This window comes from Paramormyrops kingsleyae, chromosome 13 (genome assembly GCF_048594095.1).
Source record: "Paramormyrops kingsleyae isolate MSU_618 chromosome 13, PKINGS_0.4, whole genome shotgun sequence".
NCBI classification, from domain to species: domain Eukaryota; kingdom Metazoa; phylum Chordata; class Actinopteri; order Osteoglossiformes; family Mormyridae; genus Paramormyrops; species Paramormyrops kingsleyae.
Window position 1 is genome coordinate 7,791,253 of NC_132809.1, and position 270,422 is coordinate 8,061,674.

Consider the following 270,422-nt stretch of genomic DNA (forward strand, 5'->3'; position numbering starts at 1 on the left):
GACCTTTTGGCTTGACCAACAGAAATTAATCTAGGTAACTGAAGCAATCTGTCCTTTGTCTATTGTTAAAATGAGAGGAGCGGACGCACTGCAGGGCAATCATCTTGATTAGAGCCCCATGGCATCGGGCCGGGGAAACGCCACGGCATTTACAGAGCACCGGTGCCTCATTACCATACGTGCTCTGATAGGCAAGAGGCACAACGTCAATGTCCTCCACTCTATTCATTAGTAAATAAGGATAGATGGTGAGGAAAGGCTTCTATCGACTGACCACAGCTCTTTAAACAGAAATCAATATCTGGGACGGAGGCATCAGACAGGAACATTAAGTGTGTAATGCGCGCTGGCTTATGATATAAAGGCTTTTTCGACAAGTCATCCCTCAGCCGCCATCGTTGGGGGAAACAGGCAGGGAGGGGCACAGGTGCTGGAGGATATGGGCACCCTGAAATGGGCTGTGTGTATGTGTGTGTTTGTGGTTTGAGGGAAAGAAGACTGTCCAGCAGGGTGATAGGGACACACCTGGAAAAGCTCAGCTTGTACGTCTGGGAATAAACTGCTGCGTTTGTCGAAACCATATAACTGTGTAGGGGGGGGGGATACATATGAGAAAATATCCTTTTGTAGGTGTCAAGAGAACATCACGTTTAATAAGAGAGCTGTAGCGCTAAGGTTGATACTGAAAGTACAGGAGGAAGAGAGAGCCGGTCGGGGCACTTCCACCACCATCCGCAGCCGGGAGGTTTATGAGCACAAGGTCGGGACACACAGTACAGGTACTTCGGTTTCAGTGTAGCGAGGGTACGGAAGGCCGACAAAGAGCACCCCGGACCTTCGGCTGTCGGAGGAAGGCAATTATGGGGATGCAAGAGTGGCGTGGAAGGGCAGATGAGCGGCAGAGCACTAGCAAAGTGCTGCCATCCCCCTCCCAGGACCCGTCGCGGTGGAGTCATCCCTATCTTGCACTTTCACAAATAAACAATCTTCCCTCCTTTTTATAAACTGAATATGAGCACTTTGGCCGCAGGGCGAAAAAATTCAATATTTCTCCAGCTAATATTTAAAGCAAACAAAGAGAAAAAAAAAAATAAACAGGCAAATAAATAGATCTAGCGCACCACCAGAGGGGTCAGTGAGGCCCCTGGATGTAATTTGACATCTCAGTTATTGGGGGGGGGGGGGGGGGGGGACTGATGGTTTGAGCTATTCAAAGGCTTATTTAAGGATCTGTCAGTCAGGGCATGGCGCTGTCGTTCCGGAGTCTTCTGCTGGAGAAGGAAGTGTCACGGAGAGCCTCAGCTTGGGAGCCGATAAGGTGAACATCTCCTCTAATGTAATCAGAAGCCTGACTGCCGGAGGCAGCTATCAGAACATCTTAATACTGTCCTAATAGCCTCTTTTATCTCGTACGCGTGTGAAAAATGTATTACACATGATGACCGTAAATAAGGAGCAAGGTGTAGCCGTGTGTTCTCGCTAATTCCTCGTGGTTGATTAAGTTTTAAATCGGCATGTCAGGCCTGTCCTCCGCAATGAGGAATTAAAAGCGTTTTTTTTTAGCGTTTATCTTTTTTTTCCCCGTTAGAGGACGGGCACGCCTCCCCCTCTCCCTTCCCTCAGCCTGAGCGGGAGCAAAGGCCAATGATATTAAACAGGAATTTCATCCATTTTAGATGAGATGCAGATGACTCAATTATCCTCGGCTGCCCACGTAGCTGCTGGAAAATAAGGGAATGCACGGCTCTGTCTCGCCCAATAAGGGGGCCCGTAGGTAACGCCGGCATAGAAACGCTACGGCACATTATCGTCTCTGTGCGAAGACCAAACAGTCGTAATTATGCAAATGTGGGCAGCAGCGGTATGCCAGGTTGGGGTCATAAGGGTGGCCTGTTGCAAGGTAGAGGAAGTGGGTTGCAGGCCTTGCGTGGTGACCAGGCTAGAGGAGCAGCAAGGAACCTCGTTCCATCAGGAGCCGGACTTCAAAAGCTTCTTTCCAACAGCAATAAGAATGTCGAACACGCACTGATAAATCGCCACTGTCATTTATTTATTAACGACTGACACTTTCATCCTCTGCACCTTGTTGTCCTACTTGTATGCCATTGTATATTGCATGTATATTGCATATGACATGTATATTTATGTATATTGTATATATTGTATGCTATTTGTCCTCAGTATTCTTTCATTTGCTATTTATTTATCATTATATATGTTGTTTAAGTCTGAAGGGTAGTACGCAAGCATTTCATTGTTCTTTTATAAATAACAAAAAAGCTTTTGGATCCTGGAGTGGTTCAGGCAAGAAGACTGACTTTTTACACTGAGACTGAGATACACGTGGCCTGCTCACATGATCAGAGGGAGAGATCCACCTGACTTTTGCTCAGTCCACATTTTCAAATATTTATTCAGGGTTCCGCCTTGTGCCACTACATTCCCGCGCACCTCAACATCGTAACCAAGCTTTGGTCAATGGTGACATGAATGAGAGAAGATGCAAAATTCATGCATTTTGAACTAATGACCTCTGGCGACCAGCATCCGTGCTGCTGGAAGGCGGGGGGAGAGACTCTTGTGTGGAGATGTTATCTGACCCCCCACCTGTAAACTGATCCAGCTGGTCTTGGCCGTCCCTCTGAGGATGACCACAGGGCGCTCGAGCCAAAGATCTCGGTGTCAATCTGCAGTGCAAACACACTCGGTGGGGCTGAGCCACTTTATCTCCCCACGGCCTATTGTTGGCCTAATTGACAGTGACTTACAAAATGCTTACTGACCCTTTGGAGACAAAGCATGCTTGTACATCCCCGCCACAATCGCCGTCTCAAGTGGGGCATTCCAGGCACTCCTGGAGAACGTTAAGGTGGACTATTCATCACACCTTCACTCAGCGACTGCGTCGATCACTCCAGAGAGGAGAATGTGCGGGTGACACACCTGTGCCTCTATGGCAAGCTACTGAGCTGTTGATGTGTGTTGACGTAGGGTCTCCAGCTAGGCTGCCAGGACCGGAGACCCTCAGTCTGCTGCCTTGGGGAGCAGAATGGAGACATAAAACAGAGGCAGCTTCAATACTTTCTGGTACAATGAAAGACCGTCCCAAAGCACAAGCAAATACCCACAATGCCCAAGTCTGGGGCACCACAAAACCACGGGGTGGAGCCGTCTTCCTTCTGCAGTTTACAGACGTGTGCACACAGCTCTTTGTAAACCCTCTGCTGATGTTTCGTTTCTGTGCCAACCAAGAATGTGGCCAAAGGAAAGCAGGCTAAGGAGGATTTATTTGCTTTTGAATTGCAATCAGGAACCTGGAAGAGGAATTGGTCCTTTTGACTGAAAAAAGCACAAGACCACAAAAAAACCCATAGTCCCTGGTCAGCTTTTTCTGAAACAGTTATTTACTGTAAGGTTGACCAACCTCTTGGTGCATCACTAGAAAACGACCAATAAACAATGTACAAAAGAACTGTACTTATTAAAAGCCGCCTTATCCCTTAATGAAAGATCATCCATTCTTTCAAGGCCGCATAAGACACAAGGTCAGAGAGCATTTGAAATCCGAAAAGGATGTCAGTCGATTTCAAGGCACATTTAATAGGTCTTTTAGTTGTTGTTCACCGAACTGACTACTTTGGTAGGAAAGCAACACAGGGAGGTCATGTAAACCTTACACACACACACACACACAGCATTAAGGCTGCCCATTGAGCCACCCTGCTGCCCCAGCCAAAAAAAAAAAAAAAACCTTCAGGTCTATATACAGTAAACAACCTTCTTTATACAAACTGGGTATAGATTAATACATTGGCAATTATACGCTAATTACAAAACATTCTTTAGTGAGACTCACTAACTACATGATAACTCTGTGTTTAACCAATCAGTGACTCTGATGCTTAAAGGTGGTCTCTGCCCTGATGTCCTAGCATGCGAGATGAGCCACACTCGTTGTGTAAAATACAGAGAAGTGTGTGTTCATGACACATTCTGGTAAGACTACATTATGGAACAATGAGACAATCCCCACAGAGTAGTTTGTGACTGCAAGCCCACAGTTATCAAAGTTGTTGTGAATTCAAAAGTAGAATTACAACATGTCTGGAGGTCTGAAAATAAAATCACGTCTCTACATTCATCTGTATTGAGAGTCAACAAAACCACAAACTCCCATGTTGGTGAAAACTAAAGGCTTTACACCAGTCAATATGACAAAAGAAGAAAAAAACACAAAATAAAAAAAAACACGGATGGTAATTTCTTAGCTTGGGAAAAGAGCCAAAGTACAATAAATAATGAGACTTGTAAAGAAGGCTGCCGGGAAGGCCTGGCCGTTTGTCAGGGTCTGAGCGGGGTAGCTGGAGAGGGTGACTGACTCAGACTGCAACTCCCAAACATGCATTATTTAATTTAGTGGTTTAAATGTGCTCTTCAGACATTCAGTCTAAATGAAACATAGAGTGCGGATCTGGCACTGGGAGCGCACCGGCGGATTTTACACACACCAGCATACCACCCATGTGACCCAGCGACTGACGACACGGAAGTGATGAGGAAAACTGGGAAAAACATGGAATATTTATTTGCATTCTTATTATAATATGGAAACTCTACTTCATCAAGAACAAATAGAAAAACAAACATTTGACATCCAACACATTACAATCTAGCCATTTAAATCAGACTTTCTGCATTACAATCTAAAGAAACGCTCACGTAACAGCTTTCAATTCTACTTCATCGGTAAGTTAAAAAAAACTAAACAAAACAAAACAAAGCCAAAACAATGGCAACTATGAAGGGCAAGGGTGTTAGATATCGAAGGTGCTGTGATATTGTCGTTAGCATTCATCAACATAGAAAAGAGCCATTGAAAGTCTCTGGTACAGACATCTCCCAATCCCACCAAAAATCTCTGCCTAATGACCCCAACTGCGATGCATGACACGGACACACAAAGGCCACCTGAGAAACAGGCTTCAGAATAGGAATAACGCGCCGGTCGTCTGTCTGTCTACGACAAAGGAGTAGCACGGGGGGTTAGCGTAAAGAGCGCCTTAGTTTGCTGATTCTCATTAATGGCGAAGCAGGTGGAGGCGGACTCATGATGTTCTGGTAGCATATGGGCTAGCGGGAGAAGGCAGGGCCGCGCGTGGGTGGGGCTGGGAGGTGGAGGAGGTGGGACTTGCGGTCCCACACAGTGACGACGAGCGATTAGGTAAAAGACACATATTTATCTGCACAATAAAGTTACGACAAGCCATATGAGATAACATGGGCATTTGATGTAGCCGAGTAGCGATGAATACTGAAGAGCGATTCCGGTCATTTGGCACGAGAATAATCGTAGCAATATTCAGCGTTTGCACTACCTACGGGAAAAAAAGAGACGGAAGATGAGGGAACAGATGATGCTGTAGCTGTGGTGTCATTCTCGTCCTGGCTTGCGCAACGTCCCGCCACCCCCCCCACCACGCAGCTGGGGGTTGGGATAAGAATGGCACGCGCTCTATTGGCCACACGTCTCAGAAGCGATGGACGCCGTCTATAGGCAGATCATTTTCTTCAGCGATCCATTTGGGCCGACACACACGCTGCAGGGACCGTCCCCCTTAAAGCCTGATGGGGAAAAAAAAAAAGACAAAAACATCACAGGCGTCAGAGTGTTCCTACCTTCCAGCCGTCCATCATGCTACAACGTGCATGCTGTGGGCAGGGAGAAGGCCTGCGTGGAACAGAGCCACATTCTGGAAGATGCGAACGCCACCGGGGCAGGAGGGTGAGCGGAGATTGACATTTGAGAGCAAGAAGAGCAGGGAAACGGAAAGACGCCAAGGCGCCGGCGGACAGATCGCAGAGCCCCTGGAGCACAGGGAGTCCGCCCCTGCCCCCAAGCTGAAGGACAAGCAGGAAGAATGGGTCACAGACGAGCAAGAGCGGCCACAGCGCCAGCACCACGCGATCCTCGAAACAAACAGGGTGCTGCAGTACACGCGCTACACGCAGGGAACGAGCAGATAGGGGGCGCTACAGACAAAAGCCACACCTATGGAGACTCGGCGCTGAGCACAGAGCAGCAGTCACGTGACCAAATTTGCAGATGTTCTGTTAAAGTAATGATCCAAACCCAAAACTGCTACTAGTGGTATCTAATAAGTGTTAACTCCTTGTACATTATGGGATTAGTGATGAAAAAAACTGAAAAGCCAAGGCCTTTATGCTGTGATAGGGTCAGTATAAAGTCAGGGATTGAAAATGCACAATATGCTGCTTACTTCCACAAGAGGGACTCGACCCTGCTGATGATGTCGGTAAGGTCAAAGGGCAGCGGCATGGAAGGGTCACCGTCACACCAGTATGGCCGGTTGATTGGCGCCTCCTCAGGGGGTAGGGTCTGGGCGAGTCTGGACTCACACCTGGAAGCAGAAGAGAGATTTGTACACGCTGATCTAAGTCTGGTGTCTACGGCAGATGGTGGAGGAGGTGCACAGAGAATGGGTCATCATGGCCTTTCTGACAAACGGGACAAAAATAATCATGGAATAAAGAACATTTCTCCATGTCGTTTTAAAGGAGAACTGAAAGCCAACAGGAAACGATGGATGCCCTTGGGGGTTTCGTACTCTTCAATCGGATATTTATCAGGAATCCGCAGGGAGGGTGTGTTTTCCGAGGTCAGTAAACGCACAGAACACGTGTACCCCCCCCCCCCCCCACGATGGATACGACTCAATTATCATCTTTAACTGCCAAAGTGACGGGAGAGGAGAGTCAGCAGGAACAGGGTGGTCTGCAGTGAAGAAAACCACGTTGTTTCTGAGGTTGCCGCTTTAAACGGTTACCTCACGAAGCTCGGCGTCGGTTAAATACTTGACGTGGGAATGCGATTGCTCTGCAGCTGTGATGAACTCGGGCGTAATCTCTGCGCTGACAGAAGTTTCCCTTCATTCCATTAAAGAAAAACACCCGATTTGTTTTATTACATTTGCCCAAAGTTTGCTAGATAAATGCAATAATGATCTGCTCCCACCATAATTTCTCTGAAATACAATTTACAGCCTCCCGTCGTTATTTGTGGGACACGGGGAAGCCCTCTACACAGCATACAAGCATCCTCTAATGAGGCGACGCCAGTGCAGCCGTAAATCTGCCGTAAGCGGAGATGAGGGGGCGTGACCCCTGACCCGGAAATGCGGAGGCGTCTGCCCGTACGGTTACAGCCCTGCTCTCTGGGTCATGCTGACCCCCTCAGCCACACATCATTAAAAAGAGACTGCTCCTCACTGACCCTGTTCCCCCACCCTCCCACAGGACGTAGCCCTAACCCCCCTGGGGGTTGCTAACTGAACGATTGGTCTGAGGTGAGCAAACAGCCTGGGGCGGGGGTGCGGGGGTGGGCGTTTATTTTCCTTTGGTGGCTGCTCGTTTCCAGGTCCGATCCTGAAGTTAGAGCCCCAGCAGTGCTGGAGCGCATCCTGGCCTCAAAACACATAAAATCCACACAGTGTCCCAATGCGCTAAGGTGCGCTGAAGGCTCTCACGCAGCCCTCTGCCTCGTAAGTAACACCATGTGGTGGCCTTAGATCAGGTGTACCACAATGAGAAATGTATATTTTAAGCAAAATTAAAGAAAAAATAAAGAAAAACAAGCAGGCACATAGAAGGTCACCTATCAGCTAATTCTGAATTTACTCCAGTTGAAGAACATCTGTGTACAGTAGGATAAAGCAGCTTGTGGGACTGCAGATTCCTCCTGAACAAAGTCCATTTCTACTCTCAGGTGGAACAGAAATGCTTAAAGCATTTCAAAATTTCTAATTACTGCATATTTACTAAACAAAGCTTTGTAGCTCCCCGCTGCAGTTACCGTGTGGTGATTTTCTAGGCGAATCTCATGTACTGTATTTTTAAATTCCCAGTCTAAAATGATACCCAGTTAATGAGAAGGGCAGAAATGAGAATGTTATTATTATTATTTTTTACACAAGTCCTAACTGTTGCCAATGATTAACCCATAACAGATATGCTAATGATCTCATCTGGCATAATATCCAGAGAGACTGACATTTCAATCTCTTATTTCTGACCGAAACATTATAGGTCATAAGCCCTAGTGAAATCCGACACTAATGCAAGTTACTTCTGATTTTTCTCTTCACACTGAGGACATGGAGCACTCAGCCTGCACCCAGAACTGCCTCTGACTGTAGATTTAACCATCTCAGCTTAACTGAGTGTTAATTATGGACATGCAGGCGGTCAATAAGAGGTTAATGTAAAAGTCAAAGGATAAATTCCTTTAAGTATAACCATCACCGCAGCAGCTCGATGGCCAGCATGGGGCTGGATCAATATGCTTTATAGTAATGTGCTCACTAGCTCACTATGGATTTTACCGGAACCAGGCAGTGATTCTTATACACCTGCCTATATCTCACTAAAAGGCAGGTGAGGGGAAGCCACACAGCATTACTGTGTGCAAACAGAAGTATCACCAAAGCCAGAACCACAGGAGAGCATGGACAGGAAGTCAGCATTGAGATGTGAGTCTCACAGATTCATTCATAAACCATGTGGCACTTCGCTGATTAGACAGAGTGCAGCTTAAGAGACACCAGAGCAGAGCAGACTGATGAGTGGAGGACAGCAAAGAAATGCAGGACGCATGGGATGGATGGACATGAAGGCAAGGAGATTGGGGTAATATTTAGGGATTTTAGGGATTGCCCGATGAACACCCCTCTCAGAACATCACATATGGTACAGTCCAGCCTCAGGAAGGAGTGACAGACATCCCCCTGGCTTCTTCACACTGCTGCAGACCTCCTATTCACCCAATGCCACCAAGCTCACTGTACAGAAACTGGCCCGCAATTGACAAACCGGATGGGCCCTGCTCACCAAGGGGGCTCTCGCAGAGTAACAGGGGTCATATGCTTCAGCAAAGCTTTGCTGGCATAAGGTGAGGTCTCCATCAAGTCTGAGTCACCGAAAAGTCTCTTTAACGACACTCATTGCCCGATTAGCCATAATCAGAACATCAACTGCAAGCGGTGATGCATGTGGGCGGAGCCTCCTCCACCCCTAGACGACACACATGGTCCATAAGTGGGGGGTGTCAAAATGTGACATCTGTTCTTTTCATTTTAATCCATCCCGATCAAAGAAACACCGGCAATAAAACTAACATCTGATAAATCCAGTCCTCTAATGAAAACCTCTGGACCCCCCCCCATCTTTGCTTTTGGTTCGTACCCTGGATACACGGCTGAGAACAGTGTGCTACCTTTTGGCGCTGTGCCGCCCCCAGGGCTGCACTGAGACACCGCTGTGGGGTCTTTTTACAGCTACAGTCTCTCGGCTTCGTTAAACCACATGAAACAAACGGCACCATTTTCATTAAAGACCCCCCGGGACACTAATTGTGGTGGGGGAGGGAAGGTATGGGTGCCGCTGAACATACGATTACCGCATGAAGAACGGGTGCGTTCTGGGGGCTGTCGCGTGGCCGAGGACTAGACTGTGCACGGGAAACGGATGTAGCATGGAGCCGGCAGACGGCCATAAAGCGGGTGGCTGACCAGCCCCTGTAAGACGAACGATGAGCCCACACTGCAGGCGGACCCCAAGACCAGGTGCACGTCCATTAGCCTTTAACAGCATAACAAATTACAGAACAGCGTGGCTCCCGCCCACTTCCCACCCCAGGCTCTCACATGGGCCGTCACCTGCAGCCGGTGAGAAATTTATGATCAGGAACGACTTCTGTGTGATCGTGGCTGGTATGTAGTGAAAAAGAAACAGGCTCAACACACAGTGTTTTCCAGCACTCCAGGCAGTGGTACATCAGCAAACGAGTGGAGCGGCCAGAGAGACTCGGCCTGGATCACTAAGCCGTGCGACTGCAGCTGGGGTCTGGCCCTCGGGGGCAGGGAGACCCCTGCGTGTGCCCTGATTGTGCCCATGCTGTGAAACGGGCACTACGGGTGTCTAGGTGAGCAGGAGCCAGCACCAGAAGGGCCCCAAAAAGGGATAGTCACATAAAAAATAAATGTGATAGGAGCCAGGAAGGATGAAGGTGAGAACGCCTGTGAGAGTAAGGAGGCACCTCGCGAGTTCAGCTGGGATGCTGATGCCGAGGCCGAACGCGGCAAAGCCGTCCCGCACAAGGGACAAACAGCACGACGTCATTCCTCCAGCAGCCTTCCTGCCAAGTACTCCCAGCCTGTGCCTCCCAGGCATCCTGTACCCGGCGCAATAACCCGGTGATGGATGGGCTGCCATGACAGATATACAGCCATAGCTAGACAGCCCCCTGACCCCGGTCACATGATAAGGTCAGACGAGACTCGCACACAATTCCCACCTGCCCGCATGTAACAATAGCGGGGGGGTAGGGGGGTGGGGGGGTGTTGTCAGGGGACTCTGGGTAATTATATGTGTCGAGGAACGAATTGCCTCGTTGCGAGAGGTTTTATTTGCCGGAAGGGGCACCACAGTAAACTCCTCAGAGCTCTGTGTGACCAAGCGCTGAGGCCGGAGCGCGATCCTGTGGCACAATAGGAATAATATGTCATGACAGCATACGTCAAGTTGCTTTACGGAACAGAGAGGGAAAACACGCACTATTTACCAGGCAGCAGAATAAAATGTGTTCACATTCAACTCCAACTGCCACTTGTGTGCTGCAGGAAGTGCCAGGGGCCACTATGTGGAAGTGCCAGGGGCCCCTATGTGGAAGTGCCAGGGGCCCCTGCGGGGCTGCTTTGAAACCTGATTGCCCTACAAACTGCACTCATTCAAAATTAGTGAGGGGAAGTTGGCGTGGCGGCCTCTGCAAATATTGTGTACATTTAGGTAAAGTTCAGGCTGGGGTATGTAGGTCCGGACGTGGCTCACGAGGGCCACAGAGCGCTGGCTTTGTGCATCCGCCGTTTTCCCCTTGGGGCCGCTGACGTGACAGGCGGATCCTTCCGATGCAGACAGGTAGCTGCCAGCGTTCCGAGCGTGACGTGTCTATGACTGCGGGCATTAGCAGGCCAGTGACCGGCGTTGTGATCCATGACGGTCCCCGGTGGTGCTGAGGTTGGGAGGTAATGTGACCAATAATGGCGGCTCAACAGTGGCAACAAGTCGATGTCTATACAGATCTATACATATATTGATAATGACATTCCACACTACTGATTATGGTTCTCTCTTGAGCTTTGACTCAAGGTATGATGCTGCACTGCTAATGAAAACCTTATTATTTTGCCTGTTTCATGTTGAGTTGCATGGGTAACATGGCATTCTCTGTAAGAAAATGCCACTCTCAGTGTCACGCCCCACACACCTTGCTCACACCTCTCAGGTCCGGCGTGGGGGAACTCAAGGCACGGCTTCATCAGGTACCATATCAGCACGTAACACGCTGGACCAAAGTCAAGCGGCACAGGTTAGAAAAAAAAAAAGAGCGAAAAAATCCACACGTTGGCTAAAATCCAAAAGTTTACCACTGGGGAAAAAATGTGAAACTAATTGTCCACAACTTCTTATAAAAGCAGCCTTCAATGCCTGTCTTTGGTCCCGAATGTAACCCAAACCTGCATGGTGGCTCTGGCCCCGGGGCCACAGGGGCCCACCGGCATCTCCACGTGGAAGATGCCAGCGCTGAGATGATGGGCGGGCAATGCGGGGCACAGGCCGCCTTGTTTACTCGGCCACAGTGACTCCTGGGTACAGAGGGCCTGGCTCCACATTTCATCATAGCTGACCTTAATAATCTCTGGCTTTAACAGAGAACATTAAACGACCATTTTCCACCAATTAAAGTCCAGAAATAGCACCATGGGATATACTCTGAGACAATAAGAAGGAACCACACAGAACAATAAAGGCAGCAACACAGAGATGTGTGCAATAAAGTTAATGAGGGGTAATTTAAAAGTGATGATATAATTTGCAAGTGGGCATAGTCTCACGCTGACTCAGAGGCCAGAAAGCCACTGCCAAGCTTCCAGCAAGAATACGTTTACAGTTCCTGAATCAAAAGCCCTGCCGTAATCTCGTTACGGCCCAAAGCCATGAAGATCACATGCTGAGAATAGCGCAGCAATGCGGGTTAAATTAACGGCATATGTAGAAGTAGACATAGACGTAAGGTTCCGCATCGTCTACGATGACTGGAAGTCCGGTTACAGATCCCCTCATTTCCTTTATGTGTGAAAATCCGAAGCCTCGGAGGCTGACCTGCATCTAAAAAAAGGGCGGCCAAGGATGCTGGGAAAGCGGAGGCTGTTACAGGATGCTGGATCTCGGTGAGAGGAAGGCTGGAGAGCACAGGCAGCCACTATGGGTCCAGTTATCCATGCATCACATTCACCACGAGATTCAGCCTCCACGTGCACAGAATCCCACTCCTGACTCTGAACACCTAAGACCTCGAGGAACATCGACATGACCCCACGCTCTCTTTCCTATCTCCAGAGCCCTGTACTCTTCACTCTTTTCCACACTCACACGAGGGATCAACCCGGCAACTGCCAAGAGAGACCTGTGGCGTTCCCGGATGCGGCAGCAGGCTCACAGGAAGCATGCAGCTCTCACTCCTGTTATCCCAAACAGCATCTGAATCCTGAATCCAGCCTCGGCGAGCCCCGAGCCGCCGGATCCGCCCCCGAAATGGGCTGACAGGGGCGTGGGTCGCTTCCTGCCACCCAGAAGGCAGGCAGACAGCGGCAGCCGGATACAGGCGCAGTGGCGGCGGGGCAGACGCCCAGCGCACATGTCCTGTGATGGGGCTGCTTCGCCGCGGGCTGCCTCTAGGCAGAGGGGCTGACTGCAGGCACCTGGGCTATGATGGGGTGGGGGGGCTCCATATGGAGCAGCGGGTATCCTCAACCTCACCCCCACCGCCAGACAGAGAGAGAGGGAGAGAGACGGCACCTCAGCTGTACTTAATCTGGGTGGGGGGGGAGGGGCGGCTGTATGGAATATGGAAGGAGACAGGAAATCACTAGGAGTCTCACTGACACTCACTGCCGCTAAAGAAGCCGGGCGTGTCATGTGACCGTCGGTGCAGACTTTAGCCTCCCTACTGTCCGTTACGCAGGCAGAATTTATCAGCGACATCATACAGACAGAAATGGTGCTCGGGAAGGCCGCTGCGTGCCACGGAAATCCAGGCTGCGGCTCCGGTGACGGGCTGCATTTCTCATCATAAGCAGGTCGGCGCTGTTTAATATCTGCCACACTCTTACCCCATTTAGAAACCTGCTACTCCTATTTTACAGATAATGTAACACACTAATGCACACTTACTATCAGCACTAACCAGGTCTCCAGGTAAATCAGAGGAAGCGGGTGGATGTCACACCTGCTTCATGTCTCATTAATGTCACCAGCTGTGATGCCCCTTACAGGCAGAAAACCCAGACAACACAACCTGAGTAGCTGGATGGTGAGCTTACAGGAAGGTTGCTCAGTCTCCTCGGTCCAGCCCCGTCTTCCTGCCCCCCTCCACCAGCCCCGCCCCCTCAGCCCACCCATGCCCTCCTGCCCCCCTCCCCTGCTCCACCCTCTCAGCCCACCTCAGCCCAGTTCCACGGCGCAGGGTGTGGGTCACCTCACACCAGTGCTATTCGGGGCCACGTGGAGGTCTACATGCGGCGGCAGAGTTGAATAAAGTGAGAGATGGAGCGCTGGGGGGCCTGAGCAATGCATCATGGGAAGACACGGCTGGTGGGTTCCTCTTTGGAACGGTAAACAGGATCTTCGCAAGGCACATAGCCTGCAGCCTGGCTTGCGGATGCTGGAACAGGCCCAGCGCCGCTCGGAGCGGCAGGCACACGCGTGCGGCCCGCCTGCCTCCTCCTGACTTATTCATAAACGCCCCAGCAGGCAGGCGGGGGGCACCGTGGCTCACACACGCCCGCCATTAAAAACATCACAGGGCCGCTCTGCAAGAAAACAGTGATCACCAGTGCATCCTGAACTCATTAAAGGGGAACAAAGGATATCAAACGGACCACAGCACAGCGCCGGGACAGTCGGGGCATAGCGAGAGCCCGGGTGGCATACTTTGCAAATGGGGCACAGGTTGGAGGGTGTCTGTCTACCTATATGCTGCGAAGACGCTCTCAGCTTCAGAGCACAAGAGAATTCTGGGATCACCCCTATGAATCACATATCCCATGATGCCCCTGTCGGTGCCTTGACCCCACCCTTCACACCTGACTACTGGCCCCCACCCTTGAGCGCCCCGCCCTCACCATGGCCCCTGCGTCGGATCTCCGTTCCTCTGGTGGAACACGTGTCACTCGCTCGATGCTGCCGTGTTCGCCGCCACCCGCGTGATGAGGCTGGACAGCTCCATCCCGCCGCTGCCGTGGCGACAGGGGCCCGTCTGCACATTCTAATTAACGGCTCCGTTTGAGAGAGTCCGTGGCGTCAATGCCGAGCCGCTCCCCTCCGGAGACCCTGTGTTCGTCTGACAACATAGGCAGCCTTATTTACAGATTTTAATTGCTCTGGTGATCTGTGGGTAAAAACGTAATAATCGCGCCACAATAGAATTGTTACTCTTTCTGACAATTGTAATGAAACGCCGCCGCTGTCCAGGGAAATCGAAAAACACTTTGGATGCAAATGGTGGAGGTGTCATGTCAAACTCCGCCGCAAAAAGGGACTAATCCTGGAGCCCCCTGGGCCATGAGAAGACCCCGGCGCCCACCCCTACGCAGACGGCAGTCCCTGTCCGCTCGTGGTGACAAACACACCCACAGCGCCCCTCCCCACCCCCAACCACAGCATGATCTTACTGGATCATATCACATTTAGGCTTAACTCAGTTCAGAAAGTCCTGGAAAGTCACCCGAGAGCTAATGGCTGCTTTGCAGATGGATGAAGCAGAACTTATCAAGCTCAGTGAAGCACAGGCCCCTGTGCTCTGCCCTCCTCTCCCTCCCTCCCTCTCTCCGTCACACACACACACAGTTCAGTAAGATAGGAGTCCTACGCGGGACTTTTCTGCCTTTCGGGTTTTACCTCCTTAGATCTAACAAAAGTAAACCCAGTAATTCGCAGTCGGGCCCCTTGGTGCATAATAGAAAATTAAACTGATTACAGTGAGGAATGTAATTAAAAAGAAAGATAAACAGCGAAGCATAATTAAAGCTGCCTCTACTGGAGGCTGGGTGTAAGCGAGCCGGCTGCCTTTAAGGACGGGCAGCTGGGGAAACGCACTGAGGTCTTCTTGTTATCCTGTATGCAGACAAACATAAATTTTGAGGAAAGGTCAGGCTTAAATAAATGAATTGATTAGCTGTTCCCGGGTTTCAGAGCCACATTAAATCCATTCCATGCACCATAAAATGTCTATTAACTATGAAGAGCCAATGACGGAGTACATATTGTTTTTCATCTCCACAGGCAGCCAATGGCGAGGATCCTTCAGCCATACAGGCCCCTTCTGGGGCTACTCCCTACCCCAGCGCTTATTTTGTGTGATATCCTGTTCAGAGAGAGCGAGAAAGAGAGAGAGAGAGAGAGAGAGAGAGAGCGAGCAAGAGAGAGAGAGATAGCGAGCAAGAGAGAGAGAGCGAGCATGGGACGTTCCACAGCTTTTCTTTTGTTTGGGGGGGAAAATGCGAACTAGCAATGTCCCCAGGGGCTGCCGGGTGTATCGTGTGACCCTGATGTGGACGTTTTTAGCTCATTGCCCGGGGCTTTAGGTCTAACTGAGGACAACAGGGTCTCTTATGGTCCAACGCGCCGCCCCAACATGCGGCGGGTGAAATCTGTATCGATGGAGGCCAACGACTTTAACACAGGACGCAGCAGGCGGAACCAAGACGGCAGCACCAAGATCAATTGGCTCATGGGACAAAAGAATGAGCATTGATTTTCTTCACCGTTAATTACAGAAACACTTCTAGACACAAATAATATCTTTAGACTATTGGCGGCAGATATGCGAAGGGATTAGAGACAAGCACAACCACTGAGAGATCCAAGCTTTCAAATTGGCATCAGCGAAAGCGTTCCTCCAGTGAATATTTACACAGGAAGCCAAAACAATTCCTGGCTTATGAAGGTTATGATGTTAAGCCTACCATGCACTCAGCGTATTTAGAGGAAAGATTATTCGGTCACAGTCCGAAACGGGTTGGTGAAGGAACCTGATCGTTTTTACTGTTCCCTCCCCTTCCTGCTCCTCCAGATTCATGGGAACATCTGGCATTATTTGGCTGCAAAGTCCATAAAGCGTAATTATTAATCATGTCGTAAAGTACTTAGTGGCACATGGAGCCGATCTCGGCGATTTCCCTCATGGGCCTGTACCATGCACAGGTTTACGGAGACATCAATATTCAAAACCCTCGTTTATCTAATTAACTCGCCAAATCAATGGCCACAGTCAGCGCTACACACTTCATCGTGCGTCAACATGCATCACCTGTCAGATGCTTTTTAATTACTATGGCGCTTAAGTGACCAGTCATACGCTATTATCTGATTTTCTCAAACAGTGAAGGAGCTCTGAATTACGCCGCATGCCAGCATTTCCTCTCCAAGTTTCTGGGCTCCGAGGGGCCGGTCGTCATTCCGAAACCGACTCCCCAGCATGCGCGACATAATCGTCACGTTAGAGCCATAAGCTGATGCCCACAGATGCCCTCATCTGCTGGAGCACATCGGCAAAGACATTGGAGCCAACCACGATGGGCACGCGGGGGGACGTGGGGGGACGCGGGAGGGGGGCACTAATGTGCTGAAATGTAAATAACAGCTTAATCTTCTGTCGTCGCATACGCCGCCTTTACGGGACATTAGCCACAACTACCTGCATGCAATATTCCGGGCTCGCTGGAGGGTCATTTCCCCATCTACAGGCATCTGCGGGATGCGATATGGCCTGCCTATTGAAACAGCTGGCGTTCAAATGATACCTGCCATCACGGTGCCAGCCGGTCCCCGCAGCCCAAGTCCCTGGGCACCGGCGGGTTCATGCGTGCAGGGTAAACTCACCTTCACGATGCAGAGCTGCTGTGTTTATTAGTTTTAGGAAATGGCCCGTAATTAAGGCTAATGCTTAATGGCTGCTTATCTGCCCCAGAATGGAGGACGGGCCGGCTCAATTTAGCCCCTATTTCTCATGGCCGTAAAACTGGGCCCTGGGGCCCCTGCACATCTGCAATATCCACCGTGTCCCCGGGCAGCCAAGGGCCCGGGAATCCATCCAGTGGCCAGTTAGCAGGAGAGTGGGCCTCTAGCAGCAGCCGGGGCCCTAGCAGAAGCGGAGCTGCACAGTGGTGCGTTCCCAGTGTGCACACTGCTACACACTACAAGCTACAGGTCACTCGCCCCAGATACATGTGAAGGATCCCCACAGGCTGGGTGCGGCGTTTGAGCAAGTGGATCCAACCCAGACTGATACCGGAGGGGTACCTCAACGGGTTAGGACCCAGTGTCTGCGGCAGGATATCATCGGAAAGTCATCCAAATCCTAGTGTCAGCACAGAGATCTTTCGAGGCCCTTAACTCCCATGAGCTCCAGGGACTGTCTGACCCTGCCTTCTGAAAATATGCATGCCGCTTTGGAGAAAAACGTACGCTAAATAAATAAAATGTAAATGATACTTGTGAGCGTGTCACTTAGAGTCACCTCAGGAGTAACAAGAGCGATGTCACCGGGCGAGAGGAGCTTGAACAGATCCTGCCATCGCTCCTGGTCCCACACGTCACATCAATCTGTCGCTAACCGCTCATCCCGGTCCAGGTCACGGAGCCCATGAATCACCAACAGGTTCGGACCACTCTAGCTGTCACTTTACCTAATAACATAAAACTTGTGGTGGTTCTGCTTTTGCTCGGTGTGCAATGGGCCATAAATGCAGGAAGTGGACAATATAAACGCGGCAGAGTACATAGTATTCAGAGTAATCAGTATTGTGCTGGCTCTATGGATACTCGTGGGAGTTCACACAAAAATGTTCTGAGGGCAGAACAAAAAAAAATTCAGAGAGATTGTAAAGGAAGTGGGTCTAAGTAACTGGAGGAGGGAGGACCAAGACATCTGATTGGTTGGTCCTGCCTCATCTAGTTTCTTGGACCCACCTCCTCTACAATCTTATTGGTTATCGCTCTGAACCAATCTTTTTTTCCTTCTGCCCTCAAAAACTCCCATGAGCTCTATGGACACCAAGTCCACTGACAGGGAGCCACGGCCCCTATTGCAGAAGGTGGGCACAGTCAGTTAGGGAGGTAGGTGGTTCTGAAGTCCAGATTAATCTGATACCTGTCAGTCAGCAGCACTTTGTTGATTATTCTTGTGAGGCCTGTAATATTTCCTGTTTATTATTGTGCAAAGTGCAGAACAAAAAAAGGTCTGCATGCACTCCTGAATCCAAAATCTGCTTTGCATTTGAACTACAGAGACCACTGCTATCACAGAGCACCTCTGTTAATCTACTTGAATAGCGCTTTGAAACGCACATTTAGGGCCAGCAGGGAGACAGGTAAGCAGGCGGTGTTGTCTGGATGTGAAGGGGCGCTTTTTCCTCACCAACTGGTCCTATGAAAACCCACTAAAGCCAGTACACCTGGCTCACTGCGGTAGCTATGTTCATAATCAAACTTCCATCCACCCTTTCATCCATCTTGCAGCCCTGCATAGGATGCTGGTGTATCGCAGGGCACATACACACACAAACACACACTCAAAGACTACAGGCAAAAACCTGTAGCTGGGGGAAATTCACTCAACCCCACATAAAACGCAGGGGTGGGATTCAAACCCCCAAACCCAGAGGTGTGAGGCAGCAGGGCTACTCATGCCGTTAATCATTTTTATGCGCGATTACCATTGAATTTTACCTCTGATGCCAGACGAGGTAAAATTTTAAAACCACCAGCAGGAGTTCATGTCCCGGGCTACACGTCGTCTAGGCTGTATGCCGTTACTGAGGGTAAGTGCTGGAAAATAAGTAAGGGGACTGACGTCACGGGAACAGAGTGGAGGGGTGGGGGGGGGGGAGTGGGGGGTGACTGCACATCACTTTATCAAATTTCTCCCCAGGATATCGAGAGCGAGGTCAGGGGAGGCCGAGCCAGAGGGCAGCGTGTAAAGCTGAGCGAAAACACAACGTTCTTCTAATAAGTTTGGGAGAGGAAAACGTCCCCTTTCCCTGCCGTTCATCCTCCGCCTCTGATTAAATACCGTCCGGGTGCCAAAAAGAGGTTTAACCTCTGCTTCTGACTGAAGGGGGGGCGAGAGAAAGGGGGGGGGGGCATACTGCCAAAAGCAATTTGTGAAGCGCCTGACCGGAGAGTGAGCGGGGTGCAGGCTGGCGGCGCTGCCTGTCTCTGCCCCCCGGCGCTTTCTGACAGGGGAGTTAATATAACAGGCAGGTGCTGGCGGAGCGCAGGCCATGCGGTGGGGGGGGCAGTGGGATGGATACCGGGGCTAGACCAGCGGGGGGCATGGGGGGGCAGCAGGGACACGGTGAGGCAGAGAGACGTGTGTGCTCGCACAAAATTGCCCCTAGGGCGGCGCTGCCGGGATCTTCCATCACGGCTCCAAAAGAGCCACTGAAAGCCGTCATCGTGGGCCTTCTCTGGGCCGGCTGATTTCTTTATCTAATAGAAAGTAATGACAGAGGCAGCAGGCCGGCCCTCTCTGGCAGGGACCGGGGCCCCCGGGGAGCCGCCAGGCCCATTTTGCATGGCGGAACGCAATAAAAATAAATGCACGCGGGAGTCTATTTGGCTCTGAATGATGGCTAGCTTGTTGCTTATCGGAGCCCAATAAATCTCCATGCTTGGGTGAGAGATGGAAATGGTTATCTCATCATGGCAGTGCTGATGTGAATTTTGACTGACTTAGTGAAGCATCTCTGGGCATGATTTATCGGAGGAAGGAGGGAAGTTATTAAGCCACGGGAAAAAAAAATAAAAGAAATAAAGAGAAGTGAGAAAAAAAAACAGGGAATAGAGGGCAGATCATACCAAGTAGAAAGTAAATACAAACATCCTCAGGGATCTTGGCGCGGGAAGGCCGAGCACAGCGTGAGGGCTGGGGGGGACAGCTTTTACTGTGTTGTGTTCATGAAGAAGCAGAACTAGACCTTGGTTTTGATGTGAGTTTGACAGCTCCGGCGGAGCCCAAATGCAGCACCGGAGCTGCGTGCCAACGGCTCTATTCCAGGTGCTTCCGTGAGGCTGGCCGTGTCCCCGCCCCTTTCTACCGAGCACTGCACACTGTCAGCGCTCAACACGTCGTGTTCGGCAGCGGAAATCGGCCATAAAGAACAGCTGTAATAACTATGAGAAGTTCATACTGCTGTGATCATTTGTAAAGTGCTGTATAAACTGACTATGTAAGTAACACCGGTGAGATTATAAACCAAAGGCACACACCCATGTGGGAAACGCTGAAATGAAATACTGCGAGAGTCAGGCATGTCTAAGTGACCGAGGGATACGGACTGAGCGAAGGAGAGCGATACTGCCGGATTCCACAGCCACTGTGGCCAGGACACACATGCACAGGTGCAGTCCTTGCATCCACCAAAGCGGGGGGGGGCGGGGCGGGGCTTTCCGCTATTCATCCCACCTCCTGAACACGCAGCCACACACGGCGACTCTCTGATTACCGCCAGGCAGCTGCCCATGGCTTTGGCGACAAGCGGCGTCAATATATTCGGCACTGTGTGTAGCACTGGTGAACAGAAACATTCAAACTTAAGGGCAACCACCATAAAGCAGTGGCATGAATTTCATTACACATTTTCCTTTGATAATATGTTACATGGAAAATATGGGTGTAATACATTAAACAAAATAGAATATTATACCATAAAAAAAAATGTTTGTGATCGGACCACGATTGTGATAAACAAAAAAGTTTGGTCTGATCACGGGGTAAATGAAACGTGTTCTGCTGTTCCAGTGGTTTACAGGAGGCCATCAGCAGGGGGAGAGCAGGGTGCAGGTAACAGAAAATAAATGCTGACACGGGTTATATTTCTTTTTGCAAAGGGGCGGGGCCACAGCCTAATGCCCTGCCTGACGAGCCCCCCGTTCTAATTGCTTGGCCATCTCAGTGCTCACAGCCTGTGAGGGACGGCATGGGTGACGCGGCGAGACGCCTCCGATCCCACTGCTAATGATGCGCGCCGGCCGGCCCTGAGCGAACGGCCGACTTAACCCCGCGGGGGGTCTTAGAGACCCCGGCTGATATATGACACGTTTATCGGCCGTTTTCCTGGGAGTGTCACCGTGAGGGGGAATGAAGCGGCCACCAATGGAGATGACTTGGAGAATTATGAGGCAGTTATTGTCAATCATCGGCCAGCCCCACCACCACCGCTGCAGAAAGAGCGAGAGCGCCCCCGAATGCGGCGCGGACCAGCGCCCCCCCCCATCATCCCTCACCCTGCCGCCTGCCGCATATTTCTTCTTTACCGTTACTCTCTGGGCCCGGGGGCGATCCGAGGCCCGGCATTTGCACTCAAACGGGGCGCACATCTGCAAACCACCATTTTTCATACTTTCCCACATGAATAAGAAGATGAAAAATTTACATCATTTGTATTATACGACCGGGGTTATACACTGATATTAGTTTATCTCTTCTACTCCAGCCCGCTCCCTAATCAAGACGGATAGGTCTGAGGGACAGGCAATATTCCGGGCGCAAAGTCTGAAGGAAAAGGCAGTGCGCAGATACAACACGGATTTCTAAGAGCGGGATAGACGGAATACGGAATACGCAAACATACGCTTTGGCCACCGAATCAAAGACGCAGCCCTTACAATAAATCTGACAGCAACTACAGACTTTTGGAAGGACAAGGAACAGTTAATCCCAACATTACCATAATCACTTTCGGGATATTTACCAAACAGCTTAGGCTCAGAAAATCAGTCAGTCTAATGGGGGGAAAAAATTAAATGAAAATTAAACTTTGACACTGGACCATCTGCAGTGATGCTGGCTGTTCTACCTGCCAGTCTGAAAGGGCCCTTAACGATTGTCCACACTCTCATGTGGAAAACTCATCAAAGAGCTAATAATGCTTTTCATCAAGTCAACTGCAAACTGATTGTTCTTATTAAAACATAAATAAAGCATGAAGAATCTCATTTACTCAGAGGCAGAGGTGAACACATTTGAGAAATGTGTGTGACGGCTGTCTGAGCTATACTCAAATGTTTGTCTTCTAGACTGAACTTCGGTAAGAGACTAAGGAAAAGAAAGAACATAATTTTACACGGTATAAAATGTTAGCGTCACCCACATTACCAGGATAACAGTGATACAATATCAATGTATTTACCATTAAAAGTAACTCATCATCTGCCCCTTATCGTTAGGGACAAACATTCTAAACATTCTAAAAAGCCTTTTAAAGGCATTATAACTGTTCTATGCTTTCTACAGGTGGGACACAAGTGTAGTATTTCACAATAAGAGAAGACTTTGTGGGGATAAATACCGATGAATTTCAGGGTTTAAAAGTGCTTTGTGGTGAGGCTTCACTGATGAAAATAATTATCCTTATTGGTAACATTTGCTGACCTATGGTAAATTCTAAAAATTGTTTTGCTTACAGGAGAAAATGGCTGTATATTTTAAGGAATATTTAATAAAGAAAAAATGAACTAACTACCCTCGTCACCTGGGGGGGGGGGGGGGCAGGGTTGAAAAAGAAGCAGGATACGGTTCTGAACCCCTCTGAAAGGATAAGTAACTTTTTTGGAAAATACTATCAGTGTAAATCGTAATATATATATATATATATATATATATATATATATATCTGTACTATGTCTGTATAGAAAGAATGGGGGGGTCCTGCAGGTTGGGGGCAGGTGGCCGGACCTGCATGTCTTTCATAGCAGACGCAGGTGCTGACAGTCAGACAGGGGGCGATGGAGAGTCCACTCTGGTGCGGATCTTGCAGGTCCTCAGCGGCCTATTACGCCGGAGAACGTGCAGATGTTGAGCTTCGGACACCTCGTCCCTCAGCTCTGTGACACAAAGAAGCCGTCATCCACTCCAGCATCCAAGCGGCGTCCTCGGAGCTTGGGGCTGTTATCTGAGCTATTTAGTGGCATCTGGTCGGGGGGAAAATAGTTCGGGGTGGGGGGGGGGGGTGAGCTGCATGCACTTTAATTAATTGAGGAGAGATTACACGGCCTTCCAACCGTGTAGTTTGTCATCAGAGTCCGTTACACATTCATATTAGATGTTTCTCCACAGTATCAGCAGTAATTAAAAGCGATGCCTCTGCTGAAGTTACAGCCTTGATGGCAGACTTCAGTAAACGCGAACAGGAACACTCAACATGCTGCTGCTGTTCAAGGCTGCCTGTAAACTAGCGCGGTCCCAGAGGGAGAACCTTCCCCACTGAAGGAACGGTACAAACTTCCAAAGGCTCGTGTCTCTTCCCGCGGCTGTGCAGGTATTTCATGTACTTTAATCAGACAGGCTCTCTGAAGCACGAATATCTTTAACATGCGCTTTTAATGACGCTTATTCAACGGACAGTGCCAGGAACCTGGAGCCACAGCAATAAGGGCTAAGGGATCACAAGGTGAGATCACCCTAAGCTCACTGAAATACTGCCGTCTCTGGGCCAGCATGCTGTGCGATGTACCTCATGGCTGTACTACGGGTGCTGATACCAAGTGCACAGTGAACGCAAGCATAAGCCGTCTTTGCAGCCAATGGGGATTATTTGACAGTGACACAACGTAGCCATTAATGTTTAAGCTCCGCTTAAAACATCATTCTGGAAGATTTCATGATGATGTTAAAGGACACGGCAGCTGGGGAGGCTCAGCGAGGCCTCCTACCATCAGGGCCGATGGTCTGATTGTAACCCCGGCTCTGTGCGTGTGTGTGTATGTGTGTGTGTGTGTATGTGTGTGTGTTGTCTGCTGTGTTATCCCCGTGGGCCTACGTGTGTATCAGCAGAGTGTCCAGTACAGAGCGTACCCTGGCCCACACCCTCTGGTCCCAGGCTTGGGGCTCAGCGCGATCCCAAACGGAACATACGGTTCTGGAAAGGGGACGGAAATGTTCCCCTTGCTTTCCAGCACTACTTGCCAGACATTGCGGTCGATTTTTAATAGTAATGTATTGTCAACCGGATGGGGTGACATGGCGGTGCAGTGGTTAGCACTGTCGCCTCACACCTCTGGGACCAGCGGTCGAGTCTCTGCCACAGCTCCATGTGTGTGGAGTTTGCATGTTCTCCCCGTGTCATCGTGGGGTTTCCTCTGGGTACTCAGGTTTCCCCCCACCAGTCCAAAAACATGTCGAGGCTAATTGGATTTACTAAATTGCCCATAGGTGTGCAGGTGCGAGTGTATGGTGTGTATGGTGTGTATGGTGGCGCCTCATCCTGGGTTGTTCCCTGCCTTGCACTTGTAGCCTCCAGGATAAGTTCCAGATCCCCCAGCTACCCTGAATAGGACAAGCAGTTACAGAAAATGGATGGATGGATGGATGGACTGAAGGATGGATGGACATCTCTTGTGTCTATCACCTGCTGAAGGATCAGAAGCACTGAATAAGGACATCAAAACATTCAGCACATACGTCGTTAGACAGGAATATGAGCGATCTGGCTGGTGAATGCAGCCTCAGACAGTCACCAGAGAATTACTGCCAAAAAAAAGACCATCGCTGGAAAAGAGTCTCCAGGGCAGCCAGACAGGCAGCGTGACTCCCAGTGCAAAGAAACGCCCCAAAGACGGCAGGCAGGAGCACGCCGTCTACCGACATCACAGCTGTGTGCTTCAGCGAAGGGCACTTCACTTCAAAACCGGGGCCTAATTGGCCACACACACGGTTAAAACGAGCAGGACGGATTCATGGGAATTAAAATGTTGTGCTGCCAGGGGTGAGGCGATTTAGAGTCTCGCGTTAAAGAGAGCACGACACCTGGTCTGCAGTGCTGTGCCATGTGGGGCTCAGGCGACAGTGCTGCGCTGATGAATATGTGCACAGGAGAGGGGAGGGAGGCGATCCTGCGCAGCCTTCCCACTCGGCACCTTCGGGGGTGGCAGGAAATGCCTCCCCCACCCTTAAGTGAGAATGGCGCATTCCTGTCTGACCCCAACGGCAATTAAAATGGACCATAAAACTAGCATAAACAAACACTCCACATGGCCACACTTCATACTTTACTACTCTACAATCAAATGGTAGCACACAGCCAATTAACACTTTATTTGGATAATTAGTGCTGACAACATATGTTGAAAAGCAGGACGGGATGCTTCAGTAAGGTCCTGCAAGTTAATAAAAATCTAAATATTTCAACAAAGGATATATATGTACAGAGTCAAGTTGTTAAAAGACTATTCCCAGAAACTTTCCCCACTGCTGTACTTAAAATTATGACCTGTTTCCAGTTTTCAAAAACTCCTTTACAAAAAATAAAATCTGTGTTCGACGATGCTTTAATTTGTATTTTGAAATTAAATCATCTGTTTGATTTTTCTGATAATTACCTTGAAAAATGTAAAACTGATCTTTATTTCAATAGACTTTATTCAAACAGATTAAGATATTTTACAAAGATTGAAAACATTATATTAGTATATTTGAGAAAACATTTTTCCCCCAACTAACCCAGATATAAACTCCTTTATAGAGCTTACAAATTAAGTGTGCAGTTTGTAAGGGCAGCTTTTTTCCTTGTCACATCCCTCGCTGAAACATTGGCCTAGATGTACCCATAGGCCTGGAGAGTGCGAGTGACCACTCTGCTAGCAGCCACCCGTCAGAGTGTCCTATCAGGATAGACATATGTGAAACTTCACTTGAGTTCTTATTAAATAAATTTCCTGGAGTTCAAGGCCGGGGGAACGGCGGCTAATAAAACAAACAGTATGAGGAACACAGTAGTCCCAGAAACACAAATATTTTCTTTTCCCTAATACTAAATAACACTTATTTGAATTTGGAAAAAAAATTGTTGAGGAAAGGCTATGAATGAAAAGGACACAAGGTAAAGCACAGAACCATTACGACACCCTAAAGAAAGGCAATGCTTATTTTACAGTTGGTCAACGAAACAAAGACTTTATGCCTCATTTAAGAATACAAAAGATGAGTTTCGATACTTCCCATCTTCCTTTCTCGGATGAGAGATAAGCATTGTCATCAGAAATGGCGAGCCATCCCACTTTGATCTTTAAATACTTTTATCATTCAAACATAGCATCTTAAAGCAGGTCACATAAAACGTATAGCTACGTTGTAAACAAGGAACAAGGAAACACCTCAAAGTTTCTTTGTTAATCAATACAGTGGTACCTCAGAACTCGAACTTAATCTGTTCAGAACTCAGGATCGAATCCTAAAAAGTTCGAGTTCTGATCGAATTTTCCCCATAAGAAATAATGGAAAACCAATTAATCCCAATAATGGAAAACCAATTAATTTCCGGCCCCAAAAAATGACACCTGAATTTTTTAGCATTTGAACACAAAATGAAGAGGGTAAAACAAGAGCATATACTATACTAAACACATTTATCAAAACAGTGATTTGTAAAGTAAGAAAATAAATGTATCCAAACAATGTGTAAAGTAAAAAAAAAAAAAAAAAAAAACGTGTCCTGCCCCGATCGTCCGCTCCTTCCGTGTGCCACGCCCCCTCATTAACCATCGTGTGGAATCCCCGTGTGATCAGCTGTTTCTGGTTGTTGTCATTAGTCCTCTGTATTTAGTCCGCGTTTCAGTTTGTTTCCCCAGTCCGGTCATTGTATTGTCCGTCTGCGTTTTGCCTGCCTTACCTGTAGTTAAACCCTGTATTCCCCCGATACCCTGATGTCTACGCCTTTATCTCCGTTCCGCCCCGCTCGGCACGACAATATTATTATAGTTAAATGTATTAATGGTTTATTATTAATAATATTAAAATATTTAATAAGAAATCATTATTTTTAAATGTATTATATTATATAATAATAATTACTGTTACTGTCTATCATTGTCTAAATATATTTTTACTGTTTAAATATATGTATTCAGCTGGTGAAAACATGCACGATACTATCACAGCGAATGCGAGGCTGAGACTGAAGCGTTACCCTTTGTTTCCGCTGAGAGATGTGCCGCATGAGTCATTTTCCCACGTGTACAAGTTATCTAAGGTCGGCGTTCACGGTTCGACTTCTGAGATTCAGATCGAGTTCTAGGTCATTTTTTTTTTCTAACTGGTTGGTTCGACTTTTAATAAATTTGAGTTCTAATGAGTTCAAGAACTGAGGTACCGCTGTATATTTTACAGAGATGGCAGACGACAGCTTCACTTTCAGCCTGAATGACTGGTTATGACTCATAATCTCTATAAAACAGACCACATGCGTTTTTCTGATAAGTTTCCGCTTCCTTCCTGAGCTGCTCACTTTATTTCACATCACAGACGGGTGATAGATAATTGCTCCAAAGTGTTCATCCAGGTTTCGACTATTAATCAAAGGCTACTAAATGTGCTTCGGTTAGATCTCTCAAAGATTAGGAAAGACAAACTAATGAATAACATTTTTAACACCCTAAGAAGGAAAAGATAATCAACCCATTGTGACCTTACAATTTAACCAAAAAGCTGCTGCACCAGAATTATGTTTCAGGCCAAGCAGCATTAACCTTCCCTGACTTATTTTCCTGGGCAGAGTTAATCGATTACAAACTGCAGTTCAGGTCAAGTAACCTGGTTCCTCTTCTTCTAATCCCTCAGCTCATCCCGTGAGCTCTTTAATGGAGCTATATGCTGCAGCATGTCTAATCAATATGTGATCACAGCACCAATTCGTGATGAATTCAGACATTAAAGCACATCAACCCTTCCAATTTCTCCTGATCACAAGAAACAAAATCAAATAGTCATTATTCCCTGCCTCCAAAGAGCGGACGCTAATGAAGCAAATCAAGCAACATAACAAAGAAAGAGCATATTTACAGCAGGAACAGTGCCGATGCAGAAATTACACGGTTCTTGGAAGCACTCTATGAGTCCGAGGGCATAATGAGCTATTGCACCGGCTCATCCCTTTATTAATCTATTTACTGATTTATCGCCAAAAGTTGTGAAACAGAATCCACAGAAAAAAGCCTGCAGTTTGCCGGTCCAGGTTTCTGTCACTTCTAAATCACCTCATGAGGACCCACTCAAGATGTTCCATTAAGATTAATTCCTTCTTAATGTTAATTGGTCCTTAGGCTATGAGTCCTAGAAGGCCTGTCCCCATTGGTCCACTCTCTATGGGACATTCAGTCAGGGAGGGGGGTAATGAGTAGCTGCTTCATCAGTCTGCACATTCCGCCAGCTCTCTCGAGGGGCTCCTTCTCGCTCTGTAATTAACTCACACGCACAATCCGTAATTCCCGTGTTTACAGCGATGATATAAGATGCGGAAAAATTAACGGCAAGCACATTAAAAGGTACAAAATTCACATTTAAATATTTCTTTGCTTTCACTTAATAAGCTCCGGAGGCTGTCCACTGGGTAAACCCCTCGATCATTTATTTATTTTCCAGAGTATCCCCATTAAATTTCCCCAATCTAAGGAGCTCCAGTTGCTGGGAAGTGGACTGGATCTGCTCTCCCCAGAGGCTTCTCCAGGGAAAAGCCGTAAATGACCTAAATAAAGGGTACTTCTGGGGGCTCCTGAGATGAGTCGGCCCCATTAAAGCTGAACTGCCTATTAGCCGGGCTGCTAACTAAGTGAGATCAAGCACAGTGCAGCTTACGTGCATCTTCATGTTCTTTGTTTACTTAGTTATAAAAGAGCCTGGAGCAGTTTTTTTCCCCCATCCTACCCGCCTTCACTTACTGTTCCCTGTCAACCATCATTATAACCATTATAAAATAATTTTTATCATACCTAAACACATATCATACCTAAATTTCTAGAGTGTCCAAAATTAAAATGATACCAACGCTGACCAAATAGCAGCTGGAAAAGAATTAACACGATAGCAATATTTAAAATATAAATTAAATATGTTTCAGAGCTATTATAAATATATTTTAGCAGTCACATCCTTTCTACTTTCCAATAAAACAGCTTAAAATTGTTTAAACTCTCACTAAAATGATCCATTCATATAAACAGGAAATTATTTTTAAATGAAAACCGAGTAATTCCTAAACTATTCTTATTATTTTGTATTTATTATTATTCTTTAGATTTTAATTTGACATTAATTCCAAGTTTTTTCTTCTCTGGAAATATGGGCTGTTGAGAATAATTATGTTAATGTTCACGTGCATAAAACTTCAATATCCTCCACAAAACTTTTAAGCTGTTTTTCCCACATCTTTAATTGTTGTTTATAACCTCCAGCCCTCTTCAGTAATAACACTGAAATCCTGTTCTAACCTGTGCATCATTTCATGTCACTCACCCACTTTTGTTCCTCCCAATCTTTTAAATCGTAGTCAAACAACCTGTTACATCAGGAAATGCACAGTCTGGTGTTAAAACTGGTGTTCAACACGATACAGTTTTGAGGTCACCCCTACAATTACACAGCAGCACAATTACCTTAGCCAGTTAATATCTTGACATACCCTGCCATGATTCATGATATCATTTGTTGTCATTCCTTCCCTGGTGCCCAAAATGTGTGACCGTGGGACCAGAGTGTATATGACCATTTACAGTAGTGATATACATGGTGGGCGAGCGGCGAGTGGAGAAGCTGAAAAGAGGGGTGTTTAGCTTCTAATGACGGCCAGGGATACCCCCACCACTTCCATCACCCGTGACTCCAAGCATACAATGGAGGAGAGTTCCCCTCTAATTCTGAGCACGTTCACCACGTCACATCAAGCTTAGAAGATCAGACCAAAAGAACCCACAACAGTCCTGCTGTTTCTCCCAGCATCTGTATTCACACAGGGGCTGGGGCACTTGACATAATTTGCCATGACAGGTATGTTGGAATGCTTCTTTTCACACATCCCATCTTGCTCTCCTTTGAGACAGACAGATAGACAGACAGACAGACAGACAGACACACACACACACACACACACACACACACACACAGATGAGAGTCAAGCTTGGGGTCTGAGGACAGGGTTCGGCCATTTATCTGACGTCCATGAAACATTTTCTCCACCAGTCATTTTTACTTTGATGAACTTGGCATGGAGCTTAAGTGGCCTTTGGACTTCCTGTAGACCAATGTTACCCAATCCGGTCCTCGGGGACCCACAATCAGTCCACGTTTTTGCTCCCTCTGAGGTCCCTGCCAGTCAGTTCACATATTTGCCCTCTACCAGGAGCTGGGAGGAAGCAAAACGTGGACTGTCTGTTGGTCCGCAAGGACCGGACTGGAAAACACTGCTTTAGACAGCTGACATTTAGACAGTTAATTGGATTAACTGAAGCGTACAAACAAATCCCAACATAAAACTCAGTTCAGTCACTATTTCTGATCCAAAGCATTTCTTCACTCCCTCACTGTCTACTCATCTGGTCATATACTCATTCAAATGATTAAAAGCATTCATAAAAACTACTGCCTGCTAACAGGTTTACCATCCTTTATTTCAAAACTATCAGTCGGCTGTTTTCAGCTGGTCAGAGAAGGCCGCTGAATCCTGAGCAGGCTTCCTGAGTGCCAGCACTGTTCATATGAAAATCGACAGGAGCGTCTCACGGAAATGCCTTTGGTGAGCCAAAATTACAGTCCACGCGGCTCAAGCCAGTCAGTGTGATTTATGCAGGTTATTACTGCCCATTACAAGACAAAACAGTAAACATACAGACATGCAGACAACGGGCCTGTCTCTTGGCACAGATGACTAAGACAACGACTTTGGCTCAGTGACCCTGCACGTCTTAGTAGCCAATATAACATTCACAACAACAATCTAACTGCAGCCAAGACTAGGAATTGTAGCCTGCCCAGTCTTTTTACTGTGCTTATCAATAAAGCCTGTCTTATTACCTATACCGCCATAGCGCTGTGATGTATATTGATGCCACTGCTTGCAAAAAACAAACGACACCCTACAGAATACCAAGTTCCTATTGAGCACAGCCTCCCATTTAGAGGTTTGATGGAAGCTCTTCACGTTGGCTTCCACAGCTGAGAAACACCAGCAGGGAGAATGACGGCCTGTACCAGCACTTCGCGTGACACACGCGACTGCACTTGTCATACACGCCCCCATAACTTTAACACAACTAGTCTCTCTCCCCTGTACTCCTGCTCCATAAGAAAGGATGTTATAGCCTGTACAACATGCAAACGGGCACGCTGACACCGATGATGCAGCAAGTTCACCACAGAGGGACCTATTAGCCACACCAGCAACACGGCATGACAGAATGTCTACAGCTAGAATGGTTTTGGTGTGAGTTCAGTCAATGCTGTCTCGTATTTCAGTTAATCGAATTGTACAGCTGGTTTAATTTTAACTTAGCCTTGTGTTAACAGACCATAACAAATAACTGTAATCTGCCAGTACAAAAAGCTAATGCATGCCAAACTCCTACGTGATACCAAGCCTTTCCTTGTCTCTGAATTGTCATCAATTTGCATAAAGAATGCTAGCTGGAGGTAAATGCATATATAATAAATCCATTAGAAACCTCTTCTTTTTTCATGCTGTAAATAAGTTTGCATAATGATGGCCTGTATCACACAGAGAGGGACTCTGGGATGAACTAAATCCTTAAGCCATTTCTAACTCCTGCATTCTCCTGATAATAAATTATTTAACGACTGAGGGGAAAAGTTCTTACAGCCATACGCTCCTTTACAAGCTTCTGGAACATGCTTCAAGTACTTCCTTTAGAAAGTACTTGGAAGTAATGGAGCCCCTGGGTGCAGACATGCGTCCAGCGTGGGCTGGACATTCAGACAGGTGTCTCGGCATGCGAGAAGGAAAGATGAGAGCATGAGGACTGGGAGGCCTGGGAGACTAGAGGATTGCTCAGGCATACACTGACGTATCTTCCTTCATCCTCTTTTTGAAATCAAAAAAACTTTGGGTGTCTGTAATTCGTACATGGCTTGCGTCCCATCACATGAACTGGGATATTTCTGACCTGTATTAACTGAATGATTTAAGTTCTCCTCTCAGTAACACCTAAGGTATGACTCTCTGCTTTCTGCTGACCCTTTTCTGCTGTCCCTCGTTGCTCTTAAGTCCTAAGTACGTACCCCTTGGGGATTCTGTGTTACAGCTTGTTTGGTATTTGTTGTGGGCTGTCAAAGCATATAACTAATCCACCTTGACTTTGTTTTTCCTTGACAGATGTTTAGCAAAAAGTTCTGTGATTTAGACTGTGATTTACAGTCCTTTTTAAAGACGTTCACCAGCACCTGTTCATCGAAGTTGTAACTTGGCATTTGGTGATATTGAGAATTGCCAACTCCATGGTTATCAAATAAATGCTCCAGAACATAAAGAACAGACTGTCAACCCTCCCATACAAAAGATGCTTCCTACAAAAGGAACACCATTGAATTTTGAGCCAATAGTCTTCCAGTTGTTGATGAATTTATTGATTCTCTAAAACTGGCTAGATCTATGGGCTCTTCCTTCCACTTTACCTAAGTCAGTGAACTTAGATCTTCCACATAATCACACAGTGATCTTGTACATCTTACGTATTCCTTTGGAAAGTTAATCTCATGAAAGGTTTGACTTCATACCTCTTTTTAAAATCTATGCTTCACAATCTACATTCATTATATTCCAGATTTTTTTTAAAGTTATTTTTCAACTTCCTTCTAGAATGGATTTTGTTTTTAAAAGCTGTGACAAGCCTGCTCTTTTTGTCCCTCGAGGCTTCTTGAAAATTTCTCACACCACACTTGCTTTGGGCCCTGGCTGCTTTGTGTACTCATGTGTTATTTGTGTCAGAGATGTGTATCTTTATCCTGGAGCAGTCACAGGTTGTTAGGGGCTTAACCGTATGAACAATGCAGTGGAACAGACAGTGCAATTCGTCAAAGGCCAGCTCAGGAACAAATACGGATATGCCGTTCTCACAAAAAGCAACCGGGGAAGATCTCAGCTCTCGCCTCACTTCAGCGGATTTTTTTTCTCCCCATTTTTAACACTGTCTTTTATAGGATTTTGAGGGTATTATCATGGAAGCATTATGTGATTTCATTATGAGGTTCGCCACTCTGAGGTCTGAGGCTTAACTCAAGAGTTAACCAAACAAAAGTAGAAACATGACGCGTCGCCTGCATCGGGTGCAATCACAGTCACTAATTTGCCAGAATGGCGGGCATTTGCGCAAACTATTCAGAGCCAGAGGCCAAATCTGGCCAAGAGTCATCCTGCACATCTACGCAGCTGAAAAGAAAAAAAAAACGTTATATTTGGCCCTACTTCCGTAGCACGGAAAGGAACGAAGAGGAAACTGAAGTTTGTGAACTTTTGAAAAGCTCAACTTAACATGGGGCGCAAAGAAAAGGAGGGATTCACTTTGACATTTTGCAGAAATATACTGTCCCGACATGTTACTACAAACAAATGATTCCATTTGCTAAACCCCACCCACTGCCCCCCACCCTCCCCCTCGGGTTATTTATCTACACCTGTGTGAAAACACCTCTGGTTTCAGGCTAATGCCTTGTCGATGACACTCCCCGGAGGATCTCAGGTGCTGCGCTGCACCCCAGCCCCCGCCCCCGAGAATTCGTACGGCTCCTAAAGCCACGGATGGGGCAACGTTGTAACGATTGTCTGGCTGCAGGTCCCACGCTGGCGCCCTCCATCATCACACCTACCGTCATCATTGCGACTCTTCCGCTTGCAGTTCAGCCTGCGGTGCTGCGCAGGTGGCTTAATACTGCATGTATCCAGGCTCACAAATCGGCTATGCGCTGTCGGGGGAGCAGGAGCCGGTAATGAAGTCAGACCGAGCGCGGCGCGCATCCCTGGCAAAGTCTGCTGACAGCTTTGAGGGCAGATCAAGTAATACCTTGCGATGCTCGGATAACTCACGCGGTCCGAGACCACCACAGGGGGCATACATGGGGGAAGAAGGCTTTTTCTGAAACTGAAGCTGGGTCTGCGCTGAGCACTGCAAACCGATTTTACTGTATTTAATAAACATACAGGGAGAGAAGGGAAAATCACTCACTCCCAAAAAGGCAGGGAGCTCCTTTTAAGGTTAAAGACCACAGAAATATGTGGAAATGCATAGAAGTCCCCGGAAACTAATAAGGATCCACTGAAGAACTTCCAGATCAGTTTAGATTTCAGAAGATGTTAGGTCTACCAGGAGCTTTGTGAGATGCGATGGTGTTTTATGAAACTCTTATTTCATCCAGCATGGATTCCGGCTCCTTGCGGAAAAGCCTGCCCGGCTGCAGCAAGGCTGACTGGGGCGTCGCACATCAGGCAGCCATCAGGGAGGCATGAGGGAAAAATCAGAGTCACCCTGACGGTGCAAAAGAGACACGGAGGCAGCAGAGCTTTCGCTCAGGCCCAGGGAAACATGACAACAGCAAACCAGTAAGGCCAGTTTTAAGAACGACAGGAGGCTGACAACTTGCCGCGTTGTTCATAAGAACTGCAGGAGTGGGCAGGCTACAATGACATTAAGAAATCAACGAGGGGAAGAGAGAAAAAGAACCTAGGAAAACGACTGGCAGCTTATTTGTCACTCCTATATCTAAGTCTTATCATTCATGTAAATAAGTATGAACAGGCATGTTAGACGAGCTGGATTATACCACAATCCGGCTCCTAGGTCTAAAAAAATCCCTTTTTTTAAAGCCTTAGCCTACCTCAATACAGTGTCTATGAAGGATTCACTCATACAACACGATTAACGAATTTTTGCTAATTTACTTACCAAACATCCAGCCCTCTGCATTAAAATATTCGGAGAGCTCAGTAAAGTGCTGCGAACTGTGCTGTACAGGCTGCACAGGTCAGCAGAGTGACAAAGCCTCAGGATATAGGTGACCATCTCTTCCAGGAAGCCACTCAAGGCCCTTAGTGTTCACTTAGTCTATGATAAATTATGTCCTCCATGGCTCAGGTTTATTGAACCTGCTTCTTCCTTACAAAGCATCCTAAAAGACATCTTCATAGCCTCTAAACCAAACACTGACACTTTAAAATAGGAAATAAAGCATTTACCACTGTTATAAATATATATCAGATAATTCCAGTGACACCACAGTGTATGAATGGTAATTGAGGATCTCTAAGCACCTACCGACTATTAAAATAATAGTTCAGTCACACACAGATGTCTAGGTGAGGCTATTAACCTATAAGGTCATAAATTTAGACACACTTAAATATCTAAGAAATTTGAGACAACTCTAAGTATCTAAGGTTATGGGGCCGACGGGAAAGTTTGGGCTGACATGTCCATTAAAGCGGCGAACACCTTTTTCCTCACTTCGTTCTGAGTCATTCTCGCTCTGCTGCCTGCCGATCCCCCCTCACCTTTCACTGCCGACCGCTCTAGCTGTCCACCAAGGCTATAACCTGCTACACTAACACCATCACTCTGGCATTGTTGCATTCCGCTAAGCCGCTCTCCTCCCCTCTCTATCCTCATGTCCCCAGGGCTTTCTGAGGCCACGGGAATCTAAACCCTCACCGAGGAGGAAAGCAAGGTATGGCAAAAACAAAAGAGAAGAGACAGCCTTAGCAGACTTTTGTACTTACCTTTGCAAACAAATATCTGTACTTACAATATAAAGATGCCTGACTTTTATGTATGAACAAACTGCTTTTTTTTTCATCTAATTAGCTTTATTCATAGAGCAGGTACATTTATTGTTATCAAAATAAACTTTTTTCCACATAATAGTTCATTCATGTAATCATTTTCAAGATCTGCTTGCTTGTTTAGGGTTACAGTAACCTCTGAAGCATTGTTTGGCGTACTAGTCCATCCATCCATCTTCTATAACTGCTAGTCCTATACAGGGTCTCAGATGTCCGGAGTCTATCCCAAAAGCTACAGGTGCAAGGCAGGGAATAACCCAGCATGAGGTGCGAACCTGTCACAGGACACTCACACACACACCATATACACCTACAGGGAACTTGGCAACTCCAACTCACCAACCAAGGAACCTGGAGGAGAACATGGGGAGAACAAGCAAACTCCACACACTTGGAGATTCGAACCCTGGTTCCAGGGAGGTAAGGCGACAGTGCTACCCTCTATACCACCGTGCCACCCCGCCAACACCGCTCCACACGCACAGACAGATATACATAGCGAGTGTGACTTAATGTAACAAACTCAGTGGAATCATGTTTTTTTACAGAGTGGGAGACACCAAGGCATGCGGACGGAAAGCATGTGCAAACAGGAAGAGGAAGGGGAAGCTCCGCAGACACAGGCCTTGAGGCCAGTCGAACCTACAGCCTGGCTACTGTGATGCTTCTGAGACGTTACCACTGAACACTGAAATGCTGAAAAGCTGATAAGAGGCACTTTAACCTCTTGGTTGGTTCTCCTCAAGGCAGCTCACTAACATTCGATCATATATATTTTTTACATTCCAAAAAACAGAATACACCATATTCAATGCCAAAGGTTTCATATTTAATACGGGCCTATTAAAGAAGTGTTACTTATCTTGGGGAATAAAGGCCACATAAATTCTGGCATAATAAAAGTGAATTTCATTGACCATTCGCATGTATAAACTGTCCAGGGCTATGCTGCATATTAAATATCACTGAACACTATTGCAAACCCAGCAAATATGCTGCGCACAGTTGCAAGAGATGCTTCCTGAATGTGGCTTCAAGGTAGTTTTTTTTTAATCCAAATTCAAAGCAATTAAATACCCATTTAGGGATATAAAGAGCACTTTCTGATGGAGAATCCAGGGTTGCTCGGGGCAACCCTTTGCAAACATGCTAAAATGGGATATGACTCTCATATTAAAGATGGTGAAATACCATGACACACGCTTATCCTCCCGAGCCCTCATCCCACCAAACAGACGCAAAACAAAGACACTCGTTCATTTCGGCTCTTTGTTCCATTGTTTTTGTTTTTTATTTATTTTTATTTTTTTAAGCGATCTTAAATCATTAAAGTGTCTTTGCGGAATAAATTCGGCATGGCGACCACATTCTGCCTCGCTCGCGATCCGGCGACTCATCGGTTATGAGCTGAAGCTTGCCGTCTGCGGGTGAGATTCAGCAGCGACGACCATCTCATTATGGTGTCTTTTTCGGTTGTGCTCTGTACCGTGGCCGCATGCCCCGAGTTGAAGGGCGTACCAACCTAATTATGTCTAGACTCTTCAATGGTTCATCACTTTTATAATTAGACAGATTCCAAGATCAACTTTTTTCATTTCATTGACCCCACTACATTAAACAAAATCATAATGAAAAGCTTGTATATTTTGAAACGATTTAAAATCAGGGATGAAGAAAAAATTGTTCTTCGTGTCGGTTTCAACTTATTTTTTTCTGCTAATGATTTGACTTCAGAATAATAAAATTAGATGTTTTTTTAACTTGGCCAAAGATGAGATTGTTCTTAGTCCATCACTATTCACCTTTTTTCCCCATCACCATTCGCTACCTGCAGCGATTCAGCCCAGTAACCAGGCATTTATTAAACTATACCTTAAACTGTGGCCCTGCTTTACCTCGTCGTATTTTGTAAGGCAGGATCAGAAGCTGTGTACTTTACAGCACAAATGCTTCTCATTTTCTGAATACAGGAGCGATTGAGGTCCCTCTGCCGTCTGGCTTCCAGCTGGGTTCTTTGGACGCGTCAGGAAAATTCTGCAAATATTCCCCCGCTGAGGTAACAGACACTTTCTGAGCTCTCACCCAAGTACGAGCCGACAGTGGCGAAGGATCTGGAGCCCAGCTCATCATGAATTACTGAGTCTGAGATAACGGAAAGACCGACAGTGCTGACCAGGCACAACACCTACCCACTTTGCATTAAAATTCCCCACCCAGATTCTTTCTCCTTTATTAATCTGTACTGATGTCAACATGCAGTTAGGAAGCAAAGGCACATACACTGTTTTATCTGCCAACTACCCATCAAACGTCACAAAATGTTTTAAAACCAGCATATATTTAATATAACATTGTTTTCTTAGCTGAACTGCAAAAGCACCACTCATAACACAGATTCATGTAAGGCACATAACTGAAACCTAAAATAAAGCAGGAGCTGCCGTCCTGTCCAGGGCTACACCAAAGCCTCATGACTCTAGGCCCCCCGCAACCCTGCTCAGGGTAAATGGTTGGAAGATGGACAGATCAACAAAAATAAAACTTACCTAACCATAAGAGCAGCACTCCACATATAATCTTTGGCAAATGTAGTTAGTGTGAAATTACCAATAAGATACATGTGTATGTATATATATATTTATACAATATAAAGAAATTACAAAAATTAAAACTAATTTCACGTTTTTATAATACTGTAATTTTTTTCAAAATTGGTTTAAAGCTAGAATGCATGATAATCCTGACAAAGTAGTGAGAGTGACCAAGTGTGCAGGTTTGAAGATAATTAATAAGTTGAAACAAGTGTGGCATTTGCCAGCCCCTCCAGTGCAGACAGTGTTCTCACCCAAAAGGCCCTGTACTGATCAGTATCAGAAAACAGCTCAGATTTTCCTCTAATTCCTCTTCGTACTATCCGACGATAAAAAAAGCAAAGAAGCAGCAACTAACATGTTCTTGCCACTGTGAAGTTGAGGAAAACTTGGTGGCAGTGTGAAGAAAAGTCATTCCTTTTTACGAGATAAACTTTGAGAGACAGAATTAAATATTGAAACATCTTCTCTGGCTCTTTGAAGAAGGACAACGCCTGTCCTTTGTTTTGGGCCGGGGGCAGTGCGGGGGTGGATAATAGGGCCTTTGTGGGATAGGCTCCTGGCTCCCCCCAGCGGCCTCGGGGCTCAGCCCCGGGCCTGGGGGGCTCTTCCTTACCCGCTGGCAGCCCACAGACAGCCTAATTACCCTGGCAACTGTGCTACTCCTCAGTCTCCATAATTAGAAAGTTTTGCTGCCTGATTCCGGCTGCCAGAAAAAGACTATGATCTGTGGCCTCTGCGCTAAGTAATATGTAAACAATAACGCAGCAAAGGTCAGGACAACCCGACAGAGGAATGCAGAGGAGGACCGGGGGCACCAATCAAAAGACATCGCAAAAACAACGGACGGGCTTCCTCGCCGAGATTTCGGCAGCCCGTTTTATAGCTGCGAGAGTGCCGATAACTGCAAGGCAGCGGCCGAGCGGCGAGAGCTATCTGCTCTGGCGCTGAATCAAAGGGAGTGTGGAGGAGAAAGCCAAGCCCACAGGTTATCCTTCAGGAAGAATACCAAGTAGTTATCAAAAACATTCAACTTCAAAAGCAGCTCAATTTTCCTATATTAGAAGTGTTTGGCCACAGCCTCAGGCCTATTCCCAGGCAAAGAAAAATGTTAAAGATGTTTGTACCAGTTCGCTATGGAGAAGAAGCTATAGAAAAAAAAACATGTTCTTAAGTGCTAGCGGGTCCATCCGCAGCCTCAGCTACACAATCAATCACCCCAGGTGCCACTATGATGAAATACAATCCACTTGTGCAACTTTCATGCACCCCCTTCTGGGTACGGCGTCATGGTGCGCACTTAAGTCAATTTGGACGTCGCTATCGCGGGATGCCTTAGATACCTTGAATTAACTCATCTGCTGTGCTGCGGATTTTTGGTCGTTGCAAACTAGTGGTTTCCCCTGGCTGCTATTTTAGGAAACAATCCAGAAATAGCCAAATTCGTCTATATTTTTACTGGTTTTGACGGTTAAATATGGCTGCTTGCATTCTATACGGAAGATACACGTAATCGTATGCTTCGGTGTATGGCATTTTACCATGATTTGCCCGTAACCAATTTGTAATAAAGTGTCGGCACAGGTGGATTAGCAAAGGACCAATGTAAATAAAATACTTCAGCTAACACAATGTGGCCTGTTGACCAGCTCTGTTCCACCTAATCAGGGATCAGAGTGCAGACAGTTTTGGATTATATGCACTCCTTAGCCAGGATTAGCTCAGTACTCCGGAGCTGTCGCTGTATCAATACAGCGCAGATTTGCCTGAAAAGGAGCCAGTGAATAGAGAGATCAAAGCAAAATATAACAGCCTGTGAAAAGGTGAGGGCCAAGGCGGACATCCCGGTGCCAGGAGCTGGAGGGCAGATGCATTTACAGTGAGCCGCACCGGAAAAGTCCCTCGTATGGGCACAGAAGGAACTGGAGACAGATGGAGATAGGGGAGTGAAGCCGGCTTGACGTGCCGGCGCGCACAAGCGGGAAGGCATCAGCGGCGACAAATTTGCCGGTGTCCCCGGCGTGCCCAAATCCCGCGCTCTCATTCAGCCGCCGCGCTGGCAGCTTTTCTGCATGAGAGAAGGGGTTAAGTTTCCATAATGCTCTCAGAGGGTTTTGCCGCTCCACGGCCAAATCCGCCCAAGTCAATATACAGCAAAACCACTTATGAGGCACGTCGGAGGAAGCCACGCGCATTTCAGGGAACGCTCGTCTACATTCTCAGGGGCCTCTTAAGGATACGTCCCAAAATAACTTACATAACCATCATGACCATAATAAACAGTGGAAAAGAAAATAAAATAAGAATTGTGGCTTACAGTTAGGAAGGGTTACAAACAGGCTGGTGAGGTGTCTAACTGTTCATATGTCATACCATCCAGAGATTATACTGTGGTATACCGTAGTTTCAAAAGCAACACTTTGAAATCTTGCCGATAAAATTAGCTGAGGTTACTTTGCAATAACTGTTATACTGAGCTACAGACAATCCCCAGGTTACGAACCAGATCTGTTCCCTAAGCTGGTCTTTTAGTCGAATTTCTAGGTAAGTCAGAACAATATCAACACAGTATGTGATAATAATAGAAATATGGCTAATATAGTAATAATAAAACTACACATGGTACTGTACTGTAACTTATGCCAAGAAACCGCTCAAGCCACGTAATATTTTCACGAGAGTCACAAAGTAATGCGTGAGTTTGGTATTATGAACCACTCAAATTTTTAATGCAATAGGCTTTATGTTTGTCCCTAAGTCGAAAGATCTTAGCCAGGGGACTGACTGTATACACAAAATACCTCAATATACTGTACTGTATTATCATCATGCCATCCAATCCCAGATACAAATTCAGTTGCTGGAAAAAGTGCCCTGTTTCCTTTCTGCTGAAGATGGAGAGGACCTATTCACTTCTAAAGACAGCCACGTGCATCCGCTGAGGCTGGCTTCAGCAAACTGCCAACATTCACATTATATTAGAGATGCAGAAGACACCAAAAGGTAAGAAGGAGCCAATGGTGCCCCTATCCCCAAGGTCCAGAACCAGAAAACTGCAGGTACATGATGTGTGTGATGTACGGCGCACGAGAACTCATTTTATCGGGGGGGGGGGGGGACCCTTATTGTACGGAAGAAATGACCTCCCCGCTGAAGGCCAGATGGCACTTCAGACACACAGTGGGTACCAATTACCTCAAGGTTGCACAAACTCCCAACAGGACACGGTTTAAAAGTCACACTGTTTTATGGGAGCATTAGCAGTGGCTTTATAATGTTTCCAGTTCATCTGGTTACCTGTTCACTGGTTTCCTCTGGAAGCAGAACTAAAGCTCCCTCTTCATTTTAATCGCCCCTCATATCCCGTTTTATACATACCGGTGTGTGAGCCCTAATATGACGTTATACATGTATAGTTTGGAAATATTACGATGAAATAAAACGCGCCATGAAAGGCCTGTTCCCAACACATGCCCATTTAGTTGGCAGTTCTGGCATCACGTTAACTTTCGGACAATATTGAGAATTTAATTTCTATTACAACCACGGAACATGGTCGCAATCTATAATATGACTCCATCCAGATTATGGACATCAGGTCAATTTGAGAGGTTAAAGCGCTAAAAAATTATCACCAGAAAATTGAAAGTTCAAGCCTCAATAAAGGCCAGTGAAGGTTATGTAACAATGAAACACTTAATTAAACATAAGACTTAATAAATCGTTAAACTGAATTATACTGTAGAATGCCTTTATGGAAAATGTAACTAAGCATAACGTGTGTCCACCGGCGATCACTGGCTGATGAAAATTTTGCATGTAGTATTTTCCCTCCAGATTATTCCATGCCATGACTTCCCTTTCTGGGTGACGCCACAGATAACGTTCCCGTTTCCGTAAAAATTATTATCTCATTACGCCTTTAATCCACTCATATACATAAAGAACATGTCTGTATCTAACAGTATTCCCAATGTCTGAATGTTTCCATTAGGCCGAGGCCCCGATGTTTAACGCCAAGGCGCCTCTCAGGCGACGCTTACCAGTAAACCATTTCCTCCCAGCGACAATCCAAACACGTTTACGCTTCATTTTAAATTATTCAACTCTTCTGTTTTCGGTGTAACCATTCATATAACGTATAAAACGCAGTTTAGGGGTTAGTGCGGCACGCAGGGACGTCAGGCGGAAAATTAGTCCAATTATTCAAATGTCAGTTGAATCTGTCAAGGAGCGGCTCCTTGGATGGGCCACACGTGTTAAAAAATTAACAGTCCTTTAGTGCATTTAAATCTGATTGTGGGTTTAATGGAGAGCCCGCAGCCTCGAAGAAAAAGTTGCGGGATTCCAAATGAGCATTTCTTTGTAGCACGTGCGTGATTCACTTAGAAAGTGTACGTCGGCATCAGACAAGCTAATAGGCCGCAGGCACATGAACCATGCCAGGAAACCCGGGAGATGCGTAGGGGCGCCATGGTGGGTCGGGGGACCTGATATGGATCCCGGATGGAGAGGAAATAGGTCCGTCGTAAAAGAGGAAGTGCCGCAGCTTTGGCCGGTGGTGCTGAGACGGAATCCCAGTAGCCAACAAAGCCGTCCTGCCTCGCGGGCCGCCTGCTCGCCTGGGCTGCCCACTTGGCTATAATTATATCCCAGTCAGCCTCCCGGAGCCCATGCCAAGCTCATAGAGCAGGAGTAGCCTGCGCAAGCTTCGGACAAGCTCTGCACGACAGGATGGGTACCCAAGATAACAGATTAGGGTGAGAGGGGCCAGACTCGAGGGACGGGGGGAGGACAGCCAGTGCAGCCATGCGCGGAGCGCCAAGTGCCCGACCCCCCCCCCCACCCCAGTCCGGCACTCGGATCCGCCTGGCACACGGCGTGTGTGTACGTGTGTGTGTGTGTGGCTCACTGCTGCTCCTCCAGGATGGCACGCTCTCTGCTAAAGCTCGGCAGATTAAACGTCGTTAACCGAGGCCAACCGAGTCCCACACTGCTAAGGCTATTATAATTAAAGAATAACAGCATGTTGCATTCTGGGACCGCAAGCGCTAGCTTGCTTCCCAGGCCCACTGCTGGAACGAACGCCGCTTAGCCGTTTAGGATTTGCCACCCCGATTAGCATGGCTAACAGCCCTGTGAAAGTGTAGCCGGCCCCCTAGCATTAAACTCAGCTAGGGGGGGACATAATAATACCACCACCATGCAACACGACGCATTCCTGTCCCTATTAATCAGTGACAATGTGTACGGAAACAGTGCCGGATCCACAAGCAGAAGCACTTTGATGTCAGGAGTTGAATGTGGAGATATTTATCTGATGGAAAAGTCCCGATGTACACAATAACAGATGGATCCGGAAGCGGGAAATGAAAGCCTATGGAGGACGGTACCCTACGGAAGAGGATCGGATCAAAACAGCTCGCGGACGCGCGATGCCGGGAATGGCGCGGACGAGTGAATTTTAATTTGCAGAAATGTAATAAAAGTGTTTTACAGGCCGTTTCCCAATCCACGTTCTTGCCCGCAGGTCCGCCAACGAGGTGTTAATAGCTAAAGAATGAGCTCCCTTTGCAGGTCTCTGCTTTAACCAGAGCAATTAATACAAAATGTTGTCATATCTCGGCCACGTGTTAATTGCCTCTCTTTTAGCGTAAACACTCCTGGCTCTAGTAGCACCGCTGCTATCAGGGGCAACAAATCAGCTTGCTAATGAGAAGGCCTCTGTGCAAAACCTCGGCACAGAGACAAATATCAGCGGATGAAAGAACGCAAGCAAATACAGCCTTTAATTGCTGTATCTGCGTCTGCTAGAAAACACTGATAACAGAAATATTGCCCTGCAGGCTTTTTCAGGCAGCGTCTCGCTAAGTAAACTGTATGTTTTAATCAAGCCGGGGAAGCGCTTGCTGACAGGAGGCAGGGCTCAGCCTGAATTATCGGATGCCACCGGTCTTTAATTAAAGTAATCAAAGTCCTTCCCTGCGATGACGCGCTCTCTGGCACGGGGCACCTCCGGCTTGCGGCACAGCGACTTCCCCTCCCTGGAGCTTCGGGGATTGAGCCAGTGTCTCACTGGAGCTGGTCAGTGAACGTCAAGCGGTGACCCCGACGTGGCCGACAGCAATCGGTAGATATCAGCACCATGGGGAGGAACTTTGAGAAAAGTGAACGCAGCACATCTCCTCCAGCCTTTAGCTGCGTGGGTGACGGCGGGGGGCAGAACCCGTCCCGTAGCTCAGATTGGCGTAATGCGTGGGTTTGAGGAGATGTGATGGATGTGTCAACAGAAAACAATAAAAAGAAAGAGGGAGAAGCTGTAGATGAGGAGCGATCAGATATGAGCCTCCAGTCCAACGTGAAGCCGTCTCCTCACAGACTACAAAGACCTCATACCGGCATCGACGCCACGACGACTGCCGGTTATGACTTGAACAATCACGGCACTCATTAAAACCATGACGACAGGCATAAGAGAAGAGACACACACGTGGCACATGCTAACAGACCGGCAAACACACACCGCGCTCTTGCCGCTGATGGCAGCTGGTCTGAAAGCCGGCTAATGACGATGGCATAAATCAGCCGGAACGGCTGCGCAGTGACCGCGTCTTACGGTCCCGGCCTGTCGGAGCCCAATCCGGGCAGCTCACGGCTTTTTTGCCTGTGTACGTGAGGGCTTACAAATTGCTCTTGGCACGGCTGCGGCCGTTGTGACGAGCAGTCATCTTAACGCTCCATCTGGAGCCCTGACCTCATCGCCTTGGCATGGAGAGGTGCTCCAGTCCCGCTTCTACAAGCCTCGGGTAAGATGGTCGCCGAGATTCAATGAAAAGCTCCTGTCTTCTCACCGAAAACGTACAAAAATTCCACCAGGCTGCAGTACTGGGAGGGGGGGGGGGGCGCATGGCGGTACCATAACTCAGTCCACGGCTCCAGCGGCTTCCAAACAGCGGGGCCCGGTCGGCTCTTAACGGCCTCGTTTTCTAAACGGCCCAACCGCTGCGAGAGAAACGGAAGCAACGCACTAGCATCCAGATTTTAGCGAATAATTACCGGTGGCCGTCTAAAGGCGTCTTCCCAGGCGGCGGCGCGGCATAGAATGACGCCAATTTATTCCCCTCTCAGCGCCTGTATGCCGATGCTGTTCCTGGGTCCGTTTTCTTGTCGGGCAGGGCCTGGACAGAGGCGTCCCTACCTTGGATAGCCAGCTCGTTACAATAAAAGCACCACCGATGCCAGCTTACCTCTCCAGACGGCATGTTCCTGTGCAAAATTAATGATGTTCAGAGCCTCAGCCTAGCAGGTGAAAATGTGCTGCAACAATTATTCTAATGCTGGAATAGCACAGCACCAAATGTTACTGTCAGCGGAGGCTTTAATTACCTTGGCACCCGTGCCGCTTATAATCACCTGTCATTACCGACCATGGCTGCATCTGTTTACACGTCTGTCAGAGATGCCAGGCCCGGCCCGTCTGCAGAGACGACAGCTTTCGCTAAGACCAGGGACCCAGACAGGAAAGGTCACCCTCCAGTTGTCTGTCCCACGTTCGGTGCCATTGGGGAGTCGGGGGCGTCTGTTACATAAAGAGCATCTCACTCTCTCACTTTCGGCAAAGTCAAATCTCTGAACGCCCGAGCTCACGTCACACAGAGGCCCCGCGCTTAAACTCGGGGCGACGCCATTTATACTGTTGTGTTACCTAGCCGTGCAACTTTACACTCTGATCGGCAGTGTTATGCTGATGTTTCTACACACAAGAGCAAGTGATATGCACAGATTTCAGAAACTATGCATTCGAATTTCATTAAGCTAATGGGTCCGCTAACAAACACAATGCTTCAGTGCTTCTGCTGGTTATGAATAAGCAGATATGAAGAAAATAGCCACAAAAAAATTAGAGAAAAACCTAATTTTTACAACCTTCACATAAAGAACAACATCAGTTTTATGAGTTAAAAAAATAAAGGGACCCAAGACTGAGGTGCTTATAAGGAAGGAATGAGGGAGAGAGAGAGAGAGAGAGAGAGGGAGGGAGGGAGGGAGCAGACAGTCTGTTTACTCTTTCCTCCCCACGGTGGACCAGCTGCTGGATCCGGGGCCAGCAGCACGGGGCCTCAGGCAGGCTTCAAGCACAGCATGACCAATAGACTCATTTCTGGATTGATCAGGAGCCGATTAATTGGACAATTGACCGTGGCCAATTAAGCAGCTGATTGATGGATTGATTATACACAGAGAGGTGCGGGTATTGTTCCACTTGGAGTCATGCTGCACGTCATCCCCGGGGCCAAAAAAACAAAAACAAAAATACAAAGTTCAGGTATTGCAGCAAGAGCGCAGCTGGGCGATGAAGCTGGGGATGGGGGTGTGTGCAGCACCTGTGCCTGCTGACCCCCCCCCCCACCCCTCCTAAGCAGACCTCACAAAGTGGGGGGCATGAGGAGGGCTTAGGGGATGAAAAATGAACAGTGTCAGGAAATTGGGGTCTTAACACCAGGCCTTCACATTCCCCACATGTCCACACCAACAGAGCATTCATCCTGGAGCAGCAAGCCATTTGTGGCCTGTCCATAAATTACTGATACTAATGAAGCTGTTGGGGAGGGCACGGGCCTCTTTTCCCCCCACCAACCGCATAGAGAAACACAGGGGGATTCATATGCTCTACTGCTCGAACCGCAACCTCCAAGCCACTTATTCCACATCTCAAAGCGCTGCTTGAATTAGCGTTCCTAATAATCTACTACTGTAAGGCAATCCTAACTTCAGAAGGCATCATCGGTCCTAACAGCACGATCCAGCTCAAGGGTGGCTTGTAGACCGTCTAAACACTGATGTCTGGCTGTCTTGTGAGGCACCTTAGACCCCTCCATTACGGTCATGTAGCGCCTGAGAATTTACGCTGCTGAATTCTGCGGAGCCAGTAAACTGACTCAGAGACAGACCCACCAGAGGGTGCCTTTACGTAACCAGTAGCCTGCATGGAGCGCCCAATCAGAAGCCTCCCAGATTAGCACAGGTGCTAAAATGAGTCCAGAAGCAGTCCCAGTTCTTACCGCGAGTGATTGTTTCCATCTCTGCCTGTTTACAGAGCAGCATTCAGATCGAGACATCCTCAGCCTTCTGATGACAGACGCACACACACGCCCGCACAGGCAGACACGCACGCACACACACGCCCGCACAGGCAGACACACACGCCCGCACAGGCAGACACGCACGCACACACACAAGCGCAGGTACCGAGATGTGCTCTCTGCTGATGACAGTAAAGGAAGACAAAAGAACTCACCACCTGCCTTCCTTGACCAAGTTTAAGCTAAGTAATGAACTGAGACAGCTTGGGGACCGTCCGTGTGGCGGCTGGACTCCCGCAGGAGGCACGGGGAAGCGCAGCGAAAGGCGGCGGGGGGGGTTGACAGGGCCAGGAGGGCCGTCCTGCGCGGTGACAGGGCCCGCCCGGCCCCCCAGGCCTGACCCGCCTGTAATTCCTTCACAACGCGTACGCTGACAGCAGCAGCTGCGGCTCCAAAGCGAGATGGATGAAATTTTCATAACTATTTCCCCCAAGTTACGTTTCACCTTCAGGATAATTTATGACCTGCTCAGGGGCCTTGAAGAGACAATATGCTTGCCATAAAATTAACTGGATAAGTCTTGTAGATTATAATTAACAATAGTGGAAGGGCTACTGCCAACGAGATGGGAACACATGGCGTAATTGATGGTGATGCGGGCATATTAAGAGGAGCTAACAATATCATTACCGCACGTGTCAGTTTGCTGAAGTCAAGGCTTCTGAGTGTTAATTACAAATATCCCCCCTTCTCCCCCTGACCTGCAGCCCCTCTGCCCCAAAGCTGAAGCGCCATAAAGGGCTTCGAAGGAGAAGACAAGCGTGAGACTCAGAATGCACCTGGGCTGAGCGGCCGGCATGCGGGACTGCTGTGCCAGCTGCTGCCGGAGCTGGAGGGAGGCGTGGGGGCTGAGGGGCCTCAGAGACGGAGACGTCACGTGGGCCCGCCGGCCTGCCCTCTCGGACCCGGATGCCCACGATGACCTGCTCCCTCACTCATCAAGGGTCGCTCCCCAGGCTGCCTCTTCCGATGACTTGCACTGTTACGGTGCTGAGAAAACGGCCATTCTTAGAAATCCCACTAACCGTTAACATTTTAGACCCTCCATAACCCTCCCTGCTCCACCACATTCCTCACAAGATACCAATTAGCTGCAGAACGCATCTTATTTTCTCACATCGCCGTCCTCTTCATGAAAAATTAAAACTGACTTTTCTTCATACACAAGGTTGCTCTAAACACGTGATCTGCGTCAACCTACAACAGGAAGCACGCTTCAAGGCACAGGGGTGTCGTAGACGTGACAGGTCGGCGTTAAGAAAGGTACACGGGATACAAGTCACGTCAAGTCACGGAAGTGAAAAGCTACCCCATTAGTAGGCAGGTTTCACCGAATTGAGCACGACGGGCCCAAGAGTCATACGAAGAGTCTGCCGGGGAAAAAAAAATGCTAGCGACTGCGGCCTTTCCATGACCCCCCCCACCAGCCTGTCCTTCAGTGTGCTAAAAGTGTCCTTCACCCGGGCTCAGTTGAAACTGAGCACAAGAAAACAGCAGTCAATAGCCTGCTGCCCATGCAACATGTGCTGTCTAACGTCTGAGGAATTTCGATTGCATTAGCTGTACTGTGCATCGCCACAGTCCACTTTTACTAAGAATAAATGTGGATTACGAAAGTACAGTTTTCATTAGGTTTCTGTAGGCGATAAAAACGAACTCACGTGAAAAGTGGATATTTTTTCCCCTTTCCAGTCAGGAACTGGAGAGAACTTTCTGTGAGGAGAGAATGCAGTGAACCAGAAAGTCCACCAGAAACTGCAAGATTAATTTACCAGCACATAAGTTAGAAATGGTTGGAAACACATACCACCTCATCAGAACTTAAGAATTCTTATCTTGATGATTAAACAGAGAAGGTCTGTGAACCTTTGACTTGCTTAAATACCCACAAGTAGACAATCACCACAAAAATGAAACAAATACCTCATCAGAGCTAATCTGGCAGCTGAAGGCTTCTCTCACCAACTCGGGTGTGATTTTAAAATGCCAGAGTCACTGAGCTGAGGAAGAGAGCAAGCACTCGTGAAAGTTTCAGTGCATGGATCAGTTGATTCACAAGTTTACTACTGCTAAAGAGGTGATCACTGAGCTGCTGGATTTATTCAACTGATGAAACCTCAAATATCTCCTGTACTGGGAATGCAATCATACACAGGGGGAAATCAAAGACCAAATTTGATGAAAACACCCCTGAGTCTCGTGATGCCAGGAGGGAACATTTAGCGATGGGGAGGCCTCACAGAGGTCCTGCGAGTGTGGAAGACAGGCTAAGGCTGTGCTGAACGTCTGGCATCCCAAGCCCAATGCGGAACGTTCCACGCTGCGCAAGGTAATCTCACCTCGTCAGGAATCAAAGACAGGCCTTCAGACCGGAGGGATAACTTAATTTCAAAACCTTTCATTAAAATACACCGCACTTAGGCTCAGAAAACAAAATGAATCAATGCCAATGCTCAAAGATCCTGCCTATCCTGCCTTTTGACAGACAGCAGTGATGCTGTAGGGTTATGCTATGGAAAAGTGGCTGCTTATGAAGAGACATGGTTAAATAAGGAAAGTGATTAAATAAGGAGTGAAACTTAACAAAGAGCCTAGGGCGTGTTTCATAAGAAAATCATATATTTAAGTCTAAATATCATGTGAATTCATAAAGCATGGGATCCTCTTTTTGGATGAATCTACCTGCCTGAGAGCCACTACTCTTATAAAATGCCACCCCCTCCTCTGTTGCAACCATGTTTTAATCTGGTTAAATGCAGAGAAGCTCATAGTTTCCTTTCTGTTTTTTTCCCTTCTAACCTTCTTACTTCATGACCTGCAAAATCAAATGCAGGTCATGAACATGCTTGTGATGCAAGTTTTAAGCTTTTCTTATTACTTCATAGTTCAGTGATGTTTTACTCATGTTTGTTTTTCCAAAGATAAAAATATGAACCGGCCTGTCATCCAGATGCAGGTGCAAATCCCGGGCACTGCACACAGAAAGTCAGAACAATGCCAAGAAAAACTTTTACCTGAGACATTAGCTGGGAAATACAAATGTCACCAGAGGAATTACATGAGAAATACAACTGTAATCTTAAGTGTGTTGCAACATCTGGCAGGTGAGATTGATTAAACTATCCCCTTGAGGGACTACATCACGGAGAACTGCCCGGTCTTTATTCTCAGTGTTCTTACTCTGGAAAACACCGCTGCTAATTAAATTAACAAACAAGTACGATCTGGTGCAAATGTACTCCCTCACATTCTTCCACTGACAGTAAACTCTTGAGACACGGTTTTCGTAGATAACCAGAGAGAGGCAGGTTTTGGTTTCAGACAATTTTGTTTTCTTGTGACTGATAAACAGATTAGCGCCGTGTGACATGGCAGAATCTGAGAGTCCATAGCTTGGGATACTACTAGAGATGAGTGGCAGGATGTAAATCCCATCCATCCGTGCTGCCAGTTCCTGAACAAGTTGCATCAAGCTTGGGCTTGTTGCCGACAAAATAGACGTAACCGTCTTCCACTTTCCCGTTACCGGTGGGGATGCCGTGCTTGGGCCCCTTAGTGGTCATGGTGGTGGTGGCTGGTGTCACACACAGAATGGCCATGTTATCTGTTTGGTGTAAAATATGCAAAAATACACACACCCCCAAACTTCATGCATTCAGTGCTTGGTGGGGGCTTCCCAGTGATCCACAAATACATGTGCGAAATTAATAACCAGCTAAATCTTTGGTGCTTTCAATAGGAAAAATGGTGCCTGTTTTGCAGAGCTGACCCTACAACATCTGTCAGGAGCCAGTGCGCTCGGGGGGGTGTTCCCAAAGGTAGTCCCAACAGAAACAGCAAAGCCCACAAAGACACTGAAGCACGCTCAGCGGCAAGGGGCGGCTCCATTAAGCGACGTGCTAAATCAGCGGCCCACCGCCACAAAGCGGTCGCCTTGAGCGCCGCTCCCATCGATCCCTGTGTTTAATGACCCCGCTGCTCGTTATTCTAGGGACTCTGGCCCAGTCCAGGGGACACGAGGGGAAACAATCACAGGCAACAAAAAGAAATGTGGTGGCTCTGGAACAGCGGGCAGGTCGGAGGTCAGGAGAGCTGGGAGAGCATCTGCTCCCTGGCATAGGGCCACTGGGGGAGGGGCCGAGCTGGCATGAGCCTATCAGCGTCATAAACAGAGCAAGCTGATGATGATCGTGCTGCATTCATGGGCCAGAACGGTATCTTTATTATTACATAGACTACAAAGACAGACAGACAGACAGACAGGCAGCCACGCAGACAGGTAGGTGGATGGAAAGTTGGATGGATGGACACGAAGGTAGGCAGGCAGATAGATAGATAGATAGATAGATAGATAGATAGATAGATAGATAGATAGATAGATAGATAGATTAAAAAAAAATACAGCCAGGCAGAGAGATAGACAGACAGTCAGATTAGATAGATAGATAGATAGATAGATAGGATATTTATCTGATAAATGAGATCTTAAAATACACACTCAGAAAGGTACCACTCACATAGATGAGGAGGCCATTTCCTCTTTCAATTACATATCCCTGCCTGCTACCACCAGAACAACAAGAACGATCAACAATGGAAGAGATGGGATGAATGACAGAAATGTGTAAAGGACAGGGCCAGATGGGCACCTCCACAGTCCATTTGTCAAACCCGGCAGACTGCACCTTCCTGTGCCTCCCCTCCATAGCCATGCCCAGCCATAAAACTCCATGTAGTTTGGTGTTCATTTTCATTGCCATATAATGACCTTACAGCAGTTTGCACACTCAGTACAACACCCACAGCTGTGTCCCTTAGTTCTTGTGCACTGGCCGTGTTAATGCAGGCATCTCATTGGTCAATGCTTGACCTTTGCTCTCTCTACAGCATAGCAGGGCCATGTAGAGGTGAGCTTTGAAGTGTCCAAGTGTACTGCGATCGGAAAGCCCGGCTTTACAGTGGATTGGGCCGCTCTAAATGCAGATAAACTTTTAACAGAGATACCATTTGCCCTGGGCAACCTCTTCTCAAAGTTTAAATCCAAAAGAGCTACAAATAGCTAAACATGGCATATTTAAAATTATTTCAGCACGAAAGACACCCGGCGTGGAGGGGTGGGAGGATGGCTCAAAGAAAGAAAAGGTGACCGTCCCTTTAAATATTGCTACCTACTGCACCAACGTGTCACAGAGTGTTAAATCACTCAGACAGGGATGCAAATTATCCTGCGAGGAGGCAGGAGTGGCGGAGATTTATCTACGGGGAACAGCGGTTAGGGTGCCTGTAAATCGCAGTTCGGGGCTGGGTTGAGTGCAAGGTAAACACGCAATTAGAAAAGAAGCGCAAGAACCATAATGAATGAGCAAGAGTGAGTGAGGGTGGAACGTAGGGGGCACACAGCCAGGGGGGGTTTGGAGAGGGGTCACAGGGAGGATGCAGGATCAGCCTGCCTGCGCTCCTTAGGCTGCTGGTTTTGACTCTTACGAGAGTCGACATGCAAGATGCAGGGGAGGCTTACATACGATATACAGACCCGCAGTTACTGGTACGCAAGAATCCAAGGTGAAAATGCATGATGTAATACAATAAACAAAAACCAAACCATCATCTTTCATAAACTTAAAGCAAAGACATTCTAAATGTCTTCTGTCATTTCAGTTCAAGAACGGATGATCCAATAAATAACGGCTTATTTAAGTGAAATGGCTTATTGTGACCTTGTATATTTGACAAATACGGTTATGTTCTAAACACTTTACCGTTACATGACTCAGCTCCATGTGCTTCTACTCAGTCTCTGTGTTACGTATTTTCTGTTAACATGAACTGGACAGGCAACTCATAAACAGACGCACACATTAACGGCCGGATCATCTTAAAGAGCAATCGGAGTTCAAACACATTATCTACATGTCTGTGCTTCACCCTCTTGCAGTCTAATCATCATTCTTCTGCTGACGACGATAATGGTGCTTGACGACAACTAATTTCTCCCTGTCCTGTGAAGGCTCCTTTCCGTGACGGTGGTCTTTTCTGCTTGGGCTGGGATGGTCTGCAGCTTTCAGCACCTGTCGCCCCCAGTCCCTGCCCCTGCCTTATGACAATGGTCTGTTTACAAGAAATAGCTCAATGTGTTTGATGGATCTCTGTGAAGCATCAAGCGGAGAGTGGATGGGTGGGGGCGGGAGGGTTCTTCAGAATCCAGCATCTCAATACTCCCCCCTCCCCTACCCTCAGAGGTTTAGACCCTCTGCAGGGTCTGGGTCATGTCTGCCACATAGGCCTGGATTTTAGCCTCAGCGAGACGCGGCGCACTTAACAACTGGCTCCGAAGCTCGATTAAGCTGTCCATGGAGCACAAAGGTCAAACCCATTTGTAAGAGGGTCTCATTGAAGGTTAGAGTCTCTCTAATTACTCCAGAGAAACATTTAGAAACAGAGCATGTGTCGAGGAGCCACGGCAGCGGGAAAGAGGGCAGAGCGGAGCTGATGGCGCTAAAATATCCAAACTTCACGGAGGGAAATTTATCTGAGCCGACGGAGGCTCAATCTGTCAGGACGTTATCCATCAGGAAGGAAATGACCAAGAACCATATGGGGTCAATATTTCATAGTGATTGCTACCAATTTCCCAAGACTGGCATACTGGACATCGCAATGAAGCTATCAACGGCAAGCAACGTGTGTACCATTCACCTACAAAAACCTAAACATCACTTTCTAATGATGCATGCATTCATATTCTGCTCCTTCCAAAACTACTGAGAAATCCCAGAATCCTTTGCTGCTTACCGCTCCTTCCAGGTGAGTCTGTGCTGCTGGCGCTCCGTGAGGGCCGGCAGCAGGGCCTCAGCTACCTCCTTCCTCCGTTGCTCCTCACAGCTGTCATCCTCTGCTACAGCCAGCGTCAGCTGTGTCTGTAAGGGAATCGGAATCATCACACATCATGTGGGTTTGTTTCAGGCCTGATCTGAGTGAATGCAGCTTGACAAGGTCTGCATCCCTGCTTGGCAACAGCTGTGACTGTATACAAATTGTCTTTAAAAGCTTAAATGTTTGATGCTTCTTTCAAGAGCTGGAGTATAAAAAGTGTCATGGATGGAGTACTAACCTAAAGTTTAACCGAGCCACAACTTAATACTTTGTTTACATAAAAATGTAAGGGGTATTTAGTGAGAATGTCATAACCAAACCATTTTTACTCAAAGTGGATGAAAAGATTCATCTTCCTTTGTCATTAAACAGGCTGTCACTCCAAACTGCCCATCGGGGGCACAGTGATGGACCTGTTCCCTGACATTCAATACCTGATGGGTGAATGCAGCAGTGAATCACTCTCATTTCTTTTATTGTACTCCGCAGGTTCCCAGACAACACAGCTGCCTTTCATGTTCTTGTAAGAACACGCCTGACGCTCTACTTCCCGAAGGCACATAAAGTGACACTCAATCATAATTACTCTTAGTGAGTCTCCAGCACGCTGAGACGAGACAGACTGTCAGAGGGCTTGATGAGAAGCCTCTGATAGGGAGAAAGGATGCGGCCTGGATGCAGTGACCTGCATCGCACTGCAGTTTTTCAGGAGAACAGCAACACTGCTAATAACAGTATAACCATACTGAGGGATGTTTATTGACTTAGTAATAGTTCAATTCAACGCAAGCTTCAGTGAGCTTTAAAGATCTGACAAAAGTGCTGATAAGAGAATCAGAATTTGTGTGCACGGCTTTCTACAACTAAAACACACAACCGAAAAATTAAAAAGGGACTGATAAAAACATTCTTACGTAATATGCATGAAGGTATTGACATATATTGCTGAAATGAAACAATGCTTTATTTGTCATTTTCACAAGTCGAGGTACATTGGAATGCCTTTCACGTTTGCCAACATGCTCTCCTTTGAGGCGGACAGACACACAGGGCTGAGAGTGAAGCTTGGGGTTCGAGTACAGAGTCAGTCTTTTTATCTGGAGCACTTGGGGGGGGGGGGTGTGGAGTTAAGGACATTCCACAAGGGCCCATAGGAGATTTCACGATTCTGCCAAGGATGAGATTCAAACCAGAGGCCTTCCGATTACAGGCACTGAGGCCTAACCACACGCCACCCACATTCCTGCAGCATCTGTCAGTTTTTGGTGTCGCTGTTTCTGTTTCTGTTTCTGACGAGCAGGTGCTGAATGGTGGGACAGTGTCTCTGCTCTAGATGGACAGCTACTCCCTCGGGATCTGACACTGATGGAGAGATTTATTTGTTTTATTGACACAGTCTGAGGATGGACACCCCTTTTCCCACATTTAATGTTTGACAGTGACCGCCAAGCCTGTCCTTGTGGGGGCCTGATTTTTTCAGATTCAGTCTCTGCTGATATTTCTTGCAAAGAAAGATGCATATTTCCTATTTTACAGCTGAAGCATGCCCAGAGTCTCTTGAGTCTGCTGGTTTGAGGCTGTTCAGTATTGTTACTAGTTATTTCAGTGAGCTTCATGACCAGTCAACCAAGGAGACTTTTTCTGGGTTGGACACTTGGGCTTTAATAACTTTATATTCCATTGTGTTCATGGAGTTCTCCTGCAGGTGGAACCAGAACTAACAGTTCTTCCGTGAACCGGTATAAGCAGCCAAATCCTGCTCTGCACTACTGGCTGCAGTCTAGTCAAGCATCTTTCTGCAGAGTTCTGCAAAAGGCACATTCAATTTCCCTTCTAATTCTTTGCCTTAATTCATTAATGGTTTGTTCGACCATTACAAAAAAGGCATGTTGGAAGCTTTCATTCTAAGGTGTGGCTAAGAATGACTGAGAGATGGAATCAGAAGTAACTGAAAGCCAAGATATTTCTTTAACTGTCGTATCTAAAATATAGGGGATTGGGGTTCAGGTCAAAGGTTTAACAGGGAGTACATGACACGTGGAGAGCCTGAAACGTCTAAAGTCAGAAAGCTTGCCCCAATAACCTCTTCAACTCCACTCACCTTACTTGTAAGACTTAGCAAACATGGTTCAGGTGGCCTCAAGAGACCTTGTGTGTGTGTGTGTCTCTTGATGACTGGCTCCTAGTGTTTGTTGTGCTGTGTTTCAGCCTGGGTGCTGAATGAGTCAATTTCATGAAGCCCTCTGGTGCTCCTGAAGCCTTTTTGAGGCTTAGTGAGCTACGGCAATTGGGCGCCATGCTGGCCTGGCGTGCCCGGCCCTGACTGGAGCCCCGCTGCCTTATCTTGACCCTCTGTTATCACCGGCCCTCATAGGGACGCTGTGTTTATGGACAGACGACAGTCGCTATCGTCAGTTTCCTGAAAGCAACAGGAGGCATCCCCATGACCTCGGTGTAGCAGAGGGTGAGAGCGAGGGCAGGTATGAAACAGGGCTCTTTAAAGCAGTGCCCATGTATATTTATACTGGGAAATGCACCGATAGTTTCTCTTATAAAGGGCACTGGGAGTAAATAAACACAAACACAGCCTGGCGTGATAGAGGAATCCCAGACACTAGTGTTGAAAGACCCGTCCAGTTCAAACATTTTAGCTCCTCATTCCAGGCTCTAGAGTTGCCTGAGGCGAATCTCTCTCCTGCTCACACATTTCCTACGTCCAAACTTTGCTAAATGTGCTTTTCCAGGATCCTTCACGCTTCTTTGAATGAGGGAGGAGGGGGGAAGATCTAATCCAAATGAGACAAAATGTTGTTCAGTTTTTTTTTTTTTTTTACCCAAGTAGGATGGTAAATACCGCTTACATATTTCACCTGAAAATGGTGCTTTTATGTGCACATCAGCACAACAGGCCCTCGAGGTAAATAATCCATATTCATCTCACCTTACTGGTTCACTGCACAAGTGAGCAAGCCACCAACGGACACCTTTACTACAAGAGGAGATGTTAGGGCTGTTCATGAAACCAGAATTACTCAGAACCCATCTAGCATTTTCATAACATCACAGAGACCATTCTCGCCCCATTTGACGAGTTATCTGAAGGTGTTTCATAAGCTTACATTTAACATTAAATATTTTAATTTAAGATACAAAAGATATTATTTTATATGTATTTATATTATTATTTTCTTTGCAAGCCATTTTTATATTATAAAAATGAAAATAAAGTTGACAGAATATGAAAAGCTTTAGAAGTAAGTACTTTCTCATCTTAAACTTTAGGCTTAGTTTGGTTATTTCTATCTATGTCTGGGAACCATAATTAAGACATAATTATCCCAATCAGACACCCGGAACTGGCAGGGAATAACCCTTCATAGCTACAAGTTTCTATTGAAAAAATAAGTGTTGGGCCTTCAGTTTGTCTGTCCCTCAGGAAGGTGACATTATTTTCTCATTCTTTGAATATTCAAAAATATATAGGCATACTATGTGCATTGTGATCTTGGCAGAAGTGGACAGATGGCAATACCAAAAGCATAACCATATAAGCACTTAATACGGTAAGTATTAATACGGTATTTTGCTAGTTAATAAAGTGAACTATGTCCTCTGGTAATTTTTATTTCAGCTCATTAGAAGCAAACGATCAATAAACAGACATGTCTCCAAACACAGGCACCTTAACCAAGTACGTCATTTGGTGACGGTCTTGAAGCTTCACTAACATGTGAGGCTCCACCATCACTTCTTATCAGTTCTTCCATTTCTAACTGGCAAAGTCACGTAATACAATCAAACAGAACAATTTATTTTATCAATTTATCTAAAAGTCTGTCCATTGTAGGAAAAATGTAATGGACCAGCTAGTAAAATCATAATACTGCAATCTATTTTCTTTCATGTTAAACTTTCATACTACAACTCAACTCACACGATATATTTTCATCACAGTTTATGTACCAGGTGATGCACGTATGTGTGTGTGTGTGTGTGTGTATGGCTTACAACCTGACTTCAATGGATACAAACAGCAGAGCACACGGAAAGATCACGATTCAGTCTGACCGCTTTCGTTTTTTTTGGGGGGGGGGGGGGGGGGTACAGGCCTGCTATGAACTATCAATACTTTATTGGGGTGGCTCAGTATGTTCTCATTCAATTCATAGCAACCAAAAGGTTTTAAAAGAAGAATAAAGCGATTAGTCTGTGGAAACACTTATCCCATGAAATATGAAAACGGTAAAAGTCATAATGAGCTGGAGGATTATGACTGGAAACTGGACGCCAAGATCCCAAGGAAGGTGAAAGGGTAGCAGGCCTTAACCGGCAGCCCGATGGGAGGGGCTCGCCTTCTCCCCTTTCCACCCCATCAGCTGTTGACATCACTAAAGCCATTCAAGCACTATAACAAATGGCAGGGGTTGGGGGCGGTAGCTGAGTTTCAGCTCCTCTCTGGGTCATGTAGATGGGGATGTTATGAGCGTGGTACTTGTGATCTCCGGGTGATTGAGAAGCTACCATCTCGACCAGACTTCCCCCATGAGAGGACTAAGAACATATTCAGACTGTCATCAATTATGTCAGCCCTGAACTGAAGCAGGCCATACAGGCCAGAGTATATGAAGTGTAAAACATTAGAAAACACGCCTTGAAAGGAGAGAATGGGCTAAAGAATGACACTCGCAGAAAAGGATGGCGGACAAAACCCATTCCAACAAGTGATCAGGCCTGAAAATGTCCTCCATGCCAGTGAAAGCATAGGCTTTTGTTCCCAAGCCTATAGTCCATCCCGCAGCCAACTGTTGCCCGCCTTGCTGAACATATGCTTGCTTCAGATGAACCGTGGCAGAATGAGACGCCTTTGTTGTTGTTCGATTGGTGGAAAAAAAAGGAAAAATCTGTTGGGGTCACAATGAAACAACCCTGCAAAGACTTGACACTAATACAACCTCTGCGCTGACATGTTGCACAATGGCCGGTGGATGTACGTCCCGTTAATAGCGGCACACAAACCCCGGGCTGAACGAGATCACCAGATGTCCTCCCAAGCCTCTGAGGGCTCGTCTAAAGACCATCCACTGCTTTAATTGCTCCTGCATAAGTAGAATGCAGTTTAAAAATTCATGGCTCAGCTTGTTCAAAATAAAACAAAACCGTTAAGGGTGTCAATAATACCCATCACCAGAATACCTTTTCTTAATAAACATTTCTTTTGATTACAGTGGGTAGCAATTACAAATTCTCCGACAGAAACAAATAAAGGTGAAGCATGCTGTAAGAACACAAACAACCCTTTGCCCTCAGTGGTCCAACTGAGAATAGACAGACCTCCAACCTGCGTAAGTAAGGTGCAGGAGGTGAGAGCCCTGGAGGGACTAAGCCTGGCAGAGTATAGACCTTGCCTTTTAGGTGATGGTGGACGGTCATTACAGGTTCGGGGGGGGGGGGGGGTCGTAGGAGGCAAACCAGCATCCCACCCCCCAATTAATCCGCCCGGTGTCAACAGGATGAAACTGCGTGGAGGCGGCAGCATATCAGCCCATTAAAGCGGACGGTTTGAAGCAGCAGGTGGGGAGGCTGTCACAGAAACGGCCGCAAAGCCGTCTGGTTTCATGCAGGGCGGGGGGACAGGGCAGCTCCCATTCCATTCGGATTATTTTAGCAAATTTAAACATGTACAGATGGGCGCACAAAGTACAGGGTCTGCGCAATGCAAGTTTAGCTCTGCTGTATAACGGTGATAGTATGACTTTAGGCTCGGAAAGCCATCATTCTGACGCTTTATGAATCGGGATTAGAGGCTCGCTCCATCCCCTGATCTCCTTATCTTGGCACGCTGAGCTCTGCGCAGGTTGTGTGTTATTGCACTAGCAGCAGGCAGAGGGACAGAGAGCTGGCTCGTCGGTTCATTCATTAAAATTAGAGCTACGCTAATGCTACACTTAATCACTGAGTCACAATGTTATTTTTCATCACTTTGCATCAATACTTTGAATCCCTGCATCCATACTTTTCTGTTTATGTGGGTTTTCATACTTGTCGCTACAGTTTGATCAATGTGGATGCAGTAGCTGCTTATCGTATATACTGTAGATGGCCGTAGCTACGTAGGCCAGTAAATCCATGTATGGCATCTTCTGCAGCTGACTGGGCCTGTTACTGTACTGCCTGTCTTGCCTGAATGGCAACACATTCAACCACGGTGCATATGACCAGCCCCAGCAGCAGAAGCAATGCAGTTTGTGAGTTGTGACACAAGAGAATGAAGGGAGTGAAGATAAGTTATTCACTGATAAACAAAGATTTAAAGAGTAGGTGGGTATTCCACAAAGCAGGGTTTCCCAGTTAGCTAGATAACTTAAGCCAAATCTGAAAACTGTCAAATATCAAGACAGACAAGTAACATTCCTATTGGACAATCCTTCAATTTGGCCAGTATTATTTGACTAATGCTGCAATGGGTTGGCTCCCCATCTCGGGTTGTTCCCTGCCTTGTGCCTGTAGACTCTGGGATAGGCTCCAGATCCCCTGTAACCCTGAATATACAACAAACGGTCACAGAAAATGGATGGATGGATGTGGGTAATGAAGAAATCCTGCTTTGTGGAGTACTTCCTATGACTTTCCATTTTAAGAAGAGTACATTAGTTAATGTGTTTAGATGATTTTATTATATTACTTCATTATAAAATCAGTCAGCTTGTTTACAGGGAAAGAAAGTGATTGGCTGTGACACAGGGCCCGCCTCCTCACATCTCAGCTGTCCAACAGGGAGACCTTTTGCTTCCACTACGTTTAAATTAAAGGGCATAATTCATGGCCACACCCGTCCCTCTATTAACAACAGTATTTTTGAAATCTGCCCCACCCAAAATGAAACACCCACCCCTCCCGAAACGATCTCCATCTTTTTCGATAACGTATCATCCTTCTGTTCCATTTCTTAGGTGAATCAAACCATTTCCAGCCAGTCGATCCCAATCACGTCCCCATTGTTCCACACTTCGTCTAACTGCACGTCAGCCAGAAGGTGAACGGGAAGAAAGCAGATAATATCACGGGGAAAATTAAAAGACGACCGCGTCTTCGCTTTAGGGGAGCTTTTCCCCACATATCTGGGGAAAATGCACCACACGGTCCCTAATCCTGCCATCAAGGCGTGGCGTTAAGTGATTAGAGATTATCCGCGGACTCCGCTATATGGTCGTCTGCTTGTCCCGACACATAAAAACACGAAGGCGGCTACAGCTACGGAGCATGGGAGCGAAGCGGGGAGGTAACGGTGTGCGTAAGAGTGCGATAATGACCCCTGTCAGAAGTAAAAAGGGGTGCTGTTGGACAGGAAATGAGTTGTCAGTAACAAACGCCTCGCAGTCTGCTTACCCCTGCCTGGCACAGCACCGAAGCCACCCTCCCTGTCGAACGCGATTAGCCTGAGCGGTGATTAATCTGTCCTGGCTTGTAATTCCTTTTGCCACTTTAATGGATGTTATCTTCCCCTTGTGAAGACTTATCTTGCTGATCGCAGGGAAGAGGAAACTCGGGCAAATAAATAAATACGAGGAATAAAACAGTCGCTAAGCAGATGAGAGATTATTCGCTGTACCAAGCTCGTTTGTTCCAAAGTAAATGAGACAGCTGGCATCAGAGCGCGGCACTTCATATGCTACCACACTCGGACAAACAATTAAATTGGGGCACCACCGTCTACGACCAGAAAGGGGTACGCTAGTTTAACAATTACACGCAGCACAAACATGACTCCTACAAAATGTGATGTTGGCTTACATTTGTATCTCTGTGATACTGTATTTGAAATTAAACCCAGGAAGAATGGAGTGTTTTGCTTTGTAACAATTAAGAAAAAAAGAAATATATATATATATATATATATATATATATAAAATGTGTGTGTTGTTGTACCTTTCACATACTATTTCACCACACTATTTCACCACTTACAAGCTCTTACAAGCATGAACCATAGCAAAAAACACTCCTATTGGCTGTGGATTATTTATTCTCATAGCAGAATAATTAATTATTTCCATGCTATTATTATTATTATTATTGCTGTTGTCATTGTTATAAACATTTACAGCTTGTGCCTTTAGAACATGGTGAGAAAGATTGTACAATTGAATTATTACTAGTAATAGTACAGTAAACTCATACGTAATTTCAATTACACGATTCTGAGAGGTATGGAGAGGACTGAATTGGTGTAAGCAGTGTTCCTTATAGAGGCATGTTCCCCAGCAGGTCTGTGGGTGCGAGAATCTCTCTATAGCACTGAGAGCTGTACTGACACTCCCAGGATCAGCAGAGATTTGGACTGCGATGCTGGAAGGGTGAGCAAAAAGAGGGCGATCTGCACCGCGGCATGGCACTGATGCTCCCGTAGATATTGTCACAGGATGTATCCTCGGTAGAATTCCATTCAATATCTCTGTCTTAAGGTACAAAGCTTGGGGCTGTAGTGGCTTTGGGAAACATAAGTGGTCTTTTTTTTTCTTCCAGAAGGGCGGTATCTGCACGTGAAATTCTCTAAAGGGGTTTAAGTATTTACCCAGAGCACTATCAGCTGCTTCCTAAAATTCTGCTTATCCTGTTGAAGAAGCACTTCAAAGAGAATTGGTGATACCTTAGCCAGCAGATTCTGTAACCCCCCCTCACCAACCCCTCCCTACAGTTCATTCTCCTAGTCAGGACAGGCTCTTTAATGTGGGAAGAGTCACCTACACTGTAGAGCTACTCTCCAAATGAGTGACAGCAATAATCCTGGAGTAATCTCATGTACAGGAGGATGGCATCCATCTCATCTAATAAGCGTCTGGCTGCAACAGTTACCTGCAGGATCACACTGGACCACCGGGGGAGCTAGATGGGATCCTGTTTCCAAGCTGAAGCGGAGCCACAAAAAGAAATAGTTACCTCACCTCCTCTATCTCCCCGTGCACAGAACGCTTTTAGGAACAGCAGTGATGAGACTAAGAGGAGTGATCTTCCGCTAGCGTCACACTTACGGTCAGGCCGTCTGGTTCACACTTGTGCAAGCGGACCGTATGCAGGAGGGAGACTGAAAAGCCCGGAACGTGGCGCCAAGGGCCGTGGTGAGCCTCTGCTTAACAAGCCAGAAAAGCCAGGGAAAAAAAATGTAATCCCTAAAACTACCCGTGATGAGATGCAGAGCACCGCTTCACATTAATGTTTTACAAACACATTAAACAGAGAAATAGAGATAAATTGTCCCAAGTGACCTTCATATAATTATATATATACAGAGCAATATGAAACTGCAATGAAACTGATACACTTTAATAATTAGATTCTTGGCTCTGGCCCACTGAAGTCAATAAAGGTTATTAAGGCCAATTGCTGTCTAAATACATTACAGACAGAGTAAACTGTCTGTCGGAGGTCGAGTATTTCATTGCCAATATGATAATTCATTCCCTGTCCTGGGGATTTCTAAGTCCCGCTAGTGACTGCACTCTGCCATACAAAACCAGATTGAATTTGCTTAACCTTTTGGGCTTCGATCAAACAAGCTTGCATGGCAATAACATTTACATTGACCCCCCCCCCCCCCCACACACACACACACACACACACATTACGCCATCAGCCCCCCTCTCCCACCTCAGTCAATAACCTAATCAGTTATCGATGGCCATCTCCCCAGTCAGTCTGCAGCTGCTCCACACAACGTGAGAGCCTTTCAAAATTGTTCTAGAAGGCTCCCATTAATACCGAAGATAAGCCGGCCTCTGGGTGAAACCTCTCAATCATATTTTGTTCCAGTCGGCTACAGTTGCGACCAAATGGGGGGCTGGATAAGAATGACAGGCCGATAACACACAGCACTGTAAATAATGAGCCGTGAACCCATTTGGATCCACTGGTACCAAAGAGATGACGCATATCCAGGCGGGGGGAGGGAAGGTCTATTTACCAAGAATGTATATTAATCCTGCTGGGGAGATGTTCATCTTTTATGAGGCGTCTTTCCCTGTCAAATGGGGAAGGGGGCGATAGAGATCTCTCAGTGTTCCATTGGTCTTGAGCTCACAGCAAAAGGATGCGAGGAGCCGGTACAGGTTTTTGAAAAGCGGCGTCAGAGCAAAGCGAGCACGACTGGGAGGTTGAAGCGGGCAACCTGGGAGGCTGAAGCGGGCAACCTGGGAGGCTGAAGCGGGCAACCTGGGAGGCTGAAGCGGGCTACGGCGGCTGTTATAATCTCATCAGGGCTGGAGGAGCTCACGTCCCAAGAAAAAGCAAGATATAGACATAAAACAAGCGGAAGCGCATGCTGGAGCCCCTCCAGCCCCCACTGGGGGCCCTCTGCATGCCCCCCCCCGTCCTCTCCTCTCTGTCGATGTGGCTGGCACTATTCATGGCCGGACGTTTTAAATAAATGTCAGTTTTGTAGGGTCTGTGTGATAGCAGACCCGGGGAGACACAGGCTCTATCCGCAGCATCTGCGAGCAGCCCCCTGCCCCTCAATCCCCCCCCCCCAGTATCCCACCCCCAACCTCACAGGAGTGGGACGCTTTTGTGCGACGCTCTCCTCCACCCCGAAAGCATGGCGCGCTCCTCATCTCCTTTTAAATGGAAAGTAAGGGCCCAAGATCCACACCACCCTTATCTTGATGTTGCGGCAGCCGATAAGGCCTCAAATTTCCTCACGTCCATTAGACGAAAACACAATCATTTGAATAACCTTTATTTCCTCTGCCTCTCACTCACTATCTCCTCACTTTATGTGTCCATTTTGCAGCTCATCAATTCAAAAGGTAATAGTTTGGGCTGGGGGGGGGGGGGGAAATAACTGAATGTTTTTTATCAGAATGTCATTCAAATGAAAGGTGCGGCATTTCCATCACAAGAGAGGGGCTGCAGAAAGTACTCCCCAGGGCCGAAAATGGCACCAATAAACGACAGCATTAAAATATATCTCATACAAGAGGCTTATATTTAACTAGAATTTAAAGGACAATGGTCCCAAGCACACTTTACAGATCTGGTTAGGAAAAAAAAAATCATTCATATTATTGTAATGATGTATTTCATTCTGATTTAGTGTAACGTTGTTCTGTAACGCGTACACAAAAGCTATACTTCAAATATGCATGTTTGAAAATTTCAAATATAATTATAAATTGTATATATATATGAACAATACGAAATGTTTATGGCAAACAATATATAGTGCATAAAAAGTACCACAAAAATAACTATAATATTAAATCACTACCTGGATAAAGAATTCAGAGTAAAACATTGCATAAAAAAATATTTAAAACTCCATCAAAACTCGCAATGCATACATGGCACAAAATTACAAAAAAAAAAGAGAATTAAAACATTGAATGGCAAAAATGTGTATGTTAAATGTGAATGAAGTATATGCTGCGAAAGCAGAGGCATACACAGAACCGCTTTGTGTCACTCTGTTTCAAGGGGTATAAGATAATCGCTATATTAATGAATCAAAATTAATTCAGAATACAGTCTTCAGGAAAATTCAAATAAATTAAGTCCTCACTGCCACTGGAGTTCACAAAGACGACAAATAGAAAGGAAAGGAAAGTCCCCATTTCATTAGAAGCAGAAGAACTAAATAATAATAATCTTTTGGAAAATGAATCAAATAAATATATGAATAAACCAAAATATTGACCAAAGTGACCTGGCTGGGTGGTCCGATCCAATTCAAATGGAAACAGCCATCTGCGGTCATGGTGGATGCCCGCGTGCCGCAACCTCTGTACCCACCGCCACAAACAGTCTCTTAGCATCTAGCACCCCTGTATCTCCTGAAAATAAGACTTTGAATAATTCAGTCATCTTTGAAAGATGTTTCTAGGACACAAAGGTATAAGCTTTAAGTGAATTTACAGGAGACACCCCCCCGCAGCTGCGAGCTGACGGACCCGGAGGGCCGTGCGTGCTGTCACCTCCGGCGCGGCGGAAGCGAGGCTGCTCACTGGATTCCCAGCAGCACGTTATATGTGATTACTGCACTGGACGGTAATGCAAGAGTGCCCCCTACTGCCTTCCTCAGAGGAGCTGAGCTCCACTCCTATGACAGAAAGCTGTGGTTCCAAACAGAGAGGCCTGTTGCCAGTTAGGTGGGTAAACCCTGGTGAAACAAAGGGCACGTGCACAGGCTGCTTTAGCACAATGCCACCACAAATGTTGGGGACTCTGCATGCAGTGGAGACTTAACACATAATGTAGCACAGATGTTTTTATTACAGGGTCAGTGCATTTTCACGCGTGTGCTCGTAACAAACACATGCAGAATTCACAATCATTCACCACAATCCTCTTAAACCAAAGGAGATACCAACCAGTTACGCAATGTGGTACAGCATCATCAGAGCAGTCAAGTTAAAGAGCAGTGAGGAACCGAGAAACAAACAGTAGCACAAGACCTCCATGCAATCGTGGAAAGAAGAAACCTGCTGTAGACCACGGGATGCCCAGCCTTCAACAGAATTCCCACGGCAGTCCACCAATCTGCCCTCGTCTCCACTTCCTCCAGATATTTACTACATGCTGCAGCACTTGTCAATAATGACATAATAAACCGCCGCCTGTTTCCAAGGAGACCACAGTCCTGCTGGAAGTTCATACCTGAGGGTGCAGACTCCTCAGATCATTGATGAAAATATCAACATTTGTAGCATAACAGATTTCCTATTAAACTTCTAATATGGTTTTGTTCAGAATTCAGAACATGGAGCCAGTAATTTGTGGTCAGATTTTATTCACCAGAAGAACGCTGGCATTCCCATTCATGACAGACAATATCTCACCATGCTCTCCATCTCTCTCCAGGACTCCTCCAGCTCCTCCATGGGCTTGTTCCACCAGCTGCAGAACCTGGAGTAACGTCTGCCCTGGAACCAGTACTGGCGCAGCCACTCAAACTCGACCTGCAGAAACCCAACACATCCCATAAGACAAGCCAAAGGGAGGAGACTGGACGTAGCACGAGCAGTTGAGGTGCATTATGGGTCGAAAACATGTCCAGCACATGTATGATATTACATTTATTGGACGCATGGTCACTTATCTCATAAGACATAAGCATTTGTAAATCAATCAATCTATGAAAAGTACTGATGCAAAGCAGCAGAAAAGTTTCTGGGATTTGTCATCACGGACAAAAAGACATCAAAACTATTCCATTTTATTTTATTAATGACCATCACTGTAATCCTGAGAAACATTAATCTGGCTTTTATTTCAGATTTAAAAAGTGTGTGATAATAAATCCACCTTATAGTGTGACTGGTAGAATGGAACACTTTCAGGGAAGCTCCCCAAAGTGTGTGATTTCTAGTCCATCTCATAGTGTGAATGGTGGAACTGTACCTTTGCAGGGGAGTGTCTCCAAAGTGTGCGATCATCTCATGTGCTGGAGTGGAGTGACCGGGGCCGCTGCTATGGGTTCTTGCCCCAAAGAGTGTTCCTAATTATCTCCAGTGTGCCAATGGTGGCTGTATGTATCCACCAGAGGCTTTCACACCGACACCCTGCTGCTCTGCCCCCCTGTGCCACCCCAGTCCTCCCTCAGCTGGATGCCCTGGCCTTTCTGTCTTTCGATGTCTTCACCCCGCAGCTTTTGAGGAGAATGGGAGTTTGGTGCTGGATAGCTTTGCCATTGTGGAGCCATTTTCGACGTGCCCCTTTGAAGTGCTGATTAAACCCTCCACAGGATACCTGGGGCTGGCAGGTCTGCGTGTTCATGTGCGGATGCCCCACATTCAGGAGATGGAAATGAAAGGCTCTAAATTAGGTGGAATGTTGTGGGTACCCTCCCCTAGAACCGCAGAGTTGGAAAACAGCCCTCAAATAACGAAATGCTGGCATATGAACAAAAGTGTAGCACAAAACCACAGTAATACAGACCTGCGACTTTAATGTGTGTTGCACTCAGCTGAGATCAAATCAAAATGTATTGATTCATAGTGTTTAACAATTACACCATGGCAAATTCTGCTCAACGTTTATACTCCATACGTTTAAATACTACACGGATCTCCTCTTTCTATTTGACGGACATGGCTTGATCACAGCAGACGACATTCACAGAAACACGGGTTTGGGTGCAGATTAGGCTAGCCACACACAAGGAACCTTTGAGAGAAATGTCAAGCTTTGTTGCAGTCCAGACCCGCTGCCTTTCTCTTCTGCCCTTCACAATGCGAGGGTACAAAGTCTAAATGTGTCCCTTGCAATGGTACCCCCCCCCCTTTTACAGAATGATTACAGTCTCTGGATTAGCATTTAGCCAACAGAGCTGGTACATCATGCCGTGTAGCATAAAAGCAAGGTCCACGTGTGGCCAGGTGTCGATCATCTGGTGTCAAGCCGTTCACCATGAATTATTTGAGAAGACCGGAGACTAAATGCCACCTGCCCAGATGGAAAAAATCTGTGTTATTGTTCTTTTGCTGGTGAGCTAGCCTGTGTCTGTCATCCCGCTGGGTGACATGCTAACTGCACATTAGCCCCTGCATTGACTGTGCACTCACCATGGTGACCCCGGAGTCAAACTGAACTAACCCCTTTCAATTTAATGAGGCAGGATTTCCACCCCCCCACAACCTCACAGTATTTCCTGACCCTGTTCAATCTATTTCCATGGAGGGCCCAGGGTGGAAGATGATGAAATCCCAATCAATACACCCCTCCTACCCGCTCTGCGGCCATAACCTACAAAGGCTTGGTGAGACCGGCACTCCCCCCCGCCCCCCCCAGCTGGCTCAGCATCACGCCCATCAATCATGGCGGCCTCATCGTACAGCTCTCGCTGTGCAGCACCAGCTGACCAAACAGCGCTGCGGAGATGGAGGTGGGGCTGGGCATCTTCACTCAAGGACCTCGGCCTGGAGCACATTCCTGGGACACGTGCTAATTGCGTCCTCGGCCCCACTGGGCCTTCAGAAAGGTCTGCTGATGTGCTGGAGAACCTCCACGAGGCCTCGGCTCAATAAAGCAGGACACCGAAGACTGGCTGCATGAGTAATTCTTGTTCTGCGTGTTGATATACTTACTCATTATGTAAGGAGTCAGGATACTCACAGGGTTTAATTTGCCCCTCTCCCAATGCATTATAAACACCCGTGTGCTTCTTGGAGCCATGCTGCTGTTATGAATCTACCAGAGAATGACAGTAAGGCTCTAAACAGGGTGAGTTAATTTGGGATTTGCCGTCTGCCCAACGCAATGGCTTCTGGGTGCCAATTGCAGCCCTCTGCACACACTCCACACAGACAGATCCGTAGGCGGTGTGTAGCTCTGCAGGTTAACAATTTGTGCTCAAGCCCATAAGGTTGCTGGGTGCCTGTGGGGCTGGTTGGTGGGGTCCTGTGGCCAGCTGAGTAATCATATTACTTTTTGGCTTGAGAAAGGCCCGTAACCAAAAAGACATCAAAACTATTCCAATTTATTTTATTAATGACCATCACTGTAATCCTGAGAAACATTAATCTGGCTTTTATTTCAGATTTAAAAAATGTGTGATAATAAATCCACCTTATAGTGTGACTGGTAGAATGGAACACTTTCAGGGAAGCTCCCCAAAGTGTGTGATTTCTAGTCCATCTCATAGTGTGAATGGTGGAACTGTACCTTTGCAGGGGAGTGTCTCCAAAGTGTGCGATCATCTCATGTGCTGGAGTGGAGCGACCGGGGCCGCTGCTATGGGTTCTTGCCCCAAAGAGTGTTCCTAATTATATGGTGGCTGTATGTATCCACCAGTGGCTTAAGTTAATTTGGGATTTGCAGTCTGCCCAACGCAATGGCTTCTGGGTGCCAATTGCAGCCCTCTGCACACACTCCACACAGACAGATTCGTAGGAGTGTAAATTGTGGGGCTGGTTGGTGGGGTCCTGTGACCAGCCGAGTAATCATATTACTTTTTGGCTTGAGAAAGGCCCGTAACCGCTCCCCCCCCCCACCCCAAAAAAAAAAATGCCCCAGGGGCGCCAGAAGAATGGCTGACTCTGTGCTCTGACCCCAAGCTACGTGAAAAACTAAAATTTCCTATGGATTTATACAAATTCCAGATACAGTATCATTGAAGAAGAAAAAACTGGGCGTGCTCGTGTTCTGCCAACTTCATCTGTATCTGGTCAGATACCCTTTATACCAGACAATAAAACAGGATGAAAGAAATCCCATATAATCACAAACAGTGTATCAAATCCTTGTAATAGGTTCTAAAAATATGATAAATTACTCTAAATTATCAACATCCCTAAAAATCATGCAAATATCTGTACCATCCTTTATTTATATGCATATGTGTGTGTGTGTGTATAAAAAACACAAGTGCTGGTCCAGACTCTCCGGCTGTAAGCCACTTTGGCCAGACATGTCAGAGGCCAAGAAGGGCTGAAAAGGTCATAAATTGCCGAACTGCAATACATCACTGAGTATAATTTAGGTTTGCCTCTCCTGGGCAACATGAAACAAATAGCCCAATCGATCACTGTGCAACTAGGTAAGGCTGCTGCCCACCTGAAAGCGATTTCCCTCCAAAACAGAAAGTAAAATCCCCACCAACCACTGTCTGGAGCGGTAATCCACCTCACATCTCACTTCGTAACGAGCAGCAGTTGCCCAGTGTCAGTGATGGAGCTGTTCCCAGGCATCCGCTCCTTCGGCCTGGCTTCATAAATATCAGGCATGGCCTTTTCGGCCAATCGTCAACCACGTCATCCGTCATAATGGCAAGTAACTGGGGTGCTGAAATCTCACGGTGATTCCCTGTGTGTGAACACTGCTGGTTCCTTGGACTTTACACAAGCTCTTTAGCTGCCTTGCCATCAGTGGGGAAATACTACCACTGAGCAGTACCCTGGGATTCCCCATCAGGGGGTGCCTATTCATATATAACACTCCACCAATTTAACATGCCACCAATAGCAGTATCTTTAACATTCTCTAGGATGGGAGCAGTCTATGACACGGAGCGAGCAGGCTAGTGCCGTAGCCCAAAGCTCTACCTCGTTGTGAATCTCCTCAGAGAGCTGCAGAGCAGAAGGCGACAGGGAGTGCAGATTTCTGGCACCAGTGTCTGGGTTTGTGGACATGTTCTCCAAGGCCTCCTCGCAGCGGCGCCGTATGTACTCCAGTGTTCCTGAGGAGCACTGTGAAAACACAGCAGGGCGTCCTAAGCACCGCGACATGATCGGAGCCCCAAAGTGGCGCTCTCGTTTCGACAGGAAGCGCTCTGAGGGCTCGTCCTTGCCAACTTCACATCTGTAAGAGGTCGCGGACCAGCCAAGCTGTACTTCCGCTGCCTTCAGACGTTGGGACACCAGCCCGCCCTGCCCCCAAGCCCCCAGGCCCCCGGCACACCTCGGCCACTCTGTGCGTCGAGCTGAAGCGAGCAGCCTCCCCGGCCAAGACGCAGTGCTGGTGGGTCCGGTTCAGGTCATCTAAAGACAGAGCAGAAGATGCAGGGTGGTGATCTTCACCCACACAGCCATAAACATACCAAACCTTTCATCCTTCATTCAGAAAAGCCTGTAGGAAAACAACACTGGATACTGAAAGTTACCACTATTTTGTTTGGCATTCTTTAAAGAATAAATATTAAAATTAATGAATGATATGAAAACTATGTGAACACAGATGTGCAGATTTAATGGTTTCCTTTTCAGACTAATGAGTAACTTAGAGTTTCTCAAGAATGACATTATGAAATGTAAGCAGTAAATATATATTTTAGTACAGTCTTTGCCTCTACTTGTCCTTCTGATGGAATCAGAGTGGAGAAGGCTTTTAAAAGTATTGGGTACAGGTCCTTCTAATTGTCCTGGGTGTGTTTGCCCTGTAAATCTTATTATTTACTCAGCCTGCTGCCAGACCTGCATTATCTTTCTTATGATTGAAATTCTGTTTGCCACTAATATGATGATTGAATTTGCAGGTAAGTGCTTTAGCAAAAGGAGCTCGAGGGTGTGACACTGACAACCTGTGTAGAACAGAACAAAGGGAATGGGGGGGGGGGTTCTGTTAATGTGGACAAGCCGTACTAACAGTACTCAGGGCCTCACATAACCTAGCAATGTTCCTGTAAACATCTGGAAGTCCGAAAAACAACAATCAGTAACGCCATGGAAACACGCCAGGACATAGCTTGACAAAGTGGTTAACAATGTTGAAAACTGATTGTCCAGTACGCTTTTGCTCTCTGAACAGTTACCCATGAAAGAATGCAGGCTTTTTAATAAGGTCGGGGTCAATATAATTTTTCAATTTCCTCATGATTCACCTCATTTGATAAATTCAATTCGCATCAATTTACTCTGATCAATTCCCATTTCATAAAAAAAAAACAAGATTCACTTTCAACGCCGGAAATGAGATTGACAACCCTGCCACATAAATCGATTCTGGCGAGTTCAGATTGACCTCTGAGTCAAGTTTCCGAATGCATTCGAAAGTGCGGCAAAGCTGTTTCGCCTAAAGAAAAGAAAAAATGGAGAGGGTCCATCACAGAAAGATGGTGAAAGGTTTCCGAATTAGACCCAGCTGCTCACAGCCATGTATTTGGAGGGAGAGGAATTATAAACGCAAACCTGACTAGGAACTTCGGAAGAGCGATGATCTCTTACACGTGCAATCAAACAAAAACTATGGGAGACCCAGAATGACCTGTGGAGATCTCAAGCTGAGATAAGCAGAGGCCTGCTCCAGCAGACTGCAAGTCGACTGCTATAGGTTGCATTAAGACGGCCCGGCAAGGAGGCCTGCCACTCGGAGCCCAGCTAGGAGGTCTGCCACACAAAGCCTGGCAAGGAGGCCCACCACGCTGAGCCTGGCGAGGAGGCCCGCCACGCAGAGGTGGACGTACTGTCGCGCCGAGGCATCTGCTGAGCCCATCAGCGTAAAGGCCTGATTTATGTCCCATGTCATAGGAGCACCGCTGGGGCGGCCGGCCTCATATTTCCTTCTAGACGTGATCAAGATGAGGTCACAGCACTTCATAAAATAACATTTGGGTTTTCTAACCTTTCTAATGTGGGCAGTTTCATGGGACCCCTGACTACGTATAAAGGCAAACTCAAGTTCTGGGATTTGGTCGCCGTTTTCCAGCTCAGTATTACACACATAGATGAAAGTGGCTTTTCAGGAATGAATTAAGTGCGATACTTATGCTCTTCTTTTGGGAGTAAGTCATTTCTGTCTGAGTATCTGACACTAAGGCAACAAACTTCTTTATTTTATCAGGGTTCGAGGCCGTAGGGATTTTCTGGACAAACTTCAGACAAGCATGTGTGGGATTCCTCCGTTTATATGGTGTCAGCATGGGAATTGTTCTAATATGACTATCCTAAAAAAAAGGCTTTTTAACATCATTACACACTTATCAGCATCTATAAAACGCATTTTTCTCATTAAAACATATGTCGTGCCTTTTGAAAGGCATATGGAGTACGTTTTTGTACATTTTTGAGCAGCGGCGTTCTGAATCCAGATGCCAGTGTGTGTGTGCTTGGCGGCAGCCATGGCGGATCGGTACCTCGCAGGTAGTAGCAGTCCCCAGTCTGCAGGGGAACCGCCAGGCCCGGGGTGTTGATGTCCCAGGCCACCTTCAGTCCCAGACGCCAGGGGGCCCGGCCCGCGTCTTCAGAGCTGCCACCTGTACACAGCGCCAACGTCAGGGCACATTCAGCTAATGTCAGCATCTGGCATTTAATGGCACGCAACACATTAACACAATGCCAGTGGTGCAAAATGTCTAATATCAATCATCTATTAGATAAACAAAATTTACAATAAAGGCAGCTCTCAACTCATGTAAAACCAACTTATTCAAATCCGGAAAAAAAAAATGGTTTACTGAAGCGCTAATGCAAATGCTATACATTGTAAATATATTTACACTTTATCTCATCATTTATATAATACCTATTTAGTATTACTAATATATTTTTGCCTTATCTGTTTTTTGCTATAGAGCAATGGTAGGCAACCATTATCCTGGAGTGATAGCATCCAGTGGGTTTTCTATCCTATTGGATGAGTTACTACCTGCCTGAGATTAGATGTGGGTCATCAGCAGAAGTGGTGATTTCAGGTCCAGACCAAGATTTTGTTTTAACCAACCAGTTGAGTACTCTGTGACTATGACTCAACTAGTTGAAACAAAATCTTGGTCTGGATTTGTACTCTCTGGACCTGAAATCTCCACCTCTGGTCATCAGAGACCTGGTAGGATGGACAACCTGCTGGATAATGGCACTCCAGGAATCAGGGTTGCCTACCACTGTTATAAGGTGTCTTAAATGACATGGGGGAGGTAAATCCAACCAAAATAAAATTTCACTTACATAAAGGTTTGTGGAACAAATTCCTTCCATGAGTCAAGATCTGCCTGGATGTTCTATCTTTAATGGTATGAACGTAAACTGAAACAAAACCTTTGGCTTTGGAGTCACTCATTAGTTAGAATAAATCAAGGTTTGTTAGCTATGCTGAGCAGCAGTAGTGTGTGAACGGATGGAAATGGACATGGAGAATCGGCAGAGTAATTAAGGGCCCACCATTCCACGACACCGTTTCACAAGCAGGGTCATAGCACCTCCTCCCGGCTCCGCCACCAAATGCTAAGCAAATGCGAAAACAAGATCTGCTCGACGCTCTTCACAAAAATCAATACTAAACTCCTTCCACGGCTCCCTGGCTCTCCCGTCATCCTTTTCCTCCCGCTTCCCAGATAAATTGTAAGAAAATGCTTTCCGAAAGCTGCAAATGACATTGCTCTCAAACATTCCAGTGTAATAGAGTATAAAAACCCCAGGTAGACTCTGAGAGAGAGAGAGAGAGAGAGAGGGGGAGAGAGAGAGCTACCTTTAGAATTTTATTAACTGTCATATATCATTTTTTAAAAGAAAACTTTGCCACCCCGAGATCCAATTCCAGTTCTAACTAGGCGACTGACAGATGTGAGCTCCGCTAATTCACGCTGCTGCAACACCTCATTCTCCTTCTTTTCCCCTTTTCTCTCCAAAAAACAAACATCGGTCCAGCACCTCCCAGGTACCCGACAGGTCACCAAAGCCACTTTTTAAGCAGTCAGCTGAAATACTCCAGCTGATTTGACCCCTACAACCTTCCAGGAGTGAGACAGGATTAGCCCTAACCCCTGTTGTTTCTGATTAGGACATGAAACAACTATGCAAAACGGCAGTGAAATAAAATTGGTAAATAACACAAAAAAACAAATTCAAAATTAAAACTGACAAAAACAAGTTAGATTAAATGACAGGGGCCATATTTATATTGCAAAGGCTAAAGAGAAGGCCACAGTGTACTTGAAGCAGGCCGTTCCCCACATAACAGTTCAAAATATGTCAGAAAATTGTCTTGACCTTGTCCAGCAGATTTTATTCTGAACTGCTGTTCTTTCAAAAATGTGTGAAATGTCACAGACAGCAGGACTTAGATTGTGATGTTTTCACCAAAGATTATAAAAGCAGTCGGGCAGTAAATTAAATTTACTTCCTACAGTAATTTTTTTACTTGGTAACCAATATTTGAAAATTGTTTTTTTTTTTTTTTTAATACAATATACTTTTTACTGACTCAAAAGAATAAAAGTATTCCTTAAGTGCCTTGAAAACGAAACTACCACCAAAGCCTGTAAGAGGCAATATCCAGAACCCAGCTAGGAAAGCTGTGAAAAACCTGCACATTTTATTTACTTCAAACACAGAACAGCTGCGTGCAAAGCTATGCTAATCTGCCGCAGCGGGCTGAGCCCTCCCCCACCCCCTTACCCTCAACTTTGTCATCCTGGCAGCTGTAGTTATACACGGCGACCGAGGAAAACGACACCAGGTTCTCGTCGTGGTGCCAGCCCACCGCCATCTTGCCCATGCCATAGTAGGGCTCTTCCTTCAGCTGGTCCATGGTGGTCGGGTCCATGTAGTTCAGCAGGGTTACATTAAACTGGGCCGTGACGGGGGAGCCCTTGGAGCACTGTGCCTGGGGAGACCCCCCGCCAGCCTCGGCCTCTTTGGGTCCCTGCTCATGGTCGCTAGCCTCCTCTATGCGGTACACGTCTTTGCAGAAGAAGTGGTTCAGCTCCCAGAGTGCCTTGCAGGCTGCCCTCAGCTCCTGGTCGCAGCAGGCCTTGTCCTTGTTCTCCGCTTCCTCCAGAGCCTCACCCTGTGACTTGTCTTCCTGCTCCCCTTCCTTCCGCTCCTCCACCTCCTCACTGTGCCAGGGGATGGTGAAGAGGCGGGTGTTCAGGTAGCGGTAGGTATAGCCCGGCAGGCCCAGGAGAGCGCGGGAGACTGAGGTGAAGACGTCACGGCCTCGCACCCGCACAAGGTCACGCAGCAGGCAGCCGCGGCCACGCAAGGAGCAGAGGGCGGCCTGCACGCGGCCGTGCAGGTCAGGGGGCAGGCCGTCAGCCCGTCGTAGGACCAGGCCGGGGTAACTGGACTCCCACTGCGCCAACACAGAGTACGCAGTCAGGGTGGAGCTCGCTGGCAAGCCAAATCCATACCGAGCTACTACTAAGAATGATTCATTACTAACCATTTATATATACTATACAGTATACAACAGACATACACACTATATGGCCAAAAGTATGTGGACACCCCTGTTAGTCAGAGGGAATTGGCCAATTAAGCAACACCAATTGTCATTAAGCACACAGTCACTTAATCTCCTGCAACAAACATTAGCAGCAGAATGGGTGGTTGTACAGGAGAGGTTAGTGACTTTCCACTTGGCACCACCATAGGACTATAGCCTGCTAGGGCTGCCCTGGTCAGCTGCAGGTGAAGTGATTGTGAAGGTCAATACATCTAGGATCAAGTTCAGTTCTGAAGTGGTCGGCCACACAGAAAGGAACCTGATCAACAATACATCAATACTCAACCTGAATGGCAGTGAATCCCACCAACACCACCTAATGGAAAGCCTTCCTTGAAAGGTGGAGGTTATTATAGTAACAATGGGCTGATTAACTTCATATTAATACCCTTGGTTTCCGAATGAGATGTTGGACAAGCTGGTGTCCACATACTTTTGGACATAAAGTGTATTTCCCACTCAGGTTCTTTAATCACAGATCGAGCCAGTGTCACAACTAAGCAAACACCGTAAAACAGGAGCGAGATGCCATGTTTATTTCCCAGCATCCTCTGCCTGATCGGTGCAGGCCTGCGGCATAGAGCGGGTCCACTCACCAGCTGCTGAAAGCCCGAGTCTGCAGGTGAGAGGAAGGGGATTCGCTGCCCGCCCAGCTCCTGCAGAAGCTTCTGTCTCTAGAGACGGGGAACACATAGCCGATGATAGCTGTGCTGAGATGCTAGTGGCAACAACACAATAACACTGAAAGGTACATTTAAACAATTTTTATACAAATACACATTTAGTGCCTTCCAGAGTGTTAGGACCATTCCAACAATGTCCAGTTAGTTCCAAATATAAGAAACGCAGTTTACTTACTGCTTCAAATTAGTACTGGATTGTAAAACAGTGCTGAAATCTGATGTGCCATTTCCAGGAGGCCAGACAGAGAAATGCAAGTCCACTGACAAGTTTGTTCCAATTTATCTGCACTCAGAAATACACGTGCCATATGGCGTGCTTGTATCGACGCACCTCGCCTGTATGTCGGTTCGGACAAAAGCATCTGCTAAATAAATAAATGCAAATGTATCACCTTTCGGCCAAAGCTTGTGTTGATAAAATTTACACCGTGGCAGTCGATTTTTCAATGAAGGAAAACCTGCGGCAATATTGCATTATTTGCCCAGAAATGTAAATAAATGTGTCCTGCGATGGGCTGGCCCCCTGTCCAGGGTTGTTCCCTGCCTCGTGCCCGTTGCTTCCGGGATAGGCTCCGGAGCCCCCGCGACCCGGTAGGATGAGCGGGTTGGAAGATGGATGGATGGATGTAAATAAATGCCTATAATTACCGTAATTATGTCACAGTCATAATCCATTTTAAATGTGTACATCTTGAGTATGCTGCGGGTCCTGTTACGGTGCCCGCTAAGTTGATAGGATCGAGTACAGTACGCTCCCTGCGTTACGATATTTCGACTTTACGATGGGTATGATTAATCAATGAATTACATGGGATATTCGACCCTTTACTATAAAATGTTATGTAAATGATTTTGCACAACCGTAGGCTAATGTAAGTGTTGTAAGCATGTATAAGGTAGGCTAGGCTAAGCTATGATTTAGGTTTGTTTGTTAGGTTAGGTGTGCTGTATTAAAATGCATTTTTTACCTTAAGACAGCTTTATTAGGACGTAACCCCATCGTAACCTGGGGAGTGTCTGTAATTTTTAGTGCTCCGGCCAGGCTGCTACACCATGCTTTATGTATTAAATGCTGGCTGCCGCTTGAAAGCGCATTTTTTAGGATGTGTTACATTCCGACATGCAAACGCGTTAAGATGAAACTCAGCTTTCCTCATGCATTCTGCGCGCGTACCAGTTACAGTCCCATTCAAAGCCGTGCTACGTCAACCCTCAATCTTCCTGACCCTTTTATATCGGCAGGATAAAATGCTATCATTTTCATATCAAAGAAAATATTATGATTATGTTTAGAGGACGCACGCATCATATATAACCTCAGACATTTACTGCGAACATCTCACATTTCTGCTAAGCTCGTAACGTTTCAGGAATGTGGAATCGCGGTGCCAAAAGTATGGCCCGGCTTTTAAAAGGAAATAAAACGTGCTGTTAATCACATTAAACTGCAAACACGTAAAGCCTGCGTCCGCATCTGAAGGCATAAGGGGTGCATTTTACAGACGGAGGGGAAAGTGCGCGATCACGCCCTGCTGCCTTTCACATCAGCGTCGACATCAAACGAGCGCCTGTTTCCCCAAATAAAAGCCCATACCTCCCAAAAAGGAACCCAAAATATACTCTGAATTAACCCCTTTTTTCACTACCATTACTCTACCTGCACCATACCAATATTCCATTTTCACTTTGGCTAATATAGCCGTCAGTTATAGTTACACAAACCGTTGAGAACAGAAGCATATATAAAAGTGTTGGACATGCGAGTATCGTATCTTATAAAATGAAAGCGTGGATCAAGGAAGGAAAACAAACGGGGAGATATATTCATCGGTGCCGTTTGAAGATAAAAAGTGTGCGCATAAGGCTGACGATCTATGGCACCGAGAAGGATGGCGGTCGTGAGCCGTGGCGGACCGCGGGCGCGCCCAGTCTGCAGCACAGCTGGGGCAGCCAGCGCGGCCCGGTGCCCCCGCGCGCACACCGCAGAGCTGCCACGCACATGTCAAATGCCGCCAGCAGCGCGCAAACTCTGCTAAAAAGGTAAAAGGCAGCGCACCCCCCGATCAGCGACAGATGGGCTCTGTAGGGACAGCGGAACAGTAAGCCTTTGAAAAAAGAACAATGATGCAAAAAGAGCTCGGGCTTATAATCCCCAAACTACTGAAACTAAAAAAAATAAATAAATAAAAACAGCCAATATCCACCGGCTCTCTACGCGCAGGATCATAGGTACGAGCCATGAAATAGTACATATAAATGTTTTCCCAAAACTACTTTATAATGCTACTTGACAAACCTTTTTATTTGCATTGACCAGTGGGCAAATATATTTAATCTTTTTCCGTAAAGGCCTGACTATCAGTATGAAAATTAATTTAAAAGAGGTCTGATAGCCTCTGTTGTGGAAGTCACTGTCTGGCCTTAAACTAGTAAGAAATTAAAGCTTTTTTATGCCTCAGGACCAGGGTCAGCCTGACGAAGTGCTGTTCAGGGGGCACGTAAGGTGGACGAGGCACCGACTGGGTACCAGACTGCTGGATGTGCCCCCGGAACACTTTCAGGGGCCAGGAGCCTAGCAGCCAGACCCAGGCGTCCAGCGAGTGGCTCTGGGAACTCCTCAGCACGCACTCAGATGGCCAGATTTACCGCCCCCGTGGCGGATAAATGACAGAGCCCCCTGTTTATACAGCAAACTGTTCATAGTGGTGTGAGAGCAGTCTCAGAACCGGCCTGCTCACATGACCCTGAAACCGAGTCAAACATTTTGACAAGTAGCCTGTGAAACATCAGATGGCCTCAGGACAAGCAGTCGGGCCATCAGAACCGCTTCCGTGGTGCCCTGTTTGGCTCATAGTCGCCACATTTAGCCGATGGGTGTCAAGGGGCCCTGGGAATGCCTACTTAGCTGACAGAGGTGTGGGGGTGGGGGGCTGGCAGGCACTCGCACCTGAGCAAACAGCTCAGCACAACGTTCTGGGGCTCCATCATGCACAGAGCATGACTCCCGGGAGCTAACGGCACCATGAGACCAAACAGCACGTATGTGCCATGGCCGAGCCCTTCAGCCTCTTCAAACGGAACGGCTGGGGAAGCAGGGAGCTACCAGAATACCGTATTGTCCCTAAAATATGACATCATGAATCACTGTGGCCTCATTCTCTTCCAACCTGATTTCTAATTACTATACCCTGCTGCTGTACCTCAAAAAGTAGTGCATGATGTAACAATGCAAAGGTCATGGGTTTCAAACCCAGTGTTGACAGATAAATGACAACCCTTCCCTCTGCTACGAGTTGCTTAGGACAAAAGTGATAGATATATTTTTTTAACCTAACACACTTTCTGTATGAGTGTTACAGGTTCTTAACAGAAGCCTCATTAACAAATTGCCGTTAATAGCACAGACTCTGAGCTGGTGTCGGCAATGCCTAATCCCACATCTGGTGCATATCTAGACTCTCAGCAAGGTTCCGTAATTCAGCATGTGGGAATTAATATCCACGCACAAACTCACCCGTCTGTACCTCGGCACGTTTTAACTCAACTACTGAACGCATTAAAAAAGGAACAGAAATCCTCAGCTACTTGTGAGTGACTATTAACCAGCCTGTGATACAGCAAGCATTAATATTAAACCGGCTTTTTATTACTAAGTGCCAGGCCAGGCAGAGCTTGGCTTTCCCGCGACAGGCTAAAAGCACGGTCAGACCGGTCCATAAATCAGCAGTGTCCCTCCGGCCTCCATGCGCTCCCACACACAGGCACGCACACAGCGGGCCCGGTGCTCATCAGCCGCTAACGAGTTCCCTTCAGTTAAACACAACCGGGGCCGAATGTGAAAAATGGCCGCCTGCCTGCGGTCTCTCCGGAAGGCGAACCGCGGCGAGTTAAAGGTCCGCTAATTGTTGTTGCAGTCTAGAAGGAAACATTGTTCATATCACTTAGTGGCAGGTTAGGAGAGGCTGGCATCATTCATACGACTGTCTATCCATCCATCTCTCCATGCAGTGTGGCCTATATTTTACAGTGGACTCTATACCGCGTCTGTGGTCAGGGTCCCTTCAGGGAAATTCTGATATGTGCCATGTTACCGGAGCTGCTACACAAAAATGATAAGTCATTATTTACTTCAACAATGATCCATAAACCCACAGCAGTCTGCTCCCCACCTCGCTCATTAATCCGGTCTATGTGCGTTGTGTGTGTCTATGTACTGCAAATAAAAACGTTTCCCCAATCAGCGGTAACCGCACGGGGATAAAACCGCGGAGAGTAAAACGGTACTGACAGGTTAACTATGACAAGACCGGTGGAAGTGTAGCTCAGTGTCTTCAGGCGTTTTTTTTTTTTATATATTCATGGTGCTGTCAGGAAGCAGGCAGTTCTTCAGCCGCCCCGAACCGGGGCTTCAATTTAAATGGCATGTGAAATGTGAAGCGCGAGCCACTGGGACGCAGACGCTCGGCACCCGGTGAATCTGCCTGATTTGTGGTGAGGGGAGCATTGATTAAGACGGAAGTGATTAGAACAGGCGACGGCATGTTCTACAGCAAAGCAACTGCCCCGAGGTGTAGTCAGGGAGATGTCAGAGCTATATAAAGCCCTCACCAGCAAGAAAGAGAGGGAGGGAGAGAAGGAGACAGAATGGGGGGGGGGGGGGGCAGGGATGAAAAAAGCAGGCCTTCAGTCCAGTCTGACTCAATACCCTCCTCCTAAATGCGGAGCTGGGGGGGAAGCGGTGTCCTCAGAGCCGATTCCCCCAGGGCACCTGCCCAGGCTCCACCTCCGGAACCTCAGCAGCCTATTTCAGCTTTGTTTGCTGCTTCAGATACTGTTTCAGCGATGTGTGGGGGCATCTGTTCCCCTCCACCTCTCTGAGCACCAAACAATGGGGTAAAAAAGCAGCCTCCTGCTCTGTTTGCTGTTTCGCTCCCATTTGCCATTTTCCACTCTGGCATTTATAAGTGCTTAATTCTGACAGTCCTCTTATTTCACATCCGTGTGGGATTTCGCTTTGGAGGGTCATCAGTGTCCTAAAAGCCACATTGAGGGAAAAAGGCAGTTCTGGTAAAGCACTGCCTGAAATGTAAGAGCTCCTCATCGACATAACCTCCTGCTAGCTGACCTGCAACCAGCACTGGCACGCTCCTTAATATGTCTCTCATTTTTCAGTCTCAGCTCCATCTTACTTCAGCAGAAACGCAACTGAGAAGCCCAACCGCCTTGAGTTCATGGCCCACGTTGCCATAATCCATCCCCATGTTTTATTCCAGCAATTCTGTCCTGAACCATTCAATCAGCTCATTAACTCCCTCATGAACAGGCATACATTAATAGTCATTTATTTTTGAGCTTTGTTTGTCTTACTGTTTTATTTATATTATCTTTTTGCTTTTTCATTTCACTCACTGATTTCTGACTGCTAACATTTTTACCTATGAATCTCATTTTTGAAAGCCATTGTATAATAATACATGAGTAGTAGTATTGTTGTTGTTATTTCGTTGTGGGATTTCATGAAATCCACAGTGCCTCATGCTAATTTCAGTCAGTTATGTTACATGACTGGCCTCGATCAGCTGGTTCTGGATGATACAATAGGGACACACAGCATGTTATGTGAACGTGGTGCAATTTTTATTAAATATGGGAACTTGTGGGGAAAAAAATTAAATCACTCTGAGTTATAAACATCTTTTAACAGATAAAGAGACTGATAAACATAAAGGGTGAGATAAGGCACATCACTTCTTATAGATCAACTCCTATAATGAGATATTTGCAAATCCAAAATCAGCCCCTTCGGTCATTTTGAAGAAAATAAAACTACTAGTGAAATAAGTGAATCATCTTCTCAGGGCTCCCAGCAGCCTAAGCAGTGAAAGATTAACAGTGACGAGGTCTGTGAGCCCACGACAGCAGGCTGATTTGAAAATGCAACTGTCTGTGACGCACAGCGAGCGCGCATTAAAAGCACGGTTAATGTGAAGCCAAAATAAACAATGGTTCTGGTGCACAAGGCCCGGTTCTGGCACTCAGACACGTACTGGGGCGCCCCGGGATGAACGGCATGGGCTGCTAAGGGCCCCCCGTCAGCGCTCAATGCTGCTAATTATTACACTGTATCGGTACGGTTAGCAGGATGGAGTCGCAGGAGGGCATGTTGGGCGCCATTTAATGGCTGCCTGAGACGGGGGTGAATATATTACTCCGTGCCCTACAGAGAAGAAAAACAAAGGCCCCCGACACCTGAAGATCACGTCAGATCAGATGGAAACGATACGGTGATGCCCCCTAGTGACAGCTCCGAGACCACTCTCTCTCTATCCTCCAGCCCGGGGCCAGATCAGATTCTGCTGGAGCCCCTGTTTGCGTGCACCCAGCTTGCCTTCGGCAGCGAGAGTGCAAAGGCCCCGACAAGGGGGTCTTGACAGGAAGGTTAGGGATGCTGATGGGGGATAGTGTCTCCTGGGGAGAAGCAGGAACGACATGTATAAGAAAGCCCAAGACATATGCAGAGGACTTGCTGCAGCAAATTCACAGGGGTGGCCATGGTGACGGAGCTTCACTGTCTGACGATGGCGTCCGACCACAACCACAAACGCTAATCAGAGTCTGCTCCCACTTCCGGCCGACCGAGGGTACCACTATGATGTTACAGTGGAGATGATTACACGCTTCGCAAGCCTTCAGCAGGCGCAAGGGATGCTCTGCGGCATCCGTGAGCTGGAATTTGGCGATAATGTCGAAGTCGGGCTGATGGGGCAGGCAGAGTTTGTTTACCATTAAGTAAATGAGCCGCAGCTGAATAGATTAGCCAAATCGCTAACTGAGACACACACACATGCACGCACGCACACACTGAAGCCTGCTGTGCTGGGGCCTCTGCCTGCGTGAGAGCTGCACTACAGTGAGCGAGGTGCTGCCGTCATTAAAGCCTGTAATTAAGCCGGAGAGAAGGGCTAGCTAAGCACCAGACTCCTTTATTGGGTTCCTCTCTTAGCGCCATAAAATGCACTAATCTGCGGATAGTGGTGAAGTTGTATCTAATGGGTTAGCGGTGATTTATTGGCCATGACGTGTTTTATAACTTTCTAACTGTTTTCACGCTCATGGGACTAAATGTGAACGTGTTTAGGGCCACGTGTTCACATTTTACTGTAGCGTTTGTTAAACTTTACACGGGCAAATTATTTAGAACCAGATTTGCCTATACAGCTCTTCATTAGTGATGATTAAGTATTTGAACATACAATTGCTTTAGAAACCAGCCAATCCATATTTTAATTTCAGAAGAAAGTCAATAGCAGTAAAGAATTCATGATTAAGGCAATGATTACTGCTATAAATCTGACTTGTGAAGTGAAGCATTATTTAGCTTGTGGACAAACATTAAACCCATTTATAATGTAACTTTTTTTTTCTTATTTTAAAAAATTACAGTCAGTACAAATAGGCACATTTTAGAACTACTTTTAAAAACTTGGATGTCTCCAACAGGCACATCCCTCTGGCCCCACTGCCCTCATTTACCACGACCCCGTATCCCTTATCTCCCCCCCTCACCCCTTCACAGGACCCCCATCCATGAATGAGTGTAGCGAACAGAACAAACATAAATCACTGGCCACCGCTGCCCAGAGGTGAGCAAGATGAGTGTCCCAGTGACACCAGGAATAATGTCCGAGCCGAGTCGGGTCGCCCCTCCATTACAGCCGTTTCAAAAACTATTAATCTTGCTTGTAGTCAGTGGCCTAGAAATAATTACTTCATCTAACCTATGTAATACAGCATGACCGGTAGTTGGGACACGTCCATTTTAAGCTTGGGTAGGAAAGCCACAAATCAACATTGCGCTGAACAAAAGTAAGCGCATGAGGCATCCTTTCACTCAGACTGTCCCTCCACGGGTTCCTGCGCCACTACATGGAAGAGCTGCGACATGTAAACTCTGATACATCCAGGTCACACTAACGTTCCCTCACGCATAAACACATGCATCTAAAATGACTGAAAGATTCAATGATTTAAATGTTATATCACCTATACATGAATCCGTTTAAAGAGTTAAGGTGCAGACATACAGCCATCTGGCACCAAACAGAAGACAATGCATCAAGGTTCCCTTGGTGTTTACTGGGTTACTCAACTGTAAACAATCATCAGAACATGCTAATCACACTTTTCCCCTGCTCACTTTCTGCTTCGATTGCATCTAAAAAGCCCATCAGAAAGTAGGTCCTGGGCTTGAACTGCAATATGGTAGGAACTGTATAAGTTTGCCGAGAAACTGGTGCCCCATCATCTCTCACGCCGTCCACGGCTGCTCTGATTCACCACCGGAGGCTGCGGATACAAGGCAGACAGTCATTTCACCACAAGCCGGACGGCTGAAGCATCTAATCAGCAATGAAGTCAATTCTTAAAAAAGAAACACGGACAGGTCATTTTCCAAAATGCCAGTTACAAAAACATAATGTATTTTCATTCATTTTGATTTATTCCCAGCATAAACAACAAACACTAGCACTGGCAAACACAGACATGGGGGAAATAATTAACACAAATTAATGATAATAATAACTGAATATATTAAAAAAGCAAGAACTGAGACTAGACTAAAGTCTGTGTCAGTGCTTTCACTTCCATTACAGCAGTGTTATTACGTTCAAACAGCCGGAGTTAATGATCCCCTTTGTAATTGAAAGTCAAGGCAAAGGATTCGGCAGCACCCTGCAGACACTGATAAGAGGGCATTAACTCTGTCACAGCACTACGGCCCACCTCCACGCTAATCTCCATTGTCATCCGGGAACAGGAGAATGATTTACAAATAGGCCAAACTCCCTCGAAGCCCTCTGGGTGTCACTCTGCGGGCACGTTTGCACAATTGCGTTTTTTCATTTAGTAACGCAATTTTTGTTCTGATTTAGCCTTCCGTCCGCACGACGATCTTTTCTTCCCAGGAACGCAGAAAAGTTTCACTGCTCTCCAACAACAAATCTTTCTGTAAACGCATTAGTATGGATGCTCATAAACGTAAGAATTTTGTTACGCCTACAACAGTGGTCTCCGAGTGAACTTCCTACTTAGCTCGTGACCCTTTCCCGATTAGCACTCTTCGTTTCAGTGTCTTTTTCTAATTCGTTATTCTTCATGGGACTAAAGAATGTTTTTCCTTTTTTTCCACATAACATAAGTCACATGTGAACATGGTGGATGCACAGGACCTTGCAGCTACCTGGCATATGTTGTTTTGCTTACTTGTGTGCAGCTAAATCATGTTTTGTGTACGTAGTATGGTGTTTACAACTAATGTGGAGCTCAAAACGAGACTGCACCTGAGCCAAGTTTAAATGCAGCTCTAGCACATGATAAAGACATCCAGCCATCGAACATTAGAGTGCACTGAAACTGAGGGGAAGAGAGTGAGACATTAGTGACTAAATTTCTGGATCCCTGTGTTTTTGCTGTGATGGTTCCTTTTATGTACATGTATTTATGTATTTTTTACCTTGTTTAGCCACAATAACTCATCTTTTAAAAAATGTTGTCAGGGCTGTGGAGTCGGTAGATAAATGCTCTGACTCCGACTCCTCAGTTTCTAAATCTTCCGACTCCGACTCCTCTGTATGTATATACTATGCTAATGTATTTTCTACATCCATTGAAGGAAAGGAAGGCAACATTCATGTCATTTCACCACAGAACTACTGGCTAGGAAGCCAACACTCTACTATAATGCCAGATTAAAGACAAACACAATGAAAACAAGGATTTTGCCACCGACCGATGTGCGTGTACAATCGCGGCAATTGATTGGCGGCCGCAGATTGCGGGTGTCCACATGGACGGGCAGATCCAGCTTGCCGAAAATCTCGACCACCGCCCCCATCCAAAGCAATGTGATGCCTCTGTCTGCTGCAGTGGCTGTCTCCTCTGTCAGCCAGCTGGAAGTGTAGTGCATTGTGTCACTCACCGGCCAGCTGATCAGCAGAACGAGCCTCTGCTGGAGACAGGTAGGGAGATCTGTGTTCTCGGCTCCTTCGGCCCCCGTCACTAGCGCATAGCGAAGGGGAGCCGACGGAGCTGAGAACACACCAGATGATTTTTCAGGCGTTTGACGCGTGATGACTCGTTGAACGGCCGAAAAATCGGCAGTGCATCTGTAAATGTATGGGGGGCTTTAGGCTAGGTTCACAGTTCCCTGTAACAGTGGAACACGACACAATGGAAAGCGGTGCCGCACCTTACCTGTGCATTACATCCCATATAGTGACGCATACAGTCAATGAAAAGCATGCTTCATGGTTACTTGACATGTTCGTTTTGTGGTAACATTATGCACTGCATGCATTGGGCTTTATTCTTACAGCAGAGAAGTAGTTCATTATGACTGTTTGTGAATTGGGACATTTCAACTTACTTTTTTAATTCCCATTTAAATTTAGTAGGAGTCGGAGTCGGAGTCGGTTAACTTTTTGCCGACTCCGACTCCAGGTACCCAAAATTGTCTCCGACTACGACTCCACAGCCCTGAATGTTGTGGCTCTTAAATTGTCCCTTTCTTCACCTCCACTTCAGTGCTTATCACTTCCTTGATATACCAAAACAGTAGTATGTGGCATGCTCTGCTAACCAAATTTAATAAACATAAGGATTCCCAAATTTATACAGAATACTAACTTTTGGGCATCACAATACACAAAATACCCATAAGCTTTCTGCATACTTAGATCCACAGATGAAGTACATCAACCACCAGGCCTTACTGTATCGTGAGATCTTTGTGCTGTATTGATTCAAAATCAGAGGTGGAGATTTCAGGTTCCAAGAGTACAAATCCAGACCAAAATTTTGTTTCAACCAACCAGTTCAGTTCTCTGTGACTGTGACTCTTTATAGTCAACTGGTTGGTTGAAACAAAATCTTGGTCTATATTTGTACTCTCTGGACCTGAAATATCCACCAGTTCAAAATGTGACAGGACGACTGATACTCATTCAACCTAAATGTTCTCATGTCACATCCCTCCTTGTCTCTCTTCACTGGCTCCCTATTGGTGCTGCCTTACAGGTCCATTAATGAACAGACACCCATCTCCATCAAAAGGCTCCTCGAAACTTATGTCCCATCTCACCCCCATCGGTGGAGCTCCCTCCACCACACGAGAAGTGTCACAGTTAACAAGACAGTTCTGTGTGCCTCCCCAATGGTGGAATGAGTTGCCGAATCACATCCAGTCATCAGACTCCCTCTCTAACTTCAGGAAACACCTCAAACCCCATCCGTTCCATGAACTTCTCTACTAGCCTGATGCCTTGTTACAATCTCTGAATGTTCTTCTGTTGCACTTCTGGTCCTTTAAGTTCTTGCTTTGTTGGAAGTTGTGTAGCTGCACTTATGCCTACTTGACTCCTTGATAGCATTTATGTTTGCGACGCACTGTTTGCCTCGCTTGTATGTCACTTTGGACATAGTCTGCTAAATGTCAATGTATTATTGGAGCATAGGGTCCATTGTCCATGGTTTCTACTTAACTAATTTCCCCTGTCTCTCTAACTCCCTACCCAGCAGCTCTGAACCATTGGGCAACTCATACTGCCATTGTAACCCACAGCTCTGAACACATGATGGGTGTGGCTCCCTTGCCCAAACTGTGACAGTTACAGCCTCAAGGGGGCTTGGTGTTGGTACTGAGGACTTTTTATGGTGCCCTTGGGGTGAACACAAGACTGCTGTATCCCTGCATGCATGTCACAACATCTGTGAGGAAGAGGAATGTGATGCTGAGGCTCCAAGTTCTGGACATGATCAGATCATTAAAAACTGTCTGTCTACATTGTCAAGGTACCAAATGTATTCTTCAAACCCACATACATTAATCCAACATGACCAAAACCACAAGAGTTTGTAAAATCAACATAAATATCCAGGTGTCCCAACAACCTGTAAACCGAGTGGCTTCTTTAGCTGCCAGGAACTCGCATTGTAGCAGCAAACCCACCACATCTTCCCAGCATCCATATTTCTGCACTGCCTCCGCATCAACAGTTGACAAACGTTGACCCCGTGCTGGCCCAACATTGCAGTACCAGGCAGCAATCGACATGCTGGCTGATGGCTGACCCCCGGGCCTCGGTGCAGTCCAGACAGCAGCCAGCCCCACACGCTCGCTCGCTCACAGGCGCGCGCACTAGAGACAGCAGTTCAAGTTCTCACCCCGGCAACAAGATCTGACCCGCTGGCCCCAGTGAAACTCATCAAAATAAACCAAACAGCAGACAAGAAGCATGGTGGGGAGGAGAGAAATCTGCTTATATTATGATGGGAAGAAGAAGCAAAGACAAGAAGTCAGGGACAATTCAGTCAGGGACATTTTTATGCACTTCTGATCATGCAGGTTGACAGCACTGGAAGTACAGACTGCTGAATAAAAGACTGGAAATGGTGATGACACCCAGCGACGAGCTACCCCCAACAGTCAAATAATGACAAGCATGCGGCCGGCCGAAGCCCGTCATTCAGCTCACCGTCCCCCCCCCCAGTGGTGTGCAGTGACCGAGTGGGGGGGAGGGGTACTGGGTCAAAGGTTAAACACTGAGAAGACAGCGATGAAAGGCAACTGTCATGCACCAGTGAACGAGGAGCGGTTGTCTCCTGAAGAACATGCAAAGTGCACCCATTCTGCCCAGCCAGGCAGATATCTCTGGCTCCTAAATGAGACCATTGCCAATTCATGAATAGCAAAAGCTGACAGCGTGCCACTCGAGCTGTCGGCCGTAAATCAGGCTCCCTTTCCGTCTCACATCACAAATGCATGCAAAGTTTAAGCTTATGAAGCACAGCTCAGATGCCCCCGGAAAAAAAACAGCAAGAAAAGACATTGAAGTTCCCTCAAGAAAAAAAAGCACCAAACAAATAATTCAAGGTTAGCCTCTGTCCAGTACAAACTGAAAAATGTCAGAGAAATACAGGAGGCTTTCTGTATTTGTTTCCAAGAGGTCAGAATGTCACTTCACGAAAAAAAGATATTTACATCTAATTTACAATTTAATTAACATACAGTAGGATACAGAGGGATTAACAAGTTTTCACAACAACGGTTAATGAAGCACATTAATTAGCATATATGAGCCCGAGCTTGCAGGATTGCTATATGGCTTCAGGAGCTGAGTTACACACTCCACCTGTCAGAGAGTGACATATCGTTATGAGAAAGAGGGAAACAAAAACCTCCCCAGTGCTCTCATGAGTAGCGTGCTAATCGCCAGCTTTCATTACATCTATTTATTGGAAAGTGTACGATCTACAAATTAACAAGAAATAGTTAAAGGGTCTTGTGAAAATCCCTCCTGCGGGTTTCGTGAATGAAGCTTTTTGGCTTTTAAATGGAACCAGATACCGGTTGTTTCCTTTTAGTGGAAAGGTGAGTCAAGCCACAAAAAATGACAAAGAAACACAATTGCAAATATCAAAAACGACTGTAGCAAAAACAGCTGCCGTGTGACTTAATGGATGGCCTAATTATCTAACAGGCTATTACAGAAAGACCTCGATCTTTGATCTTTTATACGACCTTTTAAAACATACAAAATGTCTAAAGAGATCAGGGCACTCATTAATCCATCCATGATTAGTCTGTTTTCACATTCAGTTGACTGCTCCCAAAAATCTTACACTTTAATAAAGTAAATATTATCCTAGCTCCTTACAATTAGTTACTTGAGTGATAGTAACATATGCAGCACCCCCGTTCCTAATGTGACTCACAGTTCTGGGACAGATGACATCTGGCCCATTGAAACCCACCACTGAAAAACTGTATTCTAAGCTTTCCACTTTAATTATTTGTTTAAATGGGGAATAATCAGTAACTCCAGTAAGAAAATGATCATACTCAGTCTTTCATGTACTGCAAACAACTTTAAGAGAGGCCCAACCCCACAGAGCAATTGGCCAGGTGATAGACTGAATGCCTCGAAATTGACACGGTCCATCCAGACAGACTAGATTATGAATAAAATAGACCTATTTTATGCTTTTCAATAATATTAAACTATATTTCATCCACATAAAATGATGGAATCCAATATTATGGTAAGAAAAATAGCCCCTATTAAAGAATAATCCAAACTCTGTGAGCAGTAGCCATTTTGCATATTATCATATTTATTACATTTTATGAAGTGCACTTCTTCAAATGAAAAACAAATTGATATAAACAGTGTACTAACCTTTCAGAGGAGTTATAAGGTAATCGCATGTACTGCTAACTCTGTCACTGCATATAGACGGTGTGCAGACAAATAATTGTAGAGAAAGAATGAGACAAAAACGGTGAGTTATTACCCACATCCACAAGCTTCATCATTTTAAATATTACTAAAAACATCAAATTAATTTATTGATTAATTTTTCAAGCTCACATGGCACTGACATTCAAGAACAAAAACACATCTATTTGTAAAGGCAACCACAATTCTGATGTGGTATTGACAGAAACATGCAAAGAAATGACCTAATATCTAGATCAATACCTAGTTTCACCCGTTACAACCCACTGAAGGGCAATCTATTTATCTTTCCAACCAAAGAAATGGTAATTATGGGAGTAAAAGATAGATGTTTCAGTTACGGTGAATTATTTTATTAGCTGAAGGCAGGGAGGATAAAAGACCAAGGAAAAAATAGTAGGTCTCTTTGCCAAATGTAAGTAAGACTCGTTATTAATGGTCAGTCTGGGCCAAGCAGATAATCGACATGGAAATCTGACAGACTTATTTGTACCACAGCTCAATTGCAGAAGATAAAACCTGAAACATAAGGCAGGGCGATAAAGTTACAGAAGCAAATCACCAGGAATATCTTAATTAAACAAATCTGCATTCAGGAAAAGTAACACGGGGGGCAACAGGGAGAAGACAATCTAGATGACAAGAAAACAACTTCTAGATACCATCTTCACGTGGCCTTACATCTCACTGGTACAACGAGCCCAGCAGGCCTCTCTGAACAGGTCATGAGAAGCTCCAGGGCACCAGTTTCAGATGAAACTGACACTTCCTTTGTGATAAGCAATTTTATAAAGGATTAGCAGCACGATGGGCTGATCAATACTTGCTGCTCTGGCTATTACTAATACAGCAAAAAAATTGCTCCCCCTAACAATAAAGCACTGTGTCAATGTTCCTTTTCATTTGCCAGGGCTATTAGTGTAATGGCAACACTATCAGCCGCAGCAGTATTTTTCCTGCTGGTTTTGAAACAGCAGGGGTCTGATTAAGTCGAGAGCAGGCTACCATTCTTTTCAGGCCGCTGGTGTAAATTTTCTACCCATGACCCATATGTTGCAAGTATGAAACCCTAAGTGTGTTTTATGTCAACAGCCATCAGTATTTCCACAGTTATTGACCCATAAATAGTGGCAACTCCCTATATTGTAACTAAAACAAACAGAATATCGGGGACCAAATAACCTGCTGTTGCCACTGAAATGGACTGCAGCTCTAGCCAAACACCAGCTCTGACATGGTGGACAGTATGAGTGCATTAGTTCTCATAAATTCTTACGTTCATACTTATTCGAGGGAGAGGGAAATTTTATGGGAAGCTGATTAACTGGCAAAACATATAAAAGCAGTCAATCAGACCCAGCCTCTCCGACCATTAATTTAACCGATATACTGAGGGGAACACAAACCATTTTAATGTGTAATAAGAAATTTAACTTCAGACAGCTTTCCAAATCAGAAAGAAGGGAAAAACATACACTTTACAGAATATGGCTTCTGGTAACTGTGGAATTAAGATATTTTAACCTGTCCTGTTTAAGGCTTCATTCTCATTTATTTTTATGAATTTAATGATAAGAAACAACATTTGACGTTTACAGAAATTTACAGACCAATTTTCAGACTTGACTTCTGTCACAAGGAAGGCACCTCACTGTCACTCCTAAGCAACAAACCGTAGGTGGTGTCAGTTAATTGAATAACAATCAGTGCCTCCACAACTTTCCAGGCAGAGGAAATTAATTTTTTTGAGCTGAAACATTAATCTCCTTCCAAGAAAACACCCCAGACTTCTCTTGACCCCAAAAGAAAAAAAAATGGACTCTAACATATTTAATGATGTTGCAATCCACCCAACACACTCGACCCAAATACTGAATGTATTCAATACTGTGTTTTAGTAGCAGAGAGGTACCGTATACTTTATCAACACTACTCCAAAATCTCCAGCTAAGGTGTCTGTTAATTCTCCACTGCTTTCGGTACTTTAAAAAAATATATGAATAAATAGCTAACCATTACGTACACAAATTGGGGGAAAAAAACAATTCGCACAAATGTGTTGACTAGATTCGTGGATGAAAACAGTTAAGGCGAGCATGCATGATGCTTTGCCCTCTGAATGCAATAGACGCAGGACGACACCATGTAAGTGAGACATACATGCCTCAGCATCACTGTCACCTAACGCCGCTGCTCGTATAGGATGCAGCGAGTGCGCGAGCGCGAGTGGGCTACGCGGTCTCTTACAGTGGATGCTCATGATTAGCAGGACAACATATTTAACTTTAGACCTCCCAATTTACGTTACACTGACCCCAAAAAACCCCTAGTAATAATGGTTATATTCTATAAAGCGTTAAAACGACAGGGGGGAAATATACAGTTTTTTTGCTTAAATTACTGATCCCAATACTTACAAGCTCATACTGGAACCGTTCATTATTTTGAAAACTGCCTGACAAATACTTTAATGAAAGTGAAATGTCACTAATTACACAAGAACTACAAAAACCGTTATTTATTTTGGGGGGCGCATGAACAAGGGATTAGCTAGCTAGCTACATTTACCTACATTTGGAATTATTCATTCATTGTTCCTCTAACTGCCTAGATTGACCTATTACCTAATTACCGATAAGTTTAAACCCACATCTGCAAAAAATGCCAAGCAGCCTTCTATGTTAAAAGCAATAACAATAGCTACCTTTCTTTTCTTCTCCCTCTCACTGCTATCCGACCTTTTCATGTTCCTGGAGTTACATTGCCTCGATTTCACGACAGGTTATCATGGGACGAGTAGTTTTTCGTTTGAAACTACAGTTGGGTCTTGGTCTGCAAGTCCATATACGCTAGTCAATCAATCACGTAGCACAGCTTTCCCCGGCACGGTGCAAAACATGCAGGGTGTACATCCCGCCGAAATCCGCGAAAGGATTAACGCACACAAGAAGAGTGGTGTAAAACTACACTTCCCATAATGCTCTGTCCTGGAAGTGGTTTTCCAAACGGAAAATTGGCTAGTTGTTTGTTAGCAACAGTCACTGTGGAATGAATTGGTGTGTTTGTAAAAAGGTAAGAAGGGGAGAGTTTGCTAAGTGGCCGCATGGAGAACATAGTATGTTGAGAGAAATATTTTTACATAAGCATGTTTAGTATTAGTTTTAATATTGTGTTACTATGCATGTGGATAAACATTATGGAGAATAAATCATGTAACTACTGTCCTACGGTGCCTACTGCAATATAAGTACTAGCTAAATAACATGCTAGTTAACGAACTTGCGTTCTGCACACCAGTAAGGCAAGTAGTTAGTAAAGTGGATTTGTAAATTAGCGGCTAGTTCTTTGGTAGTTTAGCAGTTTATCACTTAGCACAGATATAGCCCCAGGTATTTTTTCGTCTTAAATATACACAGCTTCAACTTAAGTGTCAATGAAATAAACAGTATGATGGTTATCATTCGGCCTTATTTTAAATAGTTATACATTGTTTTGTTTGGCGCCTACGGTATATTTATGTAAACTATGGGTATTTATTAAATAGGCTATGAAGTTATATTCAAAATCAGCGTGTACACATTGTAATAGATAATATAATTTCGATTTTATGGCTTTTTCTGTTGCAAAGTCAGCTGTGTAGCTGTTCGTTTCATTCAGAAACAGATGAGTAAATAGAGAATATTTTCAGACAAGGACTATAATGAACAGACGGAAATGATACTATTATTAGTATTATAAAACGTTTTGAGGGGTGTAAGTACATTGCCTTTAAGATCATAAAAGGGTAAAATGAAACTGCTTTACAAATTTGGAGAGCAAGATGGGGTAGCTGAAAAGAGAATTTCCCCATGGGGATCAATAAAGTATCATTATTTTATTTCATGTGTTTATTCCAATTAGTTCCTCTCACTGCCTAATGGAACTGTATAGTTAATACAGCTTATATTGGAAACAATGTTATGCTTATGTATACAGTATACTCTTTCATTAATGTCTAGGCAGATATTTATAGATAGTTCTGTGATACATGGCTACTGTTTTTGTGTATTCATTTTTCCCTCCACAGGTTAGTCATTACAGTCGATAATTTGAGACAGCCCACTGGTTTTACCAGTGCCTTTTAAATATAATTTTTATAATAATAACAGATATTTTATTAATCCCCATAGGGAATTCTCTTTATGCATCCCCCAACTTGCTCTCTGTAGGCGAGAGCAAGCTGGTCACGAAGGGCAGTCACCCATAGCAGCACCCAGGGAACTGGGGGTTAGCCTTGCTCAAGGATCCACAGATGTGCTGAAGCTGGGCTTGAACCAGCAACCTTCTGATCACAAGCACAGAGGCTTAGCCCACTGAGCCATGTTTTTGAGTTTGATGTTGCACTTTTCACACTTACACATCACTAAAATATATCCTTTGTCATTCACAGAAGCACCAGTGCAGGTACTATGGAATGTGTTTCTTCCACATATCCCATCTTGCTCTCATTTGGGACACACACACACACATTCACACATATACATACAGTTGAGAGGGAAGCTTGGGGTCCCAGCATGGGGACAAGCCATTTATTTTGCAGCCTGGAAACATTTTGGGGGGTGTAGGGCTTTGCTTAAGTCACCAACCTAAATGTGACTATTTGATATGAGGCCGGGGCTCAAACCAACGACCTTTCAATCATAGGCAAAGAGGCTGAGCCACCCACTGCCCCACAAATAAATAAATAAATCGATAGATAGATAAATAAACAAACATATATTCCCTTTTGCAGGGTTACATTTCCAATGGTACATCTGTCTGCTGTGTAGGAGCCTTGTGAAGTACCTCCTGGCCTGCAGGTTATTCTTACTCCAGGTCTTGCAGAAAACCACGGGACCTGCAGTTTTTAAGGGGTGGGGGAACCTTCAGGTCATACTTAAACATCACCTGGTAACCAGAACACCTGTGGACACTATATTGCTCTATGGAAGAGAAATCCTCCCTAGGCAAGATGTTATGTTGTACAAGATGATCATAATATAGAGTGAAAGTGGGACTGTGCTGTAAAACATGGTAACTTCACCTTCCAGCAGTACAATAGTCCAATCGTATCCACGGCTGATAGCAAACCATCCACGGACCCCATACACACAGTAAAACATTATTATAATGTTTATTATAATAATTATTATATGGTCATGTACAGCACTGTATTCTCGAATGAAAGGGATTATGTTATTGATGATAGAGCAATGAAAAATATCATATATCAAGGAATGGTAGAGCAATATTAAATATGCTTATTATACCCCTCAGAGCATTAAGGAACAATGAAAAAGAAACTGTTAGACATTATTATTATTATTATTTTTTTTTTTTTCTTTCGGACCGCGGTAAACCTCAGATACTGGAAGACAGTCCAGGTAAATAGCATAACCTTAGGTGGATACTCTGTTGTAAACTTAATGATTGCTGAGACCCTGTGCCCTCAGAAATCAACATGAGCTGTAGCACAAAAACATGGATGGTTTACTTCAACCCTCACACTGTATTTAGGCTGAAATATCAAGCTATCTGCAAAGTAGTGCTTTAGTCACTGAAGCCTTGTTGCCTGCAACAGTTGTAACCATAATGTGTGACAGAGTAAAGCAGAGTCCATCTGAGTAAAGTCACATACAATGTGTTTTCTCACATACATTTTTATTGAATATGATAGAGTCCTTCATGTTACAAGTTCCACTTAAAATTAGAATGTTACAGAAAAATGTGATTACCTGCTTTGTTCATTGTAAACATAGTGAGGAGAAATGGAATTGTTTATATGATTAAGCATAATTTGTAATTTACGTTAATGTTTTCTTTACAATTTATTGCTAGTTATCTTTTAAAATTATCAGTAAAAGTCAATAGTAGTATTGTATTATATATAAATATATATTACCACAGTTGTTCTCAAGCAGATCACTTGTCAGTTTATTTGAGATATGTCCGGCTTTTTGCGAAAGTATGTGCTTATGTGATATCTGGTCATATATGTGTATTGAGTTACTTTTTACCCTAAAACTTTTGTAGACTTATATGACACATTTTTGCTGCTCAGTCTGCAGGTCAGTGGTAAAATGTGTTATGCTCATCATTCTTTTCAGATTGAGCCATGTCGACTTTGGCTGATGAAACAGCAGGAGACATGCCTGTGAAAGACATAAGCTTCAGCCACACTGCAGTCGGGGGACTACAAGGTTCGAAACACCTGCTATTTATTACCGCTACGGCCTTTGATCAATATCTTCATTTGTTCCCTTTTGCCATCTCTTTTTTATGGTAGAACTGACCCAAATGAACCCACACACCGTGATTGAAGACACATGTGCCTTTCACCTGTCTTGTAAAAGTTTTTTTGAGGGGGATTATTTTCAAAGATTTCTTTGTCTTTGGCATCCTGTTGCCATAAATGGGTCTCTTTTGATTTTGTATTTATAACCTACATTTCCTCAGTTTCCTACTTTTTCAGTTGAGGGGTGAATTTCTAAAGTAAGCCCAGATGCAAGTGTTATATAGGAATGCGGACCCATTGTTGTTTTTGGAAGCAAAGACAGTGGAAACTTTTTCTTTTAGGTAGGCTGTATAGCATGGGCCAGTAAACAGAGTTAATAAGCTGCTACTGTTTTGGTGCATTTTTGCTTTAAAAGCTTATGTTGCCAAATAAACCTGTGGTGATTTCATTATAAGAGCAGAGAGATTGCTGTCAGTCTACAGCGAGACCATCGCCTGAGTTAAGTGAGGCTGAGGGCTGCTCTCTGATGTCCAGCGGCTTCTGTGATCACTAAGATGCTGACTTTCTGTTAGCAGAATCGTTGGCAGTGCCAAATGGCCGACCACGGCAGGCCGCTGTCCCAGCGGGGATTTCCCGGATCAGCCGCGAGGAGCTTGAGGACCGTTACTTGCGCCTCCATGAGGAGAGCCTCCTCCTCAAACAACACATCCACAAGCAGGAGGACAAGATCAGGAGGTTCGGTCGCTTTCACATACAAGCTTTGACACCAGTATATAATTGTGATCCGTTCTTTGTTTATTTTGTTTCTCTCACATTAGACAAATGTGGCATTTTTATTTTTTATGTAATTTTCTTTTTTGCTTATTATGTGGCTGTTATTTTGCACAAAATAACTTTGCCATTTTGTCACCCCAGTGTTTTTTTACTCCACCTTTACCGGCATTTTGCGTCTGTCGTTATTGTCTAGTGTTTTTTTTTCTCATCAGGGCAACTTTTTCGGCAAAGATGCTTCACGTATGATCAGAGTCAGCGTAGTCATAAAAGTGAACTGGAGAGCGAGGCGGACGAACCAAACCGCAGCGCGAAATGCAAAGTTAGCCGGCGGTACCTGCCGCTTGCCGCGCTTCAGATCACGCGCCCTTTAAACGGGCCAATGTTTCCTCGCCTCCAGCTGTCAGGAGCACTCTGTGTGTGTGCTGGGGCTCCTGGTGGCAGCGGCCCCCCCAGCTCCTCTGATATTACACATTCAGCCCCACGTTCCTGATGACACTGGAGCGGATGAAGAAAGCGGGCGGCGCTGTGTTGTAATCAGCGTGTATAAAGCCTGGCAGCATTCAGGTGCAGAGACTCCAGTGCCAGAATACCATTTTGAATTTCATTACACAAATAAATCACAGCCTGTTTACTGTATATAAAAGCAGCTCTTTGGTCGTTTACCTACTTTAGCATGAACTCTATGAATTTGCTGAGCAAGTTCTATTGGGTTACATTTTCTTTACATCGTGTTATGACCATGGTTTTATTATTTTTTATGTGCAGTTATCAACTGCCTTGTATTATTATTTTTTTTTACCTCTCTGCTATACTCACTATACTCACCACTGTACTCTGGGCTGGAGCTATTTTACAGTTCTATAGGGTATAGTATAAAATATTACTATTCCTGTAATGGAGCTGAAGAAGCATATGGAGCGAGTGCGCGTTTCCCCTGTGCACTCTCCTCAGCGGCAGACCATAGGAAGCTGCTATTTGTCAGTGCTGCAAAGCAGATTGCTGCCCAGTGGTTTCAATTAACATCAAAGAGCTTCTCGCAAGCCATGTTAGTTGTATCAAAACCTGAAATTTATTGTTCAAGACTCACACTGCGGCCTTCATAGTGTGTCCCCTTTGAAAGGAACTTCGAGCTTCTTTTTTTTTCCCTTCCCAACTTTCCCCCCTCCGTCCCCCCCCACCTCCCACGCTCACTCCTTTCCTTCTGCCCCCTCCCGCCGGGCAGGATGGCGACCAAACTGGTCCGGCTGGTGAAGGACAGGAAGCGGGATGGGCAGGCGGTCCAGGGCCCTCGTCCGGTCGCCCGGGACGTGGAGACGGAAGAGATGGTGGAGGAGCTCCAGGAGAAGGTGCGGGAGCTCACGAGACAAAACGAGGGCCTGAAGCAGCGCCTCATCACTGCCAAGCAGCAGCAGCAGCAGCAGCAGGGCCCAGGCCGCCGACACGTCCCGTATGGGCACGTCCAGCCTCGCATTAACACCGGGCTGCGGCCCCCCAGCAGAGGTGCGTCCCAGCAACAGTCAGTTGGGGGATTTTTCTCCTCCATGAAATCCACACAGTATAGTTGTTGTTCTTATGAATAAATGTGTATATGTTTCCCATGTTTTGTTTTTGTCTTCATTAAAATTATTTTTGCAGTTCTGATGCCTAAAGCTTCTGAAATGTAGATTCTTTCTTGTTCAGTGTGATCTTATGCCACTTCATTAAGTACACCTAGCTACTACTGGGTAGGATGCTCTTGTGGCCCTAGAACCACTGTAAGAGCTAGTGAATAACTCATTCGGAGTAGCCTTTCTGCACACCCCTATTGTACTGTTATTTTGACGCCTGTGCCCTTCGGGTTAGTTTCAGCCAGTCTGTCCATTCCTGTCTGACCGCTCGCAGCAATGGAAATGCTGTGGTTGGATGTTTTGTTGTTTTTTAACTCTTCACGCCATTCTCTGTAAACTCTAGACACTGTAGTATTGTGAAAATCCTGGGAGGGCAGATGTTTCTGAGATGCTGGAACCGTCACATCTGGCACCAGCAGTCACAACACACCCAAAATCACTTAGATTAGGAGTATTAGCTGTTATAATTCTTAGCCAAACAGTTACTGACCCTTTTGACCCCGTCTGCTTGCTGTATGTATTCAGTTGCAGCCACATGATTCTCTGTTTGCAGGATCGGGCCGTTTGTGTTAACGAGCAGGTGTACCTAATAAAATGCCCACTGAGTGTATATTATTTATGATGCCAGTGTAAAGGGAACTTGATTTATTCTTAAGGGTTGTACCTGAAATTCCATTTATCATGCTTTATTTTGGCAGGTGTCAATGATTTTACTCAATTCAGCAAAATAACCTTCAAAGCACAAAGTTAGACTTAAAGCTTCTTGTCGGTAAGAGAAATGAATGAATATAGAACATGGAAGAAAAACAAAAGGACATCTGACCTTCCTTTGATGCACATTTAGAAAAAAAATAGATACTGGCTAGGTAAAAAAAAAAAAAAAAAAGAAAATTGGCCCGTGTTAGTTTTGATGCCAAATGAAGACACAGAAATTCATTATATTTAATGGTTTTTGAGATTTTGCTGTTGGGTACCCCCTGACCTGATGAATGGGGACCTCACTTTCATTTCCATGGTGGGTTGATTCTGGCTTCACTTCAGTTTGATTCTGGGAATTTACTGTGAACTTTGTTGTTCAAGTTTTATTTTAGTACCTAGTTTAAGTTTTCTTTTTTTTTTTTTGAGAAAATTGAGGGCGAAGCTGACCAATCTTGTAGCTGAAGAATGCTGAAAAATTGTTGCGTTTCGATGGATAATTTCAGTGTGGCTTTTGGAAGGAATAACAAGGAATAAGTTGGCAAAAATAGTAAGAAATCTGCCTTATTTTCATTAAAAAAATGTAATAGTGACATTTCTGGGTAGAAAAATGATTGAGGTTGAATCTAAAGTGTTTTTCGATAGTATTTGTTTTACACTCTTCAGTCAGTGTGCTTTACCTGCTGAGTCCTAATATAAGATTTTCTGTCTAGGTCCCAAAATCTGATCAGAAGACTTTTATTTTTTTGCATCCATCAGTGGAGCAGTTCCAATTATATGTGCATTATTTGTGTTTGTTCCCAGGCCATCGGACCGTGGATATGAATGCTAAGGCAACCCAGAACCTGCTTCCACGATACGGCCATAGTCTGCTGGACGACGCCAGGGCCGAGATCCGTAATCTGTGTGTATCTTTAACGCGTTCCATAATGCGACGCTCGATTAATATTTATTGACCTGTTTTTTCTTTATTACCTTACAAGCAGGTGTGAAATGTTTTTGAATTTTCTTTAGATTGCATATATAGAAGGAAGCTCAAGTTCATGCTACACTCAGCAGTCATTCTGTTCATATGATTTATTTACACCATGTCAAGTATACGCTGTCAGTATTCCTGCCTGGAAATCCGGAGCCGAGAATGTAGGGAGTGATATTGTCCTATTCATGTGCTACGTGTGGCGGCAGGGAGAGCGAGATGGAGTCTCAGAAGGCACACACTGAGGAGATGGACCATTGCACTGAGATGCTGAGGGAACAGCTGAGGAGGAAGGAGAGGGAATCTGAGGAGCAGCTGCAGCTTCTCAGAGAGCTGCAGGCCAATGAGCAGAGGTAACTGGCCACACCCCCTGAATGTGGCCACACCCCACATCTGCACGTTACTGCGGGGAACCCCCCCCCCCCCCCATCTCAGGAAGGAAATGACCAGTTTAATGCACATGCTGACGTTTACTTTATACAACACATATGCTGACAGAAAAGAGCATGACGGCACCACCTGACCTCCTCCGCGGTCTCTGTGCCACGAGTGTTTATGGGCTATTTTTCTCGCTGTTCCTCCCAATTATCCCCAAGGTGTAGCATTAATAAAGTTTAAATGGGGCCAGTGAGCAATAACTGTAAAAGCAGATTGTTTAAAATGTACAAATCGCAATCATCAGCTGCAAACACTTTGAAGTTGAGTGTTTCATTTGAGTCTTTCATTGACTTCCTAGGCAATTTTTTTTTTTCCTTCACTGCACAGCCAATATAGATCCACTAATGGTATTAGTTGGATGGACAGTTCTTGCTTTGTTGATGTCATGTTATATACATGCCACTGTATTTATATATAATTTCAACAATTTCCATTGCGATAAACTTTTATTGTATTTTATCATGTAGAGGTAGTCACAGTGTGCATGACACAACTTACAGTTTCAGCATACTGAAGGCCTTGTCCTATCCAAACAGTGGTGCTGAGTAGTTTTTAATTGGTTGAGTGGTGGTTCTTAGGAATATTTGGATTATTTTCAGTGCCATTCGTGCTAAAGATGAGAATTAATCCCACTGAACCCTATAGCAGTAATGGTGCCGAGTGGAGAATGTGTTCCTGGCCTACCAGGGTAAACTGCCTTTCCTAAAGTGAACAAGGACCAATAAATAATGTTTTCCACGCCCTGCCTTTATGGTTCCTTAGAACATAGCGAAGTTAAAATATCGCTACGCTGTCCAACATGGCTATGGCTTCACTTTGGTACCACACACCTAGCACGATAATGCTTTGCCCAACTTCACTCTTTTACAGTGGAGCAATCTTAAATTACTTTAATGTCATCAAGTGGTTTCACAAATAGCATTGTGCTTTTCTGCAGCACCGAGCCAAATTAATAAAAGCGCAAGGCTGCGTTTAGCGCTCAGCGCTCCAACCGGGCTCGTCTTGACGGTGCCGCCATCTTAACTCACCACAGCTTTTTAATGCTTGTTGATGACATGTTGGGGAGCCAAGATCCCATTTTCAGCGTCGTGCCAAATGCAGCTCTTGGACGCCTTCCCGGGTTTTCGTGCTTATTTGTCTTCTGCGAAAGGACAACCATCCGGTTAGTGCCAAAGCATCCTCTGGTCTTTTGATATCCGAAAGCATGTCGATGGAAATGCTTGACGCTCAGCTGGCATACAGATGTTCTGTGGTTTGGAAGCCTGATATCTGAACTGAATGCAGATTAGTGGCCTTTTTCCCTGGTTCTCAAGAAGTTTCTCCCCTCATTCAATATCCTATCTACTTTCAGTAGAAGTACGTTTCATTGCATATGTGGTTTTTATCAAAAATTGTTTATTCTCTGTCATTTTTTTGTGGCGGTTGTTTGTTTTCATTTATGGCTGAAATAATGTGCTCGGTGGCAATCAAAAGGGGTAGCCGGTGGTCATATATTGTTAGTTAGTTTGACGTTGTGGTCGAATATTCATACAAATAAAGTTTTAAATATTCATGAATGCTTTTTTCCCCCTTAACTGGGTCTGTAGCCATAGTTTATTTTTAAATCCTTCATTTTGTCAAACCATTTTATTGTAAAAACATTTTTGTTTATAGTAGAACTTTTTAAAGTAGAAGTTTTTCTTTTTTAAAGTGTTTTCCAGACTCATAGCTTATTTTCCCAAGGCTGCTAACATTTTTGTAAGAGAATTGAACATATATATCAACAACCCAGGAAGAGAATGACTTAATGGCTGCTCTGCCCAGACTGGACGTGACGATCAGGCGTTCAGTTTTACCCGATGCTGTTCTGATCTCTGCAGGTCAGCCGTTAAGGACAATGTGGAGATGATCAAACTGCAGAAACAGCTGGCTGACAAAGGCAATGCATTCACAGTTCTGGAGGGTCGTTTTCTTCAGCTCCAGGAGGTGAGCAGATTGTCAGCTTCTAAAGTATCCACCTTTTAAAATATGCCTTCACAGCAGTCCCTAGAATGTTCACATCATTTCATTTACTTCCAGAGACTTCAAATAAAGTTGCAGCATTTCCTGGAACCAGAGCAAAAATAGCACATTTTGCCCTTTCATATTCATAAGCAGGAGGTGTTTAAGGACATTAAGACTGGAAGTTCTTTGAAATAAATCCCTACAGTTCTGGTATCATACTCATTGTACAGTAGTATAGCTTTTTAAATAATAGATAACTGTTTAATGGTAGTATGATTAATCGAACAAATGTTTTTTTTGTGTGTTTGGATCATTTAACTCCTAAGCATTTCTTAACTTTTTATGGTTTTTAACAGAAGGGGGCGTTGACCAAACATGATTAAGCCCAAAAAGCTTTTAAGATAAATTATTATTGTGATTATCTTGCCAGATATATACATGGGCCCTGTCATTATTACCCCAAAAACCCAACAAATCTGTTTTGTATGTTAAAAAAACCACCAGTAAACTGTTGATGAGCACAATTACTGAAGATTTGCAAAGCATTAAGAGGTTGGACCATTCCTGACCTTTTTCACATCTGACAGCAATCTGGGCTTCATAAATCAAGTTTAAAAAAAACACCAAAATAAGTTCTAATTTAAAATGCACCAACACAGATATATAAGATTTGAGTGCATAACATTTATCTAAGCATTTGTTTATTTTATGGAGTTCTGACTGATGGTCTTCAGGCAGCGTTGGTTGGTAGATGTGAGGGTGTGAAGAGCATGTGAGGAGTGCATCTTGTGCTTTTGTGGTTACCAAGGCTAGCTGATGGATAGTCTTGGCTAGAACAGTGTGTTCTAATTGCTGATATGAAATTACAGAGTCTAACTGACATGCATGTATATTTTAAGAGAGGCAGATTTGCAGATGTATTTTGGGCTATTTACTCATGCAGCACTCTTATCTGGATTCTAGGCTGGGTTTTTTTTTTCAAAACGACATTTTGTCTTGGTGCTTGTCTGAAATTTTAGACTTCTGCTGCCTTTTCCATTATACATTTTTCTGCCGTTTATGGAGAAGTCTTGTTGTGTAACCATTAAGAGGTATTTCATTCCATGTTAAATTAATCTTCAGTTACTTCATCATTCCTTTTTAAAATTTAGTCATTCATATAATTGAAGCTTTTTTTCTGCACTCTAGAGAATTTGATAATATGCATTATTGTCAGTCATTTACAGTCAAAATAATTTGATTATGGTCCTGAAAACCACTAAACCACAAGGACTGTGATGTGCTTTTTCCTTCATATTTGATTCCTCAGATATTTTGGGTAATCGAGAACTTGAATGTTTAATTTTCTCCCCAGTATGAACTTGACTTGCTGGGCAACTACTGGAAAGGTCATCCTATGTGTTTTAAACTAATAAACTCTGTATCGACATTCCCCTTTTCTACTGTATTGACAGTATTGATGTGTCTTGTTGATCATTTCCCAGTTGGTTTACTCACTGGGAATGTCGGTCCCAATGAGACTAAGGGCAGTGTAAAGTCAACAGTAGTTTCAGTATGCCTCAGGTTAAAAAGAGGTCCGAAGAGTGTCAGAGACAGGCCAATGAAAGCCTCTTGTTGAGGTCTGAGTAATGACACGTACTCTGTCACAGACAACCACCTCTTTGTCCCCTGGCATCCTGATCTGCTCTGCTCTGGTCCCCAGGTAGACAAGTCAGGTACTTCACTGTAGTGGCAAGGGTTGCCATTCCCACTCAGATGTTTGGCCAAAAGCCACATGCACACACACACACACACATTTGTATTCCCACAATCCCTAGTTCAATGCTGCCTCCTGCTGGTGGACCTTGGCACAGCAGGGATCGGCCATGCTGGGTTGCAGTATAATCTGCTTAGCTCTTTGTCCTCAGCGTAACTTGGAAAGAATGATTGAGAATGAAATATGTCCAGATGAAATACTAGACATGTTCCCTTCTTGTTAGGGTTTGTGCAGAGCAGAGATTTTTTTTTTTTTTGCTGATGAGGAGTAACGAAAGTAATAACCTCTGACAATTGTTCTCTCGGACAGCTGGGAACATACACTCTTAAACTTTGATTATTTATTTGTTCTGTATGAGCTGTGCATAAAGTGATGAAAAAATGTCATTTTCACATTTCACCATTTTATTCCATCGTTTTTACTGTCATTGCTATTGAAATCCATGACGCTGCCTCTGCACCGCTTTTACACAGAACCAGAGGATCCTGAATGGCAGCCATGATGCAATGATGGCCCAGGTGGAGGAGCTCAGCAGTCAGCTGAAGGAGGAACAGCTGCGGAGTCGTGGCCTGGAGAACCAGCTGCATGCCAGCACGTTGGCGCAGCACCGCACTGAGGAGGTGACACACTGGCTGGGGTCTCGCGGCATGTGATTTCTCTGCTCTAAGATGGCTGCTCTCCTTCCAATTGAGCCTGAAATAGGGCTAGGTAACGAGTGCGTCTCCTAGCTAGACTCTCCAGGAAGTGCTCCTATGTAAACTGTAGTTTGCAAACCATGTTGATCTTCCTATATTGTTAGCGGTATTTGCACAGTTGGGAGATGAAAAGCATTATGGGAAATGTCTGAATGAACGCGATTAGATGAAACGTGACAAGTGCGGTACTGATAGCAATATCATGATGTGGTGATCCAAATTGATCTCCGCTTCTCAAAATCTGCAGCTTCAAGAACGCATCCTTGATCTGGAGAAGGAGCGAGATCTGCTCAAGGAGAATTGTGATAAACTATTCAGCAGGTGAGGGGGTCTGGGTTCGCATGTGGAATCAGATGTCTGCCTTGCTTTTCAATGCTGTTAAACATGGTAGACCTCCTTGACGTTCCAGAAAATGAACAGAACCTGATTTAAACGACACAATAAATGATATACTTGCGTTTTATGTTTAGCACAATCTTTACAGTCCCTGCTAACAATTAAATTCCTTCTCATCTGCTATCCAAGCTCTCTTATGCTGACTCATGTGTAACATCGTAACAATAGACATTAAATTTAACAGTTTAATTGGCTGCACTCAGAAAGACAGAGTCTGCTTTGTTTGTATGGCGGGCTAGCCAATTACCAGGCTGCCAGTCGGCCCGGGTGCATGTGTGTGCGCGTCTGCTGCCCCCACTCCAGCTGTCTCGCCCGCTGCCACCCTACATGCTTCCCAGGGGTCACATGGGAGGCTGTCCTCCCCTGCTTTGGGGGGACGTGCCCAGCAATGGTTTTGTCAGCAGCCTGTTTGCTTGGGTTTGTTTGGACCTGCACTCCCTGCTGGGATATGTAACCGAATTCCATACACCCCCCCCCCCCATCCCACAGTTTTCTTCCCCCGCCAGAATCCTTGGCTACGAAGCTTGAAATTAAGGCCAGTCGTCGTGCCTGTCCCACAGAGGCTTTCATGTTCCCAAACCGCAGCCTGAGCGAGGCGCCTTGGTCGCAGCGGCAGCAGACCAGCATTTGTTTGCCTAATTCCTTAGACATGATGACAGTGGTTCCTGAGCCACAAGAAGCCCCCCGCCCACGCCCCTACCCCAAATTATGACTCCAGCTTCGATAGCTTCCAATAGTCGCGCACCGCGTGCGTCTTCATTACCCGTGTTTGTGTTTAACCCTGTCCGCTGGTTCCCGCAGCGCCTTTGACGTGACCCAGGAGCAGAAGTGGAAAACCCGAGAGCAGCAGTTGAAGCTGCAGATCGTGCAGCTCGAGGTGGCCCTCAAGGCTGACCTCGCCGACAAGAATGAGATCCTGGACAAGATCAAGCTAGAGCGTGGTGATTACTCCCGGTTCCCGTCATGTAATGCGATACCTCCCATAATACAGCATTAGGCAGCTGGCCACACCCCCAGTAGATATTCATGCTGCCACCTGGAGCAAAATTATGCTTTTCTGGCCTCTGGGCAGGACGGACGGTTCTGCTGTTGCAGGAAGTGTCCTGAGACAAGAACTTCCCATAAATGTCTACTGTTGCTTTTTTTGTATGCTAAACCCCTTGTTTTCGGAGTACTCGAGCCAACAATCACAGCCACCGTAAGCGAGCTGGAATCGAGTGATGGAGCTGGCAGCAGGGAGGCACTGCAGCTATCAGCCTCTGTGTGTTTTATGGGCTACGCTACACAGAACAAAGAGGTTAAATAACAAAAATCCAACATTCCCAATCACATCCTTGCCGCAAAGTTTATCGTTGCTATACTCAGAATTTCTTTTCCTATGATGTGGTCTGGGGAGAATAACCAATGTTTGATTCTTATTCCTGTCCGTCAACAACAAGAGCTTGTTCATTTAGGTTAAATAAACTGTTGAGGTCAAGTGGTCAAGCAAATGCCATACCAGGCTAACCAAAGTAAGGCTGGTTTCCATAAATCTCTCGTAGATTGACTGGCGTGGGCTGAAATGGCCTGAGATATTCTTCAGGAAGCTACACGTAGGTGACCGTGTTGTCATGGAACCTGCGTCTTGATTTCGGGTTCAAATCAATACCCAGTTGTTTATCCCGCTGTCTTGTTAGACCCGTCCCACTGCTGAATTCACTCATGGTTTTACACTCCATCCAACCTCCCATTTTCTCGCTTTTTCTCTGCTCGCTAATTTTCTCAGGCGACGTTTCATGGTCAGCCTTTGTGAAAACACACAATCATGGATTTGTGGGAACCACACTACTACAGTGCTGTAGTTTATTTTGGGAATGTCAGATGGAGAAAAGATTTGTTTGGTTGGGCAAGACCATGAAAAAGATATTTTACATTTATTGTCAGTGTATGTTCACAGTGTTTTGTAAGAGTTATAATTTTTTTTTCCTATGCTCCTTTATGATGTTTTGTGGTACTTCTCTATCTGAGACAAATCTCAACGTTAAATGCCAGTTTAAACAGCCTTCTATATTTCAAATCCAGCTCCATATCTTGCTTATTATTTGTTTAACGCTTACTTTTTGCCATAACGCTGAAGAGTCAGGCCATATTGGTCTTAAATTTAAGTCAGCCATGGTATTATTTTGGATTCTGTGTCAGGAGTCTTGTATGCTATAATACCCTCTGACGTTTTCAGTGAGTATAATGGTCTGGTCCATATATTAAGTCTGTTTATGTTATTGGTTTAGCAATTTCTGTTTGTTTATATATTTACATATATTGTTTATATTTATAAATTATAAATATGCTCCACACACCTTAGTGTTAGAGAAAATATTCTGAAGAGTAAAGAGTGTTTTGAATTAATATCGGTAATTTATATGAGCCAGAGTTAATTATCTGTACATGCTAAGGGGGTTTTGGGATTAATACGATTTTCTGGCACCCGTTAAGGTCAGAGTCCATCCATGGCCCAGATACCCACCAGTAACGATGTTTCACATTGACAGCCTGCATGTTTGCCAAAATGACACTCATGCTTGCCGATGCTTCCCTAGAAATGACCCAACTGCTGAGCAAAAATGGGGAACTAATCTGTTCTTGGAGTTCCAAGATGTTTGAGCCGAGATAGAAAGCATTTGCTTCAATCAAACGTCAGGGGGATGCTAAGAGAGGCACCCAGGCCGTAAACATGCAGGCTGTTACCTGGTGTGTTTATTTCAGAGCAAAATGAGCGGCTGTCGCAGGAGAACCAGGAACTCCAGCTTCGATTTCTTGAGCAGAAACAGCAGGTGGATGAAATGAAAGATCGTGTTAAGTTCTTTTCCAAGGTAAAAAAAAAAAACATACAGCTGTTATTGTAGTTCAACCTACATTTATTTATTTAATTATCCATTTGTGCATTTATTTATTTGCCTTTGTGAGTTATTTTAATGTTTAGAGGAGTGTTATAAAAAGTTGGAGAGACTGACAGAGCATAGCTCTGTGCTGACATTTAGGTATTTATGACATTCCAGGAGTTGGTGTAATGTGCCAGAATTTCATTTTTCACATGAAGAGACACTCAGTCTTTACTCGCCGTGTTTAATTTCAGGAGAGTGACACTGACATAGCCGAGCTCAGCGAAGCATTGTTGCTTATAAAGGTAAGTGCTTGGGAGTCCATCTCTTTCATAGAGACTCTCTCCTAAACGGTTACGCCTTGGAATGAGAGCAATTTGCATCACTACCATGTGCCCTCAAATGCCAGGTGCTGCACATGTGCAAATGTCAGGTTAGTAAGATGGTACACGGCTTTCGTGTTTTTGGAAAACATTAGTGTTATTTCAGGCAAAGTATTTTTGTTTGATTTATTGGAAAGTGTTTTCTGATTGCTCATGAGGGAAGCCTGGAAAAATATCAAGCATGGCACAAGGTTTGCGCAGATAAAACATTGGGAGGCTACTTGTTATTTAAGCTCCTTAGCGACTACGTAATGGGAGCAGGCCAGAATGGAGGACCCCTGTAGATACTGTGACAGTAATCGTTATTTCTGAAAATGTCTGTCCTGGTTGCCGGGTGCCTTCCATTTCAGGGGCAATCTGCCAGACTTGTTCCATTTCACATAAGCTTTATAATAGATTATTTTCTATTTGAACATTTGCTGTTCTCATGTTTGTGGAAATGCTAAACTACTCGCATGATTATGTTCCTCTAAAGTAAGTCTGCAATCTATGTAGAGCTTGACAGAGTTTGACTGAGTTTGGGTGTGGACATTAAAATGTGTGAACTCGAGTGTTCAGGTTTAACTCAGGAAAACCACCAAGCCAGGGGCGTAATTCACTCATTGTGTGATATATGATTAAAGTGGTTTTTAGTAAGTGCTCATACGTGCCTGTGCCTCGCAGTCTATGTTGTGTAAACAACGTAGACTGCGGCAGGTTAATGCCAACACCGTTCTCCAACAGGCCCGTAAGAGCCAGAGGAATGGGGAGCTAAGCTTCCTGCAGCAGGTGGACGAGGACGTGCAGCGAGACCTGGGCCGCTCCCTGGCGGAGCTGCAGGCCGCGCATGCCGAGACAGTGCAGGAGCTGGAGAAGACGCGCAGCATGCTCATCCTGCAGCACAAGATCAACAGGGACTACCAGGTAGCGTGGGGCTCGGTGCGTGGGGCACTAGGGCTCTCACTCTGGGTAGCCTGGAACACTGACATCAGGACTGATCACTTAACTCAGCCATCGGGGTTGTCATACGTTAATATCTGTGGGAGGGGATGAGCTCATTACGTCCAATCGAATTTACCAGCTATTTACAGCCCTTGTCATTTTTAATGAAGTAGCCATACAGAGTATGTATGAGCTCTTTTTCTGTAGGACTCCTTGCTAAGCAAGAGGAGATAAAAACGTGAATTGTTCAGTGTGGAGGTATTTGCAGTCTTAGAACAGGTTAAATGAGGAGCAACACGTTGAATTCCGTTGTTGAAATTCAGGTGGATAATTGGTCTTCAAAAACTGGACATGCATCATGCAGAAGGTTACAGGCAGGAGGAGAGTACCAGATACATCTGATTGTCAACGTGATGGCGGCACAGAACAAAAATTGTATGTGATGCATTTACACAACAGCAAGATGCTGCACTAGACTTAATTCCAGGGAGAACGGCGAGTGCGTCTCCTAGCGATAGCAAAAGATTCGCAGCAAGAAATTTCCAGCCACAGTCACGGTGATTTGGGGGCAGCAGGCGCGCAGGGATGTTAAGCAGAGCGACTGCTCATGGATACGGCCTGATGCAGTTCACAACACAGAATTCAGGAGAGACTGGCGAAATCTACAGTCTGTTACGTGACTCCCGGCGCCATCTAAGTACCAGCCGCAGAGAAGTCGGATCGGCCCTCCGCCGTGTTTCCAGTTAGGGCCCAGCAGGGAGGAGGCCGTTAGCTGAAGCTGCTCGACAGTGTCCGGCTGCGCAGGGGGCCCCCTGGTCTGTGGGTTCCTGCGGGAGCTTTCCTGCGTATGTCAGCAGGACCTGACGGCTCATTGCTTACCAAAACAGTTACAGAAGCAGAGCTTTGGTCTGCACGTGTTTCCTGGATTCGTCAGGCTTACTTTGCCATGCTTCCTGCATTGGTTTTTCCTTTTCCTTTCATTCGAGCTGATGGGTATTAGCTGCACTGTTGGCCGCTATCAGTTAGTCACAGTCTCTTGGAATTACATCAGCCGTCACAGAAAAGGCGCCTCGTTCGTTACCTGGCACCGTCTCTCCCGTGGTCCTGCTCACAGCACCGACGCCATCTGCCATCTGCCAGGACAGCAAACCGTGTTCTTTTATTAATTTTTTTTTTTTTCTACCTTTTAGACAGAGGTGGAAATTGTGACCCGCAAGATGGAAGACATTAAAATGGAACACGAGCTGAAACTCGATCGACTGGCCCAGCTGCTCAACATGAGAGCGGCCAGAGTCAGGAAGCTGGAAGGTATCAAAGGCACAGAGACATATTTATTCGCAGAACATTGGGCCCCTGTTTATTTTGGGTTCAGTCTTTGATCAGTGCAAAACACATTTGTTTATCATTATTGTGGTGCTCAACCCTGCGCCCCCCCCTCCCCTCTCAGTCCTGTACCATTGAGGAAACCTCTCAATAATGTAGGAACAATTCGATGGTTTCACATTCTGTTCTGGTGCATGTACACTTAAATTTAAGACCCTTAGTCACATGTAGCATGATCAACAAATATTCCTACTTTGATTGACGTTTTTCTCTCCTGATGGAAAAAAGGCTGCATGGTGGCTCAGTGGGAAGCACTTCCAGGGTTGTGGGTTCGATTCCCACCTCCACTCTGTGTGTGTGGAATTTGTTCTCCCTGTGCCGTGTGGGTTTTCCGGTATTCCGGTGTCCTCCCACAGTCTGAAGACATGGGTTTAGGCTCATTAGCATCTCTGAATTGCCTGTAGTGTGTGAGGACGTGTGTATCCAGGATGTACCACAGGCTTGTTCTTCACGCTGCCTGGGATAGGCTCCAGAAACCCCTACACACGACCCTGAGCAGCATAAGTCGTTATGAAAAAGATGATATTTATTTTCATCCATCCATTTATCTTCCAACCAAAGTGTAGATTTCTGTAGCTGAGTTGGGGCTGATTGCGTTTGCATGATATAATCGAACCAAACACACAGGCTGTGGTCATGAATTTAACACAAAACAACCGAAATGTTTCTGTTTCTATGTGTGTCTATGTCCAGTGTATTGTTTTTGCAGTAGTCTTCCAAATTCACTAAAGATAAACATGTAAGTTGGATCATTCTGTGATTTGGGGTGTTTCTTAATTCTTCCATATTGCTTCAGTTTGATCTCTGTCGCCTGCTACTATTACCAACTCCAGTATACAGCCGGTGTAAGCTCTGCCATAGTCAGGTTGTCCAGCCGTGTTCAGTAAATTGCATGCTCGCTCATTTGTTTGTTCACAGAATTTACATTTCATGTTTATCGATCTTCATGCTTATCACAGACGGACACGTGTCAGCCAGTAATCCATCATGTCAAAATAATAGTACAAAACTAAGTGTGAAAATCAGTTTCTCTGAATCAGTCTGTTTTCCTGGATTTGATTGCCAATGTTTCTCCAGCTCAGCTGAAGGACATCGCCTACGGCACCAAAGCACACACGTTCAGGGCTGAGATCGCAGGGCAGGATGCAGAGGCAGAACTTGAGGAGACCCTGCACCTGGAGCGAGGGGAGAACCTGCTTGAGATCCACATCAGCAGGGTACAGCTCTCAGTGGGGGCTCTGGAGGCTCTGGCCGACCCGGATCCGTCCACCTTCTGCACATACGCTTTCTACGACTTCGAGCTGCAGGCAACCGCGGTGGCACAGGGCCCGCAGCCGGCTTTCAACTTCACGTCCCGCTACACGGTGTGCATGGACGATGCGTTCCTGCGCTACCTCCAGACTGGCGCCGTCACACTGGAGCTGCAGCTGGCCAGCGGCACAGACTTCAGCACGGTGGCCGCCTGTCAGCTTCGGCTGCACCAGATCCTGGAGCGCGAGGGCAGGGTGTTCGGCACCGCGCCCCTGACCGGTGAGTGTGGGACGCCGGCGACATGTTTCCTGTGCGTCTCTCCACCCATCACCCACGCCGTTCTGTGAAGTGGCGATGGAGAGATCGCATTACACACCGTGCTGAGGTTCACCGCTGCAAGTTGATCTGACCTGATCTGTTTGTTAGGCAATTTTTGTATGGCTTTCCAGAAAACGAAAAATGTAAATAATGGCTTTGAACAGACAAGTCGATGAAAGTGTGCTTTTGATTTTCATGTGATATCACCAATGTCTGGGCCTTGACAGAGGGGTCTCCTGTACTTTCACTTGTATTGCTCATCATTTCATATACAGGAAACCGGGTAAAGTTGATTTTAATTAGTTACATCATTACCAAGCCCAGTGTGCTTAAACACGGAAATACATATGTAACTTAAAAAAAAAAGTGCATGATTTTCTGTCATACCTTATAATAATAATAATAATAATAATAATAATACTAATAATAATGAAATTAAATAATATATTATTTGACTGCTTATTATTATAATTTTATTACTGCATGTGTATATAATAATGACTATTCATGCTGCTAGCTTTTTGCCTTTGCAGCAGTGAAGTATCTAAGCTGAGCTCCCTGCCCCTTCCTGCCCAATGGCGTGTTTAACTCCTTCAGCCAGTGTGCTGTGTGTAGGGACCGTTAGCCTGCGAACACCAGCCACAGCTGTAACTGCGGCCTTTCCCTGTGAGAACATTCAGCTCGTAAGGTTTGAGTCTTGAAATACCCGAGTTGCCAGCCAGTATGTGTTTTACAAGGGAAACCTCACTGCGCCTTAAGTCTCAGCGGTTTGGTTTGGCAGTGGGACATGGCAACACTGCTTTGGTGTTCGCTCGACTCATTTGACCGGCTTTCCATGATCAGAGAAGAAAACAAACAAGGAGGAAAATGTATAAACCCAGCAGCTGGAGGTTGGTTTGACATAAACAAAGTAGCAAGTAACAAGGAAGAAGCAATGCTTGGGTGTCAATATTCAAGCGGTAGATGTTACTGCTTATGAACAGTGAGCAGATGTGGTAATGCCTGGTGACTGTGCCAGTTAGGGTACCTGTGGAGAGCAGTAGCACTGAAGGTTGTCTGCTTTGATATTTGTTACCAGGAGTGGGGGGAGAGGTCCAGTCCTTTGGCACGCTGGAGTACTGGCTTCAACTCAGGCTTCCAATGGAGCAGGCTGCTCGCTTGTACCAGGAGCGTTTGAAGGCCCTGGGCTACCTCACCTCTGGCCACCGGGGGGAGCAGCAGTCCCAGCAGGTGTGGCGTTGAGTCATGCAGTTTCCGAACTAGCGGCTAGCGGTGAGCTGTCAGCATTTCCGGCTGGTGGTTAGATCCGGGCTTCTCACATACTGTTCCCTTTCCCTGGCTCTTATCCCCAGGCCTTAGCAAAAGGGAAAGTTCCCTCCATGGCGCCTGAGGATAGCAATCCTAACGACCTCCGTATCACGGTGCACCGCTGCAGCAACTTGAAAGCCCGGCAACCCACCACCCAGCCCAGCCCCTACGTGGTCTACAAGCTTTTCGACTTCCCAGACCATGACACCCACATCCTGCCGGCCAGCAGCCACCCCCAGTTTGACGACCATATGATCTTTCCCCTGCCCATGGATGGAGGTCTGGACCGCTATCTACGGACCGAAGACCTGCAGGTTTATGTGCTCGATGACCTGGAGCCGGAGAGCCATCTTTACCTTGGAAAGGCCAAAGTACCTCTCATATCTTTGGCCCATAATAAAAGCATCACAGGTTAATGTCTTTTGTGGACAATCTCGCCAACACCAAAATAAATATCACTTTAGCTGAAAGGAATGTAGACTGTGACTGTTAGGAACCAGAGAGCGGATTGATGGATCCATTGACTAGACCCTACTGAATTTAATTACAGTGGTGTATCAAAACTTGAGGCAGAGGATGTAGTCAGTCATAATGAAAACCTCAGATGGTCAAGATCAAGTTATGGAATCAATCAACCGTTAGGGATGATCACGTAGGGCTGGGCGTTACACTGCCAATCAAAAGTTTTTGCACACACTGAGATTTTCCACATTTGCATGTTACTTACTTAGCATTTACTATATACCCTCCTTATTCTTTGCTAACCAATAAATTTACAGTATGTTCACCATTTCAGTACCTTTATTAGAAAGAAAATGTCATATCTGTGATTCATCAAAGTAACCTCCTCTAGCAGTCATAACAGCAGAGAAAATTTGAGGCATTCTTTCTACTAGGGACATTAAACACTGCGCTGTTTCATGGGATGAAACGGTCAACTAGTGCATTTAAAGTTAAAAGACAGCCTAGAATTTGACATCAGACATGCACTGTTACATACTCTTTCCATGTTATAAAGGAAACTTGTTTTATTTGACTTACATCTTCATTTCATTTAGTTGTTCACTCAACTTTCCAATGCTTAACTGGAAAAAAAAGTCTGCGGTTTATGAAATAAATGGAAAAGTGGTAAAAACCTGTGGTGTGCAGAAACATTTGACTGGAGGTGTATATTGATACAATATCATATCTTGGTTATAAACAGTTTGAATATTGTATCACCGTGAACCCGAAACAACTTTTCTTGCATAATTAGCTTTTATGATGCACTGTTTTTAAACAAATTGCATCAATGTATGAGACTTGATGTCGTAATTATATACATATCATTATACCTGTCACATGCTCCCTAACTGTTAGTAAAACAATTTGTTCATCATAATCAAAAACCTCAAAACCACCTGTCATTTTTTTTGCTGTTTTCTATGTATGAATGTTATAAGATCATGCTAAATATTGATACTGTGCAAATATTGTTGTATAATTTTTAGGGCATATCACCCAACCCCATAATCACGTACAATAGTAAGGTGACAGCACTAAGTGATTGCCAACAGAAAGTTGTGAGGTCAGAGCCCATCCTCCACTCAGCACATCTAGCTACAGGCAAATCAATATAGGTGCGTTTTTGTCTGGGCTTAGATATATTCATTGATATAAACTCCCCATTTCTGGAGAGATTGGTCACTGAGACATTTGTCGTCCTGCTGCTATGATCCCTTCTAATTGCTGCTGACTCTCCGGTTTTGGTGGCTGGATTTCTGAGGTGACCCTCCTCAGGTCAGTACCGGCTCGCTGTGCTGCAGCCTGCAGCTGCCAACCTCTCCTCCTGCCGCCCCGTCTGCAGGCACATTCGAGCTGACAGCTCCCAGCGGCCAGCCCAGCGGAACCATCGACGTGACCCTGGAGTGGAGACGCCCGTACTGCCCTCCCCCCGGTGTCTCCGTACCCGCGTTCTTCGCCAAAGAGACTCCGGAGAAATTGGTCGCCGTGCAGGAGAGGAGCGGTGCGCCCCGTCCCCCGACTCCATCTGGCCCGGAGGTAAGGGGCCCTGTCAGTTCACACACCCTCACCGGACTCCCGGCTTTTCACCGTGGGCCAAGGACATACAGTCCTCTGCCCCTGCTGATGTGAAAGGAGCGATTGAGGAGGAAGAACAGGGGCAGAGTTAAAAACACATGCATCTTAAAATATATTTACATTTAGCAGACATTTTTGTTCAAAGCGATATACAAATGAACCACATTACAAACATACATCTGCCAAGGAGTCAACTAGGCATAAGTACAGCTAGGCTGAGCTTCCAGTGAATGCCCAGATAAAGGTGTAAATGGTATTGGAGCAGTTTTTGGAGAGATGCATGACTTTAATCGATTTAACTGCTGCACAAGTAGCACTCAACATCTGAACTGATTTTTTTCCGGCCTTTTTGGATGGAAGAGCTTGATTGTGGAATATGTGATTGAAGATTATTTAAAAAAAATGAGTAACTATACTCTATGTCTATTTTGTTTGTTACACAAACTGCAACACGAGTTTAGAAGGTCAATGCTGGTGTATGGCTTGAAAGAACAAGCTCCACGCTGATTTGACCTGGGAATGGACCCTGTTGTTTTTCACCTGTACTCCCACAGGCAGTGGCCCCTCAACCGAGACAGCGAACTTTGTTGAAGGAGAAGCTGAGCGGGAAGAAAGTGTCCTTCATGGATGACACGCCTGCTGAGAGCATAGTAAGACCACTGAGCCTCAAAAAGGACTCGTATTGTTTTTCTGTAGAGTGACACTTCAGTAATAGAGTTAACAGACCAAAAAGATCTTTCCGCGCTATTAAAACCTTTTGTGAAGTTATGTTGTTAGTTTTGCTTTTATTATCTTGAACCCCACAAAAATGCAGTGCCATTATTCGGTTACATTAACAGCTGCTTCAGCTTTAATATCATTGCTCTTAAAAACCGAAGCCCTCCATTCTGCATATTGTCGACACTTCTCGGCTTATTCGTCATGAGAGGCTTTGCCCTGGGCAGCAGTTGGCGCTGTACCCACGGCGAGCTTCTCGTGGTTTGGACGCACAGACTGACGCAAGCGAGGGATTAAGTTGTTTGTTCGTCTCAGAAGTGCTTCAGAAGTGAAGAATGTCAACATGACCACCCGTGGTAAAAAAATAAAATAAAATTTAAATGGCAGAATTACGTCCTCAAGGAACGGGAAATGGAAATCTGCTCTTCTGTTTGTTCCCGTGAAAAAGGTGCCAGAGCAGAGTCCACCCGCTTCTGCGGAGGGTACATCTGCACATGAGACCCTGGGCGTCAACCCGCTGCACAAGGTGCTTTAACGTTCAAGACTTTGATATGTTTCTGATTTCATCAGCAATTCTGAGGGACAAAAGATGAAAGGCGTGTAATTATAATCACGCGGCTCTTGACCTGTAATTCTCTAACCAGTGAGTAGTGCCCGTTTTTTTTTTTTATCTAGAAGTTCAGATTTAAGCATCAACCTAACTGCACAACAGCAGTGTTTTCCTATTTACACCCATTCTAATGGCGTCATTGTAGTTCCTCTTGATGTAGGTTACGTTATGCATGCATTTTATCTTTTCTGCCTTCCTCAGAATTGTTTTTTTTTCTATTTACTACCATCATAGTAATGCAGTTGTAAAAATCTGTACTTATAAGTTCCTGCTTCTGGTTGACCTTGAGGACACCGAGCCACACAGGGGAGCTGAAGAGGAGGATGATGAGGAAGAATCGCATGTCTCTGAGGGGCAGCTGGCCACTGCCAGCTCTACCTCCACCTCCCAGGAGGCGGACATTTCAGAGGAGCTCCCTGCACTTGACCAAGGTAGCGATCACGGACATCTATGTATTTAGAAGGTGCTTCCATCACTTTGAAGTATTTTCTTTTCTTTTCTCTTCTTTCTTTCTTCTTTTCTTTCTTTTCTTCCTTCCTTCTTTTCAGAGTCTCTGGCAGAATGCTCAAATACATGAAAACACCCTATCGACCCCTGCGCCATATTCTGTTTTTGTTACAAATCAAAATAGTTAGTCCTTCAGCATACATTTTGACAAGGAAGTAGGTCAATCTGGGGGTGTTTCTCAGTATGCATACATGTCCGTAATTGTGTTCTCATGTGCCTGTTTTATATCATCTTCCATTGCTGTAGACCAGCTCCAATACTAAGAACAGACATACGGAGGATGGTAAAAATCCCTGGATGTCATTCTTGCCCTGCCCCAAATATCAAGGATGCATCAGTTGCATCATCGTCAAATGAGATCAGTTCCACGATTCATTGTACCTCAAGTATAATCTTTGTGTTCTTGGTATTGAGAAACACCTTGTACCTTTACCACATATGCGAAAGCAGGATGGTAAATTCTGTGTAAGCAGCTTTTATTAATCTGTTAGTTGTCAGGGCCTGAGGTATCCCCTGAGGTATCCCCTGCGTATTATGTTTCAGGGCCTGAGGTATCCCCTGAGGTATCCCCTGCATATTATGTTTCAGAGCCTGAGGTATCCCCTGAGGTATCCCCTGTGTATTATGTGTGAGGGCCTGAGGTATCCCCTGTATATTATGTGTCAGGGCCTGAGGTATCCTCTGAGGTATCCCCTGCGTATTATGTTTCAGGGCCTGAGGTATCCCCTGAGGTATCCCCTGTGTATTATGTGTCAGGGCCTGAGGTATCCTCTGAGGTATCCCCTGCGTATTATGTTTCAGGGCCTGAGGTATCCCCTGAGGTATCCCCTGTGTATTATGTGTGAGGGCCTGAGGTATCCCCTGTATATTATGTGTCAGGGCCTGAGGTATCCCCTGCGTATTATGTTTCAGGGCCTGAGTTATCCCCTGAGGTATCCCCTGTGTATTATGTGTCAGGGCCTGAGGTATCCCCTGAGGTATCCCCTGTGTATTATGTGTGAGGGCCTGAGGTATCCCCTGAGGTATCCCCTGTGTATTATGTGTGAGGGCCTGAGGTATCCCCTGAGGTATCCCCTGTGTATTATGTGTCAGGGCCTGAGGTATCCCCTGAGGTATCCCCTGTGTATTATGTTTCAGGGCCTGAGGTATCCCCTGTATATTATGTGTCAGGGCCTGAGGTATCCCCTGCGTATTATGTTTCAGGGCCTGAGTTATCCCCTGAGGTATCCCCTGTGTATTATGTGTGAGGGCCTGAGGTATCCCCTGTGTATTATGTGTCAGGGCCTGAGGTATCCCCTGAGGTATCCCCTGAGGTATCCCCTGAGGTATCCCCTGTGTATTATGTTTCAGGGCCTGAGGTATCCCCTGCGTATTACGTGTCAGGGCTTGAGATATTCCCTGGGTAGGTTATGACTCATCCTCCATGTAAAGTATGACTCCTCCCCCCCTCCCTCACATTGGGTATGACTCCTCACCCATGTAGGATATGACTCTACCCCTGCACAGGGTATGACTCCTCCCCCTCACCCATGTAGGGTATGACTCTACCCCTGCACAGGGTATGACTCCTGCCACTAATCCAGCCTGAGGATCTCATCTGGGGATCCATTACAAATCCAGCTGTAGCTCCTCTCTCTTCTTATCATAGAAATGCAAAAAAAAAGAAGTAGAGCCACTTAAAGTACTTAACTGTGCAGGGACTCTTACCCTCTGACCCCTGTCTGAGTCTCACAGCTTGTAGTGGAGGTCAGCCTGCCCCCCCCACCCCAGCACCTCGTAAGACATCTAATCTTTATTTTATTTATATAAAAGTCTGCCTTTTTGTCTTTGTAGCGGGGGAGGATGCGCTGGCTACGGATCTTAACGAGTCCATGCAGTCCGACAGCGATGATGGCATCGTGGCTGGGCAGACTGTCCAGGGGAGGCCGCAGGTCAGTCAAATGCCAGGCCACTGGCTGGCTTTATCAGGGTGCGGGGGCACTGGGTTATTGTCCTGAATGCGGAACAGGTAGGTCGCAGAGATGCACTTCAGCATCTCCATTATGAAAATGCACATCGCCAGGCTATAGCTTTAGAAGAAAAAAGAAATCAACCCCATTCTTTCCAAAATGACGACTTGTATTCATTTCCACAAAGGGATTTGAGGTAAACATCACAGATGCCTCCGGCCGCTGAAAACCTAGGAAATAGAAATAGCTGGTTTTTATTATTTTATTTCACTTTATTTTAATAGCTGCTTCCCTGTCTGTCTTTGATCAAATGTGATGAAAATTCAAGAAATGACATTTGGAATAAAGGATTTCTTGACTCAATTATGTTTGCGCTGTGGAACCCAAAATGGCATCCAGAGGGCAGAATTTTAAAGTTGTGAGAAAGAATCCTGTGCTTTGTGCAAGTATGTGGCCCTGGGCCCCTGGTTCAGGCTTAGCTCCTGGCTTCACCTTTGCTGCACAAGTTTATCGTCCTTTGCATATTTCTGCAGCTTGGACCCTGAAGTTAAAATACTGTTATTGAATATGCAGAATGAAGGTAATTAGAATTCTTTTAGCCCAACTAATCTTGAGGTAGCAACACTATTCTTTGTTGCATTTGAATACATTTTTGAGCTTGTCTCGCGTCTTTTTCGTTCTGTGAAGCTCTCTGACATTGGTTGAAATGACCGTGGTTCTTTTGAAGATCCTGGGCTGGGACTGTAACAGCATTGCTGTTCCTCCCTGTGTTGCTCAAGTTCTGCCATAGAACGTCTAAGGGGTACTGGCCCTGAAGGAAATATCCCAGGATCCCCGCCGCGCACGTATGAAATGAAAAAATAATATCTACCCCCTTTCTCACACCATTATAAGTCCATTAACTGTGGCAATGTGTTTATAGTGGAGAAGATGAACTTATTTGAGTGGAAAATAAGGGCTTATGGCTGCCTTTCATAAAAGGCAATGACTTCAAAGTTGGAAGGAGAGCGGCATGCTCATTCTCAAACTACAAACACTTAATCTGTGCTTTCAGTTCTGGCCCCAGGTGAGTCTCTAAGCCGGGAGGTGATGGGAGAGTACCGGCCGTGACTTCTGCCGAAGGGGAGGATAATTGAGCTACATGTCGTAGCTCACCAGAACATCTAAGATGCTTTCAGCAGAGGAGCAGCCGGTTTGGCAGCATGATGCATTTGGCCCTCAATGTGGCCAATCACGGCGTTCCTTCCCTCGGTATGGAAATTAACTACCCGAGCAGCTTCAACTATGAATGCACAGCCACGACGTTCGAGGTTCTCTTGGAAAAAAAATAGCAAAGCTAGAATAAACTAAAGTGAATATAAAGAGTTTCATCGGAAATATGTTTGTCTTTGAGACTATACTATACTGTACTATACATTGGTGTCCTTCATGCCATTGAATAGTGCAGGAACACTGAATATAATGACCATTCGGAAAGTGTATTGGTATTCCGTGTGACCTGTCTCTCTCCATCCCAATTAAAAACAGTTGGCTGAAACTGGAGCTGTGAAGCTGGTTGTCTGGTCTAGTATTGATTTTGTTCTTCTGAAGTCGTTTTAAAGCCAACCTAAGTGCAGGGGAGTCCACCTCTGCACAGCTCCTTTTTACATACAATGCCTATTGTTCCCAGTTGGGAGACATCGTTCAAATTATGACAGAGAGATTTTTTAATGTCTTTTCTCCTGCATTTATTATTGTGTCCTCACCCTTAATTCTGCCGCATCGCCAACAGCAGGAGTCTGAGGGCTTTTTTTATATATTTAATGATTATTGTATCGATCGTAAAGACCCACGTGGAGAGTGACGCTCTCATTCTGGTGGGCCCAGCCTTTTAGCACATGTTGACATCTCCAAGGTGCCTGACCTCAGAGCCATGTGCTCCTTGCATTGATATGGTCACTTTGAAAAACAGCTTCAAATGGTTACATTCAGACTAGCTCAATGGTTGTTGTTGTTGTTGTCGTCGTAATTTTTAATAACGACAACAAACACAATCAGAGATTACGTAAAACTATTCGTTTGTAATAATCATATGCTTTATGCAGCAGATTTGCAAAACCTTGTTTAAAAAAAAAGAAAAACAACTTACATGTTAAGGACTTACATTTTTTAGAACTTTAGCCAGTCAGTGGGTCAAAATTAATCTTTGTGAACCTTTGACGCACCTTGGCATTCAGATTGATATGTATCGGTTAGCTTTGGCAGTTTTGGCTGAGTAAATGATTAACTTGAGAGAGGATTTCCTTAGGAGTTAACCTGCAGTATTTAATGGGCTTTACGATGGCTTCAGGTTGTTATGTTTTGAATCAGGCTAGCCAACAACATATATAGGAAAGCTAATGTTGAATGTGTCTGATTCACTTTTTAAGATGTGCACATGAAATAATGCTGAAGATGATTAATGCTAAGGGTGTGCATGGAGGTGCGTTGCCTCCATCCCGCGGGGGTCTGGGGTCCAGGCAGGTGTTCCTGCAGCCTGCCCCCCCATCCTTCTAATTCCCTGCTAAATAGCCAGCCAGCCCCATTCACTTGTCTTGGCCCAAAATAATTCTAATATGAAAAGGTCTAAAGTGACATGTTACTTACTGGCTTATATTGGCGAACACCTTGCAGAGATGGCCCGTGTCAGTGTTAGGTATGCGGGTTCAAAATAAATAAGGGGGGGGCCTGACTCAACAGGTGTATAGTGGGGAGCCTGCTCTCTACATGCAAAGTTTGTGTGGAGAGAAGTTTCTTCCACTTCTTTTTGGCTTGCATACATAAAGCAGCCAATCAGAGGCGCTAAATGTCCAGCCACTTCTCTCCCAGTCCAGAGTGCTGTCATTGTACTTAGTCTTCTCTGTAATGGCACACAGGAAGTTTAGCACCTGGGCCGCATCACGTGCACACAGTTTGGGCCGACCCTGTTATCACCGCACTTCAGAGCTCGGCACCAAGCAGGTTTTACATTGGGCACACTGGCCTGTCAGCTCCAGTGAGGCTGATGGCTGGCTCTTAACTGGGAGTAAATCTTCAAGGGATGATGGAAAATGAAGATAACATGGAAGTTTGAATACTTACCCATAATTTTTTTATATATACGTCAACACTATTAGTGCGTTTCATTAAAAGTCTTTTCTGCCCTGTAAAATGGACAAACACTTTCCCCAATTGTCTCATTTTCTGACTATAATTATATTCTAGGAACCTAATTCATGTATTTGACCTTTGACCTTCAGATATCTGACCACTTATAAGCCAGGGACCTTGAAAGGGACATCTACCTATTCCCAGGCATTAGCTTTTTCATTTGTGTATCTCAGCGTGTGCATGCTGTGAAAACTAACTTCATTGCTCATATAACCCAGTCAAGCACAGTACAGAAATGTTTAGGTTCCCTTTGTCGCTCACTTCCTTTGTGTTGCACACTCAGTGTTTCCATGGGTCAGTTACTGGGAGTCCAGGATCGCCCCAGGTATGGGTCACCATTGTTCTCCAGTAGGTTAGTGTGACAGCAAGTGGATTCCTCACAGACGCGTAACCCCATCCCAGACGGGGAGTGTTGCTGGTTATGGGATGGAAAGTCCCGCTCTGATTGTCAGCTGGTTTGGAACATGGGGTGGGAGACGATGCATTTAGGAGACAGCTGGCCATTTGACAGCTGTGCAAAGTGCTGATTGGCTGGGGACAGGACTAAACAGGGAAAGGCCAGCACTGACATCTCTAAAGAGCTTGAGGAAAGAACTAGTGTGGGTCTCTCTCTCATGCACTAATGCAGGGCATAAGAGATTGATAGCTAAATCAAGTAACCTTTCTATTTTTCATATCTATCATACCCAGATTTGAATATGAAAGGACCTTTTTCTTTGCCAGTCAAAGATCGTCACTTTAAAGGCATTTGGCAGTCATTTGATTTCTCGGGCTTTAGAGGGGAGGAAAATCTGCTAAATATTTCATATGCCATGCTAATCCCTGTAATATTGCATGACTAAAGTGAACTATGTGAATTTTTCTCCCTGTTAGATGAGTAAATGTTAGTGGAACTACTGAATCATAAAGTGGCTATATTAAAAATTGGTGTTTGAATCCCATTAAAAGTATCTTCAAAACATGAGGCATGTTAATGCATTGTCTGAATAAAAGACTAACACAAGGGGACCTAGGAAGCACTGTAATGCTCAAGGTCTTGAGAACTGCATTCTGGTACCGGTTGCTGGACTGTGTGGGTTTGGGTCGGGAATGTTGTGTATCTGTCTGCAAACTGAGGCAGCTCAGCTTCAGGTTGCTGGATGATTAAAAAAAAAAAAAAAAAGTTACCTCGTTCATTTTAAACCAACATACAGCAGAGCAGAGCAGACCTAAGGGGGAAATATGGTCCGTCAGTTTGGAGCATGCCCTGAATCTGAGTGGATTCATGATGAAAACATGCGCAGATAATTGAGAGTGTCAGCTCGTCTCCAGATGTGCGCTGACCATCGCTTCCTCGCTGGCCAGCTGTCCGACCTGCGGCTCAATTTGTCCGCAGCTCAGCCCACTGTCTAAACGGGCTGCAGAGCCAGGGCTCTAACAAGATCCATCGGTATTCCAGCTCATTTATGAGCTGGAATACCCAGGTATCTGGGAAATGCGGATTTGGAAACCATTTTTGGCGTCTTAAAAGAATGCAAGAATGTTGCCCTAGTTTCTTACAATTTATATTGTGCATATTCATGTTTTTAAAAGTCTGAATATTTTTGCTTCCTGATGCTGTACTGTGTGATTTTGTTAAATGTAGGGTTGTTTTCCAAACCAACTTTCCCGATGACCGTAAAACAGTGCCGTTTATAAAAGCTGTAGACCTTTGGTGTGTGTGAGGACTGCACTGGCTGCTTCTGCGGTTGGGTTCCTCCTCAGCCTCTCTAGTCTGGGCTCAGCAGATGCCTGATCCCTGTACTCTGGCTGCCTACACGCTGCTGGATAGGGTCTGCTTCTGGTCTGAGGCGCGTCTTCACAAGCTGAAGCACTGCAATAAATTAGAAGCGGCTTTTCGGTTTTGATGTGGGGGGGGCAGATGTCAAAGATGTGCCATATGGCTGTGAAATGTAAAATCTCGGGAAGGACGCAGCTGCTTTTGTGTCCGTCACCGAGCGTGACTGAGGTGGCATGACGTGGGCTGTGGCGTGTAGACGGTTGCATGTTATCTCAGCTTTGTTTAAATCTGGGCCTTTGGTGAGGGCCCTTAGCCCCACAGGCTCTCCCTGGTGGAAGCCCAGTACCGCGAGGGTGCCTGGCTAGTCAGCGCTGGGTGCTACAGACACCCTCCTGCATCACGCCATTGAACCAGTGACCAACACCTCCCATAGCCGTGCCGGCATCAAGGGCGCAGCAGAGCCAGATTCCCTGGCAGAATTAGGGGGGCCAACTCTTTAAAATTATGCAAGGTACAGGGGGCTAGAAGCCTAAGGTGATGTTTTATCAGGGGGGCACATAATGGCATAGAGCACGTGCTCCGCAATCAGCCAGTAGAAGAGCCTACGATTAGCGAAGCCGGTGTTGATGGGGTAGAGAGCGGGGAGCCCTGCGACCGTACCCCCCGAGAAGGGGGATGACGGCCTGCAGCCGCCAGAGGGATCGCACACGTGTAATTCTTGTTAAGGGAGATAATCAGAGCTGCTGAGAATTTAATTAGACATAACAGGCGTCGCTTTCACGGGGCCGGACATGGCGATGGATCCTTGAAGCCTCTGACAAATAATTTGCACAGTCTGATGTTCGTGTTCGACAGCTAGACTCCCGGCAATTAACCTGGAGCGGGTAGCGCCACCGCACCGAGCCCCGTTTGCCGTCAGCCCCCGGCCCGGCGTCGCAATTACGGTGGACATGCGGCTGAAGACGAGTAAAGCTGACAGGCGTGCGGCGCCTGTGCGAGCGGGCAGCTCTGATCAGCCCTGAGTGACAGGTCCGCGTCGCAGGTGCCGTCAGCGTTGTCATCGCAGGGTGCGGACTGGGTGGCCCCTCACGCACACGCTCAAACGCATCTAACAAATAATAACAGCACCGAAGCTAATGGTGCATTTTTCATTATAATAAAACCTCTCGTGTCGCACCCCATGTTTGGTTTTCTCCCATATAACAGCTGCCTCCCTGATTTGCTGTTTCTCTTTTGTTGCGATACTGCAGGCCTATTTTCATCGATCAGACACGTGTTACCGCTGACATGCTTCCCGAATTGCGCTCCCATGCGTCAGTAGTTGCTGCATTCTGCATGTGACCCACACCCCTCTGCCTCTCCAAACAGATACCATTAATAATCCCTTAGGGTGTCCCTGGTTCCCAGCACTCTATGCCAGAAGGGCCTGTGTTCTCCCCAGGTTGTTTCACCTGTTCTGCCTGTGCTAACTCGTCCCCGTGTCTCTTCACAGCCATCAGAGCGAATCCGCATCGAGATCACGTCCCTGAGGCTGGCACGGGGCTCCAGGGTGGCCTCGGATGACACTGTGTCCCGGCTCTTCATAGAGTACCGTTTCCTGGACGGGCCCTCGGTGGAGACGCCACTGTCTTTGCCCAAGCCCCGGGCTGGCCAGAGCATCTACTACAACTACAGCAGCGGTAAGGCCACAGCAAGCATGAGACCATCCTCCCTTAACCATCCTGTCTGGATGTCCCCTTAGTGCTCCTCACAGCTGGTGTCAAGGAAAAGAATCAATTATCGTTCTCTCTCTCTCTCTGTCACAGGGGCCTAATTAAAGCTCTTCAGACAGGTAATTCAGCCTCAGCAGGCTATCCTTCTTAATAAGAGTAAGATCTGTCAGAATGACAGTCAGTGGTGAAATGAACGTTCATTGGATTCAGCCCCTGTTTAAAAGCCGTAATGGGCATTTTATATATTTAATCAGGTTTTTTTTGTGTGACCTCATTCTGATTTGCACTCTCCTGGCGTGGTGAGGTAGCACCGTGGCCTGATCCCTCCGAGGCTGGGGGGACCGAATGTGTGGGGCTTGTATTTTCTGCCGTGTCATTATGGGGGTTTCCTGCTGGCCCCTCCCTCTACTAAGTAGATGCTTTAAGGTACCCATTAATTTATGCTATCAACCAATATTTACAGTTTTTTGTCCTGGAAAAAAGATTCATATTTAGTGTCATATGAATGTTAAATCCTCCCAGCTCAGAGCCCAGAATAGTAATAGTGGTATCTTTGGGGAGTAATTGATGAAAATCAAGCTTTATTGCCGGAGGAAAACTTAAAGCGGCAGAGTGGGGTGGCCTGACCTTTGTGCCAGGGCAGACAGTGAGCTTCCTGCTCCCCGCAGCACATCTGTGCTGTAGTGATTCTGCAGACAGCGGCGTGACTAACCGGAGCCCTGTCCCGGCATCTCGTCGAGCCATCCCACCTGTCAGGGCTTCCCCCGGACCTTTGATATCGGTCCTGTAGCGGCTTGTGATGGGTAATTTGGTTGCTGCGACGTAGCATGGCTTCCCTGAAATCCCACCTCCAGACGAGGCTGGGGGGGGGGGGCGGGTGGTGGCAATAGAATCGTTGCTGTTGTCAGAGAGAACAAGTTCGCTGCCACACAGCATCATTATGATGGGCTCCCCGGGCCAGAGAGACGATGTTAAGTCCCCTCCGGCAAGCTGCGGCGGAGGCAGCCGGTTTGTGCCGAGCAGGCTGCCAGCGTCATTAACGGGGGATGACAGTTTATCCGGAGCGCTGAGCCTAACGGCTGGATCGCTGACAGCGTGAGCGCCGACCTGCCAGGGACGATCGGCGGGGCGGCAGAGAGCAGAGCCAGACCTCAGGAGCCCTGGGCTTAGAGTCAGTGAGCAGGCAGGCGGGGGGCGGGGCGGAATGGGGGGGGCATTCTTTGTAAACGCTTTGAAATGTCACGCCGTGCACAGTGAGTGACCGGGCCATTCGTCCTGACAGTGATTCACGTGGACGCACAGAATAACAAGGCGAGAAGGGACCTCCTGCGCTCCGCGATCCGGGGGGACGCCAGGCAGCTGGAGAGGTAAGTAGCAGCAGCGACAGAATGTCGACGTGTATGTTCACCCACCACCTGTCTGGCCTGTAATGGGGAGGCATCCGGCCCAAGTCGGCAGGACACCACCCCTCTCTCCATGCCTTCCCCCCCCCGATCCTGAGGGTCTGTCCTGTCTCTGGGCTCAGTACTGCTAGCCGCCTCTTGGTAACAGGATGTTTCAGACTCTGCCTAAACTGATTTCCCCAGCTGGTTTCAGCATATTTTAAATTTGACATTTACTTTGCTCAGAGCCTATTGGCATTTTAGGTGCAATTAAATAATTTAATATCGATTAGTGAATTATCAGGCCGCACAGTATGCATTTCCATACAGGTTCCATACAGCTAATGAAGAAAGTGAACTACCTCACTCAAGGGGACAACAGCGGTGTCACTTTGGGACTTGACCTCAAGCTGTCATGACTCCCACTGTCCTTTTAATTAAAAGTTACCTTAAAGCCCCGGGACAGCAACCTTCAGAGGTCAGGGCTGGCCAACCCTACAAAGTCAATTGTATCAGTTACGCCTCCATTTGGCCATTTGTAAATTTTGTTTAACTGGCCATTAAGTGCATTCTTGACAGGTGTGAAAATTCCACCAGGGGGCAATCTAGCTGCCAGAAAATGGCATCGGTAGCACTGTTGACGTATGTTAGCTACACCTGAATTTGATGGGATTTATTTTTTTGTTCTGAAAGAGTTTGAATCCAAACCTATTTCAGCCACCGAGTGTTAATGATTCTATAATCTGATCAAGGAATACAGCTTTGCGATCAGAACTTAATTCTTCATTGTTACTGCAGTGGTTGAGATCTCTTGTCATTCTCGAGTGAGCAGGATTGTGTTAGGGCTGCACCGCAAGTAGAGGCCTTTGATAATCATAAAGTGTGTTCGATATTTCCGAGTTCCTCATGTTGAGTCCCGGTGTTGTACAAAACCATATTCCTCTTTTTCCAACATGTTGGAATTTAGATTCCCATCACATGGTTGGGCGTTTGACAGCTCGCGAACATCGAGTGTCTTTGGAAGTTGGGCCGAAGCTTTTGAGAAGTGCACCGCGGTGAATTCTTTGGTCCGCACAGCTGGCTATCTGACAAGACAAAATGAGAATCAGGCCCAGCACATCGCTGTCATTATGCAGAAGGGGGCAGATAGAGAGCTGGAGGTCAGCTCACGTGAGTCAGCGCTTAATGGATTCAGGTTTTCCTTTTCTCGGGACGTTGTGGAAGATGTTGTGTAGGCCCACTGGTACCAGTGAGTTCTGTCAGCGGGGGCTCTGTTGTTCACACCAGTAGGTAGTGCTTGTCGTCTTTGGCGTTCTGATCAGAGGAACGCTGCTCTGGTGGAACGGAATTCTTGCCGACTGTGAAAGTGTGAGAAGCCGGAGACTCCCTGAGCTTTTCATCTTTGGGTCGTTGGTGGGGGGGGGGGGATGTTGAAGTGCTTTCCTGGTCAGATGGTGGCAGGTGGCAGAGGTGTTAAGGCTCTGGTGAAGGGCGGCAGGTCTCAGAAGGCAAGCTGTCGTACCCTTGGGAGAGGTGCTTAATGGTAAGAGCCTCTGAGTAGTATGGGAGGGAACACTGGGTAATTTCATCAACTTAATAGAGGTTATGCACATGATATCACGGTAAGCAGATGTCCCTGCGGTTACAGTCACTGAGTGGCACTGTTAGTGTTCAGCTTGGATGCTGTGAAAACTAAAATGGGAATGCAATTGATTGTACAAATCGATTTGAGAAAAAATCAGAGCATATCAGACCTTTTTGCGGACTGCCAAAAACTAAAGAAAAGAGAAGCAAATCAATCATTGCAATCTACAGAAACAGCTGGTATCCCGGCTCTGAACGTGGATTTGCAATTACTATTTTGTGTCAGCTATGAGGAATTATTTTGGTAAAATCATACCTTTGTTATATACTATATCCACTACTCATCAATTAAATATTTACCATCATTCAGTTTAGTGCTGGGCGATAAAACAGTCTCGATTTTTCTATCGATAAAAAATGAGGACGATCACGATGATACACACAGACTATAAAACTCGATCAACCAAGTTTGCTCCATTTTAGAGAAAGCGCTGAGACAGACAAATCGATGGCCTATCGAGCAGAGGTTTACTGAATGCCAGCACAACAGCCAATCACCGACGACGTTGTAATTTTGCCCATCCTCCCTTAAGGAAGCAATGGCTGCATTCAACTTGGGCTTTGGTCTGTCTGTAGCTGACACGACGTGGAGTGTGATGTGCCGGCGGCTGCAGGGGTGGAGTATAAACTGACTGCAGCCAAGTCGGACAACTTCTACTCCTCGTAGTCTGCGAGACCTGACTGCAATGGCAACACTGCCAGAAGGGTGTAGATAAATCTATACAAATATCACCTGCATGCACATTACTACTTTTACAATAACCAGCTCCTGATGCAAACTGTTAGCAGTGAATAAAACTATTGTGTATAGTGACTCTGTGTAAAAAGATAGCTGCCAGGAAAAAGATCAAATACATGTATTTCAAGGATTCAAAGTTTTATTGTCATGTACAGAGTACAATGCAATTCTTACTTGAATGCCTTCTTCAGACTGGACGATTAAACAAATAAAGCTGCAAAACATTACAGTAACTAACAATAAATAAACCACTAACTTACATGTACTGTTAGAGCATTTATGTCATTTATTTAAACTTTATTTTACCAGGTCTAATTCAGTTAAATGTGTAACTGTAAAGTTTTTGTCAATGTTTATTTAAAAAAAAAAAATCCATGATGAACCTTGTGTTCTACAAACAAAATTTCTGAACCAAAAACGTATTACGTTATTGGCCACTTATTACACTGGCATTTTTTATTACATTAAGAATGGAAAAATTATTACGTTATTTCATTCACCGTAATAATTACCAAATATTACATTACTGGATGCTACAGGGGCTACTCCACAAAGCAAGTTTTGACAGTTAGCCAGATAACTTTAAAAGTTTCTACAAAATATGTTAGGAAACCCGATTGCTAGTCCGCGGTCCACTGGTCCTTTGGTAAGTTGTAAAGATCCCTGTCGAGTCCAACTGCCTTTAATGTAAACAGATAATCATTTGTTTAACAGTTTCTCCGACTACAGCATTTTTTGCCACTCAATCCGTCAAGGGGGACGTGTTCACAGGAAAGTGTCCTCAGTACATCCCCTCTATCGACGCTTCACATAGTTGTTCAAACAGCAGATCCTCAGAGCCATAGTGTAGACAGGGTTCTGCTAAAAGTGCCGCCGGTGACATTCCAGCATCAAGTTCATCGTGGTGAGCGACCCCCCTGAGGAGCAGCAGGACCAGGAGTGCGAGGATGTGGGCATGGCCTTTGTCAGGATCGCCAGCATCCTGGAGCAGCAGCGCGACCTAGTAGATGCCACACTGGACGGTGAGTGTTAGTATGACATCACCCCCAAAACATACTGATTAATCTTGAGAAGGCTTACACTAAAATGGACACAATGACAACATGGACATAAATTATTACTAACTATATGTTTAAAGATAGAGTAACCCTCAAATTGACCCTAACGTGACGCTGTTGATTGCGTTGTGTGCACATGTGACCCACCACACACCACACACCCCACACCGCAACACCACACACCCCACACCCCACACCACACACCCCACACCACACCCCCCACACCCCACACCCCACACCACACACCCCACACCACACACCCCACACCACACCCCCCACACCCCACACCACACACCCCACACCACACACCCCACACCACACACCCCACACCACACACCCCACACCACACACCCCACACCCCACACACCACACACCACACACACCCCCCACACCACACACCACACCCCCCACACACCACACACACCCCACACCCCCCACCCCACACACCCCACACCCCACACACCACACACCACACACACCCCACACCCCCCACACCACACACCACACCCCCCACACCCCTGCCCTCCCGTGGGAGCCTGCAGCTCTTATTTGCTCTTGGTGGGGACATCCATCCTGTAATTATCCGGTGAACAGTGAGGATCCGGCCTCGGACCCGTGTACGTTTGTAACGCCCTCCATCTGACTTCGCTTCTCTCGCCCCCTGCAGTTGTGGATATGCATGACAGCACTGTGACGGTGGGCAGCCTGACTGTCACTGTGGAGGCCCTCCAGGCGCTCCGGTCCATTCAGAGAGAGCTACTACCTTCACACCCAAGTCGGGAGACGCCTTATAAGTAACTGGTGATCTGTGTGTGTCTGTGTGTGAGAGAGAGGGAGAAAGAAAGGATATTTGTGGGACAAACTCAGTCCTTGTTTCAAGGGAGAATTAAATAGCCCTGACTGTCATTTATAAATACAAACATCTTGTAGCTGTACAGTATTTTAAGTTGTCTTGTTTTAAAATTCCTTTTTATTTTGTCTTTTAAAAATCTTAATTTTAATTAATCCACACAGACTTTAATGTGCTCACATGAAATTTCATAGCCGTTATGTGTAATGTGCCGTGTGAACATCTGTACATCTTAATAAAACCCTCATGTTTTCCTGAGTCCCACGTCATGCCTAACCATTGCGTTAAACGGAAAGCCAGTTAAGATCCATTAAGAATCCCACACTGTGGTGAAGTTGTAGATGAAATTGTCTGGATTAATGTGTTAATCTGCCTCTTTAAAATGCTAATGTCCATTTTATGCACATTAAATCACATACTTCTGCTTTGATGAGAGCAATTTCTGCCAATTAAATAACTGCAGAATACAGTGGTGGACATTTACAGGGGATCATTGTGAGATATCAAATGTACTGTAAGTATAAAGCATGAGTCACTGACATGAAACGGGGCCATTTATGTAACATGGGTACAGCAAGAAAAAAGGTACCCCTCTAATTTAACTGATGCCTGCGTAATTTAAATGGTCCAAAACAGGAATCATTTTAAAGCAGTTCGTTGTTTCTTTGTAGATTTATTAATTATGCTTATTGTATTAAAATGTCTTGTTTTTTTAAGTAATGGTTACAAATGACTGAATGTTGTGCTTCTGCATTTTGTGATGCTTTCCTGCCGTTGTCCTGTAGTTTTCTGGGAACTGATGGTGTCCCGATGACAGTTAATGGCCAGCGACAGAACCGCTGCGTGTCCCATTTCCATGCTGGTCAGTGCGGGATCCCTCATCCCGTGAATCACAGGACCATAAACCGTGCGACAGCTTAAAGTCACGCTGAGTTGAAGGGAGCAGAGCTGGACACTGGTTAGCCAGTCAGAGAATGCACTGTGGTTTACCACAAACTGCTTCCAGACTGACTACACAGAGAAACATTGTTTTCGGAGTCCGGCATCCTTTCAGACGACCCCACTGTTTACCTTATGGATATTCCTGTGCTCAGTCTACGTCATGGAGACATAATTACACCCCTCCTGACTTACCTGGCTAGGCTAACGCCGACGTGTGTGCCCGCCCCCATAGCAAACGGTAAGTTGTTGTGTCCTCTGAGGAAACTGGCCATGCTTTCGCTATCAGTGAAACGTGGCGGCTTTCAGGAGCCATCACATTAAACGGAAACTGCTAGAAAGCCAGTGATAGCAGGTTGGGTTTTGACCTCCGCTTTTGACAGGTAAGATGGCAGCGCCCCTACAGCAGGCCTACTCATGCCCACCCCTACAGCAGGCCTACCCACACCCACCCCTACAGCAGGCCTACCCACACCGCCGTCCACAGAAACATCCTCTGCCATCGTTGGCCTTCCTGTCTCTGGCACCTCTCACCGTAACACGGCCAATTTCCACAGCTTTTCCAACCGTTTCTTCTCCTTTATATGCATTTGTAAAGCATTTAGTGGAATGAGTAATTTATTAAAATCTACCTAATTTTCCATGATATATTAAATCCCTGCTCCGGTAATCAAGGCCCATTTAATTTGCCGAATTAGGCGCCCACTATTTTATGTGATTAAAACTCTGGAAAATGAGGCCTCCGCTCATATTAGTGGATGTTCAAAGCTGGCTAATGGCACAGAGATAGAATAGATTATGAGGCAATTCATTACAGTTGAGTAGAAGCAAAGGCTGCCTGAGTGTGTAGTCTAAACCATCTGTCCCCGAGACAGATGCCATCTTCAGCAGGTGCCGAATGGCTGATGTGCATTATTAATTGGTTGATAGACATTCGTACGGCCCGTGCGAGCGGCCTGCCTCATGGTCATCGCGCAGAGCCTGCAAATGATACATGTGGGAGGTCAGTCTTATTAAGATCCTCTGGTTGCTCAACACCATGGTACTTTTAGCTCTGCTCCCTCGGTGTCTGCGAGCCCCGAACCTGGAGGGTGGAGCCCAAAGCAGGACCCCCTGGTTGAAGACCCTAGAGGTTGATCTTCAACATCTGTGATGGTGATATTCTAACCCAAATCTGAGGGTGTAAATCTGCAGACTGGGCTACTTCCCCTTAGAGAGCTTATGTTGTTTAACAAGACATGACTTATAATGTAAATGGATAAATAATGTATTGTTTTCCTGAAAGGTAGGCCTCCCAGGCTTTGGAGAATGGAGGAACTCAGATGCTTTGTTGTACTTGTTTGGGGATGTAGCCAAATTTATTGTATCAGAGGTTCAGGATGAGGAACAACTTACGTTGCTGGATGATTTGTAGCTCTGTCATGTCAAATTCCCCACATGCTGAAGATTGCAAATGTGATTTTCTGCCAGTGGGGTCAGACAGCAGCGGGCCGGTGTGGTTACGTGGCGGTTATGATCTCCGAGCTCTCTGCACGCTCCCCCTTGTAGTCTCTAGGAGCCTCAGTGGCGGCATGTCATTGAGGCACTAAACGCCACTCCTTCCGGAAGGTGCGACGCAGCCTCTCCAAGCTGAAATGAGGAGCTGGCTGGTTTGACGCCACGCAGCACGAATGGTGACAAAGCGAGCACCATGTGGGACGGACTCCTATTTATGCGCTGTCACTGTTAATATCCTCAAGCATCTATCCCGACATTATACTGTAGGATGGCGCCCAAATGAATAGGGGCCCTCACACGCTCCTTAGTACAGGGCAGCAGGAAAACGAGGTTGGGGTGGGGGGGGTAATACACAGGCTGGATTGTGATTTTACACATTATTCTGACAATAGGTTCCGTGACACGCAGGCGTTTACAGGCCGGGCACGTCGTGAACACAATGACGGACACCCCCCGAGGCCTGCGGATCCCGGATCGCATCAGTGTCCTCGTCCGCAACCACGCCCCATTGAAACAAGACCTCTGGTTGGAACGCTCTTAAGACGTTCATGGATTCGAAAAATAACTCTCCTGTCACAACAATCGTTGTGTGCGTCAGACGACATCGCTAATGATGGGCTTAGAAAAACCGAAAGGAGAATCTGATCGTTATCTTGAGGCTGCCTAACGAGCCGGTCCTGCTTAATGCTCAGCTGCTTATTTTCCCTCCAAGTTTCCAACTGATGATTTTGTGTAGTCAGACAACTCTGGAAAGGAAGAGGATCCAGTATGGGCTCTGTGAGCGGTGTATCTTTGGGGTCCTGTCATATTTAAACTCCAGATCAAAATAACAAACGTGTACTTAAGCCCATATAGGAATTGTATTGTGTCCCATAATAAGACTCTTCTGTATATAAAACTCTGTTTCCATTTTCCACCTTATTAAACAAAGCCTTGTTTTGGAGAAATACTAAATGTGTGAACTCTCACCCATTTTCCCATTTATTGTGCCTGTTCCCATCTAAATGAAATTAGAATATGCGACTTAAGAATGGGGAGGGAAGTACCTCTAACAGACAGTGCTGTCAAAACACGTTAATAATTGAAAATGTAGCTCTTCTATCCATTCAGGAATTATTTAGCAGGCTGACAGAACGATGTTTCTCCATCAGCGAAGGATGATGTCGCCACTTGAGAAATGCACGCCAGTGAGACGCCCAGGTGGAGATGGGATCTCGCGTCGCACTGCTGTGCTGGGGCCTGCATGGACGGTCACTCTATGTGTGTTCGGCCTGTCTACTCGAAATGCTGACACGTTGTTTTACTGCTGAGTCTTTTTTTTCTTTTGGACGCTACAGTCCAGTCAGTGCATGTCTGCAATGTTGAATATATAGTCTGCTGTGACTGATTCTGCTGGATAAAAGGATGCAGAACTAGTAATTTGTGCTTTGAAACGTCATCAATAAGAATCCAGCTGAACTTTTTTAAATTTTCTAGGTGTTTTCATGGAAGTGGTAAACCCAGAAATGAGGCTGACTGACCATTAGTCACCCCAAAGGCCAGCAACCTGTACTCTGTCCTTGGCTTCTGGACATAAGCTGTAACCCTCACTGGTGCTGGAGAAGGTCGCCTGTGTAGATGACGACACAGTTGGTGTCCAGCGTCTATGGAATGAGCCGCCAGCACCAGTAATTGTTTGATCATCTTTGTCTGGTATGTTTTGCCTTTCTCCATTTGCATCACAGATTTATTCTGCTACATAAACATTTATTGTTGCTCGCCTGAACTGATGAGAAGTTTTCGTTGCTAAACCCTTCAGAAACTTGAGTAAACTTAGCCAAGCTTAAACAGAAACCAACCTGAATGGGTCTCGTCAGCTCGTCTCATCTGCAGCAGACTCGCCATCTCTTTGCCCCTTTGCACCTTTTTAGGACACCCAGCGACCTCCGCAGCCATGTGCAGGAGTTGCCATGCTGTTATATCGCTGTTATCTCAGAGGGCCATGGGGCAGCCAATAACTCTGCTGCTTCTCATAACCAGAGGCAACAAGCAGCAACCGAAAGTCTACACAAGAAATTAAAACAGAAATAAAGCATTTTTTGGAACACAGGGATGGAGTTTCCACATGCGTTTTGCTTATAATCTTTTAGTTTTAAGCTTCATTTAACTACTATGAATTGCTGATCTCAGTTCAGTGTTATGAGGTGATGTGACCATTTTGGGGCACCATAGACTGTAGATTTTGATTTTTTTTTTCCAGGGCCTTTTTTTTTCTATATGACGTGATCTTTCGGGGAATGGCATTGTAGTGTCTGCTAAGTGTGCCGGTCAGAGACTGCGGAGAGCTTGTGCTTTGATCATGTGAGCGGTAATTGGGATCATTAGGACCACACAGAGGGCTGTGGGTGTAATTGGCTTTCGCAAGGAACAGCCCTCAGCCCTGCATCCAAACCGAATGCCAGGTCTTTGTTTTGACAGCCACCGCACGTCTCCTGGTGTGGCACAACGGCTTTTACGGGCCTTGGTGCCTGGCTATGTAAGAATAATTACCATATCTTTTTTTCGTCTTTTTTTTTTTTTTTTGAGAATGCATTACAGGCGCGCGCAACAATTTTCGGTCAACTAAAATTACGGAGAGGTTTGGAAGATCTGTGGATGCAGGCGTTTATATACTGCACGGAGAAAGGCTGACCCCTACCGGGCAGCGGTGTTAAAAAATACGACAGTTTAAATATACACACAAGAATATTTTGTGTGAAGTTGCACATGCATGGAGCGGCCTTTTGTGATACGTTCCGTATAACTCCGAAAAACGCCTGATGTTTTGTCTGAACTGAGCAGAGCAGAAAAGTTCGCCTCCTATGCATTTTAATTATACAGCACGCTCAGAAATCGTATAATAATAACAAAATCATTAAATAGTTTTGTGATAACGAATGTTACTTTTTTCCCCTGAAAACATATAAATGTTCGTATTTTCAGCAAAGGACATTATTTATTAAATTTGAAATTAAATTGGTCTTCAAACGTCCTCGTCTTCGTTTGGTGTTACACGCTTTTCCATCCATTTCATTTTCATCCATTTCATTTTCAGTAACCGCTAATCCTCTATGATCCGGATCAGGAGCCGATCCGAAGGAAAAGCGGCAGAAGACGCCGCCCCGTTCTTGGGCACTACAAAGTAACTTAAAGCAATCAGGGCAATCTGGAGTGATTCTTCTGATTTTATCAGAGGACTGGAGTACCCAGGGCAAAGCAGACAGGCCAACATGAAGACACACGCAGACTCGGCTCTGGGCCCACAAACTGCGGTAACTGGGGCTAAACCGATTGTCCCACACTAAACCACCATATGAGCTCCAGCAAATACGGGCGCAGACCAACAGATCGGTATCGCACAATGAAAGCACTTAAAGGGCATTTTCATTTTAGTGCTGAAGCACGCAATACTGTCTGGAAGTGCTTATAAATATATTGGTCTTATGTTGGTCTCTTACATGTTTATTATGGTATAACACGTTTACATAATAAAAGTAAAGTAAAAATTAAAATGAAACAGCGTATTAAATTTATATACGTCTCCTGGTTCATTTGAATCAATAATCCGGATAAATTGAATAAGTCCCATCTGGGACATTCATTTACTTGAATAGTGATAATTTGAAATGAGTTTCGCTCTGAAAATATTAAGACAATATGGATGATTGAGCTTTTACAAAAAGAGGAGATATGTGTATTGAGACATTTACATTTATAATTTTACTTTAATGAATGAAAGCACCCGCGTGGAAAGCAATCAGAAAAATGCAGGATTTGGTGACTGAAATGATTAGTAAAACTATTAGCACAAACCCAAGAAAGCAGATTTTAATACTTCGTATTTTACATTATGCATAGCTTTAACATTTTGAATGGCAGTCAGATGTATCCTGTCATATTTATAGGAAAAACGTCTGGAAAATTAAAATGGGACCTTGGGGCACTCAATCAGACGCCTGATTCTTTTTATGGTGATGGTGAGGTTATTGTGAAAATATAACGACGCTTTAATTTACAATGTTATCAAATATGGGGTATAGATTATTAGATAAATTCAAAATTGCTATGCACTTCTCACTAGCTTCTATGTGTGAAATTACGTATTATACTTTTGAAATATCTTAACCTATTTAATTTGTAATATTTTAACAATATAACAGTCTTCTCTGAATTATACGTGAGCTGCACGAAGTCGATTAAATGGTAGCGTTTCAGTATATTAAATAATCCGCTTGTTATAGGCCTATATGAAGGCCCTGCATTGTCAGTCAGAAAACTGCGGCTTCTTGATCGAACTCGAGACACTAATTTTAAAGTTAATTTAATAAGGTAGGCGACTTACAGTATAGGCAACTTACAGTAAAAATGCGGTACACACTAGATTGGGGTGGCAACTGGTGGTCTTCACCTACAGCGTGTCTATATTCTCTCTTCCATCACTCTTAATGTATATTTAACTAACAGTTCATTAACAAATTTGAGTTTTTTTCTCGTACCGTTGGTTTCACTTAATATATTCCAGGCTTTTAATTTACATTAAAACAACCCTTTATTTAAAGTAGTCTCTTTAATTTTTTAAAATTAATTCCAATGTGCCTAATAAATAATGTTTGCAATTTATGGAATTTGGAACAACGTATAGTGTGCAAATGGTTATGCGGGTTATGCGACAGAAGAAATCCAATAGAGTAATAGACAAAAGTCTTCAGCGTGAGAATTCTATATTTTTTCTGCAGCACAGGAAAATTCTTATCTTAGAGCGCCCTCTGCTGTCAACGCATTTTTTCCATAATCGAGGGGCAACATATGTGTTTACCTTTTTATTTATTTTCTAAAGCTACTTGCCCTCTCCTAATTTATCATTTATTTTATTTCCCTCACCGCTTCTAGGTCACCGACTGCGTGACAAAGCGCATAGCAACAGCCGTCATTGAGCGATCCTCGCTGATCTGACCCTCAGAGCCTATTCTGAGTAATTGGCTTTGAAGACACATAAAAGGCAATGTTTCCGCAGAGAGCCATCCTCCACCATGCCGGCAAATCAACCCTCTAAACGCTTTGCCTAATGAAGGCTGGTGATAGTGCACGCAGTGCCGTCCGCATTCAGATCTATAGGCGGCAGGTGCGCCACCCGGATACGCGGAAATACTGGAACCTCCACAGGACACGGCATTGGCCTGGCCCGGCGCGCATGCATCACATATAGCGCCCTCCGGCGTACATTCGCGCACACTTGCTCCATGTGCTATAATAAAGCAACCGCCACACAAATTAGGAACAGTGCAAGTGACATGTAAATATTCTAATGTGCAGATAAAACTTTGGCCCCATACTGAAATCAAAGGGGAAACCTGATATTGTATCCTTCCAGTGAGAGCATAAACTGCATTGGCCTGGCGACGGATGGAATGCATTTTAGTCTTACTGGAAATGATTGAGTTGGAATCTGAAATCTTCTGTTGAGCACTTAAGTTACATTAGGCATCTTTATTTAAAGCAGTGGCCTCAAATCACAGCCAGAAGAATTATATGCGCGTCTAAAGTTTGTGGCACTTTCTTTGGCCACGCTATTCAGCTACTCATGAATGAATCTTGTACAACTTAAGTGAAACAATAAAAGTATGTCTTTTTGTCTGTTTTACAGGTGTGTCACTTAAGAAAAAAATGATCCAACACAAAATGGGCAAAAAGTACTTTTATTGTAATGGATCACGTAAAGTGTTAAGAATGGTCCGTATTTTTAAATTGCCAAGCTACAAGTAACCAAAGTTTACTACTTATACATTTGTTACATTTATAACAGTTTTCACACACACACATATACATACACACACACACATACATACATAGCTACCTTTCATATAAAATATACAGGCACACCTGCAGCACAGTCCACTGAAAGAAGCTGTTGTTTATTTCCAAGTTAAAATTGCATCTGTATTCAGAATAAAACTATCTGCAGGGCTGCCTTGTTGAAGACGACAGGCCAAGCTGGGGTTTTGGATTGTTCCACCCACAGAGTAATTTTCATAAATTTAATTTCCAATCCATTCTTCTTTTATTAGTTTGGATGTTATTAAATGAGATTGCTTCATCTTAATATATTTCATGGGCCTGGAAATTTGGCTGCGAGCTGTTATTCAAATCCAATAACATACCCTGTATTTTGTGCACAGTACTAATAAATGTCAGCATGTGATATATTTGCAAGCAGCCCTGACCCATCCATCACAGCTGGCTGCCAGGCTCCTGATATCCTTTAAGTGAAGAGCCTCATCTCACTCGTTCTCCTTTGCACCCCAAAAACATGAGAGCTCTGGCTGAAAGAGGGTCACAAACACTACTGGTACAAAGCTCACGATAAGGGCCTGCCACACTGGCACGCTGTCATCATTCAAAGGCAGCCAACGTGGGTAGCTGTGCTAGGAACTGCTTCTTGCCAGTCTCTGTCCCGTGGAAGGGACGAGACCTCTACTCTGAATGAGATCATTAAAGCCATTTGGGTCTGAACATTGTTTCCTTCTTATTTCTGAAACCAGTCCTGCTATTTGAACCACTGCAACAGCAAGCTAGTTTCCCCCAACTCCTCTCAGCTATCTGGTTAGAACGAATGGCCCATAAGAGAAACGTAATAATATCTAATACCATCTACATGTAGCATAAATATGGCAACTTAAGCAGTAAGGTGTAGGTTGAATACTGTTATTCTTGCTAATAGGTCCAACACCCTAATCCCATGCCCAAGGTGTGCCCCCCCCCCCCCCCCTCGGTGATTATACATCAGACACCTCCACTGTTTCAGCAGGCCGCGGCTTCCCTAGGCCGAGCTCCCCAGCTGTAACGTTATCAAGGCTTTTACCACCAGTCGCTTCATCACACTCACATCTGCAGGCGTCCAACACTTGTCACTGTCAATAACCTTGCACTAATACAAAGATGAGTCTCTCATTTGGTTTAATAAAATCTCCTGCTTATTTGCACTGCAGTCATTATGGGACCATAATTGTTGCATAGAGGTGTAAGGAAAAGTGTGGCCCGGGGGAATAAAGAAGCACTATTGCTATATGAGAGCTGTGTGTGTATTTTTTTTTCCTCACTTTTTTCTCTCCTCAGTCAGTCATTTTCCAAAAATGAATATTGCATTTGAATTCAGCTCTGGCTCACTTATGCAGCTTAATGTTGTTATTACCTAATATTGGGACGAGGAGTCATTTGTCCTTACATTTTTATGTCTTTGCCGTCAAGGCAAATTTGATTGGAAGCTGCCACGTGCAATTTTTAACTGTCACTTATATGGTTAGGGGGTCTAAAAAAGGATTGACACGGAGCCCACCTGGGGGCTTTTTCCTGGGAGCCCCCGCAGCCGTGCGGGCCGGCTCTGTTGCTGCCCTTGGGATGTGATGTCACAGCCCCCACCGGGGTGAGGATGGTCCTTACATGGGCGTGGTTGGTTTTAGGATCACATTGAGGAAAACAAAGATTTGTCTGGTGTTGTACAGAGGAGTCAGCAGCAGCTTCATGAAGATCCTCCATCCAGTGAAATGAAAATGAAATTAAATGATGCTTTATTTGCCATTTGCACAAGTAGGCTCTCCTTTGAGACACACACACACTGAGCACAGGGTCAGGCCATTTATCTGGCACCCCTGGAGGATTTTTGGGGTTTAAGAGGCTTGTTCAAGGACCTAGTGGAGATGTGATTGTTCTATTAAGCCTAGATTTATTTTTTTAGTTGTGTGTCTTTTTTAAAGGGGCCTCTTCACCATCTGTGTCCGGGCTGAACACATAGAGACACCATTCAGCCTGTTAAGCCAATTAACTACAAATGAAATCCAGAGGGCCTGAATGCAAGAGGTTTTAATAAAGACATACAGAATATACAGTGTTCAGGCAACGCATGCAAAGATGAATGACAAACCTGCTGGCATGTTTTGCCGTGACAGGTAAAGCAGCAAAGCAGAGCTATTTAGCCCTGATAGGTAGACATGCTGCTAAATTCACATGCTTCAGGTGAAGATCTTACATTTTTAGAGATATTCCCCCAAAAATACCGCATTAACATTTCCTCAGCCAAACTCAGCGATACACCGCCGTACCTGGTAATAATGCAAAAATAAAGTCAATAATTATTCTTCACATTAAAAAATGCACTCAGTAATTTCCCCCCAATTAATTTCAGCAGTGAACCATTAAATTAGATTTATTCAGAATAATTACTGATTTAATTGTCTGGAAATCACCTATTTCTCAATACTTAGCACTATAACTCATATCACTTAGTTTCTTTTAAAAGGCGTGCAGTGTCACACAGATACTATTGCACTTGTTTCAGCTGGACAATTCTGCTTTACTTTTGTTTTGTTGCCACAAAGTTACATCATTCTAACTCTACAATTAAATTTTAAGGGATTTTAATAGTCATTTGTTAAATGGTTAAAACTTGATTTTTCCATATGGGTGTTCCTTTAAAGTGGTTTAAACCCGTTTAAACATCTAATTCTACAGAATAAATATAATAAGAATTACAATTTTATATTGTATAAGCTCATTTTAATTACAAAAACATGACAGTGCTTTGTAAAAAGCTACTAGACACAGACATCATTACCTGAAAACTGCATTGCTATTTTGGATATTAGTTACCCAAACGGTCTTGTAAATACTTCACCGAACACTATAGTGTTGTAAATAATAAATAGTTAATAACACTGATATACTTTAGTACTGTTTGAATTGCATTTATTGGGGTTGCATTCTTTAACTGATAATTGTACTTATGATAACCGATAATGGCTAGTGTAGAGAAGAAACCAGACAGAGACAATGATGCATGAGGTGATCAGAGCCATGTCTATGTTAAAGTACATGGTGTTACACAGAAGCCATATGGAGTTTAATGTGTCCCTGGGTCAACAAGGGAGGGGCTTGCATTTCGCTTAACCAATCAACATATTCATTATATGACATCACCACTTTAAATAAAACCTGTATTTTCTGTTAGGTGATAAGGTGCACAGATTTCTAAAGTATCTGTTTTATTGTGTATGCCTTTTGTTAAGGCACATGTCATAGATAAACATAGACAAAACATAGAAATATGCTTACCTGCAAAGGCTGTATGGAGCAATATAAGGGTGTGTCTTTATTTCATAATGATGATCATAATAATGCCAACAACAAAAATAATAATGACAACAAAAACAATAAAACAAGGCTTGAACCAACTGTCCAATCACAAGCACAGGCTTCGCTCACTGAGCCGCACACCACTTGCTGGCTGGAACCCTTCAGTTTGAAAATGAGAAAAAAAACTGACCAATCTGGTGATGTCATACGATGAAGACTGTGATTGGTTAAAGAAATGAAACACAAGCCACTCCTTTTAGTTTACAAAATCAGGATATCCGTTTCCTCTCTTCTGTCATCACTGAGTAATGGAACTTCACAAGGTGCAACCCAAACAATAATAAATGTACTTATGAAAACAGACCGAGGATTGCAATGGCAATGTTAGACAATTTTGTGTTGGGAGAGGGGGTGCTCTAACTGCCATCTCTGTTGGTCCCAAGGATCTTCCTTGAATAGTTTATAATATATGAACTTTAGTTGGAAATTCTGATGTATACATAGTGCAAGGCTAGTTGGGAGAATAACTGGGACTCATGAGACTTAATCCTGTTCCCTGTTAGAGTATGTAAACTTGGTGATTCTTGGTAAACCTGTTATCGTATGAAAAACCTGGTGATTCATCATGGGGAACACATGCACAGCACAGAGATTTCTGAAGAAAAGGAATGGCTGAAGATCTATTTGGCACTGGTAAATACACAAATACAGTTTACTCTTTAAAATGGCCAAACTGTATGGCCACAAGAAGCAAACCATTGTTCTTTGTCTCTCCCTCTACAGACACACAAATACCGTCACAAATCAGCTACAGGTGTGCTGAGAGCCTTTTGCCCTCTTTTTTGTATGAATAGGTATGTATACTTTCCAGCATCCTCTTTCATCTCACGTTTGACGTTTGGTACTTTTTGAACATTTTATGGTGATTTTCTGGCCAGAAAATGGTATTTCTCAAGCAGTGCAATAACCCACTTATACCACAGGTACTTCACATTTGGCCTAAACATTTGTACCTAAATAACACTATGTTTACATACATGAGCAGAAAGAACTTTTTTTAACTATTAAAACTATTAAAAGAACTACTTTTGGTAACACTTTACTTGAGGGGGTACAAATAATGTAGTTGTACATATTTACTTAATGCATTAATTAATTAATGAGTAATTATGTATGTTTTATGTTTGTTCACCTTTTTGGCTACATTTGTTACGTCATTTTCTATGCTGACAATCCTAGAGCTGCTAAATGGTGTTTTGTTGTTGTTGTTGTTTTTTTTAAAAACAATGAAAATGAAGATCTATTCTATTCTAATTAAGTATGTTTTATTAGTCATGATGCAGGAACTATATTATTCTATGATTTGTTCTTGAGTAGTAACTGATGAACAAAGTTATTTATGGCCCCTGCTTGCTTCTGCCAAAGATTAAATATTTCTGTTTAATTTCCATTAATTGTGTTCTTTGTCTGGAAGTTTAAGTAGATCTTAGCTTAGTTAGAATTAAAGATTTTAGTAGCGGATTGATTTACCACTGTCATTCACCTGGCCGACACTTTGTGGGCAGTTATAGAAAATTAATCAACACCTTTCTGGCCAATAAGATTTGAGAATTCAACAGTGCCATGGTGTAACCTTACATTGATCAATAAAAAGGTTGCGATAAGGGAGAGGTCTTCAAGGTCTGAGATTCATTTGTCCTGTCCAGTAAATGATGCCATCCTGTTATGGGTTGTAAAACTCACAGTATGAAGACCAGTGGTGTTTCAGGACAGCTCAGCTCACTCCAGCCTCCAGCGCTAAAGGGAAACATATTTTGGGAAATTCCTAGATTTGTGTTCATCTGACAGGAGATCACATGGTCGGTGCTCCGCATGTTCAGATATCCTGCTTCTACCCACAGTTACCGCTTGTTTGGGATTTGTTGTCTCTTCTGGCCTCCTGACTGAAAAACGTTCCGCCTTGAAGAAAAGAGGCAATACCTTTTGAAGTAGGGGATATGTAGGACTACTGTTATCTGTCTACCTGGGGGAACTTGCAGTGTATTCTGGCTGCTAAGAACAAAGAAAGCATTTCTATGCAACATCCACAATGCACACACATGCTCATACGCCCAGGCACTTCCTGCATCCTCTCAGAGAAACCCCTACCCCCCTTCCAGCAGGAAGCATAGCCCCCACCCCCTCACGCTCCCCTGCTGCGATCAGTGTGTCCCTGTGAATCCTCCCACCTGAAGTGTTCACTGGATAACTTGAATGAAGGCTCTGGATCACAGCAGAACTGCCTGAATGGACTGTGACATACAGAAAACGTGCTTCTGGGAAAAACCAAGCAGGCTCATGGGAGTTTTACTTACATCAAAAATCTTCTGAGGACAGAATGAAAAAATGATTGGCGCAGAGAGATAACCAAACAGATTGTCAAGGAGGTGGATTCAAGCAACTAGAGGAGACAGGACCAACCAATCAGATGTCTTGATCCCACCTACTCTAGTTGCTTGGACCTACCTCCTCTACAATCTGATTGGTTATCTCTCTGAATCAATCGTTTTTCGTTCTGGCCTTCGCACAAGCCAAGTTCCTAATTAAAAACGACTGGTGTAACATGTAAAAATGTGCTACATCAGAAAGATCTGAAACGACTAAGAATCTGATACCATAACATACTCACCTGTGAACATCTCTCAGGCAACTGGGACCATTGTCCCTTAATACACTGTGCAGATGGTTAAGGGTATGCACCTGACGCAGGAGAAGCTCTGCTTCTGTACCTATCATTGAACTAAGATACAATTTATTCAGCAAGTAAAGGCCAGGGTCAGATAAAGAGTTAGGTAATAAGTGCCCCTGGGCGACAGCACACATGATTTCGACATGGTGTCTCACAAAATTCAGAAATGCATCTAAAACAGGGAAAACGTGACAGGCTTTATAATGAGTGCCATATCAAAAGAACAATGTACAATCGTATTAAAGATATTAGATATTAAATCAAATTAACTTGTTAAAAGACATTCATGAGTGGGACTGCAGGGGGGCTGCTTGATGCCCGCTGAGGATGTACTGGGCAATGTGCCCAAATGGCTAATCTGGGCCAGTGTGTGGCTATGTAGGTTAAGAGTCTGTGTCCTGAAGGTTAGCAGTTTGAATCCCATGGCTGCCAGAACATTTATATCACTGTTGAGCCCTTGAGCAAGGCCCTTAACTCTCCCTGCCCCATCACCCCCCCAAAAAAAAGAAACTGCCCAGGGGCACCAGATGCACAACTGACCTTGTGCTCTCACCCCCCCCCCCCCCCCCCAAGCTGCACTTACGTCAGAGAGTGAGATGGCATATGCAAAAACCAAAGAATCCCTGTATGCTCCTGCTTGTATAATGGCACAAGTATATTTATTTTATGGTAAGAATATAAGTGTTTGTATGCAATTACAGAAGTAGATGCTTTTCTATTCCATGGTGGAATGCAAGCTTACTTAATCTGGTCAGAGTCTGCATTTCCCATTGCTTGCCACAAGGTGGAGCAGTTAGTGCTGGCAGAACTACCTACAGTAGCCTTGAATCAACAGATCATCAACTGGATCACCTATAACAGTGTTTCCCAATCCAGTCCTCAGGGACCCACAGACAGTCCAAATTTTTGCCAGGAACTGGGAGGGAGCAAAAACATGGACTGACTGTGGGTCCCCAAGAACCGGACTGGGAACCACTGACCTAAAGAATGGCTCCACATTCTGTCATGATCTGGGGCCTGAATCAGGAAACAGGATTTCTTGCTGAGCTGGATAACTTGTCGGATTTAAGGTACCCCAGTTTGTATGAACTTTATCTTCTTCGCTTACATTTAGCCAAGACTACCTTAAATCGGACAAGTTATTCAGCTAAGCAAAAAATCCTTCTTTGTGATATAGGTCTCTGGTCTGTGGGGACACTGGTTTGTACTGGCCTACTCAAAACTTTCTGTGTCCAACAGCTGGGTCCCTGATTCCTCCTGTTACTCCATATTCAACCCATTTTTACATGCAGTGAGTTTTTCCTCAGTAGGGAAGATGAACAGATACATGTGGGAGATGGACTGGACAAAAGATCAAGGAATCTATTTGAGGTTATGGGTTAAATAAGAAGGAGAGAAAACAGTGGAAAGAGACAAGGAGCACAAGGCTGACTTTGGGGCTCAGAAGAGGCCTATGTTCTAGTATTTTGCACTTAGACTTGTTAGATACTCTTGGGGTTGTTTGTATATCTTCAGTGATATTAGGGTCTAGGGTGATATTAGGGTGTTTTGTGCACCACAGTTCTTGCTACTACAAGTATTCTGCATTTGTGGTCAAACATCAGAAAGTTACAGCACTTGTACATAAGGTGACAGCTATGTGTTTGCGATGCATTATCTGCCTGACTTGTAAGACGAAATGGTCTTCTAAATAAATAAATGCAAATGTAAATGTTATAACATCCGGGGTTGGTAGGAAACTAGGTTTAAATATTGGTTCACCCTGGAGAAGGAAAATGGGTATTATACGATACATAGTAGTGTGTGCGGGTGTAAAGGAGTATGTAACCTCATGTTGACCTGAGATACACATCTGACCTTTGGCTTATATGAATGTTAAAACTTTTTTTTTTTTTATGAAGCTTTAAAAAAAAAAACATTTCTTGTTTTCCGGTGTATCTCCCATGCGTACAGATAATATACAGTATGATCACCTTAGACGACATACTGAGCTACAGCAGGATTTACAGTTGGTGCTCGTATTGTTCACTAATGGATCGTTCGTTGGCTTTAGTCTGAGCGGGTGGAGGGTATAGATACTGGTCCCGCAAGGAGGTGTTTAATCATTGGGAACAGCCTTGGGTTGTGGAGCAGAGATAAAACCTCTGTTTTGCAGAGTTCAAGGGAGGTTCTGCAAGCCCAGTACATGATAAGTACCAGGGTCACCACAAGCCAATCAGCTCACAGCACATGTGCGCAGCCATGTTCAGTATAAATAACTGGCTCATATAGTAGGATGTGCAGGCTGCCATCAGGTCAGGTGTCTTCTGTAATATCGGCCAATATTTTTTAGCTAGACTCAAGATCGAATATAATGGATTCAACACCTGGAAAGCCAACGTAGATCAATGTGAAGCACACTGTAACTAGTTTATAAAAATGAAGTGTGGTTCATATGCCAAATAAAATAATCGATTCAGAAACTGATTTATACTGCCTTATTGTTAGGTTTGTTTTTGTCATTTAACGTACTTATAAAGAATGGGGAAATAACTGAGTTTTGTGCCGTCAGTAAATTTGCAAACGATTAAAAATCTTCACCCACAATGTTCAAATTTTCGCGGTGCTCTGACACGCCGCTTGAGGGAGCCTCCGCACCGACAAGCGGTTTGTCACGACTCTCGGGTTTCCCGACAGTTTCGACATGAGTATCCGGGAGACTAGAGTTTATGCGAAATCAAAGTAAGACCTCTGCCGATTGGCCTCAGACACGGCGCGGCCATCTTGTGTGTCCTCCCACTATAATCACTCACATCGCGGGAGCCCCCCCGCCATGTGAATTGGGCTCTTGACAGGTGTATCGGGGGACAGCGGGTCGTCTGCAGTCCGGTTCTGTTTGATGCGAGCGCGACCTCGCCCAGTTTGCGGTCCGATCCGGACGGATTCCCGGCTGTCCAATCAAAGGGTAAATAACTGATATGCAAATGAGCTTCATGTCTCATCACTCCCGACGTCGGAAGCGCCGAGGTTGCCACCAGTGGCACAACTAAAACTTCCCAAGTACAATTAGCTAGCTCGCTAGCCGGCCCGGCGCACTGCAACTAGTTCAGTCCGGATCATAAACTTTGCTGGGAGAGAGGGGGGCCGCTTCGCACCGGTAAGTAAACCGCGGCAGCGTTTAATTTTTTTGCCATTCGCCAAATTTCTAGTCTCAGGCGGTGGGTAAATTGCACGGTTTTTCCGAGCTAAACGTGTGACTGCGCACGATCGCCCCGACAGGTTTCGGCCGGGGGGGATGGATCCCTCCGAGACGAGAAAGCGGTGAAATTAAACTTCTGCGTCGCCCGACTCGTCCGGCTGTCGGTGGCTTCACCAGCTTGTTGTTGCTGTCAACCACTTCCGTACAAATGGTGAGTGCACGGCTGGGGCTCACCATGCTGTACGCGTCGAGATTAAGAAGGGGAAACAAACTTCTTTTTAAAAATCCTCCTCGGGGTTGTAGCGGTAAAGAATCAAGGGATTTCCGATGGCTGGTGTGGTGTGTTTCTGCTCGCACGCTGCGCTTCTCACCTTGAGTCTTGGTGATATTATCACACGGTGGGCAGCAGTAAAAATCGGTGGGGACACGGCAACACGTGTGCGACTCCCCCTACCGTGAGACCCCCACTGCCCAGCTCCCCGAGCCTCTGGTTCGGACGGCATTATCGGACCATGTCCGCTTGGGCTGTAAACTTGAGAAGGCGGATGGGACAATGTGCCCCTGCGGGGATTCAGGTGAACCCTTGGGGTGGGGATCCATGCTAGCCTTTCTCCGCCTGGCTAATAAAAGAAGGCCAAAAGGGGACGGGGTATTCTCGCACGGCCGCAGGATACTAAGGTTAGTAGCGACGTTTAAAAATAGCGAGCCGTCCGACTGGGAAAAGTGGACGATCGCCGCCCTAAGCTAGACAGCTACTTTTCTAAGTTGGCCGGAACATTAGGACCGATATATCTATATCGCTTTAAAAACCTCCTAAGTGTCTAATACTGGGACACCTTGTGTTGAGAACAAGTTTATTAGTCGGTGACTTTTGCGACTATCTATAGCTAATAATCCGTGGTCGCTTGAGACCGATTGTGTTCGGGAGAGTGACTGTTGGACTCAGTCGTGCCCCTCGTCCTGGTGTAAAAGTGGTAGCTGGTGTACGTGTCCCTAAGGTCAGCTGGATCCGACACTATATACCCCAGCCTTATCGTAGCGGTTGGCCGACGACATTCTAGATAATCCCCTTCGATGTCGTTACATTTCGTAAATCCGTCGCTTATTTTCCGCGACGTTTGGTGCGCTTTTGTCAGTATCATGTATGTCAGAACGGATCTTTGTCCGATGATGGCAGCCGGTGCTATCCGGGCTTCGCCGACCCTGGAATAACAAATAAAGGAGGCGTACGCCGCCGCCGCCGCGAAGTGCAGCAGGAAGTGAGCAGACGCCAGCCCCAGTAGAGTTTGGCCGTCTGCTTGCTGCGTCGCGTACCTGTTGCTCGCGCCCCGCCGGCCGAGGAATGCGGCGCGCGCACGTCGACCTAGAACGAGTTGTACCGAAGGGTCACTGGGACGGGGCCGTTGGTGTCCCGAGAGGAGCACGAGGCGGCGCGTGCAGTAGGCCGTGCCTTACGGCTGTCGATCATGGGCTCTATGACAACGGGTTAACCGGCGTCGCAAAACAGTAGCTGGGGCTGTTTTTTCCGGCTGGGGCGGGGTGGGGGTGCGTACTTTCTCGAAATACAGATCTTGTCTGGGAACTGCAATTCCACTTTCAATTAAGCGGCCTTAAGACACGCCTTTACAGACGTATTTCACACACTGTTGCTGAGGTGACCCCTTTGTGGAGAGGCGGAAAAACCTGTATGGTCGTAATGGGCGTTTTTGTGATTTATGGGTTTTGACCGGGAGAGGCGGCCTGGAAATGGGATAGATAGGGTAGGCTGTCGAAATGTTGCTGTCAAAACGCACCTCTAATGGTGGAATCCCAAAGTTAACTCTGGAATCTTGGCGTAACAGTTATGTGACGTTTCGGTTGATTCAAAACAAAAAATGAAGAAATTTACTAACGGTTATATCAATAATAACCTACTGATTAATTATAAATACATGTATATTATTATTATTTATATATAATATACATTGGAGTTAGCATGAGACAGGAACCAACCTGCCATAGTAAGGTGCACACTTGGTTACAAATCTGATCAGTCTAGGCACTCTACTTAAGTGGCATGTTTTTGGACAGTGGAAGGAAATCGGAGGATTCTCTGAAAAACCATGTGCACACAAGGCAAACATGCAACCTCCACACACACAAAGCGATGATGTGCCGTGACACAGCTACCCACTGCGCCACATGCATGACCCGCGATGTAAATATAGACATAGCATTTCTTGCACATGCAGTCGTCACATTGCAATAACCGCGAGGGTCTGCTGGATTCAAACCATCAATAAGTTACTCAAACATTTTTACTCGGTCATAGGAAGCAAAACTTAGCAAGCTTTGCAATTTTAATGATGAGTTCTTTTCAACATTATGTAGTATGTTTTAAAGCAGTCTAAAGTGTACCTCTGCTGCTATTGCATTAGTTCTGCTTTATGGTCTCTGAGACGGTCATCATTCATGTCCTGGCTGCTGGACTCACTCATAGACCTTGCGGTGCGTTTGTGAGAAATAAAACAAAAAATAGAACAGAGGAGAAAAACATACAAGAACTGGTCATGAAAAAAGTTTGTCTTCTGTATGAAAATATTTTTCTTTTCCACAGAGACGATATTGACCAAAAGCAAGTGATTTGTCGGCATGATCACCAACATATTTGACAGCCTCTGTTAGTAGATAAGTTATTTGGCTATGTAATTTTCAACTCCTAAATAGCGTAAAAATGTAAAATATTGCAAATGTTAACGTTTTTCCAGTATCATTCAGTACTACACTCTAGCACAATACGTCACAAAAAACAGATTTAATATAGTTATTATGTAAGATGATGCTGCTAAGCGAAAGAGCTAGACTTCGTTTTAACAGCAGTTATTTTGACATGCAGAAATTGTAGAAAGAAAAATTAAGCAAAATAATTTAAGTCAAAGTGATGACAAAGACAGGCTAGGCTACTCTAGGAGGCTAAATGGCACTTATCTCCGGCTAACTTCGTATTAAATGCGCGAGTCTGTCAAACCTGAATGTCGTCTTTTAAGCTGAATTTTCATTGCAGTCGTGCTGTGGTGATATTTAAGTTCTGCTTTGAAATGCAGTCGTCTGTCAGTATTGTCATTCACTTTTAATATGAAGTGCTTCTGCACAACTGATGCTTTGATGTTTATTTGGGCCCTCATCTGCTATGCACTGTCATCCTTCTGTCATATTACTAATCGATAAGGAAAATTTGAATCGATGCTTTTTAATAATCGAGTAATCAAATCCTGAAGGATGCTCTTCTCAATGACGATAATTTTCTTTGACATTTTTTAAATGGAGATTTAAACATTCAATTCTCAACCATTGATATATGATTAGACATTTCCCCCCCCCATATAATAACTAGCCTGATAAACATTGGTGGTCTCTCCTGGGGGGTCCACTGTGTGTTCTGATTTTGCATGACGTTAATGTAATCTTAAACCAGCCATCTGATTTTCTTGTCCTTTTTTTCCTTTATATACACCTGTAAAACATAAAATGTGAAGTTTGAGGGGAGAGTTAATGACAGATTTGGAAGCTGAATGAGTCATACTCCAATTGTATGAGACACACTCTGCACACTGTTTTAAAATTTAATTCTTTCATTTCTGTGTTGGGTGGGTGGAGGTTGCACACTTTTACTGAAGTAAGGTGTTTATTCCAAAGAAGGGAATATTTTAATGTTTATAGGGATATACAGTATACATTTGGTTGTATATTATAAGCAGGCACTGGCATATTGGACCACCAAGAAGCATTTGGTACTTGAAATTGCAAAAAAGCCCTCCCCCCCTTCGTGAGAATGGTTACACATTGGCAGTATGGTTGAAATATCAGTGGTGGTGGGGGAATCCCTTGAATCTACAGGGACACCTCTCAGTGGTAACTGGCACTGTAGGTTTTGGCTTTATCTTCTTCTGTAGCTCCATTCTGGAATGTCAACGGTTCCACTTTCAGAACATGGAATTGCCCTCTTTCCCTTAACCTGTGGCTTATTATAGCATTTTGTCAACATACCCAAAACACAGCCTTAATTAACAAGTGTGCCCATGTGTGTTGATGTTTAAACCCGTGCTCTTATGTGAGGAATAAAGTCACAAAGAAATTTTAAAGAACTAAAGTAATATGCCAAGTTGGTAGCACTTCCTGTGTCATTTGTTCTGATTGCTATGCTCAGTGGAGCATGTTCTCCTTGATTACCTGTGTGGTGTGCTTACATGGTGGTGTTCTAGGTAACCCTGAATCATCCATGTCACGCTTGCCTCATGGGAAGCTGGAGACTGATGGGGCTTCTCTTATCTATAGGAGATTTTTAATCAGTTCCTGGAATGGAAATCGTCGATAATGTTTACTATAGGCATTCTCCATTAGCTCAAAAAGTCTAGGTGACCGTGGAAACTACCATTACACACTTTCTGACATTACTGACATTTTTCTCTTTTGATGAGTGTACCATGGTATTAGCATAGTCAAATTTGTGACTTCCACTAATGGGCTAGGGTTGTATTGGGTAGTGACTTGGATGCTGTACATGGGCCCGTCTCAGAGTGATGGAATTAAGAGGAAGCCTCGTTTCATGTCTTCCGTGTTCTGCGGTTTGTGGTCCCCCTCGTGTAGTAACAGGTGGTAACTACAGTATCATGTGATCTCGTCGACTGCTTTTCTCTGAGCAGTGTGAAGGATTCGAGAGGCATTTTGCTTTGCTGGCTGTCATCTAGGTCACTGCTACGGTTGCACCTGTGTGATCTCTTGACAGTGCTTGTACCGGGCACCAGGGATGTGATGCCACTCGGGTGGTTTTGAAGAAACCAGATGCAGATGCTGTATGCCTGTGCAGCAATAAAGAACGAATACCGCAATAATGAAACTAAGACCAGACACCAGTTTCTTTTGTGATCATGTTTAATGATTGGATGCTCTTTTCACAGTGGCATCACATCTTTTAACTGTTGAATAGGAATTTTGGTATTAGTTAATTTTATATTAATAATGTACAAAAACTAATTGCATTGCAATGTTGTCAAAGCTTCTGGAGGAAGCGCTAACCTACTTCTTTCTTGTTTTTGCCATACAGGATCTGTCTGTGACGTCTCCCTGTGCTGTCTTCCCGGCCTTTCCGGATGGATTAGCTGTGGTCTTGTAGCCTTTGACTCTCTTGGCCTACAGTGGCTAGAAGCCCACAGCAGAACTACATAGGGAAGTGGAGACACCTTATGTAAGCCTGTGCTATGGCTGATTCCATCATGGACTTTTTTGATGATTCAAGCATATTTCCGGGCGATCTGGAGGAGCTGTCAAATGAGAGCTTTGCTCCTCCATCAGTCTTTGCTCCTGGGGTGGATGAGCTGATAAGTTCTGAGTTTGAGTCTTTGCCTGTAGTTGGGGCAGGCAAACATCCTGGCATAGGGTCATCTTCCTCTCAACAGGGCTTGAACTTTGAACAGCAGATTGACCACTTCGTTCTACTGAAAAGTCCACATTCTATAGGACAACCTTATGTTTCAAACTGTACCACCAGTGAAAGTGGCCATGTGTTGGGCCAGCACACGCAGTACCATGGCTCCCCCTTACACCAAGCACCCCAGGCCAATGGACTGTTCCCTGATAGCAGCCCCATGTGGGGCAACCAGGACCAGAATGGTAATGGATTCCATCAGCTTCCCCAGCAGCAGAGTCACCATCAGCATGTTCACCAACATAGACACCTTCAGCCTCACCAGCAGCTTGCTGGCTCCCAGACTCTGCACCAACAAGGCAAAGCCTTCCCTGAGCACCAGGAATTTATGTTTTACCCGGGTAACCAGGTTCAGAAGCAACAGCAACCACAGCGAAACCACCATGGTCAGCTCCAATCTTTCTCTCTTAACACGGAGTGCAATGGGGCTTTATATCGCCAAGGAGGTATCCTGAATGCCTTTAAGCAGCCAAATCCCCACATAAATGCAGACAATGTGTCGTTCCCCTGTGGCACTCAGCAACAGCAGAGCAGGATGCAGAACTGTCAGGGGGCTCAGAAGTACCCCACTTCCACAGAAAGCATGGTAATGCCATTTTCCAGGGAGCCCACATCGAGTGCACACTGCTCTGTCAGTTCTGGAGCTTCTTACTGTAATGTACAGTACCGCCTTCCTGGACAGCCAGTGTTGAGTGCAAGTGCGGCCCAGTCCTCCACCCATGTGCCTGCTAACACCACACCTTCTACCACTGTCCCCATTCTAAGTGGTTCCATGCCAGAGTTCTCAGGGGCAGAAGATGCTTTTTCATTGCTCCAAGAGATGGATCAGCATCAGCCACGGCAGCAGGTTTCTATAAACCAAGCTGGAGATTGCCCTTTCCCGGCCATGCGGCTCCCAGCCCAAGCTCAGGAAGACTACAGCAGCTCAGAGATCTTCTCTGAAGACGTGGGCAGCTATTCAGGTCCCATAACCCAGCACCGCACTGCCTCTCAGGGGAGCTGTGGGCCGCTCATACCTCCAGTGAACAGCAACGGATATGAGGACCTGGTTGAGAATTTGTTACCGCAGATTGATGCTCAAACAGGAGAGTTTGAAGGACTGGAAGCTTCTGACCTTTTAGAAGATGATCTCCTTCCCCAGCTGGAACCTGAAGCCCTGAATCAAAGGCTTCCTTTGGAACAGCACAAGGAGTCAAATTATTCCTGGACCAATGGAAACCAGGAGAGGGATCAGGACAACCACTTGATGGATTATGCGACACAGGTGAGATTCCAAGCCTTTATACTGACATTGGTGTATACTGCTCAGCAGGGAAACTCGGTAAATGTGTTTAAATCTTGTGGAGACTTTTCAGACATGCCATAAGCCAGACAGCAGTTGCTGTGTAATGTTTAACTGGGCCTAACATGCCCAAAAGTGACTGAGAAGCTGGCAATTGTGTGAGAGCTTGTCAGCCTAAGATCACAGTGGGTTTTATTCTCAGCCACATTTGGGAAACGGGCATCAGCTAATTAAGGCAAGGGGCTGTGTCTTTGGAGAATTAATGTAAACATACTTCAAGCTTTAATGGGACGTGGGTCAGTGTAGGCTGATGTCACGAACGTTGTTACTTGCCGTCCTGATCCTTGAACTGTCCTGCTGTGTGGCGGTGGTACAGGTTTTCGTGTTAATATAGTGGCTCTGCCCAAGAGCAAGAAACACTAGTTGGAATATGTGGAGCCTAATTATTTGCTGGTATTTTAAAATTTCTATTATGAAAATCACCCTTAAGCTGTTTCTAAAGATTTAAAATTTTTTTTTTTTTTTTTTTTTATAACTCACTTAAGATATTGATTGACAAAAATTGACACTTGAATTAGTATGTGGTTCTGTTTAGATATTTTTGTGGGTAAGAAATGAATTCTCTGCAAATTAATAATCCCTGTCGGGAAGAAATTAATAGACTCCCAGGCTCTGCATGTCCAGAGATATTTATGGTTAGAAAAACAGTCTTCATTTGAAGTGTGCATATATTTGTTCTTGTTCCACATAAATGCTAGAAACTATATTGACAAGAGGTTAAAAGAGGTTGTTTCCAGTTCAGATGTAGCCATTTATGGTGTATAGCTTTGTGTTTTCTCTTGTCTGTACCATAGTGGGTCTCTGCGATGTACAGTAATCTATACAAATGGCAGAATACTCTGTGAAAGACCCCACTATGTAGATGGGCGTCACTGGGCAGTTGTACAGAAAGGTCTTCTCTGCATCTGCATCACTGTTTTAAATGCTCTTTGTATGTGGGATAAGGAGCCGGTGAGAGAAGATGGCAGGGAGCCACCCTTCAGTTTCTTGCTGTGTGGCTTCTTGGCTTCACTGCGAAAATAGGTTAATATAAGTCTGGGCTTGGCAGTCAAACCAGAAACCTAACACCCTGTCACTCAAGGGAAGAGGAGGAAGATACCCCCTCTAACCACTGTGCTGTTTGTCAGTGATAGGCTACGCCTGGCTCTCTCTCTCTGAGGCCTTCTGTGGGTGGTTCTTAGAGGTGAACAGGAAGCTGGCGTTGTGCGAAGCAGGCGGCCTTGGCAGTGAACCCCTGGAGGGTGGGGTTGCAGTGTGGTGAAGAGAAGTTTCCTCTGGGGCTTAGACCGTTAGGAGCAAATAGAAACCTTGGTGGAAGCTATAAACTCTGACCATAAGTGTCCTTATATTTTGCTCAGTGTCAGTGTAGAGTGGAGACTGAAGGCTGCTTGGTTCTGACAATCCAGTGGCTAGTTTGTAGGCCTTGTGTGTGGGCAGTGACGCATCTGGGTGATGTCACACGTGCGACATGCAGTAATCTGCTGTTGACGGCAGAGAACCTCTTCACTGCTTAAGAAGCCGTTCTCATTTTGCCTCTGGTCATATACTACAGTTGCTGTTTTCTTTTTTCTTAAATGGAAAATGTTTGAGCAAAGGTTCCTTCACATTTTAATAGGATCCTGTTTTGAGGACAAGACAGCTAGTTGTCTTTCTGTTGCTCCCTGCTAGTTACTCATTACCCATGCATTTAAAGGATTTAGTTAGTGGCTGTGAAAAGGCTGCTGGTTTCCATGGATATATTGGAGTGTGTTGTGGTTGTGTTTACAGAAGGGAAGCTGCATTTGAGTGCCACGAGAAACAAATTCTGTGAACAGCCAAGGAAGCCATGAAACTTATTTTAGTGAAAATTCAGCTGCTAATTTGTCATTTAGAGCCAGAGTGTATTTGCTGTGCTTTTGCTTTTAGGGTTTTTGAAACCTTTTTACACCGACTTGAAGCTGTTCTTTGAGACCTAGTTACGCAGTAAAAGGAATCTGTGTATAGATGTGCTGCAGAGTACGCTTATATTATACTCAAATGATTTCTGAATTATACCCATTGACCACATTTGTCTTGCTTGATTTTTGTGAAGGCTTACATAGGAGTAGGTGGAGATGGAATGTCAGTGGAAACAAAGCATGTGATTTTGAGGGCACTCCCTCAACTGTTACTCAAGTGAAGGATTTATCAGGGGAAAAAAACAACAGGTTGACCTCACTCACACCCCAAGCCCAGAGTTTTGCTCTGCTCCTCATCATCTTGCAGGTTTTTAAAAGTTAAAAAATACTGACCCAGTAGACTTGTGCATTGTCGAGCTACTGTCCTTATTACTTAAACATTACATTTGCTCACAACTGAAAATGCACAAAATTAGTGTTATAAGAACAGGATGTTAAGGCTACTAGTAAGCAGTCAAGGGTGAGAAAGTGTCTGTGGTCAAATCTTTGCGCTTTTAAGAGGAATGTTTGGGAAAAGATGGGAAAAGGGAAATTTGGCAGGAATTGTTGTTGCAGAAGTGTACATTTTTGTCAGTGAGCAAAGATGGGAAATTTAGTTTTTTTCTGTTTAACTTCACAAATGTGTGTGAGCAAGATTTTGCACCCCCTTTTCATTCTCTGACCTTTTATCTGAAAAAAATCACACCGGTGATCAATGCCTTATCCACTCTCAGTAAGACTTCTGGTTTAAACTGTTTATACTGTGTTATACTGTGATTTTAATACTGTAGAGTATTAATGTTAAAACCCTTAAGTACAGAAGGAAGCAAGTATATTAGTTTTTGGACTTTCTGCTGTTTTTCTGCTTTTTTGGCGGCTGTCGAGTCAGTCAGTAACAATTTTATGCTGTCACGTTTGGCTTTGGTCTGAAAAGGGATTCTTTCAACAGATATTCCCTAAACTGTGTGTCAGATGAGTGGGGGGGGGTCTTCTGCTTCCTTAATGTGAAGGTAATATTCCAGTGTAAACATACTTCAAAATCCTTGTTCAGTGCTATGATTTTGAAGAACTAAGATTTTAATGCATTTCCTTCAAAAGCGTCAGTACCGGAATGTTAAACAACGTGTCTGCTGTTGGAGGTGAAATTTCCCCCTCCCCTTTTGCTACCGATGGGAGGAGCATCATTTCCATTCATGGTGGGCTTCTGTGTACTTTTTCTTCTGCTGGCATTGACTTTTCCGGTCTTACGCACATTTCGTGTCCCTGTGCCAGTCCTCTGAGGCCTTGTCTGCTTGTGCTCCCTGGTACAGAGTGTACATTTTGAGTGATTCATTGTTCAGGGCCTTGTAGAAAACAAACAGTCAGGATGGAAGAGAGGATAGCAGGGTAGAGTGGGGTCCAGCAAAAGCATAGCCCCCACCCCCCACAAACAGAGGCACACTTATTTTTCTACACTCTCCAAACTGAATTGATGACCCTTTGCTGCTTACAGATGGTAGTTGCTTGCTTTGTTTTTCAAGATGGTAGGAGGTATCCAGTTACCCCCCCCCCCCCCCCGCCCGCTTGTGGAATTGCTGCTGTCCTGGTTTCCCTCATCAGCTCCCCCCAGTGTTGAGGTCCTGCTGTGCTAATCCACCAGCAATCCCATGATGTTCTGAAGTATGCCCCCGGAGAACAAGCATACTCTGTCTGGCCCTGGCTGTGTCCCAGCCCTGCACACACTGTTTCACCCACGCCCCTCTCCCCAGCCTGGGGCGGGCCCACCTTGCCTGTCCGACTGACTGGCTTCAGAGGGTAGCTTGCGACGGCACGTTAGGGCCCTGGGAAAAAAAAGGCAGACGGCCGCGTTTGTGCTTGCGTGTGAGATTCTTCTGTGCTTACAGTCAAAGCTCGTGGATTTGTGGATTCTGGCAGTGATCTGTCTAGTTGAGAGTCTGACTTCCCAGGGAACTTTTGGTGATAATTTTGTGGGTCAGTCCTAGCCTCATTCCCAGCGCCCAACCCCCTTCTCATCCTGCCCGTGGTTTCTGCTAAGCTGACCGGTGCTTGACCCTTCCCTGTCTGCCTCTGTTTTCAGTCTGCTGAAAGGGCTCGCGTGGACATAATCTCCCTCCCCCATCGCTGTGAAGGCAGCATCTCCAGCCACTGAATTCTGAGGGAATTACCATTCTTAATTACATACGTATTAGCTGATGCAAAAAACGGTGACCTGATTGTGAACCTTCGTTGATTGAATCATTGCCTCATTTTGGTTTCAGGCAGCCTGTGAATAGAGAACGCCCTCCTTCATTAGCCCCTCCCCCGGGCCTTTGCCCTGGTGTCATTCTCTGAGGCCTGCTCGGTGCGTGAAAGATCACATGATGCTATCAGTCTTGCCCTTGAGCCGTGACTCCGGCTTCTCCTTGCTGCACCGGGTTGCGTGTCTCCATTCTCCATTTTCAGGAGATCACGCCTCACCGGGTCTGTTGACACACTTTGATCTTCTCAGCCAATCACAAGACTCTCACTGCTCTGCTGTCCGCGGCTCAGGGTAACAATTTGCAGTTTGGAATTTACGGGAAATGCCTTGACCTCAAGTACCTTTTTTCTCTTCTTTCCCCCTATTCTCTTGAAGATAACTTCATTTGTTTTTTTTCTTCCTTTTTTCCAGTGATAAAGGAAGTAGATCTCTCCCTTCTAATCTCCAGGAGATTCTGGTGCTGTTCTGAGAATAGGCTCGGTGTGAGGCCATCCTCAAACAGGCACACAGCAGACTTTGATCACTGCTGATGGGAATCTGCTGAACAAACGTTGGCACCGGCACCTCTGTACACAGAACGGGAGCCGGTGCCTCCATGTTTGGTGGAGCTCCTCTCCCAGGACCACTGTGGGTCTGGAGGTCCGATTTGGCAGGGAAGCTGCCTTTTAAATGCTCCGGGAAGCACGGCTGCTGGTTATATTTGTTTGTATTGTCGGCCATGCACGCACTGGTATTTGTCTGGCCAGGCCAACAAGACTGTTTATTGGGTCTCTTCCTGTTTCTTAATGTTTCATTAACATGTTTTAGTGGTGGGGGTGGTGTGAACGTGAGGGGAGGGGCCCTTTAAAAGTTTGTTAGTGTTTTTATGATAAAATTGAAATGATTTCACTGGATTACATGGCGACCTATGTAATTTTCTATAAAATTCAAAGCAGGAGCAGAAATCCTTCGGGAATTTCATTGTCTACCAATAACCATTGTTTGTAGAATATCTGGAACAATTCCAGGCTTGATTCCGGTCTTGATGAGATGCCTTAAGAAAATCACATTGCGCTTCATTGTGCGTCAGACAGTGTCCTGCTCCATGGAAGGGAGCAGGGAAACCGATGCGGCACCATCCAAGTTAGCGGTCAGCGTGTATTCAGCTACTGACCTGTTCCACAAAGTCGAATCTCACCTGTCATTTGAATGATCCGTACTGAGGCGTTCTAAAATGGCCACCTGTGCCATAGCACGAGGCCTGCCCCCAGCTGTAGAGCGAAGCTCAATTTTAATTTGCATTTTAACTGTTGCATCACCATGGTGCTGTGTGACGGGAACCTTCTTGCCGCGTGAGCACTCGGGCATGTTTCCATCTGCTGTCGCTGTGGTTTCCTCCTCATTGGCCGGTAACCATAAGGCTGTAACGGACCCATGTCGCTCAACCCTGTGTGTGTCAGGTTCTCTGTGCTTTATTTGCATTATACATTTAAGCAGGACTTAAAGGTACCATTGGAACAGCTGGCAGTACCCTCATTATGCCATAGTTAATGGGCATTAGGGCCTAATTCCTTTTCCGATTCAGACTAGTGGATCTGACGCCGTGGATGGAGAGGAGCCGGGATGCAAGTCAGTGATGAACTTCGCTGGGAACCTGGTAGCAGTCACTTGGCGACCCGATCCAGGTGGATGGACATAGTCGCAGGGGCTCATCTAGTGAATAGTATGGTAATAGCTGCTCAGTTTTAGTTGAATGGACACCAGTAACGTACAGTGGAATGTGACGACCTTGCATTTGACAGGACGCCGCAGAGGGAGGCCTGAACCGCTTCACCCCCCGTTTGTTTTGCAAAAGACACTGTGGTGAGTTCCTGTGTGGAGCATCGCACATGCTCACCTGCCATGCGGGGCTCCTGCGGGCCGCAGCCACCTTCCCATTAAAATGCTAATGAGCCTGGGGTGTTTTTCTCTTCTGCCCGAGTGCGTTTTAATGGATTATAAGGGGGGGGGGGGGGAAATCCCTTAGGTGGTCAAAGTCGTGTGTGTGTATGTGTGTGTCCTCTGAAGCTAAAGGGAGTAGGAGGATCTTGGTACTCTAATACTGCCGTCCCTGCTGTTGTCTGACTGCTGCTTCCGGGCGCCTCTCTGCTGAGTCCTGCCCCCAAGTCGTGTTTAGCACAGGGTAGGTGGCAGGGGGCTGATTGCCCTGCCACTGGAGAGGCTGACGGTGCTGGTGAATAACAGATAGCCCTGTGAGGAGCTGCATGTCCCCCCCCCCCCCCCCGTTCCCACAGCCTGCCTGCATTTCCCACTCCCCTTCAGGAGGGAGAGCATATGCTAGAGATTACGGCTCCGGTAATTACCACGTCTCGCATGGGTTCCCCCGAGACTGGCCACTCAAGCTCAAGGCACCAGCAACCGTAAATCACTGCAGCCTGCATGATCCTCCCTGTGGTTTGGTCCAGCATTTTCCAGTCTGTGAACGCCTCGGCCTGCCTGCACACGAGGCAGGACGCCGGGGTTACGTGTCCTGCTTGATCACGGCCGCCATGACATTCACCCTGTGAAATGTGGCCTATACTGCAGCCTGATTTACGACAAGTAAAATTGAATTTGGGCTTGTTAGTTTTTTTTTCTTCATTCAGGATAATTGTTTAAATGATTAGATGATTTTTAAAATGAACAGCTCTGCACTCTTTATAAAGGACAAATAGTTGTTGGAGGAAGTCAACTAAATATGAAATTAGCAAAAAAATTTAGCTAATATTTTTTTGCTAGAAAATGGCACAATCTGGCTCTTATAAGCTAAAAGCGACCTCGCTATCGCAGTAGCTGTGCCGTATGGATCAAATCTCATGATGTAAATAAGTTGGCAACTCTGCCAATGCTATCTTGCAAGTGAAAGTTACCTTGTCTGAGTCCTTAATGATAAAGCAAATATTTAACTATGATTGGGTGCTGCTGGCATTGGCCGAGTGTCATTGTTAATTCCTTATAGGGCTGGTGTTCACCCTGTCAAAAATGACAAATGCCCCCCCTCCCAACCAAAACCAAATATGAATACCTCAGAGTTTTCAGAGCGGAACACCTTGCCATACCTGTGCAGTGCTAAAGGCAAAGCGTGTAAGTGTGGTGTCTGAGTACAGGGTTTGGTTGTGTGAGTGAGTGAGCGAGCACTTGGATTCTTGGGGAGATAGCTCACTGTATCTGTATCTGCGTGGGAAGAGTGAGAAGATGCGTGTCAGAATAACGTCCGCTGACTTAAGCCCAATGGAGTTTTGGCATCCGCTGCCTCGCTGTGCTGGAGGAGGGGCTTGCTGGTGCACTGCTTTTTGGGGAGGCACCCTGGGGCCAGACAAGACCCTTCCTCAGAAGGCCAGAGAGGCGTGAGGTGTACTGTTGGGTGTTGAGGTTTTCTCATTTCCGTTGGTGGTTCTGTGCAAAAACGACAGTGCTTTTTTAGAGAGCAGCACGTCTACATGAGGAGCTTGTCTCTGCTTGTCAGATCTGGGAGAGAACTTTTTTTTTTTTTCCTGTTCAGAGGAAAACGGTGTACGTGTGTAGTAGAGCTGCAATGCCTGGCTGTGTTTGCCTCAGATCAGCGTTAATGTGTGTAGTCCCACCCCCTGCTGATTTATTGTGTGTGTGTGTGTGTGTGTGTGTGTGTGTGTGTGTGTGTGTGTGTAAACAAACAAACAAAATAATTAATTCATTAAATGCCCACCCTGGAACTCCTTGATAGCCACCCACACAGTCTCCCCTCTCTCACACTTCTGCAGTTCCCAGATGCCAGTGGGACATGCACTGGGAATATGGGGGGGGAGTCTGTTTACAATCTGAATTGGCATCATCTAACTTGATTTCATCAGTTGGCTAGCTACCATCAAGCTATGCCCAGATTTTGCTTTGTAATCAACATAACCTACATGAATGCAATGCACAGTTTGGCTAGGTTAATTTTAGATTGCATTATATAATGCAACATATGTGTATCTGCTATCTTGGTTAAAAATTTAACTACTTCAATGTTGCTGCTAGATTGTCTTATCATCTGCTTATTCAACCAAGACCAGTGTTTCCCAACCCAGTTCTTGGGGACCCCCCTAGACATTTTTGCTCCCTTGCAGCTGCCAACTCACCTGTACCAGGTATTTGTTGTTGGCGATTGGCTATGGGCCGGGAGGGATGTAGGGGTCCCCGAGGACTAGGATGGGAAACCCTGACCTAGACAAACGTTGCTGGCACATTGTAAGCTAGGATAAACATTCAATCAGGCAGTTTTATAAATAGTTTTGAAGGGTTCTAACTGTGGACGCTGTCTGTTGGTCAGACACTGACCCAGCTTGTTTGTGTAACACACATCTATGCATGCAAGCTGATCACTGAGACTCTGGGCCTCAAGCTCACAGCTTGGCTGTGCTTTCAAACTGCAAACCACAGGGTCAGACAGAATGGAGGTGATGGGCCTGAGATAATGAGAGGGTGCAGGAAATGCCTTAGTGGCAGAACAGAAAGGAGAGACGGGCCCGTGGCTCAGTGCTGGGCACTAGGTGTTGGGCTGTTCGGGTGATAAGCTGTGATGGGCTTTAGGTAGCATGTTTTTTGACATCATAATGTTATGCCTTATTCCTGTCAGACCATAAGATGTTTTCCCACGTGCTTTTTGCAGATGGTACACCATAATGTTACTCAGTTTTCCTTTTGTGGCTTCCCACTTGCCACTCGGCACCACAGATAAGTCATTGGGGCAATACACGACGGCTACGTGTGTGGTGTGACCTGTCCTGCTGTTCTTTTATAGTCACTGCTAAGGTAGTCTTAGCCTCCGCTATCTGCAGCTGCGTCCTGCACGGCCTCATCCTGGGGAGGCTTTGATGGAACTATATTTCTCCATTTCTTGATTGTCTTCATGTTGTTCCACAGTATAGTTAATATTTTTGAATTCTACTTGTATCCCTCTTATTTGTACCTGTCAACAATAAGATCTCAAAGATCTTGGCGCCTTCTTGCCTCTGCCTAGTGTAAGCCAATGCTCAACAGCCAATTAAGGGAAGTCCTACTGAGAAAGCTGATTTGTATGTTGTAATCAGAGAGTGTGTATACTCATATTTACCTGCATATCTTGGCATGTTAACAGCAATTGTTATAGTTTATGTCTTATATAATTGTGCTCACTGTAAGAACTTCATGTAGGCAAGACTCCAGGCCACTTCACATCTTAAGGAGTCCCTGGCTACTGAGCTTCATTAATGGGGGGAAAAATCATTGTGAGTGGCAGGCGCAAATGAATATAGTAAAGAATCATTCTGTTTTATGCAAAGTGACAGTAGCTATTTGGGTTTTTTGCACCGATATGGAGGTACAACTCATTTTGGCCGTAAATGTGAAGGACGCTCTGGACGGCAGTTTGGCAGCAATGTGGTTAAGGTTCCTTCCATGATCTTGGTGAGCTGTGATGTGCTGTGTGTACTTAAGTACCTGAAATGGCACCTGACAGCGTGAGTGACGCCAGAAGAACTAGCTCTCAGACCTTTAATTATGTGCTGTTGTCAAACTTGTCTGTGACTCACAGGTCATGTGTGGACCAGCACTGGTCAACGTGTTCCTGCACATGCTGTTCTCCTGTAGTCACCTGTACAGTCTGCTTTCTTAAATAAGTCTGTAACGCTATTAAAATATCTTTGATGTACAGACATGAGATGAGATGGGTACTTTCTCAATTAAAACTGCTTATCCTTAATTTTTTTTTTAGATTGTGGTAACTATAACAATAATACTGGACAATTAGTACTGGACAAGTTTTGTTAATTTCCATAATGGAAAGAAAAATTGATTAGTTAGTCCTGGTTTATTTCAGTCCTGCTTAACCAGGGTATGCAGGAGATTTATGAGATTTTCATCTTTCACTTGCTATTTCATTCGCTGTTTCTTGGCACTGTCGAATATCTTACTCCTGTGGGTAGAGTTAAGGGGGCGTGATATTAAAATATTCATTTTTGCCTTTTAATTCAGGCCTGGAGGCCTAATGAAGGACTGAGGCATGTTTTATGATTAAATGTGTAAAGTTGGTTCGGTAAATGCTAACACCATCTGCTGATTACTTTCGCTATATGAAGCTGTCAGAGACGCATCCAGACCCTAATCACATCGGTAACGTGCAGGCCGACATGTTTTCCTGCTGCGTGCCTTTACTGCTAGCTGGTCTGTCACCCACGTCCTTCTTGGAGTGGAGGAAGGGGCTTCGGACTGAGGGGACAAAAAATGAGATGAGGGAAAAACCAAGCAGCCGGAGAAGACTGCACAAAACCCCTTTGTGTATCGAGGGGGAATGGGATGTAAGAGGAAGGAGCGGGGGGGGGGGGGGGGGGGATTGGAGGAGGGGGAGAGACCACCGGCAGAGGGGTCGACGCAGAGGCGGGGAGAACAAGCCACCTCCGGGTCCTGAACCTAACAGCTGCCAAATGAGACTCTCCGTTGGCCAAAGATGCTGCCCCACCCCCACCCCCCTGGAGCTCAGTGCCATCTGGGAGAGGACGGGGGAGAAGCGTGGCGGTGATCGGGGGTGGGGGGAGGGGTGTGGCTGGCTAGAGGAATAGCAACTGCCAAAGTAAGTGTGGTAGCTGGGATGGGTATGTCTCGGCAAAAAGGGCAAAGCTTTTATTGGGTGGGAGGGGGGGGGCAGGGGGACATCTGCGGTGAAGAGGCCATGAAGGGTAAGTGAGACACTAAAGGAGCCTGGAGAGTGGGGCGGCTTTAACTGGTCTGTGAGTGATTGCCCCCCACCCACCCCCCCTGTGCTGTCCTACTGACTGGTGCTGCTGCCATCGCTGCTTCGCTGCCACGTCCTTGTATGTTTCCCGTGTAACTCCTCTTTCCAGCTGTAAAATTCAGCCCGCAGTCTCTCCCCTTTCCTTGTGCTCTATCCCATGTATCTCATGCTGCCCCAGTAGGTGACTTGTTTGGGCCACCTGCTCCTGTCACATGAGCCCTTGATTGGTCCCCCAACATGAGGACTCCTATATGGATGGGAAGGCCGACCCTGCCTGTATGTGACTCTCCTTGTTATATCAACTTGGCACCAAGAGGAGGCAGTAGCTGACCTGCTCTGTTTAAAGTGTCTCTTTCAGTTTTTCCTAGGTTGCTGCCACTATGATGTTCATGAACAGCTACGCAAGCTTTTGTAGCTACTAGATTGGTTTCCCTCTCTTGCCCTTGAGCACTTTTTCTTTGCTTACAGAATAGACATGGTTGTGTACTTGTATCTGGTCCATACCAGGTCTGCTCCTTTGCCAGACTGTGTGCTTTTAAAGTTGGAAACTTGAAGACGTGTGTATGTAATAAAACACTAAAGCCCCCCCTATCTGACATGCTTCAGCTACTGCTCTCGTATGTTAGCTTTAGACTTCTCATGTCTGTTAGTGAAATAAAAGCAAAGTGTGAAATGACTTGGGAACCAATAAGTGTGTCTTAGATTGTTGGTTACTTGACCTGTTGTCCGCGATCCTTTACTGTAGCAGGGTGCTAATGTGGTGTTGGTGTGGTTTCCAGATGCAAACGTATCGAGACTTAAAATGAGAGAAATGCCTGATGAAATCTTTATAAATGTATCCCCCCCCCCACCCTCTTTCCTTCCTCCACTTTCAGCCTCGAAAGAACACTAATGGTTCCAGCAACCACCCACGGGTCCTCAGCCCTCTGAAGAACTCCTCTCTGTCTGCGTCTGCATTGCTGAGCCCCCCCACAGACAGGAGGGTGCAGAGGAAACAGCTGGTGGAGGCGGCACAGGAAGATAAGCAGGAAAAGGCTAACCGGATCATTTCGGCACCCCTGACTAAAGCCAGGGAGAGGGGGTGGCATAAAGGCCTCCCCAGGGTCATGAGTCCCCAAAGCTCGCCCTGCACCTTGGAGCAGCAGCCAGACCATCGCCGCAGCAGGGGGCCCAGGGAGAAGCCCTCGAAGGCCAAAGACAAGCAGAATGCCAAAGTTGGGTAAGTGCGGTATCACTTTATGATGGTTAAAATATGGTTTTACGAATGTCATCGTTAGTGGATTATTTTTTTGTTGCCTTCTCTTTAGCTTGGTCATTTCCCTCTGTGTACCTTTGTCAGGGCATAGAAAACATGCTCGCCTCAATAATGCCTGTGAAATGTGCAGAAATGGATGGGGCACCAGGCGCAGTCGAGGCGTTGATCGGATTGTCTGTCATGCTCGTACCTTTTAAAAGAGACGTGAACCACACAAGGGAAAGTCTGCTTCCATCGGGTAACAGTACATGCTGCTGCAGTCCCATGATCCTCCCTGGTGTGTTGTGGCTTCGGCCTTGGACTTGGGCACGTCACGCAGGCCAGTTAGCCATCTATCGCTGATCTCCACTGTGGCGGCAGCGTGAATATTGAAGTTGCTGTCAGCTGTACACCTGCCAGGCAGACGGAGGGTAAACAGTGAGTCACCGTTTCACCCGGATAATGTTGTTTATCTGCGTTCATCTGGGCTGCAGGAATGAGTGCCGTAGCCTCTGCTGGAGCGGGGCCTTGTTGTTCTTGTCGCACATTGGCTAAGTAGAGGGTTAGAGCATGGTGAATTTTCCCGGGTGTATTTTTGGAAGGCTTCTGAAAGGAAGCTCGCCGTCATCGGATTGCCTGAGGACAGCCCATGATGTGCGAGTTTGACACTAGGGCACGGAAGAGTGAGACAAGTGTGACGTTTTAACTGCTGGCATCGCGTGGGAAAGGCTTGGCATTCAGATCCCAGGGTGGTGGGCCTGAACATCCAGTGCTGAAGATATGAGCTGGAAGGCTGGGTATTGTGGTTTGAGTCCTTCGAGGCGTTGCATGCCTAGACGTGTGGCTGGCCAAAGACATCGAGGACCTTTTTAAAGACCCAACCTTTGAAAATGACACCCGGAGAACTGCAGTATGTGTTTAATTTGGGAACGTACCCCGGAAATCCTTTTTGTGACTCCTGGCATGCTGAGAGTGGCCTGGCGTATTCTCAGTGAGAAATCGCATGGGCCCTAATGCTGGGCAAGCATCCCATGAGCTTTATGGTATGCCATGTTTTCTTGCAGATCAGTGATAGCAGCAGTCTGTTTGTGTGTGTGTGCGCACGTTTCATTTGGTTTGTTTTGTGAGTTCCTTCCTCCTTTTGAAGTGATGTGTAGGATAATCACTACCAGTCGTGACAGGCTGGATTTTTGGAGTTGTGTATTTGTGATATTTTGAACTTCTGCAAGGTTACCCCCCCAGGATAGCTGTCATTTGGTGGCCCGTGGCCAGGCTCCAAGCCGGCACTGCCGGGAGGATGACCTGGTGTCAGCACTGTGCATGATTCCCCCTGCTAGGCTGACTGTGACCTGGATGTCTGGAGGGGGGGGGGGGGTGTGTATTTTGAGACTGGCGGCACCTTGTCGCCTCCGTGTGAGGTGGTGGATTCTGGGGCTGCCGTGCACGAGACCCTGGTTATACCCAGCGCTTCAGATCCAGAGTGTTCCTCTGCTTCCCACCCACCGGCACCTTCTCTATCTAAAAAAGAACTACAGCTGGAAGATACCCTGGAAATGCCCTCTTCATCCAGCAAACTGCGGACTCATCACTTTGGCCTTTTTAAATGACGGCACTAGACGGGCACTTTTGTATAGCCCCTGTGTGCCCTAGTCTCTGTAATCTAGTTCATCCCATGCTGTCTGTATGGCTTTCTGGGCGGGGGGTCAAGCCTGGGTGCCACATGCTGTTTTTTTTTTTTTACACCCCCTTTTTGTGTGAAGTATTAACACGCCCCCGCCTGGCCCCACCCCGCCCCTCCTTGCCCTGCCCCAGCCCTGCACACGGCTTCAGAAGCCACAGCCCTTCAGGAGTCGTCATTCTTCTTGCTGCGCTTTGTGTTAACAGCACGCTGCCGCTCTTCCTGCCCGCCGCTAGGCAGAGCAGGGGGCTCCTCACAGCAGCTGATAAATGAGGTGTCTGTGGGGGAGGGGAGAGGCAGTTGTAGGGCTAACGGAAGCAGAGGAACTCGGTAACGAGCCGTCGAGACCCCCCCGCCCCTGAGGCTTTGGAGTAGGACGGCTCAAACACAGCTGCATGTGGTTATTTATGGCAGGGTAAATGACCGTGGGGGGCGGGGGGGGGGCAGCTCCGGGGAGGTGCCCGAACAGGTCTGGTCTGGGGCTGTCACCCAGCCTTATCTTGCGGGGGAGAGAAAAGCAGCCTGACGTGTTTGCTGGGGATTAAAAGCTAATGTTGCCTGGACACGCGCCGGTTTGCGTGATCCCCCAGTGCACTTCGCGGCAGACGCGGGCGTCTTGCATGACGCGGCTGCCGGAATGGGCTGCCGCCACCTCACCATGGCACGCTTGGCTACATGTGCCCTGCACAGTGAACAGCCCTGGTGTGTAATTGTGTGAAACGAAAACACGAGCATTATGGAATTTAAGAGGAAATGCTGAGGGGTAGATGACAGGGACGCCTAATCCCGTCTTAAGGCTGAGTCTTGCCCTTGAGCTGTGGAGCGACTCTGTGGAGGACAGCTTTCAGCTGGGAAACCGCCATCTTCTCCAGTGCCTCTTGGCCTTGGTGGACTCCTCCACCAGAGCCTTCCAGCCCGGCAGAGTCCACGTCAGGATTTCTGTCCTCCCACAGAGCAGAATATGTGCTGATGGATCTCTCTCAGCTATGCAAATGTTCTCCCGAAGCGATGAATACGCTTTGAATAACCTTCCCTTCACCCTGCACTTCTGTCGCCCAGCCGGTGGCTGTGCATTCGAAGCACACAGACTGACCCACTAGCTATAGCCACGAGTGTTTTTCTTTCTCCTGCAGAAATGGTCGAAAAGCAAACTAGCTTTTTGTTGACTGGCGCCCATGGAAAAGCATAATGGTGAACGTTCAGGCACCAGTGGTCTAGGCGACAGTAGTGGAATGAGCACAGCGTCAGGGTGTGTTGCACTGCCGTCGTCCTGGCTGTTAGCTAGGTTTGGTCATTTCGGACGTGCAGCGAAAGGCGTCCTTGCAGTCACAACCCGGTCATTCCCTAACCAAATGTACAATTAACCATGCAGATGCAAAACAACGAGCCTCCAGCCAACGTAAGTGGGTGGGCGGTGTAAGTTTGACAGGGCTAGAGTCTTGTGTGATGGAGAGGGTGCACAGACCACGTGTGGAGGTGGTGAACGTCTGGTATACTGAATAGCATTACTAGCCCTCATGCATGTCAGTGACTGCAATGTTCTCGCACAGAGCTGTGTGTGTTCCTGCATGGCCCAGTTTTCCCCTTTTGAAAAAAGGTTGATTCGGGTCACAGCAGAGCGATACAGGTAGCTTTGTGTGCTGAACTTCCTGGGTCATTTAGCTTAAAATCAAATTGCTTACCATTACATATTGTGTGTGTCTGTGTGTGTGTGTGTGTGTGTCTGTGTGTGTGATTTAAAATTCGAATTATACTGATATGATTGACATGGGTGTGGACACAAGAAAAGTTTTTATTGGGGTGATATTTGTCCCTGTGAACCAAATAGCTTTAACACGAGTGATACATATTTAATTGCTTTAATTTCTGCTAACTAAATAAAGATGCGCTTCTGTTGCTTGACTGGATTTGCGTATGAGCCAGAGTTTCTGTGTGTGCTTAACTACTTGTTTGGCTAGCTGTCAGGTTTCTTTTTTGTTCATTAAACTTGTCATCCTTTATTAAATGTTGTGTTTTAATGGTAGATGGCTTATTCACATTGCTAGGTTACAATGTGTAAATACCTGTGGAAGAGGTTAAACAGTGTTGCGACATTAACGTGTTTGATTCAGTCACGAGTACCCAGAGTGCACTTGTAATTTCTAAATCTATGAGTGCAAATTAAAGCTGATGAGCATTTAATTGTGAATTATGTGTTAATTTGATTAAAAATGGGCTATTGTCTCGGCTTCAGACTAAATCAGCTGGGAGAGACGCATTCATCACGTGTGCTGGGAAGCCCTTTGTGGTGCACATGAACTGGGGAATGGCTTGTGGGATTGTGCTGCTCTGCTGCGGTGGAGGCTGCATGGGGCCAGGGGTGGGGGGGGATGGGTGACGTGGCATACAGAGAAGGCTGTTATCTCCACAAGGCCTCTTGGCTCCATGACGTTCGTTTTATTGGCCAAACAGATTCTTCGACTTCTGCAGTTGGATATCAGTGGAAAAATTCATCCACGTTTGGTACGTCGTTCAGTGCTGCCTGAGCAGCTGCTGGTAGCTTTGGGTTTTTTTTTGTTTGTTTACATTGGAGCATCTCACTGGCCTCTAATAGGAAGCGTCTCACAGTGATCAGGAGCTCTGCCGTTGTAATGCCTTGGTGGGCTACCGTAAAATCTCCTTTAAGGGTCATCGTGGGCTGTAAAGCTCAGTCTGACCAGGGGAGCTGGCCATTGTGTTCATGTCCGGTTCCCGACTGCCCTTGTCCTCCCTGGATGTTCCACGGCTTCCCCAGAGCGTCACTTTAGAGTCCGTGCTCTGAGCTGTAATCCCTACTTAATGTCACAGCTTTGCGTCAGAGAGGACACTCGGACATGTGTCGCTTGAACTGTAAGCTTCTCGGAAATGTAAGCTGCATGCGCAGCGACAACGTTTTTAAAATCCAAAATCACCATCATCTGGCAGCCTGTTTTGAACTTTCTGAATACAAGATTGATTGATATGGCGTCTGACTCAAACAAGATTGCGTTTGCAAAAAATGAGCTGATTTCATCACGTCTTCAGGAAGAATGAGCTGGTTATTTAAAATGTTTACTTTGCTTGACATTGCATTTCGATCACACTAGGTGAAGAAGAGTCTTTGAAATGACCAAGTTTGGTCCATTGCCTTCCTGCAGCCGAGAGCTTATGCTGGATGGTCTTGGTGTCTCAGGGACACTCCATTCCCGCTGCATTCGCCGTGAGTGGTGTTGTGCCCCACCAGCAGTATGCAAGACGATAACTTCAATGGCCCAGGTTTTAGTTGCGAACAGCTGAGCAGGGCAGGATTTAACTTGCTCTGCCCACGTAATTAACTTTGCCTGGCAATGTTGTTGGGGCTCGCAGAAGGACTGCCATCCATCCACCCCCACCCCCCCCACAAAGCACGTGTTACTTCTGATAAATAATACTAAAGAGTAATGCAATCTAGTGGCATCACACCAAGCAAAAATGGCAGAATAATTGCATTTACACACAGGAATAACAGGTAATGTTTTCTTTTGGCTGAGCACTCAGGCTGCTGTCTTCTCATGTTGGGGAATCCCCTGCTTGAAGCTGCTGGAATGACCTGTCCTGGTTGTTTGGTACGGCCCCATTACATAGGTCCAGACTTTGCTGGTGAAGCCAGACCCACTCTGGAAATGCTGGATGTGGTGCTGACCACTCATGACACACCTCCTGAAGCGTCACTTGTCGTGCCTTTTGGACCCTTAATCCTTAGATACAGGCTGAAGAATAGGTGCCTTAATGTGTACATAGTGTCCTTATTGTCAGTGAAACACACATCCAGTGATCTTTCACATAAGGGTTTTTCTTGTTTTCTACCTCAGTGTTTCCCAACCCAGTCCTTTGGGACCCCCGATGGTCCATGTTTTTGCTCCCTCCCAACCCACTACCAAAAAGTCCATGTATTTGCTCCTGGGAGCTGGGTTGGAGTAAAAACGTGGACCATCTGGCGGACCCAAGGAACCGGTTGAGAAACATTGCTCTAGCTGCTATAAATTCATATAAAAGAATGATGATCGGGTACATGATGTGCTATTGCTGGCTGGGGGTCTGTCCATTAGAGTTCATACACCCACTTTTGGCTCTTTGCTCCCACTGCTAAAAGTATCGCTTCCAGAATCTGGAATGGAAACCTTGTGCATCAGCAAGAGCGTTTTCTTTTCCTAAAGGAGAGCTGAAGACAGCTTCTGCAAGGTATCAGGGTGGCCTTTGGGCTAAGGATGTGGAAGATATGTCTATGTGTGTTTCCTCAGTCAGTTTGGCTTTACCTTTTTTATGGTTATTAAATATAACGGCCACTTTTTACTCTTTATCAGTGATTTTGGTTTTGTGTGCATGGCAGTATAAGTCTCTAGCTCTCATTGTTAGTTGCCATGTGTGCTTAGCTCTGTTCCCAAGCCTTTTAGGTCTCCTTTTACTCTTGTTCTTCAAACCATGTGACTAACGCGCCCCTAGCCAGCCTAACTCTCAGCTTGATGAGCTTGAACCTGCTTCTCAGAAAATGAATCTGGTATATTTCCCTTTCTTAAACGCAGATTATTGCAGCAAGCCTTCTGCTATATGTAAAATACCACTGCTGGCAAATGTGAACAGTAATGCATTTATGGTCAATTATTTGTAGAAAGTCACAGCAGTTTAGATTTTCTTTTGAGTGCCACCCAGTCTGTTATACACTTTAGCCTGTGCCGTGCGTTAGCACCCGCTTCCCATCGAAACTTGAGAATTCTCCTAGGCCCTCCTCATTCATTTCAATGTGAAGAGTTAAAGCTGCAAACGTAAGTAATTACTTTCCCATCTCTAATTTCCTCTCCTCCTTCATTCATATCGCAGGAAAATAGTAATCAAATTTGGCAAGAAGAAGAAGCGGAAGAATGACTCATCAGAGTCGTCGACAGAGGATGAGCCGCCTCTCCGGCGATCCTCTAAGGAGGACGACATGGTGAGGTTCCATCCTGTAGGGGGTGCTCTGTCTGACCTCTGTCACTTTGACATTTACGTTTACTCTCATGTATCAGGTGCTTTTGTCCAAAGCTACATTTTGACTGATAAGGAAAAGGTTAAGAAGTTGGCTTGATGTTCTCTGTGTGACATTTCAGCTGTATTCGTTTGGCTAAAATCCACTGCTATGGTTCCTGGGGAAGCAAATGGGATTATGAGTTTCTATGAACAGCTACACTCTGTTATCACAGGGCAGTAAATGAATACAACTCACCCCTACCCTTATTTCTGATTAGCAACATCTGCAGAGATGCAATTATTCCTGTGTAAAAAAACAAAAAAAACTTATGTACCTGGTTTAATTGAATCTCCCACAACCAGTAATTTGTATTGATTCTCTAGGGATAAAAAATGTGATAACCTGGCAATTGAGTACAGGCATGAAGGTGTTACTTGCCAGCTGTCAGTCAACCAATCATATTAGCACAGATTTTCTTCTGTATAATGATTGGCCCTCATTAGCCTCCTGTTACATTTGTTGGCTCTCTTTTTTAAAATGAATGCTTTCAGCGCCTGTAATTGGCTGTGTCTTTATCAATGTACCTCTAATTTAGCATTAGCATGGTTAATTACAATAATTAGGATCATACTGCAGATTAAGGAGAGCATGTAAGGCTTATCTGTTACCTAGAATCTACATTGTGACAGACGAGGAAAGCCGAGAGCCAGACAATACAGAAGAATCACGTGGGGTCCTGTTTGTTTTTGTCACGACATGAAGGCTCTGTGTGAGCAGGCTAACCAGACGGTCCTTAATTAAAAATGGCGTAAAGGTCAGCTGGGCCTGAATCCACGCCAGGCCTGACGCTAACGGTAGCCTCTCGCTTTCCCCCCAGAAGAGACGCTCCAACCGGCAGGTAAAGCGCAAGAAGTACACGGAGGATGGGGAGTCGATGCCGTCGGATGAGGAGGGCCGGGTGAGCGTCAAAGCCAAGAAGACGGCCACATCTGTCAAAGAGCCGGCCGCGCAGATGTTAGCGGTGAGCTAAGTCACAGGCTTATTGTCACTCATTATGTCCTAATCTGCTTTTCGTGCCAAAACGTGAACTGGGTGTCATCTTTAGGGTGGGGAGAGGGTCGATACGGTGTGGTAAAATTTTGCATGTCACTAACGTATTCCCCCTCTTCAAAGCGGTCATATGCTACGTAGAGGGGAGTGTTTGCTGAGATGTTTACTTTGTTTTAATATTTATAACAGGCAAACCCGAGCGAAGAAGATGGTATCATCGTTGACAAAATCATGTCCTCTCGTTATGTGAAAACAGAGGTATTTCCTTTTAGATCAGTTGTTCATCTTTTAAGTAAGAGGCTAGAACACCTTTGTTGTACCTTTTGAATTTTATGAGATTTTTTAACAAACTATTTATTTATTTTTGTATTTATTTTCCCTGAAGGTTTCTCCTGGAGCTGAGATAGAAGTGGAGGAGTTCTTTGTAAAATACAAAAACTAGTAAGACCATTTTTTTTAACCATATGTACTTGCTGTTGAGTTTCAGTTTCAGTGCTGTAGGAAGAAATGCTGGTTGCCCGTGCAAATGTGCATGAAGCGGACAGAATGTGAGCAGGCATCTGTCTCGATCCCCCCCCTCCCTGACAGCTCCTATCTTCACTGCGAGTGGGCTACAGAGCAGAAGCTAATGAAGGACAAGAGGATCCAGCAGAAGATCAAGCGCTTCCGGATTAAGCAGGCGCAGAGGGCCCTCCTCTTCGCAGACGTAAGGCGCCGCCGATAGGTTCATCCTCGTCTTCAGTTTCAGCCCTCAGGAAATGACTCCCCATTCCCCTCCTATCCCATAGATGGAAGAAGATCCATTTAACCCTGATTATGTTGAGGTGGACAGGGTGCTGGAGGTATCTTACTGTGAGGACAAGGATACCAAGGAGGTAATTGGCACTGATCTTTTGGGGATGTTCCACAGCTGAACTCCATACAGCAGAGTAGGCTTGGGGGGGCCCTTTTCGGCTTATGTTCACTGCCAGGTTCATGGTCCTTAATGGAATCATTTATTCTTGGATACAGTGATTTGTTACGTTTTGTAGTGTGGTTTTGGGATGGGTAGGTGCTTCGAGGTAGCCTTTGCATGGTTCAGAGAAGTAGGAAGTCAGCAGGAGATGCAGGGCCATGTGGAGAGCCCCGTGGCAGCCCCCACTGACGGGCCGCCTGTCCTGGCAGCAGACGGTGGTGTACTACCTGGTGAAGTGGTGCTCCTTACCCTACGAGGACAGCACATGGGAGCTCAAGCAGGACGTCGACCAGAGTAAGATCGAGGAGTTTGAGCGGCTGCGAGCAGCCCAGTCGGACCATCGGAGGGTGGTGAGTCCCGCCCGCCTTTCCCATGGCCCCCGTCCTCTGGTCCCGCCTCTGGGCTGCTCCTTGACCCCGTTGCTCTTACGCAGGAGCGACCCCTGGCCAGTCAGTGGAAGAAGAGGGGGGAGTCCAGGGAATATCGCAACGGCAACCGCCTCAGGGATTATCAGCTGGAGGGAGTCAACTGGCTCCTCTTCAACTGGTATAACAGGTCGGTGACTGCGGTGACAAGCGTCTGACAGCAGCACACTCTTCTCACACGCAGGAAGCAGCGGTGAAGCCCCACCCGAGGGCCGAGCCTCTGCCTGGGGCGTGTTTGTGCAATCGGGGCTGTTAACCTCATCTGATCCTTCCCAGTCTGCCTCTCTGGCTAGAAGCTGGAGCTGCTGCTTCACACATGCGAATCGTGCAATTTTTTGAGTTCCAGGCTGCCGCTCGTCCGACTGCTGTCCTTCAACGAGCAGGAAACGTCTCCCGTGTACTGATCACGTTTAACAAGCTTCAGCTTGTACGCGTCTGTGTGAATATTTTATTTTAGTTTTTAAAAAATGCATTTTATTGCATGTAAATATCTCCACTTGGATCTTCGGGGCTGTTTTTCATTCCAGTTTTGAGAAGTAGTGTGATGTTCATGCTGGATATCTCGTTTCTGAAACTTTTGAACCTGCTCAACAATCTGACAACTATTAAAAATATTTATCTTGTCCATGTTAAGTGGGAGGGGGGAAAATTATCAGTATTTTCTGTCGCCGCGTTGTGTACATATGCACGTGTGCGTGCTTGCGTGTACATATGCATTCTTTGCGAGTGTCTATCTGAGCACTCTGCCGTCCCCAGACTGGAGCACAGCCAAGAAAGCCTAGCTGCAGAGTTACAGAATGGGAATAGCTGTGCATGGTCATTTGCACTGACTAGTTCAATTAAGCAGCCCTGTCCTTTAATGTAGGTCATGCTGGCCGGGGGGGAGGAGTGTGATTTCTTAACAGATTCTGTCCTGACCTCTTCAGCTCATGAGCTGTGATTGGCTGGATGTTGATGATGGGAAGAGATTTTCCTTTAGGGCCCAATGCTTCCTGACTGTGGGGTTATGTGGTCTGGTGAGGCTATGTGCCTCCTGGGATTGTTTTTAACGTTTTTTCCTTTTAATGACGGTGTTGTATTATTGAACTAGTTCTAGCACTGCATATAACTGGGTCTTAGAGCTGTTGAACAGAAATCACCTACCGTGAGCAAGAGTGGACGCCTACTGACCTGTTTACTACTTTCCCTGCTCCTCAAAAAAAGGCTGTAATAAATGTTGTGCCCCCTTCAGACGTAACTGTATCCTGGCTGATGAAATGGGCCTGGGCAAAACCATCCAGTCCATCACGTTTCTCGAGGAGATCTACCACACTGGCATCCGAGGACCCTTTTTAATCATCGCTCCGCTCTCCACCATCGCCAACTGGGAGCGCGAGTTCCACACCTGGACACAACTCAACGTCGTTGTCTACCATGGCAGCATGGTCAGCCGGCAGATGCTGCAGCGATACGAGATGTATTTCAAGGACTCTCAGGTACCAGGGTGCCGAACTGTTGGCGCCTGTCACTGCAGTTTCAGTAGCCAATCATATTCAGTAACCAACCAAGCTTAATAACCTATCAGTGCTCGTCAATATCCACTAGGCCAGTGTTTCTCAGTCCAGTCGTTGGGGACCCCCAGACAGACGTTTTTGCCGCCTCCCAGTTCCCAGCACACGCGAACCAAATAACCAGGAACACAGAATACCTGCTATAGTCCCTGGGGTCTGGATTGAGAAACGTTTTACTAGCCTACTCTAGAGCGTGGTAGGGAGTGCTATGGTTTATGGTAGCTACAGGCACAGTACCTTCAGACGTATCATCTTCTGGAAATTGGAAATTATTGTGATGTGCTATCAGGCCACATCAGAGTAAGGCCTGGTTGTCTCTGAGACCACATATGCTTCTCTCATGTATTCTGTCCTTGAGCACTGTGTTTTGCGTGTATCAAGAAGAGAAGCTTTATCCCAGGATGGTTTCTTGCAGGTTCATATACAGGTTGGAGAATTTCTCTCCTTTCAGTCTTCATAGTTTTTGTTGTTACACGAAACCTTGCCACTAAACAGCAAAGCCTCGGTAGGTTGTATCCTGCCAAAATCTAAGCATTTGTCATCCTTTTCCTTTGAGTGATTTTTACACCTATCCTGAATAAATGTGTTTTTTTCTGGCAGAACACGATTCACATAATATACAAGCACGCGGCTGTTGACAAGGTGCACAATGTGTGTTGATGACTTGTGTTACTCCATGTTCCCTTAGGGTCACTTAATTCAGGGGGCCTATAAGTTCCAGGCCATCATCACCACCTTCGAGATGATCCTTGGGGGATGTCCAGAGCTTAATGCCATCGACTGGCGCTGCGTCATCATTGACGAAGCTCATCGGCTGAAGAACAGGAACTGCAAACTGCTGGAGGGCTTCAAGCTCATGAGTCTGGTTTGTGTCTTGCAGAAGATGGCATTGCTGACATATTAAAACCTTTAGTCACCTCATGTTTGTCAGTGAGTCACAGCGTAGCACCTCTTTCTCACTGATGGGATTCGTAGTGCAAGAATAGATTTGTGGGCATTTCAAAGTAGTGAATGACAGCTTGAACTTAGGTAATGTCACAATCTGTTGGAGTTAGAGTTCTTATGCTGTGTGCTTGGGCTCGCATTCCAGGAACACAAGGTCCTCCTGACTGGCACTCCTCTTCAAAACACTGTGGAAGAGCTCTTCAGTCTGCTGCACTTCCTGGAGCCCTTGCGCTTCCCCTCTGAGGCCACCTTCATGCAGGAGTTCGGGGACCTGAAGACAGAGGAACAGGTAGGTGCTGTTTGGTGTGGTCTTTTGTAGCTGTCTTCTTTGGGAAACGGAAATTCCATGTTACCCTCATCCATCATCCTATTCCTTCTCTATCAGATCACTTGACACTCTATTGCAAGCCTGATTTGTTATACAAGAACTCAGAATAGCCTTAGCTAAGTTCTAAATTTCAAGCTTGTCTCTGCAAATAACTTTTTTCACTGATGTTTTCTGACTCTGGTACCTTTCTAACCTGTCATAAACATACTAATATTACCATTTATTAAGATTTAAAACATGCTAACTTTTATGGGGGTTTATAGCTGACATGTGACTTTAGCTGGCCTGAGGTCTGTGCTGAGGTCTACATAATGAGAACCAAGGAGAAGCAGACTGGTGCTGATGTCATTTAGTGTGAGGTCAGCCTGACATTTGGCAGCGCTGAATAAGCAAAAATCATTGCACATTGCTGATGTTTGGGGTTTAGAACTTGAGGACAGCTTGTGTGCTTACAAAAGCCCCGATAGACAAATACAAGCTGTACCCCACTGTTTTTGCTGTCTGCCTGTTTAAGTGCAATGCAAATTAGATGCAAAGCAGTTGCCATGTCTTGCAAAGGGGAATCTTGCAAAATCGGCGTTTTATTGCCATTGGTATTTGTTTATATATCATCTTTATTTGACTTAAGCTGGGGCATTATGCCAAAGTTAGTCCTGTAAGTTCTAGTGGCTGATCCAGCCTTTATAGGAGATTTCAGCCAGATTGCTCCCACCCCCCATCTATTGTACAGGTCCAGAAACTCCAGGCCATTCTGAAGCCCATGATGTTAAGACGTCTAAAAGAAGACGTCGAGAAGAAGCTGGCTCCCAAAGAGGAGACCATTATTGAGGTGGAGCTGACAAACATCCAGAAGAAGTATTACCGCGCCATCCTGGAGAAGAACTTCTCCTTCCTGGCTAAGGGTGCCAGCCAGGCTAACGTGCCTAACCTGGTCAACACCATGATGGAACTCCGCAAGTGCTGTAACCATCCATACCTCATCAAAGGTAAATGACGTGTGAAGGTCATCGCCGTTACACCTGATGACGGGTAATGAGCATGTCTGCTAGTTGTGCCCCAGGAAAACTGCCCACACCTTGAGTCCATACAGTACCTTTTGAACGTTACATTGCTATTGGTTATTTATGTGTGGAAGCGACGTTTACCTTGGCTGACACCACGTTGTCTAGGTAGCATTTCAAAGGTTGCTTGCCCTTCCCCGCTTTGCGCCTGGTGTCCTTTTGGTTAGAGATGCGCTGCCCTCACTGTGACCAGACAGGAAAAACACCATGGATGTGGAGAGCCTGGAACTCTAATTGGCCTCTTTGGGAGATTAGTTGTTTAAAAATGCAAAAATTTAACCCATCCATGGTCAGTCTGCACATGACCTTGACTAGCCTAGATTCTGCTGCTTTGGTGAATGAAACTACCACGGGTAATCTGCCTAAAAAACGGCCCAGCGCTTGATCACACTTAATCGTGTTATGGTGTTTGCACCACTAAACCGGTTTATTATAGGTGATTGTAATCCTTTTATTTTGTGAGGAATGTGCTGCTCTCTTCCGATTCGTTGTGCTTCGTAACCGAGAGAGCTGTTTCACGGCTGCGGTGATTCCCAGCCACGAGCGTTTGGGCTTTGGGAAGACTGGTGACGAGGCTGTCCTCTGGGTGCCAGACACGCTCGGGATTTAAATGCATTTATGCAATGACGCCCAGGTTACCACCGTGTCGGTCTGTGCACTCGGCTGGGTTGGGAATGTCTGTCTGCGGCTGCAGTCCCCATCCAGCTCCCGCACCTCATCCGCGGGGGTTGCGGTAGCCACATGTGGCTGTGACAGAAAGGCAGGAGGAAGGGAGGCTTGCGGGCGGCTCCCACACGCCCTCTGACACACTTTCTCTGCGGCGCTGATGTGCCAGTGGGACCTGCTGCCCTTGCTGCTATGGGTTTGCCTGAAGCGTGTTCTCACTGGCCCTTGCACGTCTGCATCTGTTTCCGTTCCGTCGCTGCTGGTACATTCTTATCCGCCTCTCATTGTGAGCTTTGCATCGATTGTGATGCAGTGCTGAGCTTTAATGTCCTTGATAGAGATGGATTATAAGGAGTTTTATAATGCTTCATCTCAAACTAAGTCCAGGTTTAGGATTTATGAATCCAGAGCAATGCCCTTGACAGCATGTACTGCATGTGTCTTAGGGGCTGAGGAGAAGATCTTGGAGGACTTCCGGGAGGTCTACAGTCCTGCTTCCATGGACTTCCACCTGCAGGCCATGGTGCAGTCGGCTGGGAAGCTGGTCCTCCTGGACAAGCTGCTGCCAAAGATGAAGGCAGGGGGCCACAAGGTGCTCATCTTCTCCCAGATGGTGCGGTGCCTGGACATCCTGGAGGACTACCTCATCCAGAGGAGGTAAGTAACCATAGATATAGAAGGTGAACTTGTGTAGAATGGGAGGATCCATCTGTGGTCGTGTTGTAACGGATGTAGGTGTCGGCCTTGTGTCCATGCGTTGAAGATTCCTTACTGGTGGGTATGTGTGATGCGTGCTGCAGGTACCTGTATGAACGGATAGATGGGCGAGTTCGGGGAAATCTGCGGCAGGCCGCCATCGACCGCTTCTGCAAGCCCGATTCAGACCGGTTCGTGTTCCTGCTGTGCACCCGTGCGGGGGGCTTGGGCATCAACCTGACTGCTGCGGACACCTGCATCATCTTCGACTCTGACTGGAACCCCCAGAACGACCTCCAGGTACAAATGAGTTAAAAATTTTGTGGTGGTAGTAGTAGTCCCTCCACCAACTTCACCTGAATTTTTAAATTTGATGTTCCTTTTGCTCGCTTGTACCTTTTTGTCATTGGCTGATTGACCCTGTAGCAGCGTGATACTGTTTCTTGTTCCTCTGAGAATGTCACTCTCCTGCTGGTAGCCCCAGCCCGGGCTTGATGTTAATGATGCCTGACAGATTTGTTTCTGTGTGGGCAGGCTCAGGCTCGCTGCCACAGGATTGGCCAGAATAAGGCAGTGAAGGTATACCGGCTGATTACCCGCAACTCCTACGAGCGCGAGATGTTCGACCGTGCCAGCCTGAAGCTGGGCCTGGACAAGGCCGTGCTACAGAGCATGAGCGGCCGGGAGAACGTCACAGTCGGAGTAAGTCATCCACCTTCTCGGAGTCTGACAAAGCACAATGCGATGGGGGGAGGGGGGTCTCATTCCCCAGGGACAAGCTTCATACTCGTGTTCCATGTCCTCCAACAGAGCCAGCAGCAGCTCTCTAAGAAGGAGATCGAGGACCTGCTGAAACGAGGGGCCTATGGGGCCCTTATGGAAGAGGAGGACGAAGGCTCCAAGTTCTGCGAGGAGGATATCGACCAGATTCTCCAGCGCAGGACCAAGACCATCACCATTGAGTCTGAGGGCCGCGGATCCACGTTTGCCAAGGTGAGGTAGACCGACTGTCTTATGCAAGGGCTGTTGGCATTTTGGTACTTTTTTTTTTTTTTTTTTTTACAATGTACTTTTTCTTTCGTCTCAGGCCAGTTTTGTAGCCTCTGGCAACAGGACCGATATCTCTTTAGATGACCCCAACTTCTGGGACAAGTGGGCAAAGAAGGCAGAGATAGATCTGAGCAGCGTCGATGGCAGAGTGAGCGAGCCGTACCCGCGCTTATCTGCGACACCGCCCGGCTTCGTGTGCCCTCTCGATGTCGCCAGGCCTTTGTTTGTTTTCCGTCCTCTGATGAGACACTCTGCCCCTGCTGTTATGCAACAGAACAGTCTGGTGATTGACACGCCGCGGGTCCGGAAGCAGACTCGGCCCTACAGCACCACCAAGAGCGAGCCGGCGGAACTGATGGAGGGGGACAGCGACCGGGACGACAAGCCCAAGCTGCGGCGTCCCTATGACCGCCTCGGCAGCTACGGCCGCACTGAGTGCTTCCGCGTGGAGAAAAACCTGCTGGTGTATGGGTGAGTTAGCATGCCTGCACTCTGCTCTGCTGCCACCTGGTGGAGCTCGGGGGAATCTTGCCAAACTCGAGACCTGCAGCGCTGCCACCTGCTGGCGCCCCCCTCTCTGAGTCACATGCACTCTTGTGCTGACTAGCTGATATCCAGCTGTGTTTGCAGATGTTTATAACTGTTCCCATTCACTCTGACCACATAGTTGTTGGGTTGCTTTAGGAAAAGTTTTTTTAAATTTGTGTTTATTAAATGAGTTGGGTAAAAGAAAACAGCAGGTACAAGCAGGGATGTTCGAGAAGCAGGAATTGCCTTGTGTCTCAGACCCATTAATGTGTGGTGTAATTTATTTGGTTTACATGGCTGCTTGGGTCGTCCATTACAACCATGGAAAATGGCTTAAATGCGACTCAGCTTGTGGATTACTAAGTGTGTGTGTGTGTGTGTGTGTGAGCGGTACTGCTAGGAGCTGACAGGTTTCAGGTATAGGCAGTGGCCTCTACTGGGGCTTGTGGCCACGCTCTTAAGTGTCCCGCTTGCTCCAGGTGGGGGCGCTGGAAGGATATCCTCCAGCACGGGCGTTTCAAACGGCCACTTAGCGAGCGAGACGTGGAGGTGATCTGCCGGGCGCTGTTGGCCTACTGCCTGGTGCACTACCGCGGCGATGACAAGATCAAGAGCTTCATGTGGGACCTGATCGCCCCCTCCGAGGACGGCCGCACCCGGGAGCTACAGAACCATCTGGGTGAGGCCCCACCCTGACCTGACGCCTCTCCACCGGGCTCAAGCAGAGCTTCTCTGTAATGACCCAGCATTAAATGAAAACCCCACGTCTTACGAAATGTGCTGCCCTTTCAGGCCTGTCAACTCCGGTTCCCCGGGGCAGGAAGGGCAAGAAAGTGAAGGCCCAGTCCAGCACCTTCGAGATCCACAAGGCTGAGTGGATCCAGAAGCACAACCCTGAGCACATCCTACAGAACGACAGCTACAAGAAGCACCTGAAGCACCACTGCAACAAGTGAGCGGCCTGGGCTGGTACCTGCTCCCCTCCTCCGTGCCCCTGCTTTTTGGCGTCTGTCTGACTTTGTCAGGAGGCATTTAAACATCAGCGCGTCCCAATTCTCAGCAACCTCTGGCAAGCACGTGTCCGGTTTCCATGGCAACTTGAAGCTTTTGCTTGGTGGCTCCGCGGATCCCCAATAAGTAACATGCTGTAGCTGCGTTTCCGCATTAATTTGATTGCTGTCACATAAAGAGAATCAATGCCGTTAAATAATTCAATTAGTAAGGGCAGTGCGGTGTAGCTAAACGGATGAAGTGTTAATTATGGTTTGAAAGAGTAGCTTGGCGTAATCGCTTTCTGCGGTACCGGGCCGAGAGGCGCAGCGATGAGTTTTGAAAGCTGTCTGCGCTGCGTTTTTTGGATAAAGAGGACGTGGCTTCCACAAAGTTCCTATTGTCTGCAGGGTGGTTCTGCTGAAGCCGGCAGACGCCCCGTGGGTCACAGGCATGCCACGCTGCTCTCTGCCCTCCCCCCGCCACTGGAATTTGTCTGTGTAGATTTGGTGTCTATTTTTTTTTATTTATTTTTTTTTTGCCTTTTTCTGTTCTGTGAGCCCTGAGATGCATGAGCTGGATGAGCCAAAACGTCTGAGCAATCCCCCGTCTCGACAGAGGCCGTAGACATGCAAACATTTCCAGTGGCTTCTCTCGCCCTCGCTCACTCACTCTCTCTCTCTCTCTTTCTGTCGCTTGTTGTCGTTCGCTGGAGGCAGTGGGGGCGGTTGCTGGCGTGAGATGGGAGCGGCCCACCCCCCCCCCCCCCCCCCCCCCCAACACTTGCAGGCAGTTTTTGATTGGTGGACAGCTTGAGGAAACAGCTGCTAATCTCATGCCAGTGTGCGCAGGGAGGGAGGGAGGAGGGTGGAGGGTGTTTATGCACACAAAATAGAAGCGGAGTGAGGCTGTGTGCGACCTCCGAATATAGAGCAGGGGTGAGACTCAGGGCTGCAGTGGCAAGGCCGCGTGAAAGCTGTGCACGAGGACTCTGGCTCACACTAGCGTGCACTAACGTGCTAGTGCGCGTGTGTGTGGCCCCGAGGCTGCGTGACAGCAGAGCCTCTCCCCACTGCCGCCCCGCAGCCACATCACCACTGCCTCTTCCCACACAGCTAGCTGTGCTGAATGGTCCCGGCAGTGAGTCACCCGCAGAAACCTGATCAGACTGGCGCTCGCTCGCTGGTGTTTCCCTGAAATCTGTCTGTTGCCCCTGTTCTCCCCACCTATTTAAATCAGCTATTCTATAAAAGCTCTCTGCAGTCTGTCCCTTTGCGCTCTCGGGGTGTGACGATGCAAATGTCATTTAGCATTAGCTGGGAAATTATCCCGGGGCATAGACGCCCCCCATTAAGTGTGTAAGAATGGTGGTGGCAGGAGCCATGTTTCCACCGTGGGGGTGTGTGGACTTTGGGTTTTGGTGGTGCTGCGTGGGTGTTCTCCGAGCCCTCGGTTCACTGTGACCGCTTGCCCATGTCCCCCTGCAGGGTGCTCCTGCGGGTCCGGATGCTCTACTACCTGAAACAGGAAGTCATTGGAGACAGGTCGCAGAAGGTCCTGGATGGAGTGTGCTCCAGGTGAGACCTGCTGAGGGGATAAAAGGTGCTTCTGTCTTTTTGAGTAGTTCTTGGCATATGTTCTCATTGGATTTATGACCTTTCCTCAGTGAGATTGAGATCCGGGTTCCAGAGCCCGACCACTCCGACCTTCCCACTCTCTGGTGGGACCTGGAGGCGGACAAGTGTCTCCTCCTTGGAGTTTACAAGCACGGTGAGCGAGAGCGGAACACAGGCTTGTCATCAGCCTACCGTGAGGGTTTGCATTCCCTGGTGAGAAGAGGCTGTTAACCGTAGGTGTCTCTCCCACAGGTTATGAGAAGTACAACACGATCCGTGCAGATCCTGCACTCTGCTTCCTGGAGAGGGTGGGGCGGCCGGATGAAAAAGCCATCGCGGCTGAGCAGAGGGCCAATGACTTCATGGACGGGTAGGCAGCAAGCGGAGCGCACTGGGGATGCAGGCCGCTTCTGCTCCTGCTCTCACTGCATCTCTCATGCATTTTTAATGCTTCACCAGTGGCTAGGTAGTTAAGGTCACACTTCCCTGTGTTGGGCTGAGATAATTGAATGCCTTTTTTGTGGTAGCCATAAATTGCAACCGCTGGCCAAACGTCATAACTAGATGTCTGGTCTGATTATTTGGTCACTACGTGTCCGCAGGGATGTGGACGACCCAGAGTACAAGCCTGCGCCGGCCTTGCTGAAGGGTGATATGGAGGTGAGTGTCAGGCAGACGGTGGTGAGACCAGGGGACAGGAAACCGTCACCAAAAATCTCTGACTGTCGAACTTGATTGTCTTCAAACTGAGGTAGTGATCTGAAAGTGGTGTGTGGACCGACAGAGGGGCTGGGAAGTGAGACTGATTAGCTGAACCCTGGTCCTCTGCTCTCTGCAGGATGATGTGTCCTCCCCTGGAGAGCTGGTCATCGCTGATGCTGCTGGGGGTCAGTCTGTCACACAGCGATGACATCAATAAGCTACTGCCCTGCTTTTTAATTAGTATCGATGTAGCATCTTTTAAAGCATGATGATAACTGCGATTTCTGTGTCGTCTCAGACGGCCCAGTGCCAGCAGAGGGGGGGGCCGCATACTGGCCCGTGCCCTCGGCTCTCACTGCACGGCTGCGTCGCCTCATCACCGCCTCCCAGCGCTATACGAAGAGCCGGCAGATCCTACACATCCACCGCACGCAGCAGGCCTCCCTGGCCCCGGCCTGCACGCCGCCACCCCCCCTTGCCGACCCTATCACTCCCAAGATGGCTGCCAAAATCGAGCGTCAGCAGCGGTGAGCTCGCACGCCCGCTGCCAGCGTTCCCCAAGCGAAGCATGCTGGCGGGAATGTGCCTATAATCGCTGCCGTCTGCCCCCTCCTCAGGTGGACCAGGCGCGAGGAGGCGGACTTCTATCGCGTGGTGTCCACCTTCGGTGTGGTGTTTGACACCGAGGCAGGCCGCTTCGACTGGACCAAGTTCCGCGCCATGGCGCGGTTGCACAAGAAGACTGACGAGAGTCTGCAAAAGTACCTGCAGGCATTCACGGCCATGTGCCGCCGTGTGTGCCGCCTGCCCGCCCGCGAGGATGGTGTGTGTTACCGCGGTGACCGTTGCTCTCCATGTATCTGCTGAGCGGTCCTCTTCATGTTATCCCCCCTCCTCTCCCCCAGATTCCGCTGACCCCTCCATCTCCATTCAGCCCATCACGGAGGAGCGGGCGTCCCGCACGCTATACCGCATCGAACTGCTGCGCAAGGTCCGGGAGCAGGTGCTGCGGCACCCACAGCTGGGCGAGCGCCTGGCACTGTGCCAGCTGGGCCCTGACCTACCCGTGTGGTGGGAGCCAGGGCACCACGACCGCGACCTGCTGATAGGAGCAGCCAAACATGGAGTCAGCCGCACGGACTACCACATTCTGCGCGACCCTGAGCTCGTGTTCATAGCTGCCCAAAGCAGCTACAGCCAGCACAGGGGCTCACAGTCCCGCATCGCCACGCCGCTCCTGCAGTTGCAGGGACAGACCTCGCTCACTGGGTCCCCCTTGAGTGGTCCACTGCGGGAGTCCGAGACTCCGGCCGCCCCGGACGAAGGCCCCAAGATGGAGCTGAAACAGGAGCCCATCTTCCAGGCGGAGAATGTAGAAAGGAAAGAGCCACTCGCATCCTGGAGTCCCAAGGTGGTTCCTCGGACCCCCATGAACCCAGGGGGAGAGGTCGTCCTCCAAAAGGCCCAGGCATTGCACACCAAGGCCTTCACACCCGAATCAAGCGCCGAGAAGCACAGGAAAGCCTGTAAGCCGAGCTCCAGGAGTCCCCGGGGGCGCCGCGCCTCCTGTTCCTCATCCGGCTCATCTTCACGCTCCTCTTCTTCATCATCATCCTCCTCGTCCTCTTCACGATTGGGTTCCAGCTCCACATCCTCCTCCTCTTCGGGTTCTTCGTCGTCCTCTGAGGACGGTGAAAGCGATGCAGAGGAGGACAGGAAGGCTGGTAAGTTCTGGGAAGCAGGAGGGTGGTTACCAGTGGCCTGTACTACGAAGTGGGGTTACTGGCTTATCGGGGTAACTTGTTGGATTTAAGGTACCACAGTTTAAATGGATTTCATATTCGTTCACTTACATTTTGCCCAGACTACCTTAAACCCGACAAGTTACCCTGATAAGCCAGTAACCCCACTTCGTAGTACAGGCCACTGGTCTGGCTGACGCTGTTCAGACGTCTGCTCAAGCTAGCATGCTGTATCGCTAATTCTCATTGGCTAGTCTTCAGCATGCTGCCCTGTGACACATGGGCTGTTCGCCGGTTTTACCGAGTGTCTGTAGAGGGTCAAGCGTGTGGGACATGTGCTTCCAGCGTTGCCAGGGCCGAGCATGAAAGGCTTTGACGAGGACAGCGTAGCGTCGCTGAGCACCACACAGGAAGAGACACAAGATGGCAGCCTTCCTGAGAGTGTCCTGCCCAGCTCCTCCAATCCTTTCCAGGGAGGATTCATGCTGGCTGCCTCCTACTGGCCAAAGGTGAGCGTGCCGACATCGACTAGACTAGTGTTAATTTCGTCAGACGAGACGAGACGAAATATGTTCGTCAACGACCTTTTTTTTCATGACTAAGACGAGACGATGACAAGACTGCACCACTGTCCAAAAACGCTGACTAAGACTAAATTAACATGGATTATTGTTGACGAAAAAAGACGAGACGAAAATGTTTTGCATAAAATAAAAACTAAGATAAAATCTCTCTTCATTTTCGTCTACAATCGTCTCTGCTTTTTCATCAGTTGTTACGGCTTTAAAATATTCAGAACGATTTCGCGGCTTCGCGCTGTTGCTCAAGTTACAGGTCTCATACTCCTGCTGAACACACAACACACAAAGCGAACACGAGTGACGAGCGACGACGACATGCTAGGTCGAAGGAAGAGGCTCGATATTTGGTCGCATTTTAAGTACTGTACAATGATACTGACAAAAAGTCAGAATGTGTCATCATAACTGACGGGAAACACTGCGGACACAGAATTTCGGGGAAAAACACCACCAACCTTAAACGACATCTAAAGGCAGAAACCTCTTCCCACGCCCTGTCACAATCACATCATAATCAAAATTAATGTAATTAGGCTTAGAAGCAAATGTATCTGTAAGGGAATCAAGTTGAACGATTACATGTAGGCTAATATTCCTCCAAATATCATCAATAATGGTGTGTGCAATACCATTTATAACTTGCATTCAGTTGGTAATTTACTTATATACACAATATATACACCTACAGTTTTGATCTTTTTTTTACTGAAATGTGTATCAGTAATAATCTCAGTAATCATGTGTTATTTTAAAAAAGACTACAATTTTTTGACTAAACCTAGACTAAAATATATTGAGTTCTTTTTTGACTAAAACTAGACTAAAATTAAAAGACTTTTAGTCGACTAAAACTTGACCAAGATACCTTGAGTTTTCTTTTGACTAAAACTAGACTAAAATGATGAGACTTTTAGTCGACTAAAACTTGACTAACAAAAAAAGATATGTGAATGACTAAATATGACTAAAACTAACAAGGACATTTGGCACAAGACTAAGACTAAGACTAAATTAAAAATAGGTGACGAAATTAACACTAGACTAGACCCCTCTCCAAACACACGAAACTGCGCACCTGTTTGTTGTGACTGTTTTCCATAAATTGCACCACGTCGCCCCCTGCAGGACCGGGTCATCATCAACCGCCTGGACAGTATCTGTCAGGCAGTTCTGAAGGGAAGGTGGCCCACGGCCCGGCGTGCATTTGAAGGGGGTGTGGTGTCGTCATTTTACACCACCAAGCTTCTTGATAGCCCCACGGGACCTGCAGGCCTTAGAGAGGAGTGCTCGGCCTCCCCGCGTATGGCAAAGGTGAAGACGCATGTACCAGAAAAGGAGTTTACAGTCAAAATCAAAGACGTATGTTTACTTTTTGTTCACTAGGACCTGATTGTGGCGTGCACAGCATGGTCTCTCTTCCGTGTGAATGTCTGCCTTCTGCGTACATGTATGATCTCTGCTTTTGATACTGTGTTTAATTCTCCAGTATTAATATTTAACATTGCTAAATCTCTCTTTCGAGGTGTCCTGGATAAAGAGGTGCCTTCTAAATTTCTGTGGCCTGTCCCTGAGCTAACAGTGTCTGCTTTTCGCGGCATTAAAAAAAAAAAAAAAAAACTTGCGCTTTTAAATGTCAGCAATTGTATCGGCCTGTATCGTCAGCACAGTGGACATACGGTGGCAGTTAATGCAGATTGTGCTATAAGTTCGGTTCCGTTGCCTATTGCTTTTGCTGTGATCATAGCTCTCTGTGCTCCTAGATTATACACGATTATGCATTTAATTTGGGTCTCTTAGCCCTGCTCTGGTTTACAGAAGTTGCAGTAGGGGGAAAAAAAATCTTCTGACTCTGAGACCAAAATACCAAGGAAAACAAGAGGCCCGAACAAACTATTAGATGAAATGTATGACTGCATGTATATACAGGAATCAGTCAGCGTTGCACTCTTTGTGTATATGTGTGCATTCGGGCCGCCGATTTGATGCAAGGTTGTTCTTCAGCAGGAGGGAAGCCTGAAGATGACGTTCCAGAAGCAGGGCTTGCTCTTGAAGCGCCCCCTGGAGGCAGAAGAAGGAGCTGCGAATCAGCAGCAGTACTTGGCCCGTCTGCATGATCTGCAGGCTGCCGCTGATGCCAGCCTGTCTGATTTCACCAAACCTTTACCCAGCACTGGCCCAGGTATGTGTAAACTATAGGACCAAGGCCACTTGGAGTAGCAGATGAACGGAGAGCCACTAAGCATTGCAGTATAAAATTTAGATTTGGTTGTTTTACTGTACTAAAGTAAGTTACCTCGAGTCCCTCAAAGGCACTTTAGCGGTAGCCTCTGCTGGAGAACCTTCATGTTTCTGCTCAGACCGCTCAGCGTATTAACAATATCATGAACTCATCTGCGGTCCCCTCTGAAGTCAGGAAGTTGCTATTTGACAGTTAGGGAGGTAATAACACCATGCGTTACAGTAGAGGGGAGCTTTTTCATACGCAAACCGCCATGTGGTCTGTCAGCTTCTGCATCTGAGCTCATGGTTAACGTCACCCAAATGTTTACTCACGTGGCTTCGCCTAGGGCGAGTGTCACCGGCGAATGTAAACGGTGTGTGGCTCGGGGGCAGAGGGCATGTGGCAAAAAATGTCCCTGTGACGCTGTCCTGTGCCCTCCCAGGGGAGTGGATGGCGGCAGACACACCACCTGTGGTGAAGAGGAGGCGCGGCAGGAGGAAGAATGTGGAAGGATTGGGCGTCCTGTTCATGAACAGGAGCAGAACCCCTATGGCCCACGAGCAGGTGAGGAAGCTGGCCATCTGAGTGCCTGTCTGTCTCACTTTGCCCGATTTAGATGGCGCTAAAAAAGAAAATAACATACATAATAAAGGAGTATTGCTAAGTGCAATGACTGTTTGAAGTCTAAATATCAGACTGCAAAACCATAACGCACATGTATATGTGTAGTGTTCTGAGAGGACACAGATCGCTTTATGTGCTGGCTGTGACAATGATTGCTCCATTATAAGTCCAAGCTAACAGAGAAATTTAGATACAGAATGTGTCATGTTCAAGTATCAGACAGTGTACAAATAGACGTGTGCATGTGAGAGCGAGCGAGAGTGTGTCAGTGTCATTCAAGTGGTTACTGGAAGGAACACATTTTAAAATATAAAATAAACATATAAAGGTATAAAGTCATTTACAGTTTATAATCCCACACAGATGCTAACAGATGTGACACACCTAAAGACGACCTTTTCCATAATCATATGCAAAATGCACTATTTCATTATTTTGTCTTTTTTTAATGTCGTGTGCTATTTCAATGTCACACATTTGATAACGTATTAAGTACACTTCAACTTAATATTTCATTCTTACTTCTACATCGTGCTTATGTCACAGAGTAATAATAGCACACATAATTTGTCTTTTTTAGCACTAACTTGTACAATTGTTTTTTTGTTATTGCAAATGTAAGGAATGATTGACTAATTATCTATCTCTTGCTGGAACACACAATCTACTCTGGTTAATAGGGTGTCCAGTTCATTATTAGACCAAATATTAAGTAAACTATTACTTAACTACTTAATTACTACTTTTTTAATAATGTGTGTCTAAACGAGAGAAAGGTAACATCTGTAAAATTATATGCAATGGAAGGTACATCCATATCCAAAGGATGAATGCAAAATCCTAACTGCTGGTTTCTCTACAGCAGGTTCATGTTTGTAATGCTGTCATACAATGCTCACATAACATAGTTCACTTTTCCTGGGTGGAACAACAGAAAAACTTTCTTGAATCGATTCTTGAAAATTTAGCTTGAAGTCATGAAACGGTCATGGAAATCAAAAAGTATATGAACCCTCTTGTAGGTATTTGTGTGGCTTGTGTATCTGTAAGTCGGGGAGGGCCTCTTGGTGGGGGCAATTCGGTCAGTAACCACAGCTGTCTTCTCCTCCAGGCATCCGCTGGCTGGTATGGCAGTGCCCCAGCCAGTCCCGCCGTGGCGCCAGCACAGGGGTACAGGCAGGGGCCGACGGACCCCGAGGGGAGGGTGCCCGTCATCAACCTCAAAGACGGAACCCGTCTCACAGGTGACGACGCCCCCAAGAGGAAAGAGTTGGAACAGTGGCTAAGGGCGCACCCGGGTTTCGTGGCAGATGCTGGGGCCTGCCTACCTGTGAGTGCCCCCGCTTTCACTTCCTCCTGTGTCCTGGGGGCCATCGTGCCCACGTAGGCATGTAGATGGAGCTCGCCAGGGTGTAGCCTTGGAAGAGGAGTCCTAAAAATGAGGTGTCTCGCATGCAGAGAGGTGCGTGATTATGCCCCGTACGGCTCCCCCTGCAGGGCACCACTGACATGCAGTTCCCGGATGGCCGGCCAAAGCAGAAGCGCCATCGGTGCCGCAATCCCAACAAGATGGACGTCAACAGCCTGACGGGGGAGGAGCGTGTGCAGATCATCAACAGGAGGAACGCGCGCAAGGTTGCCCCCCCCCCCCCCCCCCCCCCCCCATGAACTCTGCCTCCGCCCGGCCCACCGCCTCTGCCCGGCCCCTGCTTGATACCCTCTGTGTGTTGTCCCCTCCCCAGGTGGGTGGTGCCCTGGCCCCCCCGCTGAAGGACCTGTGCCGCTTCCTTCAGGAGAACCCCGAGTACGGGGTACCCCCAGAGTGGGCCGATCTGGTCAAGCAGTCGGTGAGTGTTCCTCTGTGCCCCCGTGCTCCAGCCTCTCCCAGCCTCTCCCAGCCAGTTCCTCACTGAAGCCCCTGTTCTGATCTTCCTAGGGCTACCTTCCAGAGCGCATGTTTGACCGCATCCTGACCGGGCCCATAGTTCCGGAGGAGGTGAGTCGCCGTGGCAGGCGGCCCAAAAGCACTGCGGCTAAGGCAGCCACGGCCTCCCCTGTCCTGCCCGGGAACTCCCTGCTGGCCAACGGGCTGCTCCCTGGCATGGACCTGTCCAGCTTACAAGCCCTGCAGCAGAACCTCCAGAGCCTACAGGCCCTGCAGATAGGCGCCGGCCTCATGGGTCTGCCGGGGGGCCTGGCGACGGCTACTGGAGACACTGGCAACCTGGCTTCCATGTTTCCCATGATGCTCTCGAACCTTCTGGGCATGAGCAACCTGCTAGGGAAGTCGCAGGAGGTGACGACTGGTGCAGAGGATGGCAAGAAGGAAAGCGGGAGCGGCAATGGAGACGCCTCGGTCTCCAGTGGCCCTCCTGTCACCTCCGACCCCAAGGGCGAAAGGACCAAGGGCCAGGACCAGGAGCCCTGCAGCTCCGTGGCCACGCCAAGCGCCGCCTCTGCCAGCAGCTCCTTGCTAGCGCTTAACCCGCTGCTGCTGTCCAGCATGCTGTACCCAGGGATGCTGCTCCCTCCGAGCCTTAATCTCCCCCTGTCCCCAGTAGCGCAGTCCGGCTTGTTAGAGAGACAGCAGCAAAACTCCATCAGCGTCCCTTCTTCCCCGGCCGTCCCTCCCACGGAGACTCCTGAGGCAAGAGGGCAGGGGGTAAGAGAAGGGGACCAGAAGGAGGGGTGTGGAGAGCAGGCCTCAGAGCTGAAGAAAAGTGGCGAGGAGCGATTTGGAAAATCAGATTCCTCGTCGGAGTCCGGAAGCTCGCCGTCATCTGAAGATTCAGACTCCAGCGACGGAGACTGAGCTCAGTGCCTCCCTAACAATTAAGTATATAAGTAATATATGGATTTTCATGCACTGAATTTTTTTTTTTTTGTAAATTATGGAAATAATAGTATGTTATAAGGAAAAAACCAGCTGAAGGAACAGCGTGGCATCTGAAATGATTTCAGTGTTTCTTCAAAGGTACAATATTGTTTAAGAGGATTTACTTTTACGCTATTAAATTGAAATGTGTGAAGCTGTATTTCAGTGATAAAAAAGGTATTGTTAATTATGTTGAGATTCATTTTATTAAATGAGAAAATAAATTCTCAATATGAGCTGTACATATATATGTATATGGGGGTAAATACTTTGTAAAAACTTTTTAGAATGTCCTCGTAAATAGCGAAGTCTTCTGAGCATCAGCAATAAGTTAGGCAGCTCATGGATGTCTGTAAAGCTGTAGATTTTGTTTGCCTCACACGTCCTTCTGTGTGGTGGCAAAGCCACAGGAAGCTGAGACCCTAACCAGCCTCTGTCCTCCTCCCCTCTCGCCTCACTGTGGAGCTCCGCCCCGTCTGTGGCTGCGTGACCGGCAGGCGTGCCGAAGCATTCGGGAGGACTGTGCATTAGTGCACCGTTGTGGGACGACTGTAGAAACCCGCAAACCCTTCAGCAGTGGGTCGTCTTAAACTTAGTTGCACTTGTAGCATTTGCACAAACATCCAGGTTATTTTTTTCCCCGATGCAGTCATCTCCTCCCAGGAGCTATGAGAGAGCACGGCCTTTGAATTGGCCTTTGCTGAGGCTGCCAGGAGACCGGACAGGAAGCAGATGACTGCTATATGTCACTCCTGCTAATAGTTGACTGGGTCTGGCTGCCATTTTGCTGTGCTGCCTGTTTCAGGTCCTGTTTTGCATTCAGAAGAATTCGTCATAGCAGAGTTGCAGGTGGTTAGCTTGTCACTGACCCTAACCTCAGCTGAGTCATGGGTGCAGTGTTCTTTGCAGTTTATTTCGCAGCGTGTGACTCGGAGGGCACCGTGTTGTGTGTGTCGCTATAGCTGTCTGCTGGCGTGGTCATCTCAGTCCTCCTGCTGTTTCTCCACTGGATTTCTGTTATCCAAAAAAAAAAAAAAAAAAAAAAAAACGACCGAAAATCTGTTTGCAGGAGAGATAATTGGTTTAATTTCCTGCTGTCTGAGAGCTGTGGCAGAGCCTGAGAAGAAAACACTGCCAAATTTCAAGTCAGGGGTCAGCAGTCTGGTGCCTTTTGTGTGCTGCTCTATGTGCATGGGGGTCACACGTGCTCTGTAGGGGGGGTTCGGCGTGTGAAACCACAGCTGACAGACAACTGGTCAAAACTGGCATCTTCGGGGGGGGGGGGGTTGGAAAAGCACAGGATGGTAATTAGATTTCAGTATTTTTTTTTCTGGCTGTACAGCAGAACATGCACGAAGCAGGCGTGTAGATGACGGTCAGCATGTTCCCCCTGCTTAACCCGCATCCACTTGGCAGTTCCCTGTTTAAGGTGAGCTGGCCTTTCTGGAGCCGGACTGCTCTGGGGCCTTGCAGACGCACCAATCACCTCTTCCGGTCGCCTTGCTTCTGCAGTGCCACCAGAGCTCCTGCCTATGCCTTGTACCTGTTCCTCTTTGGATAGATATACTTCAATATATTTTTCCAACACCTTCCAGCTGTGCATTTATTTTTCTAGGAATTATGTGTTAATCCACCACTGTGTTAAATACTTATTTATGCCTTAACCGTAACATATAAGTTCCAGGTATGTATATTGTGTTGGATTTTTATTTTTTTTTCATTTTAATTTATGTGATATACACATACATGCAGCTCTTCTGGCTGATTATTGCCCTTACGAACAATGTAGTGGGTACGTCTGCGCATTGCCTTACACTGTGTGTGTAACCTAACTCATCCCTCACAGCTGTTAAACATGTGGGAGTTGCATATGTGGTCTGTCTGTCAAGTTTCTATGTGCGTGATGTTACCTTTTGGTGATGGGGGGGCCTTTCTGTTGGAAACGACAAGCTGTGTACTTTGTCACGTGTTCACTGCTTAAAAAAAGGAAACTTGGTCTGACACGTCGTGGATTTTAAGGTGGGTATATATCAGTATTGAGGGACAGTTTTAGAATTTTATTATTTTTAAGAAAAATAGACCACTTTATTTGAGCTAATTAAAGTTTTGCTGACATGGCTCATCAGATGCCCTTGGCAAACTTATCAATTAAGGTTATTTGATTATTTTTCCAGAGTTGGTATGCTGAAGTCCATTTGGAGACGGCTATGCAGTATACCTCACAAGCATAGTGCCACTAGTTTGACCTGGTCCCTGTGGGTTCCCCCCCCCCCCCCCCCGCCCCTTTCAACTCACCCCCCCTCCCCTTCCATTCACCCACGGCCTTCATAAGGCAAAATGGCGCATGTCTGGCCTGCTCGCCTGTGACGTCTCTGCTGTCCCGTGTGGCGCGCCCTTGGGTTGAAAACCAATATTACCTACTTCCAGGATACCAAGCCCAGCGCTCTCAGAAACACTGTACAACACGAGTGGTCTTAAGGACAGTTAAAGAACAAGAGAAATTTTGGACTTTCCCTGAGGTACTTTGGGGATACAATTATTACCACAATTATTTTGTGCATGATGATATTTGGGTAGTTTAAATGCTTCTTTCAAATAGAAGATTGCAAGTGCTGGACAAAGCAGTCTTAGACCTGTCATGATAAAGGAGTGAAAAAAATGACCAATATGCAACAAAAAAAAGAAAAAATACACACTAATACTTGAGTTGACATAAGATTAGTGTAAAGACTACAGAGAAGGCTACAGTGGCTTCTTTTGTTGTGTATATAGACTTTTTGTTCCAAGCTTGATATCTTGAAGGTTATTTTCAAGTCCAGTTTTCTTTTGGAGAGTTGCAGTATATGAAGGCTGTGATTTGTGTAGTCTAGTAGTACTTTATGTAGTGCAGGAGATGCGCGTCTCAAAGTCATTTGTAATTTATTGAATTACTTTGTATGGAGTTCTATAGAGGAAATGGAAGTTAAATTATTTTTATTAAACTCTTTGACCTATTGAAAGGTGTACATGTGTCCATTACCTTGACCATTGTCAGCTGGTAAATTGGTTGTTTTTTATATTGCTATTATAATGTTTCAAACTGGCCACATACAGTGGTAATTTCACCTTGATACATACTAAGATTACTTTTGTCTGGTATTTTTAAAAAAACATTCATTGCATTTTCAAGCTGTCAGGTGCAGTTAGTAAATTTTACTGCTGCTTCTTCACCAAAGTGTTTTTAATTAGTTTAAATACCCTTGTAACTGGGAGGGCCAGCAGTCTCTTGCTCTATCACTGGCCCACACATCTTACTGATGAAGACTTGGAGCTGGTTCCCTACCCAGACACAGCGACGTTCCACTGAGACCACACACACTGCACATCTGTTGAGAAAAAGGCTAACTGAAAGCTTGTTTTGTTTTCTTAGCTTTCGCTGTACGTTTAGCATTTCTTCCCTTCAGAACGTGCAGAGTATGTCAGCACTCATCTCAAGAGTGTTGTGATGACTTTCGTTGGCTTATTGCCAAATGAGTGGGAAGTAAAGAGCATAAAGTATGAAGTCATTGCTAAACACTGGTAAGTTGTGCTCTTTGTATATCACTTTTTTCCCACTGCTTCATGGGAATGGTCTAGAAGCCTAACAAAGCCACAAATATTTAGGTATACTAAGATATGAAACTGAATATTTTGATTCATGTGGCAAGATTAGAACAAGTCTTTCTTTGAAACAGTTTCTTAAAATATGGGTTACTGTGCTCCCTCTAACGGTTGTTAAGACTACTACAGTACCTTCCCATGGTTGTGTGTTCTGTTCAGAATGTCAGTAGTGCTCAACATTTTTGCACTGTAAACCAATTTTACCATACCAGCTTAGTTGCAAACCTTTATCAAGTATAGGTTTAAATTAACACCACGATCAAGCAAGCAGTGCATTCTGGAATTTATGCCTATTGCACAAATCTGATTGGACATGCCAGTGAATTTTTAATTAAACATCTGTAGTTTGGGTCCTTGGATTGATTGAGTGGTCACTCTGCCTTGTGACCCTTTCAGAACTTGTTACATACTTGTTATACCCTCTGGTATAAATGCTCCTGGAAATGCACATAGCTCATTCTCTTATTTTTAGGATACATTTGTATTGTATTTCTCTGTTAAAAAAAAAAAAACATACACATTCTTTTATACCATTAAGTATTTTCCTTTTTTTTTTTTTAAGACTAGTTTGAACAGGTGTGGTCATGGATATTGTAGCAAATGTTTAGACTTTTGATGTTTTTCTCCTTGAACTTCCTGTTAGTCCATCTAAAAGACAGTGGTGTCTTTTAGATAAAACAGATCTTTTCACAGCAACAGACAAAATATTTCCAAACACTGTCCAAGATGGTAAACTGATTCTGTAAGGCATGTTTCAAATGATTTTTTACAAAACCTTTTTTTTTACAAACCCATTGATTTAATTTTGAATGATACTTTTGGTATTTATGTAGAATGAGCACATTTATAAACTCATGGACGTAAATAATAATTATACCAAATAACTGGATTGTTGGGATACCTATGTACTGTACATACCGTATTACAGCATTCCAAATGATTATACCTCAGTCACCATTGTTTCTTTGTTAAACAGACGTCAAAACTATAGCTAAAACCACACCATGACAAACCAAAAAGTTAAAACTCACCCAAGTGTTGCTTAGCAAACTGATTACAATAGGGCATAGCTGGTAACAAATGTAAACTGAAACTTAAGAGCTTTAAAGCACCACATTTGCATTGAAAGTAGTAGGAAGTTTTAATAGGTTGTTATAGAAACCTTGACTGTGCTGCCACAACAATAGCCAAGAGTATTTAGGTAAAGGTTAACCCACCAGTCCCCATACCTTGGAGCTGCAGCTCTTCTGTGGAACTGGACTTTACAGGATTCAAGGCAATCGCTGCTGAACAACATGGGGTGCAGCACAAGCAAGGACACCGTAGTGGTGGATCCCTCCAAAAAGCCAGAAGAGAAACGGAAGTCTGACGAGCAGTGCGAGGTGTCCGAAGAGGTCGTCACTGCTATGTCCGAGGGGGACCACGACACAAAGGAGGTTTCAGTCGATAGCTGATCAGGGATTAATGTCCTGTATTCTTTCCAAAAGGTGAGATGAGTTTTGTCCATTTAGCTCATACTGTTATAGTACATCGTTCAGTAAATATACGTGACTGAATATTTTGACTGAGTAGGAGTTATTTTTTCCATCATTTTAATTTGATTTACATTATATAAATCATAAGCTGAACTTATTTAGCTCACTTTCTTTAGTCAAAAATATTTTTTGAATGCAATTCTCCAATATCTTAGTAATATCACCATTACTTGGCAAAAAAAAAATTGTAATGGGTTTTAATGTTTCATTTAAGCTTAATTCAACTTCTAAATGAAGTGCGACCTACAAAATTATTTTATTTTTGACCCCTCAGGATTTGTTCTCTGGCTGAAATCAAAAGTTAGTCTGTTAAAATTTCACTTTGAGGAACGAAAGGTCCAGGGATGGGCAATTCTGCCCAAAATATATAAAGAGCAAATTTCCAAAACTATCCTTTTATTGTTGTTTTTGAGATAACAGCAATGACCTAAAGGAACCAAAGCTCACTCAGTCCTCATACAATCCAACAAGGAACTTAAATTTCCTAAATTCTAAGTCCACAGAAATCTTCCTAAACTAATCCCATGGACTGAGACAGTTATGAAAATTTGCTCTAATGGTCCCTCCAACAATGACACAAGCACATTGCCTAATTTTAACCAGAGTCTGAAGTCAGAGCTGTTGTACAATTTCGGTCATATTCGCACTGTTTTTTTTCCATTCCAGCAGAGATCACATACATTGTAGGCTGAGAAGAAGCTGTCCTGAAGACAACTGAAAATGCCAGTCAGCACACCCTCAGATGAGGCCAAGAATGAAAGCTACCACAGCTTTAGTTCAATTTTGCAATATTTGTGATAACTGTAAAATATGTATGTACAGTAAGGCTCTTGTAATAAACTGACAGTGCACAATTACAAAGTGATTACCTTGAAGATTCCATATGGGGGCTAGTCAATAGAGGGCGCTAGGGCGCCGCCCTAAAAAATACATTTTTATATAATTTAAGTGTGTGTGTTGAAACTGCATAATAACGTAATATATATTTTAAAATTGTTTGGGGTAAAATCGGCTTCATGTTCTTCCCCCTCTTAGTCTTATTCAAATATTTCTTCTTGGGCTCTACTGTAAAGATTCGGAGCAAATTAATGACACAAGAAATGCACATAGCAACATAGTTAGCCAATCAGCGTCCTCGAATCGGATCCGTAAAAGCACCTGACCACTAGAGGCGCACTAGGAGAACAAATAGTACTGCCTTGGGCCGCCATCTTGGTGCAGCTGTATTCTGTACACTGCATACGGTGACGCGAAGTAACTTTGTATAAAAGCATATATAAAGAGAACTGATATTACTGGCTGTCACACGCACACGTTGAAAGCAAAATGGTTGTGAACTGCCCACTGTCCGTTATGAGAACATTTCGAACTGGATTTAAGGAAGCACTTTTTTACACAGCGTGTAGTCAGAGTATGGAATAGTCTTCCTGATAACGTAGTGCAAGCTGAATCCCTGGGTTCCTTTAAATCAGAGCTGGATAAGATTTTAACAACTCTGAGCTATTAGTTAAGTTCTCTCCAAGCGAGCTCGATGGGCCGAATGGCCTCCTCTCGTTTGTATAGTTCTTATGAGGATAACGGTTTTTCAAATGTCGTGGGTAACAGTGAAGCAAATGAAAACAACTAAAGGTAATTTGCTGATCGATTTATTTTTTCCGTGTCTGTGATGCTGAACGGGCAGACTACTGTGTCACAAGTTCGCTGCTAGTGCGCAGTTAATACGTTGCCTCTGTCACACAAAGTAGCTGGTTTGCTGAACTTGAAATCATAAGAATATGGCCTTTGGCATACGTCTTCGGGTGGAATTTTTTAAAGATTATGAAATTTTGCGAGTCATATAATGATCATTTTCATTATTTAATTATTTGTTGATTTTTAATGGCAATTAAGTAATTACTGACCATTTCATATAGCGCCGGTATCCTGCAGTTTTTGAAAAAAATCCATACTTTTCATATTATTATTGAATCTAAATTAATCCATTGCCAAATATAGGAGCTTGTTAAAAACTCGAACAGAACAGCAGATCAACTGGGGCACTTGCCATGGTAAACCAGGTCTGGCGACAGGCATGGGTACAACCGTGATGGGAAGCTAGTCCATCACGGAGTATATACACACGTCCCCCACTAGTGACAATTTAGAAATGTTACTTAATAAATCATAATTATATCATTAAATTGCAGTCCAACATAGTCAGTAGTTGATGATGGCGTATAAGTACAACCTAGGCACCCATGAAATCCACAGTGTTCTTCAAGTTGAAGCTGTGCTCCACACAGTCCTGGGAGTGATCTACGGAGCTGGATTTCTTGCTTAGCCGGACAACTTGTTGGATTTGAGTTAGTCTAGGATAGGGTGACCAGATAGTCCATGTCAGGGAGGAAGGACACTTTGAGCTACTTCGGGTTTTACAAACTACTTTCAAATTGAAAGAACTCTACTAGAACAGTGTGTTTGGCTAAATAGTTCAGTTCTTGTGCTTTGACTGGTTTGTTTCCTTGACTGAAAGACTCATACAGCTGTTTCACATTAGCATTAGTGAAACATGCATGATTATAGGAGACTGACCAATCAGCACACAGCAAGAACTCAGTGCTCAAGTGAAATCCAGGTCCTTTTAATTGAAATGGTAATTTACAATTCTTGTCCTAGCTCAGAGTGTCCTCCCTGACGTGGATTATCTAGTCATCCTAGTCTAGGATAAATTTAAGGCTACCTTAAATGCGACTAAACAGGAATCCTGCTTTGTGGACCCCCCTGTTTTCAATGTTACTGCTGGACATAGGGGAATTTGATACAGATTACCGTGCATCGGGGGGTGACGCAATCCAATATCAGATTACGGTGAACTACAGCCATGTTTCCGTTTGTTGTAGTTATTGGTATGCCAGAGCAAATATAATGCCTCGTGTGAAACTATGGCTACGTTCACACTGCCATGCTTAAGTGACTCAAATCGGATTTTTTGCCTTAATGTGACACAGATCTGATCTTTTTCGGGCTGTGTGGACACGCAAATCTGATCTTTTCAAATCAGATTTGTGACACTTTCATATGTGGTACTAAATCTCATACGTATCAGATTCGCGACCATGCGACCTGAATGTGCACGCTCAGATCGGAATTCATGTGGCTTTTTGCTTATGCGCATGCGCTAACATCATCAGCCTGCACCGGCAGCGCTGAAAGGTAAAAATGGGGGAGAGCTGCGATAACAGTCAGTGGAAGGATGGAGAACTTGGGGATTTAATTGCTATTTGGGGAAATGAATCTGTTCAAGTTAAACTGGAAGGAACCTATCGTAATAGAATAGTAATTGAAATAATTGCCAAAGAAATGGCACAGCGCGGACACAGACGAACGTGGCTACAATGCCAAAGAAAATAAAGAGCCTGAAGTCAAAGTTTAAGGAGGCAAAAGACTCAAATCAGCACAGCGGTCATGGCCGGACAACGTGCCAATTTTACGACCAGCTTTTTACCCGTGTAAAAACGTATCAATGTGCGCATGCGTGACGTTTCGGAGGACCGATGCGTTCACATTACAGTCAGATACAGGTTACTTGTAGTTATGAATGTGAACCGTCAAGATAGACAAATCCGATCTGAGCAAAAAATCGAAATTGAACGATGTGGCTGGCAGTGTGAACGTAGCCTATGTATAAAAGATTTTAAGACGCAGTCGTTAAAATGATGAAATAGCATTTGTGGGATTAAATGAATTAGTACGTTGTATTTTTTAACAAACTAGTAATTATTATTATTTATTATTCAGTTAAGTTTTAATAACAAATTATTCTGTTAATTTCTAATGGAAATACATAGGTTACTGATATTAAGTAGGCAAACCATTTTGTTACCAGACCCGATATTATCTATTTAACCGAAATAATTTATCAAATGAATGCGTTAGCGTAATCAGCAAATAATTCAAGCCTGTTTTAATTGAAGATTACTCCAAAACAAAGAGCAGCAGGGAAACCCTGAATCATGCTGTACGGCAAAACGAACCTGGTCCAGGGGGGAATTTCGTCTTCTGTTGATGCAGACTTTTTCCAAATGTAGGCTGTCATTCCGGCAGCTGCATTTAATTTTATGGGGTCGTCAATAATCCGACTGATGAAGTGATTTCATAGCATGCCTTCGAGGGTCTGTCCCAACTCGCATAACTTGGTCTTCTGTCTCCGACACCGATTTGTCCGTTTGCCTAGCAGCAGGAAAAATAATCGGTGAATATTAAGACTTGGATTCGTTGCAAAACATACTTAGCTTGAAGTAAGCATCCGATTGTTTAGTGCACTGCTGGCAGTGCTTTAAACGAATCAGTCCTATAATTAATTTCTGTAAAATATGGAAATCTTTTGTTCCTGTACTGGGCGTAATACCTCATGGAAAACTATATATATATATATAATTAACTTTGTACCTATTGCTTCTGAAATGATTATTTAATTAAGCTTTATTTTATAAAGCTTAATTACAAGCTATCAGGACATAAATTTCCATTGAAGTTTGTCAAGCACTCCCGTCCCGCGATACCAAATAAATACCGCAATTAGCCGAAGGTTCCGCCCACATGCACTAGCTAACTTTTTTTAAACATTCAACATAATTGCAGTCAAAAAATTATATATATGTCTATACAATATGCAGGCCTATGTATGTATCGGGCTGCTCGGGCACAAGGCTGGGCATGTACAGCAGTGTCACCAACTTGTGAGATTTTCAGTTCGAGACAAGTCGGCACGCACATTTACATGTAGGCTATGTAACAGTTTTATTTACTTATAGTCTATAGGGTTTGCGAACTACCCCAACGGTTTTGATGCAGCTGATTTTCGTTTTATAATGGAATAATATAGATCTAACATAAAATTTCTTTCGTGACCGTATCAGAAAGCTTACGTGTCACGCAAGATGCGTGAGAGCTGGCAGCCCTGATACAGTCCACATAAACGAACATTCACTACGGGCAGTGCAGTGGCGCCAGTAATCCAAACTGCATGTCGTTAGACGACCTGGGGAAACTCCACCGACACACAAGATAGGGAATCCCACTTCCAAATGTGGAGGCGTGAGGCCAGAGTACTACTTACCGAGTGACCATAATTTCGTAAATATGCTAATAAGTGATCGTCGTGCTTGTATAATAAGTACCGCCAGATGGCGCTCATGCCATATGCTTGAAACACCAACCGCAGTATTCCATTGTCTTATTGTGTGTGAATCTTTTCTTTTACATTTCGAGATTGATTTTAAAAACCTGATTTTGCAGGGCAGACGAGGGTGAACCCCTTTTATGCCAACATATTATTATGTTTTTTTATGCAAAGTCTCTGACAGGGACACAGGAATTCATGTTATGGTTGTCTGTAAGGTAAAATACTATTTTGAGAGTGTGTTAATCTTACTTTTTATAAAGTTCTTTGGAATTTGAACATATAAAGTCTCCTGGTAATGTGAAAGTGCCAGAAGTATATTATAAATGCAAACTTTGTAGGTGGGGTAGTAACACCCGCTATGGACTGTGATGCATTAGTAATTGACACTGATGTGCACAGCAAATAAGGAAATTTCATTGCTGTGCAGCATAAGAGGTGAATAATGAAGGAGAATGGGGCTGAAATGCAATCCTGAACAATATGAAAGTTTGTTCTAGTAGAGTTCACAGCACTGTACTAAACTTGATGGTCTTGTTTTTGTCATCAGTCTGTCTTGCTAGCTTTAACATGTAGCAGTGGTCTATCTCGTTCTTTCTTATTTCATGTTGAGCTGCCAGTGAAATCCCAGTCATCCAATAGCTGCAATTTCCTGTTTAAGTTGGAGCTGTATGTATCTCTGTTTCTCCATACCGTTTTTCAGTTTGATTTAAATTTCACTGCTTTCCGTCATATGGGTCTCAGTAGCTTGGAATTATGAGATACTTTATTCACGGCTGTCACACTCAGGAACTATTTTTCTCCCTAGCTCAAATAGTAAGCAAAGCATAATTTGAACCAGGTCATTCTTGGAACAATTTTCTGGAGGCACAAATCCATTAGGAAATGTCATGTTGGTTGTGTGGCAGATTTTGAGTGGAAACAGAAATGGCAACACTACACTATCCTCTTTTTTAAATTGAACATTTTATTAGGTAATAATTACTGCCACTGATTTGTATTCTCACACAACTTTTGTCTTGCCATGTTCTGCAAAGAAAAATTGTAACATATCCACACTACATGACTAAAAGTATAAGGACACCAGCTTACCCAACATCCCAAAACCAAGGGTATTAATATGAAGCAGGTTGGCCGGTTGTTGCTATAATAGCCTTTAACCTTTGGGGACGGCTGTCCATTAGGTAGTGCTGTTGGGATTTACTGCCATTTAGGGGTGAGTTTCCCATACAACGATGGAAGTTAGCATTAACGATGCATCATACTATGGTAGTTCAAAGTAACCAACATCCGAAGTACGACTGTTTCCCAAAACCGTCGTACCACAGTAGTTTGAACTACATTAGTCCGTTGGGACTACCGTAGCTCGAACTACAATGGTTTCAGCAATGATTGATCTGACTCACGGCGAGTCGTGGGCAAAAATCAAACTTTATAATATCAATGGTCTAACTTTCACATACTAAAACTAGCGAACTGTGGCATATCATATAAATATATAATAGTCATACACATACACACATACAAATTCCTGGTCTGACGGTGTTGCTTGCAGAATGTTAGTGGCTGAATGGAATAGACAGGTGCGTGTAATATCCAAACATCAGACGTCATTTACAAAGGCATGGATTCGTATCTGACCACTGTACGTGTCATTCTACTCTTCCATTATGGCAATGACACCTGTCAATGAATAAGGAGTACTTTATCAAAGTGCTGTACTCTTTACTAAGGCGACTGTTGTCCCTCTGAAATCATGTGTGTAATGAAGAAACTCACCCAATGGTCTGCATAGGACTACAAATACACACATGTACACATACAAGGGATAATGATTTATTATTAGTGGGTTTTATTCTTTTCTTTTTATTTTATTAATGTATATTTCTTTTTTATTATTTTTTTTACTAGCCTATATGTGGCGAATTGTACCGTATGGCACAATGACCACTGGGTACACAATATGCTTTACCAAGCAATACACACTAACTGCATATGCTACTACAGGGGTGGGCAATCTTATGCAGAAAGGGCCAGTGTGTTTGCAGCTTGTTTTTTTTTTGGGATAACCGTTCGATCAGTTGTTCAAACCCAGGTGTGTGAACTCTTCAGTCGATCAGTCCTCTACGCACTACTCTAAATACGGAGTTGCAGCGAAAAGCTGCATACCTAACGGCCCTTTCTGGATAAAATTAACCACCTCTGTGCTAATACAATACTTTGCAATCTGAGAATTCTCCCTATTACTCACTACAGACAGTTGCCGACTTGGTCGATCTAATGTAGAATCATACCGTACTTATGACCAGAGACCCACACAACAATTACGTTTCAAACTACATTTTCAGACAATTTCACATTATATGTGATCGTACAGCTAAATTATTCCTTATTAGGTATTAAAGATGATTAAATTACATAATTCGAACCACGCATGGTTTTGTGAAACACCCCAGGTTGGGTCCCTTTCTGTGTGGCTGACCACTTCATAACTGAACTTGTTCCCAGATGTCTTGTCCTTCACAATCACTTCACTTGCGGCTGACCAGGGCAGCCCTAGCAGGGCAGAAATGTGGCTTGTTGGAAAGATGGAGTCCTATGATGGTGCCAAGTGGAAAGTCACTAACCTAGGGTGACCAGATAGTCCATGTCAGGGAGGACACTTTGAGCTACTTCCGGGTTTTACAAACTACTTTCAAATTGAAAGTCTCCTCTGCTTGGCTAAATAGTTCAGATCTTCTTGTGCTTTGACTGGTTTGTTTCCTTGACTGAAAGACTCATCCAGCTGTTTCACATTAGCATTAGTGACACATGCATGATTATAGGAGACTGACCAATCAGCACACAGCAAGAACTTAGTGCTCAAGTGAAATCCAGATCCTTTTAATTGAAATGGTAATTTACAATTCCTGTCCCAGCTCAGAGTGTCCTCCCTGACGTGGATTATCTGGTCACCCTACACTAACCTCTCCTGTACAACCACCCATTCTGCTGCTAATGTTTGTTTAACTGTGTGCTTAATTATGCACCTACAGTACCTCAGCAATGGATGTGGCTTAATTAGCCAATTACTCTAATCCACACAATTTCGGCCATATATTGTATGCTAGTTGAGTTACGTTATTCCCTGTTGGACATTAGCACCAATTTTTTGTATCCCCTAGTAACTACACTATTTCATAAAAAATATCAATTGCTGGTTGCATTTAACTATAATGTGATTACTCAATGAAGGGTTGGAATTGACCCCCTCAGGTTCGTGGCTGTGCAGGCAGTGTCCAGTTCTCACAAGGCAGGGACACATCTTGGATGGGATGCCAGTCTGACACAGGGCCCAGACATATACCATGGGCAATTTAAAGATGCCATTTAGTCTCATTGAGGGATTTGAACCCACAACCCTGAAGGTTCAATGCTGCAGTGCTTTCCAGTGAGTTGCCGTCTCTATCCCTACCATAGCTACATATAAAGCATGAGCCATTTCAATCACTGACATTTGATCTAACGCTAACCTACATGCCTTTTCCTTCAATACCATAGTCATGATTATTTAATGCGGAGCTGACTAAGCAAAGGCACTTCACTCACTGTGCTGTGGAACTGAACACGGAGAGAAAGTGGGAGAACACTGTAGGTCATTACGGTTTTCTCCCCGAGTCCGATCCCATTCTTTATGTTCAGCCCAAGCAACAGGTCAGGTGCGATCTTTCTGTCATGCTTCTCTCGAAATTATGTTCAGGACTGGGCATTGGTGCCTCTGACCTTCTGGGTAATCTGTTAAACATTACTGACACTCACCAGTAACAGTTATTTTGGATTCAAATAATGACTTTTTGTAATTTGATTCCTTTTAGCTCTTAAGAGTGATTTGATTTAGGGAAAGTAGTTTAGTGAATTAATGTATGTGGAGTGTATTTAATGTCCATGAATTATGGATTGAGTCCCTCAAACACGTGTAGCGGCATACTGATCGTGTGGAGTCCATTGTCTGATATTTAAAAAATTTGTATCATTAATAATTTATTTTAAAATTATAGCCTGTGGTCTTTGTAATAATTGTTGTGTATTTAACCTTCTATGCTTGTCATTCAGCTTTGTCTGCTAAATATAAAGAATCCAACAATATCTGAAATTTGAGACAAAAGAGACCACCAGTGTTTTTCATATTTGAGAGTTTGGTCAGAGGCTAAAGCACACTTTGGTGTTAAGTACTTCTGTGATTCCTTGCTGTAGTGATTCACATGGTCTGTAGCCGTAGAGGATTCTTTGTCTCGGTTCTTCACAACGTTTCATAGGTGTTCAGTCAAGTCCCAGCAGCATTTTACATTTATTTATCTAACATGACTTGCAGTATAGGGGCAGATTATAATTAATGCTCCCTGGGATTTGAACCTGTGATGTTTGAATTGTTAGCACATTACTCCACTTACTGACCTACAGGAGCAGCTTGATTTCGTTTTTCATGTTTCATCATGGCCTATTTTGCTGTCTGACAAATATGTCCTAATTTCATCCTTAACTATCGTTATTGTAGCTTTATTAATGCATGGAAACTTTCTTGCAGTTTGACATTCGTAATTCTTAAATGACCTTAATGTTCAGTAACTGGCATTGTGCTGTTGGCTTATGGTCGTCTTGAATCCAGATGTGCTGAGCAGAACACAATGAGCTAATTAAAATGTTATTGTGTAAAAAATGACAAATGCAATCGTAAGTAACAGTTCCTCGGAATAAACTTAATTCACATATAACCAAGCGTGAAATGGCATATGGGCAGTGCTGAGGTCCAGCGGTAGAACACCAGTCTTGATTTACTATAAAATGTATAAAAATGAAAATAAGTTTTTCTTCCCAGTGAAAGGCAATTTATCGTGCTGAGTCTGGCTACCACATTGTATATCTTCATGGGTGTCTGTGTACGACTTATAAATAGAGCAAAAATGACCTTATCGTAAAGGTATGCTTTTAGGTAAGTCTCACATGACGTGTTGTGCTGTAATCTGAATTCTGTTTTCCCATAAATGCACTTAAACAGATGAGCCAGTAAGTACAAGCTGGAGCGTCTCTGAAGACCCATAAATCAGACAGATGGTGTTTTTGTGCTGTTTCGTTGTGTTTTTTCTTCCCTCCCTGTGTTCCTTTATAAAAAAGGTCACTGTGGTAACTAGGTCACTTTATCTCCTACACGGTCTGTTAAGGCGTGTATTCTTAAGTATGGTGACCCAGTTACTACTGCCCTGCAGTTGTAGTTGTCCAGCCAATTCAGTAAATATTTGGCTTAAAATATGGATATTCAAAAGTTGAGCTCATCAATAGAATACTTTTTTTATGGCCATAAATGATTGTTTTTAATAATGTATGCCCTTATAACTGCAGTGTTATAAAGCTAGGTTAAGTTAAAACTATAATAAAGTTTGGTTTTTACTATGGTACTAAAAAATACAATTCATTTCAGGCGCTGTTTTCAAAGGATATTAAGATCTCCTGGTGCAAGTAACGGGAGTATGGCAATAAGATGGCATCCATGAGTATAAAATTGAAATGTTTTCGCTCTGGTTCCATTTGCAGTTCCCAGCGCACTTATGTTGTATTTACTGAAAAAAACCTTGTTCTTCTTCAGACCCTGGAGAGTCACTAAGCACTAAACAAGGGCTTGTAAGAAGCAAGAGGCAGCCTGAATTATGAGCCTGATAATAGGAACGGAGATAGGGTGCAGTTTGCTGTGTATCGAAGTAGAGACTATTCCATGAATGATGTCATCTACGGTGAGGCGTATGCTGTTGCTTGAAGTCCCTATTTACACTTGCTTGCTTCAAATGCATTTTCCCTACTGGGTTGCCATGGTAATGACAAATGCCTGGTAAAACTTGTTGGTGAAGTCCACTCAAACTTGAAGTTTGGTCTGAAATTTCAAGTGATATAGATAGGACCGGATTTACCCAATAGAGAATAGGGGCTGTGACCCCCTGCCCTGCCTAAGTAAGGGACCTTGCCCAGATGAAGAGAGGTGTAGATTTTGTTGCTGCCTTTAGCCGTAACTATTAATTATGATAAACATTAACAGCTAATGCTGAGCACATATAAAAACAAAATAATATTCAGTGTATCAATGACAGCTAATGTATTAAATGTTTTATTTAAAGAAATCTGTTATGTTATCAACACACTGCTTAAAGTGCTTTGTAAGCAATGGAAATTAACGTGATTCTGTACCATGAATGTCAATACAGTGGTACCTCAGAACGCGAATTTAATCCGTTCAGAACTCTGGATCGAATCCTAAAAAGTTCGAGTTGTGATGGAATTTTCCCCATACGAAATAATGGAAAACCAATTAATTGGTTCTCGGCAAACACCTAAATATGTTTTTTTTTAGCATTTAAACACAAAATGAACCAGATAAAACAAGAAGATCATATACTGTACTAAACACATCTAAGCACATTTATCAAAACAGTAATTTGTAAAGTAAGAAAGTAAATGTATCCATACAATGTGTAAAGTTAAAAAAAACAACAACAATGTGTCCTGCCCCGATCGTCCGCTCCTTCTGTGTGTCACGCCCCCTCATTAACCCAGTGTGGAATCCCCATGTGATCAGCTGTTTCTGGTTGTTGTCATTAATCCTCTGTATTTAGTCCGCGTTTCAGTTTGTTTCCCCAGTCCGGTCATTGTATTGTCCGTCTGCGTTTTGCCTGCCTTACCTATAATTAAACCCCGTATTCCCAGATAGCCTGACGTCTGCGTCTTTGTCTCCGTTCTGTCTGCTAGGCATGACAATATTATTAAATTTAATGTATTAATGGTTTATTATTAATATTAAAATAATTAATAAGAAATCTTTATTTTAAAATGTATTTTATTCTAAAATAATAATTACTGTTACTGTCTATCATTGTCTAAATGTATTTTACTGTCTAAATATATGTATTCAGCTAGTGTAAACATGCACGATGCTCTCACAGCGAATGCAAGGCTGAGACTGAAGCATTACCCTTTGTTTCCGCTGAGAGACGTGCCGCGTGACTCATTTCCCCGCGCTCACGGTTTGACTTCTGAGATTCAGATCGAGTTCTAGGTAATTTAATTTATTTTTTGTTCGAACTGGTTGGTTCGACTTTTAAGAAATTCGCGTTCTAATGAGTTAGAGAACTGAGGTACCACTGTATTTGGAAGTATTCACTGTCTCCATGACCCGGAAGTTGGCCGAAAATTTCTTCACCATGTTCTTTTTACAATGGGTCCCTATGGGAGTGTCGTAGTCTGTTTTTTCTACCGCTCTGCTACACGTAATGCAGCGTAAACGCACTGTGTTACAGTAATAATCCTCTATGTGAAACAAGGTGATCACTGAGCAGTACATAGTCACGTAGATTAAACAAAGCATCGAAGCAAAGAATTTGCATCGAGGATTTTTTTGTAATCGAGTTACTCGATGAATCGTTGCAGCCTTAGAAGGAAGAGTCTTAATACACAACATCGTACTAAGCAGGCAGGCCAAGTGCCAGACGATGCTAAATTCAAAATGAGTGTGAATCAACAGGGAAAAAATGCAGCTTTTGAAAAAATTTGTAGCTTGATTCTTGTCATGTAGCGTGGTCGGCGGACGGGCAGAAAGGCAATCGGAGCCGGTCAGATGGGCAAACGGGGTTTAATAGGGTAGACAGGGCGGACGATCACTGGCAGGGCAACACAACACTACACATGTCAATGACAAGTCTGGGTAAGACTGACTCAGACGAGGACTAAATACACAAGACAAGCTAAGGGTAACGAGCAACAGGCGAGAACAATCAGGCAGAAACAGGAGGTACTGTAACGAGGTGGGCGTGGCACACATTAGGATCGGATGGAGCTGGGCGTGACAATTCTGTACAATTGTTTTCATTTTTAACTAAAAAGATCCAGAATGAGATGTTAATGATTTTATTAAAAAAGCAAAGGATGGATGGCAGAAGTATTCAATCCAACATCATTTGAATCTCAGAAAGAAACCTTCTGTTTTATCAAAGTATTTATTGCACTTTTCACTAGCATGTATAGGTAATCATTTAAGGTGCTGACTATGCACATATTTTTTATCATCAGGTGTAATTGGTGTGTATGTATATACACACACACACATAAACACTCACCTAAAGGATTATTAGGAACACCATACTAATACAGTGTTTGACCCCCTTTCGCCTTCAGAACTGCCTTAATTCTACGTGGCATTGATTCAACTAGGTGCTGAAAGCATTCTTTAGAAATGTTGGCCCATATTGATAGGATAGCGTCTTGCAGTTGATGGAGATTTGTGGGATGCACATCCAGGACACGAAGCTCTCGTTCCACCACATCCCAAAGATGCTCTATTGGGTTGAGATCTGGTGACTGTGGGGGCCATTTTAGTACAGTGAACTCATTGTCATGTTCAAGAAACCAATTTGAAATGATTCGAGCTTTGTGACATGGTGCATTATCCTGCTGGAAGTAGCCATCAGAGGATGGGTACATGGTGGTCATAAAGGGATGGACATGGTCAGAAACAATGCTCAGGTAGGCCGTGGCATTTAAATGATGCCCAATTGGCACTAAGGGGCCTAAAGTGTGCCAAGAAAACATCCCCCACACCATTACACCACCACCACCAGCCTGCACAGTGGTAACAAGGCATGATGGATCCATGTTCTCATTCTGTTTACGCCAAATTCTGACTCTACCATTTGAATGTCTCAACAGAAATCGAGACTCATCAGACCAGGCAACATTTTTCCAGTCTTCAACTGTCCAATTTTGGTGAGCTCGTGCAAATTGTAGCCTCTTTTTCCTATTTGTAGTGGAGATGAGTGGTACCCGGTGGGGTCTTCTGCTGTTGTAGCTCATCCGCCTCAAGGTTGTGCGTGTTGTGGCTTCACAAATGCTTTGCTGCATACCTCGGTTGTAACGAGTGGTTATTTCAGTCAAAGTTGCTCTTCTATCAGCTTGAATCAGTCGGCCCATTCTCCTCTGACCTCTAGCATCAACAAGGCATTTTCGCCCACCGGACTGCCGCATACTGGATGTTTTTCCCTTTGCACACCATTCTTTGTAAACCCTAGAAATGGTTGTGCATGAAAATCCCAGTAACTGAGCAGATTGTAAAATACTCAGACCAACCATGCCATGCTTAAAATTGCTTAAATCACCATTCTTTCCCATTCTGGCATTCAGTTTGGAGTTCAGGAAATTGTCTTGACCAGGACCACACCCCTGCCATGTAATTGGTTGATTCGATAATTGCATTAATGAGAAATTGAACAGGTGTTCCTAATAATCCTTTAGGTGAGTGTATATATATATATATATCTCCATCCATCCTCCAAACCACTTATCCTTTTTTGGTTGTGGGGGGGGTCTGGGGCCTATCCCAGAAGCTGTGGAACAACCCAGGGTGGGAGGCCAGCCCATCACAGGGCATACTCACATACCATTCACAATTGTTTAGTTATTCCAATTAGCCTCAGCATGTCTTTGGACTGTTCGGGGAAACCAGAGTACCTGGAGGAAACCCCACAATGACATGGGGAGAACATGTAAACTCCACACACACGTGACCCAGGCGAAGACTCAAACCCAGGTCCCAGAGGTGTGAGACAACTGTGCTAACCACTGCACCACCATGCCACTCCTATGTATATAAGAACATAAGAAATTTACAAACGAGAGGAGGCCATTCGGCCCATCAAACTCGTTTGGGGAGAACTTAACTAATAGCTCAGAGTTGTTAAAATCTTATCTAGCTCTGATTTAAAGGAACCAAGGGTTTTAGCTTCCGCTACACTAGCAGGAAGACTATTCCATACTCTAACTACACGCTGTGTAAAGAAGTGCTTCCTCAAATTTGTTTTAAAATGTTCTTCCGCTAATTTCCACTTATGGCCACGAATTCTAGTATTTAAACTAATATTGAAATAGCCATTTGGCTGAACAGCATCCAGACCCGTTACAATCTTGTCCCCCATTAGTCTCCTTTGCTCAAGGCTAAACAGATTCAGTTCCGCTAACCTCTCCTCATAAGACATTCCTCTAAGATCAGGAATCATTCTCGTAGCCCTCCGTTGCACCTTTTCCAAGGCAGCAATGTCCTTCTTAAGGTATGGTGACCAAACCTGCACACAATATTCTAGGTGGGGTCTTACCAAGGAATTATATAAATGTAACATCACCTCCCTTGACTTAAACTCCACACACCTAGAGATATAACCCAACATTCTATTATGCTCTTTTTTTATTGCTTCCCCACACTGGCGAGAGTGGGACATGGAAGCATCAACATACATGTATATGGCTTTCATATTAGTATTATTTCAATGCCCAGGTAGCCCTCAAAATGTCACTAGTCCAAAGCCCCCAGGATACCTTCAGTCAGTGTCGGGTATAGACTGTGACTGGATGGATGGACTGAGATGTTCAGCTGTAGTATTACCACACAGCTGAAAGACGGTAGTAAGAATCTCCCAGAAGGGCTCTGCTGCAGCTAATCTTCTGCTTCCTCTTGAAATAAACTTGAGGAGCGAGGTTAATTAAAACAGGCTTAATAATCGCTAAACATAATGGCTGTAACTCACACGTCTTCTGTAAATGCTCCACCCACCAGGTAGCGCAGGGGAATTTGGGTTAGCTGAATGAAAAATGGCACGTATGGCTTATTAATGGATGATGATGCTTTAATTGTTATTCATTATGAAGCGGTGTAATTAATGTAAGTCAAAGAAGGTGTGTGTGTGCGTGCGTCACTAATTATTTACAACTTTTGCTCCCATTGAAAGATAGTGATCACTATAAAATATGAGGTGAAGATGAGTTGCGACTTGTTTCCTTGGCAGTTGCTGTAACTATCTCTTCTACGGACGTTTGTTCCACAGTGGTAGTAGCAAAAGGAAGCCAAAATATCCAAGAAAAATGTATATACACTGTGTTTTTAATGTCCATGGGTGAAAAGGAGGAACAGTGATGTCTTTGTCAGCAGTAAACATTCATGGCGGTGTGCTTGAACCGTCCATATAGATCATTCTAGACAACCTCCAGGAATCCACTTGTTTCTTGCACCCAGAGAAGCACATCCAGTCTGAGAACATTGTCCTGCTTATGAGCAGGCTTTGTAAACACATGAGATATGAGCAAGGAAAGCGCAGTGAGCAGCCTTTGTGTTTGCAAAGGGAAAAGTCACCTGACAAGAATACAGCTCTGCCATTAGGACATTTTTCTAATTTAGCAACTGTGACTGCCTTGTGCATGTGCATGTGCATGTGTGTGTGTGTGCGCTCAGACGATAGCGGCCAGACAGGTTTGCGGCCATGGATACACCCCCTGCCTGATACAGAAGTTGTTTTGGAGAAGCTGCATTATGTAGGCTGCCTGCACATGCAGATATAATATCCAGACAGGCCATTACCTCTAACATCCCTGAACACCCCCCTCCTCTCCCCAGACAAAGGGAGTGTTTTCCACAGTCTGCTGAGCATTAAAGGCCTTTTCCCTGTCCGTTTCGATTCGGTGTGCTGGCACAGGTGATCTTCAATGAGAACGGCGTGATATGAGGCGGAAGCCATTGACAGATGGGCACTTCCTTGGTGTTTGTGTGTGTGTGTGTGTGTGTGGGGGGGGGGGTTCTTCAGCAATCTGTGATCAGGAGGGGCCACTCCGTGGGGTCCACATGCTACTTATGAGTCAGAAGGCTCTACCTGACTCATTCTGATGCTAAGCTTTTTCAAGTAAATGGGAAAACTGTGTCACCTGTCTTGATTATTGTTACATTTTATTTTTTAAATATAACACTTAGAGCTGCCTTCTATTTGCAGTTTAATCTCCACAAACTTCCTCTATCTTCTTGACTTGACTTGACATTGACTCCTTAAACATTAGAATGTTAGGATTCATGTCTCATTTGTGTTTTTTCTGAATGTCCTAAGAAGGAACACAAATATTGACTTCAGTCTGGTGCTCATACATTCCAATGGGATCTACAATAAAGAGAGATAAAAATTAAACCTGTCTGGGGGGGTTCACCAAAGCGTTAAACTGTGACTATGAGCATGCACATTTTATAAAGCAAACATGCATGGTGGCATATGCCTATGGTGACCATGTTTTATTTCCAGAACCCACCAGTTGGGGGCAGCAGCACTTCGTTCGAATTTCCTCATCTGTGTTCTGCGTTCTGTGTTCTCATCACAAGGTGTTTATTATGATTTAGCTCCACTGAGAATATAAGAGCAGTAATTATGGTATTTGCAAAAATGGAAACTAAAGACACACAAGGACTTCATAAGCAGGGCAAGAAAAGCAGAGCTAACAATCTGTCTTGGGTAATAACTGTTTGTTTTGCATTTCTAAGGATATATACAGTATATTTTTTGTTTTATTGCAGTGTCCATCAGTAGCATGCAGCGTTCTATGAACTGTACAGAATACCCAAGAACCACATGAATATAACATATGGCACCTTATTATTCCAAAGCATTGTTGGTTCTTCATTCTGTATCAATATTTATAATGTTCATGGAGGTAATGTAATTCCAGGTGGTAGTGTTCAATCAATAGAATCAAGCATGTGATCGCCGTAGGCGTTACGCTGAGAATTCACTGGAATGATTCATATTTCAGTGTTCTTTATCTCCAACAAACGATGACAGCAGTGCAAGCAATTCAAGAAAAAAGCCAATCCATTTTCTCACAGACCAGCACCCTCGCTTGTGCTCATGGTTATATTCTCTACAGGAGTGCTTCAGAGAGCTCTCTCAGTGTGGCCTTCGAGATACCGGCAATGCTCCCTGTGATACGCATTTATTCCATTATTTATATTTACGCTGTTTATTCCGCTTGCGATTTGCACTCGCTGGGTCTCCCGTGGCCAGTTTGCGGCCCGGCGTCGGTCTGGAATGAGGCAATAACGCCATGCTCTGCTCGACCCACAGAAGCGTGCCTCACCCCAGTACAGAGACTGATGTCTGACTCATCTATAATAAGTGGCTCCTGGAAAATCTCCCGTCCAGCGGTGCTCGGATAATGATGTCCAGCCTGGGTCTGCATTCAGCTCCTCTGGCATCTTTTTAGCTCTCCTTATGTCAAGGCGATGCGATCCCTCCGCGAGACAAACGCTCACGCCTGCTCTCTTACCCACCACATTCCCCGGGGCAGCTGCGGCTTCTGTTTGCTCATCTTTCGATTTGTTTTCCTCTCTTCACAACAGGTGCGATGATGTTTTTAATTAACTCTGATGGCTTAATTCATTTTATAGCTCCGCATTGTTTAAACTCGATATCCTTTTACTGCCACATATCTGGTTTATCCAGCAAGCAAACATCTGTTCAGTCAGAGCCAAAATCCCAGCAAAGCGGCACTGTGAAGCCCTTGCTGGCCCATTACATTATTAAGTGTGATGATATCTGAGCTTGTGCTGTGATGTTTTTATATTTAGTGTGAGTCCCAGCTTTATTTTTGGACACTGCAATTAAACAAAGGTAATTCTGAAATGATGGGGAAGGAAGAAGGGAATGCTGATACTTTATGATTACAATATTGTAAATATGTAACTATGGTTACGTTTTGTGTGCTTTGTTACCTCTGTTTCCCAGAACAAGGCCAAAAAATAGTTACGACAAATGGTTTCCTTCGGTTTCAGCAATTTGAAGGCTCGATGCGAGTGTGTATATGGCTGTGTCCACTTTGCATTGCAGTTGACATAAATAACTCCATATCATTACAAGGCACTTTTACGATATTAATTCCAGTCCCCTGATGGATGGCAGTGTTTCCTAATCCGGTCCACAGGGGCCCGCAAACAGTCCACATTTTTGCTCCATCCCAGCTCCCGGTTAGCAGAAATGTGAGGTGTAAGGCATGCAACACCATCAGGTATAATGCCTAATTAGTTCCAAGTGCAGTAGCGAAATGAGGATGAGTGCATTTTCTTTCTTTTCATGCTCTTGTTGGCATGGAAGACTGTCCAACAGCGGTTCAAATGTTTTACTCTGAAGAAGGAAGATTTGAAAATGTTTCACAAATGGCATCTGTGTATTTAGTCTTCATTTTTAAAAGCATCAGCAAAAGGAGTGTGTCTTGCTTATGCTGTGTTATATCACAGGATATGAAATGCATGGAGTAATACATTCTCACGCTGCTACATGAACGTGACTTTTGCACATGGACTCCATGATGTCATCGTGTCACTGGAAGGAGGTGATCAAAGCTTCATGATGAATGACATTGATCCTGTGCCGTAATATTTAAGCACTGAAAACTGCACAGTTAAACGTAAAGACTTAACTGTGAAACTAGGCCAATATATGGACATTAAAATGTGAAACTAGCATTCTGGTAGAGAAACAAAACTTGACCAAACATTCAACCAAATTCAGCAACAAAAACTGTGTGATTTCGAAACCCTGAAATTGTTCGTATGTTTTAATATCAGGTTTTACTGACCTGTGAGGCCTTAGTATGGTGATGTCATAGAAGTCTCAAAAGGCCTTTTTTAACAAGACAAGGCACGTAACAACCACCAGCAGTCTGAAACATTTAGAAATTTGCAAAAACACAGACTATTTGTCTAAGAGCTCAAGTTTTTCCCGGGATTCTGTCAAAAAATCTGCGTGTTTGCCTATGTGCTGTCTGACATTCCATGGAGATTTTACAGCAACAATTAGTTTGCTCTTTGCTGACATTTTCCCATCAAAGCAACAAAGCCCAAGCTGGTATTTTTCACATCAAAGACAGATTCTTTTTCTTTCTTTAAACCAGCATCTTCTCTGTGGATACCTGAGTTTCTCCACATTCCTTACCCCCCTCCCGAGGGAAAAAGAAAAAAAGCGTCCTCTGAGCTAGATCGCAGTGGACCTGGCAATGCCACGAGGAAAGACAATAACTCCCATTCGCACACCGGGAATGTCACATTCTTTAGTCTCCCCTTAATGTTATTTTTCTTGTTTTATTCTTTTACTCTTTCCTCAGGTATTGATTAAACTTTTCTGTTGTAACACTGAGATGCTGATTGGGAATCCGGAGAGACTTGCATAGTTTTTCCTACTGCAATGGAGAAAATCTTCCTTATAACTTTCAGTGGAGGAATAGTTAACATATATGATCTATATCTATAGTCTATAATAAGGTGTAATTCTTTTCAGTTTGCGTTCTAGCACCGTGGTGGATCTCTGCTATAACAATCTCTGCTCAGGGCTGTTAAAACAGAAGTGGAGCAGCTGGACTGAGTGGGCAAATTGTGCTCACTTCTCCCTCCAAAACTGGATGAGTGCAGTGATTTACACGAATCCGTCGCAAATAAAAACCCACCTCTTTCACCTTTACATTTTGGAAACATTCTTCACATTGGAGTTATTGAAGCATACCTTTCCCTCCTGAGAGCTGAGATGATTTTGTCAAGGGAATTGTAATCCTTACGTTTTGCACGTGTGCCGGAATTCCGAACAGGCCTGCTTCTCTTCACTGGACCGCATCTGGGTCTGCGATGTCCCCTGGCACTGCTCAGCGGGAGGGTGCGCAATTTCCTAGTACACTTCTCTCCACAATCCTACTATTGCCTTATTAACCTAACATGTTTTTTTCCCCTCTCTCTCAAAAGGATTTTTGTAGCCAATTAGACAATTTGGCATGAAAGTGCTACTTCAGAGCTAGTTGTGGGATGGAGGGTGGAGGCGTTTTGGTTAATATGACCTCCTCAGTAAAGCAGGGCTAGATCCCTCAAACCTTTTGATGGAATGGGGAATGTTTAATGAAACAAAGCATCTAAGGGCTTATCGATCTGCCTGCTGACAGACCCCTGTCTTTGACGGACACCCTTTTAAAGTTCAGGTGGTCCCTGCTGGCAGTGGCCTTACCCAGAACTGCAGCATCTTCTCATTTCTTGGAGGTCCTCTTGTGGGATCATTGCAAAACAAAGCTGGCCATCCATGTCCTGCACAGGATAGTTACAGTACACAGTTCTCAGCATTCGTGGGAATACGCTACAATATACTGTAAATGGAAACATGCCCATTATGCTGCTATGTAGATCTGGGTCAAAATCACTTTCTCTTTTCTGTTGCAATGCGTGAGACAAGCGCTGCCTTTTCAGTGTTTTCTGCCCGCACCTCACCATCTGCATGTCATGCAACTGCGAGCGAGCGTATCACCGTCATGTAGGGGGAATGTTTACATAGCAACAGGAATTCGGGGCAGCTACGCGGAGCTAAAACAGAACACGGCGCCAGATGCAGCGAGACAGAAACATGGCGAAAAGGCTGCTTCGGAAAAACTGAATTGTGAAGATCTCTATGAATGTACAGCTACTAAGATATAGGCGCACACATAGCTGCAAGTTTTTGTTTAGTCTTAAACACATTCTGATATTTAAATTCACTATTCATTTAACACCCTGAGATGGGTTGAATCCCCATCCTGGATTTTTCACTGCCTTGCTCCCGTAGCTTGCAGCATTGGCTCCAGACCCCCATGACCCAAATAGGACAGAATAAGTACAGACGATGCGTGGATGGATTGAATGATTGATTCATTCATTGATTATTGATTCATTCATGTAACAGGTTTAAAAATATCAGGTTAAACACACTGAGTGCACTTTTCTGGCCGAGCCATGCACCACAAACTCTCTTCCCAGTAACTAAAACCCATCTGCAGGTTTCACTCTTATCATATCTCTGTAGCATTACCTGCCTTTTATGTTCTGAGGTAATGTGGTCTGATTAGTCTGTTTGTTTTTGTTGTTATTGTTTTTTCTTGTCTTGAAACCTCTGGGCAACATTTACCTTAATGCTGTGAAATTCAGCATAAGATAGACACCGAGGACTGAGGAGAATATTAAGTACAGCAGCACGGCAATATGGAATATAAATGAGTTTATGTTATACTGCAGAGCGCTCCGAACGGACGCGGAGATTCCGCTCTTTCCCATAAATCATTCCCATTCAGACTGACTTGTAGTCCCAGGGCGTTGCTCAATAGCATCTTGCAGCAGAGAAGTGAAATTGGTTTACACTGCAGAAGGAGAGCGTGCCTAGCATGGCCGATGTGCCGATGAGAGAGAGGGTGTAGTTGACTTATTGACGATAATGAACAGGCAGAGGGAAAATCCTACCCTGTGCCGTCAGAGGGGCAGGAAGACTGGGAGAAGTTCCTAACGGCCCCTTAATTGTAGCTGAGTAAGATTTTCCGGAAACTGCAGCCTTGCTGTTCCTCCTGCAGTAAAAGCAATATCATAATGGAATTTATGCCCGCATAGCTTATTAGCTGGTGCGTACAGCTGACAAAGGCCTTTTGTTAGGAATGCAGATGTTAAGGGAACAGGACCGCAGCCTCCTAATGCAGCACAACCGATTTGTGTTTCATATGCTCTTTATTTACTTTGTGAAATAATATTTTGGAAAATAATATGATTGAAAAAAACGTCACTTGTGCTTATACTCAGGTCAGTGATAGAAATTGTAATGTTTCTTGTCAGTGAGCCTCTGTAATTTCATATGTAAATTGGCAACATGAGGATTGCGTGCAAAGAGCCAGAGGCTCTGATTAATCACAAGTTAAACCTCACGTCAATCCAATCAAAATGTTTGCTTTTCTTGTTCTATAATTAACTACATCTATATTTAAATGTATGTATATTTTATTTTTTTATTTTTGTTTTTTTCCCCAGTTTGCTCAAGCTCTAATAAGTAAGCAGTCATTTACACAGCCCTCACACTGTGGGCTCATTTCTGAGTTCATGCTGTTTGTTTACCATGTTCTTTCTGAAGATCAACATTCGGGAGCTGGATAGCATTTTAAACACCCTGTACAGGCAGTAGCAGCCCCACCACCCCCCCCCCCCTTCGCCCCCCAGTTATCAAACGGACTCACTTACAGTTTTACACATCTGACTAATGCAAGAGTGAATCTGCATAATATTTGCAAATCGGGTTAATTCAACTGGTTAGAGCTATACTGTATGCCGGAAGCCTGAAATCGGCAATCATCATTAAATAGATGATTAAGAGTGCCAGATTGCTGGGGGTTTGATCGCGTTATCTGTCACTGTCAGCATGTTGGGAGATCCTGGTACATCCATCCATAATCCATACCCAGTACAAGATCACACTGAGTCTGGAGCCCATTCCATGTAGCATGCCTCCAGGCAGGGGATGCTCTGCATGCGGTGTCAGTCACACAGGGTGCACACTCACCACACACTAACTCTAAATAGCCTAATCACATGCCTTTAGGACTGTAGCAGGGAGGTGAAATAGCCAGAAGAAACGTCTGTGCAGCACCTTGAGGCCGTGCAGATGCTGGGGTCCGTGTATGGGCACAGCTGATCTGACAGAGCTCAAAACTGAGCCAAGGGAAGGGTCAGGACTCACTGAAGACCAGGCTCTTTAATGCTGATGGGCGGGACATGAGGAGTAGGAACCTGCCTGTCATGTGTTTTGATCAGGGCCTTGAACAGACTTTTTGCTAAGGGGGTGGCCGAATCCCCACTGGTACATTTGTTGCGATCATGGGCTATTGAAGAGGGGTAGTTGTTAGAAGTGCAAAAGGAAGGCACTTTCAACTGTTCTGGCGAAATGGGTAGGTGCTCTGGCATCCCCAACCTCCCCCCCCCCCCTCCATACGAGCCTGATATTGACAGTTGAAGCAATTGAGGAGTGAAACTGTACATAGATATATGCATCTAAATGCTATAACGCACTAGGCACCATCCTAGTTAACCTGCCCTGGAAAAGCAGGTGTAACGAAAATGGATAGATCGATTTTTATTAAATCTTTGGAAACTATGAAACTAAATAGGCTAACTGAAGAGGCTGCGGTGTATTTGAGGAATTACAGTAAAGAAGACAGTGTCATTGTGATGTGCACATGCACGATAATCACATTGCAGAATGTGTGATGTTAAGAGAAATTTAATCACATCATGCTACAACTTATTTGCTGCTTATTACAAAAGGAAAACTCTCATTTTCTATGTGTAATCTATAGGCTACACGAAAAGTCTGTCAGATATCAGATAGGGATTTAATACATTAATTATATGTATATTGATTAGAGCTGGGCGGTATGACCAAAAATTTATATCACGGTATTTTTCTAAGTTATATCGGTTTCACGGTATACGGAGGTTTTTTTTTTTTAAGTATGACTGGGCATTTACCACTTTTTCTAGGATTTTACAGGACACATTTTTGTTTTACGTTTTTGCATTGTCCACACATTAACTAAATTATTTTATTATTAGCCATTTCGCCTATCCGCTACCTTAATGATAACATTGTTGGCTAACTGCTTATACATAAACGGCTAATGTTAAGGTGTGCGCCGGCCAAATTAACATTTTTGCTAAATGTTTAATAGTTCAATGTTACTGGAACGCGAACTTTACTGACCTCGCAAAATTTCTCATAAAGACCGGGATGTTGGTCTTTAAGATCGCCAGGTTTGACGTGCTACTTGACTTCGTTGCCACAACTTTGTAGCACTGTTTGCATAGAGGCTTATCGACATCCTTAGCCTTCCCATGCTCGTCTGCAAAATGCTTCCAAACGGCACTCTTGCGTTTTTTTTGGTTACTAAAGCAGCTTGCGAAGTGCCTTCAACTGTAGAATATGCCATGTTCGGCCTACTCGGTATATGTGTGTTAACCAGCGCGAATGCGTTCAGCGGCTATTGAGAGGAGAGGAGGGGAGGAGCTGCGCGAGTGTGTGTGTGTGTGTGTGTGTGTGTGTGTGTGTGTGTGTGTGTGTGTGTGTGTGTGTGTGTGTGTGTGTGTGTGTGTGTGTGTGTGTGTGCAAGCATGCACTCGCGCCTGTGCTGTAGTGGTGCTGTGTGAAGTGTGGTGAATGAGGCAAGAACTGCACTGTTGGTATTAATAATGGTGAAAATGAGTATCTAATCAGATACTACTTTATAATATCAATTAGTATCTGAGAATTTTAGCGGTGCAGTAGTGAATAAGGTCCCCCCTTAAACAGTTTCCAGCTGCACCATTTTCCGAACGTTGTGTAGGCTATTTAAACCGGTATTGCGATATAAGAAAAATTCATATCATAAGAATAATAAAAAATGGTTTTCGGTATGAACTGGTATACCGCCCCGCACTAATATTGATATCAACATCATTTCTCACATCAAACCTGCATCGTGAGGATCTGCTAGATTGAGATCAGGTTTTTTCCATACATGTCCAGACATTACAGTGCAGGAGTATAAGTTTGGCTAAAACATTTTTACTCATTTTTACTTTTTGCAGTTTCAATGATTGCTCATTTTCAAGATTATCTAGTAGATGTATAAAAAAACAGTTTAAAGTTTAACGCATGTGATTTGCATGAGCTCTGTATGGGCTCTCCAGTTGACCAGCTTAAGGTATGGTTTCGCATGATGGTTTGATGGTTTAACTGTTTAATACCAGTATGACCAGCTTCATAAGCTAGCCATATCAGCATGACCAACTGGTGACCCACCCAGCTAAGCCATCAAACAGCAGCAAGAGCTGGGACATGACCAGCAAAACCCAGCTACCAGCAGAAGCTGGTTTTTAGCTGTTTTTTTCAATAGGGTTGTCCTCACAACTCACAGAAACATGGAAACTTATTTGCTAATACAGCCTGTGAGATAAGTTCTATTCGGTTACAATTTTGGGTAAATGTTGAACTTCTTTTTTTGCTATATAAATATTGCAGTATTTATCACAAAAAAAAAAAAAAAATCACATCATGATTGTTGACATTTTTCCAATATCATGTAGCCCTAAAAGAAACTGTGTCATACTGGATAGGGGGATTGAGAAAGAGTGTGTGGCGCACTGGCAGCGGATGAAGTTTCATTGCAGTGTGGAACACAACGCTGGTGCTAGAAGAACATGCATGGGAAAGTGAGTGGCCAGACCCTCTGTTGCCTGCACCTGGACTCCAAGAACATCTATGGTACAAAATCTGAGTCCTCCTGACCAAGGTGGGGCTGTCTTTCTCTGGAGGCCTGTCTCTTGTATTCTGTCATTGATTTAATATGAAAGGTCAGTACATGCTGGAGCTTCTGTTTCTGCTGTGCCTTTAGAGGGTGCCGTTTATTCATCGTATTTGAGGTTGATCTATTCCGTGTCATAGGTGTAACATGGAATGAGAGGCGCTCATGAATAATTAATGAGGCTTGTGCTCTAATATAAGCAGATGGCAGAAACAGGAAGGTCTACAGCTGCCATAGACTGACTCCTGCTGCTCACACTGCTGCCTTTATAGCTGTTGGTTTCTTAAATTGGGGTGCAGAGTTCAATTTTAAATCAGGAACAAAGCAGTAAAATATTTACAAACTTGGGAATGCAAGCAAAATATAATCCCGAGTTTATTTGCTCTTAGTATTACAGCCTCACAAAAGCTAATACATAACATTAATTAAGTCTTCAAGCAAACATCCATTATTGGCATACTGTCAAACTTACAATATGAACTGCTAATGGGTGCATAATGTTCTTAACAAATACTTAATGAAATAATGTTACTGTATACAGACTATTACCATGCAAATCATGCACTGAATTGTATTTACAATGTTGTCTGTGCAAGATAATTAGTGTGAATAGTTACTTTCAAGTATCCTTATTGGCTAAAATCACTGTACAAATCAAAACCCAGTGCCTGCATTTTCCTTCATAAAATTCAGGTACTGCCAAAATTTCTGTGTTGGTAACTGGAAAGATTACCTATAAAACTTTATTTTTCAGTTGCATAATTTACATTGTATGACATACACTCAAAGCTCTTCATGAGTGAGGATTTTAGAAGTCCACTCATTCAGTGGTTTTTAGATTCAACACAATTAGCAGTAAAATGCCTTTTTAGACTGGATATTTGGTAAGAAGGCTCTTAATTCTATATTTTTAGGATTTTGAATGGTGGCCCTTCTGCTTCTAGGTGTAATTGTTTTTGCTATTACGTTATTCAATGCATGAACGGGGGGTCCGTGAAACCTGAATGAGGTAGCTGTCCTTTAATCTAGTATAATCCTTTGCAAATGGTGTTAAGAAGTTCTATTAAACAAGAAAAACTAATACTTCATAAAAACTTGGGGCACCATATCTATGTAGTGCAAAAGATGTCCTTCAGTTCCCAATGTAACATGTTGTGAAAAATTGGCACTGAATGCCAGATTCTAACTAGCATACACCTTAAACCTTATAATATTTTGTGTATAACCCTTATAAGCCAGAAGGATAGGCTGTAGGATAAAGCTCTCTTTTCACTTTGAACCATCACTGCAAAACACTTGATACAGTGAACTGGGCTGTTTTCTGATTTTTCTATTCTTTCCTTTCTACTGAGGTGAGCATCTAAAGTCTTGAACTATCAGACTTCTCTTTTTATTCCTGCATGAACTTTATGGCTGCAGCAATCAAATCTATGTTTGTGGGTCAACGTTTGATCAAGCAGGGCCTTGAAAGGCTTTTCACTACAGAGATTTAAGAGATTTTCAATTAATTTAAGAGATTCATACATGGGTCATAATCAGCACTGTGCAAAAAGTCTTAAGCAGTCAAAGGAAATGTTTAAAGTTATTTATTTGGGAAATCAGTGTATATTTACTCAGAAAAACCACAATTTAACATTAGGATGCAATACATGACCAAGAACACATTGTAAGAGAACAAGAATTTCTCCTGTTCTCCAAAAAGTTACCGATGTCTTGCTGGATGGCTAGAACAACACCACTTCGGTTCCCAACCCTCTCCTCAGGAGCACCTCAGCTATTCCATGTATGTGCTAAATTTCACATCCAGCTCTACCCTGCCCCCACCTGTCTCCAGAACGGCTGCTAGTTTCCAGACTTCAAAAAATTCAATAAAAACCATCATACATGTAGCATATAAAAAATCCAGCCAGAACTGACTTAATAATCCTAGTACACAAGTTTCCAACCATTAAAAAACAACATCATCCAGACATAAAACCACTTAAATAAAAATATTAATAAAATTTTCTAGCATTACAATATGGCTGCGAGTCGGACTGTGTACTTCTTGTTTGGTTGCATGAATAACGTAACTGGAAATTGCCTGGAATGACCTTTAAAACAAAGGATGCAAAGCCAGGAATGGAATTAACAAAAAATACTACAATTACACACAGATAAGGCACTTTTTTATGCTTTTATTTTACCTGCAATTGCTCTAAGACTACACAGGCAGCCCAGCTCCCCCCATAAAATTGCCAAAGGAATTGAATTGGTCAATGTATCAATGCATATTCTTTTTATTTGTGATTAAAGGTGCAATATGTCTTGCTAATTTAACCACAGCATTGATTATAATTGTCCCTTTGAATCCAGGAAAGGAAAGTCAATGAAAGTTTATGGAATATTCTTGCATGCTTTGTCTAAATGGAGAATAGATGGAAGCTTATTGGTCAATATGCCTCGTTGATGTGTTATCAGATCCCACCTGGATGCCGTGCTTGTCTGGGAGTCTGTGAGATCTTCACACATAGACTGTATACGAATTCAGGGGCTGCACCCTTCTAAGGCTACATTCAGACACAGCTATGGGTTTTGCTCAGGTAACATTAATTAATTGACAGATAGACTTGGAGTCTGTTAGACCTGCTTGGAAGCAAGGCTTCTCTGCACAAGACAGGATTTACTACGAGTAACATTAATGCTCACAACTTTCACATGGTGTCGGCAGAGTTGGCTTGCAATATTCATTCCTTCTGTCGCATATAGTTGTGCCTTTTGTTGAAACCGGGAGTGATATTTTATCATTTCACATGTCATTTTTAGCCATTCTCATTTGTAAATATTGTAAGTAAAACAATTACTACTGAATTTTGAGTTTGATCGTTTGTTTAATTTTCAAATTCGGTAAATTTTAGTAGACTAGTTTGGTAGTTAGTTGTGTGTTCAAGCTGTGCCAGAGGCTTAGAACAACATGGCAGACACTGCAGCTAATGTTGATTTCATTCTAAAGAAGTGCTTTGATGAAGGAGAGCAGAATTTACCTATAAGTAGCTGGCCTACTAAAGTACGAAAAAAAGGCATTTTTTTGGTCATGCTGCCAACTGTCCAGTGTGCCTCCCCTATTTTAAAAAATGACCATCCTCCACTGTTTTATTTATTTGCCACTGTTTTTTTTTTTATCTGTTTTGAAATGGTTTATTTTACTGGGTAAACTAGAGGTGGCGTGGAAAAAGTTGACCAATCGAAGTGGTCACTGAACCGATTCAGACAAGATTTCAAATGATTGATGCCAAGGGGTATTTCAAAATAACGCGGTTGACCATGGGCAGAAGTCAAGAATGCCAAGGGAAATTCACATTAGTATGTCTGAGATCGCCAGTTTGCTTGCAGTTCGAGTTTATTTATCCTTGTAGGTAAAACTTGTAGAAATCAGTTTGTGTTTGGTTAGAATTGTGACTATAGAACATGTTTGGGTATGTTTGTGCAAGATGTATGGGTGTTGTAAGCATTTTATTTCAGGAAGGACTGATAGCCTGTGCTACTTTCAAATTAAGGGCTACTTAATTAAGTTAGTTAAATAACGTATTGAGGTATTGATTAGGCAGACATGGATTGACTCCAGACCCCTGCGACCCTGTATAGGACAAGTGGGTATACAAAATGGATGGATGGGTATGGTAATGAAGAGAGATGTTTTGAAATGGTTAAACTAACTCATAAAATCATAACGCCATAAAGTTCATTTAAGAATAAATTTCTTTGGTAGCCTAAGACTTTTGCACAGTTTTGTACTTTAATGCAGCACAGGATATTACATTAAGGTTTCGGGCCCCATGTAATGTATCATATTGGGCCCGCGATGCAGACCAGACAATTATGTTTCAGTCTTTTAGGGCCCCTGTCAGTGGCCCACGAAATTCTCCTAACATCCCTGCATTTATGGCCTCCCTGTAGTGTTATGTACTGTTTCAAAATGAACTTAATTTTCAAACTTTTCAGAAAAGATCCAAAGGGGATCAATTTATTACCCTTTGGTTCGATATCCAATCAGATTGCTCCAGGAAGTTTACAATTGTATACAGAAATAATAAAAAAATCTTATTTACATGGGCTGCTGCTGAACTCATAAATAAAATACATTTGGAATTAGTTCTGTGTTTGATACTGGGACTCGGAGATACTGAGACAGCAATAGGCCAGTGGCACGAGACACCACCATTACTTGAAATTTAGTTCACGTTCGGTAAGGTTGCAGGTAACATTATCATTGGAAATGATAATAGATGGAAAAATTCAAATAAATATAAACAATTTAACCCACGTGTTTTATTAGATTATTATCGTACGTATAGTTTGGTAACAACGTTTATTTAACTGACAGATTTTAATGTTTATTGTAACCCGATAATATTTGAGATTATGTTATGACTGTTAGTAGGAAAGGTGCACATAGTTAACAGGGGTCCTGTCTCATCCATAGTGCTTCTAGCAGCGAACAATATTATATAGGCCTAATTTTCTGAAGAGTTACAGATATTGTTTCAGCAATGGTATTGTGTGGCGGTATACAGTTAGGTCCATATATATTTGGACACTGACACAAGTTTTACTATTTTACCTGTTTACTGAAATATATTCTAATTGAAGTTATACAATGGGCATGGACATAAAGTGCAGACTCTCAGATTTCATTTTAGCATATCCACATTCAAATTGGATGAAGGGTTTAGCAGTTTCAGCTTGTTAACATGTGCCATTCTCTTTTTAAAGGGGCCAGAAGTAATTGGACAATTCACTTAAAAGCTATTTCATGGACAGGTGTGGGCAATTCCTCCGTTCTTTCATTATCACTTAAGCAGATAAAAGGCCTGGAGTTGATTTGAGGTGTCTTGTTTGCATTTGGAAGATTGAGGTATGAACATACAACATGCGGTCAAAGGAGCTCAGTATGCAGGTGAAACAGGCCATCCTTAGGCAGAGAAAACAGAGGAAAACTATTCGAGAAATTGCCACAACATTAGGAGTGGCAAAATACACAGTTTGGTACATCCTTTGAAAGAAAGAAAGCATTGGTGAACTCAGCAACGCAAAAATGCCTGGACGTCCACGGACGACAACAGTGGTGGATGATCGCAGAATCATTTCCATGGTGAAGAGAAACCCCTTCGTAACAGCCAACCAAGTGAACAACACCCTCCAGGAGGCAGGCGTATCAATATCCAAGTCTACCATGAAGAGAAGACTGCATGAAAGCAAATACAGAGGGTTCACTGAAAGATGTAAGCCACCCATAAGCCTTAAGAATAGAGAGGCTAGATAGGACTTTGCAAAAAAACATCTAAAAAGCCAGCACAGTTCTGGAACAGCATTCTTTGGTCAGATGAAACCAAGATCAACCTGTATCAGAATGATGGAAAGAAAAAAAGTATGGAGAAGGGCTGGAACAGCTTATGATCCAAAGAACACAACATAATCTGTAAAACATGGTGGAGGCAGTGTGATGGCTTGGGCGTGCATGGCTGCCAGTGGCACTGGGTCTTTAGTGTTTCATGATGACATGACACAGGATGGAAGCAGCCGAGTGAATGCTGAGGTGTTCAGAGACATCATGTCTGCTCAAATCCAGTCAAATTGATTGGGTGGCATTTCATAATACAGATGGAGAATGACCCAAAACACACAGCAAAAGCAACCCAGGACTTTATTAAAGCATAGAAGTGGAATATTCTCAAGTGACCAAGTCAGTCACCTGATCTCAACCCCACTGAGCATGCATTTCACTTGCTAAAGACTAAACTACAGACAGAAAGACCCTCAAACAAACATCAACTGAAAGCTGCTGCAGTAAAGGCCTGGCAGAGCATTAAAAAGGAGGAAACCCAGCGTCTGGTCATGTCCATGAGTTCAAGACTTCAGGCAGTCATTGCCTGCAAAGGGGTTTCAACTAAGTATTAGAATTGAACATTTTATTTGCAGTTATATTAATTTATCCAATTACTTATGAGCCCCTGAAAGGAGGGGATTGTGTAGAAAAATTACTTTAGTTCCCCAAATTTTTATGCAATTTTTTTGTTTTACCCACTGAATTAAAGCTGAAAGTCTGCACTTCAACTGCATCTGACTTGTTTTTTTTTTTTATTTATTGTGATAATGTACAGAACTTACAAATTGAAAAACTTTGTCTCTGTCCAAATATTTATGGTCCTGACTGTATGAAAAACTCATACGGTACATAAAAACCAGTATACTGGATGAACTGGTATACCGTCAAGCATTAAGTGATTGCTATCATTTATTTGTAAACTGGAAAGATAGTTGTGCCCAAATTATCTTAATAAACAGATTTTAAATTTCATACATAGTCCACAGATCAGGATAATTAAAACATCTTCTTAAGAAACACATTTTGTTTGACAAAACGGTTAATTATACTAAAGTAAAATAATCAAGGCTGGATCAGAAGAGTACATACCGGGGTATATTACAAGGATCCATTACAAGGATCCATTTCAAGGATCCATTACAAATTAATTGGATGTGTTAATATGAACGCCATTTAGCAGAATTGTGGCCATGTGTTGTACCTTTCCTTCAGCAATTTTAATATGTGTGACATGCATTTATATTGAATACATTTTGTAATTAAATTTTATTTTGACAATTCCTTTGGGTCTTAACATTTTACCGGCCAGAGCAATGATCGTATGTTATCAAGCCTTAAGTCTCTTCACATATCTTGCAACATGAAAAAAATTATTCGTCAGTAAAGTGGTATGAAATGTTTTTGCAAGACACAAAATCTTGTAATAGTTGAAAGATTTGCATATTATCATTCGAGACTATGTTTGACATAACTTGGAAACACAAAACAGATGTTCACAAATATGTGCACTCAAAAAATTGCAGAGCTTTATTTTAAAAAACATGTACATTGATCACTACAAAATAACATTGCTTACTCCTGTACCTCGACATTGACTGGAAGCTCAACCTAGCTGCACTCATACTTGCTGGACTCCTTAACAGCATGTGTGTTTGTAATGTGCTGTTTGCTTCACTTGTTTGTTGCTTTTGTGAAAAGCGTCTAAGTAAAAATAAATGTAAATGCATGGCTGGCCCTACTTTCTCCTCCATGCCAGTTTCATGAGGTGGCCTCCTTGGATGCTTTTCCAGCTGTCTGAAGGAGGTCCCCCATATTCTGAGCTCTCAGTCACCACTTTTCCTTCACTCTCTGGTCATACTCCTCATAAACCATTTCTTCTATGTTTAGGTCAGGTGGCCAGGTCATGTGATGCAACACTATCACTCTCCTTTGTAAGCAGCCTGCTGTGTCCAAACTTTTGACTGGTGCTGTAAGTTAGTTAAAACATCACTTATGAATAAATGAAGTGAGTCATGCAAACAGCTTTCAAGTACAGGAAGTAGAAAAGCACAATGTGCAGGAGAGCAGAAAATCCAGAACGCCTATCCCATCATGCCCTGAGGTATCCTGTCCGAATCCGTGTACATGTCACAACAACAACAATGCTCCCTATATGAGGTGGAAAGGATTCAGCTGAAAATCAACAAAACTGTTGAGGCCTGATCTGGTGGATAAATGTCCATTAAGTGTCTTAAATGTCTTAACACTGCAGGTGATCTAAACTCTGTCACTCTCATTAGATTTTTTTTGTTGTTGTTGAAACTCATTCATTTTAAGTTCCACAGTTTTATTGTGCATTGAATCACATTTACAGGTGATTAGGGTAATATACAGTACTTCTCACAAAACATTTCTAACTCTTCAAGATGCCATCTTTTAAACATTCCTGCTACACATCAGAATGTTTACCTGTATCAGTCTGCTTTGTGTGGCAGAAATTATAGCGGGTAAAGTGAGAAACAGTTCTGTCAACACAGATGGGGAACTTCAGTGAATTTACCCTCCTGTTTTGAATAGGATTCAAGTATGAACTTCGTTTGGGCCGGCACCGGGACCTTCACCTTCTCATACCATAGCCATCACAGCACTGTTTTGCCTGTAAGCTCTGGTTTTGTTCTCCATTGAAATGTAAATCTCCGCCCCAATCTCTTTCTGACTATCAGCTTCTCCTCTAGGATTTGACTGCATTTGGCTCCAATCTTTGTTCTCTCTATCTTGACATGTTCCCAGGTCCCTATAGCTAAAAGGCATCCCTCTGTAATAGATACAGACAGAGCCATACTTTACTGTAGTGAAGGTGTTGGCAGATGAGCTGTGTTATTCTTGTGCCAAACATTCAGTTTTGTTTTCATCATACTGCAAATTCTTTTTCCATATGATAGCGGACTCTGCAGCATGTCTTCTTGAACACTTCAGGCATGTCTTAAAGTGATCTTTTCACCAGTGGGGAATTTTGCTTACCCTTTGGCACATAGAGGTGACATCTGTTGTCCACTGGACAGGTTCTCCCATCTAAGATGCAGAAGTCTGTTTCTGTCAGGTGAACACTGGCTCTCGGGTCACTCCTCTGACAAGCACGTCCTTTTTCTCAGTTGGGAGGACGCCCTATGCCATGAAGAGTTTAGGTGGTTCTGTATTTTATGAATTTTCTAATGATGGGCTTAATTGATCACAGATGAGTTTATCTTAAGTTTTAGAATGACCTCATGAGTAAACTGGCAGAACCTTAGCTGGAGCCGCAGACAAGGGAGTTGAATGCTTATGAGATAACGGCTGATCAAGTATATCAAATTTTTCGTTTTATTGACAAAAATGCTTACCTTTTAAAGAGAGCAAGTCACTTCTGAAGCCTGTGTCTGAGTGTTTCAATGTGTCCATATTCACTGAACTAGCAATGAGTTGGAGGACTTCAATATACATTTAATCCTATTTTTTTGTGTCCATGAAAGATTCAAGACAACAAAACTGCATGTTTTCACTCTGGTTTCCTTTAGCTCATGAATCGAACAGTCTAGCTGCCCCCTTTGGCCGCTATTTTCTGGCTAACAACTTTCTGGAGGGGTTTCGTTTGAGAGAGATTCTTCTGATACCTTGTCGGTGTCAAAATAACTGCGAGGCCGCTTGTAGATTGTCCTTGTTTAGCTGCTCCCAAGGCACCGCCTGCAAGGAATGGTTTGAAAAGAAAAAAGAAAAAAACAAAAGAACAAAACCCCCATATTGCACACAGAGGCCAATGATATGTCAGTGTTGTTGTTGTTGTGTTTTTCTTTTTTTTGATCGCACATATCTTGAAGTGAAAATTGTCAGGATACAAAGCTTATGCTGGTGCTTCTCATCCAGGGACAAATGTACCTTTTTCTACATAATACCCTGCAGCTAGAAGCACAACACAATCCAGAAGTATATACTATTTTGTATTGCTTATTTTCTATATTTTTTGTATAGCATTTGTAAAGATCATATTGACACAAGTAACAGGCTTCCATCATGTTGCTGAATATGAATTGCAAGTTGGCCTTATAACTTCTGTATCTTGTTGCGAATTAAAACTGTTTTTTTTATGTTTGATTGATTTTACTAAGTAGGTGGCATGCATAACTGACGTAAATGAGCTTTAATAGTAATGGGAGGTAAAGCATCTCTTACCTTTTTCTTTAATGTGCCTAATAAAAGCGGATTTTTTTTTGTCAGTCTGCCTTTAGTAACGCTGCACTGTACATCAGTGCAGGTGTGGCTGCGTCCGAACAAAAGAGACACGTCTGCCCAGCTTGCTTTCTGTAACTTGGGAAGTGATGCCACAGGATATCCGATCCACCTTTGATGGCGATAAGAAAGGGGGCAGAAAGCGGAGGCAGAGTGACACTGCCCCCCCCCCCCCCAGATGGTAGCCAGCAGTCTGCTCTGGCTCAGTGACAAAGACCAATGGAGAGAAAGGGAGGCTACAATAAGCAAAGGAAAAGCCACACTGATAGGAGTAAGAAATTAAAATGGAGTCCCCTTGGTGGGTGTCCTTGTCCTGCATGTCCAAAGACTGTTTCATTAAACTGGTGTAACAAAACTGTCCTTTTGTCTCTGCATGTGCCTTGAGAAGGACACTGTCCTTTCTAGCGTGCACCATACCTCACACCTTGTGCTTCCTGAAATAAGCTCCAGGGTGTGCAGTTTTGGGACATGAGCAGTATTTTATAGGGTTACAGTCTCTCACACAATATGGTTAGAGAATAGCATGGCAGTGTTTGGAGCTTTCATTGTGATCAATTTCGGATTCGACTCCGGATGGAATTTCAATGTTTACTGTGATTGTTCTATTAGATATAAGACACAGATTAGATTTTCAGATGTGGACTTGCTGCGACGTTCATGATTTTCAGCTCTCCACCTGAGGCCATACAGGATCCAGTAGATTTAGGGTCCGGTTTATTAAATCAGAACCATCCTTTTGTGACAGGAACTGTAAAGCTGACCTAGGCATCCCAGCTGGTTTGACTGTGTTTGCCTATGACTCCAGAAATGCACTAGTGAACATCTTTCTTGAATTATAGTGTACATTCTGAAGGTTATAGGTACATGAAACACAGAGGGCTGCTGTTTTATTTGGGAACACCAAGGTAGTATTGTCTTATACGCTGATGCCTGTTCTGCAAACCAGCACCATGTTTGCTGATAAAATCTGATAACTGGCGACTAAATCTCTTGTTTTGATATTTTGTATTTTTATATTTAGAGGCAGTTGGGCGATGTCATCCAGGGTGCCCCGTCGTGTGCCCTGTGCTTTCTGGGATTGGTGCCAGGACTGCCACAAGCCCATATTGGGTAAGCAGTTATTGGAAATGGATAGACTGCTTTTTATATTAAAACCAAAACACAAATTGATTTTTATATATATATATATATATACACACACACACACACACAGTATATATAGGTCTTTTTTGAGTAAATCATTATATTTTGATTGCAGTCAGAAATGCCTTAAAGTAAGAATCACTTATTTTGATGCCGTGAGGAAAGCTGTGTTTAAAACGTCCTTTCATTCAGCCTCTTTGCTTTCCCCAAGTTAGGTTTCCCAGCTTCAGAATCCTGGGATGAGGTGTTTCAGCCTTATTAGAGCACCGCCTCCCAGTCATATTCTGAAGGAGCTCGTCTGTAATGGAGGAGAGGCCTGCCTCAAAGGCCGCAGCTGTGTTTACCGCATTTGCGCTCAACAAAACGTCTTGTCGCATTGATGCGGGAGCGAAGATAACTTCTCCTTTTAGCTCTCCATCCTTCGCAATCACTTCTCCTTGTATGGCAACTGTTAGCAGCCTCGCCTGTGTGGTACTTCTGCAGGCTTAAGGCTTGGCAGAGTGAAGTCAGTTAGAGGGTAAATAAAGGCACATTTCCTGTGAATCAGATTTTACAGAAATGTAAATCATGCTAATTATTCAGGCATAAGGGATGTTGTTTTAAAATGCCTGTGGCCTAGCACTGCCAGGAACGACAGATCAAAATACCCCACATGTCAGATAACAGGCAGGGGTAGTGCCCCCTCAGTGGTACCTGGAAATATGTCTCATATTCACCTTTTTAAGAAAACCGATTAAGTCAGTATCTTTCCAGGGTGACAGAAGATTAAAAACTGGGTATCTTCCAATTAATATAAAACTTCTCAATAGTGTTTTGGATAAATTTAGAAGCTTGCAGTCTCCTTTTTGTATATGCATGGTGCCAGAGGAGTCCATATACTGAGGTACTGAGGGGGGAAAAAATCCAGATATTTTTGTAATACAGCTTGTTTTTGATGCAACAGTAATAATCACAGAAAACATGGTTTTCAGGTTGCCATATTTTGGTTCTGAAATATGTTTTTATAAGTTTAATATGTTTCTGTTAAACAACAGCTTTTTAAATATTCACATTTGTGTTTATGCAAATTCCATAGTACGGTGAAAATACAGAGCTGGAAAGCGATTTAGGCAAAGAAAACCTGTGTGTGTGTGGGTGTGGGTGTGTGCACATCCAGCTTTGTTTGTTTCATGTAAATATAAATTGGGCTTTAAGTGGAATTATTAATATCACACTTGAAGCAGAAACATAAATTGTGAGTCACTGAATTAAATATAAGAGCATTCATTTTTAATGCTGCAGGACTGGGGAAACTTGGAAAATGTTTAAGGTCAGCTAAACCCAACTGAAATAAATATTTGAGCATATAACTTATATAGTGTTACACACCATTTCTGTGTTCTGTAATTTGGTGGTTAAGAATACGTTTATTTAGGTTACATACAGTATTTCCTTGGCATCAAAGTCTGTATGATTCCTCACAAATAACATCCATCTGTCAGCCACTTTTATAATGCAGGGTTGTTGGGATGGGGGATTGAGGAGTGGGGGCGATTCAGGATGGGGGGGCTCCCAGGCTGCAAGGGGTGCAGGTTGGAGGTAGAACCTGGATGGGCTGGCAGCCTAATGTAGGGTATGCAAAATGGGTACTTTACAGGTCTGGATTCACCTATATGCATTGGAATGAGGGAGGGAAGTGGGGGATGCAGGGAAAGGTCATGGGGAGCCTGCAAATTACAGGGAACCCCAACACTGGTAAACCACCACCTACACACCTGCAGTGCAACTATGAATTCCCACCATTCTTATATGATAAAGTGTAAACATGATAATGTCAATTTTGGCAACATGGATGGCCAATCAACAATCAGAAGTTAACGTCATCATGTGGTTGAAAGATGAAGACACGGTGAAGCAAGGGAAAATTAGACTTCATTAATATTAGAATACCCTTATAGAAAAAAAATACTTGGTTTAAATTGTAGTGTAAGACAGGCAAGTAAATTGTGACCTCGCTATCTATAGGTGAAGTTTATGGATGACTGAAATACCATAATTGCTGTCTTAACCATGACAAGACCCTTTAAACCTCCAGGGTGATCAATATGCATAGAGCCCCCCCTCCCACCCCCATTTCTGAGCTTTAGCTGTACAATTATATTTCAGAGGAGATAAAAGGCATTGTGGGCACTCTCACAATCACCGAGAACAAAAGGTGTAGCGTCTGAGTCCTTTTCCCGATGATACAATGAATTACTCATAAAATCAATGAGAAATAAATAAAACTAAAGTTGGGACAAGTTAGCGAGGATTAATGAAATGGTAATGGAACAGTAAAAGAAATTAGATTTTGAACATTCACAATGTTCCATTTTTGGCAGTGTGTAAATGTATAAATATGCTGCAGCCTTATTTCCATTGTCATTCTGGATAATAGCAGTAAATTCGCATATGGTGCAGGTCTAATGAGAACGTACAATGGGAACAGCTTGGAGTGACCTCCTTACGCCGCACTGTGTTTCGGGAGAAAACCCATCCAGTGGATTCAAAGAGCAATTTAAATGTAGATCCATGATTCATTGCTGCTCAGGGGCTGCCTTATGTGTATAAACATAAATGCAAAGGGACACTGACAGATTATTTTACATTCAGTGTAGTGACAAGAAAATCGGAATGAAAAATACAAAATGTACTCCAGCATTTTAGCCAGAGAGAGAACTCTTATTTTGGGTTGCTTTATGTTTTATGTGTAGGGTTACACACCCTGAACACATCACATTATTAATTAGGGAAGCTCACCCAGAGAATAATAATAATAATAAAGACAGAGTACAAGATGATGTCTAAATATAGTTATTAGAGCCAGAAAATGTCTTCTGTAAATACAACGGACAGGTGGAATAAAGGTGTCCTTGTATCCCATGTGTAAAAGTACCTCATGAACCCAAAGTGGCAGCACTGCTGGTCAAGAGCCTTTCAAAACCCAGTAATGTGAACTTATGGCTTAGTTATATAAAACACAGTACACATGAAATAACTATATTTGTCTTATTTATATCACAGCGTCCATGGAGACTCCCTGTGGCATCATGGTTATTTAACAAAAGACGTATTTTGCCGGTTGTTTGGTGGATGCAGTCCAATGTTTCACAGTAGCAGAGTAGTGGGGGCAAATTGGATTAAACACACAGCAAAGTCTTGTTTTTTTTCTTCTGCTTCTTCTTTGGATTAATGCAGTTCTGCGGATGATTTGTTAATTGCTTCAAACACGATAGAACACAAGTGGATTGGTTTTCTCTGGAAAGACAATGGGGTTCTCATATTGCGTTTAACCTTTTTTCACCCTCTGAGGCTCACTGAAAGAACTCTATTTCCCCTCCGCTTTGTTTGGGATTCAGCAGCATGAAATTAATTAAAGCAATATCCTCGGTAGCTCCCTCATTTCAGGATATCGCAAAAATGATCTGCTACTAAATTAATGCATTGTAGGCAACCGCAGTGGGATTCACATTAAGCTGCAGCTGGACTCTTCGTATGGATTTTTAATAATACCGGAGTTCCTGCTTTAAACCTCAGTCTGTATTACGTGTTATTGCATAATTACTCCAATTCCAAAAACATACTAACCACTGACTGTTAGTTATGGGGGGAAAAATATTTTGGAGTCAAATAAAGGAAGGCAAGTCTATTCCACGGCCCTCATAGTTAATTGAGCAGAATAGTTGTGCGGAGCGATTAATTACGATGTGCCGAGAAGATGTATGACTCTGACAGGGAGTTGTGGGTAATCATAACCAAGATTTATTCTCCGATTCAGTGCGGGAACCTTCCACCGCCGGTAAATTAATACACTTTTTTAGATTTTGAATTATAGAAGAAAGGAGGAGGGGCTCAGTCAGATAACTACACGGGGAATCAATGTTGTTCTTGTAAATGTAAAACGGCACAAATTAATCTTGCTAATGGCACGGTTGACAGGGCAGTCCAATATTATGATTCCAGTACCCAAAAAGATTGATTATATGGCCTGCTTCTTATTTACTCCCAGGGAAAAAAATTGATTAACCTGCTGTCTTCGGGAGGCCCAAGATCAAGACCGGAAAGCAAGGCCCAGATTTTACAAAAACTGGAAATGAAAATTATATGGAAGCAAAACATCAAATTAGACATTAGTCCGATTAAGTATATTTTACATTTTTAATATTACTTTAACAATAGGATAAGATATACACTCGGTGGGCCCTTTATTGGGTACACCTAATTGTTAAACCACACAGCTTGCTCTTCCAAACAGCCAATCATGCGGCTGCACCTGAAGCTGGGCCACATGACAGCAAATCATATTGGGCCCCAAACCAATCCAGTCATGTTCCACATTTTTAGGGCCCCTGGAACCTTTGAAATCATCCTAACCCCCCCCCCCCTCCTTTTATGGTGCTCTGACCTGAATGCATTCAGCATGCAGACAGAGCCCAGAGGTTCCAGAGCTGTTTAATTAAGCGTTAGAATGAGTGATCTAAGTGATTTTCATTGCAGTGTGATTGCTGGTGCCGGACACGGTGGTTCCAGTATGGCAGAAGCAGCCGCCCCCCTGGGATTTCATATAATAATAAGATGGCAGCATGGTACATGTATAATGACAATAAAGATATTCTGTTTTCAGTACTTCAATGTCAAGAGTTTACAGAAAATGGTGCATTGTACAAAAAAAACCCCTGGGGCCAAAAATGTGTTGTTAATGAGAGGTTATATAGGTATAGGTAGACTTGTTAAACCTAACAGGAAGACCATAAGTGTAAAAATAACAGCTCAGTGCACCGGCGGCACACAGAAAGGCTTCTCTGAAGGCATAAGTTGAATTGGTTATGGAAGAAAAGTAAATCCTACCAATTGGCAGCAAGGTGTACCTATACCTAACCTTGGCTAATGAGTTGGAAGAAGTTGTTTATTTTTTTTTTTTTACATTAAAACCTTCATATACATTCAAGATGCTATGGTTAAGAGATGAGCTAAGGTAGTGCTTGACTGTCTAGTACAGAGTCACAAAGCTTTACAGTCCTATATCAGTTTAGGCCTTATGAAAATAAACGTGTGAAGGAATGAGTCAGTCATTAGCATGATCTTGCCAACTTTGACGAAAGTCAAGCTGGTGTGCTTGGGATGCAGGCCTGCATCACAATGTCATTAATAAACTCGGATTGGAACAATAAAATGTTTAATTGCTCTACTGAGCTGGCTGGGTTTAATCAGCTGATTTGCACTTCACCATTTATATAAATGAAAGTCAGTCTTTGTTCTTTCATAGATCCATCTTTTCAGTGGAAGTAACGTTATATTAAGCTCTATTCCCATCTGTTCCACAAAACAATACAAAAATGTCCAAAAAAGATTATTTTATTTATATGTAAATAAAAAGGCACCTTGCTTATCCCATTGTTATTAAATGCTTTTCATATCATGGGTATTTATTTATAGGAGAAGAGGAATCATTATTGCAAGATGTCAACAGAGATAATTTAACTGCTATTTTTTTCATAATACAATTTGACAAAGGATTACAGCAGTATTCCAACAGTAAATAGCAATGCATATTTCATGGAGATAGAACCACAGTTACAAGTGTAAAGTGTAAACCTACATTTAATGAGAATTTGGAATATTTGCTCAAGAAATTAAAAAATAATAATTACAAAAAACTTCTTTTGAAATACTGACACCACAGGACTAGATTTAAACCATCCGGCAAAGATCACTGGCTGACAGCTCACGTCTGTTTAATGGCAGAAACATTTACAACATTCAGTTCCGGATCCTCTTAGTTTTATAATTAAATCAAGTGATCATATTTTCGGTAAAGAACATGGGTGGATGGATCACGTTTTCTGTTCAGGAGGTAAAAAATTATACCCTGCCAATATCCCACAAATGGAATTCTGCTTCAGCTCTAAAAGTGAAAACAATTATAATTAAAAAAGCTCTGCGGCATCAGTTTTTAACATTATATTCAATTTGTGTTTGAAGTAAATGCTGAGATATTCTTCTTTCAGCATTATATGGATAAATGAAATGCGGCTGAAGAGTGCATGACTTTGCTGTATAATTTGAGCTGTCAGCATTGCATATAAATGTTTATAACCCACTGCAGAGTTATATACATTATAATGAAATCGAGCTGAATTGTTTTAACCAAATGTGTAGATGAAGCAATACAGGGCAGTGGTTCTGTTTTAAATGTCACATTTAATTATTGTGAATTTACATGGCCGGAATGCAATAAATATAAATTACCTGGCTGCATTTCATTTAAATGTGAAGAGATAGAGATGGTTTTACTTTTGCAAAAAACAATGATGATAATTAATGATACTTTACCAATAATGGTAAAGAAATAATAAGAGATAAGAGATAATTGGAATAAATCTGTAAACTTAATTGCTAATCTTGCGTCCAGTGCAAAATCTGATGCAACTGAGGCAGTAGCACTGTTAATTCTGGAAGCAACTTTCATTTAGACTGAGGATGGACGACTGAATGAAAAAAAATGAGAACTGTGTGGTATTCACATTATTTGGATGTTGCTTCACAGGCAAACGAAGACGTGGGTGAATGTTAAGGGCAGCTTCAACGTTGCTGGATTCCCTTTTTTGATACATGTGACCAATCTGCAGGGTTGTGCTGTGACAGTAATACGTGAATTCACCATTATACTTTTCCTAGGAGATTAATTTCTAATGAGAGGGGCCCAATGGACACCAACGTCTAAGCAGGTTATTATAATTGCATGAATATGAGGAGATGGAGGCCAAGTGTGTGGGACACCAGCAGATGGACCTCTGATCAATCTATCAACTCACAATTCAATTCGCAAAAAAATTGCCTTTTTTTAATACCCTGAGTACTTTGTTATTACAATGAATTTAGATCCTGATACAGATGAAACAGGTATTCAATATTAATAACATTAAAATAATTATATTTTTAATCATTTCAGGCCATCAGTGATACAGTCTAGGTGACAATCACAGGTATCTAGTATACATATATAATTCTGATTTCTGTCAGTGGTGGCCTGGTGGTTAGGGAAGCACAGTTGTGACTGAAAGGTTGCTGTTTCGAATCCCCGAACAGCAAGGTATCGCCCCCACGCACTATCCCCTGGGTGCTAAACAATAGCTGCCCACTGTTATGTCACATACGGGTTAAATGCAGAGGACACATTTCAGCGTTCTGTGCTGTGGTGCATCAACAATGACAATTAGTCGCTATCAAATTTCAGTTAGAACCTCGTAAAGGTGAATTTTAACTAGCAATTCTACCTTTTCATCCTCAATTAGCAATTATATATCATTAATCAGAGTATTCCTTACTCAGTGCTCTTTGTGTAATATAAGTTAAGGAAAAGGTAATTAATAGTAAAAGGTGAATTAATTTCATAGCTGATCTGTCTTTTTCCCCTGTTCCACTCCTCTACCTCTACAGCAGCTCCTGCGTTTTTAAGCACCCCCCCAATATATCTAATAATATTCTGTTATGTTCACAGCTTCATCAAAATGGGAGCCTAAACTGAGTCCAAAACCCACAAGTGTTTCCTTGTCCATGTGTTAACTCCAGGGAAAAGATTATAATTATTACTAATGAGCGTAATTGCACTGAACCTGTGCTACTGCAGATACCCATCTCTTTATTAATACAGGAAAACATTATTGCTTAAATGGGCCGCCTGGCTGCCAGTTTGTGTTTTGACCATACATTACGAAAACAATAGTTGACATCACTGGAGTAGGGCTGTCCATTTGTTACCAGGTAACCAGCTTTCATCCGTGATTGAAAGCATGCAGCTCCACGCAGAAGTGTATCATAAAATGTGGTTATCCCTCATAAGGGAATCAATAGCCATCAGCTGGCTGAAGCCAAAGAGAAAGCAAAATATTGTTTTGTGGAGAGGTACACCGCAGTTTATCATTTCTCCTCTCTCTTTGTCACTCACTCCCTCTGTTATATCAGGGTTTATGAACATGCATATATGTATACTTCACAAGGCACCTGTCTGCTTATGAAAAATGCTGAGAGAGAGAGATGGAGTGTCACAACATCAGCGCTGTATTATTACCTCACCAAGAATATCAGCAGCTGTTTCCTTCATATTTCTGGACCTTGAGGAAGAGCCGTTGGATACTCTCTTGACAATATAAGTAGATGTTTGCTGCTTGATAAAGGACATGTTTTTTTTCCTTTGTTACAAGCTGACATCCATTTCAAGATGGATATATATTCCTCCTGCCGTTTTGACAGCATAATAGAAATGAAAAACAACTAAATTGTGGTAAATGAGAGTGTTATTGCATTCACTTTTCAGATGTGGGCATCTTTTGAATATCTTTTAAGGAAACGATACCATCATTTTTAACGCTTCCTGAAGTCCCTTTAATGGAAAAATGTAGCATGAGTGCGCCAAATAAGTGGACTAAAATCCGAAAAAATGGCCAGATTTCAAAATAAATAGCAAAGGTGCCTGAGGCAGCTTTATACAATTGGAAAAGGGATCGTTCTTGTTTTCCTGGAAACGAAACAAGTTCATTTCTTAACTTATATGCACTCTAATTGCTGACAAGATTAGGAGAGCCAAATTAAATAGCTGCAAGCAACTGTTTTTAATTGCTACAAGCAAATGTTTGTAATTAGGAACAGATTGCTTTACTGTCAATAATTAAAACAACAACAAAATGGTTTTATGGAGATGGCATTTTAGATTTGACAACAAAACCGCTGAAATTATATTTGCTTGTCTCTTTCTCTCTCGCTCTCTCTTGCTTGCTCTCTCTCTCTTTCTCTGCAATGTATTCTTGTGGCGCAGAGGGGTTGTGTGTCAGTTTTGACAAATCCCCAAGCAGCCCATGTGTAAGGGACTCATATTTGCATAAACTCTGACCTTCATTTGAAAGGTTTAAAAAGTGCTGGTGAAAAATGGCTTTACATTATAAGCACTAGTAAGAGTGGAAATGGAAAGAAAGAAGTATATTATAAACCTTGTTACAACCTTGTTTATGTTGTCAAAAATTATTCTGCCAAACGTGTAGTCATGTAATCCGTGGCCAGTTTATTAGGTACACGTGCTCATTAAGCAGAGAGCCCATTCCACTGAACAGCGAATCATGTGGCTGCAACTGGATACATGCGGCACGCAGACTGGGTCAAGAGGTTCACTTAGAGTCTGGCTAGGCAAAATAATGGCTAACGTGATTTTACACGCAGCGTATTTGCTGGTACCAGATGTGGCAGTCTGAGCATCTCGGAAACAGCCTCCCTCCTGGGATTTTCACATACTACAGTGTCTAGAGTTTACAGCGAATGGCGTGATAAACAAAAAAAGACCTTTCAGTCAGCTGGCAGTTCTGTTGCTGAAAACACCTTGTTAATGAAAGAGGTCAGAGGAGAATGGCCAGATTCGTTAAAGCTGACAGCAAGCCTACGGCTGCAGAAATAACAGCCCGGTACCACAGCACTGTGCACTTGGAGATGCAACTTGTCAACTCTTGCAGTGGCTGTGGAGACAAAAGGGGATCCTACCTGGTACTACATAGCGGTACCTGATAAACTATATATCCAAAATTACAATGAAATTTGAAAATGAGTTATAAGTAGCATTGTAGGAGGGTAAAGAAAAAATACCTGCCTGTCTATAGATAACGGATTCCCAAATTTTTCAGCACACCACCCCCAAAATAATTGTGCCAGACACTCGTGACTCCCATTTCATTGGGTTCCCCTTCCGAAAATTTTACCGAATGGGGGGAGTGGAAGATAAAAATCAACCAGTTGTGGTTAAATGGAATTTTTTTCTTTCACATTTTTCTATTTTAGTAACATATTGTGGAAATCATTTCACAACCCCCTTCCCCAGCGCTGTCTTGTGACCCTCACTTTTGGGGATCTCTTACTTTTAGAGCAGTGTTTCTCAAACCAGTCCTCAGGGACCCCCCAGACGTGCCCAGATGTCCCCGAGGACTGGATTGAGAAACACTGCTTTAGAGGAGCCCCTGCTGAGCGTTTCAGCATCTGCAGGCCACTGGCTAGATCTCTCTTGCACATCAACAGTTATGAAGGGCTTACAATGTCCAATTCAGGTAGGGTGTGTGTGTGTGTCTTCATTCGTGTGTTTCCAAATTTCTGTAATCACTGGCAGATATAGGTAAGGACACAGGAAAAGTGGAATCTCACATTTTGTGTTTTATTTCCTGCAGTATTTACTGCACGTCCAGGGCTCCCAGCGGCATCGCTTTCATTTTACGTTTTAATAAGTCAGACTTGCTATGATAACAGATGGTGTTCCATTTTATCCCCAGCTCCTTTTGTGAGAGCGCTATGACTTGTGATGTGTTTGATTTTATTAGAGGCCAGATTTAACGCATACATGCTACATGGCCATTTCTCATCTGCTGGAGAAAATGAAATTGTGATGAAATGTAATACAGTCCCCCTCAAGCGTAACTAGAGAAACTGGGAATTGTAGCACAATGAATCTTACAGATATAACTACAAACCCGCTCGCTCGTATTCGCGCTCGGTACATCGGTAGGAGATACGTATTGAATCTCACCTGAGTTTAACCTGAATTTCACATATATATATATGTGTGTGTTTAGATTACTCCTATACTGCATGGATTTGCATGATTCATTTTTAACCTGATTCTCTTAAAAATCTCCAAGCATGTTGAGCAAAAACCTTTCTGCTTAAGGACCAATCTGAGAGAGCATGATCGCATACAAAAAATGCCATGACAACACTGTGACGTCTTTGTTATTTGGGAGTACAGTTTTGTGGAAAATGTGACGCGATCTGTACAACCTTCAGTTCACGTGTAGGGCACATGTGCACATACATGTGTCAGTCGCATCATTGGCATCATGTCTGTGTTCTGTACTCGAGCACCATTAGCGATCACGCTAAGATGGTTGGACTGATGGACTGTGCCCGAGTCTGACTAACCGTACTCTGGCCCACCTCCCCAAGTGGGCCAGGGCACGGTACAGAGCGATCACACTAGTCAAATGAACTGCATTTGGCGGTCAAACATACTCTGGCACACATGCGGTACACATTGACTAATCTGAGTACACCCTATGTGGCGTGTACTAAGCCTGCATGAGGCTGCTTTGTTGGAAATTGAATCTCTCTCTGCTTTCATTCCTTACTTAAGCTAATGTGCTTTCCAACTGAAGCGCTAATGCTAACAGTTGTTTGGTGATTAGCTAAAAATGTACCTCAAAGAAAATGACTGCAGAGGAGATTCACTCCCTGTGGTGACTCATTACCCTAAATCTGCAAACACAGTTCACTGATTTGAAACTTTTTAAAGAGTAAGTCTGCAACAATCATTTGATTTGTTCGCATGTAAAATTGTACTTAAAAACACTTAAACCATGAGGGGATTTTCATGCATATGGTCTATTTGTCTGCTGCATAAATGTCATCTTACATATTTATGATAATTAATTTTGCACAAAAGTTCTGAGCTGCTACATGTGTGGCTGAGAGTTTTGTTTACGTTGTTATATAGTTGTGTGAACTTCATTAAAACTCGGGCATATTAGTGATGTCCAAACTGTTTGTTTACGTTAAGAAGCACTGTGGGTTTTTTTTTTTATGTAATTGTGGGTGGGAATGCAAATTTTGGTTCCATGCTGTTTGTTCAGGGTCATATTAGCAACGCACCCTATAGCTTTTGCGCGCTGCGAGGCTCGTCTTCGCTTCAGTGCGCTACGGAAGCTAAGAGGGGATGTTAGAGAGCTTCGCTATGCGTGTGCTGCCGCTAATTGTGCCTTACTGTGTTTAAACAGACAGAATAAAGCGTCCACAATTCAAACTCCTGTGTACGGTGTAACTCGATACCGGCTGAAGTCTGCTACACATGCATATTTTGATATGCTGTTGTTTTTAATCAGCCTCACAGAACTTCTAAAAGAATCGTTGTGCGCATAAATTGTTACATAAATTTTGATCACACATACTGTAAAACAGATGCTTCAGGCATGTTTTTTCCATTATAACGTATTGCATTTTGAAATATCTTGCAATGAAGATGGGAAACATGGTGTCTCAGTAGGTCACATCTTTAGGATTGGGGCTTTTCCCTCTTTTTTTTTCTCCCTGTTTCCTTCACAGTTAATCAGTTATATGATTGTACATGTGAGTGTGTGTGGGCCCCATAATTGATAGGAATCTTTTTCAGCTAACACCACAATCTTGTAACACATACAAATTATCCATGAATGGATGGATGGATAAAGTTCTCAGTAGTTGGGAACTCCTGGAGCAAAATGTAGACAGTAGATGGAAGCAGTGTTTAAAAAAGTTATTCTTGTCACAGTCGTAAAAATTATCCTGCTAATTGGAACCTCTTATTACTCATTATGTGTATAGTGCTGTGTTGGAAAACAAGCCTATCTATGTACTTGAGGTGATGAAACTAGCGTTAAATTTGTAAACTAAGGTGCCGGAGCTCATAAAGATCAGAAACCTACAATGACCAACACAAATCTGTCTTTAACAACGATAATGTTACTTAAACATGTAACAATGCAATATTTTATTTCAACACCTATTAGTCACATCAAACTGTAAGAAAGACTTACCCTGTTAGATGAGTTTAATGGTCCAGAAGATAACCATCTATTTCAGTGGCCAAAAAGTGGATTTTCTGCATGTGTATGGTGTGTGTTTTTCCCTTTCAAATGAAAAGTCAGGTAATAGAAACTTAGTATTTTATGTGGGCACATAAATAGTAATTTATGTGGATGTATGTCAAAAAACATAGAACAAAACCAATTTTATAAATACACTTTTATTTAGTTCAATTTGGATTTATTCCAAGTTTAACTGAAATGAATTTTAAGTTGAATTATAATGGGTGTACCGTTTGAGGCTGTGGAACTCATCTTAGAGGAAGTAGAGCGCAGACTTCTCTGAGAACTTGAGAGCTCCTGGAGCTGAGCTCCGACCATAGAGAGTACCCAGTGTAGCTGCATCACAGCCTGGGAAACTGTTTCTTCCCTCAGTCCGTCAGACTTCTGAATCAGAACTGAATCACAAACTGTATTTCATATACCATTTGTTACATACAGTACTGCACACTCTCTGTCCTGCTACTATTGTTTGCACTTACTTACTATTTATTGTTGTCTTGCTGCTAGAATACAGTATATGTCATAATACTGTATCTGCAATAATACTACTGTTTTTATTCAAATATCCATTCAAACCAGCATGGTTAGTACTTTGTCGACTGCACTGTATGTTGTCTTGACTTATAATTGCACTTATGTAGTCCTGTGTTGTTTCTGTCCTATTGTTTTTGTGCACCTTGATCTTGGAGGAACAATGTTTCATTTCACAATATACTGTGTTTATGGCTGAAATGACAAATAAACCTTGACTTGACTTGAAATTATGCACTGATCAAAGCCCAACCTGCAGGTCATTGTATTTGAATGTGATTTTAGAACTGACATCCTTTTGATGTTACTTTCTTCAGTGTTTCATTGTCTTTTTATATGTTTATGCAAAGGTGAGGAAGCACATGGGTTAAAAACCAAGACAAACGCGTTGTCAGAATAACACTTGGAGAGAGGAGATGTCCTGTGAAATTGAGACAACCATTGCCTTTCTGAAACAACTGATTTCTGCTCTCTGGCTGAAAATCTGTGTCAGATAATAACAGAAGGAACCGAAAAGCAATCTGTAGAGAAATAAACATTTTATACCAGGCACTAGATGTTTGGGCAACCGTTACACTAGCAGACATAAACTGAAAGAAAAGACTGTAAGCGGGGCTGTAATGGAGTGCTTTCCTCTGAATTACCCCATGTCCTTTTCAGTCAGCTGACTATACAGGAAATCGAAACTGATCCAAATTCCCATTCATGTAGTAATGTCTGCCAATGTCACTTGTATTCCAGTTTATTAGGGTTGTTTTCTTAGTATTCTTGTTTTGTTTCGACTTCTGCTTTGATTCATGTTTATTTTACCAGACGGAACATTTTCAGGCCGTTTACGTTTCAGCATTTCCTTTGGTAAATTCATACTCTTATTTCAGTTTTCTTGTTCTGTGCTGTTTGTTCAAGCACAAATGCAAAATAAGATAAGAAAAAATATATTTGGTCCTGACCCATATGACATTTTTAAGGAGCTAAAAATGTTGATACCTAACAGTATTGCCCTGATATAATACAAAATTAAACAGACACCATGAGAGACCAAATAACCTGAACTTTCAAAATGCTGAACTTTCATATGAGCAAATTTAAAAATAAATTATTTTTAATTTATTGCACTACAAATGAATTTATAAAGATCGCCTTCTATTACAGGCATTAAATGGTAGCATTGCAACTCTACTGTGATCTGTTCAGGTGCGTCTATTTTACGGTGGGCATCATGGGACAACATGCTTTCAAGACACTCTAACACTCTATTCATTGCTGTTTACCTTCTGTAGTTGGTGTAGATGGCCTCACAGAAAATGTAAACTTCAATCCTTCTTCATCAAGTCAGGCTTCAGCCCTGTGATTAAGTTCCACTTTCATTAGTGTGTCTTTATAACAAGTCACCCCTGAATCCTGAAGGTCATTGTCGCTCAGGTCCAACTCTCTCAGGTGGGAGGGGTTTGACCTCAGAGGGTGAAGAACCTTCCAAGTACAACTTCCTCTTTTTTCATTATGTTAGAAAATGTCCACTCAAGACTCTCCAGCATTACCTTCTTGTGTTTGTAGTCTGCAATCCACCTGACAAAATTTATGTTAGCACTCAAACTGTAGATAGGATGCATGACAGGGACACATCTACGCATCTACCTTGGTGAATTTGACAGTACTCTCTTCAAATGGGCTCAGAGTATGAACAAGATTTGAAATAGTCACCCATTCAATGGATGTTGGACAGATGTCAGATCCAAAATCACTAATGTGAGTTGTTAAATTTCTTCTTGTGATGTTCCAGCTGCCTGAATGATGGATTGCAGGTGTAAGCCACGCTCCCACTGTAATGCTGCCAGGCACTGTTGGGCAACCACTGAATGGAGGAAGTGTTGCACACCTCTTAAGTTTGGCAAGTCTCTCCTTGATTAGTCTCCATTTCATAAATCACCAACTGCTGAATGGTGAGCAGGAAAGCTCAGATCTGGTATATCTACCAGCCGTTTGTCCTTTAAAACCACCAATATTACACACCCCTTCACAATGTTCAGTCCTCCAACATGACTGTGAACATCTACCCAAGGTATTCTTCTGTTTAGGCCTTAAGCCTGGTCCTCACATTCAGCACCATCTGGATCCTTTTCTAGCTTTATGAATAAAAGAGCAGAATATCTGCTGCTATCATTTCAATATCAAACTCCATCTCCCTTGGGGGTCTTCTGGTGACCACTGAGCTGTCTTAGTAAAACCTTGCTGGAAAGTAGGTTCTGGTTTGCTGCTTCATGCCAGAGTATTAGCTGTAGCTTCTTCATATTGTGCTTCATGTTTTTTCAGGTGGGTTTCCTTGAACACAGGCCCACAATCTCTTAGCAGATATTACTTTTTAGGAGGCTAGTCCCACCTTTAGTAAAATAATCCCATATCTTGCATCTGCTAACCATCTGTAAATACAAAAAATACGATGGTTCATATAGAATGCAAATAATTGGATAATATGTGCCCTTTACAAGGAAATTATCAGAATTTTGACTCAATCACTCGTTCTGCAATGGAATTGATTTCAAAATACTTTTCGACACTGCGGATCTGTGTCATGCCTTTTATCAAGTGAAAGGCATCAATGTGAAAACAGGTACAGTAAAATTTCAGATTGCAAGCATAATTCGTTCCGGAAACGTGCTTGTAATCCAAAGCACTCGTATATCGAAGCGAATTTTCCCATTAGAAATAATGGAAACTCAGATGATTCGTCCACAACCCAAAAATATTCATATAAAAATTATTAATACAAAATATACAGTAAAAATACATAAAACAAATTAACCTGCACTTTTCCTTTGAAAAGAATCGTGGATGGTGTGAGGGAGACGAGAGAGAAGAGAAGAGGAGGGTTATTTTGTAGGACGACTTTCACTATAACGGAATCACTGCTATCTGTTGGCTCACTGGAATCATCTTCTTTTTGTGTGACTTTAACAAGGAACCTATCCAATGACATCCGCTTTTGCCTCCTTTTCGATTTCGCAGAAATGTGGAAATTGCATTGTCGTTAAACAGATTCATCGCTGCTACGCCCTTATTTGGGTGGTGCTTTTCTACTAAATTTTGACTATAGAGTGAGGCATGCCGACTGAGACTGAGCATGGGAAACGATTACCCACAATCTCGCAGCGAGAGAGAGATAGAGAGAGAAGAACCATCAGCTCAGTTGTGATTACGTGACGCTCGGCAGACAAAACGTATACGTAATACTAAAATTGCAAGTCCTCGCTCGTTTATCAAGTTAAAATTTATTTTAAAATTTTGCTTGTCTTTCAAAACACTTGCAAACCAATTTACTCGTAATCCGAGGTTTTACTGTATTTTGTGTAGAAACCACAGTTTCAGGAACTCTTTGAGTCGCATTATTAAATGAAAGTGATGTCCTTGTGAATGTGTTGTGAGACCTAACGCTACATTTATAAGAGTGGACTTTGTAACATTAGTCTTTTCACCTCACAAGCAGCTAGGGTTCTGATGGGTCACTTGGCTTCTGTATCTTCATGTCATGGTCAGGTGAGGGCCTGTATTTATGAATCATTAGCACCCTACAGACACATGTAATATAGGAGTTCCTTTTGTCTACAGAACCACTTCAAGGCTTGATAAGTTGTGTGTTCGGAGAAGCCTTTCTGCACACCATTGTTATAGTGAGCTCTTACTTTTGCACTTGTGACCTTCCTTTCAGCATTAATGAAGCTGGTCATTCCCTTCTGATCTCCCATTCCTCAGCGAAACTAGATGTTTTTTGTTTATTGCACCATACTTTATAAACTCTAGACAGTAGTGTTGAAATCCCAGGAGGCTGGCTGTTTCTGAGATGCTGGAATCACCACGTTTGGCAGCAACAATCTCACCACGTTCAGATCCACTTAGATCAGGCACCTTAGCCTTTCTAACTGAACATTTAACCTTGTCTGCATGCCGTATGTATTAAGTTAAGGGAAACAGGGTGTTTGTGTTAATAAGTAGGTATACCTAATAAACTGCATGACTGTGATTTCATGTAGAAAATGAATAGAATTAATCAACAATACATCTGTATCAGTATGCAATGGTTTTTCACTGAAGCCACAGAAAAATTTAAAAGATACTTAGATTTCTGTGGTACTTGTCTATGTAGTGGTACTATTGTCTTATTTCTTTGTCTGTTACAAATAGTGAAATAAATTGTTTCCTAATACTGAGTACTATTTTTGAGCATAAAATGGCATTATGATGGAAACATGATTGCTGGATTACTATCTGCAATCAAAATAATTAGTCTCATATCTTTGTTGAGAGTTTGGTGTTGATTATCATAATATATTCAAAACAGGGGCTTTGTGAGTGAGACAGGCTGCCTTCTAATGGTAGCAAATTAAACTGCCAAAGTCTTGTATTTTGTTGGGTTCCTTATGGTTAAGGTTAGGGCTGGGTAGGGGTTAAGTTTGTCACTGTTGGGAGTGGGGTTTGTCCCATAGAAATAAATGGATGGTCCCCACATAGATATGGATGCAATCATGTGTGTCTATGTGTGTGGGTCCTGTGATGGGCATCCAATCCATTCCCTTGAGCCTTGTGCTTCCTGAGGTAACCTTGCAATCCTGTACTTGGTAAGCAGTTAGGAGATCAATTGATAAATGGATGACTTTCTAAAGTATGGTGAATATAAGTTAAATTAGGCCAAAAAAAAAAAGTGATTATCCATAAACTGTCCTTAACTGCTTTCCCAGTATAAGGTCAGGATGAACCTGGACGCCATCTCCATAATCCCAGGGTGCACACATTTTAGAAACACCAATTCACCCGAACCACGTGCTTTTGGCTTACAGGAATAGGCCCAAAAAAACCCTTATGAGCACAGGATAAACGTGCAAGGTCTGCACAAAGCTGGCGGAAGGCAAACCCAAGACCTTGGGGTGAGACACCCGATGCTGCCCGCTGAGACCACATGCTGCACTAAAAGCATGAAAGCATCTTATTTTTAGTTATTTAAAATAACTGCCATTACATACATATTTATTTATGCCACGAACGTACTATATATTCCTTAATTATTTAGAATTCAATATGCTTCAACTACTGATCTTCAGTGTAGAGCATTTCAGTGTATGCTGGAAATAACACCAAATAGTGAACAAAGAGCCCTTTTATTTTGGATTCTCTCATTTCACAGTATGTTTTTCTACCATCTAACTGAACAGTGTTGTCCTCCTCGCTTGGGAAAAGGAAAGCACATCACAGCCAGCCCAGTTAAATTCTTTTTAACATTCGCTGTGGGCACTGTACACTTATTGGGAGATAGTACAAGACTTATGGCATATCACAGTCATAATCTCTTCTGAACTCAGGGACAGAACTGTAGAGATGCAAACGAGTAAATCACCTGCCTGAGGCTGAGGAATGTGTCCTTCTGTCTTACGTTTCTATCTCCATCAGGCTACCTTGCCTAGTGAATCACTCTGTTGCTTAGTTCATCGTTTCTACCATGAGCTAATATAGGCTCATTCTAGAGCCAGCTGAGGATGCTCACAAGGACGTCTGACTGTTTTCAATCAGTCTGATGGAACTGAGCACATGTTTGCCGTGGCAAATGCATTTCCTGTCTTGTGCACCAATGCAGGGCTTTAGCAGTAATAGCGAGGAAGCCCATTGGTTGCCTACCCTTCACAATGGGCATGTGCTCGATATTACATAAGTGCACGCCCCGGCCCCTGCTTAATTGATGGTCTCGTTTTGTTTGCTTTCCCCATGTTGTGCGCGCATTCTCATCTGGAACACTAACGTCAAATAGATTCTTATGCTGCCATTTGTTATCCTTTCCATTTATTTATTTATTCACTTGTTCATTATTTCAGGAATAGAACAGTTTGTGAATCATCTCCAGTAAAATATGGGAAAGATGGAAATTGATTTCCTGTCTTTTATTTACAGTGACAGAAACGAAAACAATGTTACTCGCTGACATAAATGTGCAGACAGAAAAACACAATTAATCAGTCTTGCTTAAATTATCATCTGTGCTGCTACCGCAAGTGACATTTACACATTTAATCAAGAAGTAATATCACCAATATTAAAATGAATAGCTTTCACAAACAGGTATTAGTTTTGTTGGCATCACTAGTTCTGAACACCAGATGAAGCTGTTTCTAAAATGGGTTTTGTGCATCTAAAAGGCGTGTATTAAATCACTGCCTTTTTCCCTGTGTAATACAGCTTTTGTATGCCCTGTCCTTGAATCTCAGAGACTTTATTTACATGGGCGCTTTCTCCTCCAGAAAACTGAATTTCTCTAATGTAAATTATTGACTGTGTGTGCCTCCAACAGCTTTTAAAGTATGATTTTCCATTTTAGTCTTAGAGAATGCAAAAAGAATAGGCTTGGATCTGAAGGTGAATTTCAAACAAAAATATCGACCGAAGTAAATCAGGGCTCCAGATGGCTCTCATCCGCAGTCCTGATGTCAGAGCCATGTAGCCGGGCCTATGGACAACCAGCATACAGCTCCTTTGAGTACTTATGTTCCCATGCCCTCATGTACACAGTGTGTGTGTACTTTTTCATATGTGTATATATAACATTTCTACCATTTATCTTTCATCTTTGAGAATCCAAACAACCCTTTTACGTTTTAGCAAACTGATTTGGCACCCTTGTCCTTCAGATTAATCAACCTGAAAATCTAGCAATATATGTTGACTTGGCCCTGATGTATGTTTACTTGTGTTTGATTATATTTGCAGCAAGAATGAACATTTTTAATAGTCTTTTCTGGGTAAAACATACATTGAAACGAGGTGGAGAGAGAAGATGTAATCCTTTGGGGAACCTGTTGTGAGATGTGTAATGTAAAAACACATGTGCTGTGCATTAACGGGAACCATAATAGTAATAAATGCCCCAAAGGATTTCCTGCTGATAGAGAAAGCGCTGGAAGCCGCTGACATGTCGTTGCAAATGAGGTAGAGATGGCTGAACGAGAGCGAAGAGAAACAGAAACACATGGTAGAAGCACACAGAATAAACACTGCGTGCTTGGGAAATATGCGTATGCCAAGTGTAAAGGTGATTTGCTGGCTTGTGATGCTGGATCCAAGCAAACTGAATCTTTTGGTGATTTTTTGCTTAAGAATTTCAGTGATTTGCACATATGAAATATTGAAATGCTGCTTCTGCTAGCAGACCATACCACACAACTTCCCCAATTCTTTTTAAAATAATCATCCCTCTACCACTATTTCCATTTATTTTGGCAAACGTAATATTACTGCCATTATAACACTGTAGATTGGGCACTGAAGTGTTATGATTATTGTACAAAGGTTTTCGTAGGGCTATAAAAATATTAATCACAATTTCGCAATAGATGGCTAGATGTGTTAATAATCCAGAAGGAAATCGCAAAACAATACAATAAAATGGTAATACAAACAGCAATATATAAATATATGTAATTTATTGAATAGAATAAGAAGCCAAAAAAGTGTTGTATGCAAAGCAAAGTTTGCAATTTCATGGTGATCCACAGTTCACTGCAAGCAGTTTGGCAGGAAAGGGCCAGGAAGGAAAATCATTGTAGAGTCTGATGGTAGCTGGCAGAAATGACCTCAGGGAGGTCATATCACCCCCAGGAACAGCTCAGCTGCATGAGTCTATTGATGAAGGTGCTTCTTTGTTTGGCCAGAGTGCTATGCAGCAGGTAAATATCTCCATAAAGAACAAAATTACCCCGGCCTTGTTAAGGCATTGATATCTTTGATGTACATTGTGATCTAAAATACCTGTCTGACACTTTTCCTTAATATCCCCTTTTTGAATATACTTTTTCCTACTTTATATCCCTCTCTATCCCCGACAATTACAGCGTTGACAAGCTAGTCAAAAGTCCTTTAAAGAGAGATAACAATTGGCTGGGAAAACATCCATTTCTTAGACGAGAAAAGAATCTCAATATTTTTAGAATGCTGTGCTGTTGACAGAGTGAACTGTCACACTGGAGACAATGAGCCTCTTCTCCACTGATGTACCTTGACACATGAATAACACGGTGAATGGTTGCCATGGGAACAGATGTGTAGAATTTATGCACATTTCCCTGGCAATGCATGCTAGAGCAGCGGTGCAGCGTCACCGGCGAGGTGCGGCCCAGCGGCATGTCACGCCGAGGCCTCTCTCATCTGCTCTTTCAGACATTTTTGCTCCCTGTTTTGATCATGGGCAGGTGAAGAGCATGTGATCACTGCAGCCGTGGAAACACTGGCCAGTTAAATGAGGGCAGTGCAGTGGACACTGCACTTCATCCACAGATCAACACAGGGCAGACATTTGAGCTGCTGCCCCTGATTGAAGGGTAATCAGAGCGAAAGTGATACATCAGCATATTAATTAAGATACATACTAGATAGGGTCACGTGGGGGGAAGGGAGCTATTCCACACAAATATACTTAGATGTACTAGGTTTCATTTTATCCAGGAAGATTAGACATTGGGTCTTGAGTATCACAGTGTTATGCTGTACCAATAGACTGTTAGGTAAACGTAATAGAGTGAGATATTGTTACTAATAGCTAGTGTAACCACAGACATCAGAATAGTGTCAGGGATCATGATACTCTGGAGAGGTTAAAACCGCCACCTGCATTTCTCGGGCCTCGTGCGAGGATATCACTGGAAGTTCTCTCACCGCTATGCGGTCACTGGCTACTGCTCGGCAGTTAGCGACAAAATTAATCACAGTGCATTTGGCTACTGCAGAAGGTGAGGGGCCCCAGGGCGACCTCTACAGGGGGGGATTGACCCCTGCACCTTATCCAAAAGGTCATGTAATAAGACAGGAGAAGAGTAATGTATACTACATCCACCTTTTCTTAGAAGGATTTATATGCATAAACTGACATTTTATGTATTTCTTCATTCCTTTTGAATGCTGTATATACAGACATGCTTATTAAAACATGTATGAATATTTGATATACTTCTATCATGAATGTGCCTTTACCTACAGACAAGGACAGACCATCACTTAAAGTTGCAGAGACTCCTTTTAGAAGTTAGTAAATGTCTGAGTACACTGTGCGATTTAACGTCTTCAAAAAGCCAGCAGATCAAGGAATTCAGACAAAACTGATGGGATTTTGAAGAGTCCTGTTTTCTGTGTAATCCACATTTGCAAACCTGTCAGGCCTGTGGGGAGCTTAACACAATTAAAGGACTGACCTCTTGAATTGAGAGCATTTGAAAGGAAAATCAATGGGCCATTTTCGCGGAGCAGGGAAGTTTATTGTACAGCATGGTGGTTTACTATCATTTCTCTATGGATCATTAAGGTTAATTTGAGCTTAATTTAACAGAAGGCATTGTACGATGGCCATGAACTCAGAGCAACAGCATATACTGATGATCAAAATACACATGCACACACACACACACACAATCAGATTGTGAATCACTGAGTGTTCCTGCCCATTAGAACAAGGGATATTTCTGGTTGTCTGACCAAATCCTTCTTGACATGTCACATTGAATTCTGCTCAAAATAAAATGATGTTGACTTCTCTACACTTAAGGCTGACTGTCTGTCTTTGCTTATTTTTCTTTGTGACATGACACTTTTCCAGTTTTTAGTTTATAATTTTTATACTGGATACCACCCATACTATTTAAGTTAATAGACTATTAAATATATATAATTTAATTGTATCTAATAATAAAAGGGAAGGTTTTACTCTTTGTATGTTTAAGGATATGTTTTTCATATAATTTGTAGGAGGCCGGAGCTTCTTTTCATCAGAGCATCTTATTTGTCAGTCCTACTATCATGTGATCATCAATGTCATCATCATGTAATTGGTGTGCGAGTACACAGCTCTGCTTCTGACCTATATCCAAATCATCTGTTTTAATGCTGTTCTGACATATTTTATTATTATCATCATTTGAACAGAATACCTTCAACATTCGTATCATTAAAATCAGAGCCAGTTACATCCCACAGATATTGGAGATTGAATCAAAAATCTGCAGAACTCAGCAAAATAACCATGCTGAAAAACCACCATGATATCATTCAGTATCAACCTCTGTAAAACATGCTGTCTCTCCTTTACAAGCAAACCACAGTAGATTATACCTCAGTATAAAAAATAGGAAAAATATATAAAGTGTATAATCTAGCACAGGGAGTGGCTTTACAGCTTCACACAGTTCGAATGCGTGTGTGAAGACTGCATATTTTCCCTGTGTTGACTACATTTCCTCCAGCTACACGTTTCTTCCAGCAGTCCAAAGACATGCAGTTAGGCTATTTTTTGATTGTAAATTGTCCATAGTGTGTGATTATGTGTGCACCCTGTGATGGACTGGCATCCTGTCAAGGGTGCTACCCTGCTTTATACTCTATGCTGTATGGGACAGCATAGTCCAAGTCCCCTATGACCTTGCATGTACTGTATATTGGAAAAGCGGTTGGAAGATGTGGATATATAAGAAAAATAGAAAATATGAAAAGTTTAAAATGATGTTGTCCATCTATTCATCTATTTTCTGCCGCTTATCCTGGGTCAGGTTGTGGGGGCAGCAGTCTAAGCAGGGATGCCCAGACCTCCCTCTCAGCAGCCACTTCCTCCAGCTCCACGAGGAAAATACGAAGGTGCTCCCAGGCCAGCCGACAGATATCTCTCAGGCTGAGCCCAGCCACCCTGTGGAGGAAACTCATTTCGGCCACTTGTATCCGCAATCTCATTCTTTCGGTCATTACCCAGAGCTCATGACCATAGGTGAGGGTAGGAATGTAGATCGACTGGCAAATTGAAAGCTTTGCCTTCCGGCTCAGCTCCCTCTTTACCACAACAGAAGGGTACAGCGTCTGCATTATTGCCAATACTGCACCGATCCATCTGTCGATCTCCCATTTCCTTCTTCCCTTACTCGTGAAGACTCTGAGATACTCCACTTGAGGCAGCAACTCATCCCCCTCCAGGAGAGAGCAATCCACTCTTTTCCTGTCGAGAACCATGGCCTCAGATTTGGAGGTGCTGATCCTCATCCCAGCCACCTTACACTCAGCAGCCAACAGAACCACATCATCTGCAAAAACCATAGACGCAATCCTGAGGCCCACGAACCGGACCCCCTCCGCCCCTTGGCTACACCTAGAAATTCTGTCCATAAAAATTATGAACAGAATCGGTGACAAAGGGCAGCTCTAGCACAGTCTAACACACACTGAGAACAAGTCTGACTCACTGTTGGCAATGCAAACCAAACTCTTGCTCCGTGTGTATAGGGATCTGATGGCCCACAACAGCAGACCCTGTACCTCATATTCCCAAGGCATCCCCCACAGGACACCCCGAGGGACACAATCGTATACCTTTTCCAAGTCCAAAAAACACATACAGACTGGTTGGCAAACTCTCATGAACCTTCCAGTATCCTTGTGAGGGTGAAGAGCTGGTCCAGCACTGTGTGACCAGGATGGAATAATCTGCATTGTGTGACAGTCAAGACAGCCCAACATCAAGAGCTTTCTAGAACTCACCCCTGGAGCCCTGCCACCAAGGAATTTTTTTGACTACTTTGGTAACTTCAGTCTTCCAGCTCTACTTCCTCCAAGGAAGGCGTATCAGTGGGATTCAGGAGATCCTCGAAATATTCCTTCCAACGCCTGACTATATCCCCATTTAAGGTTCTGTAAATAGCATGGATGAAGCCCTGCTTCCTCCTCCTGAGTTGCCAGAACGTCCTTCTCCATGGCTTCACCAAACTCCTCCCACACCCGAGTTTTTGTTTCAGCAACTGCCAAAGCTGTTTTCCCATACCTGCTGGTACCTGACAGCTACTTCAGGAATCCCACAAGCTAACCAAGTTTGGAAGGCCTCCTTCTTCAGCCTGACAGCTCCCTTTACCACTGGTGTCCACCACCGGGTTCAAGGATTGCCACCATGACAGGTACCAACAACCTTACCGTCACAGCTCCACCCTGCCGCCTCAGCAATGGAGTCCCGGAACATAACCAGTTCAGCCTCCATGTCCCTTGACTCCAGGATGCAAGGGAAATTCTGCTGGAGGTGTCAGTTGAAGATCTCCCAGACAGGGCCCTCTGCCAGATGTTCCCAGCATACCCTTACCCGGCATCTCCCTCCCCCATCAGATCCAGCCCATCACCAGGTGGTGTTCATTTGACAGCTCAGCTCCTCTCTTCACCCGTGTGTCCAAAACACCCCAGCACAGATTACAAAATCGGTCATTGTACTGCAGCCTAGAGTGCTCTGGTACCAGGTACACTTATGAACACCCTTATGTTCGAACATAGTGTTCATTATGGACAAACTGTGGTTAGCACAGTTCACCACTCGGATTCTGAAATTCCTCTCAATCACACTGTTCCAGGTTTCACTGTCGCTACCCACATGAGCGTTAAAGTCCCCCAGCAGAACAGTGGAGTCCCCAGAATGGGTGCCTTGCAGCACCCCCTCCAAGAGGGCCAAATACTCGCGTATACACAGACAACAGTTAGAGCCCATTTCCTGACGATATGTGGATATACAAGAAAAATATAAAATATGAAGAGTTTTAAATTACGTTGTTTCAGTAAATAAAGACATGGTTGCAAGCGAAATCCACAATCACGAAAGTGAATGTATGCGGGCTGGGTGTGTAAATATAGCCTGGTTACAGGGGTATTACAGCATGGGGACTGTTGGCTTCGGCCGTGAGGCTGGTCTTGCTGCACTGCAGACTAAACTTCGATGTGAACCAGCTGAGCCTCTTTCAGATGCTTTATTAAACCTGGATAAACATAACTTCTCAGGGAAATTACATTTTATTTACTCCCAGATAAACGATGACAGATGTGCACCATATCAGGTACTTAAAAAATATAAACAACAGTGTGCTGTTTACTAGAAATTCTGAGCAATCAGAGTTAATTATCCATTTTATTCTCAGTTGAACATTGAGTTGTTATCAGTGAGGTCCTCTGAGTGGGTGTAGCAGCGGTAGATTACATTCTGAAATGTCTAGACTATTTTTAGGCCTCAGTATTTCCACCAGGAATCCAGTTAGTTGGATGGATGGATGGATGGATGGATATTCCACCTTTGTGGTAGTTTTTCCAAGTATAATGACAAGGAATAGTGCATTGTTGATTTTATTCATATTAATGATTCATTTTTCTTGTTAGAAGTACCGTTAAATCATCACAAACCGTCAGATTTTCCCCGTAACTGTTAGTATAAAGATGTTTAGATTCAAATTTTAAACTGAGTGTAGCCATGACCATTGATTTCCATATATCAACAGTGCAATGTAGAGCCTGACACTAACTCAAACACACACCACAAAGTCTGGTTTTGAATTAGTAAAACATTAGCACATAATTATAAGAAATTTTTATATGCTTTTAAATGCATACAAAACAGATTTTTAAATAGATGTATTCATTATGCCTCTTAGCAACTACCTATGTTTACATATACATTTTGCAAATATATAGTTTGCTAACAACAGTACATTGTTAATTTGAGCGTTGTTTACTGTTCATCATATTCTCCTGTGGTTGTTTTGAATTTTTCCATTTCCGCTAAATGCCATTAGTGAAGATGCCCCAATTAGAAGGAAGGTTTCCTTGCACTGCTATGGATGACATTTTTCGCTTGGTGAAACTTTGTGGGTTGTGCAGTCTGCTTTTGTCGAAGAGCAGCATAGGGTAAGAGTTTGTCTGACTTGCTCACTAGGTTTCCCTCTGATTTGAGCTCGCCTGGAGGAATGTTACCTCTAAATGAGCCTGCTGAAATATGAAATCACAGAAAATGCTGAAGCGTATAATGTAATTGCTTTTCAATTCACGAAATGTCAATCACTGCCATGTCTCCGCATTGTTTAATAGGATATTGATATATCCCTTTTTCAGCGTGAAGCAGAGAGGCCCCCCAACTAATTAATATAAATGGCAAATACTACAATGACTAACACAGCAGAAGATTTTAATTGAGAGTAATATAATGAAGCATTTAGCCAATTTATAAATGCATGTTAGTGGCCTGTCGTTACTTTTCTGACATGTCGAGAAGTGCGTGGCGTTCCTGGCAGCGTGGTATATAACTCCGGGGACCACTAACTGCAAGCATTTACACAATCCACTTAAGGCAAAGCCGAGTCCCCAACAGCCTGGTTTCATTAATGGATCATATTGTACCGCTGTCACACTTGATGAATGCCTTTGGCAAGGAGATAACGGTGTAAAGATTCAAGAGATTCGCAAATTACACAGTGTGTAATCCATAACTCACGGAATAATTTATGGCAGTGTTCTGAAGTGCAGAAATATTGCTTTAGACACATTTTGTAACGCTTGTTTTTCGACAATGTAAAATAAAGAACTGAAATGGTAATAAAAAAAACTAAATACAAAGCTTTTATGAATTTTAGATGCATGCCATCTGTCTCAGCACTACAATAAATGCTTCATGTTTTTATTAACTCCACTGCAGACTCATACCACTGTGTTTGTTTTGTTAGCATCCATCTGGAATAATGCACTTTTAATTTAAACGAATGTATATTTTCCATATTTGGGACACACAGGAAGGCATTCCTGGGGGAATAGCATGTGCTCACAGTTTTTAGTGTATTCAGGCTGTAGTCCATCCATCCATCCATTTTCTACCCGCTCTATGTGTCCCCTAACAGCAGAACCACATTAAAAGAATGCTACTACAAAATCAAAAAAAGAGAAAAGAATGCAGCCCAGACAATTTCCATGCTGTCCAGTGGACCTAAAATAAAACTGTAACATAAGGGCAGAGGAGTGAATGTGTAAAACATTATGTGTGGGGACAATAGCAGCTAGTGATTGTCTTTCATGCTAAACTGTTACAATAGATCTACTTTGTCATAAGGTGGAGTTAATCATCGAGAAAAGGTGCGATTATTGAATGAGATGATAAAAGACTTTTAAATTTATTTCATTTACCTGGTGAATCCCATGGACATATGTTTGAATAATCAGAATCAGAACTCACTTTATTGCCAGCATGTACCAACATATCATAAAAGATCTAGGGCTAGCATCAGCTAATGCATTCACTTCCTGATGTCCACCAGCACACTTTCATCCCTGGGACTACCATGCCATGCTGACCATCTGTTTGTCCTGCATAATGACAGTCTCAGTTGCCGAGACCTGCCAGGGTTCATTCGGATGGACACAGTCCTGTTTGCCTTGTGACTCCTCCCACCTTGTGAAGGTGCACAACCCTGACGAAACCTTTGGTTACACCACAGCATGTGCTAAATGATGCCAGCATTAGAGCCCTATTTTTTTTTCAGTAACTGTTTCCGTGTAAACATGCGGCACCTAATTATTGTTCAAATCCACATGCAGGCCATGTGGTGCTGTTGTATGTTATTATTGCTTAGCTGTATTACCCTGAGCACAACCCTAATTACGGTAAGTAGTGAGAAGATAGATGGATGGATGGATGGATGGATGGATACGCATTGAATTTAAACATAGATAATTATTGTTGAATACTGATAATGTTCCAATGTTAATGTCTGTATCTCACTAACATAACTCTCCACCGGGCTCTATATATAGTTAAACCATATGCCAGATCAGTGGGCAGGTTTTTTTCTGGATAGATTGAATTCTGAATTATGTAATGTACTGTAATTAAATATGAGTATGAATAGAGTCATGCAGCTACACAAATATTACGTTATAAACAACTGCTCCCTGGTCACTGCTGCAGTCATAAAGAAATCATTATATTTTATCTCAACTTTATTCAAACGCTGCTCTCTCATTAGCGAGAAGGGAGAAGGTGGGCCAGGATATTTCACAGAGGAATGAAAAGGGAATTAAACAGACAGGGCTGAGAAAAGCGTATAAATGGTGCTGATGTGAGGTTCTCATAAGGACGGAATGCGAGCCGTCCATTCAGTGAACTGAACAACTACATGAGCCTTAATGTTCTTAAGAGTTGTGGGGCCCTAAAGAGGAGCATGTGAGAGCCATGATTGAGACAGAGAGACTGTACTGTAAACTGAAATCACATCAATACAGGGTGCTTATTACCATAACATATCTCAGTATCCACCAAATAATCCGCATACAGCTGTGCGGGTAAAACGTGCCTCATTGTGAATTTGTTCTACACCTTTCCTGTCCTTCTTGTGCTGTTTTTTTTTTGTGGGTGGGGCAAGGTCAAAATGTTGCCCAAAATATGTTATTTTTTTAGAGTGGGGTGTTATCTTGAGGAAAAATATGTATTATCTAAATGGAATACAAATGATGATGATTAGGTTAATGAATTCTTTTGCTTTCATCCCCCCAGTGTTGCACCTTGAAATAATTACTTTTCACTTGTTTAATTAAATTTGAAACGATGCCAGGGCTTGATAATTTATATTCAAGATGCCAAATGTTGACAGTGCAGTAAAGTGAGAAAACCCAAATGGTTAATGTAACATAATTCAGACAGTTTGTAGTACTGACAGCTCCAACAGAGAGGAAATTAATTCTGGTTATTTGATCTATGGAAAAAGGCTGAAAACAATGAATAACCACCATCAAACAGAGGTGTTAGTCAATTTAAAATGAAAACAATGCATCTGACCATCAGTTATATCCATCTTATTTATCAATCTATAGATATCTCTCCAGATATGTATAAATAAATAAACATGTGTTTACATTTAGATTTTCTTACTTTGAGGGTGACAGTATTGACAGTTTTGAAAGTATTTACATGAAACCTATTAATATCACAGTGAATTCACTCTGCATTTCAGCTAGAATTCAAAACCCTGATGTCCAGGTGAGTTGATTATTCTAAATTTCTGTGTCTGTGTAAGTATTCTGTGTCTATGAGCCCCCTGAAATGAAGTAGGCCTGCTCTGCAATGCACACTGCAGTGTAGGTCACTGCAACCCTGACTGGAAAAGCTGTTATTGATGATTGATGGATGTACCAACCCATTTTCTTCAAAGTGCATTAACCACTACTTGCAGTATGGCTGCCTATGTTAGAAAATTTGTGGAAAATTGGAGGAAGCAGAAACTCAAGGAAGTATCTTACTCAGCAAATATAGTGGCTCTGTGTGTATGTATGTTATGCTGATTTAATAAGCAAGAAATTGCTCATCAAGCTTAAGCCTACAATAACATGTAAATAATGTCAAAAAATATGCATATGAACTTGAGGATTCCTGTATAATACACTCACTGTTCCAGATTAATAGAAGAATTAAAATGAGAAATGATCATTTAAAAACAGAGTTATTTTTTGATAATTTTTTATCCATTCATCCTTCAAAGTGTTTA

General features: G+C 44.5%; 3 protein-coding genes and 2 long non-coding RNA genes across 22 annotated transcripts; 4 read left to right on the top strand and 1 right to left on the bottom strand.

The window, feature by feature from the left end:
* Positions 1-4,563: 4,563 nt before the first annotated feature.
* On the bottom strand, positions 4,564-94,928 carry fto (FTO alpha-ketoglutarate dependent dioxygenase). Of its 3 annotated transcripts, none has more exons than XM_023792788.2 (10): positions 94,680-94,925; positions 77,592-77,669; positions 76,167-76,842; positions 73,907-74,026; positions 71,737-71,816; positions 71,382-71,525; positions 67,179-67,298; positions 54,271-54,395; positions 6,279-6,419; positions 4,564-5,622 (listed from the first exon to the last, which is right to left on the bottom strand). In XM_023792788.2, the coding sequence occupies exons 1-10, from the start codon at positions 94,719-94,721 to the stop codon at positions 5,616-5,618; spliced, it is 1,533 nt and encodes a 510-aa protein (XP_023648556.2). In that variant the 5' UTR covers positions 94,722-94,925; the 3' UTR covers positions 4,564-5,615. The 3 variants fall into 3 exon arrangements, with proteins under 3 accessions (XP_023648556.2, XP_072554217.1, XP_023648555.2); XM_072698116.1 differs by lacking the exons at positions 4,564-5,622; positions 94,680-94,925 and adding exons at positions 5,650-5,898; positions 85,876-85,908; XM_023792787.2 differs by lacking the exon at positions 4,564-5,622 and adding an exon at positions 5,651-5,898 and having other exon boundaries at positions 94,680-94,928.
* LOC140578149 (uncharacterized) lies at positions 87,651-89,523 on the top strand. The gene is made up of 2 exons (XR_011982169.1): positions 87,651-87,697; positions 88,755-89,523. It is a non-coding gene; the product is annotated as an uncharacterized lncRNA (long non-coding RNA).
* Positions 94,911-134,403, top strand: rpgrip1l (RPGRIP1 like). Of its 6 annotated transcripts, none has more exons than XR_011982168.1 (26): positions 94,911-95,047; positions 98,101-98,193; positions 98,801-98,963; positions 100,225-100,502; positions 102,110-102,209; positions 102,491-102,634; positions 104,579-104,684; positions 106,932-107,078; positions 107,401-107,474; positions 108,351-108,490; positions 110,292-110,398; positions 110,662-110,712; positions 111,514-111,693; positions 112,902-113,019; positions 114,172-114,624; positions 115,742-115,893; positions 116,016-116,382; positions 117,818-118,011; positions 118,605-118,700; positions 119,216-119,293; positions 119,643-119,808; positions 121,718-121,815; positions 128,253-128,439; positions 128,566-128,591; positions 129,755-129,839; positions 133,126-133,144. XR_011982168.1 is itself a non-coding variant. In XM_072698111.1 (26 exons), exons 2-26 carry the CDS (start codon positions 98,109-98,111, stop codon positions 134,091-134,093), a joined length of 3,834 nt encoding a protein of 1,277 aa, XP_072554212.1. In that variant the 5' UTR covers positions 94,919-95,047; positions 98,101-98,108; the 3' UTR covers positions 134,094-134,403. The 6 variants fall into 6 exon arrangements, 5 of the variants coding, with proteins under 5 accessions (XP_072554212.1, XP_072554216.1, XP_072554214.1 ...); XM_072698111.1 differs by lacking the exon at positions 128,566-128,591 and adding an exon at positions 133,963-134,403 and having other exon boundaries at positions 94,919-95,047; positions 133,126-133,259; XM_072698115.1 differs by lacking the exon at positions 128,566-128,591 and adding an exon at positions 133,963-134,403 and having other exon boundaries at positions 94,925-95,047; positions 119,667-119,808; positions 133,126-133,259.
* A 16,801-nt stretch (positions 134,404-151,204) lies between these two features.
* LOC111833980 (chromodomain-helicase-DNA-binding protein 9-like) lies at positions 151,205-200,837 on the top strand. Of its 11 annotated transcripts, none has more exons than XM_023792800.2 (40): positions 151,207-151,589; positions 151,712-151,842; positions 156,715-158,359; positions 170,216-170,559; positions 177,107-177,215; positions 178,111-178,254; positions 178,473-178,541; positions 178,669-178,724; positions 178,872-178,989; positions 179,072-179,158; positions 179,448-179,588; positions 179,672-179,793; positions 180,895-181,138; positions 181,902-182,078; positions 182,304-182,447; positions 183,217-183,472; positions 184,660-184,870; positions 185,014-185,209; positions 185,444-185,611; positions 185,720-185,902; positions 185,997-186,107; positions 186,234-186,430; positions 186,967-187,166; positions 187,280-187,439; positions 188,965-189,054; positions 189,144-189,247; positions 189,346-189,463; positions 189,696-189,753; positions 189,932-189,980; positions 190,094-190,322; positions 190,413-190,618; positions 190,701-191,519; positions 191,883-192,046; positions 193,244-193,429; positions 194,120-194,297; positions 194,782-194,903; positions 196,075-196,293; positions 196,461-196,598; positions 196,706-196,810; positions 196,900-200,837. In XM_023792800.2, the coding sequence occupies exons 3-40, from the start codon at positions 156,869-156,871 to the stop codon at positions 197,773-197,775; spliced, it is 8,589 nt and encodes a 2,862-aa protein (XP_023648568.2). In that variant the 5' UTR covers positions 151,207-151,589; positions 151,712-151,842; positions 156,715-156,868; the 3' UTR covers positions 197,776-200,837. The 11 variants fall into 11 exon arrangements, with proteins under 11 accessions (XP_023648561.2, XP_023648562.2, XP_023648563.2 ...); XM_023792801.2 differs by having other exon boundaries at positions 194,123-194,297; XM_023792802.2 differs by having other exon boundaries at positions 179,451-179,588; positions 193,244-193,477; positions 194,123-194,297.
* A 20,426-nt stretch (positions 200,838-221,263) lies between these two features.
* On the top strand, positions 221,264-241,249 carry LOC111833979 (uncharacterized). Its single transcript, XR_011982171.1, has 3 exons — positions 221,264-221,389; positions 239,775-239,863; positions 240,108-241,249. It is a non-coding gene; the product is annotated as an uncharacterized lncRNA (long non-coding RNA).
* The last annotated feature ends 29,173 nt before the right edge of the window (positions 241,250-270,422 follow it).

Coding starts and splice junctions, on each gene's coding strand:
- LOC111833980 (XM_023792793.2), top strand. CDS start 156,869: ATGGCTGATTCCATCATGGACTTTTTTGATGATTCAAGCATATTTCCG. Junction 177,216..178,110: donor CCTCTAAGGAGGACGACATG/GTGAGGTTCCAT, acceptor CTTTCCCCCCAG/AAGAGACGCTCCAACCGGCA. Junction 192,047..193,243: donor CTGCCTCCTACTGGCCAAAG/GTGAGCGTGCCG, acceptor CGCCCCCTGCAG/GACCGGGTCATCATCAACCG.
- rpgrip1l (XM_072698111.1), top strand. CDS start 98,109: ATGTCGACTTTGGCTGATGAAACAGCAGGAGACATGCCTGTGAAAGAC. Junction 110,399..110,661: donor GTGTTAAGTTCTTTTCCAAG/GTAAAAAAAAAA, acceptor GTTTAATTTCAG/GAGAGTGACACTGACATAGC. Junction 128,440..129,754: donor CTACTACAACTACAGCAGCG/GTAAGGCCACAG, acceptor TCGTCCTGACAG/TGATTCACGTGGACGCACAG.
- fto (XM_023792787.2), bottom strand. CDS start 94,721: ATGAAAAGGTCGGATAGCAGTGAGAGGGAGAAGAAAAGAAAG. Junction 76,843..77,591: donor ACTCGGGCTTTCAGCAGCTG/GTGAGTGGACCC, acceptor GTGTTGGCGCAG/TGGGAGTCCAGTTACCCCGG. Junction 67,299..71,381: donor CTGAGGAGATTCACAACGAG/GTAGAGCTTTGG, acceptor GGGTTTCTGCAG/GTCGAGTTTGAGTGGCTGCG.